The following is a 246204-nucleotide window of genomic DNA, read 5'->3' as shown; positions in this document are numbered from 1 at the left end:
CAGTGGCTTGGCTCTCCGTTTGCCCAGGGTGGGCACACTGGATAAACAACTCTCTTGATTTTCCCAAGTCAGCCGTTCTGGGTCTGGGTTTTGTATGGGACACAAAGCTGGGAGTCTGAGGGCCTGAACTGACCAAGAGCAGAGGACACAGGAAGAATGCCCCAACCCCATCTTGGCGTGCAGTTCTTGGGGTCCTCAGAAATCCCTAAAGTCCCTTTTTGAACTACGTGGCAGGACCCAGTTCCCAGGGTTGTCTGAATGATAAAGGATTTTAACAGGTGGCGTCAGAGGGCACTCCTCCCCTTCCCTGGTCTTCATTTCTAGACAAGCCTAGCTATTCCCCTTCGGAGAAAGATGCTGTGCTTCGGAGCCCCCTAGTGCCAAGCTGGGGAAACCAGTTTACTTTTAATTTCCTGCAGCAGTGCGGTGCTGCCTGCCTGCATCGCTGTGTAATCCTTAACTCCTAAGAACTGTGGGCACAGAGGACCCTAGGCTCACCCCTACCCGGCTCCAGTGGGGACCCAAATAAAGAAAACTTCCCCTTCAGCTTTTGCTCTGAGGCTGATATGCTTGGCCTAGTCTCTCTCTCCCACCCCTCACTTCACCATTTGAAAGAAAAACCAGAGAAAATGTGGAGGAGTCAGCAGCTCCTCGCCCCGTCCCATTGCTGGGGCAGCTTGGCTTTGTCCCTTGCTCAGTGGATGAGACCAGATGTCCAAGGCAGGGACCAATTGGAAATGGGAAAAAGGCCAAGATTAAAACTTTCCGTGAGCCTTGTCAAAATGACTGGCATTAAAGCGGCCATGTAAAAGGACTGTTCAGTTGACCACCTCCCCTGCCCTCCTACGCTGGTAGCTCTGTGCTCAGGAGGCACCTCCTTTGGGGCCCCCACCCTTCCTGCATACCCTGTTTGGCTGGATGCCTTTTCGGTACCTTGTGCACATCTACCGCCACTGCCCCTTTTGTGTATGAGGCTTGCACTCCACTCCACTCTGGGCTCAAGGAGGGCAGCTCGGTCATGCCATCCCTTCAGTACCTTCTTCACAGTGCACGCTCCATACGATGTTTGTATTCCTCTCTAGTGATCATCTTGACGTGAGTGGTGCTGGCAGGTTCTGATTGCTCTGGGCTCTGCTGTAAATTTTCCATCTAGTGTGAGAAATGTGAAGAGGGGATGAAGGGACCTGAGATGATCTTTTCCTCTGGCCACAGCTGGTCCCATGGGAGCTTTCTTGGTTAGGGTCGCTCCCACAGCAGCCCAGTTTTGCTGGGTAACTGTCAGTTGTGCGTTTGATGTCATCTGGGCTGTCTATGCCGGTGGCTTCCCTGGCAGCAGGCTGTTCTGGGCTTTCTCACTGCAGAAAGGCTGCAGGGGCTGTGAGCTGATGGCTACACATGATCTAGGAGGTCTCTTCCTGCACTCTGGCCACCACCCTTGTAACCTGCACTTGTCAAGGCCTCCCTGCCAACCTTTACAGACCCCTGGGGCACTGTTTTTCTTATGTGGGTCTTCCAGGGTGTTTTCCATGGCTAATAGCCCTCATTCTTTCTTTACTCAGCAGACTGGCTATTCCTCCTCTCTTGCATCCCACATCTGGCCTCAAAAAAAAAAAAAAAGAATAAAGCCAGTCTGCGCCGAAGCCCCGCCAGACACCGCACACTGCGTCAGTAGCGAGAGCTGATGTTATCTGTCAGGTACGTGCTGCATTTACATAAAGTGTTCACTGCTGTGAACAGCATCTAGCACTTGGGGAATCTAACAGTTTCTCTCCTGGCTTTTCCTTTGGGTTCAAACAAGCTAGTGTTGCAATCTCCATGACTTGGTGAAAGTACCTTTGTGGGAAATGTGCAGTCCCTTCTATCGACACGCACTTCAGTTTGTGGCCATAGCTGGTGTTTGCATAACCTCATGGGAAGAGCAAACATCATTGTGGTTATGAAACCTTGGGGGACTTCCAGTGTATTTACACCTAATTGATTTAAGCCAAACCACAGTTAAGACAGCAGCCCTATTCTAGGTGGTTTGTTTGACTGTGTTATTTTGGAGGAGCAGAGCCACTGGAGTTGGTAGTTGGGAAGGGAGTGGGAGCAGAGAGATGGCTCTTGCACTGCAGCAACCCTGGTGAGAGGTGGTGTTCCTGTTTAAAAAGTAAAATGAAACTCTTCCCCTCAAAGCCCCCCCCCCCAATCCTCTCTATAGTTATCAGAGAACAGGCCTCAGAACAATTAGTTTTGGGACCCTTTGTCTCAAATTCTTGGATTTAAGATTCTTTTTGAGCTATAAAAAATTTAAAATTAGAAAACTCTACTAAATGTTTTGCTTTTCTCTTTGGAATGATACAGCACAACAGGAATTAGTTTCTAAAGTTAGCATTTAGGGGGAAAATGGCCTACAGTTGCAATGACTCTTGATGTCCTACATGTCCATCACCCATCCACTAGAGAATGATACACGTGGTGTCGAGTGGTGGGAAATGCTAAGTCCTGTAAGAGGACGTGCTCTTGCTGAGTGATGAGCACTGTGCAGAAACTAAGACTTGGGGAACAACAGATCCCAGCTCCCAGCTGATTGGGGCAGACTCATTGTGCTATTTAAATTATTTCCCTTTCTGTCCACTCCCTACCCCCAAAAATCAGAGACTAAGACGGTTGCTTTACAAACTGGTATTTTCAGATGTCTATTAAGTAATCTGAAAAGGTCAATGCACCTTTTCAAAAACCGGACTCAAATTCAATTAGCTGCTGGTCAGTAAAATGTAGAGCAAGGTTGTATCTAACTGTGTTAGTCCCCTATCCATCATGAGGGGAAATGGCCCATTGGTATAACTGAGTGTTTGCAGTCCAGTGGAGCCAGGCCTGGCCTGCCCAGCTTCCCTATTCTGGGACTGAACTGTTGGCCTCCTGTGTGGGCAGCCAAGCACGATTCAGTGTGCATGACCTGCCATGAACAATCCTCCTTCCACCCCAGCCCTGATGGACTCTTCTTTCTAAGCAGAGATGGTGTCCTGGCTGCCCTGGCATCCAACCTGGGACCCCTCTCGCATGACCTTTTCCATTTCCAAGGCCAGTAGTCTTGGTTTCAGGCCCTTCAACTTGCTTCCAGTGTGTGCTCTGCAGAGGCTCTTTATTACACACCTACTCAGCAGGAAACTGCTGACACACTCCAAAAGAGCAAATTCAAGGAGGGTTTATTTAAAGGGTGTAGATACAGAGGCAAGCCCTCCCCAGTATGTTTGTGGCCCAGGGCAAGAATACAACTAGAACCCTCCTGCAGCCCCTTCCCCCCAACTTTATACTTTACTTATTGATTACATGTGAAATATTATTTTGGGGTATCGAGTTAAAATATAAAAATATACTTTACCCATTTTCTTTTACCTCTTTAATGAGACTACCGGAAAGTTTACAATGACATGGGTGGGTTAAATAACTACATTGAACAGCACTGCTATAGATCAATGCTTTAAAAATGTTAATATACATATGAATTATTGGAATGATTATGACCCAGTGTGTCAAAGATGGCACCCAAGAGCCTGCATTTCTGACAAGCTCTCGGGTGATGCCAGTGCTGCAGGATCAGGGACCACACCATGAGTAGTCGCAAGGCTCCAGAGAAATTTAGGAGCTAATGGGTCTTGGGCATGGTGTACCAGAGACAACGCGGGAGCTTTCCAGCTCTTAGCACGCTTTTCCTCAAAGACTATCAAAATGGTAGCTGAACTCGCAACTTAAACCAGTATCAATGCCCTTCAACCAGAAAATAAGGGGTATTTCCCCCTGTGGGTGGGTGTTAGATGTGGTTCTACTCTGAAGGCAACTATATTAAGTTGTTAACATGGAAGGTAATACCCCGTCTATGTTAATCAACCTTGGATTGGGCGGTGTGTCTCTCCCACCTACTACTTCCAAACCACGTGGCACTTTCTTTCTGAAATCAAGAGTCATGTACTTATACTCTAGAAATGTTTTCCTGATAATGTTTTAAATTTAGGGAATAAGTTGCTGGGAAAGGTAGGAGAGCCTTTTCCTCAAAATCCAGGTGTCTTCTGAAGTCACACAGTAAATGCTAAAAAGCCACACCCAAAGGGGGAGATAATGAACAATCTGATATGGACCTGGAGGTACCAGTGCCCTCATGACTGAGCTGCTTCCACTCCTCTGGCTGCTGCCCATCTTTCCACACTTACCCAATGCTGTCAGATACCTTCCTGCCTGTTTCTCACTTTTTAAAGGGACCAAACTGTCCATCAGATTTTCTCCCCACCACAGACTACCCCACCCCTCACTCTCTCCTATAAAAAGCACAACAAAAAAGTCACTGATGTGGCCCTTGCTGTTTTACCATCCCTTTTCTTCTAGACAAAATGGTCCCACTGGTGGTTTCTGGTTTAAAAAAAAAATTCCACTTCATCTATGTAACTCTAGGCAGATGGTAAACCCTTTTCCAGGATATTTTTTCACCATCTCCTTGGAATGGGGTGTTGATAGCTTTCTCTCATTTAATGTTTCATGTCTGAAGTTCAGATGACTTACCCAAAAGTCAAATTTCCTGGTCCATTTTGTTGAAGCAATTTTCAAGTGACCTCCCAACCACTAAGCACAAACTGATCATTAGTTCTTCCATCTGCTTCAACCTGATTCCTGCATCAATCGTGAAGTAACTCTGAGCGCTGGGAACCTGTGTGCATACACTAGACAGGAGCATGTTTTTAACTGTTACCCAGGGAGACTGAAGGACTCAACGAGAGGCACACGCCCTGTTTGGAAACCCTTCAGTTCCCTGGCCTGTTCTGCTGCTGCTGGCTGGTCTCCTCCTGCAGGTGAAGGAGCAGGACGACCACGGCAACAGCTTCTTGGCATTTCTCGGCGTTGTCTTGGAGGGCCCACAGTAATAACCACTCTTAGTACCCCCATCCACCTGCATGTGGCTCCTCCCCATCATCATCTAGCCTGAAAGGTACAGATTATCCACCTTTGGGGAGACAAAAAGAAAACAAAAAGGAAAAGGAAAAAAGGGAGGGATTCTCTAAAGCTGCTCTGTTCTCCTTTCAGTTTGACAGATCCCCTCTAACATTTCCCTTTCTTGTCCTGAAGAAAGTCTAGGCAGATTCCATATGGTCAACCCAGAGGCCACACCCCTCTCTCAAAGGGCTGTTGCAAGACAACAGAAGTCACTGTTGGACACCAGCATCACATGATGGCTACAAAAGAAAAATGCATCTTTAGAGAAAGTAACTGGTAAGCAGCTGGTTTTTGGCTTACTTAAGATGGACCGTAAGTTTTAATACACCCATGATCTATAATTTTAAAAAGAGTGTTAACAGGCATTTTTTATTACCTGGCCAAAAAAAAAAAAATTGTCAAAAAAATTATTCTATAAGTTGTATAAAATACTCCATAGTTAGATCTTATTCTTGCTATCCTCAGTTTATCAGTAGAAATGAGTAATTGGAGCTTGAAAAAGACATACATATTTGCAAAGTACTGTTAAAAGATTTATTGCAATAATACAATAGAAGTTTAGAAAACATTTTTATAACTCAAACTGGTTTGGAAGTTGCAGAGCAATGGGGGCTCCCTGCAACATGGCCCAGCAGAGAGATTCTTGGACACTGTAGTTCTTTTAACAGCATGCCACCAAACGTTCTTCCCCAAATCATCACTACAAGAATCCTGAAATGAATCCTGTCCGCTACTCAATGCTGACACTGTTTTCTCCCTTAAGTTACAGATGTGCAAAACTTTTAATTAATTATCTTCTATTACAAAAAAAAAAAAAGTCTTTAACAGACTATTTTAAGCAGCCTATTTGGTGCCTATGAATTTTTTTTTAGTATTACCTTGTTTCAACAAATCATTTTATTATGGAAAACACAACCAAGTTCTATGGCTTTTTGTTTAAAAAAAAATACCAGCTTCAATTTATTAAAAAGCTGTTTACATATGGTTCTGGCACCTACATGAAAGATTTTAATGAGCAGCAAAGAGAATAGAAAAAACAGTGGTTGAAATGTATATTTAAGAATATTTACAGGGTGGATCCAGTGCAAAATAATGAAAACCAAACTATCTCAGCAGTGTAAGCCAGTATGTTGGTGTTCAAAACCACTGAAGGTTTGATTTAACCCTAAGTAAAGTGCCTCTAGTTGATATTAACAAAATATACCCTATCAGTCCCTACATTTCCCATGTCCTCGTGAGTTTTGTTGAATTACTCTAGTCTGTGATGTCTGGGTTTGCTCTTCAGCTTCATCTCACATTCATGGTTTCGTAAGAGGCTTGGGAAAAACCACGACTGTCGGGCATCTTTCAGCTTAAGTCATCCTCTACCCACAAGCCCCAAATCCCAGTCTTCCAACTCTTGAATCTAAGCTCTTCTTTCTGAGGGTTTGAAGTGCCTAAGTCCCTCTTATCTCCTGGGATTTTAAATTCATTTGGTATTTATTTGTTCAAGTCCACCACAGCCACTGTCTATGAACTACACTACAGACTTGGGCGGGACAATGAAACCCAGCAGTCATGAAGTGAGTACTTAAAGCTGATACCGGCTGTGTGAGAACCCACGAGGGGAAAAGCCTGCTTCCTCCAAAGTGAAAAATTCATAAAGTCAGGGAACTTGGGACTCCTGGATAGGAGTAGACACCCTTCTTCTGCAATTCTACCAAACACTAACTATCCAATAGCAAGAGCTATAGCACCTCGGATTTGGAGGCAAAGTATCAAGTCTAATTACAAGGAGAAAAGAAGCGAGGGCAGGGCAAACCTCCAAGTGATTCATCTGAGGTACTAACATGCTAATCACACTAACAAGATATGATAATAATGCCTGTTAGGAATTTTTCATAGGATTTCTTTTTGTAGTTGTTACATAGGACTTTCTCTGCAGTTATTAAAAATAAAAACTACTTACATATTTGTACATAATGCCTCTCTACAGTTTTCTTATAAGATTGTCACTAAGAGAATGAGAAGACACATCAGCTGAAAATGATCTCTTGGTGAGGGAAAATTCTTCCCATTGGAGATTTCCCAGGACAGAGGAGAGCAGTATCAGCCTCAGTGAATTGCTCTGCACATCTAAGCAAAGGTAGTGTCCACAGAGCAACAGAGACCTCTAGGAAACAAACAAGCAGGGCAGTTTTCCCTGGAAAAACCTGCCACCTACTAAAGGCTTCAGAAAGAAACTGGACACCAGAAGAATGACCAGAGGCCATTTAAGTGGCTTTTAACCAGTGCCCAGGCAGGCATTTAGCTTCCATAAGGGAACAACCTTAATGACTTATTTGCCACTAATGGAAAACAAGTTCAATTTCAAAATACACATAGTGTGGATGGTAGGAATTCAACAGTCTAGGTAAGAAAATTTAAAGAACATTGTTTTAAAATCTCTAGGACATTATTGCAGCCAGGATTTTTTCTGTTCACGGATGTGGGTCCTAAAGAAAAAAAGATCTTGGTTTCTTTGGTGTGTGGGGAGAAAGAAAACAGGAATGTCCGACGGGCCATGACAGCAGCACAAGTGAAATCATTTGTAAACTACGTTTCCCCCGCCAAGAAAAATCACACCTTCCAGACAAAACAAAAGCCCTTGACCTAAAAAACGAACGTGACCAAATCATAAAGAAATCAAGTGTTTCAAATTGCCTGTGGTTCTCTGTACAGAAAATAATGGCATAAAAACAAACTCATAACAGTTTTCTATCTTTCAAGTCCTAATGATCAAGAATCACTTCCTCGTGATTCAACCTCTAAAACAAAGTCTCGGCTTCACCGGGACCAACATGTCAGCCATGTCTGTGGGGCCCATGGCCTGTGATCAGAGGAGCCCAAGTGCATTTCTGCCTCAACACAACTGGCCACACTGGTCTGGAAAGGACCTGGGACCCCTCTGTCCTGTTAATTACCATCAGCACCCCGGTCACCACCGTTGGCCATTTGACAAAGGGAAATGCTTGTTTCCCTGCTTTAAAAAACCCAGAAGTATAACAACGTCTTTTTGTTCCAGGCACTATCTTAACTAAACACGTAACATTTCCTAGGGCGTAGTGGAGGAAGAACCTTCTCGATGCAGATCTGGTGTGTCTTGGTCCCTGCTTATTAACGGTGTCCAGTGTAAGCTTTAAACCAGGAGGTGACGGAGGCCGCGGCTGAGGAGATCATCCCGCCGGCACTGCTGCTTGCGATGGGTGGGGACGCCTGGGTGCTCTGGCTCTGGGAGACCTCCACGGGCTGGGAAGGGATGTCACAGAACCGGGGGCTTGGCAGGTTCTCCCAGTCTGTGCCCAGGTCAGTTTCCTCATCACTTACATGCTCGTCTCCACTCTCGTCTGATTCTCCAGCAACTCCTGGATCCACAAACTCCATGGACTCCTCTAGGTCTGCTCGTACTTCAAAGGGTCCTGACCTGCGTTCAGACAGTGAAGGCCCCTTTAGGACAAGCACCACTCTCAGGACACAAGACAAGATGCTATGGGATGGACACAAGAGACCCAGAGCGGTCACTGCACTCACTGCTGGTCTAGAATTGAGTTTTTCTTTACATAAACAATAACAGCATCCAAGTAATGAATAAAACCACCATACTTTTCCTCAATTCAACCCTATCTATTTGTGAACACGCTGGATGGAAAAAAACCATCCACTGAAACTGCATGCTGGTCCAACATATGATTTCCTGCTTCAAACAACTGCAGTATCTATTTATTCCAATGAGAGATTTCTGACAAAAACAGCCACCTGATGTATATACACTGGTATATTAGTGTAACATAAAACTGTACAGGTGTTCTCTGCCTTATGGAAACCCTCAATTATTAAACTCTTAAGACTCAAAGGGGCTAAATGATAGGGGTTGTAAGCATGTTAGCAAAGCTTCCTTGGACTGGTGTCAACAGCAGGCTCCTGCACACATTTTAAGGTACCATTACATAATCTTCTAAGGACACATTGCCACCGTGGAACCCTGGTCAGCAAACCCCACACGGCCCTCACTGCCTCTCCCTCGCTCCCTTTCAAAGGCCCATCAGCTCCTGCCTGTAGGCAGGCAGGCTGCATTTGCTTCCAGTGGGCAGTCGCCCCCTCCTCCGCCCCGACGGCCCCTCCAGGGGGTTTCCCTGCAGCAGCTGTATGGTGGGAGCAGGTCACTCCAGCAGCCTCCCTCTCTCCCCTGTTGTCCCAAAATTAAGGGCACAATACCTTGGTTCATTTAAGAGTTTCACTGATAGTTCCTTTGGCAAAAATGACAGACGTTAGCAAAAATTAAATAAGACACGAGAAATTACTAAGAACTGTAAGCTTGCCATTCCAGTCTATGGTCCAAAATTCTCTGCAGCTTTTATAGCAATAAAAGCCTAATGCTGGCCTCCAATGCATCTCACCAGATCCATGCCTTCTGACACTTTTTACAGGGTCAAGCAACCTTCATTCCTCCAAGATAACCCTGCTTCCTGGCTAAAAGACAGCAACAGTAATAGCTAACATTTCTGTTCCAGGCATTGTTTTTAGGCCTTTACAAGTATTAACTGGAAGAAGCACCACAGAAAGGTTTCCCTTTGATCTGCAGTGAGCAGTTTACATTTCAAAGAGCCTCTCAGACCAGCGGCTCGCAAGTTTACCAGGCCTCTACCCTGCCCAGAAGTCCTTAATTTGCAAGAGGTGAAGGGAACAAGAACTGGGCCCGAGGGGTCTCCCCAACAATCTTCCAGCCTCTTCTGACACTTTCTCAAGCAGACGAATAACCACTGCACCCAGTATCTTTGCTCTCAGTATCCCTTTCCTGTTTCCTGAAAAGGTTCTCCTTGTAAGTTCTTTTCTCCTTCCCTTTTTCTTTTCCTTGACAAACAAGGTTGACTCCAAAAACATTCTTTTAGATTCTTCTCCTTCTAGCTCCGCTCCCAAATACCCTCCAGCCTGCCAGAGTCTCCGTCTGATGGTTGCTAACTTAGACATCTTCTCAGACAGCTGAGCCAACCAGTCTCAAAACACAAGCCAGCTGGGACTCCTCCCCTCCTCTCTCATGCTCCTGTCAGATATCACCAAACAAGCCCCCTTTCCATCCTCACTGTGTCCCCCCAGCTCAGGGCCTCACTGCATCAGACCCCCACTCCTCACCAGGGTCCCACCTCCAGTCAGCCTCCCTCCATCCTCTCAGCTTCGGACTCTATTCTGTTCAGCCTCGCTGTCCAGGGGCCTCGGCACCTACTACATGGTTACGTCTCCAAACCCCCAAGACTCCTTCACAGGCCCAGGTCAGCTCTCTACAGCAGTGACTTCCTGTTAGTGAAGAGGCACAGACTGTTTTTGGTTCATCTTTCAGGCTGACACATCTGCTCTTGGGGTCCCTCTTGGCGTGAGGCTGCTATTGTCCCCGGACCCCCTCTTTGAGACCTTTCCCAGGAAAGGGGCAGGAGTGATACAAGAGGGGAAAATGGCACTTCCTCCAGGCAGCACTCCCTGCCGGAAGCCACCTGAACTCCAGCTCTCTGCTTGGAATTCCACAGGGCAGAGTCCACTGGGCCTGGAGAAGGTGCCCAATTAAGTACTTCAAGTGAAAAAGAAACAAGTAGATGATTCCCAAAGCAGCCAGTCAGAAAATTTCAGTTTCCAAGAGTACCCTACATTGTTGAGAACCGGCAGGAGAAGATGTTTTTCCACTCAGCCTCTCTCCCAACAGATATCTATTATCTGCCCAACATACCCCAAGCCACACACACAATTACACAGCAGAAGAATTAAGTCTTTTTTGCTTAATGTCTTTGGGGAATAAAGATTATAAAGTCATTCCTCCAGTTTTCAGTTTAGCTGAGTAACTGATATCCTGTTCTTCAAAGGCCCTGAAGCAAGAATACTCATTTTCTCATGATGCTGCAGGGAGTTACTCTTACCGATTAAGGCGACAAAATGATCTTTTTGGCTTTTAAAGTCTCTTTTGCAAAGCACTTCAAAAATCTTATCTGAAAGAACATACAGCCTCAAGAGTAAACCCTAATGTAAACTAAGGACTCTGGATGAAAATGATGTATAAAGACTGGATTGGGTAAGAAAAATCAATCGATACTAAATCTAGGGGGAAATTCTGATCAGGATAACTACATGGCCTCAAAGTGTCTCCCAACTGCTTACTAGCTGCAAGGAAGGAAAAATATAGGAATTGTACAGAGGAGAAGCTGGAAAGCATCTTGACTGGGTGATCAAACTAACATCATCAATAAGGGAAAGATAGCTACTGTGGGCCTCTGGATGTGATGTCCAGGAGACACTCCGCCTATGCAGCAGTCCAGCCTAGAATGTAATTTGACCTGATGTCATTTCGAGGAAACATCAAACTCAAAATGAAAGTTCTATTTTAAAAAAGGAAAAAAATGGTTACATCATAAAAGACAAGGTAGGCTGTGAAAATGTTCCAAATTTAAAGGTGTTTAAAGAGACACAGCAACTAAACACATCACCCAACTCAAGACTGGACCCTACATTGGGGGGAGGTGCTATAAAGGACATTATCTGGTCCACTGATGACACGTGCACATGGGCAGTAGAGTACTGTACCAATGTTAAATTTGCTGATGTTGGTAACTGTGTTGTGCTTAAAAGCAAGAAAATATTCCTATTTTTAAGAAATACACATTGAAGTATTTAGGGATCAAGAGCCACGTTGTATGTAACTTATCCTCACAGGGTTCAGAAAAAAAGTTCTTGTGTACATGTGTGTGTTTCTGAAGACAGACTGCAGAAGTGATCCAGCAAATGCAGTGAAATACTAACAACGGTTAATCTGGGTAAAGGGTAAATCTGTCTTTGTACTATTCTTATTTTTTGAAACTTTTCCTGTAAGTTTGAATTTATTTCAAAGAAAAAAAGTGTATGTTAGATTCAGGATGGGCTCCTCAGTTCAGCTGGTCTCAGTGGAAGCAGGAGTCCCTCCCAGGTTCTGTTAACAACCTCTCTAAAGCCTTGATTTTGACTGAGACAGGGGTGAGAGGGGACTTTGAAGCCTACCTCCTGGCTGGCAGACACAAGCTCGGCTGTGCCAGCAGCCTGCCGTGCACGTGTCCTTCTGTCAGACAGAGCCCTCCACATGGAGAGCTGACTCGAGGGCAGACCACAGAAAACTTCAGGCCCTCCAAAGAAATCCAGTCCTAGAAGAAGGGGATCTGTTTTCCTGAACAACCAGCAGTACTGGGTGTCATCAGTCTTCTCCTTTTTTGCCAAACTGATGGTTGAAAACTAGAAAGCTGTTCTGAATTGCATTTCTTTACTCTTGATTGAGGCTCAAGATTTTTTTCATTTGAATACTGACAACTTGCATTTCTTTTGTGTGAAATGCATGCCTGAATCCTAAGTCTATCTTCCTATTAGATTTCTTTCTTTTATTAATTTGAAAGATTTCTTTTTAGAATTCTAGATTTTAATCCATTGTTTATTATAAAGGTTAAAACATATCTTTTGCTTGTCTTTCAACTTTGTTTATGGTATCTTTTGTCAGAAACATTCAGTTTTGACACAGTAAAATGTGTAACTCCTTTCCTTTATGGTTTTTGGGTTTTGTGGCTTGCCTGGGAATTCCCTCCCCACCCTATGATTTTAAGATTATCTTTTCTCCTAGCTATTTTATAGCTTTTTTTTTTTTTTAAATAAGATCTTTTATATCATCTGGAATTTATTTTTACATATGGAATGTAGCATGAATCCAACTTTCCCCACATAAACACCCAACTGGCCCACCCCACTGAGCTGCTCGTACTGATTCAACGTGCCACCTACCATCTACTACATTCCCGCATACACAGGGACTCTGTATTCTCTTCTTCCAACTGCTCCACCTATTTGCACTCCAACAGCACCCTGTTTTAATTACCTTTATACTATGTTTTAAAAGGAGCCAAGCCCATCCCTTTTAATTCTTTTTCAAAATTTCCTGTCAGACTGTGCTTCTACTTGAACTTTAGAATCAGCCTGTCAAAGTTCCATGAAATATCTTGAAATTCTGACCAGGTTTCCTTTTGGGCAGAAGTGGCATTTTTACCACACTGAGTCTTCCCTTCCTAGAAAATCCTTTGCTGCCCCAGGCTTGCTTTCATTCAGTCTCACACCTCATACAGTGCCTGGCAATGAAGGACATGTTGAATACTTTTTAAGTTTCATATTTTCTTTATATAGGTTTGCATATATTTTGTAAGGATTATTCTTATATAATTTATGTTTTTGCTGCTACAGTAAAAGGGACCTTTTTCCCACTGCATATTCTAACTAGTTGTTGTCGGCATCTAAGAAAGCGATTGCTCTCTGCACGCTGATCTTGTATCTAGCCACCATACTGAACTACCATTTCTAATAGTCTCTTAGTTCTCTTGGACATCCAGTTTAATTATCACACCATCTGTAATGCCAGCTTTCTTTCCAGTACAAACACACTTGACTTCTTCATAAAAATGTTTTGCCTTGGCTAGGCCTCCACAGCAGTGTTAACACAGCAGTGACAGTAGGCATCCTGGTCTTCCTGACTGTAAAGGAAAGCTTCTATTAAATATCTCTGTACATAACATGTCATTACATGTAGTAGTTTTTGCTGTAGGTTGGTAGTAAATATTCTTTATTAATAATCTATTTTAAGTTGCTAATAGTTTCCCTTTAATTATTAATGGGAACTGAATTTTATTCACTGCTTTTCTGCCATCTATCAGGTTGATCTTATGTAGGTAAAGTAGTTGGCCCAGTGTCAGTAAATGTTAGCTCTTATTATTAAGGATAAATTTCCTAATGTAGAACCCTTCACAAATAATGTACAGAGAGGACAGCAAGCAAATCCACAGGAATCAACCACTAAAGATGGGATGGATTTCTAAAAGGTTGCTGTGATTCATAAACTAATGAATGGAATTTGGGGTAAGGGGCATAAACTCCCTTTAAAATGGCATAAAATTCTAGGTGTGTGTGGAATTTCCAGGAGAGAGTTCACAGCTTTTCCCAGAGGGGTCTATGTCCCAGAAAAGTTAACCCCTATTTTAGGTGGGGGGAGGGCTGAGGAAGAGAGGAAAACAAGACAAGGTAAGAGCAGATTGCCATGGAAGTTCACTGCAACTTGAAGGGAGCCAGGCACCCTGGTCAGTGGAGGGTCCAGTGTCAAACCAAATGAATGACAGGGAAGGAAGTCCCACCTTTTATTTTCCTTTGTTCTCTTTCAAAAATTCAAATACATTAACCAAGCTACATCTGCAGAAATGTATGGACAGACTTCTCAGAGCAAGGGAAAAGATCAGCACCCAGAGAAGGGGTGCTCGGATGGTCCCAAAGATAAGCCTCATCTATAGTATGCTTTTGTGGGCTGAGAGTAAAAAGATCCCACAGACCAGTCCTGGTTGGTCTTTTTGTTCCTGACTCCTGTTTTTAAGATAATGGATTTCAAACTAGTTCATCTCATAAACTTCTAATACTCTTTATCTCCAACAAATGGTGGCCAAATGGACTCAGTGACAAAAAGTTGTAAGAACTGTTAGGATGAGAAAAATCAGCAGGCGCAAAAGAAAATACAGAACTGGGGGAGACAGTAGGCAGAGCTAAAGAAGAAACAGGTGTGGATTCAAACAAATGGCTTTTGGTCTTCAGAGACAGCACCAGAAGTCCCCACTCTAGGAATAGAAGGGTTCTATTCTGCTTTAGGTATTAAAAACGTTTGCTATTAATTTCCTCTGAGAAATGACTATATAAGGACCATAAGGGTTCAAATATGATTAGCCACTGTCTCCTTCCATACAGGACTGGGTCATCTTTGTCCTTTCTGGAGAGTGTAAGGCTGGGCCCTGTACTCTGCCCACACGTACAGCAACTTGACAGTAGTCACACCACCAACGCTTAGAGAAAAGCAACAAACATGATTCTTACCTGCCTAGGTGTTCAGAGTTCGGACTGACCAGGTACATTAGATTCCTGAGAGTATGCAGTGGTTGTAATTGATCTAAATTTACATGCTAGAAAAAGCAAAACACTGATTAATATTTTCAACCATGTAACAAATTAAAAATTAGCTTATAGCACATTTTCCGTACCTGGGAAAAGCATAGGTAAAGAATATTTGCATTTAGTTTCTTCACTGCTCGAGTAAATTTCTGTCTGCTGAGGTTCTCCCCACAAAATTCACTGTAAAATAAACAATATAGTTTGTAAAGTTGTAATTTTTGAGGAAATTCTGTATTAAAATGTTCATTTTGAAGAGTATGCTTTACACTACAATTCTGCACAAACCATAGCCCACGTCCTTTGCCTCTTAATAAACTGTACTTAACAGAAACTTTCTAAGAATGAACTACTGCCTTCATGGAGAGTAATTTCACTGCATCCATAAAAATTACAAATAAATGCATGTACCCTTTGACCAAGCAAAACTTCTGAAAACCTATTCTACACAAATACTTGCACATTAGTGAAACAACGAATGTGTAAGATTATTCCCTCAAGTATAAATAAGGGGCGTAGGGGACTGGTAAAATCTTGGCAAGTCTGTACAAAGGAAAACTTTGCAACTGGCCACATTAAGCAGAGTGACACTGAAGGCCCACAATGGTCCCACAATGCCACCGGTGCTACAGCCTTGTCCCCGCTGCCCTGTTCTCTCGCTCTCCCCAGGCTCTGCACCTGCCCTTCCCCTTGCTGGCAGCCTTCGTCCCCAGGGATCCCCGTGGCTTGCTCCTGGCCTCCTGCAGGCTCACACATGATCACACACCTGCCCACTCAGACATGATAAGCCCCTACTTGCCCCCGCATTCCCTCTCTTTCACCTGCTCTAGTGTTCTCCCCAGCACTCAGCAACACCTGACATACTGTCTGTTTTTCTATGTGTCTCTCCATTACAATTAAGTGCCAAGAGGGCAGGGATTATCTTATCATCACTGTTCCCCCTCAGTGCCTAGAACAGGGCCTGGCACATAGCAAGTGCTTAATAAATCTTTGTTAAATAAATACTTAAAAAGCAAGGTGCAAAACACCTTAGTTTAACCTGATACCTTTTGTGTTTAGGGAGAGGGGGTGGAGAATAATAATACATATTTATATTTACTTGAAATGCAAGGATAACAGGAGTGGGTAGCAAGGTCTTAGCAGGAACTGGGTGGACTATAAACCTTTACAACTTTTAAAGAATTTTGAACCACATGTTTTTTATTTAAAAAAAATTTTTTTAAATTCAAGTGTTACAATTTACCCAGTTATTACACATAAGCAAACCTTCAGAATACCCTGTTTTTCCTTCAGTTATCTTTTCACATGGGAGAATTCTGTGGTCTTCTCAAAGACTTCAAGTGCAATTTTAAGATAATGACACATTTGCACATTAGACTTTTGAAATCAATGAGGCTTATGAAATCATTCTCAGTATTTCATGGTCAGACTTTTTCCACCTTGATAATACTTAAATTCTTGTTTTTGGTTTAATTAGAATAAGTAAGAACACAACAGAAACATGAGAGAACCATGAGAAAGATCACATCACCACCTTTAATTACTTGCCTGTTGCACAGCTTTTTGGGAAGATTTACGTCGAGTATATGAGACAAAATATTGACCAGCTGAGTCGCATAGCACAATGCAGCACTGATTGTGTAAGCAGGGTTGTTATGCTCCATGTCTAAAGTATAAGAACAACAGCCATGCACAAAACTTTAATTTCAATAAAAATATTCATGAACCTAGACTTTTTATGATTTGTGGTTTTATCAATACATTATCGATAACTATGTTTTACTCTTTACTAATAAAAGGTCCATGCCAGACATTAATGTTTCATCATTTATGACTTTTGCTGAGTGGAATTAACCTAAGCAAGCAGGCCTAAATGGACCCAACATAAATGAAACTGAAGTCTGAACTGCTTGGACCTAATAATGTATTATTTATTAGAACAACTGATGCCCTATTTAAATGTCACCTCCTCAGAGAAACCTCCCCTGACTACCCCATGGAAAAGTAGTCCCTTCCTCTGTAGCCCTGTCCCATGATGGTGCTGCTTCTGTCCACAGCCCACACTCAGCACATGACGCCTTTGGTCATTACTTGTTTGTTTTCCTCTCCACAGAAAAGCAAAGAGCTACACCTGTCTTGGTGACATCACCTCTGTATCATCAGCTCCCAGCACTGCGCATGACAGTAGGCACATACTGAATACTTGCTAGATGACTAAATGAATAATCTTTCTCTATCAAAGAGAAGCTACCAGGGCTTTAAAGGGTTTTTGTACTGGGGTATTTCAAGCTCCATTTAGGACTGCTACAAGAAGTTCTTTACCAAATTAGAAACTATATAAGTGAGACCCAATGGGCTAAATACACTTCTTTAAACAGTGAGATCTTTTTATACAAATAAAACAATATTGATCTCAAAAGGTGAAACAGCTTAAAAACAAAACAAAAACAAAACATGTTTTCAGTCCATCCACTGATGGATAAACAAAATGTGGCAAATATTTGCAATGGAGTATTATTCAGTCGTAAGGAGAATGAAATGCTGATACATGCTACAATGTGAGCGAACCTTAAAAACATTATGCTAAGTGAAAAAACCAGACACAAAAGGCTACGTAGTGTATGATCCCATTCATATGAAATATCCAGAACACACACATCTATAGAAACAGAAAGCAGATCAGTGGCTGACGAGGGCTGGGAGGAGAGGGGGATGGGCAATGACTGCTTTAAGCCCCATAGTTTCCATCTGAGGTGATGAAAGTGCTTTGAACTAGACAGAGATGATGTTGCACAACACTGTGAATGTACTAAAGACTACTGAATTACTCACTTTAAAACTGTTCATTACATAAATTCTGCCTCAATTAAAAAACATGTATTTATAAAAATGTTCAAAGATTATTTTGCCTCTCACCAGGCCCCTGCGTGGTTTTCTTCTCTTCCACCCAGCTGTAGTACGCAGAGTAGTCCCCGTTGCTGGGAAGGCTAATCCAAGGCCCTGTGATGCTAATGCTGGTGTCTCCATTGTGATCGTCACAGACCCATCTCCCCGACAGGTAAGTCGTCCTCCGGGCTTCTGCCAGCTTGCTCACGGTGCTGGAGGTCATGGCGCTGTCACTCTCTGAAGACACATCTGCGGGGTCTCTAAAAACCAAAGAGGCATATAGATGTCAAGGGACTGGGTTTTAAAGAGAATGCAGTTACTTGGCAGATAGGGAGAACCTTGGCAAGATGCATGCGGGGACAGGAACTTAACTGGAATATACAGAGATAAGCAACTCCATCAGAGATGAGGATCACACCAGCAGAGGCGACACAGAAGCCACGGCAGTGTGAGGAGACAGCACCACAAACGAGGGACTCATGTTTTAGGTTCTCAAACTATTTGGTCTCAAGACGCCTTAATGTGCCTAAAATTTTTTTAAGGATCTGAAGAATTTTTTTGTAGGTGGGTTAGATCTAATATCTACTGTATCAGAAATCTGAGGAAAATTCTAAATGATTAATTCATTTGAAAATAATAAACTCATTACATGTAATGAGCATATTTTTATGAAACAACAACCTGCGTGTTTCAAAACAAGAAAATTAGTAATCCAACAAATAAAGCTTTTTAAACTCTTAAAAAAAATTAGTGAAGTGACATTATTTGTTGACCAGCTGAGTCACACAGCACCGTGCAGCACTGGTGAATTTTGAAAATCTCTTTAATACCCAAGTCTTTCAGTTGCTTTTTCAAGTAGATCTTGTGTCCTGTGGGAAAAACCAACTAGTTCTGCCTGCAGCTCACTCATGGGCTGTTCCTTGAGCCACTGCGGCACCTCCGCGTGCAGCCAACTAGCCTTCCGCAGACTTCCCATCTCGCCGTACGGCACAGTTGAAAGATGTACATGTAGAAGTCAATTAATAATTTCTACTGCCTTATCAGTAACATTCTTAATGTGAAACTGGCTGGTTTTTTATACTGCAAAGACACGGCAAACATGACTATGACTACAGTTTGGTATCACTGCCTTGAAATCTGCCAAGACACTAGAGCTTCTGCCCACTATGGCTTTGGGGCCGCCCGTGCAAATGTCAACACAGTGAGAAAGGAAAATAAAGTGTTAGTATCATTATAAAAATAGTTTTGACTGCACAGACTCTCCGAAAGGGTCTCAGGGACCCCCAGAGGTCCACAGACCACACTCTGAGACCTGCTAGCCTAAAGAGTGGAACGCGAATGAGAAGTCACGGCAGGTCCCACACAAGGCAGGGAGAGAACATGTGTGTCTGGGGAGCAGAGAGGATCAGTGTGGCTGCACGGAGGCATGAGAAAGTGCTGGAAGATGGTGTTGGAAGAGTGGGACAGACTGGGAAGGGTCTTCTGTGTTATGCTGAGTTTAGATTCTGTTTTCTTGGCCAGTGGCTCTCAATGCTTCTTCCTTCTGCCACAAGTACACATAAGGTAACTCCTACTGGCTGTCATGGGTAAGACTGGAGGGAGGGAACTATGCCCAGTGCTGAGCTGTACCTCTACTTCTTCCTTCCTCCACTCAAGGAAGTTTGAGAAATATGAATGAGCAAGAAATCCTATTACAGGGGTAACTTGAAAACTATCAGCTTAAAAAAAATGGTTTATAATAATACATACTAATATATAAGATTTAAACAGCCCAGGTATGGAAGAGAGTTTTTCTCTTCTTTGACTTTGTGTTCAGTTGTCAGTTTCCTTACTGGAACAGCTATGTTTACTGTAATGTGCTTTAACATCAACATCAAAATGTATTTTGACATGATGTCTCTGTTTTGTCAGCTTTTTTCTCCCCAAAGGCATGGCCAGCTGTCTTTATAAACCAATTTTTGGATAATCCAATTTTTCCCCACTGATCCAAATGCCACCTTAGGGTCTATTTCTGAACTTTCAACCCTACTCTATTTTGAATCTGCCTTTTTATTTTTATATTTGCCAACTATTACTAATGACAAATTACATGGTAAGAGTCAGAGAGCAGGTTTTCAAGCCAGAAGCAACAACCAGACCTTTAGGCTTTCAGGAAGCTAACTCTGGCCATAGATAAAGGGACAAGTAGGGGCAGCAAATAGTTAAGTCCCAAGTAGCAACAGTCCACTGACTGCCCAATTCCAGGGAAAGGTGCCAGAAAGCGAGGGCAACCAGAAGAGACAGGAAAGTCTTTAACTGGAACAGCCTGATGGTTAGTGAGAAAGCAAGTGAAACTCTTCAGGGGTAGCTTCTGCACCTGGATGGTCATCAGCACCATCTGGGGAAGTTAAAAAAAATAAAAGTATAAAAGAGATGGACTGGGAGGCTGAAGGTATTTCTCTGGAACCTTTTCCTGAAGTTCCTGAGTGACTCTGATGAACAGTCAGGTAGGCGCCACTGTCTGGTTCATCCCACTGACCCCTAAGGGTATCCACGCACGACAGCCCAAGACCCAACTCTGAGTATCCAGTGCCTGACGTGCTAGCCACCAGGAAGAGGCTGAGTCAGCGTGTCTTGCCCACCAAGTAAGAGACCCCGAGGTGTTTTCTTCCATCTTAGCTCATGCTTTCTCTGTGAAGTAGGCATTTATCATTCCCGTCTAACAGACAAGGAAGTAAGACTTCAAGGCTCAAGAACCTGCCTCACAGCATTTAACGAACAGATAAACAGCCAACTGGCACTGCAGCTGACATCAGCCAGACGTTCCTGATGAGTGTGAGTCTGCACCTCATCTGGATGCTCTGAGAGTACACAGGCTCGGGTCCCACTTCTCTGAGGGCCACCGCCCTTCACCCTGCCCACCCCCCACCCTCCCAACTTCATGCAGTGTGCACTGTTTGCTGAAGCAGGTAAGACTTAAAGTTTCATTACCAGGAAAACCAATGAGCTCAGAACAGTGCCCAATAAATGAGGTGTTGACATGCTTAAAAGATACTTGATCTTTGGAACTGGAGTTTTCCTTGAGTCAAAAGGCTAGCTTACTGTACCTCACGCCAGTCTTTACTTCCTCAATTGGAAAAATGACAGAGGTGAGCTCTAGTATGTGAGATCGCCGAAGGTTTGCCAGACGCTCGTAATGACTTTTTAAGTCAGTGGTTTTTCTTTCTACCAGGTCACCAAGTTTTCGATTGTGCCTCTGAATCTTCTCCTTTTTCTCTTGATGCCGTTGTGCTCGAGTATAAAGCTTCTGATTCTTTTCCTTGGTTTTGAGGAGGCCTTCAGAATCTAAAATAAATAAATCACACCCAACAATTATCTCTACAAACAGTTCCTGGGTACTGCAGACTGCCCCCTAAGCATCAGTGCCTTCCTGCAGTCTAAACTGAAAGTAAAACCTCAATAAAATTAACTGGATGATGTTCACTAAGTGGAAACTGAGAGTTTCGTTCAAGTAGGTATTACACATAGAGCAAAAGGAATGGCCACTAAAATGACTCTGGGTCTTCATTTGTAATCAACACCAGTGAGCATCACTCAACAACTATCAAGTTTAAGTTTAGCACCGGAAGCACCTTTATTATAGTAAGCAACAAAGAACAGCCATGTTGGGCAGAAAAGAGATGTAATTCTAACTCTGAAAAACTTACTGGCTATCTGATTTTCCTTAGAAATCTCTTAAGTGTGTCCTGGGCTACATCCAGAGAACCCAGTAGGTGGTTACACAGCAAAGAAACAGACCAAGGGCTCTGAAAAGTTACAGTGGAGTTCAGCCCCCCACAGGGTAGGAGCACCTACCATACGCCAGCATTTTAAGCACTGCAAGGGCAGCTAGAACCTTGGTCTACACAACCAAGAAAACAGACACTCATCCTGCCCAATGTATGTTCTTTTGATGGAGCTCCTTCAGGTTCTAGGTCCTAAGACCTGCTACCAGTATCAGGTTGTGGCTAAACTCCTCTAGAGTAGCAACAGGTTGTGAAATCTCAGACAGATACCTTGGGACAACTTAGGAGACTCAAACAAGTTCAAAATCAAGCTCATTCTTTTTCCAGGAAACTTTCCTCTTGACACATTTTAAGCTAGGTTCCCTACTTCATACTTATTTTTGACCTGTCTGCTGTCCAAATCAACCCCTCGAGGGCCCATTCCATGAGTGGTCCTATAGTTCCTTACATCAAGACCTTTCTTTTCATTCCCACTATCACAATCCTAGTTAACTCTCACCAAAACTCTGCCTATCTCCAGGTGGCTCCATTCCGTACCTTCAAGCCCCCTTTCCCTGGCTCAGTCTTCATGAGCCATTAGTTCTCCACTGCTGTTAAAAATACATGTCATTTATTTCGTCCCTGATTGCCTTTTAGTGCAGTAGAGCACCCTCTGCATGCACTGAAGAAGAGACTTCACTTCTTGCTTTTGAAAACAGCATGAGAAATATGTTTTTCATCCTTCCTCCTCAGCTTTGGTGTGTAAAAATTTTCCATCGGGGGAAAGCCTTCTGATTCAGATTTAAAGATAAGATTTAGCAAAGTGACTAAAATGTATTAAATAATGCATTACTTTATCAGCATTTACAGAAGTCTGGGGGCGAAAAGGTATATAACAAGAGGAAGTTGGAAGGTCATCGGAACCACCCAGAACAGTGCTATGCAAAGTATGGCCTGTGGATCTGGGCCCATCTACAACCCTTACCAGGCACGAGAAGTACAGAAATACAGAGTCGGTTCAGGCTACTTGGCACTGCCATGCTATCCAAGTGTGCCATCATTTTTCTAGTAATTTATTTTATTTTACAAAAATATTGGTTTGAGTTTTTACACATAGGAAGCGAAACAGAAAAAAGTGGTCTTTCACTACAGATAGTTTAAGAACCACTGACCCAGTCCTGTCCCCATGCATGAGATTTTAATTTACTAAGTCCGGAGTAGGTCCCATGATTCTCTCTATAGATTTTTAAAAGGTTACCAGGTGACTCCAAAGATTTGCTAGGGATGGAAACCACTATTTTGGGTCTACTAATTTAGAACCGTATCTTTTATTTTCTATGGTTGAGGCTTTCGTATTTTGGAGTTAGGAACCTATTAAAAAGAGCTGATCAACATAACACTGTAATGGGGAGTAGTAGAACCAAGAGCTCACCTCCTCTCACGACTACAACAAAACTGTAACTGACTGCTAAACAACCATCAAAAAAAAAAAAAAGACTGGAACCTAACAAAAAAGATCTTCAACTGGAAACATAAAGAAGGAACCACAGTGAGATGGCACACAGGGTGTGCTTGTGATGTAACTGGGCCCCATGCCCCCCTGGTGGGCAACCCACAAGCTGGAGAAAAACTACATTGCAGAGGCGTCCCCACAGGAGGGAGAGTTCTGAGCCCCATATCAGGCTCCCCAGCCTGGGGTTTATGCATTGGGAGTAGGAGGAGACCCCAGAACATCTGGTTCTGAAGGCCAGCGGGACTTAATTGCAGGAGCTCCATGGACTAGGGGAAACAGAGACTTCATTCTCTTGGGAAATGTACACAGAATCTCACGTGTACCAGGTCCAAGGGCAGAGGCAGTGATTTCATAGGAACCTGGGCCAGACCTGCCTGCTGGTTTTGGAAGGTCTCCTGGGGAGGTAGGGGGCAGCTGTGGCTCACCCAGTGGACATAAAGGCTGGTGTCAGACATGCGGGGAGTGTTCAACTACATGAGCTTTCCTGGAGGCTGACATCTTGCTTGGGTCATTAGCACTAAGACCTAGCCCCACCCAACAAATTGTAGGCTTAAGTGCTGGGAAACCTCAGGCCAAACAACATACTAGGTGGGAACACAACTCCACCCATCAGCAGATTTCCCGAACCCACAGCCTCTAGACACACCTCTAGACAAGACCCTGCCTACCAGAGGACCAGGACCAAGCTCCATTCAGCAGTGGGCAGGCACCAACCCCTCTTGCCAGGAAACCTGCACAAGCCTCTAGTCCAGCCTCCACCCATCAGGGGGCATATACCAGAAGTAAAAAAACAACCACCCCACAGCCTGCGGAAGGAGTCTGCTAACGCAGGCCAGAATTTACCCTGGGACCAGCTGGACTCCGGCCCTTGGGTGACAAAAGGGGAGTGTACTGCTGGGATGCACAAGACATCTCCTACAGAGGGCCATCTCTCCAAGGTGGAGAAACAAAACTAACCTACATAAAAATACAAATAGAAATTTAGACAAAATGAGGCAGCAGAGGAATATGTTCCAGGCAAAGGCATAAGATAAAACCCCTGAAGAAGAAATAAGTAATGAGGAGCTAGGCTATCTACCTGAGAAAGAGTTTAGAGTAGTGATTGTGGAAATGATCAGAGAACTGCAAGTGAAGTTTTTAGTAAAGAGTTAGAAAATATAAAGAATACCCAAACAGAGCTGAAGAAAACAATTACTGAAATGAATAATACACTAGAGGGAACTAAGAATAGACTAAATGAGGCAGAAGAACGGATCAGTAAGTTGGAACACAGAGTAGTGGAAATCACTACTGCAGAACAGAAAAAAAGAAAAAAGAATGAAAAGAAATGAGGATAGTTTCAGAGAACTCTGGGACAACATGAAGTGCACTAATATTCACATTATAGGGGTCCCAGAAAGCGAAGAGAGAAAGGACCTGAGAAAATTTTTGAAAAAATAATAGGTGAAAAGTTCCCTAACCTGGGAAAGGAAACAGTCACTCAAGTCCAGGAAGTGCAGAGAGTTCCACACAGGATCAACCCAAAGAGGAAAACACCACGGCACATAGTCATCAAATTGACAAAAATTAAGGATAAGGAGAAAAAATTAAAATAAGCAAGAGAAAAGCAACAAATAACATACAAGAGAACTTCCATAAGATTATCAGCTGATTTTTCAGCAGGAACTCTACAGGCCAGACGGGAGTGGCATGATATATTTAAAGTGATGGCAGAATCACTTTAAATACAACCAGAATACTCTATCCAGCAGGGCTCTCGTTCAGATTTGATGGAGAAATCAAAAACTTCACAGATAAGCAAAAGCTAAAAGAATTCAGCACCATCAATCCAGCTTTACAGCAAACATTAAAGGAACTTCTCTAGTCATCAAACCGTAAAAATGTTGGGAGTATTTGACAGGAGTTGCATTGGATCTGTAGATCGCTTTGGGTAGTATGGCCATTTTGATAATGCTGATTCTTCCAATCCAAGAGCACAAGGTATCTTTCCATTTCTTTGTACCATCTTCAATTTCCTTCATCAATGTTTTGCAATTTTCAGAATATAGGTAACCTCCTTGGTTAAGTTTATTTCTAGGTATTTTGTTGTTTTTGACGCAATGGAAATGTTTATGCCAGTTATAAAATTCTGGTTTTTGAAGTGAGAAAAAAAAAGTGAATGAAGGGCTGCAAATAGCAAAATATCCTTCTTTTTTGGAGGTGAGTTGTATTCCATTGCATATATACGCTACAACTTCTTTATCCATTTATCTATTGATGTGCACTTAAGATGCTACCATATCTTGGCAATTATAAATAATGCTGTTGTTAATAGCGGGTTGTATGTATCTTTTTGAATTAATGTTTTTGTTTTTCTTGGATATACGCCCAGGAGTGGAACTTCTATTTTTAGGTTTTTGAGAAACCTCCATATTGTTTTCCATATGCACCAATTTACATCCCCACCAATAGTGTACAAGGGTTCCCTTTTCTCCACATCCTTGCCAATATGTGTTATTTGTGTTCTTTTTGATGATGACCATTCTGATAGGTGTGCGATGATACCTCATTGCGATTTTAATGTGCATTTCCCTGATATTAGTGATGCTGAGCAACTTTTCAAGTTCCTGTTGGCCATTTGCATTTCCTCTTTTGGAAAAAGTCTATTCAGTTCTTCTGCCCATATTTTAAATGGATTGGTTGGTTGTTTGCTTTTTAATTGAAGTACGGTTGATTTAAAATGTTAAAAAAAAAAATTCCTTACACAAATGTTTTACAAAGAGAAAGGCAAGCAGTAAACTTTTCCCGGTTGCTGTTGCCCCCCACTTCCTCTCTCTCTAGTTTCTCTCTCTAGTTTATTAATCCCACAAAATACCACATGAGCCCCTTATTAGGTCTGGAGAGAGGGGGACAAATTACTTACTTTTCTTCATTTCTTCATTTCCTTTACATATAGTTTGTTTCAGCTGTTCAATTCTCATCTTGCAGGACATTATTTTCCATCTCTTAAAAAAGGAATGCAATAAATATCACAAACGTTGATCTCTTATAATTAATATGATTATCCACCTAAGGCCACTACATATATAGAGGTATATCTTAGAAAATGTAATGAAGAAAAGACCAATATAACTGTATTTATTACAGGTTTTATAACTGGCGAATTACAAAGAAGAAAAAATGTTATTATGGCTCAGTGCAGAGGCTGCTAGGAAATTAAGAGAGAGAAATTCGCATAGTTCTTTTATATGTTAATGAACACACAGGAAAATGTTAAAGGATATTCTCACAACATGCTCTGTCCAATATACAGCTACTGGTCCCGTGTGGCTATTTAAAAATCTATTAGAATTACATATAATTTAAAAATCCAGTGCCTACTCCCCCTACCCAAGTGGTATATGTCAACCCTCCATGTGGCTAACGGCTACCATACCAGGTAGTGTGGATAGAGAACACCTGCATTATCAGAGAGTTGTACTGATGAGCTGCTCTAAACCCTTAGTGCTGGTTACTGAGGAGACCATCAATTGTATTATCTCACTGATACAATAAGCTAATATTACTTAAATTCCAGTGGGGTGAGAGAAACATCTGAGAACAGATTCATGGGGACTGAAGGATTCAGGAATGAACTAGCAATGAGATGTCTTCACTTTTAAGAGCTATTAGTCTTTAAGAATCAATATTCAAGCTTGTGATAAAAAAAACTAGAAAACAGAACAAGGAACTTTGAAAAATTTAGGATGGGATTCTTTATAAATAGTCTTTTATAATCTTTTTCCATATAACAAACACACTTTGTTTATATAACATTCAGAGCATATGCAGAATTCACTTACATTACATTTAAATATTATTTAAAAATTATAATGCTTATTAGTATGAAAAAAATTAAGTATCACAAAGGAGAAGAAAGTGATTAGCCTAATTCCTTCCTATTCTTCAGGAGTGATCTCAATTACAGGTTGACAATTTTTTTTCAGGATTTTTTTTTAGAGTATACATATATTTAAAACACATACATAAATGGAATCATACTTTACCCTAGTGTACCTTTTTTTATTAAAAAATCTATCTTGGACATCATTTCACACCAATACATGTAGACTGACCATATTCTTTAATTATCTCATTCTGTTTGATGAGTATTTAGTACTATCAGTGATGCGGGCAATCAGCTTCTTTACCCTTAAGTCTCTGTATTCACGTGCATTTTCTTAGGAGGAAAATTGCCAGATATACTACATGCATTTTAAAAAAACCCAAACCACCACCAAATTGTCCCCCAAACGAATATGTTAATATATATTCCCACCAACAGTGAATAAAAGTGCAATCAATCAAACTCCTTATCTTCATATGCTGTATTCATTTTTTCCCAGTTTAAATTCATTTTGCTAGGGACTTTAACATATAGAACTTTTAAACTTTTATGTAGTCTGTCAAAATGTTTTCCTTTATGCTTATAAAGATCTGCTCACCCCCAGATTATAGAAATACTCTCCCATATTTTCTTTTAATATTTTTTAGTTTACTCTTCACATTCAACCATTAATCCATCTATAAAGTGTGTGGTTATGATGAGTAAGTGATTTCAAAAATGACACCCCTCACTGTTCTTGTATTTCTATGCCAATACCAGACTCCATAATTATTCCTTACGGTGGTTCCACAATTAATTGCCAATACCCCATTTTTGGTATCTAGATGAAATATCTGAGAAGCCCACACTACAAATATATTCACAGAGGACTGCCAAAAAATGATCAAAAATAAATTTAAATTCAAAATGATTTTTTTAAGCTCTACCAACTTAAAAACATGTAACTTCAAGTATAAAGAATATTACTTAAATACATCTGAAAGCTTACCAACTGATCTGTTATCCATTTTCCTTCCATAGCTTTTAACACTCTGTATGGAGAAGAGACATAGGAAATAAGCTCTTAAGATAATAAATGTTGTGAAGCTCAAAAATGCAAAATCAACACCTTTTTAAAATAAGGCCTTAGAAACAGGTGGAAATACCAAAGTGGGATGTAAGCATTTAAAAATGTTTTCCAAATTCCCTGTTCTCTGCATTTTTTTCCTCACCTCCTTCCTTTTGCACTTTTAACACTGCCCAGAGTCTTTCTATAAAGTTTCATAATAAACTTCCATAACAGCCATAGCCTTTGTCTTCCATCATAGTCAGTAATTTCCATCAGTCATAATTAATAATAATGACAGTTACAAGATAATTCACTATCCAAAATGCTATTGTCAATTCCCCGCAAAAATGGCACAAGGCAGCTTTGGCAAAAATCTGTTCTATGAAATGAAGTGTTCTATGGGAAAAAAAAAATAGAAGTTTCTGTGAGAGAGTAAGTTAGAAGAAATGACTGAATTATATAAATCCAAGTAGGTTTCTCTGATGCAGGGCATCTCAGAAGATTTAATCTGCTTATAAATATGTTAATCAGACTTGGGGATGTGTAGAGAACAGTGACTAGATCAGTTTGGGACATAAGGTTCTACAGGACAGTTCTCAAATCCAGAGGATGAGAGATTCATCAGGGGTGCTTATTAATACTCAGATTCCGGGGCCTCCCCACAGACCCACTGAATCAGAACACCTGAGAACAGGATTCCAAGAAGCTGCATGTTTAACCATTACCCAAGTTAATGGACTCTTCTCATGTAGATAATCTGCAGACCACACTCTGCAAAACCCTGATACAGAAGAATAAAGGTAAAGAGAAGCAATAACGTCCTATAAGAGCCGCCACTACTGATTTAAGTCTAATATGCCTTCTGTCCTGGACCCACTTACCACACATCAATTATCAGGGCCAGGGGTTTGATTCATCTACCCCATCACTGCCTGCTGTGAACCAGGTACCTAGTGTTTCCTAAAAACTTGATAATCTCTATTATCTTGCTTCTCCTAGATGCACTGCTCTTCACACTTTGTATCCTAAATTCAATGAATTGGTAACCCACATGACTGCATACCACAGCACTGAATTAAATCATGTGGTAACTGGATAACCTCCACAAATTAAAAAGTAAAATGAAAACTCACTCTTTTTGAAATTCTTCTTGCTTGCTCTTAAGCTGGCTTAACCTTTCCTTCTTGTCTATAAACCTATAAGAAAAAATTCAATGTTTTATTTAAACTTTCACTCTTTTCAGTCGAATGAGATTATGCAAATTCCTGAGAGCCAATCATTTCTGCAGTCTCCTCCAGAAATGTCACCATCCTGAACACATCTTCTCCATGGGATGCACACAGCTGCTTACCATTTGGTTATTTAAAACTACTAAGTTCAAATTCTCAGCTTTAGAACTCCTTCATGGGTTTAAAAAATGTGCCTATAGGTTTTTTTCACCCCTAAATTAAACTGTCTTCCAAAACAGGCACATCAGAACACTAAAGTGAATCTGAATTCAAGGAAACTGAGGCTTCTATTATAAAAATAATTTTAATTAAGCTTAATTTAACCCTGTTCTAACCTATAAATTGGTTCCTTGTAAGTATTAAAGTAAAATTTTTTTTCTCACTGATGTTATTGCTAGTCATTATGGGCTAACAAGTTACTTAATAAAAGTTATCAAAAGGAGGGAATATCACATTGCAGTTCATTTTTCTGTTTGTTGGTATTCTATCCTTATCCTGATTTTCTTCCTGCTTATTTGGGATTTAGTTTCCTTATTTTTACTTTTTGCAGTTTAAGGCAGAAACTTAGATCATCGATTTTAAGCCTGCTTCTCCCTTTTTAATATAACCATATAAACTTATAAACTCCCCCCCAAATATTGCTTAAGCTAAACCCTAAAAATTCTGATACAGTATATTTTATCATTTAATTTGAAATTTCTAATTTTCCATAAAATTCCCTCTTTGCACCATAAATTATTTAGAAGTGTGTTGCTTAATTTTCAGATACATGGGCTTTATTAGGTAACTCACTGTTACTGCTTTCTGCTTTAACTCTGATGTGGTCACAGAATGTACTCTATGAGATTTCAATCTTGTGATTTGAGACTGTCTTATGGCCTTGCATATGGTGTGCCTTGGTGAAAATTACATGTGCACCTGGAAAAATGTGTATTCTACAATTGCTGGGTACAGAGTTCTATCAATGTCAACCAGATGAAGTTGGCTCAGTGATATTCAGATTTTCTAGATCTGTGCTGTTCAATATGGTAGCCATCAGTCACATGTGGCTACTGAGTACCTAAAATGTGGCTTGTTGTTTAATAAAAATTTGGGTAAAACGGGGAGGAAAATAGCTTGGTGGCAGGGAGCATGCTTGGCATGTATGAGGTCCTGCGTTCAATCCCCAGTGCCTCCGCTAAGGTGGGGAGTCGGGGGAAATGAATTTGAATAAAAAAAATTGTACAACTAACATCATGCAACTGATTTTGAATTGAGCTAACCGTGGCTCACTATTTTCAAAGAGACAAAGGTAATGCCACATGCTACAGTAACATGGTAAGGAGTCCAAGATTAGGCTTTTGGCTATCTCCTAAATTTCTAGCCTAAATGAAAACAATTTAACAGAACCGTAACAGCCCCAAGAATCTCTTCCTTAAAATAATTCAGATATAGAAGTCTCTAATATACATTTCTATAATTCCACATTTTAAAATGTACCCAGATATCTACTTCTAAATGGAAGGTATAAAATGGTCTGATTATAACCCTACCATTAGCAGTCAATCACTAAAAATGTACTATATTAAACAAAAAAGCCAATCAGGCAACATTATATGTGACAGAATTATATACTTATGTGACTAAAATAAAATAAAATAAAAAATTCAGTTTCTCAGCTTCACTACTCACATTTGAATAACCACATATGGCTGATGGCTTACTGGACAGCACAGATATGGCAAATCCTTGCACAAAGGTCTACTAGGTAGCACCATAATGTCCAGTAGTAGATTCACCAATTAATTTATCAGGCATTACTTTGTGCCTGCAACTTATAACAAAGCATCTTCCAGAATGTTAAGAAATCTAATCATATATTCTTATCAACTGGCTGTGTACTGAACATGTTACTTGTTATATGCTGTCATTTTCTTGTATCAAAAATGAGAAACTAATGTGGCATTTACTTCCACCTCACTGAGGCAATGTAGTGATTCATGCTCTGATAACGTGACAGAGATGACAAGCTCACAAGACTCATCAAACTGTGCAAATGGGTGACATGGGGGATAAAATCCTGTTTTCAGAGGCTATAAAAGTGCTCCTTTCCAATCTGTTATAAAAACATCACTTTGCACTGAAACAAACTGGGATGATAACACAGTCCAGCTTTGTATCAAGCCGGTTAGTTCTCCTGGGATTTGTTAAAACAACAACACAACAACAAACTTACAACATAAATACACAGATGAGAGAGGGAATAATAAACAGAAGATAACAATTCTTACTGTATCAAAACTTCATGAGTAATGTCATTATTCACAAGGAAAATTAAAAGTAAGTGGTGTTAACAAAGCTAAACAGCAGACTGATGTCAAGGAATGTGGCTGGTCAGCATTTCCATTGCTCATCAGCGCACTCGTCTATTCTCTGCATTCCCCACCCCAGTACTCATGGAGATAGATTAAAAAAGGTGGGGTGAAGGGTTCAAGCTGGGTTTATCACATAAAATGTTTAGTATTTTTTTCCACGTCATAACATATAGCTCTATCACATTCTTGAAAAAGCACATGGAATTTCACCAAATGAACCAAGTTTATTTATATAAGCTCCTATTGATGAGCATTGCCATGGCTTCCAAATTTTTGCTATTATCAGTAATGCTATAAATGAATATCCCAGTGCACAAATCTTTACAAGCTTCTAGGTTTCTCTGTGAGAAATTCTTATAAATTAACCGCTGGGTCAAAAATTTACATGCAAAATTCTGGCAGTTAACCTTTAAATTTCCTGTGAATCACTTCATATCACCTGACCAACCTGTTTTCTTGCTCCCTCCCCAAACATTGCACATTTTAGTCTTTGCCAACCTGACTGGCCCCCAACTCCTTTCCTTCAAAGATTGAAAGGCCAAAAAAACCCAAAAAACAAAAACACCTCAAAACTAAATCCTTTCAGATATGCAACTCAGGGCCTTAAAAACTATTAAACCCTTTGAACAAGTTACAGCAGTTCAAGGGAAACAGATCAGAGATGAAGAAGATTTATGTCTGAAGGCACCAATCATGAAACTAGTCATAAGCAAAAATTGGAAACTTTATAATGTCCAAGGGGAGAATGACTATCAAATGATACCATATTGCCATGAAGGATATTATAATATTTTTTGTAGACAGACATGAGTATGTGTTTATGAGATGCTGGGTTAAAGAAAACAAAACATTAGAGCATCAAATTATATACACATGGTTCCAGAAACGAGGCTAGAAGTAAATATAACAAAATATTAACAGAGTTGTAATAATATGGGCAAAATCTATTTCCTTCTTTAGGTATTTTTGTACTTTACAAGTTTTCTACAATTATCATGTATACTTTTCTAATCAGAAAAAAAAGAATCCATTCCATCAATTAAAATTTCTCATGCTCTTCCTTGGAGGATCACATCCACTATAGAAACAAATATGCAATCCCTTAAAGTATCTAAAGTCCTTAGGTCTCTTGACACAGATTATATTCTTTGGCTTCCTTAAATCTAAGGGGGGAAAATGAGCATTAACAGTTTTAAGGTCAGTGGTGGGGAACCTTCCCCATCTCTGATTTGGGCACAGATTTGGTGAAGAGTTAATAACGATTCTGGCTCTACAAATAAGGCAGCAATGCTTCTGAGGGAGCATGGGGCCTGGAAAAGAGCACAGCAACCTCCCTTATTTAAGCAGAAATGGTGAAAGAACTGAGTATTTCTTGAACTAAGATACTAACACAGCAAAGATTACTAGCCATCATATTTTTCTCCCTTAAATTCTTTAGGTATACAAAGGTATTGTGTTTATGGACAAATACCATATGAAAAAACACAGTCCATATCAGGATGGTTCTTCTATCTTATGTAAGAAAATTTACTAAAGTATGAGAAAATGCGCAGCTGATTCTTGAACAAAGTGAGTTTGAACTGCCTGGTCCACTTAAATGTAGACATTTTTCAACGGTAAACACTACAGTACTGCATGGTCCAGAGTTGGCTGAATCCGTGGACATGGAGGAACCGTGAATACAGAGGGCTGACTAAATCATAGCGAATTAACCCCATTGTTCGAGAGTCAACTATAGTAAAAACACACTCCACTGGCAGGAACGAAGGTTGAATCATTAGCAACAAGTAGAAACAAAGAACTGTTTAGTTTCCTCACTTGTAAAATGGGAATAATTCTTATCCTGCTTGGTTATAGGGGTTAAATAAGATAAAAGTGAAAGCATCAGGTACAGGCACTCAGCACATAATATAGGCTAGTTTGCCTTTTCTTCACTGCAATGAGTGATTTTGCACTTCAGCTTACTAACATATTAAATTGAATATATATATTATATATATATTTCAGATCTGGAAGTAAATGTAAGAATTAGCATAGCCGAGCATAACTCCTCTGAGTTTCCTCATTTTAAAAGCAGGTTAATAACTCGTGGTTTTGTGGTAAGGAACAAATGAGATAATAAATGCAAAAGCCTTTTATAAATTCTAAAAGGTATGTATAATGGTAACAGTTGCCAGTAATACTGATTGAAAACAAAAGTTATATTTTCTTAGCAGATTTCCAAGTATTGGTATAAATACAGTAATAAGCTGCGTGGGATGGGAGTTGTGACCCTTCCTGAAAAACATAATCAAACAGCAGTAAGGCTGATAAACTCTTGGCTAGAGATGGGGAGTTCAGTTACCTACAGAGCTTCTGTTCTGCTGAGTGGGTTATACAAATGCGAGTCCAGAACTGAACTCTCATGACAATAGATTTTTATAGGCTCTGGTGACTGACAACCGAAAAGATACTGGAGGGAGACCAGAAATATCCAAAGGACAGTTTTTTGGATATTGGTTGTATCTTCCCCTTGAAATCTTTAGTAACATCTAAATTTCTCACTGGGACTTTATCCCATCTCTCAATTTGTTCAGTGCCCATATTTCTGTTTCCTGGTAAAAGTGTATTCATATATTCTTAAAACTCATCAGTGAAGGTAATGCTGTGTTATTCCTGAAAGTGTACTTGCAAAAGCAATATCCATATGCTCATAAAATGTGCCTTTCTTTTTGATCCATAGTTTAAAATAACTGGTTCCTAAACCAGCAAGATGATTTTCCTTGGTGCTACAGCCTCTGGGTATCCTCAGATTATGTCCTGTCTCACTACTACACCTATCATAAACTGGTAACCAGTTTCTTTCCAGTTTTGAGCACAAAGATTACTTCAACTTGTCAGTTATCTATTGGGTAACAGTGTTATTTCTGGTGTCAGATAAATGTATAATTCAGAAAATTATGTTCCTGTTAAAAGACTTAAAATTTTAGAATATTCACCAGTACGAGATCCAAAGAAGATTCTGTTGAGAGAACTTCTTAATTACTCCTCTTCATCTCTTAAAGAAGCACACAAGTTAAAACGCCAATGAAAAAGCAGAGAAGAAAGTGGGCACTGTTTCAGGACTGGGGCCGCAGTGCGAGATGAGGAAAGGATAGTGCTGGTGAGGACACCAAGGTTATAAGGAAGTGTTCCCACTGAACAGTAACAAAAAAGTCATGAGTTTAGATGTTTTTCAATCTAACTGCCAAACTCACAGTGTCCACAAAATTATACAAAGACACATGTTCCCTTTTTAGGAGTCAAAGGAACTAATTTTGGGGAGATACATTTGTTCTTTAATATCTAATTTTTCTTGAACTGATATACCATTAGAACATGTATATTCAGTGAGTCTATTAATGAAACCTGAAAAAAATACATTTACATTTACAAGAACTTTGATAGGCATATCACATTCAAGACCCATGTAGGCACAGCTAATGTGGCTACTTTACTGTAAAGAATCAGAGGTTAAACAAAGGTTTTAAAATTGTGTTGTAAGATTCCATATTTTATTTCCAAGTGGTTTCCCACAGCTAGTGAGGAGGTCTTCATAAAGCAGAAGGAAAAATAGACTGAAAGCAGAACACAGAATACAAAATTTTTCATAAGTTCTGAAGACAGTAGAATACTTCACAATCAACATCTGGCCCACACAATTTAAGGCTTATCCGTAGTCAGTGTAAATCCTTGAGAGCAGAGACCTGCCTTTCTCTTCTGTAACTGCCAGAATATTTTATGCAGATAACTACACACAGTGAGAGCTCAGTAAAAGTGATCTGGTCACCAGGACAGTGGTTCTGGGTCTCAAGAGATTCTTAGAGTCTACTAGATACTGGGCACTGTTCTGGGAACAAAGGAAAACAAACCAGCAAACTCTTCTCCCTTAGGAACACACAGTTCCAAACAGGGAGTGATGGAAAGTGAAGTGAAGCTACCTGAGCAGTCCTGTTACCCCTCAACCCAAAAGTTTCTTTTTCATTTCTGATTTTGGAATGGTTCTGGTATCTGCTCTTCATTTTTCTGCTTAGTTGTGTTTTTTTTTTAATTTTATTTTATTGAGTATAGTCAGTTTACAATGTTGTGTCAATTTTCAGTGCAGAGCCCAATTTTTCAGTTCTACATGAACATACATATATTCATTGTCACATTCTTTTTCACCGTGAGCTACTACAAGATCTTGTATATATTTCCCTGTGCTATACAGTATAATCTTGTTTATCTATTCTACATATACCTGTCAGTATCTACAAACTTCGAATTCCTGGTCTGTCCCTTCCCACCCACCCCCCTTTTCTGCTTAGTTATAAAAAGAAACCCACTAGAACACATCCCTCTTCTGAAAATAATTTGTACTGCAGTGTTTAAAGTTGTCTTGCCTTTGCCATTTCTTCAACAATTTGCCTATGACGTGCTACCCGCTGACGCTGCTCTAAGCACTGGGGATCGAACTGAACAAAACCAGAATTCATGCCTGCATGGAACTACATTTGGGATGCAATTACCCTCCTCAAATAAATACACCAATTACCATGCTCAACACCAGGGAAGAACTGAGTATTGTGACAGAAAATAACAGTGAGGGAGATGGAAGTAGGGACCTACCTTAGTGAAGGTCAGGGAAGGCCTCTCCAGGGAAATGACCTCTAAGCTGAGACCCTAAAGTCAAGGTACCAATCAGGAGGAAAAGTCTTCCGGGCAGAGGGAACAGCAAGGAAAAGGGCCCAGGGGTAGAAAAGTTTCACGTGTTTGAGGATCTGAGAGAAGGCCCCTGACCAAGGAGCTGTGAACATGAGGGAACAAGGCATGAGTTTATTCTATGAGTGCTTAATACATACCAGATGTCATGCTAAATACCTCAGTGCATACTCTTATGTAATCACTACCAGAAACCTATGACGTTAGATACCCCACCATTTTCAAAACGAATTAAGCACATGAGAGGCTAAGAAACTTGCTCAAAATCACATAACAAGTGGTGGAGCTTGGATGCAATTCAGTGCAGTTTGAATCCAAAGATCACATTTTAAACTCAACCTTACAGCCAAAGTTAGAAGGCAGAAGCCAAATCACATGGGGCTCAATATGCCACAGTCAGGAGTTTGAATTTTATTTTAAACAAAGTAGAAAGCTTTAAGCAAAACAGTGACATCATCTGATTTACATTTCTACTGTTGCTGCTGTGCAGGGGGCCAGAGGGGGGCTGGTGGGGATCAGCATATATAAAAGAAAGGAAACCAATAAGTAGCCAGGAGAGAAATGATAGTGGTCTCGACTAGAAGTAGACAGATTCAAGATCTACTCTGGAGCAGATCAAAGTAGACTTGTCAATGATTTGGACACACAGAATAAAAAAAAAAAAGGAAAAGCTAGGATAACTCTCAGGTTTCTGGCTTTAGTAACAAATGGGTCATGATAGATAATAATGAAGTGGTTCAGGATCAGACTGAGTTTGAGAAGGAAGCGTAGATTCATTCAACAAATCTTTATTAAGCTTCTACTATGTGGGGATACAGCAGAATACAAAACTGTCTTGTCCTCACAGAGCTTACATCATTTGAGTGGAGAGCAGTTAGACAAATTAACATGTAAGCCATAAAATGGTAATAAGTGCTATACAAACAATAAAGAAGGTTAAGTGGGAAAGAAGTTTACTATTTTAACTGAAAGGTCACAGAAAGTTTCTCTCATGTATAAGCAGAGACCTAAAGGAAACAAAGGAAGCAGCCCTGAAGACTTCTGGGAGAAGAGTTTCTGGCAGTCTGAATAAGACTGCAATGGTCCTGAAGCAGGTGTGTTCTTGGTACGTTTGAGGACCGGCAAGAAGGCCAGGGTGGTACTACAGAGTAGGTAAGGGAAAAAGCAACAGGAGATCAGAGGAGGAACAGGCAATATGTAACTTTGCTTAAGGACTCTTGCTTTTTTCACTTTGGGTAAAATAGGAACCCTCCAGAAGATGTGAACAGAGGACTGGAAGAGTGGTGTTACTCAGGCTGCAACATGGAAACAAGGGAGCAAGGGTGGAAACAGATTCAAGAGGCAATAATCCTCTGGTGGATCAGACCAGGAGGTGGTAAAAGGGTCTGATTTAGGACAGGTTTTGAAGGGCTGATAGGATTTGTTGAAGGGATTAGATACGGTGGCATTAAGAGAGGAGTCAAGGAAGACTGGAAGATTTTTTTGGCTTGTGCCAAAGAATGAGGTTACCATTTACTGGGATGATATGAGTGTGAGAGAAAGAGATTTATGTCGGAAAACTATGAATTCACTTTGCCATATTAAGATGTATATTCATTACAGATTTAAATACACAGTAGACAGTTATTTTCTGGATTTCACAAAAGCCTCAGTTGGAGATACAAGTCTTCGGAATACTGATGATATTTAAACCATGGGAATGGATCTAGGAAAAAGTAAATAGAGAATAGGGTCCAGAACTGAACCCCTGATAAACTCCATTAAATATTTCTATTTCCTACCTAGTAACCTTATAATAAAACTGTTCTCATTTTTAAAGCTGTTACTTATTACATCAGCAGTTTCTAAAGTCATCATCAATGGGACACAGCGATAAACTAAAAAGATTATACCATGCAAATCTCAAAAGAAAAAGAAAAAAATGAACACCACTCATGATCAGACTATCAGGTATTCAAAAAACAATTCCAACTATACATGCTATACAAGTCAGTGATTAAATACATGGCACATGGGTTCAGGCTGCCTAGATTTTAATTCTGGTCCCCACACTTATTATTTATGTGACCCAGGGCAAGGTACTGGGCCACTTTCCTTGGCAGTAAGTTGAGGATAACGACTTGTTGGATTGTTGTAAATGAATTAATACCTGAACTTTTGCACTCAAAAAATGAGCTGTCTTACTATCATTGACACTAAGTTATTTAAACAAAAGTTGGGAGTGAGAAACCTTGCAGCTAATCACACTAATTTTTCAATTATCTTAACCAAAGACTTGTGGGTCTGTTTAAATTTCAAAACAAGGCCAAAACGTGTTCCTAAATTCAATCCTCTTCACTAAGGGCTTGCAGCTCCTAGTCTGGATTTTAAAACAAAGCCACAATACACCCCCAAATTCCTTAGCATCCAAAGCAATCTTTGGAGGCAGAGGGGAAAAGGGAGGAACCAGATAGTCGACCTCACACATTAGAGTAAGTACGTCTGATAACAAGGTCCATCTGTGACACAGGTTACCAGGGCCCGAATCCCTCTTAACCAGTTATTTGATTCCCTTCTGGCCTCTCCTCTAGAGGATGAATGTGCTTTCGAAGATACATGTTAAACAAAGCTTTTGAATGGAAGTGCAGCGAAGTACATAGAATCCATCTCTATGGCAGTTAATAGGGAAAGACCTCTCCACAGTCACAATCTATCCCTTTTCCCTAGGACCCAGGTGCACCGTGAGTCAGACTCCTCTCTAGTGGGTTACCGGAAAACGGCGACCTTCCCTTATCTGGCCTCCACCCCCGGCTCTGTCCCCTGGAGCAAAGAGCCGGCGCAAAGCAGCTACCCTCCCTACCTCGCCTTCCTCTCGCCGGACTCCGGGGCCCACACTCGGGCCCAGGTTACAGCCTCCCAGCCGGCGGAGACACCCAGGGAAGAAACAATAGGGCCGTGGCGGCTGCCGTACCTTTCACGGTCGCGGCCGTCGAAGTAGACGAAATCGCCGCTCTGGACACACTTGGCGCAGGTCAGCCGCCGGCGAGTGGTGTTGCACAGCGGGCACCGCTCGACCGCCACGTAGAGCCCTTCTGCGTCGTCCACAGAATCCACCAGGTCCGGGGCGAGCGGCTGGGGCCCGCAGCCAGGAGCCTCTGGCGCCCGGGCTCCCTTCCCACTGGGAGACGCCATGATGGCCCGAGAACAGAGCCAGTCACGTGGGATTTTGTTTTCAACCCGGTGCATCCTGGGCGAGGAGGAGGGGCCTGGGAGGAGCCTGGGGGAGGCGCCGGGAGCGCGGCTGGGGTCGCACCAACCCTCTCCCAGCCTGACCCAGCCTTCGGCTGCCCGAGGCCGGAGGGGCTGACGATTTTCCTGACCGTTCAAGGGCTGCGGTCCCGAAGCAGGAAGAATTATGTTACAGGGGCGAATCCGCCCAACAAAATGTCATCAGTGGCTCCATCCTGCCCAGGCTACAAGTTAACGCCTCAAACTTATGCAAGAAATAGTAATACGATGCCCTAAGGATTCTGGGGAAACGGATTGGGACCGCAGTAAGGGGATTTCTGCAATTCGCTATGAAGGCTTTTAAATTTGGCTAAAACTACAGCAGAGTTGGGAGAGGGAGCTGGGTCTTGGAGCGAGGTTGAGTTTTTTGGCTCACCCACCTTAAGTGTGGGATTCGGGGCTAATTCCTCATCTCTCTGTGCGTGTGTTCTTACCTGTTAAAATGGAGAGAATTACAGTACCTACCTAACGTCTGATTAATAAGTAAATTCGTTTAATAGTAATGTGATAAGTACTTAACCGATAATAGCTAACCAGTGGAAACAACCATAATGAACGTGGAAATCAAAGTTCTGTCTTTCTGAAAAATAAATTTTAATGTCCAGCATTTGGCACCTACTCTGGGCCGTGCATGCCCTGAGAAAGAAACTAAACTGAGTAGAATTTAACATAGATTATTCCAAAAATCTTTCTGTGGAGGTAAATAGGGTGGATCGGAGGATTATATCGGAGTAACTAGTGTATGAATATGCCTCTAAACTACAGAAGGAAAAAAAAATTGGGCTCAGAGGTCAAATGATCTAGATCAGTGATTCTCAAGGATTATTTTGGTAGGTTGTAAATTGATGACTGCCTTAAATTCTCTCTCCCACTAGGGCTTCTCTCCCAAGTTCCATATCCCCAAATTCATAACTGTCTACATTAGGCTTAAAGTAATGTACTGTGACCACCACAAGCTCAGCAATTCAAAAACTGAACTGAACTCTCCCTCCCCAAAATGTTTCCTTATCTTAGTGAAAGACAGAACCACTGACCTTTTGGGAACAAGATCCATGACTCATGTTAGCCCAGCCCTCCCTGTTAACCTCCATATCTCCATCAAATAAGGATGGTTCCACAACCTAATAAGGTCTCGAATCTGAAAGCTTTGCTCCAGCCTCTTAGTCTTATCCCATCTATTTTAATATAATTAGATAGAATTATAAAAGTACCCAAAAAAGCACAAAATCCCTAAACTGTTTTCAAAATAGAGCTTACACTAAACCTAAAAGGTTCCTGAAAGTTTAAGATTTATTTTTAAGGGAGAGAATTTTCTCTGACCATTTCAAACAAAAGGATATTTAATTATTTAATTTTTCAGACTCTCATGTTTCATTTGTATTCTGACAGGATCCTTCACAAAGTCTGTACCTAATGGCCAGGATCATCTACTCAATATTTAAAAAGGCAAAAACCAGGCAATTTCTATCCTGCTATTTTGTGCAGTTACTTGAAATGTCTATATATTGCTATGTATTTTCAGAGAGCACATGTTAAGGTACTACATCTTTTAACAGGAGCAGAGCATTAAGTTTTAATGTTGCAATACCATTCTAGCAAAGCTGTAAATCTTTCAAATTCTGAAATAAGTTTACTTGTTAACATGTGAGAATTATTTTGAAAAAAAGTTTTTTCATTTCTTAACCACACTTTAATAACTAAAGTCAAAATGTGCATGGAACATCTACAATCCAGCTGTTTCTGTGCTGGGCATATGCACATATTCAAACCAATATACTATGAGATGTTGAATGACATACTCAGGTTTTTTTAAAACCCTTTAGAATAGGATAGATGTTTTCAAATGCTTCATAGATCTCAGAACGTTCTTTGGCACCTATAAAGAAATCCAAGTTTACATAGTCTTTAATATAAAAACAATACAAAAATTTTCTTAAAACTAAAATTTCATTGTCATCTCCAATTATTTTTTAATACAATGACGTCTCTTTTGGCATACCTGAGAAGTGGCATTTATTCCTGGTAAAGACAAAAGGATTTCGTGACTATAGCCACTTTCCCACAAATACATACCCTAGAGCAGAGTTTTCTAGTACTTCTGCTATGTGGGCATATCAGTATGTCTTCAGCCTGGTAGGGCACAGTATGAAATGGGGATGTTATCTCTCAGTGTGTCATGAACGTGACCACAGAACATGACCTTCATCAGCACCTGTGGGCCCTTAGCTGCCAGCAAAAGGGACTTCCTTTGATTCACTCATCTCTAGTTCTCTAGTTAACATCCTGATGCCTAGGTTGACTAACAGAGTGAGACAAATGGAACTAAAGTTTTAAATTTTCAGTATATGGGATGGGATTATTAGAGGGAAAAATTGTACCATTGTTACCCTTAGAGATAAGTTTCAAGGTATCTTTAATTATAACAGTTCAAGGAGTTAAGATGGATAAAAATAAGAGTTAGACACTGTCCCCACCCTTGAGAGAGATGATCAGTCCAGCACTACTCATATTTCTCACCGCCACCAACCAGTACTAACTACTTTCCACTTCAAAGCGATGCAGGCACATTGTGTTAAGGTTTAAGGACTGGTAGCACTTGTGTTTATATGAAACTGTCAGCTAATCAGGAAACTATTATCTGATATTATTGGGCAGCAGGCAAGTAGATTAATGAAAAGAATATAAAAACCGTTAGCATGAAGAAAAATGGAAAATAGATTAAGGTGATACCTACTCATTCTTGAGTGCTATAAACTTAGAGAGGAGGAAGGCTCAGTGAGAGCAGAAATAACCTGTGAAAGGTGGTTATCTGGCTTAACGATGGGACTAATGAGTGGGAATTACCAAAAGGAGGATCGCCAGATTTGAGAAATAGGTAGAAATAAGGATTCAGAATCAAGGATGAGCTATAATAATTAAAAAAAAAAAAAAAGGAAAATGGCAAGTGTTGGCAAAGAGACTGAGAAACTGGAACCTTCACACGTTGCTGGTGGGAACGTAAAATGGTTCAGCTACTAAGGAAAACAGTTTGCCAGTTCCGCAAAAATGTTAAAGTAAGAATTACCATGTGACCCAGCAACTCCACTCCTGGGTATCTGGGTATACACCCCCCAGATTGAAAACAAGTACTCAAACAAATAACACGCAAGAAGATACATATTCATTGTAGCACCATGCATAATACCCCCAAAGTAGAAACCCAAATGTCTATCAACAGATGACTGTATAAACATATTGTGATATATACATACAGTGGAATATTATTCCACCATAAAAAGGAGTGAAGCACTGACGCATACTGCAAGGTGGATGAACCTCAAAAACAGTATGCTAAGTGAAAGAAGCCAGAGATGAAAGGTCACATATTGTAAAATTCCATTTATATGAAATCTCCAGAAGAGGTAAATTCACAGGGACAGAATGAAGATTGGTAGTTGCCAGGGGCTAGGGAGAGGGAGGAATGGGGAGGAACTGCCTAATGATACAGAATTTTATTTTGGAGCAGTGGAAGTGTTTTGGTACCAGATAGAGGTGGTGGTTGCATGACATTGTGAATGAACTAAATGTGCTTGAATTGTTCATTTTTAAATGGTTAGGTTTATGCTGAGTGAATTTCATCTCAATCAATTAAAAAATTTTTTTAAGAATCAAAGATAAAGTACTTATAAGCTTAAAATTTGTGGAGGGAAGGTAAGGGCAAACGATTACTTATTCATTGCCAAGGAGTTTATTCTCTGAGTCTCTACCCTCAAAGATGTGGGGTGAGGAGGAGGGTGAGTTATTGACATGGATAACAGAAACTTGGTACCTTTGAGGTAGGAAAAATCCCTAAGTCTCAGCAGATTTTAGTAACAGCACTAACATTTTAGTTTCTAAAGAGACTAGTTTTGTAGAAAGCACACAGTGAGTTGGAAGAGTAAGTACAACACCATTATAAAGAGACTCCCTGCCTCTGGTCTGGTGGACTTTTTCAGCTTCTGGGTATATCTGAATGGAACAGCCTTCTTAACTGGGAGACAGGGAAGTACAGTAGGTATAGCAAACTCACACACATTCACCTAGTGCCCCTTTCCCCCAAACTAAGGTTCTTTTTATATTTAATTGAGTAACAAGAGTGTCTAGGTCCAGCATTTGGTTAACTATGTACTTAAGTTTTATCATAACACTTTTTAAAAAAATTACATTCGAGCTCAGAAGAGTGTAGCATTCTGGCAGCCCTTAGAGGGTAAAAAATACCCAGCACCCAAGAGGGACCAGACATTGAGAGTGATCATTATTTTATATCATAGAAAAACAACTTTAGACACAAAGGGCTTTCAGGAGATTATCTAGTACAATTTCTTAATTTCCTGTGTGGGAAAATGAGGTCCAAAAAGTTGAAGTTTCCCTGAATCATGAGTAGCAACTATGGAAGAAGACCTCTTGTACCCAGTGTTCCTTCACTTACACCGAAAGGCATCAAATAAACATTGCCAGAAATTGTAACTGAGTATTACAATGAGGGGATTTGGTCAATTTAATCAATTATTTCCTCGTTGAAATATTGGCATCAAAATTTTAAGGGAATCTAAATTGGCCCCATAATTCTACTAATAATCAATCTACAACCAAACATCCCAATTTGTGGCACCAGACTCTGATTAGATGACCCTTGCCTTTTAAGCAAAACCTACCAGTCCTTTCCTTCAGGTAATGATGAACACCACTTTGGGGGATAAACACCATTTCTAACCACAGTGACTGAGATGGAAGATCTGTGGCTGGTGCATTGGAGAAAGGATCGACTTGAGATCAAACTACATGGGCTTAAATGCCCGCTCTACCACTAATTAGGTTTGAAATCACAGGTAGGTTGTTTAACTTCTGAGTTTCTGTTTCCTTACCCATAAAATAAGGACAACAACCTTCTCACAGGGTTGCTATAAGGGCTAAATGAGCAAATGTTTGTAAAAATCCCTTTGCAAACCATAACATTTTACAAGTTCTAAGCCATTTTTATTATCCTAGAAGAACATACTTCAGGATTAGGGATGTTGGGATGGCTGGTCCAAGTTATACATGGCTTACTTATTATTTGGTTCTGTAAGAGCCAGTATTGCATAATTTGTCTGTCTCCTTCACCAGGGCTGGATTTTTGCCAGATGAAGAGTATGTTAAATTTGCTTTTGCACCCTCAGCACCTAAAACAGTACGTGCACCTGGTAGGCATGCAAAGTATATTAAATATCTATCACTGTCGACAATGTTTGTACACTCATCCCTACCCCTTAGCCTGCCCAAATACCAATTTCCAATACTACTTGGATTTTCCAGTTCTGTTCTTACACCAAGTCACAACTACACATCTTATTTTCTCAAGTGATACCATATGTGTATGCCCATAAGTGAAAATCTTACAAATTTAAAAAAAAAAACAGGATTAAACCCCTCAAAATACACATTTTACAGTACATACTAAGCGCTATTAGTGGTGGATTACCAGTAACAATTGATGAGGATATTCTGTTATCTCTCTGACCCACTCACTAGTAAGTCTTGCTGTTTTTATGCTGCCCTCTGACCTACCCATTTCCAAGAACCACTGACATACAGCTGAGTAACAGTGACCCTCAGTAATAGAGACCCAGCTGCTTCATCCTAAGCTGGAAGGACATAAGTAAATGTGATCCATTTTACTAAAGCCTCTTTAAATTTCATATTCCTATCATCTGGGCAAGGCATGAGAGCAAAATTTTGTCTTTTTCAATGCCAGGGTGAAAACAAGAATAGTGGGCTTTCATGGAGGTGATAATAGCTAATATTTATACCATGTTTACTATATGCCAGGCATTGTTTTTCTGCCTCCTCACAATGCTTAGCACGTAGCTTCTATGACTACCTGCCTTCTACATATGTGGAAATCAAGGTGAAGAACTTCAACTTCCCAAGGTCACACAGCCAATAAATGGTAAAGCCTGGATTCAAATAGATGATTGGTTTTCAGCGTCCTGCCTCTTAGCCACCATACCTGCTGCCTCTCACCACTAAGAATATTTTTCATTCCTTCAGCTGACAAGGAGGATTGGGGGAAGTTGCCCAAAAGACCACACAGGTGCTTTCATAGATACCTACAGAGGAGGAAGGACAGGGCGAGTATGTGAAGACGGCGGTATGGAGCCAGGCTGCTTCAGTGCTCACGCGTGCTGCGGGACATGCAGCTGTTCGACATTGTTGAGGTTAGTTAACCTCTCCATTGTCCCCATTTCACAGGGGAGGAGACCGAGGGATTAAGTACAACCTCACAGAGTTAGGTAGAACCCACATAAAAGCCCTTACTTATCACAGTGCCTGGCACATTGAGTGCTCAACAAATGTTAACTCTATTATGTCTCATCTTAGATGTGAAAGCTGATATATTTGCTGTTCATTTCATATGGTCCCAGCAGATCCTAGCTCTACTATTCATTTTGCTGTGGTTTGAGAAAAATGGATCCTAAATGCCATGTCAGCCATGGAGAAGCAGCATGGACCTGGGAAAGCAACGGTAGGCGTGACACAGGTCCCTTTGCTGTCAGGGACTGTGACAAAGTAGGGCAGTAGGGCCTCTTTGTCCTCAGCTCACTTAACTATAATTACAACATTCAGATGCAGCCTTGGACATGGTGGCTGAAGTTTTTGGCACCTCAGGGAGTAAGACAATTTTACATGGATAAGTTATTTTCAAAGACCCTGCCAATAGTGTGTGATAAAAATAGGTGGCAATTTGAAACCTTTGTATTATGTGCATTGGTGTTCTATAGTTTCTAACTAGGGAAGAGCTGGGATCCATTATTTAATACAGTGAAATTCAAAGTGCATTTGAAATTTCAATACTCTTAATATTTTCTAGGCAAAAGGTATTCACCCTTGTTGGGACCTTACTTTCAAAATAGCTCTGCAGGGTCTTGCCATGTTGGACTAGACCACAGGAGCTTCTAGGACTCCACTGGATGCTCTACATGACTGCCCCCCACTGAAGTTCTAGAGCCAAGGCTAAAGGAGGCCTCCTTGGTCCCTTTCCCCAGGTTTTCACCCAAAATTGGGCACTTGAGTTTTTAATCCCTTTGCAGGTGAAGAGTCTAGGTAAGTTAACAATAAGAAATAAGGAGCATTTGTCTCTAAGTTTGGAGCAAAAGTAACCTAAACCATGTAGTTCTAGGTTAAGTACTAAGACAATACGGCATAAAGAGGGAAAAATCCCAACAGATAGTAATTACTCATATTTCAGTAGTAAGACATTGACCGGCTATTACTTCACAATACATATAAGCAGAAATTTGGATTTCAGTTAATACATCTCATTCCCTGTCTCCAAAAAAGTGATGATCTATGACTTCCAAGAATGAAATTTAGCTTTGCCTGCTCTTTGGCCTGAATGCAGTAACAAATTTTAAGAGAAGTGTATTGTACAATCTTCAGTACGGTGTGTTGACTATCCTTTACTTTTGTGATTTGAAACTTCTGGCAAATGTGTGCATGAAAGTTTTTTTTTTTTCTTTTTAATTTGAGATAAGTAGGAAAGTTGGTCTGAATTAAGGATATTTAAAGTAATTTGTTCTTGTGTACCTATAATAGGTACTTGGCCTGTACTTGGCAATTTGCACTTTTAATTAGACAGATTCATAATGATACATAGTACATAGATGAAAGCATCCTTCCAAAGGTCTTAAAAAATTTGTTCCCTTGAGTAGGGCACATATTTGCCTCCAATATCTACACTATTCAATTTACTTGGCAGGCTTTTTCCCCTTCCTTTAGGACATACAGAGGTCAACTTTATGTCAGTCACTGGTAGGTCTTAATTACTCTGGACACTAAATTGGTGGCATCTGAGGAACTATAGCTTTGTTGTATTCAAAAGATTCTTGAATTACAAACAGGCCTTCCCCACTTTGAAGACACATTAGTTATTTCTTAGAGGAAAACAAACTGTAAAACTTACAAGGGAAGGGAAAAAAAAAACCTTACTGAGAGTCCTATAAGAAGACTTAAAACAGACATTCCATGTTTTTGGATGCTGAGTGATGGTAACTTTAACGATGTTTCTCAAATTAATTCTGCTAATGCAGAAATCTGGTTTTAGGTGGGGCAAGATGTTATAAAATTTTAAAGTTTGTTTGGAAGACTAAATATTTAAGAGGAGCTAATAAAAAGAGAAGCAATGAGGGGAAACTTGTCCTATCAGACAGACCACTAGAATTAAAGCACATTTATGCCACAATATAGTATAAGTACAATAGGATTATCACAGTATGTTTCTGGAGCAAAGGCAGAACTGGAGGAGAGACCCATACATAAAAATAAAAGTCAAAAGGAGTCATCACAAATAAATAATGAGAAGAATATGTAGTTTTCAGATGGCTGGCTAGCTAGCTATTTGGGGGTAAGGTATAATCAATTTGGCTCATGCCATACGAATCTGGTATTCATCTTGGAAGAGGAGAGTGAAATATGTAAAAAGTCAGGCAAAACAAGACAGAAATAGCAACCTTTAGAACAATAGTACAGAAAAGAGTCTCAACTATTTACTTCAAGAATTTTTAAAACCTTTATGTAAAAATAAGTCAATTGGAAAAAGTCACAAAACAAAGGGTAATCATTCAATATTATGTTGAACTCATACAAATTCTTAGGGGTTAGTTTGTAAAACTAGTAAGAACTGAATAGTAAAACTATTAAGAACTGAATAGACAAACAGAATTAGTTATGTACATACTATTTATGGAAGATACTGGATATGTTGAAAAGCGATCTATTTCTGATAATTAGTGAGGTTAAATCAGTGAGATCATCCTCACTTATACAGGTAAAGTTTTCTTTGGTATAATTTTGTTCTGAATGCTGCTGAGGGTTTATAAAAGGTATTTAGATACACTGCTGGTAGGAATGTATGATATAGGAGAACTGTATTATACATCCCTTTATAAAACAATTTTGTAATTTGTACTAAGAACCTCAAAAATGATTCTGTCTTTATCCAACATTCCATTTCTGAGCATTTAAACTAACAAAATGATTCTCCACACATAAATATAGCCAAATGTTTGTGCCACTTATAAGCAGCCGAGAAGGAACATTTAAACACCTGACAATGGGAGAGTAAGTTTGATGCAATCGTATGTTAGAACAGAATTGGGAAACTTGGGCCTGCTGGCCAAACCTCGTCTGCTGCTTGTGCGGCCTGAATAGCCTGTCAGCCAAGGGTGATTTTTATATTTTAAATATTTGGGGGGCGGGAATCAAAAGAAGAGAAGAGTACATGACACATGTAAATTATATGAATTATATTCACATTTCAGAGTCCTTTCTTTTATGTGATGTTTATAGCTACCTTCACACTACAATGTCAGGGTTCAGTTGTTGTGATAGAGACGCTATGGCTCACAAGCTTAAAACATTTAGAATTTAGCCCTTTGCAGAAAAAGGTTTGCTGACCCCTATAAAAGTCAGAACATTGTCCAGCCTTTGAAAGTCTTCATGAAGGTTTGTAACAACGAGTTAAGCTATGTATGTTACAACGGTTAATAAAAAGGCAGGCTGTAAAGATGAATATATGTATCAAAATGACATAAAAACATGGAAAAAAGTTGCATTGTTTTGGGTACTGGGACTGATAAGTAATGTTATATTCCTTTCCATTTTTCTTTTTTTTTCATATATTCTATAATAGCATGAATTACTGTATAATGGTGAATAAAGCTATTTAAAGCAAAGCACATGCACAGCTACTGAATTTTATGAAAGTCAGAATCTTAGTACTTACCCGTCAACACAACTTTTCCAGATACAAAGATAAGCAACACAATCCGTGGTTTCACCATTCTATAAATGAGGCCAGGAAATAGTTCAGGTTCATAACTGTTAAGATATAAAAGGAAAAAGTTAGAAGTACCACTCACTATACAACTACTTTTCCATAATATTCAAGACCCAAAATACTAAAGCAGTTTTAAAAAGCTATTTTACCAAAAACCTTTTGGCCATCTTGATAAAAGTAGTCTTGGGTGTCCTAGGTAATTTCTGTGACAGTCAAGAACAGAACTCATTTTTCGTCATATTTTTCCAAATGCAAGTCACCCTAAGCTATTAGAAATGAAGGTAACTTAGGACATCAGATTTCACATTTTAAGATCTTGTTGGTTAAATGTTCTCCATCTTTCAAAAAAAGTCTATCAATAAAAATATATAAACATGTCTTCTAAATTTACCAAGTTCCCCAATAATGAGTACAGTTTGTATCTACTTACAAACTAATTGCTAAAGTTAACATTTTTAGCAGATAGAATGTAAAAAAAATTTCTAGACTGCTGTTATTTGTCTTTGGACAGATGCTGTATAGAGAAAGAAAACTTAAACTGTCTCAAGTTCTAAAAACTCAGGATTTGTTCCTATAGATAATAATACATTCATATTTACTACTAAATGTAAGCTGATTTCTCCAAGGAACAAGGGATAATTGAATAAGGAATTGCTTCTCCACATGCCAGCCATAGAAAAGAGTTGTTGAGATTCCTAGAAAGGCTTGAGGAGCCTACAAAAAAAGAGGTCAAGAGTTAAGAGGAAGTTGATGAAATAAAACTATTCTCAAAACAATGACTAATGGAGTATAAGAAAAAGAAGAAATCTGAGAAATGGAACACTATAATACACATGAATCTTTGCACTTAAAGGGTGAATCCAGACCACAAAGAAAAACTCCATTCCATTTGACAGTGAGTAAGAGCCATACCACAGGAGATGTGAAACCACTTACGGGCACCAAAAAGAGGTACCACAGTGGTCAGGCTACCCATCTGAAGTATATGGAGGTCATTAAGGGTGGGGCATCACTCTACTTCCTTGCAGAAAGCCTGTCAAGACTTCTGCCCACAAACAACTTACAGACACTAGGGAGACAATGATGCTAGCTGAAGCCCTTAAAAATCTCTATGAGAACTGTGAGGTTTGAGCCCAGAAAGTGAAGACTTCCACAGAAAAAAATGTTTCCATTTGATTTCCAACAAAATCTTAGGACACTCAAAGGAAAAAGAGAAAACAAAAGACTTTGGTATGTAAATAGCTGAAAAATTCCCTAACCTAGGAAAGGAAGTGTACAACCAGGTCCAGGAAGCACAGACAGTCCCAAATGGGATTAATCCAAAGAGAATGAAACCAAGACACATTGCAATTAAAATGGAAAAAATTAAAGATAAAGAGATAATATTAAATACGGCAAGGAAAAGCAACAAGTTATGTACAAGGGAACTCCCACAAGCCTATCAGCTGACTTTTCAGGAGAAACTCTGCAAGTCAGAAGGTAGTGGTATGATATATTTAAAGTGATGAAAGGGAAAAATCTACAACCAAGAATACTCTACCCAGCAAGGCTTTCATTCAGATTTGATGGAGAGAGGAAGAGTTTTAGGGACAGGCAAAAGCTAAAAGAATTCAGCCCCACCAAGCCAGCCTCACAAGAAATGTTAAAGGCATCTAAGCAAAAAAGAAAAGGCTACAACTAGAAACATGAAAATCATCAAAGGAAAAAGCTCATTGGAAAAGGCAAATATGCAGTAAAGGTAGTAGATCAGCCATGCACAAAGCTAGCAGGAAGGTTGAAGGACAAGGTAGCAAAATCATCTATATTTATTCTCTGTCTCATTTCAAAAGAAGGTTGAGGCAGGAAAAAAAGAGGCTTTAGTTAGGGATGGGGAACATTTCATGAGGATGGAGAACCACAAACAGCTGCCAATCTCTTGGGCAACCCAACTTCAACTCATTGTTCAAGTCTCAGCTTAAATGTCACTTCCTTTAAGAAGTCTTCCTTGAGCTTCATACCTCTCCATCACGTTAAGTTCCCTGCCTGATGGCACCGTAACACTCCAAGGGGTGTTCGCCTTCATAGTTACATTTCATTATTATCTTTAGTGTCTCTGTTTTCCCTTTTAGGCAGTGGTTCCATAAGGGCAAGGGACCATGGCTGTATTGATTGTCACTACCACCATAGCATCTGCTACACAGTGGCCACCCAGATTTTACTCATTTAAGAAATACTTGTTATTAGACTGTCTTTGATTTAAAAATTGAAGGGGAGGTACCAGAAATTGACACAACATTGTAAACTGACTATAACACAATAAAGAAAAAAAAGAAAAAAATCTACAGCTAATAACAAAAAAAAAATTGAAGGGAAGGGAGAAAAGTGCACAGGGATAACTGAAACAATTATGACATAGAAAGACTGATGGAGAAGATGCCTAGTAACAAGGGAGATACTTGTATTTTCAGATGCTGATATACATATTTGTAGAATCAGGGGAATTAAATGCATTTGAGGTTTTAACAGAAAGCAAACTTGACCTGATAATTAAAACTGGTATGTGCCATGGTTCCCCACAGGGCTTCAGGCAATTAAAGAGAGTCCTCATTTTAAAGACACAAACCTGCTGAGAAAGAGGTGTTTTAATGGCCCAATGTCGCAAATACACACACTGGAGTCAAAATCTAACCTAAGGATGCAGAACATTTGGAAGAGGCAAGAATGAGACTAGAAAGAGATAGCTGCAGAAATACAAAGCAAGCTTCCGGGTCAAATTTTTTTAAAAAGATGGTTGAGATCATAAAACTGGCTCAGGACGAAGACAGAACAGTGATGGGCCTACTCCACTGGCTAAAAGCAGTGCATCTGATAAATTCTCATCTGGCCCTACAGGCAATTTTATCGTTCAGAGGCAGAAGTAGTGACAAGGGGCACTCCCACTGCAGACTTAAATCTGATCTACAAAGAAGACAATCTTCGTGAGAAAGAAATGAAATTTGGGAGGAATTGCACACATCATTTTAGAGCCCTAAATGTCCAGAAAGGGGGAACTAATATATTAATGTACCTTAGAATTGGGGCAGAGATCGTTCATAGGTTCAGAGAAAGACTAGAGGCCCAACGTTGAGAACCTGGAAGATAAGATGACAAGTTTGTGTTGAGAGATTCTTAAAATGAAAGTTTTACTATGAATCTTCAAATTACCCCAAGATTGAAAAAAGGAAAGGATATCTAGAGAGGCAATATGTCTTGCATGGGGAGCTTTCCAGTGAACTCAATGGGTGCCTCAGTAAGCGTACAATGGAAAAAAATCAACGCAGAAGGAAAAAGAAATTATAATCAAGGGGAAAATAAACATTGCCTGAAGAGTATCATGAAAGCTAAATCTCAGAAAGAACAGTTTTTTTTTAATGTTAGGAAGAAACAAATCAATTTTAAACTCTGTTCAGGTCACGTCTCAAAGGAAAGCTAACAAATGTTAGAGAAAGACAAGCTATCTGATCCCTCTCCATTCTGTTTAAACAGAATGATTGCTCAAAGGCAAAGGGAAGGAAAAGCAGAGTGAAAGGACTTCAGTTCAAGCTAGTTCAAAAGAATTTAAGAGCATCTGTGATTCTAAGCCAGTTTAAGCACCCTGCCCCAAGTGTATATCCCACCGGTGGTGGGATTCGGTGTTGACCAGTGAACCCCCATCATCACTCTCTGAGGGCCTGAGCAGGCTGGGAGAAACACCCAAGCAGCTGAGGGAAGAGGAGGAAGAGGAGCATTTGCTGTTGAGATGGGAAGTTACATATGAAGAAGCCAGGCAGGCTACAGATACTCCCCAAGGAATATGATTTCATGAAAGAAGAAACTGTGGTGGGGGCTCCAGCTATACACAGAAAAAGAAAACCCTTGAGCGAAATCAACAGGACAAAAACTAGATAAGATTGCCTTCATAGAATGTCCTATGGCCATTCTTTTTTTTTTTTTTTTAAATCTCTCCAACCCTTTCTCCCCTCACCAGCTGTCAGCCCTTTCTACTTATCTAATCCATGTCATAACCTTCTTTCCCCACCAGTCCCACCACCCCCCAGCCAGGTGTGCCTGTTTTAGAAATCTCTGTATCAGGAGTCTCAACGTGTGGACCTCTGGCCAGCAGCACTGGCATCACCTGTGAGCTTGTTAGAACTGCAGCTTCAAGCAGAATCTCTGGAAACACCAGCCCAGGCAGGAATGTGTTTTGATATGCTGTCCAGGTGATTACCATGCAACTTAATTTTGAGAACCACTGTTTCAGAAGACTGAACACATATGGTAGTCAACTAGGACTTAGGCATAGCATCTTTACCCTTTCACCTATTGTGGCTTTTTAAAAAATTACATTTTCTCTGAAAGATACATTATATAAGCAGCCCATAATACAACTTTAATATCTTGGTAAACCCAAAGTTAAGTTATGCAACAATCATACCTACTGAACTGCTGATGGGTTAGCACCAAACCTTCCAGCCTAATAGGAAATCTCACATCACAGCTTCCAACCATGTTCTGAATTTTAAAATCGAGGAATCTGGCAGGAAATCCCAGCTTCTGCACCACACGAGCATACTTTCTGGCTGCAAGTCGAGACTGCTCTTCACTTGTGTGGAGGGGAGGGGTGGTGGTGGTGGAGAGACAGACATAATGAAAGACGCCTTAATCACTGTGACCGCTTTACTGCTTGGACTATATTGACGCATGTCTCTGCTTGTACTTTTAGCTTTGTGCCATGTTTATCTTTCAGTATATACTATGAACCTGTAGACTTTGAGGACAAGGACCCACCTCCCCTACATTTGTTCCTCGCACCTAGAGAAAGTTATGGCACAATGTTGTTGTGTTCCGTTGTTGAACTGAATCATAAACAGATTGTTGTCTTCAATTGTCACTTTTCACATGGAAGGTAATTGTTTATTTTGCTTGTTTTAAGTGTTGTTAGAGAAAATTAACTCTTCCACTGGTTCTCAAAGTGTGGCCTCAGACCAGCAGCAGCATTACTACCTGAGAACTTGCTAGAAATGGAAAGTCCTACATCCCACCTCAGATGTGCAGACACTCTGGGGAGGTGAGGGGTGGGCAGAAGTGTATGTTTTAACAAGCCCTCCAGTGATTGTGATGCTAAGGTTTTAGAACCATCCTCTGGTCTAAAAGTGTGTGCCATTTAGATGGGAACAACAGCAACAAAAATAAGGACACATGCACGTGGAAACTCAACATGAGGAAGTGAGCTATGTGCCAAATGAGGCAGGACGTCAGAACCTGGGTCTTTATGGGACAAATTACATACTTAAAATACCTCAAAACCTGCCCAGCTTTGCTCAGACTTTCTCACACCATTGACATTCAACTCATACCCAATATGAGGAAGAAAGAAACTCATCCACCTCTGTGGCTATGTTCTTCAGTTTGTCCTACTCCACCTCTAAATCCCTGTCAGAGAATGTGAAATCCTGGGATTTGGGGATTTTTGTTACATACTTTTCAGTGGTCACTACCAAAACAAAACAATGAGTAGCAAGGGGTTCCCAAACAGGGGCAACACCCGGTGGGTGAATCCTATGAATTCTACCCTCTCTTATGAGGTATCCCTGTCTTTAGTTGAAAATCAGATGCACCTTAAAGAAAAGCCAGACTGAGCTTGCTCGCCTGGACCAAGGGGAGCGGTAGTGTCTCTTTTCTACCTAGAGCCATCGCAACACTCTCCTTTCATCTTGATTCTCCTCATCCATTTCTAACTTCTGAAATGTCCTTGGCAAGGCTGTGTCCCCAAGTTAGCAGTGAAATAAATGGTTTCCATGTTGAAAAACCACATTTCGCCTAACTGACCTATTACATTTCCCACAGGGCTAATGTTTATAAGGCAAATTTCAAGGTCAAATTTCATAGCCCTGTAGTTTTCTGGATCACACAGAAATTCCCATTCAAACAACTCACAGTTAATGTTTACACACATGCTCTTGTACAAACACTAGAAAACAGACTAAGAACCTTAAAATTTCACCACCAGTGGTCAGAACCACTGATAAATTTGGCCCCTCTACACCTTTCCTATGCAAACACAGGTATCCCTCACTAAGCAAACTATGGTTATTACAAACTAAAGAGAACAGGTTTGGATAAATTTTTGGAGATAATTCTGATATCTCATACTACACAAACTTTCACAACTCTCTATCCAAAACTCAAGAACCAAATATATTTGGATAACAAATATCTCTTATTTATCTGAACTTACCATCCAAGCCTACACTATCAGATTTTAGGAACCAAATAAATTCAGATGGGGAAAAATGCTCATGAGTGTGTATATGTGTGCTCCCCTCCCCCAAGTTAACATCCTTCCAACTCCATATATATGGCTAATCATAATTTTATGATCTAATCAAAACCATGTTATTAGATATGGTTCCTCCTTGCTCCTGTTTTAAACAATGTCTAAATGAATGTCCTTGCAGATCTCTTGCAGAGTTGTCCAATAATGGAGACTTAACAATGGAGATTTCTAGGTCAAAGGATACACAGATCAACAGAAGAGAAAGCTCAGAAACTTACTCAGACACAGGTAAGGAACTTAACATGTAAAAACAGGTTGGGAGAAAATAGATTAAAATGGATTCTTTAATAAATACACTGAGACACTGTCCATTTGAGAAAAAATTATCATATATTGAAATAAAATTCTAGACTTGCTCTGCCCAACATGGTAGCCACTAACCACATGTGGCTCTTTAAATTAAAATTAAATAAAAAGCTCAGTTCCTCTGTGGTATTAGCTATATTTCAATTGCTCAATAGCCGCATGTCACTAGAGGTTACCACACTGGACAGCACAGATACAGAATATTTCCATCATCCAGAGAAAGCTCTAGATGAATCAAAACCTTAACTTCCTTTCTTTAATACAAAGCAGGATCTGAGAAAGCCAGAAAAATACATAGAGGTCAATACTTATATCATGTGTACATGGGGAGTGCCTTCCTAAGAAATGAAGCCAAATACTGAAAACATAAGGAAAAAAATTGGATAGACTATACACACAAAAAATTAAAATGTGTTTTTAAAAAACCATAAAACACCATCAACATTAATATGGGAGAATATTTACAGTATAAGATGATGAAAATACTTAAATGCTAAAAGACAAACCTCCCCCTAGAATATTGGGCAAAAGATACAGTAGGCAGTTTGTGCTTACGAAAAGTCAGTCTCATTACTAAATTAAAAAATGTAATTAAAATAACAACTTTTTGCCAATCAACTTGGCAAATCTAAGAAAAGATATTAACACCCAGCATTCATCAGAGACAGTGAACACTAGGTACAGCTCTCGAGCGAGGAGAAATTGGTGCAACCTTTCAGGAGGACAATTTACTGCTCATCTCCTCACACTTAGAGGGAAGAGCCTCTCTCCTACTAGTTTTATGGTGAAAGGGTCTCCATCAGCACAGGGCTACCTCTGCATGAGATCCAGGAAAGACGAGCCTTCTAAGAGATGCCTCCTGAGCGAATGTGCAAGCTAATGGTCAAGAAATGTCTAACCTCCCTCCTTTAAAAAGTTCTATCCATTTATCTGCCTGCCATGAGGAAAATACACAAGAATGACTCCCCCGGGTTTATAACAGGCTTTACCACTCCCATAGCTTTTTTCTTTTTTTAAAATATACCTTAGAAACAAATTGTAACCCCCTAATGAAGCCCCTTTCACTATGGGGGACTGTAAAGTGGAATATGAGGCAGTATTATGAGGCTGAATGTTTTTAACCCAAAATTTGGCATTTCATGAATTTCACTCTTCAGTGAAGTGTTTTGCTTCTACTCTGTGTTCTAGGACATGAATGCCATCCTTCCATGTTTTACATTTTGAATGAGTTGTCTGGTAGTGGTGGAGGGTGGCTCCTCATACCTTTTGGCTCCTGTGCAGACCATCTTCCCAGAGCTAAATATGAGGGCTGTTGTCCTGGGCTCTCGGATCCTCATTATGACAGCAGCAAACCTCTACACACAGAAGCCAAAAGGACAATTAGCCTCTGCTAGCAGTTAACACTATTCCAGTTGAAAAGCTGAGCTGCGCATGAAAACACTCTTGAATAAACTGAAATTTAATGGGAAAACTGAAAAATGGCTAGGTCTATTCTCCCCCACATTAAGGTTAAGAAAATTATCATGATTCTAAAATGTGCTTAGAAAGAACAGGTAAGAGTAATAACAGTAAAGCTAAAATTTGTGTGTTATGTTTCAGAACTTAGGCTTAGAGCTGTACAGGTTTTATCCTCATGACAGGACAAAGTTGAGTCCATTATAATTCCCATTTAGTGCACAGGGAAAGTAAGTGGTTACTTAACTTCCACGATTACACAGGAAATAGTAGAGTAGAGATTTAAAACCATGACAAATCAGACTTCATGCTTTTTGCTTTGAAGCATTTTTCTTTCAAAGAATTTTTGAGAAAAAAGAAAGAGTATGAAGTATGTTACAGGTTTACCAAGACTCTAGAATGTACTAAAAAGGAGCCAAAATATAAAACAGAAAAAATACACATATATATACATGGGCATTTCAAAAGATGAATGACAGTTATTTGTCAGGTTCTTGCCTGCCATAATTCTCAGTGTGGTCCCCAGGCCGGTAGCATCTATAAGTCCTGGTGCTGATGCAGGGGAGGGCTGAGAATGACTGGCCTGCCACACTGACTGGTTGCGAAATGACCTGCTCCTCCTGGTTATACACAGACTCTCGTCATGCCCTCCCGCCCTCCCCATTAAGCTGGGAAGGAAACTGGAGTGAGTACCATGCAAGACTAAAGTTCCCATAGGTCAGAACCACTCCACCATAGGACCATAGATCCCTCCAAGGCTGGACCAGCAATTTCAGATTTGACATGTTCACAGACGGTAAAATGAACCCTGAGTCAGCACTACACAGAGCCGATCAAGTCCTATTAATGTTTTCCAGGTGTTTATTGAAAAGGTAGCACTCTCACCTGGTATTCATTTTGTTAAATTCTAAAGCACCTTTAAGGGCTAAGCCAGAATTTCTTTGGCTGTCAAGTCCCAGTTTGGACAGATCCTGTACACTGAAATAAAACGATGGGAGAGCTGAGGATGGTGGAGAATAAAATATGCTTAAAATGTTGATTGCTCAGTAGTGTGGTTAATCATAGCTGCAGCCATAAAAATCCCAGCTCATTACTAGGTTTCTGTCCCTATCATAGCCAGCTACATGAAATATGAACAGAAAAGCTGCCTTGCATTTGGGCAACATTTAAATTCAGATGTCAGCAACAACACTACTATAACAGGAAAAACAAATACTTAATCTGTAAATAGTTGATGCTCACAAAGTCCTCTGGGTTCCCACTAATAAGGCCTTTTTCATCTAACTCCATAAATCCTCCACCCTCCAAGGCAGTAAACTTTTCCCTAGAAGGGACTAGGTCTTACTCATCTTTGTACTCCTAAGTACAGAGCCCATCAAATAGTTAAATGTTGATGGAATTAACAAATCCACTTCCTAGGTAAATAGACCATTTGAAAATGGGGTACCTAGTCTTGGAAGGACACAAGAAAGAACAAATTTTATTAAACTTTGAGGGGAAAAAAATCCTCGAATTTTACAGTAGTAAGAAGAGGCTTGAACTCTACACTTTAAACAATTGAGCTTTCTCAAGTAAGAGAAACTTTAAATGGAGAAACACAAAAGTGTCAGCTAGAAATAACAACACTTAGAAAAAATTATTTCCAGAAATATGGTGACATTGTAAGAAACTTAGCATCTCCACAGTCAGGCTGGAAATAGTTATGCTAAAAGGTTCTTCTGAATGACAAGGGAAAGATCTTAACTTTTAGGAACAGTTCAATCATTACTGTATCCAGCATAGAAAATGAGATTATTTTTTGTAAGTTCAAATCAGAGAATGAGACAATTAACCTTTTGAGTTGCCCAAGGCTTTTCACTAACAAATTTTTCTGTTAAAAATAAAAACAGAGGAATGTGTTAATGCCATGATCATATGAAAGAAATAAAACCTAAATAGAAGCTAACTGTTGGAAAAATTGAGCAATCTTACCTTTGGGTTATATTCTGCATTTTTTGCATGCAAAGCTATTTTCTTCAGATCCAATTGACAGGCCAGGTTTACAGTGGAAACTATATTCCTAAAGAAATAAGTCAACCTAAGTTATACCAGATATCAAAAGTAAAAATTAATTACAACATATTAACCTTCTCATTTCGTAGGCTTATATTAGGTGACTTCCTAGGGGGAGAATTATTCTAAACATGAGGTATATAGTAACACAGTCCCTAGTAAAATGTAAAAATCCTAAAGTACTAAAATAGCTTTTTCTAAAATTTCATGACTAGCTAACTAAAGTTTTAGATATATTTTTTAAACTGCTTCAAAATAGAAAGCGTAATATCAAATCAACTTGCAGATCAAATTCAATTTTACATCTTTATATCCTTTGTGTTTATCCAAACCCAACCACAATTTTCAGCAACTACTGTGCTTTAGTATAAACAATATAATCCTTCAAGACTGTGTATACTAACCCTGAGTTCCCTCATAGGAGATCAAGAGTTAGTGCTTGACTTTACAGATAACCAAACTAAAGCCAAATCCACTAAGAATAAATGGGGGAAAAGTCCGTTTATTCTTTGATAAAACAAAGAATAATAAAATCTGAAATTCTCTTCCTTACACTAACATCACATTTAGGAAAACAAAATGTGTACTCAGAAGCATCACCCATTTGAAAAAACAACTACTTACTGTAGTTGAGGCACAATTCCAGGACATTCTGAAACAGGGGTCATTGGTGTCATGGGAGTTATGGACACCAGAGGCAAGGAGTATGGTTTCTCAGAAGAGGGCTGGACTGAGTCAGCATCACCAGGGTGCAGATGGGAATTTGACTTTGACCCACTGCTGCTGCTAAAGGCCAGGCCAACGTCCTGTTGGCTGGGTGATGGCAACCTACTTTGCCGACTTTGAGTTTTACAATTTTCTTCAGTTTCATTCTTGCTTCTAATGACAGTCTGGTCTCTACTTTCTTGTGTAAGCTCATCTGGCAGGAAGCTAAGATCCACAGATGAGAAACTGTCAGAAATTTCTTTGACTTCTTCAAGCTGTGAATTAAATGCAGTCTCTGGATTGGATGAATTAGGTATGTGCACATCACAAGGCACAACTGGGCTGAGCAGGAGTGACCTGGGTGGGGAAAGGTCATCCTAGGCCGTTCCCAAAACAGACAAACAAAACAGAACAAACAGAACATCATGTCACACCAAAGGGATGCCACCATGGCCAGCGGGCAATTCATTCAGACGAGGCAGTTCAGGATAGCTTATGTTCATGCCCTGCACTTTCCACAAAGTTATAGAATTACAACACACTTAATGAAAACAGGAAAGTATATCTTAAAAAGCAGAAAAAGCATTTTTCATAAAATGCTTTTCTTACTTTGGTTAGATCCTTAATAAACTGCCACTCTAAATCTAATTTTGTAACTAAGACAATTGAGCAACCATGCTCTAAATTGTGGGTACTTTGAAGAGTACGGATTTTATCTTTCTTTCTTTCTTTTCTTTTTCTTTCTTTTCTTTCTTTCACAGGAGGAGGAGGTACTTAGGTTATTTATTTATTTTTTAATGGAGGTACTGGGGCTTGAACCTAGGACCTTGAGCATGCGCAGCACGCACTCTACCACTGAGCTATACCCTCCCTTAAAGAGTACAGATTTTCTATACTCAAGGTGATTATAAATCTTAGCTGATTTAAAGATTATTTTGAGTTTTAAATTCATATTTTAAAGAGAAGAGCAATAAGTGAAGGAAGTTTAAGACATAGCCTTATGTGCTAATCAAGCCATCACTAAGGACCCATCTTTATTCCTTCTAGCCAAAGGAGAGATAAGAAACTATTCCATATTCTTTTTCACCATAGGTTACTACAAGATTTTGAATTAGTTCCCTGTGCTATACAGTATGAACTTGTTTTATCTATTTTATATATATTAGTTAGTATCTGCAAATCTCAAACTCCCAATTTACACCAGAAATTGACACAACATTGTAAACTGACTATATTTCAATAAAAAAAAAATATATATATATATATACAGGGAAAAAAAAGAAGTCATTCCAGTTATGTGAATGTACAATAGGAAGAAAGTTATTGAAATGTAAATGGTAAGTCTAGTTTAAATCAATGTATTGTATTTCCAGTCCGGGGAAGGCTGCTCAACTTCCATTACCAACAACTGAGGGAATGAGGTGTGCCTCTGAGGGAAGTAGCTAACGCAAAATTCATGGCCTTTGTTACGGAAAAAAGTCGATGACCTCGGTACATATATTACCACCCAAGTTGCAGGCCTGGATTCTAGATTTTGAGCACTGCTGGCAGGATAATCTCATGCCTTAGAAGATCTTACTTCTGACAACTGAACAGTCACAAATGTCTTGTGTTGCATCTTCTCAATGACAAAGCTACCTAAGCTAAGCTAATACATCTGTCTAGATCCTATTGAGTTGTCCTATTACTTCAAGTCCAGCAGATGGCAGGGGTGACTAATTGTTTGAAGAAAATGCTTGGAAGAATGCAGTCACTCTCTTGAAATACGATTTTTGACTTTATTTCATTTTGAATTATGTTATTAGCTCCTATCTCCACTCCCACCCCACTGATTGGCCCTAAAAAAGTGAGGTGGGGGCAATGGCCCAGATTCCTCTCCATTATTTCCCTGGCCTGTTCTGTCCTACTCTGAAAAGATCTCATCAGCCAATTTACACTAAAGCACTAATATTTGCAAAAATCAGTGTCTCCCCACCATCTTCCCATTATGGCATTTTAGCAGGGACGAAGCTCTCACCCAAAGAACTAAATTTCAACAAGGAATTTAAGGCAATGGCAACAAGATATTGAAGATGGATGTTTTATAACAATGGAACTCTGACAGCCTCCTTTACCTGTAGTTTAGCTTCAGGAACACACCTCAGAGAATATACCTAGAGTATTCCCTGCATCCTTGGCCCTATATCTGAAGAAACTTTTTGTTAAACTGTCTTTGCAGAGCCTTTAACTTATCCTTCCCAGAACCTTCCCAGCGTGGGCTCTCCTTTGCGATGTTAAACAATACACTATGGGATTTCACTATTTCTACCTTTTGCCTACTTAAAAATCCACCCCCGACCCCCACCCTAAGTTGCTCTCTTGCTTTTCTTTTGGAAGACTCCCTCCTCTCTTTTCTACACTTCTTAAATTAAAAAGCAAAAACAAGCAAAAAAAAAAAAAAAAAGGGTAAGAATCACAAACTGAAAGAAGCCACAGGTGCCTCCAATTTGGTTCACACTAGACCAGGTTCGAGTTCAGTCGGCAGCCTTAGGTAAGTTATTTCACTTCTCTATGCTTCAGTTTTTACAACTGGGACAATCAAGCCCACCTCCTAAGGTCACCAGGAGTTTTATGAGCTTGACCCGGCGCAGGACCCGGCGCTCAGCGATAGGGCAGAGACGCGGACCCTGACTCTGGGACAGTGGCGGCGGCTTCCAGGCTCACCTGGGCGGCGCATCGGTCCAGGTAGAGCTCCAGGTACGTCTCCTCCTCCTCCATGGGCGGAGGGCTCACTGTGGGGGTGGGGGGTGTTGTGGATGGGGGAAACGCCAGCGCGAGCTGAGCCGCGGCGAAGTCGGATGATGCTCGGCGGGCTCAGAGGCCATTTATCCGCCCCGGCAGCACGGGGCGAGGCGGGGCCTCCGGGGATCCGGCGGGGGCTGCGGGTCCCTGGTCCCGGGCTAGCCCTGGCCACACTTTTGCAGACGTGAGTGAATGGATAATGAGCCAGGGAGGGGGATGCAGAACTCAGCACCCGGCCCACGGGTCTTGAGGAAGGCAAGGAGGGCTGAGGGTGGGGCTGGCTAAGGAAGGGGCTCCACGCCAAGGTGCAATTACCGCACTCCGCCCACAGCTGAGAAGCAACTTAGCCTGCAAATCTGGAGATTTTCTTTGGTACCTTCAAATGCTGCCTTTGCCTCCTGGAGGAAAAAAGGTCTCGGTGTAGGTAGCATAAAAGGTGAATGGGCTGAAGAGAAAATAAATAATTTTTAAAAGAAAAAAAAATTTTTTTTCTGTCTCTTGAGCAGAGCAAGTGGAACTTGAGGCACCTTACCCAGTCAGGTGTTGCACTTTTATGTCATGATTACTTCTCACCTTTAAACCACAAGTGGATTTTTCTCAATCTCAGAGAATTCAGTCTAAAGCCACATACAAAAGAATGTGTTACTGCATAGGTAGGGTTAATGCAGCTCAAGAAGGTAATGTAAAATCAAACAATCTGGGTTTTCCTCTTTCTTGAAATTACTATTTTAATTTTAAGTACCTTAGCTTTCATAAGAACTTACATGTACAGAATGGTTCTGTAAATATAATTGACACTTTTTATGTAACATATTTCAAAATGTACATGGAGACACACACATAAAATGTCTTTCCTTCTAGCCTATACTCTCTGAGAGCAGGAATTTTGATTACTCATCTTTGTGCCTCTGTACCAAGCTCACAGATGACGGATAAAATTTAATCAGTGAATGAAACTGTCCTCAGAATGAAGCACAGTACAGACAGAGAACTCTAAGAATCAAATCAATAAAAATTTTATAGAATTTCTAATCAAGAATATAGGAAATATTTTGATAAAGCTGGAGTTTTTTATAATGGTTATGATGATGTACAATTTAATCTAATGATTTATGTTAAATGAGATAGCCTACCAAAAATGTTAAGCACAGTACCTGCCTAGCAGCTCAAATATTAGCCCTTAGTCTTGCTGTTAGACTGATATGGACCAAATTGTGTCTTCCCCCTCAACACACACAAATTCATATGCTGAAGCCCCAATCCAGTATCACTCGTGTCCTTATAAGAAGAGAGAGACACCAGGGCTGCATATGCACAGAGAAAAAGGCCATGTGAGGACACAGTAAGAAGATGGCCATGTGCAAGCCAAGGAGGAGGGCCCCAGGAGAAAACAAACCTGCTGACACCTTGATCTGGGACTTCCAACCTCCAGAACTGTGAGAAAATTAATTTCTGTTGTTTAAGCCATTCAGTCTGTGGTATTTTGCTATGGCAGCCCTAGCAGACTAAAACAGAGGCTTATAAAGTGCCTCTTTATATGTGGTAGGTGGAATTCTGAGATGCCCCCCCCCCAAATTCCCACCTTCTCCCAGTTATTCAAACACTAATCTAGGTACTTCTGTGAAGGGATGTTGCAGGTCCCAAATCAGTCAGCTTTAAGAAAAAGAGACAGATTATCCTAGCTGAGCCTGACCTCACTGGGCAAGCCCTAAGAGGAACTGGGCTCTTCCTTGGGAGAAAGATTCAAAGCTTGAAAAGAATTACCATAAGGGAGATTCTCCATTGCTGCTTAGGAGATAGATGGGGTCATTTGCAAGGAAGGTGAGTGACCTAAAGGAGCTGTGAGTGGCCCACAGTTGACAGTCAGCAAGGAAATGGAAAGCTCAGTCCTATAGCTGCAAGGAACTGAATCTGGCCGACAACAAAGAAAGGAGTCCCAGAAAGGAGCTCAGCCTGGCCAATCCCTTCATTTCAGCCTTGTGAGCCCTGAGCAGGGAACCCAGTCACGTTGTGCTCAGACTTCTGACTGATACAACTATGATCTTATAAATAGGTGTTGTTTTAAGTCACCAAATTTAATTTGTTACTCAGAAATAGAAAATGAACACATCATAAATTATGATTAAGAAGTGGGAACACAGATTTGCAGTGATCTGCAGGGCAAATGAAAAAGCAAATGAATAAAATGTTAACAATTCAAAGTTTGAAATCATTTGCAAATAAAAATTTTCAATACAAAAGATGAGTGACTGTTTTGTGTATGTTTTCAGTTTTGATAAGAGTTAATTTATTCAAAATCTTAAATTGATGTATTTCTGAGAATCGAAGATTTGTATGGTTTGGTTCAATAATAATTTCTGGTATTCACTGAACTCTTACTATGGGCCACACACTGCTATAAGTATTTAATTTATACAAACTCACTTAAACATCACAACAATCCTGTGAGGTAAGTATTCTTTTATCCTCATTTTACAGTTGAGGATACTGAGGCACAGAGAGATTAAGTAACTTCTCCCAGGTCACACAGCTCCTATTCAGAATATCTGACTCTGGAGCCACATGCTATGTATTGTCCCCCATCAAAGTCTACATATGCCATTTCAAATTAGTGGTTTGTTTTCATTTGAACTGCACTTGTTAATCTGTTTTGATTCTGATAGTTTTGTTTGTTTTTGCGTCAGAATTTGTAATATTTTGTACTTTGGCAAAAAAAAAAAAAAAAAAAGAAAAGAGAGAGAGAGAAAGAGAGAAACCCAAAACCCACCATATCCAAAAATTTTAATTCATCATTTCTTAATTTACTATTATAAAGATAAATGAGGTGAATGGGACTATGTGTAAACTTTTACCAAGCACTTTGCACATATAAAGTATTGTTTTTAATGTCTTTAAGAGAGTAATTAGTTAACACTTTGATGAACCATGTCAATGATCAAGAGTCTTTAAGAAAGGTCAACTCTATGAAAAATAAATAGGCTTTTAACTATTTTTTAAGAGGTTCTGTCTGTCATCATAGAAAATATTAAAATGAACCCACATCATACATTAAGTGTAATGTATATATAACTATTTAAAAATTGAATTGCTGTGATTAGTTGATATGTCATATTTTGTAGACATTTAATCAAACATTAATTTGAGCTTTAGAATTTAAAAAACTTTGAAGCCAACAGATTTTTCTCAGCTCTCAAACAATTTTATTGGCCCTTGAAAAGTTTGGAGGCCCTAGGCATGGGGCCTTAGCCTCTAAAATGCACCCACACTGCTGTGGAATGGAGATGGAGCTGCACCACTGAAGGAATATTGGGAAATATTGTTTCACTAGGGGGTGCTGTTTCCCCTCCATGAAGGGAATTTCCTTTTGTTTGGGGAACAGCTTTTGGAGCCAGAGTACAAAGCGGTCTGTGGATCCCCTAGATGTTAAAATAAAAAGTGAATATTTCTCTGTGTCAAAAGATCAGGGGGTACTACCAAAAATAAATAGGATCAGTCTGTACCAACTGATACAAATATATTGGTATATTTTTATACAAGGAGATACAATTTTTTCCAGTGGTTAAACCAATTGAAAATGCTTGAAGAGTAATCTGCATTCATGCCTTGATGGGTGTTAATGTGAGAGGCAATATTGCTGCCTAGGAAAAAGCTGAAAACCAAGAATTTTCATAAATGTGATTAGGTTTCTTGAGGCCACACTAGGCGAGAACATTTTTTAGTCTGGTGGCAATTTTGCTGGATGCAGCCTTCTCTCCCTCTTAAGAGCCTTGGACATTTCACTGTGATGAATCTCTGTAGTCAGCTGCCAATTCTCCTCACACGGATTTTATACCCAAGAATGTGGAGGTGGATTTGAGCATTGCTTGAAGGTCTTGTCTAGATCAAATTTTGATGCATTCTTGTCCTTTCAGCAATCATTTGAAATAAAAATATCCCACAATAACTCATCCTTCTCCTTCACAGTGGATATGGAGCATAAACGTCTGCATCTGGGAAGGAGCCTATATCATGACTTAATTGAGGAGGCTCTGATGCACTGTTGTCACAAATAATCTTCTTAGTCACCATAGCCTTGGCTCACCAATCTCAGTCCGTTGAAAATCCTCAACAGTAAAGGCAGCACAGTGCTTCCCCGTTAATGCTACAGCTTTCCTTCCCTGGTGGTACCACACTCTGGATGTAGAGAAGACTTGCTGTATTTTAATTTTCCCAGGAAAATGGCTCAATTTCATGCAAAATTAGAGACAAAAGTTGAAATTTCACAAGTGCTTTTTTTTTTTCTCTTTTTGATTAATCCCTATTATTTTCTCTCTGTATGGACATCTGCTATCAGACAGTTTCTACAAAAAAAAAGTATTCTTTACAGTATTTTCATTGTATTTTTTGTACATTACTTTTTAAAGCATATAAATAGTTAGTGTTATTTACGAGCAGGGTTTTAGCAGTTGTTACGTGGAAACAGAACCGAATCAACCAGCACTGATTCTGGGCAGGAGAGAGATGCTTTATGGTTTCCCAGTCACAACACATTCAGGGATGCCTGATCCTAGCTACCTGCCCCCTGCCATGCACAGATTAGGTTTTACAATGTTTGCTTGGGAAAGTGCATATAAGAATTTCAGCTTCTGCCTTCTCACTGAACTCCACTTTGTACACACCTCGATAAAATATGAATCTACACGCCTGCGCTTGCATGCTGTATAATTAGAGTCAAGTTGGGAATGACTCTCCAGTACCACCTTCCCCCTCAAGAGTTAACATTTAAAAATTTAATTCTGATAGATGTCTCCGGAAACTTGAAACATTTCCTATGCAAAATCAGGTAAACTTCTGAGATTATAGCTGTTTACCTATCTGTTAAGGGTCTGTCTCATATTTCTAACCTGGGAAGCGCAAGAAGAAGGTTGTTATTTTCATTCCCAGCTTCTTTGATATCACATGGACCTCCTTTCTGCAGTGGTGGAGAGCGAAAATCTGCCTTTCTCTTTGGAAATAGGTGAATGCATATTGGGGAGTGGTGGTGTCCAGTGGTTAAGAGCCCGAACTTGGGAGTTAGAGCTCAGTTGGAATCTTTGCCTAATCACACATAAGGATTGTGACTTTAGGCAAGTGACTTAATATCTGTAAGCCTTAAATTTCTCCCCTGTGAAATGGAGCTAGTCATAGGACTCTCCTCGGGCGGTGGTAGGATTACAGGGGGTCATCGGTAATGCACTCAGTACAGTGTCTGGCACTTGCCAAGCAGCTAGTCAGTGGTTGTAGGGTTGCTGGGACTATTTTCTGCAGCCAGGTAGGAGCAACTACCACCCTCACTTCTAATAGTGAACATCTTTTAGAAAACTGGAGTATTCTAAAACAAAAGACAGAACCATTCATCAAGAGCCTTGGCCCTTTAGAAGGCAACCTTACAAATTAGCCCATGGGAGTACATGGGGGAGAGTATGGTGTGTACAGAGAAGAACTAGCAGTGCCCTAAAGGTTTCCACACCCCCAAGAGGACCTTGAGGGGAGCCACCTTTGGGAAGAGGCCCGAGGCCGAGGTGAGTCAACACACCGACCCAGTTCCTGAGAGAAGGCTCCCTAGGGCCGATGAGTCACTCTTCCCTTAAATCAGGAGTCAGCCCCTCCCCTTCCCTTTTTTTCCTTTCTATTTCAGAGTCATGTCAGTGTTAAAAGTTACAATGAGAATAATAAAATATAATTACCATGATGACAAATCCACAGATGACACTCTTAATGAAAATGATTTCTCCTCTGGATATGCTGTGCTTACTCAGAAGAGCCACTGAGTGGCACATCTCCCACTTGGGCTTCTTGTAAGTCAAAGGGAGTATCTATTGACAGAAATGTCCTAGGAGTGACCAAGGAGAGACTCTACATTTGGGGAAGACCTGAGCACTTCACTGTGATGGAGAGTTGGGTTAGAGAGCTCAATCCCTTCATAACATCTCCAAACATGTCTCCCTTTACAATTTTACTTCAAGACAGTTTATCTGTCATCTTCCCCCCACATGGTCACTCATCCATTACCCTGTGCAAGTCACTCCTTAGATACTGCAGAGGACACAGTGATGCCTGTCTTTCAGGAACTTACAATATAGTAGGAAGATGATGACAACCACAATAACAATAAAGATAATGGTATTAATGGCTTACTATGTCCAGGCACTGCTTTAAGTCCCTTAAAACTTCTTTTTATCAAAACAATGCTGTAAGTAGATGTAATTATCATCTCAGTTTCAAAGATGAGGAAACTGAGGTCTGTGGAAGTTTGGCAATTCACCCAAACATAAGTCCTGTGTACAAATATGCAATAACACCAAGTAGAATTCAGGTAAATGTCCTGGCAGTTTATAGGAGGGAGAGATTACTTCTTGTGGATTGGCATCAGATCATACTTCACAGAGGAGACAGCGACAGAGCAAAGTCTTGCAGAACAAGGGGGGTTGAACTGTAGCCCCTCCAAAAGACATGACCTCCCAAAACATGTGAATATGACCTTATTTGGCAAAAGGGTTACTGCAGATGTAATTACATTAAGGAGCTAGAGATGAGATCATCCTGGATTTAGGGCCCACCCTAAATGGTGCCCTTCTAAGAGAAAAGCAGAGGGAGATTTGAGACATGCAGAGAGAAGAGGGCTATGGGAAGATGAAGGCAGAGATTGGCAGCCCTACACCAAGGAATGTCAAGGATGCCGGCAGCCACCAGAAGCTAGGAGAGAGGCATGGAACAGATTTCCCTCCCAGCCTCCTGAAAGAAGCAACCCTGCCAATACCTTGATTTTGGACTTGTGGCTTCCAGGACTGTGAGAGAATAAACTTCTCTTGTTTTAAGCCACCCAGTTTGTAGTAATTTGTTGTGGCAGCCCTGGGAAAGGAATACAAAGGATAAAAGAGACTCGCTGGGAAACAACAGCTCAAACGTAATCACTGAAATGGAAAAATACAGAGATTTGAGTGTGTGTCTATTTTGGTTTGGCTTGAAGCATAAGGATCTGGAAAGGGAACAGGCTGTTTAAGATGGAGGTCATGTCATATGATGGGGGGCTTTGAATATCATGTTAGGAAATCTAGATTTTATTTGCTGAGCAACGAGGAATTTGATGAGAGTTGTATATTTAGAAAATCAAGGTATTTCTGAGCTGGTGGGAGGTAATAGAGGCCTGAATCAGGGCAAGGGCAGTGGGAATGAAGAAGAGGGATGGAGGGAAAGGATCCTGCAGGGATCCAACAGACTTGGCAATCGATAGATTCTCCGTCTGACTTGCTTAGTAGCTTGATTCATATTTTACCTGCTATTATTTTTGTGCTTTTGTCTTCTAGGCTGCCTCACACCCACGTGTTAAATGAGCTACCCTGAGTCTTTTGGCTGCCTGTCAAGTCAGATTATTAACTGGTTCTGCCTTCCTGACATTTGAGCTGCACTCTACTTTGAGGACTTTTCTTTTCCTGAATCTTAGGAGTGTTGATTTGGCTTTCTCTGCCCCTGCTCCTCCTACGTGAGCTGAACCTTCAGAAGCTGTTTTGGTACCCTCAGTTCCCTCTTCTTCACTCCCATCCTGCCTGAGTTGGGAGCAGGGGACAGAATTTCAGGGCTGCTGTGCTGGCCTCCCTCCAGCATTCTATAATAGATCCTGTCTTAACAGTTGATGTTAAGTGTGATGGAGGGACAGCATTGACCAAGCTGTGAGATCTGAAAAAGATACCAATCTCAGAGTCATTTCAGAAGTTGGACATTGGCTATGCCCTGGAGACCTTTCATGTGGTCTGAGACTTCAAGCCTCATTATCATCATATTCCTTTGGTTAGTTTCCCCAAATCACACTGACCCTCTTGATCTGGCTTTACACTATGAGACCAATGGGAGGAAAAGAAGAGGAACCAGAGTTTATCCAGGGCTGCTTCGATGCCAATTATCATGCGAGGTGCTTTGCATGTGTCATCTCACCTCATCTTTATGTCAGAACTATGAGGCAGATGCTATTATTCTCACTTTACACATGAGGAAATTGAAGCTTAAAGCAATTAGGTCATACAGTGAGTGGTGCTGCCAGGATTCCACCTTGGGACTTTCCCAGACACCACATTGCCTCCTCCATAGGGGATTATTTTTAGTCAGTGCTACTAAAGGCATAGAGTTCAGTTTTGGGCATATGTGCATGACTTGCCTGGTGCGTGCTGGTTTTTCACTTTGTGCCATGATTTTGTATGATCATTTCTCCTGTGGTCCCTCCTAGAGCCCAGGCACTGACCTAGCACTTCCTGGACATCAGCTTTAAGAAAGTTTGAGGACTTTCTAGGCTGATGAACTTGTGCTGTTTCCCAAAGGAACAAAAATGTGTTTTAGCACCAGGTTGCAGTTTGCAGTTTCCTGGTTGCATCTCTAGGTTTGGTTGTATTGGAAAAAGGGAATAAAATGGGTCCCCTTATGTAGCCTGTATCTGCGTTGGTTTGAGGGAAAGGAAATGACTTTGGTACATGTCATGGTGGTACTACTTGAAAAACCTGCTGTGCTATGGCCTCTGTTCACAGTTTCCAAATTCTAGTTTCCAAACCCAAGTCTATATCCTCAGGACTGCAAGCCCACTACCCTAACAGACTTTGTGCATGCTGCTTTTGTCCCACCTTGTCCCTCCTGCTCAATCTCAGAATGTGCTTCTCCTTTCTTCCTGCAATTTTAATCCTGAACTTTGTTCATGGCTCAGTCCCAGCTCACTTCCTCCATTAAGCCTCTCCTGGTCGGTTTTCCTTTTCTGAATTCCTGCAGCCAGTGTGCTTCTATGACGCTCTTCCCCAGCTCTCTTTCTGATTCTGGGTCTGTGCATTATCTCTTTAATTGACTGTAGCCTCTTAGAGTAAAGAGTGTGGTCTTCCTTTTGGCACCATGGTGCCTGGCAGAATGCTGGGAATACAATGAGGGTGTATTGATCGAATCCATAAGTTACACATACACTTCTAGAACACAGACGACCTTGCAAAACCTGCATTGCTTCTCCCACTGTGTACAGGGACAAAGTCCAAATTCCTGAGTATGGAATTTTTTTTTTAAAGCAAAAACAAAGAACGAAAACAAAACAAAAAAAATCAAACCTCTCCATCTTCAGTTTCCAAACTATACTTCCAGCCTCTGAAAAAGCATTAAGTTATCATTGTTCCTACAATTCTCTCAGCTTGGTAATGCCATTTCTGGATACTCCGGCTCTGGAAATTTGTCCTAGTCTTCAGATGCCGCCTTCTGTGTGGAGCCCTCCTCGATCTCCCAAGACACAGCTAAGGCAGTTTCTCTTCTGAATCCCTGTACCATGTCACGTTAGCTCCATTTGGCCTATATTTCATTTAACCTTGTCCTGTATTTCATTGTTTACACTCCCTTCTGGATTGCGTACTGCCTGAGGAGCAGAAGGCTGTCGACTCACTTTTGCACCCAGTTAATGACTAATGTAGGATAAGCAGCCTTTCATTAAGGCTGGCTATGCTTGGCGGAGTTCCTATCTGATAGGAATCAGCAGCAGCTCTAACGCTTTTTCACAGCAGCTGCCTGTAGAGGAGCTAAAAGCAGAGGGCAAGGAGGGAACAAACCTGCTCCTTCCTTCTTTCCACCCCCTTCCCTGGAGGCAGAGACAGGGTTCTTGGGTGAGGCTTCTGGATGCTTAGCTGGCCATCCTTAGCCACCACTCTTTGCTGGAGAGGAAGTGGAAATCGTTCCCAATTCAAGTGCCCACATCACATCAGAGGCAGGCCAGGGCCCCTATATCTTATGAGTCAGCAGGCATTAGACCAAGTTCCCTTACCTCTAAAAGCCAGAGGATAGCAAACTCATTATCACTGTGCGGGCAATCATGAGCATTAGGCCAAGGTCAGAGCAGCCTGGATGGTTGTGGGGGCTGCTTTTTTTCAGGGATGGTGCAGTGAGCCAGTTTCCTTCAATTGCTCATGACTTACGCGACTCACCAGCAATGAACCGGAGACATCCACTTGACATCATTAGTCGTGTGAGCCAGATGTCAGCCACTAGCTGTTTCTAACTTCCCCAGCTTAATGAGCTCATTTGGTCCTTTGTGATTTGGTAAAAATTGTTACAATCTTCATCCCTTATGCAGTAAGTAGCCCAGATGCTTTCTCAAGAGCTCTGAAAATTCTTTCTGACAACACAAATGAAGGGAGTTTGTGTCCCCTCTGCCACTTCTGTCTGCTTCCACTGCCTTCTTGGTCTCCACTCTGCGTTCTGCTCCCTGTAAGCCCTGTTCCTTTTGCATATAGTGTCCACTTACTGGACTCCTGACAAACCCTCAGTACTCAAGTGCCGCTGTTCACGGCTGTGTGTGCTGCAGACTTTACTGGAGATTTGGGCAATGGGATTTGTGTGTGTGTATGTGTGTTTCCTAAAGCTGGTGTAATAAAGTAACGCAAACTGAGTGGCTTGAACTACAGAAGTTTCTTGTCCCACAGTTCTAGAAGCTGGGAGTCTGAGATCAAGGAGTCGGCGGGGCTGTGCTTCCTCAGAAGGCATGAGGGAGGGACCATTCCAGGCGTCTCTCCTAGTTTCTGGTAGTTCCTTGGCTTGTAGCAGTATAATTCCAATCTTCACATGGCGTTCTCCCTGTCTGTGTCAAAAATTTCTCTTTTTATAAGGACACTAGTCATATTGGGTTAGGGGCCCATCTTCAGTAGGACCTCATCTTAATTATATCTGCAACAACGCTATTTCCAAATAAGGTCACAGTCTGAGGTACCATTGGGGGCTGGGGGTGGGGCAGGCGGGTGTTAGGACTTCAATGTATGAATTTTCAGAGGATATAATTTCAACCATAATAGTGTGCGTGTGTATTAGGGTTGGGAGTGTTACATTATATAATAGAAGGGCAAAATACTTGCAACTGAATACTTAACCATCTCAGTTTTTAAAAGTCCTTCAGTTGTTTCATCCTCTGGGAAAATTCCTATCGTCATTTCTTCCCCTCGGCCCCCTGCCATGTTTCTGGACCCCTTCTGATCCTTTTCTCGGACTTCTCTTGGCTTCATTGTGGTTCATTCAGCAAAAACTTCAAAAATTACTGAGTGTTTCTGATGCAAAACAGTTTAACTATTTTCCTCTCTCTGCAAACTGGCCAGACATGGCCTAGAGGGCCGTCCTAATAACTAAAAAGTCCATCTGAGATGTTTCTAACAAAGACAGTTCTCTGCCTGAGGAGGAATTCTGTGATCAGCTCTGATAGTAACATTTTCTTCCTCCTTCCATCAGTAAATTAAATGAAATTATTTATTGTTCTAAATATTTTAGTGAACTAGTTTCCGTTTATTTCTAGATGTGTTAAAAAAAAAAAAAAAGAATGCCTGCTGCATAGAACGAGATAAAAACAGAAATGATAGTGAGCGTAGATTGTGCATCTTAGACCAGGGATGGGCAGCTTATTACCCCTCTTTCTACTGGAAGGCACACTGATGAATATGGCACCCTCTTCTGCTGAGCAAAGACCTGGCTTCAGATTCCTTCTCTCCAGAGTTGATTCTGGCCCTCGTTACAAGTCCATAGTTACGGGATAGATAAAGCCAATTTGCCACCACTGCTCTAAACATTCTGTGAGGGGAGTTTTATGCTTTTGGTGATTAGTTTTATTTCTGTTCATTAACAGTTGCCAGTTTGGGGAAATGAGTATAGAGTATGGAGAATGTGATTTCTGTATCAGTCAGTGCATTTCTTGCTCATGCCATTTGTCCTTCCAGGATCAACTGAAGGTCGGCACCTTTATCCAGGGAGTCATGCTGACAGAGCAGCCTCTATCTGGAGCACTGCTTGTGTTGTGGCGGGAGGAAACAAGTCATGTGAACCATGCATTGAATCTTAAAGCTCCTGCTTGTAAGTAACTCATGTCACTTCGATTCAAATCTAATGTCAGGGAGGTAGGCAAGTATAATCCTCCCTTAGGGATCACAGCAAATACATTCATTCAGTTTACATCAGATACTTAACTTTTTTATTGTTCTTAAATTAATGCAGTAAAGGAAAATAGAGACCTTTTCTATTTGTCAAATTTCAATTACTATTCCTTATTCTTCTTACTATATATAATAGAAACTTATTTTGAGGTTTAAAGAATAGAAATACATATTTGGTGTGATTAACATCAGGACTTTTATCATTCAACATCTTTTCTTAAGCTGGGATATAATTAGTTTTAACAGAAGGCTGCTTAATGGTCAAAATGAGGTATATTATTAAAGCAGACTAAGATAATAATCTTAGTGGTTAAATTTGGACTCTAATTATCCCACACAATAGTGTTGTCTTTTATTCACCTTCATAGCAGAATGAGGTAAACCTAACAGTATTAACCTCATGAACCATACTCCCTTTAACCTTTTGAAAATATATTGTACTCTTATATATACTTTTAGTAGGAAAATAATCTTTTCATATTGAAATACATTAAAACAGACGTAAAAACCATGATCACATTCTGTGATAATTATTCACTTAGTCCCAATAATGTAAGAGTTTCAGCACGTGACATAAAAAGCAGAACTTTGAGAAGATGTTTGGAAGAACACCAGTTTAGAAAGTGTTAATAGATGTTACATTAAAAAAAAGGTTTAGTAATTCAAGGGTTCAGGGTGTGCTTGGCTAAACACAGTAAACAGGTTTCTGTGATGCAAAATGCCTCAGAATCTTAATGATGCATTATTAGTGCATGAGCCATTTATCTGGTAATATTCTTCAGAACACGCTTTGGGAAATGCTGACTCATAGCTTTCAACCAGTCCCATTACAACCACTTTTCAACCTCAATGGAAAGCCAATTCTTCAAGCCTTCTAATTAATCAGCTTTCTGCTTTCTTTAATTCCCTGTTGATCCACCTTAGACTGAATGATTCATCATTTTAGTAATATGCTTGGCCAATTATCTACCCCCTTATCTCTTATTTGTACCAATCTGGCAAAACCCAATTGTGGATAGATCCAACTTCCTGCTTCCACCGAGCCCTGCTGGAGAAAGCCGTATCGTTCACTTCAAATAGGCCCTTAATAAAGTGACAATCCTACTGTATTTCCTTCTCAGCTCATGTCCTACTCTCCCACTCCATGTGACACTATTTCAAACTCTTTCTACTTTCTGGATTCTACAACCACTCTCTCTTCTATCCCACTGCATGCACTACCCTCCTAGCTCCTTTACACAGTACAATTGTGCCTGGTGTTCCCAGTCCTACAAACCTCCTATAGCTGCCCCCATTCCAGCCTCCTTGTCCCCTGTTGGGATAGTAGAAATGTTTCTGCTCCATTTAGGAATGATCTCTCTACTTGTACTTTGATTCCCAGGCCTTCCACCCTCCCAACTTTCCAAGGACCTTAACACTATTGATTATACTTTCTTTTTCCTACATAGAGTCAATCCTACTTTTCAACTGGTCTTTCTCATCAATTATTAACTTTTCCATATGCTCAAGTCCTTCCCATTACGAAAAAGAAGGAAAAAAGAAAAGAAGAAAGGGAAAAAAAGGAGGCGGAGAAAAATTCTCCCTTGATATTACATTCTGTTCCAGCTAGTGCTTCCTCTTCATGGCCCGAAGTCTCACTATTTCTATTTCCTCTTCTCCCACTCTTTACTCAATCTGCTGTCATCTAATTTTTTTCAGTTTTAAATTGAGATTTAACATACATTTGGGAATATGCACTAATCTTAAATGTACACCTCAGTGAAGTCTTTTATACACCCCATGTAGCTACCACCCAGATCAAGATACAGAGCATTTTCAGGAACAAAAAGTAGCAATATCTTCAATGTTTAATAACTTGATATCTTCACTTAACAATACATTCTGTAGCTCACTCCAGAGCAGTGTATTGAGACCCTCTTCATTTCTTTTCAACTGAGTGGTGCTTCATTATGTAGCTACACCATCATTTATCAGTATTCTGCAGATGGACACCTAGACTGATTCCAGGCTTTTGCTATTACAAATAATGCTTTAACAGTTTTGTTACAGACATCATTTTGTATTTCTGCCAGTCTATGTTTGGTCCAGATTCATAGAAGTGAAATTACTGGGCCAAAGGCTAAGTATATTTGTAGTTTGGGTGGATAGTGTCAAGTCCTCTCTACAGAGGCTGTGCCATTTGCATTCCCACTAGCACTGTATTAGAGTACCTGTTTCTCCACAGACTTGCTAAAAAGTTAATAAACATTTACATTCTATATGCATATCTTTTTTTCCCTTTATTTTCTTGCAGCTTGAGGTATAATTAAAATATAATATACTGCACACAGTTTGATAAGTTTTGCCAGATGTATACAACCATGAAACCATACTACAACAAAGATATTGAGTACATCCACCTCCCTCCACAGTGTCCTCATGTTCCTTTGCAATCTCTTTCCTTCCCCAATCCCATCTCCAAACATGAGTGGTCTCAAAACCTTTACTCCTTATACTCCCTTTCTCAAGGTATCAGGAGGCATGCCTCCCAATGTAAGAGTCAATTAAGAGAGAAGGAAACAGGAGGGAGAAAGGGTAACCCTTTCTCACCATGAGAGGGAAGGGAGATCCCAGCCTGCAGCCTGCAGCAACCCAGGCTGATGGCACCAGCATGTAGGGCAACCCATTTGGATTTGGAGCAGGTCATAAGACTCCAGGAGAGAGGAAGAAGATGAAATCAATGCAAAACTTGATAGAGCAAAAACTTGGGTGGAGATTCAGGGACTTAAAATGAATGTTTGTGGCTGAAAACCAAGCAAATGAGGAAGGTAATTAATAAGGAAAGAAAGGAAAAATTATCCTGATATGCCAAATGGCTCAATCATGAATATCATTTGCATTGTAACTGTAATGTAAATATTGAGGCTGATCTAACCAGAATTATGATATGAGTCTCTCAAGGGAGTGGTAGAATGGGAGGGGCAGTACCTGTGGTGGGCAGGAGTGAAAGCAGGCTAAATCCTTCCCTTTCCACAGGGCAAGCTGAAGGTGCATTCTTACAAAACTGAAAGATCAACAAGCAGCAGAAGAAGCAATATTCTCTGCTCATTCTTACACAGCCTTGCATCTCGGCTTGAGTGACATGTCCACATGCCACTTTTCCTTATGGCCTTTAGTGGTTCTCTTTCAGGCATTCGTGTACGTACCTATTAGGGTACCACCATCATTTTAAGTTTACTTTTCTGCATACCCATGGGTTGTGAGGTCCTTGGGGGAAGGACAGTATTTTATAACTCCTTGGTCTGACACAGAGAAAGTGCTAAGTTAATGAACAATACTACAGAATATTGCAAAAGCAAAACTTACAAAGTCTTGATAAAATTAAAAGGAATTGAAAAAGTCTGTTAAGAACCACAATATATTGAAATTAAAATCAAATCACAATTATTTAAACATTTACTCATCTGACTCCCGGAAGCCTTAAAACCTTCCACCTTCTACGGTATTGAACTGTAGTCATCCACAAATTTTCCCTTAACCTTTGGGCTACTGTGCATTTTTCTTATTGAGACCGAGTGCTTAGGGCCCCTAAAGGGATCTGTATTTAACTTCCTCATTCACCTACAGAAAGGTGTTACATTCACTTTTCTATTACCTCCTGCTGGGATAATTTCACAAGTCCTAGGTATTTCATCAGGAATAAGAAACCACTGTTGCCAGGGAACATTACAGAATATTAAATTGTAGTTAACAGTGAAGGTACGTATTACTTTTAGAACTCCATATCAAGCACGTTAATTGATAAAATATATTAATTTTACTGGAGGTGGAGAGCAGACTGGAAAAGGAAGTTAGATGATAAAAATGTGACTATTTAATTCGTCAAATAAATTTATTTTTGCTGAAAAATTTCCTTTACATTATGAGCTTCCCAAATGCATCTGCTTTATTTTTTGTTGCTATTGTTTTGTTTTTGGTTTGGTTTGTTTTTTTGGGGGGAGGGGGAGGGAGTGTAATTAGGTTTACTTATTTATTTAGTTATTGGGATTGAACCCAGGACCCCCTGCATGCTAAGCATGTACTCTAACCACTGAACTATACCCTCCCCCATAAATGCATCTAAAATACAATTCAGCTTGCCACAACTTGACTTAGAGATTTTTTTTTTCCCTAGGAGAACATCTCTAATGTAAACATGTAAATCTCTGTTTTCCTAAAACTACAGTATATTCAGCTATATGCTCCAAATGACAAAGCAGGTGGAGGAGGCACCTCTGACCATTTGACTCAATGATTCACTAACAAAATTTACTTTGCGCATCTTCAAAGTTTTGTGCTTTGTCCTGCCCAGGGGAGGAATGCTTCCATTAGCAGATGCAATTATGGTTCTAATGGAAGGTGAGGTTTCCACATGCCACTGGCTGAACAGACAAAGAAAGAGAGGTTTACAATGTTGATAGGGTAATTGCGCCTGACTTCTAAGGGGAAATGAAACTGCTCCCTGTGGAAAACACAGAGATGAGCCAGCTAGATACCTTTAAAGGAAGGACTGCTGCCCAGCTACGGGCAATGTGATCAGCAGCCAGCTTCCAGATATCAAGTCCTTAGCTGACAAGAGATGCCTTGCCCGGGCCACACCCTTCCTGGGATAACCATTGATTCGGGACACAGTGGTGACTGGCAGTGCTTCCTCCAGAACTCCCACCAGGCTGGCTGAGGCTTTGCCGACTTGCACTACAGTTCAGTTATTCTGCTCAATTCTGCTTCTGCTCCCTTAAAGTCACAGGTGTCGATCCCTAACAAACAACTGGCACCCCAGCCTTCACTTCTGTGTCTGCTTTCACAGAACTCAACTGGCGACATGGCACAGAGTGAGGGAAAGAACGAATATGGATGGGACTCAAGGGAACCACTGGACCGCCTCCTCCACTGCCGATGGCAGAAGTAAGTGGAAAACTGCAGTAACCTGATTGCAAGTAGACCACAAAAGGCTTAGATCCTACAGAAATTAAGGCTTAGTTTATTTCATCAAGTAAAAATTCTCAACCAGCAGAGATGCTGGTGGAAAACCGAGGGAACATGGAATAGGTGGTGGAAAAATAAGTCATAAATACTATGGTATTTATACAACATTGCAGAAGTGAAAACAATTTCAGCAACTCGTGTTTTCCCTTTACTGTGTCATGTACATACTTATGTGTTTAGTTTCCCCTCTTCCTCCTTTCCCCCCACAGCTATGTATAGAGAACATACTGGTGGTAGTTAACTTTAAATTTTATCCTACACATTACGGACTGTCAGTAAAGACTGCGAGAGAACAAAAGACAATGGATATCTCCCAGATATCCCGGACTTAATAAGCTGGATGTGGTAACTGTTTAGACTTTGAGATTTTAAAAAGGGATGAGTATAGTTTTACTTGCATAAGGATAATTTAGTTTTATTAGGGGAGAGCATTTTGGGGATTATATATATGTGAAGAAAGGTATTGTTGATATTGGGCTATGAAGGAGTAGGGAGGAAGAAGGGAGGGGAGGAAGAGAAGAAAAAAAGAGAAGGGGGAAGGGAGAAGGAGGAGAAGGAGAAGAATTATTTTAACATATCTAACACTGAGCACTAGAATTAACTTACTTGATGGGGTAAGTCATTTCATCCTCAGGACAGCACTATGAGAATGGTACTATTATTATCTCTATTTAAAGATGAGGAGGCTCTTACAGCTTAATTAACTTGGCCATAGTTGCGGTACATTTGGCCCTAAGCATTCTGTGTATAGGGCTTGTGCCCGGTATTGACTCATTTTATTGTAAAGGAGATACGTCATTCCTTCAGGTTGCCCAGCATCTGAATCCCTTATTGTGCTTGGGAAATTCTCCACATGAATCTGGGTGGGAGACAGCCCACCTGCCACTACAAAGCTGAGGTGCCAATACTCACATCCCAGTTTCCCTTGCACCTTGGGTGTGGACGTGTGACCAAGGCTCACCCACCAGGTACACTCTCTCTGGTGGCCACTACAGCAAGAGCAAGTTTCAGGAGCACCAGGGGCAGCACTGTTAGCGGAGTCTCTTGCCGGGGGGTGGGGGGTGGGGTGGGGTGTGTGTTGTGTTGGGGTCAGAAGCTGCAGCTTCTGGTGCTTGGCAGTGCAATAGGCCTGTCTTCACTACCTGGTCTTGAAGCATTGTTTCAGATGTTGTTGGCCATGAAGTCTTTTTAAGTTTGCTAGGTAGCCTTCTTAACAATCCTGTGAGGTCCCCAATATTCTGATTTGTAACAACGGCTCTCACAGTTGTTTAGCCTGTTTTTCTAAAATGAAATACTAGCTTCACAGATAGAGCTCATAGCCTTTTCTTTACCAGGCATTGCTCTAAGTGCATTTCAGACATGAGCCAAATGGAGTCTTAGAAATTTTAAGACTTCAATTCAACTGTCATCTTCATTTTACAATGAAAATACTTAGGTACAGAGAGCTTAAATGATCTGTCCCAGATGTGAATGAAAAATACTGTAAACCATGTCAGTAAACAAAGAATGCTAAAGCCATCAAGTCATCAGCCGCTGCCACCCCCCAACCCCCCCAACCCCCTCAACAATGAAGACAAGCCTGCAGCTCAGCCTCTGCAGCCATTCACAATGGTGCACTCTGCACAGACTCAGAATAATAAAAGGCAAGATACTGGCCCTAGATAGCTAGATGCCTGTCAAAGGAATGAATTCAATGAGCCCAAATGTTTGCTTCTTCCCATACATAGAAAAGCACTAAATTCTTTAACTTGAGGTGCCTGGTTTTCTTTAGATAACAAGTAATCTTTTATTGTTCCAACTCCTGGTCTTTGTTGTAAAGCTATATATCCTAGCTCCTCCCCTACCTCTTCGGAGCAGTTCCTCAGAGCCATCTGAGAGGCTGTCATCCCAGCTTGAGCCCTCCCGTCAAATAAAACATAACTCAACTTCTAGGCTGTGCATTTATTTCAGTCGACACAGGTCACACAGAGATGTGACTCAAGCCCGGGTAGTCTGTCATCATAGTCTATACTCACCACGAGCCATTTTACCAGGGCCCCTTCTTTTCTAAATCTTTTGTTTTGATTCTGCCTGCCCTTGGATGACTGCATTCTATCATCAGAGTTTTGTTTTGTCTGCTTTTTCAAGAAGAGCTCAAAGTTGCTGTTTCGCTTGAGTCCTCTCATGCTGGAAAAGTCTCTGTATTTTGCTTTCATTTATGAAGAGCAAATTTGCTGAATATAATTTTTTTTAAATAAAAATTCTTAGGTCTCACTTTCCTATAGACCTCTCCAGACATTATTCTACTGTCTTCTGGAACAGATGATTTTTGTGGAGAAGTAGGGCCACTAGATTTTTCTCTCTTGTGTGTAACTTTTTCTTATTTGCTTTGTATGTAATTTTTGCTGTTCTCTGTCTGGATTGGTCCTTTTCCCTTCATTAGAATATACCTTGATTCGGGGAATTCTACCTTAGTTTTTCCTGGTCATGTTATGGCTTTCTGTCCTGAAGATTCAAATCTTTATTTTGGAATAATTTTTTTCTATCATTTTTGGGAAAAATTTTAAAATTTGTTTCTATTCTTTGAGAATATCAACTGTGTCTGCTAGATCTCCTTTGACTTCTATGTTATCCTCTCTACTATTTTTTATATCATTGCCCTTTTGCATCTTTCTGGGGCTTTAAAAAACCTGTCATTTATGTCCTTTGTTCTTGTTTTTGATTGTGTTTTTCCACATTTATTTATCATGTAGTGTTTTTTGACAATGCTTTTCTATTTCTATTCCACCATTTCTTCCTGAGCTCTGCCGGCTTGCCTTTCATCCCTAAGGTTTTTCGAACCCTTCCTCTGTTTCCTTGGGTAATTCCTCTTTTGTGTTCTTTATCTGTAGTCTGATTACATTTCTTTACTCTTTTCTTTCTTCTTCCAGCCTATATGCATACAGCCTGGATGGTTTATATCTGATAACAGCAGGGGAGATTTGTAGGGGGAGGAGGCCAAGAAAAGTTGGAAAGTCTTCAGCTTCCTATAACCACTGCTTCCTCTTTCCTAAGGGTTCATATACTCTTCATATTTGGCATTCAGGAGGTTAGTGCGGTATACAGCAAAACCCCCCTTAAACCACCTCTGGAAAATCCCTTAAACTCCCTTTCTCTCTCTCAGCTACTAGACCAGGTTATAGACACAACAACTTACTGCTATCATGGTCTTTCTTCCCTCCCCTGCCACATGACATTACAGAATTGGAGTCTCACTAGGGGCAACTACTGCTTCTCCCATGCCCCTTGGTCTTAGTGTTTTAATCAAAGACTCTTTGAAACTGTCACCTATTCTCAGAAATACATACACCCCACCTTATGTCCAAGGCTCTCAGTGCTTTTCATCATTTCTGTTCAAATTTGAAAGTGTTTGGCAAGCATTCTTCATGGCTGTTGTTTGGAATGGTAGTATTTCCCTGTTTCATTGAAGATGGGATTAGGAATCAAGGAGGGGTTTATCTAGGTGGTTCTAGATCAGGGTCTCTCATGAGGTTGCAGTCATCTCAGGGGCTGGAGAATCCCTTCCCAGGCTCACTGTCGGGCAGTCTCAGTTCTTTGCTGACAGTTGACCAGAAGCTTTAGTTCCCCCGACATGGGCCTCTCTGTAGGGCTGCTAACACATGGCAACTTGTTCCCCACCAAGAGAATGTGATGAGAGTCAGAGAGAGACAGGGAGAGAGAGGGAGCACAAAAGAGCAGCCAAAATAGAAATCATATTCTTTTACAATGTAATTGTAATAATTAGAGATAGGATGGAAGAGGGCAGGGCACAGCCACTCAAGGAATGACAGCAATTTAACACCAAAATGGAAGATTCACCAAAATGGTGGAAGATTCAACTCGCAGTTGGCCTTGAGGATTAAGTTGGTGGCAGGTCTGACTTCTAGTAGACCTTGAGCTTCATTATATGCTCATGGTAACAGTGTGATAAATAACATGCCTGCAAGCGCCATGCCAGTCACAAGGCTAACTGCAAAAGGCCAAAGAATGGGTGGTGGCCCAATCCCTGGGAATCCCAGCCCCTTCCCCGGGGTAGTTGGAATGGTCCCACTTATAGGCATGTGAAGCTACTGAGCCCATAAAAACGAGCAACACCACGCCTAGTGGCCTTTTTCGCGCCCTCTTCTTTGGAGACGGTTTGCACTCTGTCTATGGAGTGTGCATCTACTTTTACTTTAACCTGAGCACTCATATCCTACACCTCTTTCCTTGCCTTTCTCTTGCCTTACACTCCATGCAGTATGTATCTCTCTAAATAAATCTACCTTTACTTAACTGTGGCTCACACTTGAATTCTTTCCTATGTGAAGCCAAGGACCCACACTTCGCAGGGCATGTCCCAGGGGCTCAACCGAGACCTGGGACACGGCCCTCCTCACGCCCCACATCCATTTTCCTGCATCAGTACCATCACTTCTGCTGAATTCTACTGCTCACACAGACTCTGGCCTAGTGTGGGAGGGGACTGCACCAGGGTGTGAATGCCAGAAGGTAGGGATCATAGGGGCGACCTTGAAAGATGGTTACCACAAGCACGTGTGTGTGTGTGCCTGTAATTATGTATATATAACATATCACATACAAATTAACCAGAAGAATGTTTATAACAATTCTAAATTTGAATTAATAATATAGCTTCAAAATATATAAATCAAAAATTGATAGAACTATAAAAAGAAATACATAAATCTCCCGTCATAATGAAAGATTTTAGCTCACTCACCCAGTAATGAATAGATCAAGTCGATGAAAATATCAGTAAAGACAAATTTTTGAATAAGACAATTAACAAGTTCGATCTAATGGACATAGGTACAACTCCATAAACCAACTGGAGAACACACTTTCTTTTCATGCTATACAGAACCTTATGAAACTTGACTATTTAATAGTCCACAATTTAAATGTTAATACATTTTGAAGAACTGGAACCACAATTTCTAACCACAATGCAGTTAAAAATCAAATCAGTTTGTAAAAAGATGACGTGAAAATCTTATATGCTAGCAAGTTTTCAAATAAACTGCTAAATTATTCACAGGCAAAAGAAGAAATCATAATGAAAATTTAAAATACGTAGAACTGAAAAATAAAAACAAATGCTACATATAAAAAATTTGGAGACAGTGACAGCAATGTATAGAGGGAAACTTATAATCTTAAATAGATAATTTAGAAAAGCCAAAAGACCAAGAATTAATGAGCTAAGCAGCTAATTTAAAAGTCTTTAAAGTAACAAGAGAATAGAAGTATGAAAATAATAAAGCAGAAATTAATGAAACAGAAAACAAAGGTAAAAAAGAATAAAAAAAAATTGGTTCTTTGAAATGACTAATAAAATTAACATACCTCTGGAAGATTAGTTAAGAAAAAGAGAAAAGGTACAAAAGTGCTATACTGGGAGTAACTGGAACATAACATAAGGAGCAGCAGAGATTAGAAGGAAATTAAGAGAAAAACTCGTGACAAAAAATTTTAAAGTAAATAATAAGTGAACTAGAAAAAAAGTAATTTACCAAAATTAACTAAGAAAAACCAAACTCAATCCTGCGTATTCCTTTAAACGCGTGGAATTGGTCATTTCAAATGGGATTCTCATAAAGAAAACAGCTGCTCCAGATAATTCTTAGGACAAGTTCTAACAAACATTCAATGCAAAGTCTTCTAGAGAACTGAATGAACAAGAACATTTATTCATCCAATGGGATTTATTAAAGTATTAATTTCAGAAGATTGTAGTAACTATTAACAAAAATCAGGAAAGCATTTTGTAAACTTTTCTGTTAAATATTTACGCAGTTCAAAGTCATTATTGAGTTTATTGTAAGCTCTGTCTGACTCAGTTTACATAACTGAACTTACCTCAGGTAATTAAAGTCCAGTGGAATCCTGTTTTAAGTCCTCTCTTCATCTATGTTAATAGAAGCAATCATCTCCCGTGGGTGTGTGAACTTTCCAGCAGACTGTGAGAGCATGGTGTTGCAGTATCTGTAAGTAGAGACTTTGGAGTCAGCAAAGTCCACAAACTCTTCCCTAGGAATCACAGATGGGAGGACTTCTTACATACCCATATCAGTTCAAATTTGCTCCACGTTTTTCATTTAAATAATCTTATATAATATGACTGAGTTGATGTAATCCCTCCTCCCTGCATTCCAAGAAGAATCTGGAACCTGGAACTCAATCTTGACCACTGAGTTTAACAGCAATATATTTTATCAACATAAAATGTAAATTCAGCCCTTTTCTATTCCTGTTCTGCATGTTGCCACCGTCTGGACTTTGTGAAAATCCGCCCATTAGTTTATGATGCCTGAAAAATCCTCTCATTTATCCTGGCTGTGTCCTCTGATGCTCTTGCTGAGATCCCAGGGGCTGTATTTCCCTTTTGTGATCAAGTAAATGATCTCTGCCCTAGATGTTCATGAATCACAAGTGCAGATTTCCTCCATTCTCTGAGTGTATCTTTTACTTCTAGTGGAGGCATCACTCCCAACTTCTTCTGGAGGCTCTTCATTTCCAGCAGCCCACAGAATCTTCCCTGTGGTTTTCTGCTGAAGTTACGGCTTTGGAGTTAGACACACTCAATATCGAACTATAAAACTATCAAGTAGCCGGACAATTTATTTGACTTTTTTTTCCTGCTTGGGTTTCTTGTCTGTTAACTGAGTACAATGATTCCTGTCTTGCAGGGTAGTTGTTATGGACTGAATGTTTGTGTCCCCCTAATATTCATATGTTGAAACCTACCCTCTACCTCTATCCCCAGTGTGATGATATTGGGAGGTATTTAGGATTAGATGAGGTCACGAGGATGGAGCCCTCCTGAGTGGTTTAGTGTTTCTACCAAGAGCTTGCTTCTCATTTGCCATTTAAAGGTGCAACTAGAAGGCTGCCTCCAGACAGAGGGCTTTCAGCAGAACTCGACCATGCCGGTGCCCTTGTCTCAGACTTCCAGGCTCCAGAACTGTGAGAACTAAACTTCTGTTGTTTATAACCTACCCATTCTAGGGTATTTCTGTTAAAGCAGCGCAGACTAAGATAGTAAAAAGGTGAGAATGAAATTAAGTGCTTAGCTTAACACTTGAACTCAGTAAACACTCAGTGCATGCTGGTCATCATTATTATCATAATCTCCATTCCCAAAGCCAATTTTCTGTGTATTGTGGGGATAAATAGATCTTTGAATTTTTTGTTCTAATCTCTATTGATTATCTATTGACCTTATTCATTTGCGGGAAGGGCACAATTTAAAATTTTGATATTTAAATACCCTGTGAGGTTTCTGGGAGCATAAACTGGGAACATAATGGTGATGGTTTGTATCTCTAATTGCCTTTAACGTGCTTATAGCCTCCCTGGGAACCTGTACCAAGTCCTTGGGAAATAGTTTAGCCATTAGTACGGCAATGTCTCTTGCTTTCAGGACTCCCAACAGTCAGTTGATATTTAAATCTTATAACTTAGAAGGCCAGATGAGACCATCTTCTCTGTAATTATTTCACAGATGTGCACAAGGCAGTTTTTCTCACAGTTTAGGCCTCACTGGACCCCTTATCAGTGTTTGGCACACTTGTGAACTAAAAATTTTAGGTGAAAATCTTAAAAGATCACCCACTAGTAAAAAGTAATATTCAAAATTTATGATGATCATTTCAGATTTTTAAGAGGGATGATGTAAGCAATTTTTGTCAAGTCAGCATGATGATGGATAACTTGAACTGTAGGTCACATTGGTTTCTTTTCTCACAACCACAGGTGGCTGAGAATAGCAGCAGGTGTTGTTTTTTCTTTCAGATCATTCTCACTACTATTTGCATGGATATGGACCCCCTATTTTTAAACAGCAGCATCCCCCATCCCACAGCCATTTGCAGTAATCCTCCGCTACTCATCTCATCAGGAGGTGAAATCTCTTCCATCCTCTCTGTAGCGTTCCCCTTAGAAATGCTCCTTTTTGGAACCCAGCCATCATGCACTGAGACTGTTCAAGCCCACACATGGAGGAGGACCACAGTTTCCTAGGGACAGCCCCAGCCGTGCTCCCAGCCAACAGCTAGACTGACTGCCTGCTGTATGAATAAGGCCATTCTCAGATAGAGGTGTCCCTCGACTTTCGAAAGTTCATTTTATGCCACTTAACTTTTATGAAAGACCTACATTAGTCCTTAGTTGTTTTTGCTAAATCAAAAATCCAACGGGGATTTCACCTTTAGGGAAAAAGTGAAAAGTGAAACTAGTGTTCAGCCTTTATTTTGCAGCAGCCATTATAGAGGCAGCACACGCCAAAGTAGCAAGCAAGGCACCACTGAGATCCCTCCCGAGAACTACACTCAGCCTCTCAGCCACAGGCCATCATACCTTTGAACCATATCTGAGAGCATCTCTGCTTTCTCTTGATTTATTTTGTACATTCCTTAGCAAGATATGTCCTAAGATAATTACTTCTTTGCTTTATGCCATTTTGGCTTATGAAAGGTTTCATAGGAAGGCTTTGCTTTCTGATGGCAGGGAAACCTGTAGCCCAGCCCCTGGTCAGGCTAACCCAGCCAACACCAATGACTCAGAGACAAGCTGTCCCTGCCCAACCCTCTCCAAATTGCAGAATTGTAAACAAATACATGATTGTTGTTGTTTTAAGCTACTAAGTTTGGGAGTAATCTGTTATGCAGAAATAGAGAACAATTTTAGGGCTCCATCAGATGCCAGGACTGTAGCATATCATACTCAAACACTGAACTTTGAGTGTGTTGGGTTAGGAGAGGCAGGGTAAATGGATTCTTAATTCATTCTTTGGCCACAGTAGACTCTGAAAGTGACTGATTCACTGTTGCAGCTTTTGAATGTGATTTAAAATAGGCTGAATAACACATCATTGATTTATCTGTCAGATGTCTGAAGAATCCTCAGGAGTTTGTGAAAATTTAAGGTCTTTAGTGATTGAGCCAATTGTACACAATTCAGCCTTTTGAAGAAGTCCTGATTATTTTACCTTTAAATTATGTATTAAACATTAAAAATCTGGGTAATTGGTGCCCAAAGTTAGCTTCAGGTCAGTTTCAGACACCCTTTATGCTCCCCCTGAGATCTCCTTGGATGCCACATCCTGATCCCTTAGCCACTTACTCTACCTTACCCACAATCAAAGCCACCCAACTCCACTGTGGCCACGTGGTTCTGCTCCCTGGGTCTGACCAGCCTCTCACTGGGAGTGCTGGGTCATTCCCCTTACTGTGCTCCTGCATCCAGGCCAACCACCCATGTGCCAGGGAGTTCTGGCTCCTCCTGTTACTTCTGGACTTGGACAAGTCCCATACCACCAGGTACAGGGTCTACCTTCTCAGAGGTTACCAAAGGGGCTTGAATTAATCAAGGTTCTCCACAGAAACAGAACCAACTGTATTTGTGTGTGTGTTGTGTAAAACTGCCTACTATTCTCTCTGAATAAAGCACAGTGCAGATCAGCACTCAGCTGCAGCTCTTTTATTTGAATATCATTCTTGTTACGTACCTGCCTGGTGCTCTGTCACTGCTGATCTTAGCACACCTTTTCCTGGTAAGATTATGACTTGCAGAATTTTTGTAATCAAGCAAGTAATTAGCATGGGTTTTCAGGGAGAAGGAGACCAAAAAGTCATCCAGAACTTCTCACTTACATATTATATACCACAATTTGCCGAGGGCTGATTTACACCCTGATTCTCATTAGTGATTTCCTCCCACTGAGAAGTACTGTGTGCACAACTGATGGTAACTGCTCTTGCACCACGCGTGCCTTTGTTGTTAGCTTCTACATTCATTACAGGATTTTGCCGAAAGCTTTTTCTCTGTTCCTCTGAATATGATTCTTGTCATCTGCTATGCAATTACTGTTCAGCAATGCCGTGATATGCAACTCCTTTAATGAGACTCATAAGAATGAATGATATTAGCATTGTTTGATCTAGCAGCAAATTTCATCACTTTCGTATTGGAGAACACTCTTTTCTACTTGTTTTGGAACAGAACAGATCATTGGTTCACCTGAGTGGTCACGATATTTTGTTTGAATATTACAATAAGGATTCATGCTATTGTTTGACATTTGAAAGCAGGCAACATGTTGAGACCTAGAGAAGAACAAACTGATGAATGAATATCATTCAATTTCAAAGATTCATTATATGTTCTGTCTACACTGTTCATCTTTGGTTACTTGTGGGAAATCAGTACACTCACAGATTCACTTGTCCCAGCATGACTAGATTCATATTCTGTATCTGTTCTAGATTCTTGGTCACTTTCATTACTATATTTACACTTCAAAGAACCATGTTAAAGGTATTGTTGCATTGGACATAAAATATAACAAAGAGTAATTTCAAAAGTGCAAACTCAACAAATACAAGCACTATTAAATGATATGAAAGATATTCTCTGAGATAAATTATACCACATTAATTGAATGTAAGCTGAAGCAAACTGATAGAAGTAGTCTTTGTAACATTTTTACAACTTTAAGCATGTAATGATTACTATATATGAAATGATATTCATGGGAAAATCCTATTTAGTTACATTAATATTGCTCATATTTTTAACTGCATGTGTAAGTTTATTAGGTTTTGCTTGAGGCTTTAAAGTGTGATAGGTTTCAGACAGCAAAAGTTCTAAGACAGACCACCATGCAGAAACTTTAAAGTAGATGTTCAAGAATCAATGGAACCTTCTACAATGATGGAAATGTTCTATATCTGTGCTTTCCAATATGGTAGCCACTAGACACATGTAGCTATTAAACACTTGACATACATCTACTGTGACTGAATTTCTAATTTTATGTAATTTTGATTAAATTTAAGTAGTGGAGGACTGCAAAGAGTTAAATGGCTCTTAAACCCTTCACTCACACTGAGAGCATAGATGGGTTCAGAAAGAAAGGATTGGAGAAAGCTATGATGTGAATTCCCCAACCACTACCTAAGAGTAGAGATGGTGAGTGGATGCCCCTCACTTAAGCCTAATGAAACAAGCTCTGTTCCAGAAATCTAAAGTTGGCTGGCTAGCTGCTGACATGCAAATAAAAGTTTAGTAGAGTCAACTCTTCCTGAATGTGTTCCAAGATGTGAGAGAGAAAAGTGTGGGTATCTACTCACACATACTGCCTGCTAAGAGTGTCCTGAAGGGGTGATGAGGGCCTAGCAGAGGCTGAAAAAAAATCACCAGGTGCCCTTGAAGGAGTAAGACGGACAGACCAGATAGATTTAAGATATGATTGTTCAGGGGGGAAGGTATAGCTCAGTGGCAGATTACACGCACAAGGTCCTGGGTTCAATCCCCAGTACCTTCATTAAAAATAAATAAATAAACAATTTTAATCCCCCCCCCCCCCGCCAAGATATGATTGCTCAGATCAAGGAAGGTACAAATGAAAGATCTCTGACTGGGAAGTCTGAAGAAACCATGAAAGTTACCTACAAAAGAGTCAGCTTTAAACATCTGCCAGGACCAGTCTTCAAGGGTATGTTAGATCATTCAAAGAGAAGGTTTCTGCCTTCCTTACCTCTTCCTCCCTACCCTGCCTAAGGGGTCAGGGACCAAGGTTGGCAAGCAGGACAAGGAGGGAGTGTAGGAGCCCAGACATTCTACTTCACTAAAGGCTTTTGTTTATGTCAAGTCATAGTAAGGATTTCCTAAAGGTGATTAGAAAAGTCATGACACTGTTTGAGTTCATTCAGAGGCAAAGGAAGAACCAGCTCCATCTAATAAATTTGAAGGGACAGTGAAAGACAAAATTAAGTTGCATTATGATTACAGCTCATGAGTCCAGCTTTTTCAGTGTATAGATATTTATGTGAACAAAACTGTTCCATCACTTTTTCCTCTGAAATAGATCACCAGAAAACCACTCGATGGAAGGGTGTATATTTTACATTGCTGGAGTCCCACCCTCCCTTTTACTGAGCTGTCCAACCCATCCCTCAGTTGCTGTGCATGTTGGTGACAAACCACACATGCTGCACCTTTCGCCAGAGAATTGCTCTAGTCCGGAGAGAACTAGCTCATCTAGAGACGTCTGGGAGGTTAGCTACTTCGCCTCACCTAGCCAGTTACTGACTGATGTGGGGAACAAAGCTTCTTGCCTCAAGAAGGGATGAACTCTGTGATGCAACACACATTTCAAAGCTCCCCATGGGATCAGTGTGAAGCCAGACTCCAGATGAACCTGTGGCTTTGCTCAGCTTTTACTCTTGTCCCACTCTGTTACCCTCTCCCTTGCAGGTTTCTCCAGAGAGCACTACCCAGTAAATGACTCACCAGTCCCAGCTCAGGCTATACTTCTAGGTAACCAGACCTAAGCCATTATAAGTTATTAATTATGTTCATTCTTTTCACTGACTTGCCTAAAAGTTCCCAGATTTTTAAATTTCATGGTCCAGTAAAATTTTTTTTAAATTGGAGGACCAACATGGAGTTACCAATATTTTGTTTTGCAAATAAAAATTAAGGAAAAAAAGCCTGTCTATGATAGACACCACTGGCAGCATATTAAAATCTCATTATCTTCTTCCTTGTTTTCAGAATCCCAGTTTTGTTCAGGTATCTGGTAGCCAGGGCATTCATGTTAACTGGGCTTCTCTTCTGCAGCAAGGAGTGAATCTTGATTAGAGTAAGCCAGTTATGTAATCCCAACTCCCCTGCCAATGATTTGGTTAGGAGTGAGCCTTGATTTAGTTTTAGCCAATGAGATATAATACATGAAGAAAAAGTGCTCTTCAGGGTAGGATCCGGGTTGTGGGCCTTGAAGCTTATACAATTTGGGGACCCTTTTTTAAGGAAAAGGGTATACAATTGTCTAGTTTTTTTTCACAGTTTCCAAAAATATATGAGTGCATTTATAGGGTCCTCTCCAGGGCCTTGGAAAAAGCCTGTGAAAGAGAAGCGTTCTAAAGTTTAAGCCTCTTTGGTTTCATGGTAAATCACCACTGGCAGTCTTTCTTTTTTGAACATTGTAATCTTCATGGGACAACTGGAACTGTGGCAGCCATCTTGGGACCATGAGGAAAGTCAGCTGAAGGGCAGATGGCAGTGTGCGAAGATGAGAGGAAACTTGTTGGAATCACAGCACCTGACTTTCCTGGAAACTCCTTTAAGTGCAGGCTTCTTGCATGAAAAATAATAAATATCTTTATTGCTGAGGCAACTTTTCAGTAATTTGTAGGCAAAGACATCCAAACAAAGACAACTGCCACCTACTCTCTTCATTGTTTCACACACAAACACAAACACACGTACCCCTAAAAATGTGGAAAGGGGATAATCTCAGAATATAGGATGATCCTTTATATCAAATTAAATTAGTTTTTATGGAAAACTTAATTCATTATCCCTGTTTTTCTTATTGGCTGTATATCTAGTGGAATTTTCACCATGGTATTTGGGAAGCACTGGCCTAGACCAGTGCTATTCAAAGTGTGGTTCCTGGGCTAGCACGAGTCCATGAGCTGTTTGCTACCAGCCTACCAAGAGACAAGTACTGAAACTGACAGTAGGAAGTTAAAATTCTTTTATAGCATTTACAGATTTGATAGTAATTTTATGCTACAAATTAATGAACCAATATTGACACATTATTATGAATAGTCTGTACTTTATTCAGACTGTCTTAGTTTTCACCTAATGTCTTTTTCTATTGCAGAATCCCATCCAGGACACTATGTTACATTTAGTTGAAGCGATGCCTTAGGCTCCTCTTGGCTGTGACAGTTTTTTAGACTTTGCTGTCTTTTGATGGCCTTGACAGCTTTGAGAACTAGTCAGATGTGTTGTAGAATGTCCTTTAATTGAGATTTGTCCGATGTTTCTCTCATGATTAGTATGTCTTTGTTTTTTAATTTCATTTTTCTAGAACCGTAATTCATTTTTATTGTGTTTTACAAAAATATTCATCTGCGACAGATTAGAAAAAAAAAAAAAACAAAAAAACCCTGGTTCTTCATCACAGGTAGTTTGAGCAGCACTGGTCTAAAGCACTACTGTTCTAGCCTTTTCATTAAAATTCTCAGTTTCTCCTGATGAAACTAGTGGTTTGCCTTGGGACACCATTCTGTTTTCTGAATCAAAGTATTAGGAGTGGGGCTTCTCAGTTTGAATCTTAAGAAAAGGTAAATCACCTTTTTAAAAGATTATCTTTTGGACTACCTATAGTGTGTCAGCAAATACTTGACGGCTTACAAAGCATTTGAAAGAACACACGAACTCTCAACTATGAAGAAAATGTAGTGTTTCTGAATCACGATCTTTATTCAAGGGGCTTCATACAATTTAAGTCAGAAGCCCTACAGGTATCATACAAACCAGAATACAGTCATAGTGACAATTCGTCTACATTCTGCCTTGTTCTGCCTGTTTTGTTTTTGTTTTTCTTTCTCTTCTCTCTTAATTTCACTACAGCAAGTACCTTGAGCACTGGGAGCCAAATTTTCTCCACTATGTCATATTCCTCAGTAGGTTATCACTGTCATCTTCCTCTTTTTTTCATGTCTCCTCTGATAGACTCATGTTGAAGCTATAAGATGAGGCCCCTAAACCTTGCTCCTTTGGGGATTCTTTCTTTGATCCTTGTGTCTAGAAACTTTGCTATAATGAGCCTGCTTTGGGCTTTGATGATAAAAACCTCACTTAGTATGTGTTTCCTCTCTGGAACTTGATTTCTCCAGTTGTAAGATATGTGTTAAACAGTGTATATAAGCCACTGTATGCCACTTCCTTTTATTTATTTTTGTAATTCATGAAAGTATAGCCAGTCTTTTCCCCCTGTGTTTAATGTAACAGCCTTTAATTTGGGGTTTAGATCTCCTGTTTGCTTCTGAAGATTTTGACTTCATTTCGAAAAGCCAGTTTTTATTTCTTGCCTCACTTATAATGACAGACACAGCTGTGAGCTTGAGTTCATTTTTTTTTGTTTGTTCTTCCAATAAGTCAATTGAGTAGCCATGGAGTGTGGGTTTGTCACCAGTTGTGGGTTCTGGCCAGAAGAAGTCCCACCAAGACGGAATGAATTACTAAAGACTCTGGGGAAAAGTCAAGAGAGCGAGAGGGAGTTGGGAACCAACTCCACGAGCCTCTCAAATCTCTCATATTTATTGAGTACAGTCGAAGCAGGAATTTAGGGAAGGACAGGGTGAGATCACAATGAGTACAAAGGCTTTGTTTATTGTTGGTGTTTGGCTCAAGGTTAGAAGACCCTTTTTGGTGAATCATAATCATGTTGAGCCTATCAGGGCAGAACATATGAGAATCAGCTGCTTGACAAGATATTCCTGGACTCAGGCGACTGTGCCTGTCTTAGGTTGCCCTCTCAGGGGACCTTACCAGTCATTGGCTAACCAGCCTTCTCACCTCTGAGTCTGCAGCTTTTTACCATTCCAGCCCAAGGCTGTTTTGGGGATAGAAGACCAACAGCAGGCATGCCCAGCGTTTATAGCCGGGGGGCCTGGGTCATAGATAAAACCTCAAGGCAGTTACTAATCACCTCTTCTTTAAGGAGATAAGTGGCTGGGATTGTTACAATTTGTTAACCAAATCATGGGCTCCCACAATGGAGTTTTTTCAAGAACAGTTTGCCTTAAGGCTTTAGACTCATTTTTAAAATTGTGGTAAGACTATCCTTGCCCCCTTCTTGATCTTTACATAACAGTTGCCAACACAGAAGGATGAAGAAAGGCATACACTAAGACTATCTTTTCATTCATTCAGTGATGATCATATATATATGATACTACTGCTGACCCAGCATCACAAGGCTTGCTTGGAAGGTAGACTGCTCCCGTTTATTGTGGGAAACGTGACCATATTTTCAAATGCTCTGCCAGAGATATCTTTTTCCCCTGAATATATTTCTTTAGAACTATTTAATTTTCTTGCTATAATTTTGTCTCTATTCGCTTCTGATCTAGAACCCTGACTTTCAGACGTCTGTTATGATTGGTTTATTTCCTTTCTTATTTCATTTTAAACAACTCAAGGAAAGACAAATTATATATTTTCCTGTAGGTCTGTCTAGCCAAATGTGATTTTGCCACAAGGTCGTTTGTTCATTTGTTCATTGGCTCATTCCTTTATCTATGTAGTCAGCAAATGTTTATAGAGATCTTGTTATGAGGCAATGCTAGTGTGAGGTACTAGAGATACAATGATGAAGACAGACAAAGCTCTTGAAAAGAAACTTTCGATTTAGTGGAAAGAGACAAGTTAAATACATACATACATACATACATACAGATGAAATTCTGATCAAAGCTGTGCAGAATAAGTACAACTGCAATTATCCTAGTTTTGTGATCGCAGACTGGAGGCTTTTCTTAGCGAAGTGATATTTGGACTGAGACTTGAGGGATAAGAGAAGCTGATCAGGTGAGGTGGAACGAAAGACCTTGCTACAGTGAACTTGTATATTGGGCGAATCTGATTCTCTGCTTTTTTCTTTATCCTGGAAGAGTTCACTCACTCAAATAATACTGAGAATCTACTATGTGGCAGGCAAAGATAAAAACTTTCATGTGGAAAAAATGTCGTATTAAATTCTCCTTGGTGGTAAAGAGAAATAGTTTCATTTGTAATCCTTAGATCAGTTTTGCCTCTAGGGTTCATTTCTCCTTTTCTTTATTTCAGTAATTGATTAAGAAAATACTTAAATAAAAACACTAAGGATAGAGGGGTGGATTATAATAATAATAAAATAATAATATATTATTAATAATAATGAAATTAAAATAATGTTTGTGAACTCATCAATAATCCTTTCTGGGTTTCAATTGCTTCATCTTTAATATGATGAGCAGAACTAGGTATTGTATAAAGCTTCTCTCAGCCTCTAGTTTGGGTTAAGAGCCACTCTACTGAAAGCATCTGCCTAAGAGAAATAATTCTGGCAGCATTATTACTTGGAATGTTTTGCATGAAATATACAGAAGAATTACTTCTGTGAATATAGTTTTGAATTATATGAAGATGTTTTCAAAATCTTATTTTAATTTAGCTGTCAGTAAATTTCTCATGGTAAATAAATTATTTATTTCTGTTTCAATTCACCAAATACACTATTGCTTGGAAACTTGTACTCGAGAAACACTAAACTGATCAAGTGTACATTCAGGCAAGTGTAATCAGTTACGTAGTTAATTATGTATATAAATTTCTTTCTGAATCTGTTGCTCTTTAAGCCCTGAGATTTAAAACAGTTGTTTGGAACTGGAAAGCAAAAGTTAATGCCAGGCATTAGACATTTTCCCCCTCCTGCTCAGTTGCAGAAAATTACAAGATACTAAATCTTGGCCTCATAGTACAGTTATAAAATGTTGTATTTTCCATATAATCCTTTGTGTGTGTGCACACATATACACAAATATTGCTTGAAGAGATATGCAAATGCCTTTAAATATATTACAAGTTTGGCCAGAAACAAAGCCTCTGGCAAGAGACTGAGAGAGTGCTGCAGCATTTTGCCAATTTTAAACCTGCTTCTATTCCTCGTCTGATTTCTGGCTGAAACATGGGCCACCTTCATCATTCTGCGTAGATGGCACCAGCCCAGCTGTTCCCTCATCAAATTGATTAATAAAGATTCCAAATGAGTCGTAATTTCTTCTAAGGAGTAATTTTGGCAAGAGGATGACTTGGCTGAACTCTCTTGCCTCTCTTTATCCAAATAGAGTGTTAGTCTTGGAGTCCTGGCTGCGTTTCTGCAGTGTATCCCTATGGAACACCACCTGCCATTGGATAGATCAGGCAGTTTCTCCGCCCACTCTAAAGATGACAACACAGAGAATAAAACCTCAATGATACTCACAAGGGGAAGATAAACCTAATAACTGATTAGTGGGAAATGGGTTTGGAGTCTGGTAAGTCAGGATTGGAATACTGTTTTCACTGTTATTTGCTATGTAACTTCAGTGTCCCCATCTAAAAATGGGGTAATGATACTGCAGCCCACACACAAGTAGTCCTTGTTGATTGCCCCATGCTTTCTTAAGATCCAATTCAGTATATTAACATTTATGGGAAAACATAAACCAAAATCCACATCGAAAAGTGACGAAGATCAATGAGATTACTCAGGGGAAAAGGGGATTACATTGCATAACACCCAACAATGCTCTTTAAAGCTCCTCTTTAAACTTTTACTTTTCCCAAGATTTCAGTACCTACATCAATTTTCATATGCATTAGTTAGGATAACAAAGAGTTATTATAACAAAGAGTTCCAAAATGCAGTGGTCTAAAGAAAAGAGGTGTTTTTTTTTTTTTTTCTTCCCTCTCTTGTGACAGCTAGGATGTAAATGATCCTGGTCAGCAGGGCAACTCTGTTTCCCTGTTATTTGAGAACACAGGTTCTTTCCAAAGCCCTGCATTGATATCATCTACATAAAACTGGATAGATTTCAGATGGAGGGGATAGAAAAGAGGGTGTGGAGGAGGCACATCTCTGTGTCTGAAGACTCAGGCTCATATATGCGTATTTCATGTCTGCTAACATTTTATCATTAAGTTGTTAACAACTTAACCACTTGACCACACCTACTATCACAGTTTGCAAATGGCCATAATTCTTCACCCTGCCCTGTACCCAACCCTTTTCATTGTGACCTTGCAGCCCCACTGATCAAGAGGTAGAGTTTGTTTCTCTTCCTCTTGAATCTGGCCTGGACTTGTGATTTATTTTTCCTAGTAGATTATGGCAGAAGTGATGTTGGGCCATTCAGAGCCTAGGTTTTAAGGGCCTTCTACTTTCTCTCTTGGAGTCCTTTCCATCTGCCATGTAAAAAAGTGAACAAGTTCATGTGAACAAGTCCATCCAGCCTCCTGGAGGATGAGAGACCATGGAACAGAGAGGAGCTGCCCCAGCTGAGCCCAACTGAAATTAATGATCTACAGAATTATTAACTAAATAAATGGTTATTTGTTGCAAGTTGGGTTCTCTAGGAAGCAGATGCTGAGATGGAGTCAGGAATACAAAATACCTGTGAAAGGATGGGGGAGAGTAGAGCTCAAATGGTAGTGTGCATGCTTAGCATGCATGAGGTCCTGTACCTCCCCAGCACCTCCTCTAAAAAATAATAAAATAAATTAAAAACCCCAAAATACCTGTGAAAGGAAAAGGAAAGGAAGCAGGGTTTGGCGGGGGGGCCATCAGAGCATGATATTCCTGACAAGCTTCCATCAGGCCAACAAGGAGCTCCAGAACAAAGACTGCCCATTAGAGGAATCCTGCACTGGACAGAAATGGCTAGACCTTTGTATCACTGCCTTGCTCAGTCATGGGCTGTGTGCTACGCTGAGAAGAGAATGGTCTCTGTGTGAAAGTTGTTAGCTGATTCCACCTCTGTCAGCTGGTGAGTCCATACTCAAAAAGGAATCTGAAAGATGCATCTCCATATATACCACATTGTTTTAAATCACCAAGTTTTTAGGGTAATTTGTTATGCAGCAAATGCTAACTGATTTGCATAACTGCAAGGGAGGCTGGGAAATATAATTGAGCTGGGCAACCTCAGCAAACAAAGGTACCACCCTTATTAAAAAAGAGAACGTGAATGTAGGCATGCGTGCAGGTGATCACAAATGCTTGGAATTTAATGTTTACCCTTTATTACCTACCTTACATGATTGTATGTAGTTGTGAAAATTAGAACTAATATACATAAAGTACCTAGTAGAGTGCTCAGAGGTAGATCCAGGTTTTGTAGGGCCCAGAAGCTTATATAAATTGCAGGTCTCTTTCTAAAGAAAAATAATACAAAATTACAGGAACAAAACTGAATTCAAGACCTTGGAAGGGACCCTTGTAAGTGAGAGCCCTGAAGATTTTCCTTCATTAGCTTTATAGTAAACCTGCTCCTGATGATGCCTGCCAGATGGTAGATGTTATAAAGTGTATGTTATTCCTTGTCCAGTGAAAATAAAGTCAAATAGCCACTAACTTACTGGTAGTCAGGATTTGCACAAACAAGGTGTCAGCAGGTTCACTTAGGTGCAAAATCCATACCAACTTCAATTTCCTCCTGAGGGGAGTGGGAAGGCCTCATCATACGCAGAGATCACTCATTCTTTTTGTCTTTCAGTCCCATGAACCTCTGACAGGGGAATCTGCAGCCTTGTGAGACAATCAGGCTTTCACTCTAGAAGCTGAAAATACCAGAAATGTACTTCCTGAGCCTCTCCTGCAGCCAAGGCAGAGGCACAGTGCCAATCAATCAGAGCACATGACCTAGACTTTGAACCGAAATTACAGTGTGAGGAAGGAGCCCAGCAGAATTCTGTCTAGTAGCTATTATGAGACACAGGTGCAGTGTCTCTGGCAACAGTGCCCAGGGTCCGGTGTCCAGTGTCAGTGGGGTGGAAGTGTTAGTTGCAGTCGCTGCACCCAGGGGCAGTAACAGTGAGTAAAGATCGCATATCAGTCTGAGTATGGATCCTGGCCTGCTTCATAGCCTCCCCAAAATTCTGTGAGATGCCCAATATCTTTACTTTTCTTTTCTTTTTTCTTTTTTTAAATAAACTCATCAATTGGTTCTGAGGCTGTATTTTCACAGATTGCACTTAGAGAATCACTGCCTTTAAAAAAATTTTTTTTGGCAGAAGGGGAAGGTAATTAGGTTTATTTGTTTATTTATTTCTGGAGGGGGTACTGGGTATCAAACCTAGAACCTCGTGCATACTAAGCATGCACTACCGCTTGAGCTATACATTCCCCCTGCCAGTATCTTTTCAATAGATTTCCTTTCCTGCTTAAATTAGCCAGAGTAGTTTTCTCCTGCTTGTGACTGAGACCCTGATTGATATACTATATCTGGGTTTTTAATTTCAGCCCACTCAACTGGGGAGCAGGAAATGTTCCTTTCCACTTTGGGCACCTTCTTACAACTGGAAATGCTGTGGAAAGAAGAATGTGCTTACATGATAATCTGATGAAAAGCATTTTCCTCCTTAGAGTCAGATTACTCGTTTGATGTCTTCTGTCATTTACTCGCTATTTGACCTTGGGCCACACAGGAAACTCACAGTTTCTGAGTCTCTAAAATGTCTGTTTATGCATCTGGGGTTTGTGTGAGGCTTAAATGTGATAGCATATGCAAAAGTGATCTTTAAATTGTTAAGGAGTTAACAAACGTAAGTTATTTTTAAATATATATATATATAAAAATCTACCAAGCTCTTGCTCCAAAACCGACACACTAATTCCTCCCTTCGGATAGTTTGGATAGTAATTAAAGTCAGTTTATGAGCTTGTACACATTCTTCACATAATGTGAGCTTGTTCCATTTTGTTTGTATAATTAACTGGTGGCATTTACTATGCCAAATGTACTTTTGTTATTTTCTTCTTGCTGTGTAAGTCGTAGGAGTCACCTGTCTTAACAGCTCTTAGGTATTTTTCAAAATTTGTGAAGAAATGCCTTTTATCATTTTGGGTTCTTCAAAGAAAAAAAATGTAATGTGGGAGAAAATAATAATTTCGTGATCATTTATGGAATCCACAGATTGATCTTAGCTCTTTTCCATTCTTAGTTTAGAGTTTCAGTTTCAGTTTGGGGTTTCAGAACATGGTTAGAGAACTTGGATAAGCAGGAAATGAATCTCGGACAGAGTAGACCTAAGGATCTTTGGATTTTTGTAGTTATTCTTGAGATTCTTTGCAAAATATTGTTTGGCCTGTGTATAATATATATTCATTACAGAGAAATTGGAAATATACATTAAAAAAATTCTAAATCTCATTATTACTACTTTGGCATTTAGTTATCTTTTGTTTAGTTATTTATTTTGACTATAATTATCCATTGCTGCAGAACATACCACCTCAAACTTCGTGGCATTAAGCTTTTTATGATGCACGTAGTCTATGTGTCAAGAATTCAGACAGAGGACCACAGAGTGAGTTGTCTCTGCTCCATGATGTCGGGGCCTCACCTAGGAAGAGAACTGCTGCTGACTCATAAGCTTTGACTGGAATCATCTGGTGGCTTCTTCACTCACAGGTCTGCTGGTTGTGCTGGGATGACACAAAGGCTGGACTTGGCTGGGGTTCTTGACTGGACTGGGGAGCATCTAAATTTGGGCTCCTTGTGTGGTTTGGGCTTCTCACAGCATGGCAGCTGGGTTCTGAGAAGAATTATCCAGAGGAAACTTCTGGAGAGTGAGCATTGCAAGAGAACCAGGCAGAAGCTCCTTGACATTTTCTGAATTAACTTTAGAATTCACATAGTGTCACTTCTGCTGTACTCTATTGATCAAAACAGCCACAGGCTTGCCCAGATTCAAGGGGAAGAGGACATGCAACCCACCATTCAGTGGAAGAAGTATCAAAGAATTTGAAGGCCAAGTTTAGAACACATATCTTGCAAGACTTCTCTGTATGGCCTACACAATATACTCATATACACACATATATTTAAATACATTTTTAAACAAAAATAGGATCATATATATTTTGTGTTAAGCATGGTTTTATGTAACAAGGAAGTAAAAGTTTTATTGAGATGATTGTTGACTTGTAAGAACCTTTAAGTTCTGAGAAGTTCTATAACAATGATCATAAAATGGTCACCAATCAAAGTGCACTTTAGGGTTCCTTAAAGGTTAATTTAGTCAGAAAAATATGATAAAGAATATGTGTATGTATATGCATGACTGGGACATTGTGTTGTACACCAGAAATTGACACATTGTAACTGACTGTACTTCAATTAAAACAATCAAACAAAAAACCCAATATTACACGGCCTTAAGAAGGAATGAAATTCTGACACGTTACAGTGGATGACATGCTCAGTGAAGTAAACGAGTCACAAAAGGACAAATACTATATGATTCTACTTATAGGAGGTACCTAGCGTAGTTAAATTCCTAGAGACAGGAAGTAGAACTGTGGTTACCAGGGGCTTGGGGAAGGGAAGAATAGGGAATTATTGCTTAATGAGTACAGTTTTAGTTTGGGATAATAATAAAGTTCTGGAGATGGATAGTGGTGATGGCTGCACAACAGTGTGAATGCACTTAGTGCCACTGAGCTGTACACTGAAAAATGGTTGATGGGCAATTTTGTTACGTATAGTTCACCACACAAAAAGACCCCCCCAAATCACTTTGCCACCGGCAAAGCCCACTCAGGTCCACGGGGGAAAGTAAGACAGAATCTAGGTGAGAAAGTCTAACCTTTTGTGCTTCGGTCTAGTTTCACTTGCTTCTGGGTGCTGTGAGCAGAGAGAGGCTTTGCACCAGCCCTTCAGACCAGAGTTCCTAGTGCATTGAAACGGCTGCGGCGACACCTCAGCTGGGTGGACCGCATGCAGAACCGGGGCTCACGACACTCAATCTAAGATGGCGGAGGCGGGCTGTGTGCACAGCGCCCCGCGCTGTGGCCTGGAGCCTAATCTGCGCAGCTGCGTCAGCCCCGCGAGAACCCCGCCCCCTCTCTGCTGCCGCAGTCCCTGTAAAGCAGCCCCGCCCTGGCCTGTCGGGGAGAGCAGGTGTTCTGGAGCCCAGGCTCGCACCTCTCCATTCTTTGATCAAAGAACGAAGCTTTTCCTTTGCTTCTGAACCAAGGAACTTGGTCACGTTCTATCGGCTGGAACAACACCGGGCAGGAGGACCCTTACTGGTACCCAACTCGAAATATTACATATAACTGGATCTGATTATTTCCATATTAAAAATATAATTGAGAAAGAACTAACAATAGTAGTAAACACTTATGCTTACTGATTCTCAGGCATTTTTCTAAGTACTTTATCTGAATTCATTTAATTGTGCCAGCAGCCAATAATGAGATAGTTTCCACGATCATCTCCAATTTACAACTAAGGAAATAGAAGCAGAGAAAGGTCAAACAACTTGCAAAGGGTCACTCAGCTAGTAAGTGGTGAAGCCTGAGCAAACTCAGGCCCCCAGAGAGACTCTCCCCTTCCTCCATGTAGCACACTGTCTCTCTAATCCTGCAACACACTAATGTGAGAGCCAGGTTAACAACATAAGGGTGTAAGGAGAGAATATACTCCTGCCCCACAATACGAATGAAACAGCTAACAGCATGTCCTCTGCTGCTGCTGCTGCCGTGGCTCTTTCATTCCCTCATTTGACAAGCTCGGAAGTTCCAGAAAGTTTGAAGCCTTTGGGCGGTGAGGAATAGATTATTCTGAACGGTTCCTGCGATTGGACTTGCAGATTGCTCGGTAAACACTGATGTATGCCCTGCATGGGAATCCTCCGGGATATACTTAATTTTAAAATTACGACATGAGCATTTCATTTTGTATTGGCTGGTACACAGTAAATGGAGCAAGCAGAAGCCAGCTGATTTCCAGAGAGGCAGAAAGCTCAGAAATCCCAACCAAGAGTCATTTAGTTATCACATTCTGGGGCATTCTCTCACAGAAGTACACAAAATCAGCACTGACAGGCCATTTCCACTCTTCCACCTCTGATGGACATGCGCTCCAGAAAGGAGAGCAGTAGGCACTGGGCTTTACCTGGCGATTAGTCATGAGGATTGTGGTCCTTGCTGTGCTTTGCTATGATCTCAGGGTCTCTTCACTAAAAGTAGCTGAATTGAGTCCAGCTAACATATTTGAGATTGCCTTACCTTACAGAAGCCATCATCTGTGAAACGTCTCAATTTTTTGTTGTGATAATAGTAAAAATGGCGTAAATTGAGAGCTTACTAAGTGCCTGGCACTGTACTCGGGACTTTATCTCCAAATAGTAAATCCTTGCATTACTTGAAGTATTCCTTTCAAAGCAGCGCATTTCTCTCTTTCTTCTCATTTATAGCAAAATAGCCTTAGATCTTTAAAATAGAAGATTGAAGTTTTTAAAAAAAGGAAGGAAAATTCTGACACATGCTATAACATGGGTGAACCTTGAGGACATTATGGTAAGTGATACAGGCGAATCACAAAAAAAATTAAAGCACATGATTTCACGTATATGAGTACCTGGAATAGACAGACTTGTAGAAAGCAGAATGGTGGTTGCTGTGGCTTGGGGGAAGGGGAAAATGGAGAGTTACTGTTGAATGAGTATAGAGTTTCAGGTTTGAAAGATGAAACAGTCCTGGAGACTGATTTTATAACAATATGAATATACTTAACACTACTGAACTGTACACTTAAAATAGTTAAGATGGTAACTTTTATGTTATGTGGTATTTACCACAATTTAAAAAAAGATTGAAGTTTTTTCTTTTTAAAATTCAGTTTTCTCAAGATTTCTTATTAGTATATGGGAAGATGTGTGAGTTGTCTGTGAAAATTATTTTAGAACACAAAAGTAAAGACAGCTGTTGATTTTTTTTTTTAACTAGTCCTTGAAAGCCCTTCAAAGAGAAAAAGCTAGCTGACAGGCTTTTCATTTAATGCTGCATTTGCTACATTTTACCTGTAAGCATCTACAGGCTTTGAATGTAGTAGCTGTATACTCTTGGCAGAACAAACATGGAGCATCAAAGATGTATTGACAGTGGGTTCTCTCATCAGTTTAGTGGCCTAAGGCAGCACTTCATACTGTTAGAAGTGTTTTAAGAGCATAGCAACTCCAAATGCAGGACTTTTTATCCTTCCCTCCATGCTCAAATATCCTAATGAGTAGTTTCATGAAAATCGGGACCAGATTTATATCTTATATTAGCTTTAATACTGCTGACTGAAAGTGCACCAAGGATTTTTGCTTTTTTTTCTTTTCTTTTCTCTTGTTGAGGTGACAGGAAGTTATGCCTTTGTTCTTAAAACGAGGATGCATCAAGAATATCTTACATAACTGTTTGGGATAACACTTAAGCCTCATTGCTAATACTATGCGAATGGATGCTCAGTGAACAAAGGTGCAGGTGCAAAAGTTTAGAGTTTAATGGAAGACACAGGTATTTTACAAGAATAAGGTAATTATGATGTGTCAGAAATGAAGAGATCAGAAAGTCAAATGCAATGGAAAAAAAGGGCGCAAAGATACTGTCTGTAATTAAGAAGCTTCAAGATCAAAGAATCTAAACAAGGCCTTAAAAGCTTTCAAGGTAAACTCTTTAGATAGGAACTATAGAATACATACTTTGTTCTTAAGTATTCTGTATTTAATATAAGTACTGAATATTTATTGTGGAAATCCCTCTCCAGAGGTAGGGAAACCACAGTGGAAATCAGGAGGCAAAATTTCCAAAGTTACTCTTTGGTGCTTTTGAAAGATTTCTATTTGTTCTGTTCTTTCTGTAAATCATATTTCACATGGTGATGACCTTGTCATTTTATTGCTTGATTTTATTGCTAGTCAATAACCATGAGTGATTAAAACTATCTTTTCCAGTGATCAGTTTGAAATTATGCCTCATCAGTGACTACTCTTTGTTGAGTTAGCTCAGAAATCATTTGAGGTCGTGATCAGCCATCAGTAACAGAAAAACCTTTTTAGAGGAGTCAAAAACTAGGTGTTGATTTTTCTCATTACAAGAAGTCTAGGGGGAGGGTATAGCTCAAGTGGCAGAGCACATGCTTAGCAAGCACAAGGTCCTAGGTTCAATGCCCGGTGCCTCCTTTAAAATAAATAAATAAATATAATAAAAAACCTAATTACCTCCTCCTGCCAAAAAAAGGAGTCAAGAGGCTTGTGGCTACCGGGATCTGTTGAACAGATTAAGTTGTCAGGGTCATTGTCTGGGTCAGTGTACTTCAGGCTTTCGGGCCCAGAACCTCTTTACATTCTTAAAAATTACATTATTACTGATATTTACTGTGTTAGAGAACTTATAAACTTAAAAAATTATTTATATATCAATTCTTATGAAAATAATAAGCCAAATTACAAATTAACATATTTTGAAACATATACTTTCAAAACAAAAAGAAAAAAATCAGTGAGAAGATTGGCATTGTTTTGAATCTCTGGCTTAATAAACTAGATTCTCAAATCTCTTGCAGTCAATCTGTTGGGTCAGGGTCATTCAGTTGATATATATGAGGGAATGACCTCATAGATCATTCTGGTCTCACATAGATACGCAGTTAGGAAAGAGATGACCTTGAGAACCTCCTGAAAAGGCCTAAGGGACTCCCAGGGGTCCTTAGGCCACACTTTGAGAACTATTGGACTGGATGGCTCTTTCTCTTCATGTTTGTTGCCTCCTTGTGAAAGGACGACTATTGTACCTCTGATTTTTGTTTTCAAATCAGAAAGAACTGAGAAAAGTATAGGGATTTCTGGTAAGACTTGTCTTCTTAGTAAATTTCCCCTTCATCTCATTAATCATAACTGGATAATACATCATGATCAGACCAGTCACTGACAAGGAGAGTAAGAAGATCACAACTGATTTAGAACTGGGAGCTCCCTGGGGCTGGTGTAGGATTTACCATCCCTGGAATTAAGAGCGCGCCCTCTGCCTAGGGTTTCCAGATTTAGTAATAAAAATTCAGGACGTCCAATTAAATTTGAATTTCAGAAGTCAGAGTGGCAATCTGCTTCAGGAGAACTCTCTGTGGGGCAGGATGGTTGCTGGGGGTGGGAAGAGAGGATGCAGAGAACAGAAACCAGCTTGAGGAAGGCAGCAGGCAGGAGTTTGTTTCTGGGCTTTCAACACCTACGGGTTCAAGAGAGGGCTGCTGTACTTCCGGCGAAAGCAGCATGGCCAGGGAAGAGTAATGGAGCAGAAAGAAAGAGGAGAAGCCAGTCCAGTTGGCAGAATGTCTGCGAAGCCCTACAGGACCCAGTCCTGAGGTTTGGCCCCTGGTTTCCAAGTGCCTCGGAAGATGGACAGAGGAAGGCAGGCTATAAAAATGCAATCTTGCTGTCCCCACCCCTCCTTTCCAATCACTCTCCCTTCCAGGTTAGAAGCATTTATATTTGCACTTTCTACATTTATTGATCTTCAGATTTCAAAAATAATCACTGCCTTTTCATTAAAATTCTCAGTACTAATTTATGCCTCAATAAGGTTGTAAGGAAGCAACAAAACCAGTGGAACCTGATGCTTTTTTTTTTTTTTAAAGCAAACACTTTCAGCAACAATCAAATGGCAAAATAAATTCTTTTAATACTCTTTACTGCTTGGCTTGCATAAATCATTACCAACCTAAAGAAATGAGGCAGTAAGCTATATTGTAAGAAAGCTTTGCTGGTAAAAGGGAAACAAAAATAGTCACCAGAGATTGCATTTTCCTATGGAATATGATACTATGTATGACAAAGTACTAAATCTTTTATTTTAAACTGCAGCTCTGACAGCCCAAAGAATCATTCATTTATTCACTTAACATTTGTTACATGCCTATTCTATGTGCTGGTGATACAAAGGTGAATTAGACATGGTCCCAGGCTGTTAGTAGAGGGAGGGGAGTATGTTAAGAAATAACTAACAGCAACAAAAAGAAACAATTATAATAAAATCTTCAGTAGTTAAGTGAACAAGAGATAACATTTATTGTCAAGCGTCGAATGAGATGCTCTATATTAAGGATCAAATTCCATAATCAGTATTGGAGGGGTGGGTATAGCTCAATATTAGAGTGTGTACTTAGCATGCACGAGGTCCTAGGTTCTATCCCCAGTACCTCCATTAAAAAATAAATACGTAAATAAACCTAATTACAGTCCCCCCCAAGCCCCCCAAAACCCACAAAAACACCCCCCAAGTCAATATCAACAATCAAATTTAACCTTTCTGATAGGATTTATTATTATCTTCATTTGGTTGGTAGATAAGGAAACTGAGCTCAGAGAACTTTAAAGATTTGTCCTTGTTACTAAGTAGTGGAGATGGGATTCAAACCTGTCACTCTGGCAGGTGAGGAAAGGTTTTGGTGAACGGGTGACCCTTGGAAAACAATTACATGTTTCAAGTAGGAAGAATGGAGGGGATGTGTTGAGGGTGGGGCAGTCCGAGAAAGAGAGAAAAATGGGTAAATGGGTGGGAGACAGGACACATCCAGCCTGTGGGGAAGCAGGGAGCAATTCTGAGAAAGCTGGGCATGGGCAGGGTTTGGTGTGGAAGTGGGGGGAAGGCAAGGCAGAGCACAGGGGCCTTGAGTATCTTACTGAGGAATGGCAGCTTTGTTCCTTTGGAGAGACTTAGAAAGGGGGACAGGATCAGATTTGCATTTCAGAAAAATTACTCTGACAGCAGTGTAGAGAAAGGGAGGCAGGAAACTATTTGTCTCCCTGGCTCAGGAGACCAGGAGAGTAATGCCACTCTTGAGAATATAACTTAAGAGAAACTCAAACATCTGCTCAAATGCCGAACTGTCTGCAAAATCCTAAATGTCCTTCGACAGAGAACAAATAAATAAATAGTGATATAGTCACATGACAAAATACCATATGGTACTTAATGTGACTGAATTAGGGCAACATGTGTCAACAGGAAGAAAAAATAAAATTGAGAGAGGCAAGCAGGTGGCAGAGGGTATGTATAGTAGATGTCATTTTAGTAAAATTTAAAATCCTACTAAGCAACGCTTGAAATTGTTTATTGATTTGTACATGTCTAGAGAAAGCATAAAACATACATGAAATTGATAATAACAAATTCATGAGAAAGTGTTGGGGAAGGAGGGACTTGGGAATGGGGGACAGGATAGCCAAGGTGGGCTTAAATATATGTATCTATATTTACTTCTATATCTATAACTTCATGTCTTTCAATAAAATGGCAGGTATGACAATGTTAAGATTTTGATGAAACTGGTTGTCAGAACACAGTTTGTATTCATTTGTTATATTTGACATATAACATTAAAAAAAAGTTAAACTTGGATTCAAAAGTGTACAACTGGGCACATACTGAAATCTGCATCACAATCTTACACCTGTTTACTGTGCTTTGCCTGGTAACCTCCTGTGGGTTTGTCACCAGTTGTGGGTTCTGGCCAGAAGTCCCACTGAGACAGAATGAATTACTAAAGACTCTGGGGAAAAGTCAAGAGAGCGAGAGGGAGTTGGGAGCCAACTCCACAAGCCTCTCAAATCTCTCATATTTATTGAGTACAGTCGAAGCAGGAATTTAGGGAAGGACAGGGTGAGATCACAATGAGTACAAAGGCTTTGTTTATTGTTGGTGTTTGGCTCAAGGTTAGAAGACCCTTTTTGGTGAATCATAATCACGTTGAGCCTTTCAGCTTATCAGGGCAGAATGTATGAGAATCAGCTGCTTGACAAGATTTTCCTGGACTCAGGCGACTGTGCCTGTCTTAGGTTGCCCTCTCAGGGGACCTTACCAGTCATTGGCTAACCAGCCTTCTCACCTCTGAGTCTGCAGCTTTTTACCATTCCAGCCCAAGGCTGTTTTGGGGATAGAAGACTAACAGCAGGCACGCCCAGCGTTTATAGCCAGGGGCCTGGGTCATTGCTAAAACCTCAAGGCAGTTACTAATCACCTCTTCTTTAAGGAGATAAGTGGCTGGGATTGTTACAATTTGTTAACCCAATCATGGGCTCCCACAACCTCCACAACTGACCCTCCCCACCCTCAACATCCTCTTTTGTCTTTAGACAAAAATGGTATTTGAGACCATTTTGGTGAGTTACTTAGTTTTTCTGAATCTCTCCCATGTATACATGTTATTAAACTTTGTTTGATTTTCTCCTATTTATAAAAAAAAGTGTACAACAAAAATAAAATCTCCAACAAAAAGAAAGTAAAGAAAGAGAAGGAGCACTCAGGCAGTAGTGCAGCCCAGAGACAGGGAGCTGGAAGACCACTGCCATGTCCAGGCAAGAGGTGATGGTATGTGAACTGATGGCAGTGGGAACGGAGTGGCCATGAGAGACGGGAAGTAGGTGACTGTTGGGTCATGGGAAGTGGGGGAAAGAGTAGAGTCTAAATGTCTCCCAGCATCTAGGTTGCGCTACTGAGTGGGTGGTGGGGCCAATCGCTGAGAAAGGGAGTGTAGGAGAAGTAACAGGTCTGGTTGGTGTGTGGTGCATGGAGATCAGTTTCAGACATGTTCAATCAGAGGCTCTTCCAGGAAGAAATTTCCAATGTCATTTGATATTCAGACCAGGAGTTCAAGGTCTAGGGTAGAAATATAAATTTGGTTATCACCAGCATTTGGGGGAAACCAAGAGAATAAATAATAAGATGACAAGTCTCACTGTAGGAATAATATCAATCAATGTACAATGTGGATAATGGTTAAAATAAATTTTAATGGAAGATGAGGTCAGGTATGAGAAGTATGATACGTAAACAAAATACGAACCCTGGCTTTTACTTATCGTACTTGAAACTGCTAAAAGAAGTAGTAACCTGCCTCTGACAAATTACATGTCCAAGAGATATGTGTTGTCTTAACCCCTCCTTGCCATGAAGAGGAACTTACTAAGGATCCTTGGAAACTTTGATCTCTCTGCAGGGTGGTTTGGAACCAGCATAAAGGCATTGCTAAATCACCAGTGGAAACCAGCCTGATGCTGGTAAACCAGTCAATGCTCAGGATCATGTAGGGGACCCATAAAAACAAAGCAAATTCTAGACTGACCAACTGGAACCCTGGAGCTGGAGCCTGGGAATCACAGTTTCAAAAAGCCCTACAGGTCAGGCTGGTCATCAGGTTATCAGCTGGTCATCAGCTGCAGTATCAGCTCCTGACAGCAGCTGTCACCTGATGTAGTGGTGCCTGTCCATATCTATTTAACTACTTATCCTCCACTGGGACCTTGGGCAAGTTGCTCAACATCTTTATGTCTCAGTTTCCCCTATCTGTAAAATGGGAATAAAAAAAGTGACTACTCTTGGGGTAGTTGTAAGGATTAAATGCATTAATTTATGCCAAGTACTTACAATAGTACCTGACATCACCACGTAAACATGCAATAAAAGATAGTATAATTATTATTTTTATTAATATATGTGACAAGGTACTGAGACACCACTTCTGCCACTATTTTTGCTAACTAAAATATTATAATAATTTTTTAAAAAGAATAAAATTTTACACTTGAGTCCTTTATACTAAAATCTTCACTTCCCTTGTCTTCCAAGCCTCGTGAAGTAGTTGCCTTGTCTCTTTTACTTCTTTGGCACAGGAAATTTATCCTGAAGTGACTGGAAGCATGAAAGCATATTTTACGCATGAACTAGTCTATGAGAGTTTTGGCGTTCGAAGGAAGATGAATCTGTATTCAAATGGCTCTTATTACCATCCAGGTGCCTCAGCAGACCTTGATGATATTTGGAGTTTCTGGAAGTTTCAGAAGAAGTATTTCCATGGTTAAGAAACTTGCTTCTAAGCAAATTAGTTTGTTAGACTTCATGTCCATGCATGCCCTGAAGACCTAATTACATGGACTTCCTGAGGTAGATGTATCATAGTATACCTACATTTTTGAAGGGAACAGTCTCTGAATTATTACAGTGCATATAGGTTCTTAATCCAAATTGGTTCATAAAGATGAAAAAGAATACCTGCCTATTATAGACAATCTCACTAATCTCATGCTAACCATGCACCTTGGGTATACTTCATGAATATTGTGTTGAGTCATTCTGATAATTAGAATTCCTCTACATTGAAAGTTACTCAGTAGTTTTAATTTCATGAGAAGATAATACTTCTAAGATTTTTGCCTAATAAGTGCTTAATTATTTCTAAATCATTACTAAAGCACATTTAAGAGCTAAGTAAAAAGATAACCAACTGAGAGAGGGCATGAAATGGTGTGACATTAAAATTTCAACACATTAAAAAATGCTCAACATCAATGTTATTAGGGAAATACAAATTAAAACCAAAAGAACTTATTCTAGAAGGAAGAGGAAGTTCTGGGACCAGGAGAATAAAGAGAAGCCTTTTTCCTAGGGCACTTGGTAATAGAGGTCTACATTTATACGGTGTATTGGAGGGAATGAACTTCTTCAAGACCGGTCCTTTAGGTGAATTTTAAACAACCACATGAAGCAAAGACTGAGACTTTCTGCAAAAGGTCAAGGATACAAAAAAGGGAGGTACAATCATTCATTCATTCAACAAATATTCATTGAGAGTCTATACTATGTGTCAGTGATGAACACGGCAGACAAGGTCCTTGACCTCAATGAACTTTACATTACCATGAGGCAGACAGAATTTTAATTAAGAATCAAAGTAAAGTATTAGTATTATGATAAAAATAAGGATCTATAAGGATATAAGCCAAGGGGTTCTTAAACTGATGTAGGTGATAGGGAAGGACTGTATAAAGAGGAGATATTTAATGAGATTTAAAGATTGATTAGGGTTATCCAGATGATACAAAAGTATAGTTAATAAGATTGGGAGGGGGTTTTGTTGGAGAACAGCAGTAAAACAACCCTGTTTTATTCTGCTGGAAAATTTAAGCAAGAAAAAAAAAATCCTACAAGATTATAAGGTATAGCACAGGGAAATATATACAAAATCTTGTGATTGCTCACAGCGAAAAAAAAAATGTGACAAAGAATGTATGTATGTTCATGTATAACTGAAAAGTTGTGCTCTACACTGGAATTTAACACAACATTGTAAAATGACTATAACTCAACAAAAAAAGTTAAAAAAAAAGAGAAAAAAAAAATCCTGAAACTAATTAGCAATTGAAACAAAGTGACAGGCTCCAAGGTTAATACATATAAGTCAGTAACTTTCCTATATATGAGTAATGAACAACTGTAATGTGAAATCTAAAACACATTATCATTTATATAAGCACCCACCAAAATGAAACACTTGGGTATAAATCTAACAAAATATGTATAAGATCTTTATGAGGAAAACTATAAAACTGATACAAATAACAAAAAAGAACTAAATAAATGGAAATATTTCATATTCATGGATAGGAAGACTCAATACTGTCAAGAGATTATAGATTGGCCTATAGGTTCGATTTGATCTATGGATTCAATGCAATTCCAAACAAAATCCCAGCAAGTTATTTATGGATATGCACAAACTGATTCTAGAGTTTATACGGAGAGACAAAAGACACAGAGTAGGCAACACGATACTGAAAGAGAAGAACAAAGTTGGAAGACTGACATTACCCAACTTTAAGATTTATGACAAAGCTATAGTAATCAAGACAGAGTGTGTTGGCAAAACAATTGACAAATAGGTCAGTGGAACAGAACAAAAAGCCCAGAAATACACCCACATAACTATAATTGAATGGTCTTTAACTAAGGAGCAACGATACTCTTTTCAACAAATGTTGCTGAATAACTAGGTATCTATATACAAAAAGATGAATTTAGAGACAGACCTTTACACTCTTTACAAAAAAAAAATGGATCAGATCTAAATGTGAAACACAAAACTCTGAAATTCCTAGAAGACAACACAGGAGAAAACCTAGGTGATCTTGGGTGATGATGACTTTTTAGACACAACACCAAAGGCATAATGCATGAAAGGAAAAACTTGTAAGCTGGATTTCATTAAAATTAAAAACATCTGCTCTGTGAAGGACACTGTCAAGAGAATAAGAAAACAAGCCATAGACTAGGAGGAAATATTTGCAAAAGATGCAACTATAAAGGACTATTATCCAAGATATACAAGGAACACTTCAAACTCAACAGTAAAAAAACAACCTGATTAGAAAATGGGCAGAAGCTCTTGACAGCTCACAAAGAAGATAAACAGATGGTAACTAAGCACATGAAAAAGTGTTCAACATCATTAGAGAACTGCAAATTAAAACACCAATGAGCTATGCATCTGTTAGAGTGGCCAAAATCCAAAACACTGACAAAACACCAAATGCTTTTGAGGATGTGGAGCAACAGGAACTCTCTCATTCATTGCTGGTGGGAATGCAAAATGGTTTGGCCACTTTGGAAGACAGCTTGGCAGTTTCTAACGAAACAAAATATACTCTTACCATGTGATCCAAAAATCTCACTCCTTGGTATTTACACAAATGAACTGAAAACTTATGTCCACACAAAAACCTGTACATGGGTTTTTATAGCAACTTTACTCATAATTGCCAAAACTTGGAAGCAACCAAGAGGGATAAATACACTGGTATAGCCAGACAATGGAATATTAAAAAGAAATGAGCTATCAAGCCATGAAAAGACATGAAAGAAACTTAAATACATATTACCAAGTAAAAGAAGGCAATCTGAAAAGGCTAAGTATTGTAGGATTTCAACTATATGACATTCTGGGAAAGGCAGAACTATGGAAACAGTAAAATGATTAGTGCTTCCCCAGGGTTAGCAGAGAGGGAGGGATGAAGAGAGCACAGATTTTTAAGGAAGTAAAACTATTCTATGTGATACTACAATGTGGATACATGTGATTATACATTTGTCAAAACTCATAGAACTGTACAACTGCAAGAGTGAACTCTTATGTAAATTATGAACTTTGAGTGATAACGATGTGTCAATGTAGTTTAATCGATTGTAACAAATGTCCCACTCTGGTGAGGGTTGTTGATAGCGGAGGAGGTTGCATGTGTGTGGGGACAGGGGGTATAGGAGAATTTTCTGTACTTTTGTTCAGTTTTGCACGAACCTAAATAAAACTGCTCGAAAAAATAAAGTTCATTAATTAAAAAAAAAATCCTGTATGCTACTTTAGTGAAAAGCCAGAGTAGGAGCCATCTTTGACAATTAGCTTTCTTGGCCAGGATACATGGCTCTCTGATAAATTCCTCCTGGAACCACATTAGTATCTGACCTTATTTAACTTGGATTCCAGATCAGGTAGCTTGAGTTACATCTTTTTCACGCATGTATGAGAAATACATAAAATGAAAAATGCACTTTTTACTAAATCAAATAAATAATGCATCCAACAGGTACCCTTAGCAATTTAACACAACTGTTAATCCAACAATTCAACTTCTAGTAATTTAATATGGGAAAATAATTATTTAAAGAAGTTTAACATAGCATTGTTCATAAAAATAGGATATAATTTAAATGTTTACTGATAGGAAATCAGTTACATAAAACAGAGTGTATATATACTATTCAGCAATGAAAAGTGTTGATGTAGAGCTATATTTATTGACATAGAAAGATACCCACAGCATCTACCACAGGAAAATAGCAGGTTATAAACCGGATACATAGGTGTGTGTGTTCATACGCAGTCCTCCTGGGTGGTAGGTTTTAGAGTGTGTGCCACTTATCAGTTTATCACTTTTCAGCTTCAAATTCATACTTCATTGCCTGTTCTGCAAAAATGGAGATATATACTTTTCCTTTGCCAGCTGATACACATGTTAAACTTTATCAGTACAGGAAGCTGAAGTTTCATTGCAGATGGACGGGATTTTCCTCCCTTGTTCCAGTGCACTGCCTTGGCAGGCTCCTGTGGCCAGAAACTTTCCCCAGTAGCCCCATCCAACCCCTCCAGTGGTTGTGGTTTTGCAAAAGAACACTTCTGGTTTACCCAGAAACCTGGAAAGTACACTTTGCGCAAGTTTCAACAGCACAGCAGCAGTTCAGTATCCTCCCCGCCACATGAGAGGGTGGGGTGGGGAGGTCCTTTGGCCTACTGTCTCAGACTTAGGGGTTGTGGCAGCTCCTTGTATCTGCCCTTCTTATATTCTTTAGAGTTCTTGTTTCTTACCAGCTGAATCCTTGTTACTCCAATCCTCTGCTATAGTTAGTAACTTTTTACATTAAACCTTCCTTCCTCAAAAACAAAAAAACCCTGCATAAAATTAACTATAACTCTACTCTCCCTATGATAACTGCCATTAACATCTTGGTGCATATACTTTAAACCTTTTTTTCCCTATGAATGCGTGCGCATGTACTGTATGTGTATATATACACATATAAAAACCCATATTGATATCCATATATAGTTTTTAAAACAAAAGATAAGGCACATTATACAGTTTGCTTTGTGAGCTTTTTTACATTAATATTTGTAATGGTTGCACTGGATTTCACTTGGTACATGTATCTTAAATTGTTAAAAAAAATTTCCCTAGTTTGGGACACGGGCTATTTCTAATCTTTTGTTATTATAAACAGTGCTGCAATGAACATCTTTATGTTGGAAATCTTTTATTCCTTCAGATCCACTTCCTACTTTTCTCCATCCTTTTCTCAACTCCACTCTCTTTATGGAGTATAATAACTGGTTCCTTTGCCCTCTAGCTTCCTGTTAGGTCCAGCCCCAGCAGAAGACTGGAGCAAAGGACAGGAGTGAGGTCAGAGTATTCATCCCGGCTCCCTCCTTGTCAGATCTCCTAGAGCTGGCTGTGCTCCATAACTGAAAATCTCTATCCTTATGAGGCTAACCCTACACCACCCTTTCTTCCTAGCTCTCAAAACCAATCCTTCCCTTGTCTTTTTTTACTGGGCCTAACGGGGACAGTTCTGCTGCTGCTGGAAGCGCTGGGTATCCACACCACTGTAGTTTTCCTACAACTCCTCCATACCTTTGTAAATTAACCCCACTCGAATTATTCTAGTTGCTATTTTCTCTAATATGAATTTTGTATTTACATCTTCAAGTACATCTTTAATTATACTCTTCAAGTAAATTTCTAGATAAAAAATTTGCTAGAGCATTGGGTACATTTGTTTTCAAGATCTGTGAGACATGTTTTGGTATTCATTGTAGATGAAATGTCTATAATCTTGGTGATCTAGGGAGTCACTCTTTAAAAATGTGTAATCTATATTCTAGATCCAACCAGATGAGGCTGTATCTAAAAATTTAATAAGGATAAAGAATTTGTCAAGGAACACAGCCCACAATTTACCTTGGTCCCCGAGAAGTTCTGGAGACCTCAAATCTTCCTGAGCTTTTTAATAAGCCCATTTTGTGAAGGAATATTACTAGGATCTAGTTAGAAAGTGAACTAAAGAAAGAAAATTCAATCAGTTGATGCTGGTTTATAGAGTTGAATAAATAAGCCTTCCACATGTCAGTTGTTATCTGGGCTTTGGAGACCTCATTCATCAAATTTCTAACACGGGTAGCCCAAATTCCTCTCAATGTTTCAATCTGAGCCCCAGTTCTCCTGATTATGATTTCTTATACGTGAGTTTCTCCAAGACAATAAACAATTTATAACAGATGAGGCAGATATGACTATTTTACAGACTGAGGGGACACAAGAAATATTGTAAGTTTTACAGGTTGAATCATATAAGCTGATTTTTATAAGTCAAAAACTGTGAAATATCAGCAATTCCATATGCTTTACCCTAGTAATTTTCTCTAACTCAATTTAATTCTATCTTGAATCTTCATCTTGCCACACTGGCTGGAAAGATAACCTTAGCCATTTGCAGGATTCCTCTACACCTCCCCCTTCATCTACCCCTGTCCTCCCTCCAACCTCCTCCTCTACCTGAGAACGTGTCAGTTTCAGGGTGAATCGGGTGTTGTGGGGAGGGAGCGAGCATCCGGTCCAGCTGACGCTGTCTTCCATGTCCTCTGTCAGCCTCTGTTCTCCCTAGGCTGTGCTGGGAGTATGGGACTCAAGAGAGGCTGCCCAGGGATCTGCTGCCTAGGCACACTGGTCAGCACTTTCTTCTCTGGGGTCTTATTGCTTCCATAGTAAGTAGCACAGCTTTGATTGCAAGAGGGTTTCCAGATAACCATGCCAAGTCTTACCGTCAAGGAAATGGATCACTGTCCACAGTGCCTGGCACACCATAGGCACTCACTAAATATGGATTGAAGGGATAAATAAGTGATCTGAAATGGTCAACCTAAGCACACTAAGCAGAGTGAGCAGAAAAATGGCAATAGCAAACCCTTATAGGACTCCTAATGGGACAGGCATTGTTCTAAGTGTTCTATATAAATTAACTCATTCAGTTCTTACATGACCCTCAGAGCTATCTAACTGAGCAGAGCTAAAGTAACTTCTCAAGTTTGTGGCAGACCTCTGTAGTCTGACTCAAAATCTGTGTGCTGAATCACTGGTCCATACTGCAGCCCAAGTGTGGAATCAAGGACGCTTTCTAACTGTGCAGAGAAAGAGCTAGGCCTTTGATGTCCTTGGGGATTACATTCAACTTTAGCCCAGATTTCACTAGTGGCATTTATCTATGATACTTAAGGTCACTAACAAAGCCCGGGCAACATCCTGGCTTGCAGCCAGCCCACTGGCCTTCCTGTCTGGTAAACTTCGCAGGACTGGTCATGTGAGAAAGACAGCTAACAGCAACAATTGCTGGGTGATGAATGGCTAGAAGTAGGGCAGCTCGAAGCATGACGGGGACAAGGAATGCAATCAGGAAATGCTGACCTGGAACTTGGAGTGGGGTAAGTTGGGCTGTGATGGATGGAAGGCAGCAGCTGCACGTACAGCCTGTTGGCACACACAGTCTGAGAAGCACAGCTTAATTTGAATTGAAATGGGCAGCTTGAGAGGCAGAGAGGCAAGCAGTGACCGAAGTCACAAACCAAAATACAAACCTTCCATTCATCTTTCCAATCACACTCACACTCTTGGGTAATGTTGTTGTTCAGCACCATTCTTCAATATGATAAAGAACCATGATGCAGGGCTGTGGGCCCAGGGCCACGCATTATGAGACTTGTGAGGGAGGAACAGGCAGAAGTAGCTTCAAGCTGAGATTTAATGGGCACATCTGAGCCAATCTCTGAACAAAGGTTCCTGTTTAATATTTGGAATGGCAGTTCTGGAATGCACTGAGGTGCTTGTGAACAAGAGCAAAGTATTATTGGTTACTTTTGATTTCACACCTCAAAGTCAAGGGCTTCTTCTGCTATTTTTCATGTTTCCCATCGTGCTTATAGCTCTTGCACCTCAGCCCAAGTCAGAGCTCTGGGCACCCTGGGTGCCAAGAGACTTGACTCGGCAGGAACACAATCCTGAGTGGTCAGTGGAATGTTGGGTCCACGCTCTGTGGGCTCCATATTGTTCTGGATACACTTGTACAATTTGCAAGAGGAAGACACTTCATGGGTCAGTGGCTTTTTTTTTAAATTGAAGTATAGTCAGTTTACAATGATGTGTTGATTTCTGGTGTACAGCACAATGTTTCAGTCATAGATACACATGCAGATATTTGTTTTCATATTCTTTTTCATTATAGGTTACTATAAGATGTTGAATATAGTTCCCTGTGCTATACAGAAGAAACTTGTTGTCATTTTACCTTTCCGAGACAGGGACGGGGACGGGGACCGGGACGGGCGCGCGGGCCGCTACACTGGGAAGCGGGGAGCAGGGAGGACTTGGCGTCCTCCCGCTGCATTTGAATCATGCACCAGTTCTGCCCATGCGGTTGAGGGTGGAGAGACGCAGTGGAGTTTGGAATAAAGGAAACTGTTGGAAAAAAAAAAGAAGAAGAAGAAACTTGTTGTTCAGCTATTTTACATATAGTAGTTAGTATTTGCAAATCTCGAATTCCTAATTTATCCCTTCCCACCCCATGATCTTTTTTTTTTAATTTTATGTATTTTAGGGGAGAGGTAGTTAGGTTTATTTATTTATTTAATGGAGGTTCCCAGGACCTCGTGGATGCTAAGCATGCACTCTACCACTGAGCTATACTCTCCCTCTGCTGTGACTTTTTATTGCAGGCCTCAAATGAGACTTAAAATGGATGTTTAAAAACGAACCCCTTATCAGATATATGGCTTGCAAGTATTTTTTTCCCATTTCATAAGTTGCCTTTTTAGTCTTTTGATTGTTTCCTTTGCTGTGCAGAAGCTTTTCATTTTGATGTAATCCCATTGTCTATTTTTAATTTTGTTGTCTGTGCTTTTGGTGTCATAACCAAGAAAGCATTACTAAGACCAATGTCAAGGAGCTTTCCCCCACCCCTCTTTTTTTTTTTTTTTCCCTGGGAATTTTATGGTTTCAGGTCTTGCATTTAAGTCTTTAATCCATTTTGAGTTGTTTTTTGTGTGTGCTATAATATAGGGGTCTAGTTTCATTTTTTTTGCATGTGGATATCCAGTTTTCCCAGCACCATTTATTGAAGAGATTATCTTTTCCCAGTGGTATATTCTTGGCACCCTCATCAAAAATCAATTGACCATATATGCATGTGTTTGTTTCTGGGCTTTTAATTCTTTTCCATTGGTCTACATATCTGCCTTTATGCCAGGATCATACTATTTTAATTACTGTAGTTTTATAATATGTTTTGAAATCAGGAAGTGTAATACCTTCATTTTTCTTTTTCTTTCTCAAGATTGCTTTGACTATTTTGGGTCTTTTGTGGTCCATATGAATTTCAGGATTTTTTTCTATTTCTAAAATAGAAATAGAAAATTCTAAAAAATGCCATTGAGATTGTGATGGGGATAGCATTGACTCTGTAGATCTCTTTGAGTAGTATAAACATTTTACTAATATTAAGTCTTCTAATCATACAACTCAACAGCAAAAAAACAAATAATCTGATTAAAAAATGCACAAAGGGCTTGAACAGACATTTCTCCAAAAAAGATATACAAATAGCCAAAAGGTATATGAAAAAATGCTCAATGTCATTAATTATTGGGAAATACAAATCAAAGCTACAATGAAATACCACAGATACCACTTCATACCCACTAGGATAACTATAATAAAAAGGAGAGATAATTGCAAGTGTTGGTGAGGATATGGAGAAACTGGAACCCTCATCTACAACTGGTAGGAAGATAAAATAGTGGAGCTGTTACAGAACACAGTTTGACAGTTTCTCTAAAGATTAAACAGAGTTACTGTATGACCTAGCAATGCCACTCTTAGTTATATACCCAAGAGAAATGAAAATACATGTCTATACAAAATTTGTACACAATGTTCATAGCAGCATTATTCACAATAACCAGAAACAACTCAAATGTTCATTAGTTGATAAATGGATAAATAAAAGTGGTATGTTCATAAGATGGACTATCATTCAGCCAAAAAAGGGAAGAAGTACTGATAGATGCTATAACATGGATGAACCTTGAAAACCTTATGCTAAGTGAAAGAATCCAGTCACAAAAGATCACATTTTGTATGATTGTTTTCATATGAAATGTACAGAGTAAGCAAATCAATAGAGACAGGACATAGGTTATAATTTTCAGGAGCAGGAGGGTTTGAGGGAAATGGGGATTGACTGCAAATGTGTACAGGATTTCCTTTTGGGATGATGAAAATATTCTAAAGTTGATTGTGGTGATGGTTACACAACTCAATATACTAAAAACAATTGGTTTCAATACTTTAAATGGGTAAATTGTATGGTTTAAGAATTATATCTCAATAAAATTTATACATATTAAGTATATATAATATATATGGAATCAATAAGAAAGGAATAAAAAATACAATAATCTTTTAAATATTTTATTTTAGCCTAAAACCATTTCAGTGTGCATCCACCCACCAGTAGTTTGATGTAGGGCCAAGATTTCTTTGAGTATAAGTTTGCTGATTGACATTCCATATTGTTTTTCTTGCATTAATCACATTCAAAATGGTTGTCTATGATTTCCGTTTATTAAAAGATAAATGAGAAATTGAAGACATTTGCATGTAATTGCAAAGGTCTTTTAGATTTTTTTCAGTGCTTTCAATCTTTTGTAGTCATCTCACCCACTCCTAATTTTTTATAACAGCTTTATCAAGATATAATTCACACAACATAAACTTTACAACTATAAACTGTACAATTTAGTGGGTTTTAAGATAATTCAGAGAGTTATGCACATACTTAATTTGACATTAAAGTTTCTAGCTATTTGCCTTTACCAACTCTTTCTACAGTAATGAACATGGTTTTAATAAAAAGCTCTTTTTGCACTCAGCATTTGATTAAATCATGTAAATACAGTAACAGAAATCTGACATGAATAAGTTTGGGAGAAAATATTTGATCCTTGGTAAGCATATACAATCATGGGCATAGATGTGCTTGGGTGTACTAGTGTGTAGCCTACAGGCAAAGTGTTTCAAGGCAGTGCATAGTACAGAGAATGGAGAAAGCCAGTAAGTTTGGAGAACGAGTTAAGTGGAGGCTGGTAAAGAGAGTTTCCACTGATCAAGCAAAACACTTTGGAAGTTCAAAGGAAGAAAGAAAATCTTGTAGCTTCCTACATGAAGTGGCTTTGAAATGGGCCTATAAGAATGGATAAAATATTTCTCTTCACTGGAAAAAAAATTTGGAGAGAATATAATGAACCTCAGTGTACAGATCACACAGCTTTAACAATTATCAACAATGACCAGCCTTGTTTCGTCTATGTCCTTCAACTTCCCCCACTGGAAACATTGGTACAGTTTTGTTTTGTTTTTACTTTTTTCCCCCAAATTGAAGTATAACACAGGTATAGGAAAACACCTAACTTAGCAACACAGCTCAAAGAAATTTTATATATGTATATACCAGTGTAACTACCACTCGGATCAAGACAGGACATTCTGCCTCAAAAAGCTGGGGAAGAAAAAGATACAGAACATTCCTAACTTACTAGAAGGCTTCTTTATGTCCCTTTCTAGTCAATGCTGCCCCACTCCAAAAGATAACCACTGTTCTGACCAGTATCACTATAAATTAGTTTTGCCTGCTCTTGAATTTCATATAAATGGAATGATATAATATGTACTCTGTTGTGTCCAGCTTCTTTTAATCAATGTCATGTCTATGAGACTTATCCATATGGTTGCATGTAATAGTAGTTTGATTTTTTATTGCTTTATAATATTTCATTACGTGAATACTCTACATTATTTTTAATCCATTCTATTGTTGATGGACATATGGGTTGTTTCTAGTTTTTCCTTTGAATCTTTTTGTGCATGTCTTTTGGTGGATATATGCACTCATTTCTGTTGGGTATATTTACTGGAGTGGAGTTTCTGAGTTGTAGAATACAAATGTTTATCTTTAAGTGCTGTAAATTTCCCAAAGTGTTTGTACCAATTAATACTCCCACCACCAAGGTAAAGCATTTCTTTCAGTTGCTCTACATCCTTGCCAACATTTAGTATTCTCTTTAGCCATTCTAGAGGGGGTATAGTGGTAATCATTAGTCCTTTCTTCATCTTCGTTTTTTTTTTAAATTAGATACTTATGTTTATTATGTAAGTTCATGAGGAGGTAGTTAAAATGGGGTCATTAGAATGGGCCCTAATCCAATATGATTGGTGTCCTTATAAGAAGAGATAAGAGCACAAGTGCACAGAGGAAAGACCATGTGAAGACCCCATAAGAAGGTGGCCATCTGCAAGCCAAGGAGAGAGTCCTCAGAAGTATCCAAACTTGCTGACATTTTGATCTTGAACTTCTAGCCTCTAGACTGTGAGAAAATTAATTTCTATTGTCTAAGACAATCAGCCCATGGAATTTTATTGTGAGAATCCTAGCAAACCAATACATATGGTAAGGGTATGTTTAATTTTATAAAAATCTGCCAAGCTGTTTTCTAAAATGGTGTACCATTTTTGCATTATCACAGGCAATGTATGAGTTTCAGTTGCTCAGTATCCTTGTCACTGCTTGGTATTGTCAGAATTTTTAATTTTAGCAATCATGTGTGTAGTGGGATCTAATTATGTTTTAAATTAGCAATTCCCTAACGACTTAATAACATTGAACATCTTTAATTCTTATTTGTTGCTCAGTGTAGCTTTAATTCGCAAATTTCTGATGATTAGTTATATTGGACATATTTCTATATGCTTATTGCCCATTTGGATAACATCATTTGTAAAGTGCCTATTTCAGTATTTTGTCCATTAAAAACAAATAGGATGTCTGCCTTTTCCTTTCAGAGTTATGGGAGCTTTTTTCATATTCTAGAGACAAAGACTTTGCTGGATACATGTATTACAAACATCTTCTCCCAGCTCTACCTTGAATTTCAATCTCTTAATGGTGTTTTTCGATGAAAAGAAGCTCTTCATTTTAATGAAGTGCAATTTTTAACTTTTTGTTTTATGCGTATACTTTTTCCTCTTATTTAATAAACTTTTGTCTACCTCAAGATTATGAAGATATTCTCCTGTGTTTTCTACTAAAAGTACTATCTTTTCATATTTAGGGCTACAATCCATTTTAAATTAATTTGTATGTGTATATAGTGTGAGACAGGCATCACATTTTCCTTGTCCAATTTATCCACCACTATTTACTGAAAGGATAGAATGTGTAAAATTTAAACTATGGATATTATGTGAGGAATGGAAGGCGGTGATATTCCAACATGAGGGAATTGAAAGCAGTGCCACAAGAATAATTTATTTAGGAATAAGTAAGTAGGTATGTTTAAGGTGGATATCAAACTTCAACATTCACAAGTATTATGTATTAAAAACGTTAAGTCCTGGATATCCCTCCTCCCCCAGAATTCAGACCAGTGGGTCTGATGTGGATCACAGATAATTTGTGGACTACACTTTGAGAGATGCTGGTAAAGGCCTGGCAGGTGCTATAGGTCTCTGTCTTTTTCAGATCATGCTGATATAATTACTTTTAAAACTTTGTGGACTTCCTGAGTGTTAATTTATAATCCATTCCATTATATAAAAGCCAGGCAGACAAATCTTCTTGAAATAAGCTTTTATCTACCTTGGACTCCTTGTGAAGTTGCTGTGGGACAATGGCCTTAGATTCTTAGACGCCCCACTGCTTAAACAGAGACAGTCTGTATGATACACTCTTAAAATCTTTAGAAGTCCTTCTGTCTGTCTGAGAGAATCTACGAGACACCACCTTAAACCTCTCTGACGTCTTAATAAAGGATCTTGCAGTTCTATCCTAGATTCAATTTCTGCTTTGAAGCCATTTAAAAATTGTTTGCCACCTACGATAGACTCCTACAACTGATGGGACAAGATTAACTACAAGAATTATGAAAAGAAATGGGAAAAAATTTGGGAATCATTCAAACCTGATGCTTTGTGTGATGCTTCAGCTGTTGATTTATACTTCTTCCAATCAAAACATCTTTTTTTCTTTTTCAGAGATATGTGTTATTTCTCTTTTCTCATTCTAAACAACTTTTGACAAAAGTATTCATTGAACTTTTCACTGGAGTATCAGTGCTTGGATCTGAGCTTTTCACTAATCTTGACATTATATCCTCTATTGTCAGGCTGGAAGCTGAATGGAGTTTGTTGCTGTTGACCTTTATGCTTCTGTAATTTGGTTTCTTTTCAATCTCCTGAACTAACGGGAATTCAGATCTCCTGTAACAGTCCCAGTGCACTCAGTAGAAGAAAATAAGTTACAAAAAGTAAATTTTAAAGTCAAAGAAGGGAAAAAGTGGTAAAAACAACAATAACTTTCATTGGCTTCGAGCTGACAGTAGAAATCTCCTCTCCTGGCAATTTTATAGGAGGTAAACTGACAAACCCTGGTATGAGTTTCTAAGCATGATGAAAATTTCTTGGTTAGTATGTAAATTTGCAGTTCATTGTTTCTGCAAATTCTGCTTTTCTTTATTGCTGTCCTTGAAAGATTAGAGCTGATTCGTAAGAATATAACACAAGACTAGTGATCTATTTGTCCCATTATTTGATTGATAGTAGTACCAATGGAGGTTTTGTGGGAGCGTATTGTTTTACCTCAGTTGCTTCTGACATGAAATGAAAAGAAAAAAACTTAATCTTGAGTTCTACTCTGTGATTGGTGCTATAAGCCAGCTCCATCTGCAAACAGATCTTCTGACAATCACTGATGTCATTATCCAGACAAAATAGAAAATGAGACTGATGTTCAATACTTAGAAGACCAGGGTCCCTCATCAACAAGCCCTCATTGAGTAGTGATTTCTGATGGGATATTAAAGAACACTGAGCTTTTTCTAGGTTTGGAAAGTTAGAGCTCACAATCATACAATCACAAGCAAAAAATAAACTACTTGTTGGATTCAACGTGTAAGTATAATTTTTGGTCAGCTAAAGAAATGAATGCTTGGTGAGCATGACAAATCATAAACTAAACTAAACTAAACTAAAACAAAAATAATAAAATTTAAATAACAAAGCATTGCAAATAAACATGAAATATTTGGGTTGGATTAGATGCTTTCTATGATCTCTTGCAGATCTAACATAAATTTTCCATAGTGCTAGAAAAATTAGGTTAGTGAGAATTCACAAAAAAGATACAAGTCAAAGTACTACATTCATGTCCTGGAAAATATGTGAAAATATGAGTAAAGGGCATAAATGAGCATGACATCCAGGGTTTTCTCTTTAACTTGCCAAGGAAGCATAACTGTCCTTAAAGACATGTGAAACATTGAAGATAATGTTTATGAGGAGAAGTGAGCAAACGAAGGAGCAAGCCAACGTTAGCATCAGACATTTCTCTCTGGGATGCAAAATAAGTTTGTGTGTCATCAAGGAAATATTTTGTGAGGGTAGGGATGGATTTAGCCTGACATAAACAAGATCTACTCTAAAGCAAATTTGCTGAATGCCTTCAATGTCTCAGGGAATATAGTTGAGTGACCAGCTGTCCCAGTTTGCCTGGGACTGGGGTGTTTCCTGGGATGGGAGACCTTGAGTGATAAAACTGGGAAAATCTCAGGCAAACTGGTACAAGTTGGTCACCTGAGTTATGACAAAACCTAGCAGAAGTCAGATCCCATTGGGAGTACAGCTCCATCACTCCAATCAGTAGAATGTATCCCTCTTCTCATTCAATAGCTTGAGAAAACACAAAATAGGCAGATGGAAGCCTCAACTTTCACTTCAAATACAATTACATTGTGTCTCCTGGTAGAAGCCTTCTTCCTTTGGGAGCTAAGACCTCTAAAGCTGCGGAGATCAGAAGCAAAATTTTTGTAAGCAGATAATTAGTTGAATAATGAGAAGAACCACTCTGACTTCTTCCCCTTGGTTTCTGTACTTATACACTTTGTCTGTGGGATTAAATAAAAAAAAGACTACCACACAATCTATGCCAGTGCCACCTCTCCTTCATTCACACCTATTGTCTCATAAGAAATTCCACCTAATCGAACAAGAAAAAAATTGAGCCTGGTTTGGGGATGCAACAACATGTGGGTACCAGCTGAAGGTAAACTGCTTTAGAATCACAACCCCATTCAGGGGTGGCCCTGGAGAACTATGAAGAGGAAAAATTTTCCCAGTGGGCAGAAAATCAAGCCATACATCTGGTATGCACTTTTCCTGGAAGGAGAGATGCTTATATATTTACATCTACATAAATTCATGGGCCGGAGGTCAGGGACTTGGAAGGTACAAGATTGGAGAATTGATAACAAGAAGGTTTGGGAAGGAGGCACGTGGATGTGCTCACTTAATAATGGACGTAGAATTTAAGGGTATTTCTTTCCCATGAAAATGCTCAGCTAGGGCATAAGATTGCAATTCACTATAATCAGGTAGGCAAGATGGGCTCCTAGGATATACCAGTGTCTTTCCTCAGCCAACCTGCAATTTGTTCAGTGAGCTCATAAGTCAAGTGGTAGTAGCAGAGATGGAGCTTACACAGGATTCAAGCACATGAACTTCTTCTCACCAAGATTAATCTGTCTACCACCACTGCTAAGTGCCCAGACTACAAACAGCAGAAACCTACACTGAACCCTGGTATGACATCATACGCTGGGGGGAATAGCAGCCATCAGACAGCAGGTTGATTTTATGAAACACCTTCCATCTTGAAGGGAGGACTGATTGGTCCTTACTGGAATAGCCACTCATTCTAGATATGGATTAATTTTCCCTGCATGCAAAGCTTCTGCCATCATCATCATCTGTCTACTTACTGAAAGCCTATTCACTGTCACACAATCCCACACATTATTCTGACAAAGAGACTTATTTCACAGCAAAAAAAAAAAAAAGTGAGGCAAGGGATTTACTAGAAGTAGCTGACATTATAGAATAGTTGGAATGGAATGGCTAGCAAAGACCCAGTTTTGGTAACAAATAAGAGACAGAGACAATGTCTTGCAATATTAAGATGCTCTTCTACAAGATGGAATATGTACTCTGAATTGGTTACCAATGTGTATGGCTCTTTTTTTTAAACTCATTTGTGCCTTCAGAACCTTTTTAAGCTAGATCTTACATAAACCACATAAACCATATTTTTTTGATGATGAACAACCTTTCCAATGACAACATTTTTGGGTTGATGGGTCAGATTACACCCAATTCACAATAGGCAGCTCAGGTCACCTGGTCGGTTGGTGTTCCACGATCAGGTGCTCAGTTGATTAGAGGACAATGGCATTCAGCATATCCCCAAACCTAGAAGTCTGCACTCTGATTCTCCCATTGAGACTTGCCAATGGCTTTACATAGTATCCTCATCTTCTCTGATGGGTCTTCTGGGTCCAGGGCTCAACTGACAAGATGGCACACAGTCCTTAGACCTACTACAGAGTTCCTTCCAGATTTGGGCCCTACTCAAAATTAGCATAACTAGTTGCCCAGTAAATGAGTTAGAGTAGCAGACCCAAATGTGGTATATGTTGCCTCCAGAATCCAAAGATACCCTGATGGTTAATTTCATGTGTCAACTTGACTAGGACATGATACTCAGATATTTGGTCAAACATTATTCTAGGTGTTTCTGTGAAAGTATTTTTTAGGTGAAATTAATATTTTCATCTGTTGACTCTGGGTAAAGCAGATTATTCTCCATAAGGTGTGTGAGCCTCATTCAATCAGTTGAAGGCCTTAAATGAGAAAATCTGACCTCCCCAAAAGAAGAGTGAATTTTACCAGCAGACTGCCTTGGGACTTGAATTGCAATGTTCACTCTTCCCTAGGTCTCCAGCCTGCCTGCCCACCTGCAAGATTTTGGACTTGCCAGCCTCCACAATCATGTGAATGAATAGTTTACCAATTCCTTAACATCAATCAATTGCTCTTCTCTCTCTCTCTTTCTCCCTCTCTCTCTCTCTCCCCACATGGTTTTATTTCTCTGGAGAATTCTGACTAATATAGATGCCTTTTCCTTAGTGGTAGGCATTGCAAAATGCAGCAATTTGGCCTTTGCTTCAAAATACAGATTATAATATAAGACCAGGGAGGTACTGCAAAGGGACAAGGCTGGAACCCTGAGGAACATCAACACAGAAGTGATAGAGAAGACAAACTCAAAAACAGACTGAGAAGAAGCTTAAGACTAGAGAGGAGGAAAAGAGAGGGCAGAAGAGCCATGTGGGTGAGGTCACCAAGGTCAAGGAAAGAGAAGTCTTTTGAGAAGTAATCAGCAGTGTCACATGACAGAGAGGAGTTAGCAGCAGGGAGGTCATTGGTGACTTTGAGGAGAAGCGTTTCAGAGTCAAGTTGTGGGTGCAGAAGCAGGTTACCGGAGTATAAGGAGTGAGTGAATGGGTAGTCACAATACAGTCAAGTAAGTTGCACCGTATCCAATCAATCAGAAACCTGGCTTTGTAGGGGATGGGGTTGATGGGCAGTCTGGAGTTTGAAGGAATTGTTTTCCTCCTCCTTTAAGTGGAGAGATCCTTGAATGCACTAATGGCTGATAGAGACGGAAAGGCTGAAGATACAGACAGAAAGGGCATTGCTGATGGACTGAGGCCTCTGCGGAGGCCCAGAGGGCTGGCATCCAGAGCTGTGTGTCATGAGAGTCAGCCTCCAGAGGAATTATTCTACAGCCTTCACAGAATAATGATTTGCAATGAAGCTTGCAGTCTGTTTACCTTTCTCATAAAATTTCCAAAACAATATATGGAAGTACCAAAAGGTGGCTTTTAAAAATTGTTCACCCAGATCAAAGGAAATTGGTAAACTGAAGACATGGTCAGAAATAAATGGAACAAAGCCTGGGAAAGGATAGTTACAGGGTTGTCAGATGATGGAGAAGAAAAACACTGGGCAAGGACTGGCTGGGATGTAAGAGTTATCATGAAGAGCTGAATATGAGCAAGCAAATAGCAGTCTGATTTAAAAAGTAGGCACCATTCTGGAAGACACAAATTTTCAAATGCACGTTTTATATTCAAAACCTAACATGATGCTGTGTATGTTGCAAATATTGCTGACTTGGTTTGATTTCTTGCTACTGATTTGCCCTCACCAGGTCACACTCTTAAGAATTATTTGGGCAGCAGTGGTGATGGTTTATGCTGAAATACTCATGTTCTCTCGCCTGATTCCTCAGGCCAAGGTTCATCCCTGCAACTTGGCTGGTTAGAGTGAAGTTTGTACAGGCAGCAGTGTGAAAGAGAGTAATTTTTTTTCTTTATGTGATACTAAGCAGTCTGCATGTTGACCACATTTTTTATTTAGGCCTCACTGAATAGTTAATACTAATCAACTGATCTAACTTAGTAAACACGTAAATCTTGTCACTTAATATTCTTTTACCCTGCACGTTACTTAGGTCTCTTATTAGTAAAAGTGTAGCATCCACTATTAAAGAGGGCTGTGAAAAATGTTAAGAGAGGATTGCAGAGATGAGGAGAGAACTGAAAGATAAGACCTGGGAATAACTGGATTAGAGAAAGGAGAAAACCACAAGGATGATTTTAACGAACTCTTCAAGTATTTATGGAGAAATGGGATCCTCACAAAACATACAAAATGGCTTAAAACCACACAGATTTTATCCTCACATTTTTCTGTTTCCTGAAAATTTTCTACAACAACCATATGTCTCTTTTGGATTTTTTCCTCAGCGTTTTATTGTGAAAAATTTCAAACATATAGAAAAGTTGAAAAACAGTGCAATATACACCAGTACACCTACCTCTTAGACACAACAGTTGCTGACATTTTTACATATTGCCTTTCTCTATGCATATTTTGGCTGGATCATTTGAAAGTATGTTATAGACATCATGAGTTTTACTCCAAAATAATTCAACAGGTGTTTCTGAAAAATATGGGTATTCTATATAATTATATACTGCAACCACATATATTAGTATACCCTCAAAAATTAACAATAGTCCTTTAATATTATCCAATACCCAGTCCATACTTAAGTAACTCCAATTTGTACTCAGAATATCTTTTGTAACATTTTTTTTGCAAGAGGATCCAATCAAGAATAACTTACCACAGTTCTTTGGTTCGTCTTTTAAAATATGCGATAGTCTCGCCAACTTCATGAGTTAATCTTAAAGTCAGAAAACATAGATGTTAAAAAACAGAACATTATCTAAAATTTTTGCATGTGTTACTTCATTTGGTATTTACAATCATGGTTACAATAAAAATATGCATAGCTTTTAAGAATGGAAGAAATTTTAAAATATTATCTGGATCATCTCTGCATGTGAATCTCAGGGCAGGTATTTTTTTAAAAACTGCCTTCTATTTATTTATTTGTTACCAAATGTTTTTTTTTTTAACAATGAATGTGCAATTAAAACTGTGTCCAAGATTGAATTCAGAACATAGAAGAATTACACAACAGTGAGGGTCAGTAAATATTAAACACTGAAATAGTTGTTTGAAGAAGAATGTTGAATTATATTTAAAGTTTTTAGATAAGAACAATTTCTACCTATCTGGTGGGGATAAAAGTGATTTGGCTTGAGGTGAGAGGAAAGTCCTCAAATCTTCTTTTTTTATGCTGTAAAAACAAGTTATAACCTAGCCTGTTGGCATGTGGGGGGTAGTCTGGTAGACTGGAAGAAGCTTGGATTTTGGAGTTTCAGACTCAGCTTTGCCCCTTACTAGCCATTTGGTCTAGGCAAGTTACCTGATTTTTTGAGCCCGCTTTCTCCACTGTAAAATGAGTGCAATTACATTTTACTTGATTGTTGTTAGCATTACCAATTACATACATTATATGAAAAGTAGCTAATATAGTAGTTATCTTTCAGTATAATTAAGGTTGAATGTCTTTTTTTTATGTTGAGTAAGAACATGTAATAAGGTGTTTGTTTATTATAAAAGTTATATACCATTTTATAGTTTAAAAATATTTAAAAATACATAATCTCATTTAATTCTCACACTAATCCTTTGAGCCAAGTGTCTTCCTAAAATTGTAGTATATTTTATTGTACTATAAATAGCAATGGGAATGAATGATCTACAACAACATGGATGGATCTCACAAATAGTGTTGGCTACAAAGCCAGACTCAAAGTAGTATATATTGTATGGCTTTATTCATATAAAATTGAAAAAGGCAATATTTAATTATATATTCACAAGTCAAGATAGTGGAGAGGAGGGTGGAAGTAGTAACTGAAATGGTATACCAGGGGAGACCTTCTGGAGTGTTGCCAATTTTCTGTTTCTAGACCTGGTTTAGTAATGCTTCACTGATTGATTGATTGATTTTTTAATTGAAGTACAGCAGGTTTAACAATGTTGTGTTAGTTTCTTGTGTACAGAATAGTGATTTAGTTATACATATAAATATTCCTTTTCAGTCTTTTTATTATAGGTTATTACAAGACATTGAATTAGTTCCCTGTGCTATACATTAAGATCTTGTTGCTTATCTAGTTTACATATTGTAGTTAGTATCTGCAAATCCCAAACTCCCAATTTATTACACCCTACCCCTTTCCCCTTCAGTAACCATAAGTTTGTTTTCTATGTCTGTGAGTCTGTTTGTTTTATAAATAAGCTCATTTGTGTTTTTTTTTTAGATTCCACATATAATGACATCATATTGTATTTTTCTTTCTCTTTCTGACTTACTTTACTTAGTATAATAACATCTAGGTCCATCCACGTTACCACAAATGGCATTATTTCATTCTTTTATATGGCCGAGTAGTATTCCATTGTATGTATACTCCACAACTTCTTTATCCAATCATCTGTCAATGGACATTTAGGTTGTTTCCATGTCTTTGCTGTTGTATATAGGGTGGCTATGAATGTTGGGGTGCATGTATCTTTTTGAATTAGAGTTTCCTCCAGATCCATGTCCAGGAGTGGGATTGCTAGATCACATGGTAAGTCTATTTTTAGTTTTTAAAAGGAAACTCCATACTGTTTTCCACAGTGGCTGTACCAAACTACATTCCCATCAACAGTGTAGGAGGGTTCCCTTTTCTCCACAGCCTCTCCAGCACTTATTGTTTGTGGACTTTTTAATGATGGCCATTCTGAACTGTGTAAAGTGATACCTCAGTGTAGTTTTGATTTGTATTCTCTGATAATTGTGAAGCCAAGTACTCTTATCTTTAATTAATGAAAGAAGAAATGAAAGGTCTGAGAAGTGAAGTGACTTGTCCAAAGTCACAGAGCAAAAAGGAGCAGAGCTGGGGAACAAAACTAGGTTCTGTGATTGCAAATTCAGTATTTAACAGAAATCCTTAGAAGGAAGCATATAAAATCATGAAATCAAGAATCAAAGATCCTTTAAAGATTGTTTCTTTCAATTGCTAGATGTACTTGGACAAAATGTATGTATTTCAATATTATATTTTTTTGGTTAGAAGAGTTTACCTAATGCTGGCTGGCAGCCAATTTAATATTTCTGATTTAATTTAGTGTTATCTATATGCTCATTATTTATGCTAATGACAAAAAATATAATAAGTAAGGGAATCCTATATATAAATGAACACTCACATATTATTTTTATTTTATTTAAATTTTGTTGGGGGGGAGGTTATTAGGTTTATCTATTTTATTTTTTAATGGAGGTACTGGGGATTGAACCCATGACTCGTGCATGCTAAGCATGCACTCTTGCCACTGAGCTATACCCTCCCCCTGAAAACTCACATTTTAATTGTTTGTACATCTAAAAGTTTATACTTTGGGAGTCAACGTAGTGCAGTGGCACATGCACAGGAGTTGGAGTCAAACAGATCTGGGTTCAGGTGCTGGTTTTTGAACTCTGTGTCCTTGAGCTAGTTAGTTATTCAGTGCAAGCTAGTCCTACAGTATTAGTACTAGTACCATAGGGTTGTTTTGATGATTGTGTGTGCTAATGTATGTTAAACACGTGCATGTGCAGAATGAATACTGATTCCTCTTTCCTCATTTAATCTATCAGTTTCCAATCACTGGACAGCCTTTGAAGATAGGAGACATGAAGGTACCCTCAATAATGTTAAATTATGTTACAAAGAAGCTTTACCTTCCTGCTTATTTCTGCACAAATTTCCCTTGAAAGTTCCAGTGATGTCTCAGACCTGGAATCTTCCCTTTACTTTTAATTCTCGGGATTGTATGGGCAAAGTGGAAATTCCCTTCTGCTTAAATGAGACTCTAAGATTTCTTGCAGCTATTTAGAAATGGAAGAAAAATGTTCTGCTTATCTATTATTGTACAACAAGCCATCCAAAAATTATATAGGGTCAGAAATTCAAGGAGGGCTTGGCTGGGTGGTTATTTAGCTCCATGAAGTACAGACTAGGATCCATTGGTGGTATTTAGCTTGTGGCATGGATTGTCTAGGGTTCTAGAAGTCTCCATTCATGTCTGGCACCTTGGTGGGGACAGATGGAAGGCTGGGCCCAGCTAGTTCCTTCTTTCTCCCCGTGTAGTCTCAAGGCCTCTCTACATGGTCTCTCCAGCAAGGTAGTTGGACTTTCCCACATGGAAGCTTAGGGCTCTAAGATCAACAGTTCAAGAGACAGGAAGTGGAATTGCCCATCTCTTATAATCTGTGCCCAGAACTTGGCACAGTGTTACTTCTGGCATATCCTACTGGTCACATCAGTCACAGAGCCCTCCAAGATTCAAAAGGAGGGGACACAGATCCCACCTCTCCATGCAGAGTGGCAAGTAATGTATGGTCAACTTTAGTTCATTATGGAATCACTCAAATGCCATATGCTTGAAGAGACTACATGTCAAAGGGGAACAATGTAGACTTCTCATAAGCAGTTATGTGTCAGATGCTTTGTTAGAATAGCTGATTACTTCTAGATATGCAACTGTAGATGTTTTTTATGAACTCCCTGACTCCATTATTTGGGTGGAGAAGATGGACCTGGAATCTTCCCTTTACTTTTAGTCCTGTGAAATGCTTCCATTATACTTTCACCTCTGCCATCCCTGAAATGGTGGAGTAGAAGATGTAATATGTAACTCATACATTATTCAAATCTCTACATAACTCACCAGTTCTGGGAAGTCTTCCCTAGACAAAACAGGAATAGCCGGCTTTCTCTCTACCTGCTGAAGAGATGTGTACTATGTGCCTTTAAAACTTCTCCAAAATTCAGAAAAAGATTATTACATGCTAAAAGTCAGAAGGCAATCTCCAGTAAATTGCACTTTGTTAAACTGAGAGAGAGAGAGACAGAGACAGAGACAGAGACAGAGACAGAGAGAGAGAGAAAGGAATATTATCTAGATAACAGTGCTACACTTTATCATTTTCAATAAAATTTAATTTCTTAGTTGTTAAAACTAGAGGTACTTCAGATGCTGGAAGTGCTAATCCTTTTTTTTTTTTAAGCAAGTTAGTTGCCGCTTCAGTAACATTAGAGGGTAGTAAGCAGTAACCAAGGTTAATTTTATCTTAGGTTAATTATATGTGTTAATTATAGTTAATGATAATACATTATATTATACTTCAAAACTTAGAGGGCAGATCTTAATTCCTAAAAGAGCTTATCATGTATAACAGTCCTAGTAAATCTTTCTGTATGGATGTGAATAAATAGAAAGCTTATAAAGAATGAAGCATGCAGTCACTTGCCTTTTAAAAAGTCAAAGTCCAATCACTCAGAGAAGTTGAAAGAACTGATACATTTATGCTTCTTTGCTTCAAACTATGGAAAATACCACAAAAATAAATAAAATATTATCACAAAAATAAGTGATCCCTCACTACCAGAAATGGTATATTTAGAGTAAACATGTCTCTAAACTCCATTTATTTACTTAAGTCAGAAAAGAAATTTTTTATTCTAACCTAAAACCTGCTTTAGTATCAACCAGAGGAAATTAGATGATTGTTTGTAGGCTAATCAAGAATCCTTAAACTCCTTTTTGGAAATGATATATTTTCCTCTTTGTATTAAGAGACTAATGGCTTCAGTGAAGCTGGATCTTTTGGCACAGGCTCAGGAGAAGCCAGCGGTTTAGAGATAGATTGCTTTGAGGGCATTGAAACCACTGAGGTGCTGAGTAACTCTACTGAGAAAGAAAAGAGAGGGCAGCCCTTATGGAGTTAAAATAAGACAGAGAATGCTTCATTGGAGAACACAGTGGCTGAAGACTGGCAGAATTCTCAACATCTCAGGCTACCACATACTGTTCAGTTTTCATTTGTACTTTGGAGGTGTTCTAGAAAGCTTAGACAAAAAAAAAGTAAGATACAAATATATAGTACGTTTTTAGCCAGCCCATATAAAGGAAACTGTCGCTGTAGGAACTGTTCTGATATTCGTTACTTAAAGACTTCTCTTGTTCCGCTTTGTCAGGATTTAGCGGGAGGTGTTAGGGATGGGTCCTAATTTTATCTCTATACACACCCTTAAAGCGTTTGAATCATTCTGAGCTCTCAGAACATTTGCGGAGAGCTTGGAGTGTTTTGTATATGTTCTGGGCAATGACTGGCATTCTGCGAGAGACTGATAAGCAGTAAGTGATAATAATCGACACGTCTTATTTGCCAGTGGACCAGGAAGATCGCCGTCATTCTTTCAGCAAAGAGCAAACTAACAAGAAGGAATTCTGGCCAACCTCTCCTTTCCTCTGCATTTTCTAGTTATTCGCACAGGCTTAATCTTAATGAATGACCACCAGTTGGCAGACACAACAGCTTCATAAAATTTGCACACAACTTATTTGGGTTGGTTTTTAATTTCTCTGTTTTTGAAGCCAGGGTTGCCCCAAGTAGAATTCAGAGAGAAACTCTGGAGACAGAGAAGTGAAGATTTCCTTTTCTAGTGATTTCTGGGGAGAAATCTGGGACGGGCAGGGTGAAATCGCGCACTATTTGCCTAAGGTTAAAACAAAAAAAATTCCAGTCTGGGGGGCCAGGTGGTGCTTCGGTGGGAGGGCTACGCAAGACGAAATCAGGTTTGGGGGAAGGAGAGAGAGCAGGGGGAACGCGTGAAGGGAATTCCGCCGCGCCTCCGGCCCTGGGGCTCCCACCCTTCACCTAGCTTCGGGACGTTATCTCGGGAGGAAAGCCTTGGAATCCCGAGCCGGCGGGACGCTGGGACTTACCCCGAGCGGGCGGGCGAGCAGGCGGGCGGGCGCGAGGGCGCGAGGGCGAAGGCGGCGACGCCTGTCCCTTTAAGGGGCCGGTCTCCGGGCACCGCCGGCCCAGACGCCGGGACGTACCGAGCCCGCCCCGCCCCGAAGCCGCCCGTTTCCTGCCCGGCGGCGCGACGGCACCTGAGCGAGTGCGGCGGCGGCGGCTCCTCGGAGCAGGCGGCCCGGGTTGTAGCACCGGTGCCGCCGCGTCTTCCCGGTCTCCTTTCCCGGCCGCGCAGGGGTAAGGGCGAGCAGGCCGCCCAGGGCCCCGGCTGGGGCCGCGGGGACCGCGGGGGGCGGGGAGGGCGGCACTGGCCACGGGGTCCCAGGGCGGACGGGAGGGCCGTGCCGGGCTTGGGGCGCAACCGCGGGGCCGGGACACCGCCCGCTACCGCCCGCCTAGTAGGCCTCGGGGCCTGGGGTGCCGCCGCAGGTTCCTGCTTGGGCCAGGCCGCCGCGGCGGGAGGGCTCCGAGGGGCCTTTTGGCCTCGCCGGGCCGCCCCGGGCCCGACCCCGGTTCCGGCGCAGCGTCTCCTCTGGGGACGTCTCCCGAGGGCGAGGTCGGCAGGAGAGGGCCCTGGGGTGACCGAGGCGCCTATTTTTAGCTGGGCGTGAGGGCCCCCGGGATGGAAGGCGGATTACCGCCTCCTCGGCCGGTGGACGGAGGGAGCGCGTCCCCGGCGGCGTCCCTGCGCCGGAGCTGGGCCACGCTTACGCCATGCTGGAATTTCAGCCCTCGCCGCTCTCCGCATACTTCGGGAACCGGCGCTCGCCCCTTCCCAGGGCCCCCTCCCGCCGCCCCGTGCGAGTCCTTGCGTCCTGGTGAGGGGCGGTTGGGGATGGGAAAGCAGCGTGAGGGGAGAGTTTGGAAAAATCTCTGGACCGCCCTCGAGACGGGGGAAGTTATCCTTTCTTTCCCTGAGGGGTGTGTCTTCCTTACTGATTCCCCCTCCCCCCCTTCAGTTTCCAACAATGAGATTTTTGGCGTTGGGGACCTCGGCAGAAAATCTAGCTGGCAGCCTAGAAAAGTCGTACGGCAATCAGGGAACTGGTGTGGGATGTGCAGCCCCGCACGTTGGTCGTGAAGGAGCGGAGCATGTGTGTACCAGAGACATGCAGCCTCGGACGCGGGGAGCGGCTTCCTAACCTGGGCCAGCTGCACCCTGATTAGGTTCAAGACCGGGCTGTTTAATCTTAGACATTCCTCCTAGGAGGAAGAAGGAGTTCAAACTTCATAGTTGGGGCTATACCAGAAAAGGATTCCTTAGCAGGTATCTGAATAAGCACTGCTTAAAAAGCTACAGTTGAAGATAACTGTTCAAAGTTGTTTGTTTTTTGAGATGCTTTGTGGAAAGCCTTGGGAAATTTAGTCACCCATATCGTGCTATACAGAAACATCTTCGGGGTGAACTAAACACTCTGAATTGTGTGGGAATTGACTTAATGTTTGAATTCTTGATAAGTTAATGTGCACTTCTCCGTACCTCACCTATCAGGCAAATGGCAACGCTGTCTCAAGTTTGGCTAAAGCAGTTGCTCATGAGATTGGTGTGATTGTCTCAAGAATTATACTGGAGTACTCTTGAGTTGATCTGTGTTTTGGGTAGGCATGCCTTGCTGTAGACGTTCATGTTTAATGTGTTCTCTGATAAACAAGCCCCCACCACCTGACACCCCCACCTCCTTTTGTTCAAATATCTAACAATAAGTAACTGGGTTTGTTGGTTCTAAGAAAAATTCATTAATTCTCTCCTCTTCTCAACATTGAGTTAGAAATGTCTTTAATTTCACAGCATCATCTGTCATTACAGTACCTCTATCAGGTACTCTTTGAGAATGAGGTGTTCTATTTACCTGAGATTCATACTGAAACTTAAAATATAACAAAGCCTAATGAAATTTTTTTCCTTAAAAATATTAAGCACTTTAAAGTTATAAAGGTTATTGAGTATTATTTAACTCTTTCTTGATGACTCAGGGTCAGCATTATAAAGACCCATTATTACTTTAAAATTTTGTTTCCAGTTTAGTTTTTTTCTGTATCCTCCCTTAATATCAGTGTCTCTCTTGCTTGATGCATGTGTTTTCTTGGGTCTCTCACCCCAAGCCTCCTGCATAGTTCATAGGCTTTAACAGTAGAGAGAACATTTTAATAATTAGATGTTAAGTGACAGTCAATATGACTTTTATAAAGGGCCTGAGAAGTGAAGGCTTTTTTGAATCTTAACTTCTAAAGAACCCATGTTAAGATTGTTACTGTTGACAAGTTCTTGAATTTTAGTTGAAATGTATAGAAGATGTATTTTTAATTGCATGCTTATTATAATTTTTTAATAGCAAAGAAAGTTTAAATCTAAGGGATCTCATGAAACTTTGTAAAAAATTTAAGTTGTTAATAAATGTAGTGGTCTGGATTTCTTAGGCATCTGACCTAATAGGTAATAAGGAAATACAGTGAGACCATGCATTACAAGAACATTCAAATGTTTGAATGTAACACCTTATAAGCTGCTTGTTCTGTTTATGTTTTTAGTTATTTTGAAGATAAATTCAGAGTATACATACAGGCTAGAAGCAAGTAACTTTTTTTTTTTTTTAACAAATGATTACTCTTATGTATAAATAAAGTTGAGTTTCATTGCTTCCTCTTTCAGTTTTTGTGAATATGACTTTGGGTGTCCCGATCTTAAAAATGTATTTTATGTGGATATCACAGGGAAAACACTGTTTTAGATAAGAATATAAACTATTTTTTTTCTGTAAACAAAATTAAACAGAAAGAGGAAAAACCTTAAGTGCCATGATTTAACTTAACCTTCTGTATCTGAGCTCTAGAAAAACAAAAGTAATGACAGTTTATAACTATTTGCATACCAGGCTGTTGAGTTGGTGTTTAAATGTTATTTTTGGTCTTTGAGAGAGTTGGCAGTTTAAACTTAGGCTTTTAAAATTAATTATTTAAAAAAAAGGTGTGGGTTTTTAACTGACTTTATGTTAAAAAGATAAATGAGGCAAAATAGTATACTTTTAGTACTAAGAATAGTTTTAGTAATGACTCGAGTAGGAAATCTAGTATTCCTAGGAAGTGTGTAAAAAATACTTCTTTTTAAAAAATTATGATTTAATATTTTACCTGTTCCCTTGACTAGTACAGGCTGATTAAGAACTTCTAACTTCAAATCTAGTTTTAGTGAAGTGATTGGTACACTAAGTGGAACTTAAATGAACTGTTTACACTCTCCTCCTTCCAGGATATTGCTTTTTGGGTTTCTCTTCTCACTAAATTGCTCTGCTCATTCTGTCTTTATAATTCTTCCTCATTCTTAAAGTGTTCAATCTTTGGTTCACTTTTCTTTTCATATTCCCCTAGTGATCTCATCCAGCGTCATGGCTTTAAATACCTGTATGCTAATGGCTCCCATTTTTATATTTCCATTCTAGACTTGCCGCCTGTATTCCACACAGCCTGTTCTGAATTTCCAATTGATCTGAAGGAGTCAACTCAACCTAAAATTCCATGTTTCTCTTTAAACCTGCCTCGGGTGCAGTCAGATCCATCTTTCTTGATGGCAGCTCTATCCGGCATTTAGGTTAAAAAAAAAAAGTTGGAATCATCCCTGACTTTTTTCATTCACACTTGGAATTCTTGGCTCTATTTTATCTTGAAAATATATCCAAAATTAAATAATTTCTTACCACCTCCATTGCTTACTAGGCTGGTCAAAGCCATTCTTCTCTCTTGCCTAGATTTCTACAGTTAATCTGCTAATGGGTTTCTCTGCTTCTATCCTAGCTCCCTATAGTCGTTTTCAACACAACAACCAGATCATATCACTTCTCTCCTCAAAACTCTGTAGTAACTGCCCATATGCAGAAGATAATCTAAAGTCCTTATGGCCTACAAGTCCTGATAGAATCTGGGAACCCCTACTCTCCCCATCCCCTCTTACCTCTCCTAAGTGGGCCAGCACTCTGTCCCCTGCTTATTTTACTCTAGCTCCACTGGCTGTTTTTTAGGGCCTTTACACTGGCTGTTGCTCCTCCTTGGATTACTTTTTCTGTAAGGTGTCTGCATGGCTGATTCCCTTGTCTCCTTCAAATCTTTGTTTCTGAAATGTTTTTCAAAAAGATCTGCTTTACTGTTTAAAGCTGCACTTGCCTCCTTATGATCCATGGACCATGCTCTATTTTCCATAGCACTTGTCACCTTCCGACAAACTATGTACTTTCCTTGTTGATTGTGTTTATTGTCTCTTCTCTCTCCCCACAGACACACAGTTATAGTAGGGCAGAGTTTTTTGTCTGTTATGTTTATTCATGGATCCTAAGGGTTTAGGGCAGTGCTAGGCACATAGCACGTGCTCAGTAAGATTTATTAAAGATTTATTCATTACAAATGAATTAAAATCCTTACCCTGCAGTTTTTTTGTTTTTTACTTTGATGGATACATTCTGTGTGTTCTTGGACACATGTAGTTTTCAATTTGCTCCTTTCCTGGGAACAGTCAGAGAACAAAAGAAAAGTGGCAGGAAGCCTTTGGGAACCCCTTGGTGGAAGGAGTGATGTTCAAGTGTGGTGAATGCCTTCTTACCTGCTTCATGTGATTAGGATCATTGATTAGGTAATTAAAAAATTTGGCTAAAACAAGAACTTGAGATATCTGTACACTTTAAGTGTTTTAACTTTAAACATTTATTTTCATTTGCCTGTCTTTTTATTTGGATCAGTCTCTTGTCTTTGAGTAAGGGTCTCCTAATCTTTTTTCTGTAAATCATACCCTAAAGGTATTCATTGTCTATGATTTCTAGGTTTTTGGTTTTTTTTTTTTTTTAGTTTTTTTTTTTTAGTGGAATGAAAATGTAGGCACTGGGAAACTTTCCAACTTTAAACTCATTCTAGATTTTTCCAGTCTTTCATCAAGGCCTTCCCAAGGATTTAACTTAGTTTTCGTAGATACTACAGCTTGTCCTTATTCTCTCATTTAATGTATTTGTAGAAATTAGCAAATATACAGGAGTGTAGTTTGCTAGCCTGAAGCATTTAGCTTTCTGTAGCCGTCAGCCCATGTATTTTCACCATAGGGAGAAATGTTATTTTAATCCAGTGAGAGATCCTTGAAGATAGCTTCCATATTGAGTTTTCATAGGGGCCATAGGATTCTAGCTGTGTGCTATTACTAGAGGAGAATGTCATTTATCCATGTTTCTTTATTTTGACTCTAAGTAACATCCACAGTTAGTTATCAGAACTTACATGATTTTTAGTAATTATCCATCAAGAGACCTGATGTTATGCTACATTCTCACTGGAAAATGTGGGATGATTATTATTTATTCCTACACGTGAGTCATTTAATTTGCCAAGGAAACAGTCTGGTCTGTAAGTCAGTACTTAGGAGACCTACAGGTTTTAGACCTTATTAATTCTAAAGTTTTATGCAAGTTTCTCATCACTTAGTTCTTTAATTATATAATGTGTGATGTAAGTGGACTGAGTATGGGTGCTTGGGAGTCTGAAGAACTTAGGTTTGAATTTGGCTTTGCTAGTTAATACCACTTATTGTAAAGAGGGGAGGGTATAGCTCAGTGGTAGAGTGCATGCTTAGCATACACGAGGTCCTGGGTTCAATCCCCAGCACCTCCTCTAAAAATAAAATAAGTAAACCTAATTACCTCCTCTGCCACACACAAAAATACCACTTTATTGTATGTGTGAGTTGAACTGTCATAGTTTACCTTCCTGGGGCTCATTTGCCTTGCTGATATTAATAGTTGGTACATAAATGATAGCTAACATTAGAGTGTTTGCTGTGAGGCTCTGTAAACATTTTACATACAGTATCATTTAATCGTCTCCACAGCCTTACAAGATAGGTAGTATTCAGTGGAAACTAGGCAGACAGGTTAAATAATTTGTCCAAAGACACAGAGCAAATAAAGGGAGGAACCTGAAGCTTTTTTCATTTGAAGTTTAATTTCTCATATGTCAAATTAACTTTTTTTTGTATATATATGTATATATTCTTATTGAAATATGGTCAGTTTATAATGTGTCAATTTCTACTGTACAGCATAATGCTTCAGTCATACATGAACCTACATATATTTGTTTTCATATTCTTTTTCACCATGTTACTACAAGATATTGAATATAATTCCCTGTGCCATACAGAAGAAACTTGTTGTTATCTATTTTGTATATAGTAGTTAGTATCTGCAGATCTTGAACTCCCAGTTTATCCCTTCCTACTCTCTTCCCCCCAGTAACCATAGTTTGCTTTCTATGCCTGTGAGTCTGTTTCTGTTTTGTAGATAAATTCGTTTGTCTCTCTCTCTTTTTTTTTTTTTAGGTTCCACATGTAAGTGATATATGGTATTTTTCTTTCTCTTTCTGGCTTACTTCACTTAGAATGACAATCTCCAGATCCATTCATGTTGCTGCAGATGGCATTATTTTGTTGTATTTTATGACTGAGTAGTATTCCATTGATTAAATATACCACAACTTTTTTTTTTCTATCGTATAGCTCTTTATTTAGTCATCTGTCGGTGGACATTAGATTGTTTCCATGTCTTGGCTATTGTAAATAGTGCTGCTATGAACACTGGGTGCATGTATCTTTTTGAATTAAGGTTCCCTCTGGATACATGCACAGGAGTGGGATTGCTGGATCATATGGTAAGTGTATTTTTAATCTTCTGAGGAATCCCCATACTGTTTTCCATAATGGATGCACCAAAGTATGTTCCCACCAACAGTGTAGGACGGTTCAGGAGGAACCTGAATTTTAACCAAGTATTCTGACTCTAGAGCCCATTCTCACACATAGAGCTGTTTTGTAAGAATGCTTTATATATATAAAAAAATAAAGCACTGTCCATGTGCAATTATTATCTCATGTTAGATGTTAGAAAGCTACATTAAGTTTGTAAAGATTTCTTTCCCCTGAGTTAGAGGATTAACTCTTAAAGTTAGTAACTTAAATTTGAGAACTTAAAGTTTCCAAGTAGAGAAAATAGTAAAAGCTACTTAAAACCAAATGTAAAATGTTTCATATAGAAAGCAATAGGTAGACTATGATACTTTTAATTTACTAGAAATTTTTTCAGTCTCAGTTTCTGTGTATATGCATTGTGAGTTACTGCCATGTGGTCTTGTAGGGATTGCTCGATGGTTATTTCAAAAAACCTTGATCACCCTACCTAAAATGCATGTCCTCTATTATTGGCTCAGCCTTATTTTTCTTCATTGTATTATCAGTTATTACCTAACATTATAACATATGCTTATTTAGTTATGTGCTTGATATCTGTCTCACCTATAAGAATATTTACACTATGAGGTGGGAACTTTGTCTTGTTCAATGTGAACTATGTTTCTGGCACTTAGGTAGTGCTCAGTTTGATGAATGAATAAGTTGCCTGATATTTGAAAATGATTAGGACTCATTGAGCCTTCTGCTTTACTTGTCATTTGTGACATCCTCCTTCTCCATTGGTATGGCTAGTTGATTTAAATGGAATGCCATGTAAAATGAGACTTCAGGAATAAGGATTTCAGTTTACTTTTTGGAGTGGAATGGAAAATGAAATTTAATAGATGAATTTCAGCAAAAATACTTCTATGCTTAATACAACTTAATCTTGTTAATCAGTAATGTAAGTGTCCTGAGTGAAATATGAACATAAATTATTTAGTGGTTGCATGTGTTTAGATCTGGTTATCTTTGAAATAAATTCAAACAAGCTAAGCTACATTGAAAGCTCCCTAGTGTTCTGAATGCTGCATTGTTGAACATTTAAGATGTTTCCTTAAGTTTTTAATATCCACGCACAGGTTGAATTCATTTACTTGCTTCTGACCTGTACTTGATTAGTTTATTAGGAAGTAATATTCATTTGAAATGTGCTTCATAATTTGCGTGGTTTTCATGACCTGAATGTCTGAGGTTGGCTGAACATAATTTCTGTGAAGTGAATTTCTCCAGCATGTCATATAATTTGGTACTGTCATTTCTGGGCATAGTTTCAGTTACTGTGGTGTATAATCCTTTTATTTATTTGTTTGTTTCTGTTTTGTTTTTGAACTCTATAAATGGGGTCCTTTTATATGAGTTTATTTGCAACTTCCTCCCCTTCCCTCAACTTTATGATCCTGATACTCTCCCACCATCTTGTATAACTCTAATTCATTCACTTTCACTGCTGCATGGAATTTTATTGTATGAATATTTTCCAACTTATTTATTATCTGTTATTAAGCAGTTGTGTTGTTTCCAGTTTTCTTTTGCTATTATAAACAATGCTGCTATGAACACTTTATATAGGTCTGTTGGTGCACTTGCATACATATTGTCTCTAAGATAGTGTTTTTAAAAACTTTTGTTACTACTTACAATAAGAAATTTTACATTATGAGACTCCATATATTAACAGATGTACATATACATAACAAAAAGTTTCTTGAAAGAAATAAAACCTATGTAATGCTAGTCCATTTCATTAAAAATAAGAATGCTAGCCAAGACCTACTAAGCTGATTTTTGCTAGTCACTAATATGTTGAGATTTGCAGTTTGAACAAATTGTTTGACCTTAAATCTAGGAGTGGAATTGCTGAATTGTAGGAGAGGTGCATTTTTAGCTTTACCCGAGGTAGTGCCAAATTGTTTTCCAATATAACTGTACCAGTTTATTCCCCTTAGTAGTGTGTGGAACATATGATGGTTTCGCATTCTTGCCTATACAGTTGACACTTGAACAACTCAGGGGGTTATGGATGCTGACCCTCCATGCAGTCAAAAATCTACCTATAATTCATAATCAGCCCCCCATATCCTGTTTGAATCTGGTTTGGCATCTGCAGGTTAAACCAATCGCATGTCATGTAGTTCTGTAATATTTACTATTAAAAAAAATGTGTATAAGTGGACCCTTACATTTCAAGCCTGTGTTGCTCAAGGTCTACTGTACTTGATATTGACAAATACTAGACAGCCTGGTGGGTATGAATTGTTATCCTGTAGATTTTACATTTTTGCTTACTGGGAGATGTCTTTTCAAATGTTTGCTGGCCTTTTTGTTTTCTTTTTTCAGAAATAGCTGTTCATTTTTCTGTTGGGTGGTTTTTCTTTTTGATTATGGGCGTTCTTTATATGTTCTGAATAATAATTCTTTGCTTACCACATATCATAAGTGTCTTTCCCCACTATATGGCTTGTCTTTTTCACTTTCTCATGGTTTGTTAATAAAAGTTAAACAATTTAGTTGAATTTCTCAGGATTTTCCTTTTATGATTTATACTTTGTATCTTGTTTAAGAAATCTTTCCCTGCCTCAAGGTTATAAAGATACTGTTGCATGTTGTCTTATAAAGTTTAATGTTGCCTTTCACCGTTCTTTCCCAAGAATTGATTTGTTTCTTCCTTTTTATGCTGCTGTTTTCTTTTCTCCAAAATTCCATTGCTTAGCATTTCAGTTTTCTTTTTTCTTTTTCTTTTTTTTAAACATTTTTTATTGATTTATAATCATTTTACAATTTTGTGTCAATCAGTTTGCTTTTTTAAGGGCTAAAATGTGTGAATTTAGTAGGTGCTTTGAAATAAATCTTCAAGTTACTAGTTTTATGTACTGTCCCCACTTTGCTTTTAGAATCATAGGAAAATAATTATTTAAGGATGTCAAGGTATGGGTTGTTATCCAGTAAACTTTGAAATCTTCACTCTCCCCCATATGACATTATAAGAGATTTGTAAACATTTCAGTGATACCAGTGTTTGCATGTGGTTTTCTTAAGTTGTTATGGACATTTCTTGTGTAGCAGTCTGGTTAGTTGTTTCCTTAAAGTTGCAGCTCTTTGTGCTTTGTATTTTGCAGTTTCATCATAGTGCACTGTAAGCATGGACCTACCTCTCTATATCCAGCTAGAGTATACATATAGTATACTCTATATCCACTTAGAGTATACATATAGTCTGAGGACTTGGATCTTTCTTCATTTTTGGAAAAGTCTCAGCTCTTGAAATGCCGCTTCTGTTGTTTTCACTTTTCTTCTCTTTTGGTAGACCTGTGTTGGGATCTCTTAGTTCATCCTATGTATTTTAATTGCTCTTTCAGTTTTTTCTATGCCTTATACTACGTGAATTTACCAGTTTTTCTCCTGCTTCTGTCTAGTCTAGAGTTTTTTTCTCTCTATTGAGTCTACATGCCAGTGTTTAGAATTTTCATTTCTTAGATTTGGAATTGCTTATTCATATATACCTGCCAGTTCTCCCTGTTTTTGCTTTATGGCCTTTTTGCTGCTTTATGAAAAGACTCCTGTAGGTCTCTGACATCTTCAGTGTGTTCAAATTTAAAAATCTGTCAGACTGTTTCATAAAACTAGTATCATCTGGTGTGAATTAATCATTTTATCGATTATTTTCCCTCATTAAATTTCTTCCTATGTTTTGGATTATTGATTTATTAACTTCATTTTGAGTAGAGTTGGTTTTTTTCTTTTTTAACCTTTTTTTCCCTCAGTGATCATTCTCACCCCCACCTCCAAATTATTTTTCAACTGTTTCTACTTGGGCCACTGTTCCTCTTGTCACAAACTAGGTTTGTTCTGGAATAGTAGAAAAAAGCAGAGTGGAGAGAAGTGTTTATAATACGAAATCATATTGAAAAAGAGAGATAAGAATGTGTGTATATATATAGCTCATATTTACAAGCATATGGAATGAAATCTAAAAATGATAGTTACTTTTGGGGAGAGAAGCTTAGTGTAGAAAAGCATAAGGGTACAATTTATGCTCTGAATTTTTCTTTTTCTTTGGATTTGACTTTTAAGCCATGTAAATATTTTACATAATCATTAAATTTTTTTTTAGATCCCTAAAAATCAAAAGTAAAATGAAACAAATGAATTTTATCTATATTCACTTGGTGGCCACCAGAGTGAAGCTGTGCCAGGTGACTTTAAAACACAGTAATCTGACTGTAGTATATCCCCATTGGAATATACCCTGGAAAGAGAATGGAGGAAGGATGGCAAAAAGGAAAACAAATCTTGAACTATTACAATTATAATTTTTGTGGTAATGTGTATGTTGTTATTTCAGTACTGCGTAATGTGTGTATTGTGGGCTAAATGAAATAAGTGAATATGTTGGCATTGTTCAGAACTAAGATTTTTAGTATTCTTTAAAGCAGATACAGTTTTAAGGGCAGTGAAATTAAGTAGAAACCCAATAGTACTAAATTAGAGTAGAAGCATCTGTGTTCACTCATGTAGTAATTCAGCTTATTAAAGTGTTTACATTTTCTAGTCCTGTTGACTACTTAAAAGGCCTAGAGATAGTGACCAACTTGGGAGCACTCCTGATGCTCACATTGTGGTCTTAAATACCTTTTCATAATAAAAGTAACTGAGTGCTCAGAATGGGCATTTTCCAAATCTAAGGCAGGAAATATATGAGGTGAGCTTGCATATTAATTATCTATTTCTGTATAACAATATTACCACAAGCTTAGGGGCTTAAAACAACACTTCTGCAGGACCTGCTTAGTTGGGTCCTCTGCTACAGGGTTTCACAAAACTGCTCTTACGGTGTTGACCAGGGCAGGGGTCTTATCTGAGACTCATCTGGGGAAAGATGTGCTTCCAAGTTCAGGTGGTCCTTGGCAGCATTCAGTTCTTGAAGGCTGCTCAACTGAAAGGCTAAGTTTCTTGTGGCTGTTGTTAGCACCTTGTCACATGACCTTCTCCATAGGCAGCTTATAACATGGCAGCTGGTTTCTTCAAAGCCAGTGAGAGAGGGAAAGAGTGTCCTAGTAACAGGAGTTACAGTCTTATGTAACATAATCATGTGCATGTAATCACTTAACATCCTGTTACCTTTGACATATGGTATCGATTAAGAAGCAAGTCACAGGTCCCACTTGTTCTTAACGGGAGGAGATTGTATAACAGTAAGAATGTCAGGAGGCAGGGATCATGGGGGTGACTCTAGAGTTTTTTTTTTTGCCACTGCCTATAGAATGTCTTGTCTTATCAGAAAGCAACAGAGCAACCAAAAACTATGAGAGCAGTATCAAAACAACCCAGGAGCCATCCTGAATAAGATCCCATTGGCCAAAAGGGACAATTTGAACATCAATAAAGAAAGCAACAAATGAATAGAAACAATTCAAATATGTTTAATTTGTGAGTTCATAATGATACTAAAACATTAAAAAAAAAAACCTTAATTAGTTGGTTGGGCAAACTGATTATTTTGGCAATGATAACAAATAAAGAAAAATAAACATTTATCCTACTTTTCTTACATGATTTGTATCTCAGGGTAACCAAATAGGTCATGAGAGAAGTTTCTTTCTGTAGATGTATTCTACCTAATAAAGAATGATATATATCCTGAGGAAACTCTAATTTAAAAAGATACATGCACCCCAGTGTTCATAGCAGCACTGTTAATAATAGCCAAGACATGGAAACAACCTAATTGACAGATGACCGGATAAAGAAGTTGTGGTGCATATATACAATGATATACTACTCAGCCATAAAAAAGAATAAAGTAATACCATTTGGAGCAACATGGGTGCACCTGGAGATGGTATTCTAAGTGTAGTAAGTCAGAAAGAGAAAGAAAAATACCATATGTGGAAATCAAAAAAAAAAAAAAAAAATCACACATGAACTTATTTACAGAACAGAAACAGACTCACAGACATAGAAAACAAACTTATGGTTACCAGGGGGAAAGGGAGTAAGAAGGGATAAATTGGGAATTCAAGATTTGCAAATACTAACTGCTACATATAAAATAGACAAACAAGTTTCTACTGTAGAGGACAGGGAACTATATTCAATATCTTGTAGTAATTTATAATGAAAAAGAACATGAAAAGGAATGCATGTATAACTGAAGCATTACGCTATACACCAGAAATTGATAGAACATTGTAAATGACTATACTTCAATTAAAAAAAAGAAGACTTAGAATATCACCATTTTGCATCTCCTAATGAATAATGTCTAGGCAAAGATCACCAATGGTTGCTAATACCACAAAGAGACATCCAGACGTTAGGTACATCCTTTTGGAAGTATGCCATGCTGTCTGTGTCTTAGTCTTGCACTCAAGTCATGATCCTGAATCTGATCTAAGTTAATAGAATGGTTTCTAGTTGGAATACATCATATGTATTGATGTACTGCACACATCTGGATGAACTAAAAACATTTGTTTTGTGTACATATGCCAAGGAAGAAAGATGCAAAGCTATCATCCTCTACAACTCTTCAGTACTTTTGGCCTGTGTTCTATTTCCACATTGCTTAAAGGACTTGTGTTTGGCCTTTATTCTGTAAAGGTGCTTATCTGTACCACAGTTTGACTTTTTAAGTGCAGACTGAATGCAAGATAAGATAACCTTTAGCTCCAAAAAGGTTGAAATTGAAGAAAATGGTGTAAAAAGAACAGACTTTCCAAAGAATTACACCCCACCAACCACCACCACTACCAAGTTTTCTCTTCCTCCTTTGGCAAGTACAATAAACCTTCATTTTATGACATTAAATTTTAGGTTCAAAGTGTATTTATTCACTGTCAAAGTGTTGCTTACACTTATATAAACTCATCGTCTTTACTACATTAATGTTTTCCTATGTGAAAACTGATTGGTTGAAATGCAGCAGCATAATTTCCCATTAAAAATTCATGAAAATGTTTTCTTAGGATGGCTTTTCATTTAGCAGTAGAGTTTTCAAGAATGAAGTCATTAAACAAAGGATACATATATTTGATTCCCAGTTTGAGACAATAAGCAACAAGAATTGAGATATCAAGATAACCAGTGCTACCTCAAAAAAGAAAAAAAATGATTCAGCCTTAGTTGAACTAGCAAGGGATACCTATACTTCAAAACAGACTAGAGAAACATAGGATGAGTGAGATGAACTAGCAGAAACAAGAATCATATTTCAAGGGTTATGAATTTTAATTGATTACAGTCAGAACAAACTAGTGTGGTACTAAAATCAGATCTGAATAACATCCAACAAGATTAAAAGAGGGCAGATTTGAGCAAAGGGATGAAATAGATCACTGAACAACACTGAGGATACACTAATTTGAGCTTCAAAAAAACAAGGTAATAGAAATAATAATGAAGATGCCCAATAAGGATGCTTCTATTCAAAACACTTTAAAATAATGGTTGAAAAACAAAAGATTATCAGAAAGATATGGCTGAACCCAGAACTAACATACACATGTCCCTGAGTCAGAAACTAAAAATTCAAAAGAATAAACCATACCTAAAATGCAGGTAGGGAATAAAGAATGGGGAAGATGGCTGTACACCGGCTCTATAGAAGGCAAAAGTTCAGAGGTATGTTTTCATCTGTGCATTGAAATAACATGGTATCCATCCTTATCTGAGCTAGTTATGGAAATTCCTACTGTCTAGCCAGGAAACACGGAAAGAGTTTGGTAGCAAAGGATAAATAAAAATCTTATTTTGTGAATAATTTTCGGTTGATTTGTCCTTTGTTCTCTTTTGAAATACCCTTGTGTTTAACACATTGAGGAACAGAGCCTTTTGATACATGATTAAGACTCTTTCTAAATTATTAATTGGCAACTCTGGGATATGATCATTTAACTTTTTAAATATTCCTGGATTTCTTCTACTAATCGGCCATCTTTTAATACTTTTCTATCTTGTCTCCAAGCATAGCATGTCTACCTTGTCAAGTATTTTGCCAAAATCATACATTCTATGATGTGTATTGGGTTCTCCTGATTTAGTAAGTTTTTTATAGAGGAAAAAAAGAGAGGCATTGAGATGACTTGTTTATAGTGAATGACTTTTAATGCTCCTAAGTTTTTTAGTTAGTAATATTAAATTTACCCATAATGAATTCACCAATTTAAATTAGACTGCTTTCTGCTACTGTTAGTAGATGATCACTAAATTTTTTTTAATATTTTCAGACATCTTTTTAAAAATTTTTTTTATTTTTTAAAACTTTTTAATTGAAGTATAGTTGATTTACATTGTGTTCTTTTCTTACTTACTAAAAAAGAAAACTGATTAGTCCTATAGTTAAAACAATTGGGCAGCCAAGCCTAGTGACTATTTTTTACTGATTGCTTGTTTTCTTGCAAGCATCAAAGAAAATGGGGAGGCTAGGGGTTTAGGGAAAAAAAAATACTATTATTTATGCCCCATGATACAGTTGGAGCTCACCATGGGATACTTTTTGCTATGCTTTGAATGTCCATTGGCATCAAAGTACTTTTCATTTTTAAGGAGCCTTTCCTAAGGGAAGATATTTTAAGAGGAGACTCAGAAAGACTGAAAACTGTTGAGTATGGGAGGAGGTGGGTTACGACCACTGAGCCTTCCTCTACTTTGATTCCTCTGCTCTGTGCTGCCTCTATCAAGCAGTATGTCAGACATCTTCTGTTAGTGGGGAAAGCGGAAGTCTTTTGTGGATCTTGAAATGTGGGATTGTGGCACCAGTGTACTGTTGAAGGCAGCACTTTGTCTTTTCACTGCTCTTAAGATTGCTGTGTAAATGTGGTTTCTAAGCACAGTGTTCAGAGCAGAATGGCCATAGGAATAGGGCCTAAATTTGTGCCTACATTTTCATTTTTTTCTGGCTTGAGATATAATTGACATATAACATTGTGTGAGTTTACTCTGTTAGCATCTTTTAAGTTTATAGTACATTATTGTTGACCATAATCACTATGCTGTGCATTAGATCTCCTGGAGTATTTAATGTACTAGTTGCAAGTTTATGCCCTTAAAAAACATCTCCCCAAAGCCCCTGATAACCACCATTCTACTCTGTTTCTATGAGTTCAGTTTTATTTTAAATTCCACATGTGATATCATACAGTATTTGTCTTTGTCTTATTCCAGTTAGCATAATGCCCTCAAGGTCCATCCATGATGTTGCAAATAGCAGGTCTTTGTTCTCATGGCCAAATAATATTCCATTGTATATATGTACCGCATTTTCTTTATCCATTCATCTGTTGATGGACACTTAGGTTGTTGCTATGTCTTGGCTATTGTAATGCTGCAGTGAACTTGGGGGTGTAGATATCTTTTTAAGATAGTGATTTCATTTCTATTGGGTATTTTACCTGAGGGAATTGGGTTTGCTGGATTATATGGTACTTTTATTTTTAATTTCTTGAGGAACCTTCGTATAGTTTTCTACAGTAGCTGTACCAGTTTACATTTCTACCAACAGTGCACAAAGGTTTTCTTTTCTCCATATCCTTGCCAGCACTTGTTGTCTCTTGTCTTTTTATGATAGTCATTCTAACAGGTGTAAGGTGATACCTAATTGTAGTTTTGAATTGCATTTTCCCTGTAATCAATGATATTGAGCACCTTTTCGTGTACCTGTTGGCCATTTGTGTATCTTTGAAAAAATGTCCATTCAGGTCCTTTGCCCATTTAAAACAATTTTTTTTTGACTATTGAGTTGTATGAATTCGTTATATATTTTAGCTGTTAATTCTTTATCTGGCATACGGTTTGCAAATATTTTTCTCCCATTCTTTGAGCTTGCCTTTTCTTTTTGTTGATCTTTTCTTTGCTGTGCAGAAGCTTTTTAGTTTGGTGTAGTCTCACTTGTCTATTTTTCCTTTTGTTGCATGTGCTTTTGGTATCATACCCAAAAAAAGCACTGCTAAGACCAATGTCAGGGAGCTTTTCCCCACTGTTTTCTTCTAGGAAGTTTATGGTTTCAGATCTTACATTTAAGTTTTTAATCTGTTTTGAGTTAATTTTTGTGAGTGTTGTACGATAGGGGTCCAGTTTCATTCTTTTGTGTGTGAATATCCCATTTTCCCGACAACATTTATTGAAGAGACCATCTTACCCCATTGAGTATTCTTGGCTCCTTTGTCAAATATTATGTGCATATATGTGGGTTAATTTCTGGGTTCTTTTAAAATTTTATTTATTATTGTATTACTTTATTATTTTTTGGTGGGGTGGAGGAGGTAATTAGATTTATTTATTTTTAACAGAGGTACTAGGGATTGAACCCAGGACCTCGTGCATGCTAATAAGCATGTGCTCTACCACTTGAGCTATACCCTCCCCCCTATTTCCGGGTTCTTGATTCTGTTCTGTTGGTATGTATCTTGGTCTTTATGCCACTACCATACTGTTTTTTGATTACTATAGCATTGTAGTATAGTTTGAAATCAGAAAGCCATATTCTTTTTCAAAATTGCTTTTTCTGTTGGTGGTCTTTTGTGGTTCCACATGAATTTTAGGATTGTTTTTTCTGTTTCTGTAAAAAATGTCATTTGCATTTTGATAGGTATTGCATTGAATCTATATCTTTTCCATGTGTTTGTATCATTTTCAATTTCTTTCATAGTATCTTTATAGTTTTCAGTGTACAGATCTTTCACCTCTTTGTATTTATTCCTAGGTATTGGTTTTGGTGCTATTACAAAATTTTTTTTGTGGCTATATTTAAGATTTCTGATACCTGATCACATTTGAACTTCTTAAATCATATTTCTGTTGTTTGAAAGGGAGACTTTGTAGTCACAAATTTTCAAGGTATGCTATATGCAGTATTTCAATTATGTTAACTAGATAATTTATAAACCAACTTCAAGAATGTGGGAATCCATTTAGTGAAATTCAAGAGATGTGAATTTTTCTTGGAGGTTGTTCTTAGATTAACCTCTCTTACTGTTTTTTTTTGCTTTGGTTGCTTACTGGGAGCACTATCAAAAGAATGAAATCAACAGCAAAAAAAAGTTTTCTTTGCTGGATGGTTGTTGTAGGTTTAAATGTTTGTTAAAATATGAAATTTGTACTTATTTCCAATTCATGGCAGTTTTATCTGGACTTTTAAAAACTTTTCTGTTAGAGCCTCCTTTTGCAACTTCCAGAACATAAAAGTCCATATCGTGATAAAAATCCTTGATTTTGTGTTTCAGAGTACGGGTGAACACAAATGGTATTGATGTATACTATATTTGTGAAGGTTTATTTTGAAATAGAATCCACAGTCATAAGGACTACCTATATAAAGTTATTTATGTTTTGAAGCTATTTATGTTATAAAATGAATTTTCTTTTCCTTCCCAGATTTACGCTTGTTGCCTTTTTAGCTAATTAAAATCTAACAGCTCTGTATGTTGAGCACTGTGTTGGCCTCACAGATAGTAGGAGCGAACTTTCAGATCAGTGGGAGAGTCACTCACTCATTCAGCATGTTAAATTTCAGTAGTATAAAGTAAACCTTGTATAATAAGTAACTGAAATTTTTTAGTGAATTTTTTTTAAACCATAATTCTCAAGGTACAATTTCAGTGAAAGATGACCACATAAGATTGTGAATATAGAAACAAATGCTGCTTGATTTCAGTGAATGGGAATGGGGAAATTTCTTAATATTTAAAGATTCTTTAACTTCACCATGGGCTAATAATTTATTAAAATAATGTTTCGGAAAAAAATAGGAAAATGAAAATATATAAGCAGTTCCCTTACTGTATTTTAGTGTTTTCATTTGTATGTATTTGTAGGTTGAATATGTGTAAGATTTTGCTGTTTAGTCATAATTTTATTGTGTGTGTAGACTTTATATCTCTTTGCTTTCTCAATTAACAAAGGTAGGAATTGGTGGAATGATGTTAAAATAAAAATTGAAATGTGGATCATAGAAGTGTAGAACTTGAAATATAGACTGCAGAATAGATTATATAGTCTTAGAAAAAAATAATCAGGGTTTTACTGTTACTTAGTTGGTGCACTTGATTGTAAAATGCTGTCTAGTTTGGCCCTAATTTTATATGGCTTTGTATTTGGAAACTCTGAACATTAATTGAGGGACCAGAGAGAGAAAATTTTTTGCTAGCTTCCTGAAGAATTTATTAAGAAGAACATTAGTTGTAATCCCTAATGAAAGAGTTTTGTAACATTCTCAGTTATACTCTGGTAAGAAGAAGTATTGCTCGTTTACAAAAACTGCATTCTAGATTGTTAAATTTTAGATAAAGTATTTTTAATTTTTTGCCCAATTAAATTTGTTAAACATAGCTGACAGACTTTATTTATTGCTTCTGAAAACTGAATATTCCAGTGTTTAGCTGGATCTGGAATTCTGTGTTAATGGTCATTGTTTCTATGGAGATTTTATTCCATTATCCTTTGGCTTCTATTGTTGACTAATATGTAAGTCTAATTTTATTCCATTATGGGTAATTTTTTCTATATTGCTTTTAAGACCTACTTTGTATCTTTTGAGTTATACAGTTTTACTATTACATTTAGATTTGTTTCTTCTTATTTATTCTGTCTAGATTTTGTTGCCCTTCCGGAATTAGGAGATTTATATCTTTCAACAGTTTTTGAAAATTCTTAGTCATTATCAAATATTGCCTTTCTTCGTTCTTTTCTCTCTTTAGTCCCATTTGATTTGTTGATCTTTGTTGACTTATTCTTTCATGTCTAAATAGTTTTTCTTTCATATTTTCCCTAACGTATTATTTTGTGTAGCATTGTCAGTTTTTTATTAGCTCTATCTTTCTGTCTGATAATTCTTTAACTGTGTATGAATTAGCAGTCCATTTAGTTTTTAATGTCTGTGTCTGTGCACATATGTGTGTGGATGCTTACACACAAATGACTGTTTCTTCAATTCTTACCTCTCTGGCCTTTAATATGAGTATTTTATTCTTTTTCTATGTGTGTGATTTCATTTATGCTTCTAATAGCTGAAAAAAATGTTTTTTATAGTCTTTCATATTACTCTATTTGGATTTCTTGGTGATATGATCTCTGTATCTTTGATTTTTTTCATTTTTTATTGTAGACTCACCTTCAGCAGGAGTGTATCTGTAGATACTGTGCTGTACAGTCCTGACTGGATAGAAGGAATTTTTTTCCAGAGGCTTTCATGGCCTTGGAGCCATTTTTGTGTAATATTTTTGGTAGAAAGGGTGGGAGTGTTCTGGACTGGCAGAGACTGTAGATGTAAATTTAAGAATCCATGGTTATAAAATCTTAATGAAAACTTTTTGTCTAGCTGTTGGCTGGTAGGAGAAGCAGGCAAGCTTTCTCTTTTCCTTGTGTCAGTATGGGGATTTCTTTTCCCTTAGTTTACCCTTTGCTGACTTGAACCTTTTAAAAAAAAATTCCGGTTTTATGTACCTGTCTCATTTCCACTTCCCCAACTTGCAATGTAGTTTTTCCTGTCTTAGTCTTAAATGAGCGTTAATGCTTTCAGTTCCTATTTGATCGTCACTGTTTTTCAGGATTTCCCTTTGTTTCCAGAACACTCAATCTATTTTAAAGCAGAACAATTTTTGTTAGGTTTAATTGGAGAGTTTTTGCTCATTGCTGGAAATGGTTTCCTCAAATTAGTTTTGATAAGTCATGATTTAATTTATAATTTAAAAATACAGTAAACTTAATTTAAGTTTAAATTATATTATAAGAGTGTTATGTATGAATGGTGGGAAAATGTAAACATTCAGAAGAATATAAGGTGAAAAGTTACCATGGAAAGTACCTAGAAGTCACCATAGGGTTCATGGTTTCTGATGTGTTTTTTCAGGAGATTTTTAAGCATATGTGAGCATGACTCTTGCATAAAAGGAAATTTTCCTTCTATACCATTCTGCAGCTTGCTTTTTATGTATGTTTGGTGTATTTATAATATGTTTTTCTTTTTTTTCCATTAAAAAAAATTGAAGTATAGTCAGTTTACAGTGCTCTGTCAGTTTCTGGTGTACAGCATGTTTCAGTCATACATATACATACATAGATTCATTTTCATATTCTTTTTCATTATAGATTACTATAAGATACTGAATATAATTCCCTGTACTATACAGTAGAAACTTGTTTATTATATATATAGTAGTTAGTATCTGCAAATTTTGAATTCCCAATTTATCCCTCTCCACCTCTTTTCCACCCTGGTAACTATAAGCTTGTTTTCTATGTCTTTGAGTCTTTTTCTGTTTTGTAGGTAAGTTCATTTGTGTCTTTTTTTTAGATTCCACATATATGTGATAGTATATGGTATTTTTCTTTTTCTCTCTGGCTTACTTCACTTAGAATGACGATCTCCAAGTCCATCCATGTTGCTGCAAATGGCATTATTTTATTCTTTTTTTATTGCTGAGTAGTATTCCAAAGTGTGTGTGTATGTATGTACTTCTTTATCTAGTCATCTGTCAGTGGACATTTAGGCTGTTTCCATGTCCTGGCTATTGTATATAGTGCTACTGTAAACATTGGGGTGCATGTATCTTTTCAAATTAGAGTTCCCTCCAGATAGCTGCCCAGGAGTAGGATTGCTGGGATCATAGGGAAAGTCTATTTTTAGTCTTTTGACGAATCTCCATACTGTTTTCCATCCTCCATAATGGCTGCACCAAACTGCATTTCCACTAGCAGTGTAGGAGGGTTCCCTTTTTTCCACACCCTCTCCAGCATTTATCGGTTGTGGACTTTTTAGTGATGGTCATTCTGACTAGTGTGAGGTGATACCTCATTGTAGTTTTGATGTGCATTTCTCTGCTAATTAATGATATTGAACCTTTTTTCATGTGCCTTTTGGCCATTAGTTTATTTACAGTATTATTTGAATGGCTTCCCATATTACATGTGAAGCTGTACTGCAAGCTTATTTAGTCATTTCCTTAATGCTGGACATACGGTTCTTTCTAGTTTTACAGTTACATTACTAGCAGTGATTATATCTATAGGATAAACTACTGGAAAAAGGAATTTTTTTCTGTTGAACAGTATGCACTATTTTTGTACTCTAAGATTTTTCCAAATTCTAAAGAAAGTACTAGTTATAATCAAGTTAACACTATATGAGAGTACACTCATTTTCGTATTTCCTGGCCCATGCCTACCTTTTTAAAAGATAGTTTTATTGAGGTATAATTGATGTACAATGAAATGCACATGTTTAAAGTGCACAATATGATAAATTTTGACATGTGTACACTGGTGAAACCATCACACAATCAAGATATTGAACATATGCATCACCTCCAAAATTTTCTCTTGTCCCTTACTCCTTCATTCCTACATCTTCCTACCCTGCCAACCTAAGTGGAAAGAGGTGACATATTGTTTTAATTTATATTTTTTAATATGACTCAGGTTGCATTTAAAAAATATATTTATTGGATATCTTTTTTCCTCTGGGAACCTTCTAAACATGTCTCATTTTTTCTCTCAGGTTCATCCTTTTTTTTTTCCCCACATTTTAAGTGATATTTGTAATTTAAGGCTACCAGACATTTGTCATTTTTGGTTTAGTCACTTATTTTTTACCCCATAAAATATTTATAACAATTTCTACTGAGATTTTCCAGTCTTTTCCTTTGTGGCTCTGGATTTTACATGAGACATAGAAAAAAAGGCACTTTATTTTATTTTATTTTATTTTAATTTAATTTAGTGGAGATACTGGGGATTGAACCCAGGACCTCATGCATGCTAAGTGCTCTACCACTGAGCTATATACCCCCCAAAGGCCTTTTATAAAATAAGATTATTTTAAAGTGCAAAGAAATACATTTGTCTTCCAGTTTTTTCTTGGTTTAATTTTTTTAACCTCTAAAACTTTGATCCATGGCCATCATTCAAAAGTCCACAAACAATAAATGCTAGAGAAGGTGTGAAGAAAAGGGAACCCTCCTACACTGTTGGTGGGAATGTAGTTTGGTGCAGCCATTATGGAGGATGAAAAACAATATGGAGATTCCTCGAAAGACTACCCTGTGATCCAGCAATCCCACTCCTGGGCACCTGTCTGGAGGGAACTCTAATTCAAAAAGATACATGCATCCTAATGTTTATAGTAGCACTGTTTACAATAGCCAAGACATGGAAACAACCTAAATGTCCGTTGACAGATGACTGGATAAAGAAGCTGTGGTATATTTAAACAATGGAATACTACTCAGCCATAAAAAATAAGTTAATGCCAACATGGATGGACCTGGAGAATGTCATTCTAAGTGAAGCCAGAAAGAAAAAGAAAAGTACCATATAATATCACTTATATGTGGAATAAAAAAAAAAAAAAGACGAACTTATCTACAAAACAGAAACAGACTCACAGACATAGAAAACAGACTTATGGTTACTGGAGGAGGGCAGGGGAAGGGAATGGGAAGGGATAAATTGGGAGTTCGAGATTTGCAGATACAAGCTAATATATATAAAATAGATAAACAACAAGTTTCTACTGTATAGCACAGGGAACTATATTCAGTATCTTGTAACCTATAATAAAAAAATATGAAAACAAATATATGTATGCTCATATATGACTGAAGCATTATGCTGTATACCAGAAATTAACACAACATATTGTAAACTGACTATACTTTAATAAAAATATATATACAGAGAAAAGCCCTCAAAACCAAAGAAACTTTGATCCATATGTAATTATGATAGATATTTCCCCCCAAAATGACTGTCATTTGTGCCAGTACTATTTATTAAATAATCCATATATTTTACTTACTGATTTGCAGTGACCCTTTGATTATATATTAAAATTTTCATATGTATTTGGGCCTTTTTCTTTTGTATCTATTTGGCAATTCTTAGGGAAGTTTTAAAAATTCTTGTTTCATAAGTTAAACTTTTCCAGTATTTCCCTTAGACTTTTTTCAGATAGTATTTGACATTTTTGTCTCATCATATACGTTTTATCTTTAGTTTGTGAAATGGTGTTAAGTATTATGTCTCTTTTGGGACTAGGCAAGAATAAATGTAGCATTTTATCATTTTAGTGCTTATGTTGTTGAGTGACCTAAGGTGATGCATTTATGAGTTATTTTATCGGCTTGTTATGTTTAACACCCTAGCCAAACTTTTCCTAAGGGATGACAGATTTTGAAGTAATTTTTCTGTTTGTTGATAAATTTAACTGGTACCAGACATCAGTTGTTAGGACTGCCTTGTGTTAGTGGGATTGGACATAGTTGGTGAGGTTAGGGTAGTTATAGGGCCACAAAAAGTTACAGGATAAGATTTTTGCATCAAAACTAGGAGAATATTCTAATGTCTTTTATAAAAGGGGCTTATGGGAGACTCTTAAACCTCTTGAACATAGGCTCACTGACCATTCAGCTGGGTCTGGTTTTTGGGTGGCTAGTTGAATTAGATGGCCATTTCCAACCCAGAGATCTTATGAAAAAAGTAAAGGTAGGCCAAGACTATAGATTTTAGGGGGAGAGAGTCTCCTGTATATGGTACAGCTGTTTTAAAAGTACATTATTAGTGTTAATTTCATGTTCTAATGTTAATTTTTGAACAATTTTGATGATTTATGCTAGTCTTTGGAAAGATTTTGTATATTGATTTGATATGCTAAATATTTAAATGTGCACTAAGCTTTTGATATTAAAGCTTTAAATTTGTCTAGTTAAGTTATCATAAGTTGGCTTTCTTTACAGAATAAACTTTTAACTAGGTTATCTCATGTGGAGATATTTTAAAATAAGCAATATCTTTTCCTGAGAAAATGGACTAGTTGGGGCTTGATGGGTAGGCAAAAGCCTGAAAGATACTGATTAACTTTCAGCAGCTACCAGCTATGCAGATCCTTTTCAGTTTCTTGGAGGAGCTGTTCAAATGGATGTATCTATTCTTGTATTAAAGGGAGGAAAGTAACTTTGGTTAAAAGAATAAAACAGAAGTTTCACGTGTTGTGACACGATACCTAATGGAGAAATTTAATTTCATTACTCATCTCTGGCCTTAGTTGGATTTGTTTCAGATTGGGGTGGCCATACTCCAGAAAGGGTATTGCTGAAATAACTTAAGGGGTGTGTTAATAAGGTGTGAGTCATAGAAATAACTATGTGTTGCAGTTTAAAAGGAGAAATTGCACTACAGCTTTGATTTCAGTGTAGTCTGTAAAGTTAATTTTAGAAAAGCTGTTGTAAATGAAGTTCTCAAGTCAGGCAACTCATTGTTTGATTTTCTAGATTATCTTGTCTTTGGTTCCTTTGAATCTTTTTTCCTTCTTATTTTAAAATACAATTTTATAAATATTGTGAGCTCTGGAGTCATTATGCTTTTAGTTTAACGACTAGCTACAGAATGGAGATTTAGATGAGTTTTTATATTTTGGCCATTTCAGGAAATGATTAATACTTTATTTTTCTCATTGATGTCTTTTTCTTACTGATTTGTAGAATTTAGTTTTTAAAAATTCTTGCAGATTTAATACATTTGTAAACTTTTAAACATACACAGCTGTATATAATAAAGTGAACCTACTTATTTTCTTGTGTTTTTTCAACTATTTTATACTTTTTCCTATGTTTAAAACTTTAACCTGTCTGGATGTCTTTATATGATCTGAATGATCTAGCCTTTCGTCTGCTGATTTGAAATGATTTACAATAAACTAAACTTAAAAAAGTCAATTGGATCTATTTTAGATTTTGTGTTCCAGTATTCTGTGTTCTTTTATCTATCAAACTGCGGTATATTGTTGCCTTCTTATACTTGTTAGACTGTCACCTTCCTCACAGAATTCTATGAATGTGTATGTAGAGAATAAATGCTCTAGGGTTTTAGGAGAAGGAGAACTAGCTTATAGGCATGGTACTTGAGTTGGAGGAATAAACCACATTGAGGCTCAGGTTATGTTTTTATGCTCTGTTTTATAAATACTGTATACTTAGTTCCTCATCTAGATCATAAATTCAAGTCAGCAAATCTATTTGTGCAACATTGCTAAACATCCTGTATTCTCCATTCATAGTTTTAAATTTAAGTGGATAATCAAAATAAACAGTTTATATAAAGAATAAAAATTAACAATATAATAATTGTAATATGTTTTATAGGACTGCTAGGATCATCTTTTCTGAACTAATTAGTTTCCCATTTCATTAAGCGAAGAGTGGTATTAGGAAGAGGATGTTCACAGACTTCTACACTTTGTCTACCTCCTTGCCTGTGCTTATATACTCATTCTTCCCTGTGTTTCTGTAGATGTCTGTTCCTCCATCTAAGGCCGGTCTCTCTACTTTTACACCAAATTCTATTTCCTCTTGTCATTTGAAAACACTACCCCTCACCCCTCAATCTCCTGCATTGTCAGTCTTTCCTTTTCTCCATTTCCCTTTCATCTTTGTCAGCATAGTAACATGCTATATTTCTGTCTTTAAAAACTGAAGTCCAACCTCATGTTCCCCTCCAGCTACCACTGTATTTCTCTCATTTCTTCACAGGAAATCGCCTCCAAAGACTTGTCCACACCTGCTGGAGTTTTAACTTTAGGATTCATTTCAGTCAGGTTTTGATCACCACCACCACTGTACTAGTTTTTGGTCAAAGTCACTAAAAATGTCTCTGTTGCTAAAATCCAATAGTCAGTTCCTAGTTTGCATTGTACTTTAATCAACACTATTTGACAGAGGTGATTAATCTCTCCTTAATATATTTTATTCATTTAGCAACCAGGGCAAATGCTCCTAATTTTCTTTCTACCTCTTCTTCTCAATCTCCTTTGCAAATTCTTGTTCATCTTCCTGGCACTGAATTGTCCTAGGGCTCAGTCTTGAAACCTGGGTTCTGTTTATACCCATTCCCTTGATGATTTTATCCAGGCTATGGCTTTAAGTATAATTCATGTGCTGAGTACTCCTAAATTTGTATCTCCAGCTTGTACAGATAAATGTCTTCACCTATCTAAGCACTATTTTTGTTTAGCTGCATACTGGACATCTCCACCTGTCTAAAATCTAACTCCTGGTCTTCAGCCCCAACCATGTCTTTCCTACATTTCTTGCATCTCAGTAAAGAGCAACTTTTTTGTATTTGGTTTACTCTAAAAGCTTTGGAATTATCTTTGCTTGTTCACTCACACCCACATTCCAGTCCTCAGCAAATTATCTTATCTCGACCCTCATAACATACTCACAGTTTGACTACTTCTTACTACTTTTGCTAATAGCTTGCCCATATCATTTCTTGCCTAGGTTATTTCAGTTGTCTCTTAAGTTTTCCCTGCTTTCACCTTTTCCCTTTATCTTTTCGACTCAAAACCCATCAGTGCTTTCTCATTTTACCCAGAGTATGGGCCGCAGTCCTTCCAATTGTCTGTAAGGAACTACATGGTTTGCTCACTGCCCCCTGCCCCCTTCAAGTGATCTTTTTAACCTCATCTTCTGCTACTTTTCATTCTTGTTTATTATACTTGAACCATATTGTTTTTATTGTTCTTTCTCACATGTCATTTGTGTTCCTGTCTCTTATACTGTGTATTAATTGATGGGCTGTCTTTTAGTAGAATGTCAGCCCTATAAGGTAAAGGATTGTGGCCTTTTTTTGCTGTTTATTCAGAACACCCTAGAAAACAGTGCTGACATATAATTAGTGTTAAATAACTATACAAATTGAATTAATAGACTGTTGTGGAAGATAGGTATGATTTGTGGTGGATTTTGAAGGATAAGTGATGATTTGATACAAAGGACAAGGCAAAGTTTTTTAGATTTGATGGTAGGGAGGATGTGAAATTGGACTTTTCAGAAAGTCACTCCTTTTGGTTTCCTGATTTGGAACCTGCAGTTGCTTCTTACAGCTGGTTTTGTCCACTCAGTTGACTGTTGATCTTCTCTAGCTGGTTGTACTTTATGATTCTTCAAAATCATGTATAAACTCCCGGACACGAGCCCATTCCTATATTCTTGAATTTGACATGTGGTTTCATCATTTATGGATTCTTCCAAGCTAGAAATATAGGACTTGTCTTAGACTCCTCCCTCACTTTCACCATGTGCTGTGGTTGCCTTGTCCTGTTAATTGTTTTACCAAAGTATCTGTATCTGCATTGACTTGATTCACTCTCATCAGATCTATTTGGCCTATTGAAATAGTCATTTAAATTGGTCTCCTTGCACCTATGTTAACCTACCCATTGGATTTTAAAATTCGATTATATTTTCCATTTGTAGAAGTCCTAATTGATTCCTGTCTACCCAGTTACTTTTGACGGTTCTGTTCTTTGCGTATTTTCCCAGTTTCCTCTTATTCTTTATGTGTATATAATGTAATCATTATCGATTAATTCCAGTATCTTAAATCTGTAGGGGTCTGATTCCTTAGTTTATTTCTGTTGTCTCTTGTTCATGGTGGCTAATCTCATTCCTATCATTTTGGGTTGTGGGCTCTTATATGGATGACAATCTTTGGCATTCCTGAGGCTCCTTGAGGGAGCATTCCACCAAAGAAGTGTGCATTCACTTCTGGCACATGCACTATGGGCATCACCAACTTGGGACCACTTAAATTTTTTTATTTGGCATTTTCAGGATCATGCAAGTAATTTGGACCTTAGAGCTATGTAAGAAGAGACCCCTGGAACCAAGGCAGAATTATGACCAAAAATCGAGGCTCTTAACTTTATTTTTGTGCTTCATTGTGTTGCTATTCATCAGTCTTCATATTTATTTTTGTTCAGGATATATCTGGAATATGACAGGAATACTTTATTTGAAGGTTAGTGACAACACAATGTCTAATCTTAAATTTTAGCAAGAAGAGTTCAGAAAATACTGTAGATAAGTTCTGTTTGTGAAATGGAAATCTGATTAAATGATGTATGTCTGCCAGTAGACTTTTTGTCACTGTAGAGTACTTCCATAAATAAATATTTTTCCTTAAAAAGATTAACTTGTACATTAAAAAGACAACATAAGATTTTATTATGGATTTAAAGGAAGAGAAACATGGTATGAGTAGTGGCATGTTTGGAATACAAACTATTTAGAATTAGTATGATCAGGTCACAGGTAGATTTTTTAACTTATGAACACTGTTTTTACAAAGAACTTATAATAAGAACTTTTGGCTTAAGCTTCATAGCTACTTGTTTTTAACTATGTTGTACGTTGAATAAAGCTCTTACTGTAGGCTCCTCTGGGTGCTTATATATCTTTTAGAGGTATATTCATTTAGTTGTTTCAGACATTATAGATGTATACAGGAACTTTTATGAAATTAAGTGTTCTTGGGTTGAAAACTACCTTTCCCTCAGTTGATTGCTCTTTACAAATGTGCCTGCTTGTATGTTATTTGGTATAATCAGTGGAAAAAGATTGTTCAGATTTTAGTCTTGAAATTTTCTTAAAATTTTCCCTAGTAGTTCTTTTTAGTCACTCCAGTTGACATCCATTTATCAGTTGAAGAACAGAATTTATGAAATTAGTTTCATTAGTGTCATTTGTTTTAAATTCTCTTTTAGTTTAAAGAAAGTGATGGCAAAGGCAAGAGTAACTGAAATGCCATGGTAGTAAGAAAACAGATTTCAAAATTTTTATATTTACTTAAAATTCAGTAGTATACTGATCAAACTTGCTTCCTTTTTCCCTTCTGGGCATATGTAAATAACAATTCTTTTTTTAAAATTTGTGTTTAAACTTTTAAAAGTGTAATATTGTGCATTCAGGGTAGTTACGTAAATTTCTGTTTTAATGCAGAAGAAATTAACGTTGAACAAATGACCTGTACATAATCTCACTCTAAAAAAAATGTAATGATTCTCATTTTTATGTAGTCTCAGACTATGTATGTATGTAATTGTGCTCAACATAAATAATTTTCAACTTTTTTGTTATGTAATGTATTTTGCTGCAGTACACTGTCTTAATTATTTTAAACAGTTTGATGTTTAAATGTGTGATATTTCTGTAGGTATCCCTCACTTAATTTCACTGCTTTATCATTATAAACAGTAGACCCATCATTATATATATATTTTTTATCCTTTTTGATTAAGTAATTCTGTTGAACTTATAGTCATTGCTCCTTGATTTTTTTTATGTCATTTAAAATTTTAGGTTTTGTATTATTTGTTACATTAATATAAACAGATTATCAAGCCTTCTGAGAAGTTTACAAAATTTAACTCAGTGTGCAACTCAGTTTTTGTATGAACAAACTTAAGTTATGGGAAGGCAAGTAAATAGAATTTTAAAACTATTTGATTAACATTTATAATACATACTCAGACGGAACAGAATATGTATATCCATTCTGTTAACTTTTTCTCGGAGTGGTGGTGGGGGATTAGAGCAAGTCAGGGCTAAAAGCTCTCATCTCTTATTTTAACCTGTGATCCATACATACCCTTCAGAGTGTCCAGAAATCTTTTGACATTATATGTATACCTTAGTGAGTATGTATACTTTTTTGTTTGTTTTAAGGAAGGACTGATACCTTTTATAAGTTTTTTTGACTGATTTATGTCCAAATAAAAGATAAAGCCAGTGATTTGGGTTTGATTTCTTAGGACCCCATGGATATCTCTCTCCTGGTTCACCTAACAGAAATCTGTACCACTGTTAGCTGGTGTTTTTTGTTTTTTGGGGTATATTTCCTTTTATTCATTATTCTATTCACAGATTTTATTTTGTACATTTTTGTGATTACACTGAATATATAGTTTTTTTTAAAAAATTGAAGTATATTTGATTAACAATGTTGTGTTTCAGGTGTACACCCTTAGCTATTCTATTAAAATTGAAATCTATTAAGGTTTAAGAAATGATTAGGTTAAAAGGTCATTAATATTACAAAGGGAACGTGATAATATGGGAGAAATTAATGTTGGTGTATTTTGTTGTCATCTCAGATTTTATTAACTCAGCATATATACATTAAATTGCTTCTGTGGACTTAGAGAAAATTTTGATGACCTGATTCCTTTCACCTTCAGCTAAATTAACGGTTTCAACCTCTTCTTCCCCTTTCTTTTATTTTTCTGTTGTCTCCCCCTTCCCAACTTAAAAAATGTCTTCTTGTCTTTGCTCTTCTCCCTGTATTCCCCTGGATTTCATTGCTCATTTCCTTTTGCCTCCTTTCCCCTCTCCTTACATTACTCTTTTGCCCACGGGAATAATGTGAAACTCTGATATATATTGATATCGTAGTATGTATTAATTTTGCCATTTTTAAAAATAAGCAAGAAATTGAGCATTTTAAGAATTTCTCTTAAACTAACAAAATTTAAAATAACGCAAGTGAGACTGCATCCATGATTCTGGCACAAGCCTTTCTTTCGTTTTCATATTCATCTTAAGCTATATGATACATGAAATATTTTGATCATACAAGTAAAATTATGATTTTGACCATTCAGGATTTAATTGAATTTAACAAAGTCTTAGCATTTACAGTTTTAATTAGCAATGTTTTATTGAATTGATATTTTAACCCATTCTGATGTTGTATATTTTATGTCTCTTTCAGGTTTTCATATTATATGTAATATTGCTATGAATATCTTTATATATGCTTTTCCTTGTAAATTTCTTAGGGTAAAGAATCGGGAATAGTGGATTAAAGGCCTGCAGACATTTTCTTGACTCTAAGTTTGTCTTGGTGCTCTGGTTGGGCTCCTCCTAGATGCAGAAAGAGAGCTCAAATGAAGAGGAATTGAATTAATTATGTGAAGGGAATCTCATGAAAATCCAAAGATGGGAATTGTGATTCTTCTAGGCTTATACGAGACCTGGAAAGGGGAACTAGAAAATCATCAGACCATTTGAGGAGTTTCAGAGTTCTTGTAGTCTCCTGGCCTGTCTTCTTCCTGAATGTTTGTTTCTTGCTCTGCTTAATCATAGATTTTGCTCTCCTAATACCTAGGCTGCACATGGCTGCAACTTACTCTTCATCAAAGCCTTTCTGACTTTGACTTGACCTTTTTTTCAGAATCTGTGGCTGCTGCTAAATGCCTTAGCCTCTTTTCTTATCCCAGAGCAAAAATCAATGGAGTTCTAACTCATTGTTTTGTCCTTTATCCTCCCCCAACCCTCTGCAAAGTTGAAGGACCTAGTAGCCTGTGGATGGTAATGTCAAAACAAACAAAAAGCCAAAAATAAAAGTCTTTTAAAAAGCATTTCTGCTTGACCAGTAACACTTAGGCACAGTAAAAATATGTCTAATTAATTAAAAATCTTGGATAATTCATGAATTGTCAGGGAAGAACAATTATGTGTGGAGATCCTTTTAGTATTTTGTTAGCACATGATGCCTTTTCCCCTTCATCTGGTTAAGACTGTCTCTTAGTAAGTCCAGGATTATGTTAATATCGTTAAAATTTTTGCTTACTGATTAAAAATTGCTAAGATAAGGTGATTGCCAGCTTTGTTTTTGCAATATAACTTGTTTTGTAGTATGGAATAAAAAAAATCGAGAAAAGCATCTAATTTGTACCTTATTTTAGTGCCAAATGACATGTCTTAACATTTTGATTTTTATTTTGTTGTGAGTCCATAATACCTTGTTTTATCCCACTGTATTATTAGGCTGTTAGTTACTGAAATAAAGGTGCTCACAGTTTATGAATGAGCTTGGATGTAAATGAAGGAATGAACTACCTCTATTTTCTTTGCTGTTAAGAGTGTGATACTTTTAATGAATATCCAGTTTGCTGGTAGTAGTTAATGCCTCTTTATGTCCTTATACAGTGATATTCATGAAGATTGTATGATAAGAGGGAAAAAAGCTAAATACTAATAGTGTCAAAAGTAAATGTTTGGGGGAAAAAGTAATGCGATGGCTAGGTTTTTTTCCTTCTGTTAGGATCACGTGATTTAAAAAGAGAGGAATGTGTTATCGTCCTTCTAGTTACCATGGTTTTTAAATTGCATATTTGAATTGTAGTTGGCACAGTAATCAAGTATGTGATTTAAAAAACTAACTTGCTTTGATTTGTAAATCAGGTTAAATCTGAAATACCAATAGAAAGAGCAGAGATTTTGTGTGTTTAATTTTTATAAGACTGACTGACTTTTTTTTTCCTTTTTTCACATTTAGGTTTTATAGAATCACATTAACAAAAGCACCATGGAGTTTTATGAGTCAACATATTTTATTGTCCTTATTCCTTCAGTAGTCATAACAGTAATTTTCCTCTTCTTCTGGCTTTTCATGAAAGAAACATTATATGATGAAGTTCTTGCAAAACAGAAAAGAGAACAAAAGCTTATTCCTACCAAAACAGATAAAAAGAAGGCAGAAAAGAAAAAGAATAAAAAGAAAGAAATCCAGAATGGGAACCTCCATGAATCAGATTCTGAGAGTGTACCCCAGGACTTCAAATTATCTGATGCCTTGTCTGTAGAAGATGAGCAAGTTGTACCTGTTCCACTGAATGTGGCTGAAACTTCAAGTAGTGTTAGAGAAAGAAAGAAGAAGGAAAAGAAGCACAAGCCTGTACTAGAAGAGCAGGTCACCAAAGAAAGTGATGTATCAAAGATTCCATGCAAAAAAGTAGAACCTGTCCCAGTTACTAAACAGCCCACCCCTCCCTCTGAAGCAGCTGCCTCAAAGAAGAAACCAGGGCAGAAAAAGTCTAAAAATGGAAGCGGTATTGTAATCTATTTAACTTTATTACATGATTATATTTTAATAACTTTAGAGTGTGAAGTTCAGGTATCTTTTTTAAGTGTACACGCAAATGTTAAGTACTGAATCTGAAATCGAGATCATTATCCTTTTCACTGTGCTTTCATTAATTGCTGTTAGAAATAATTAGTATTGATCATAAAACAGCATTTAAAACTAAATTTCATGTGACAAATATGGAAAAGACCTTTAATAGTAACATATAACATCTAACTGTTATGCTAAAACCGCTAAGGACCTGTAAATATCAGTACTTAGAAACTTACATGTATTTCAACCAATACTTTCTAATCAGTGTGATAGGAATTAAAGATGAAAAAAAATCAGATATTTTCACCCTTGATTGATTCATTTTGCAAACATTATACATCTGTTTCATGCTAGATGTTATATTAAGTACTAGGACTGTATGAAGACTGCATTTCTAAGGTAGTCGCATGCTAACTGCAGACACAAACAGAATTAGGTTATTATACTGTAAAAGGTTTAGTATAATGATTTAGGTATGTCTAAACCAGTGTAAGAGTTCTAAGGTGGGACACTTAGAGCATGTAATGCCTAAAATTATCTTAAAGGTTGAATAAATACTAGCTAGCTTTCCTTGGTGGCTGGAGTATTCCAAGGAGAGGAGTTAACAGGTACAATGGAATGGACATGAGAAATGGTGTGATGATGGGTGAAACTGCAAACAATTTGCTGTGTATGAAAGGGCTTGTGTTTACTATTAAATTGTTTTTGTATCTTAATTTGTGGGTTATTAAATTAGTTATTTTGGATTTTAAATATTTGCTTGCCAGCTATGATCAAGACTTGATATTATGGAAATGAGAGTAAGCACCCCACATTTTAGTTGGGGAGGAGGACATATATGTTAAGAGATGTACAAAGTACAGAAGTAGTACAGAAGCCAAAACAGCTTCTACTTATGGGGACCAGGGATGAAAAGCTTTACAGAGGAGGCAGTGCCTGAGTTGGGTCTTCCAGAATGAATCACTTCATTGAGCAAATAGTGGGTCTCATTCCCTATTGGCCGAAGATGATGCATGAAGACATAAAGGTACAAGAGTACAGCGTATCGTTGAACCATGAAATGGGAGGTAGGGAGTGGTAGCTGAAAAGCTGAGCACAAAACGGCTAGCTGAACAGAACACAAAATGGTAGCCGAAAACAAAGCTGAAATCAGGATTTTTGTATACAGTGCTAAGGAGCTGGAATGTTACAGTTTAGCCATTGTGGAAGATTATGTCAAGCAGGTTATTTTATATGGTCAGATTTATATTTTAGAGAAATATCTTTGGCAGAACTTGGGAGGACAAGTTTCATGTGTTTGATGTAGGCAGACTTGTTAAGAGATTATTGTTTTCCAAAATTAAGTTGAAGGACTGAGCTATGGTAGTGACAGAAGAAACAGTAGATTAGAGAGATCTACAAAGCAAAAATGACATGACTAAACTTACTGGATAGGGTATGGCAGAGAAAGGAGAAAGTAGGATCAAAGATGATTTCCAAGTTCTAAGTTAGATCAGGGTTGGCAAACCATAACCTGTGAGCCAGATCTGGTCTGCTTCTTATTTTTTATGGCCCATGAGCCAAGATTGGTTGTTAAATTTCAGAGAGTTTGGGAAAAAAATCGAAAGGAGAGTAATATTTTGTTAAATGTGGAAATCATATGAAATTCAAACCTCCATGTCTGTAAGTTAGTTATTTTGAATGCAACCACACTCATGTTTTTACTATGTCTGTGCCTGGCTTTCACGCTGCAACAGCAGGTGGATAGTTGTGACAGAGTCTAAATGGCCTGCAAAACCTGAAGTATTTACTGTTGAGTCCTTTACAGAAAGAGCTAGCCAACCTCTGATTGGTTGATGTTGGTAGCACTGAGATGGGGAATAATGGAAAGAGAATGGATGTGTACGGAGAGGAGAATGCTTTCAGTTTGTGTTTCTGGTGCCTATGGGGGCCACTTATATATGGGGCCGTTCAGGATGCAGTAGGAAATTTAAGTGCAGAGGCGTAAGGCTGGAATACAGATTTAGAAGCCTTAAACATGAAGGTAATGGTTGAAGTTGTGGGTGTGAATAAGATCATTTCAAGGAAAGTATTTAAAATGAAGACACAACCCTGAAGAATATCAGCATATGAGGTATTCAGTAAGAGCAGCTTACAAAGGAGACTTCAAAGGAATATTCTGAGAAATTATGGGAGCTGATAGGAGAGAATTTAAATATTATTTATTTTATTGTGGTAAAATAAATATAACATAAAAATAACCATTTTAACCATTTTTAAGTGTATAGTTCTGTGGCATTAAGTACAGTCACATTCTTGTGCAGTCATCATCACCAGCCATCTCAGGAACTTTATCAATCTTTCCCAACTGAAATTCTGTACCCATTAAGCACTAATTCCCCATTCTTCCCTCCCTCTCATTCCTGTCAACTACCTTTTAATTTCATATCATACTTTATATGATTTTATACAAGTGAAATCATACAATACTTGTTTTTTTGTGGCTGGCTTATTTCACTCAGCATAATGGAGAGGAGAGAATTTTTGAGGAGGAAGAGACCAGTAGTATGAAATGCTAAATAGAAATCAAATAATGATTAAAGGATATAATTGATAAGAGTATGGCATTTGGGACACTAGGGACCTGAGTAAAATCTTTCATGGATATAATAGAGGAGATAAAAATCAGGTTGCAATTAGTTGAGAAATGATTTGTAGGAAAGGAAGTACAGACTATTCTTTTTGTCAGTATTAGAAGGAAATGGGTGTGGGAGGAGAGGGATTACAGTGGTGGGAGAGATTTTATTTTTTGAGATAAGAGATTTGGCCATGCCTTTAAACTGAGTAGGGAGGGGTAGGAGTGACAGAGAAATGGGATATTAAAGATGGAGCAAGTACTAGAAGTCTTGATGAAGTTAAAAAGCGGGTGTGGTAGAGTAAGAAAGCTAGAATGATAAGTGAAAGAATTGTCTATCAGTTTAAAATTTTGGTGGTAAAGCTTTCTGGGAAGTATTCATTAATAATCAAATCTTTCCTGGTGTGTTCATTGTTTGCTATGATGATTTTTTTGTTTTTAATAAAGATGATCAGGATAAAAAGGTGGAACCTCTTATGGCACCTTCAAAAAAGCAAGAATCATTACCCCTGCATCAAGAGACTAAACAAGAAGGTGGATCAGGAAAGAAGAAAGTTTCATCAAAGAAGCAAAAGACTGAAAATGGTGAAATGTGTAGATATATATTTTTATTTATTTATTTCTTTTGATACGTATTTTTATAAATACTAATTTTAGAGAAGTATATTAGGGCAAGGACCCTAGAGACCTCACATGCTCTCTGATTCCCAGCTTAATGTGTACTGTAACAACTTTAATACTGATGCAAGTCCAGAGTTCTGTTGGCCTTGTGGCTTTGTAGTACTTTGGCAGATGTGCAGGGTATAAGTTTGTGATGAAGAACTTTATCTGAAATTTTAAAAGGACGAAGCAAATATAAATATTCTCACTCTTAACTGAGTTTTGAAAATAATGTAAATAGTATACAAGCTCTATAGAAGAAAAGCATTCCTGAAATATTTGTACTTTTTAGTATTTTTAGTATTTAGTATTGTACTTTTTAAAGATTATCTTGAGAACATTAGCTAGGTCTGTCACTACCCTATGTTCCTAATTATTTACCAAGCAATTTGTATGTATGTGTATATATGTATATATACATGGGAAGCATCCTATTAAATGTGATGGCACAATTTTTATTCATTCAGGATTGTCTAAGGAAGACTTAGCTATGAAATTTATGTAGATTAAACAGTGATTTTTATAATATTGGGCTATGGTATCAAGTAGTACTAGAAAATAGTAAAATTGGAAAGGGAAAAGATGAAATTCTTTGATTTGCATTAAAATTACGATATATCAAGCAACCAGGTACAGAAAAATATTACCCCAAAATATTTGATAATATTAAATATTTATTACAGATTTCATATAAAAGAACTACGCATGTCCTAAAGTTGCTGTTGTTGTTTCTTAAAGTAGGGATATAGTGAGACTTCCATATGGGTGTAGAAGTTTGTATCTTTTACCCAGAGATATCAGACTTAAATGTTCAAGTTCTTAGAGTTCTTATTAAAATTGGGAACAATATAAGGAGGCTTCCTTCTTCCACTTTTAATGTTCTGGATGGAAGTTTCAGCCACTCTAATAAGATGTGTCGAGGAAATTAGAGGCATAACTATTAGAAATGAGAAGATATCTGCAAGGAACAGTGTCTAATTTTTGTATCTAGCAAGTGAAAAAAACTCCATTAAGAATTATCAATTGGATAAGAACTCAATGAAGTACCAACATAAATAGAAAATAATATTTTTCCTTGAGCACTCATTATGAATGGATTCTTAGTTAAATCAGGAGAAACATGAGAACTAACTAAACTGTAAAGGTTGTATAAGAAGGATTTTACAGATACTTGTTAGGGAGACAAGATGTGTAACACTCTTTGGATAACATAAATGATTTACTATAAAATATTGAACGGGTACTGCTTAATTAGAAGAGTGTTTTGACTTGTTAAATGATAAAATAGGAATTTAAAGCTAAATTGAGCTGGTCTTAGAGATTTGAAAATAAGTACATTTATCACTAAACTTAACTGTGCTTACATGTTATTTAATTACTCTGTTAATGAAAAAACCCTGAATAATTTTGATTTTGTTGAACTTCAGTTGCAGTCTTGGTAGATGAACCCCTCATTCATGCAACAACTTACATTCCTTTGATGGATAATGCTGACGCAAATCCTGTGGTGGATAAGAGAGAGGTTGATCTGATTAAACCTGACCAAGTAGAAGGAATTCAGAAAACAGGGAGTAAAAAACTGAAGATTGAAACTGACAAAGGTAATATACAGAATGTGACAGTCAGTTGTATTGAAAAAATACATTTTTCAGTTCTGATGGAGTTAGTGCATTTTCCTCATAGAACCAATGACTTGCAAAAGACTAATAGAATCTTTGTCGTAAAAGATTTATTGATAGTTTTCTAATCCAGCCTTCTTAGTTTTGTAGAGCTGGATTTTGGACTTCGACTTGCCTAATAAGATCTTATAGCTGTTTTGCTGTCTGGTGATATTTTCCCTGTTGTTATTGTCTCTCAGAGGTTTCTATGCTAATTCACAACTGCCTTTTACTATTATTATTTTTAATAGACTTTTTTAAAGAGCAGTTTAGGTTCACAGAAAAATTGAGTGGAAAGTACAAAGTTCCTATATACCCCTTGTTCCCATACATGTACACAACTGCCTTTTAAAACTTGTAATATAGCTGAAGTATTAAAAGCTCTGGACTCCTTTGGGTCTAATGGATGGCAGTTGCTTTTAAGAAGAGGAAGCTGTTGTCTAATATAAGAGCCCTGGAGGAACTGAGGTGGGTGATTCAGGGGATGTGTGATGCGTGAATTTTTTTAAATGTGAGGATTACTTTTATCTATTTGATCTTTGTAAAATCAAAATTCCTTTTTATAATTGTCTTTAAGCTTATTTCTCATCTCTAAAATTTGGTTTATATGTCATGAATATTATGATTAAATGAGAATATTTGTGAATATATTTAGTCCAGATACTAGCATGTACTAGACATTTGAATGTTTTTTAAGTTTTTAAAGTAAGGTTATATTGGCACTTTAATATTCTGCAGTTTGAGCAAATTTTTAGTTAATGTAATTATTCCATATTGTATTAAAGATGATAAACACTCTTTCTCTCTTGATTAGAGCGTTTACTCTTGTTTGACCTGAAATGTTAATCTATTTTCTCTTGGTTATTGACTTTCTGGGTCAAGAATTCTGGCTGCTTACTTTTGTTGAAGCTATTACTTGTATCTTTTAAATGTTAATTCTTTTTTTTTTTTTTTTTTTTAAAGAAAATGCTGAAGTGAAATTTAAAGATTTTCTTCTGTCCTTGAAGACTATGACATTTTCTGAAGATGAGGCCCTTTGTGTTATAGACCTGCTAAAGGAGAAGTCAGGTGTGATACAGGATGCTTTAAAGAAAGTAAGCATATTTTTAATTATGGACATATTTGGGGGCAGTGAGTAGAAGTTCATCAAGGAAGACTTCTGCTAGAGCAATAAATTATAAATTATTTTCACCCTTTATATCCCTAAGCACATAGTCACATTTAAAAGTTCTGGAATGCCTTCATAAGTTACTTCATGTATCCATACTAATCAGTACACTAATTTAGTTCAGTCAGGTGTCTGAGTCATCGAGGTTTTAACAAAAACAAATTCCTTATAATAAATAAGATGATTTATATGACTTTAAAGTCATTTGTCACTTGGCTAAGATGAATGGAAGTATTTAAGGCAAGGTCAGGTGATTTCTTGATAACATATGGAATGTTTTTGTGGCTGAAGACAGCACCATTCAAAGTGCCTGGGAATCTTTTTCTTGTGTGTGTGTGTATAATATTACCCTTCTAAAATAAATGATTTAGATGATAGAATCACTGCTGTGACTGACTAAAATTTGCAAAAAATGAAAAGAAATCTGTGGAAGTTAGTATTTAATTTCTCATAGGTCACACTCACTATATTATCTCACACACTATGTCATACTGGGAAAAGTGACAAGTTTTTAAGTGTTACTTACATAAGGTAAAGATGACATGGTACCTGGTGTTCAGTATTAGATAGTGGACTTAACTGTTCTTATTCTAAACATACACAAACACACACACACTCTCTCTCACACACTCCTAACACTTTTCTGCTTTAAAACTTTTAGTGCATTCCATTTTTTCTTAAAGACTACCCTAGTCCAAGCCATCACCTCTCATCTGATTACCTTCCATAGTCTCCTAACTGATATTTCCATGTTCCCTTGTAGCCTTCAGTTTTTTCTATACAACTGCAAGGTGTATGAGGTTATATTACTCACTGCTTCAAAAACCCTTTGGTGCTCTCTCTTTGCACTTAGAACATAATCCAGAGTTTTTAGAAGGCCTATGCCTATCTCTGTCTACAGCCTATCTCATGGAATTTTTCCCCATTCCCTTATTAGAGCGTACCAAACATCTTCTTTGGTCTGGACTGTCCTAAAACCCCCAAGCCCTAATTTTTTCCCATGGCTAATTCCTCCTTTACATCTCCATTTAAGTATTATTTCCTCATCTAAGGCTAATCTGAATTCCTAGTCTAAATTATTCTTTCTGCTATTCTTTATCATAACTATCTGGACTTTTTTTTTTTTTTGTCATAGCACTTGTTATAGCATTATAAGTCTGTTCATACTTCCAAGAATCTGTTGACAGTGTGTTTTATAAATCTGTGACATCTTACAATGTCATATGCTTGGACAGTCTCCTTGTGATACCAACAATAGCTCAGGGTAAACAAGGTGTTTGAGGGTCAGCAGAATAAGTGCAATAACTTTATGACTTTGAATACAAAGCAGATTATTCTGTTGCAAGGAACTTTCTCAGAGTTCTTGATTGAAGAATTTGTCTCTTAATTTACTTTAATTTAATTGGGTTGGTGTATGTCTTAAAAGGGTTCTTACTTATTTTGGGGGATTGAGAAAATCTAGCAGGGAAAAGCCTCCAGCTAAAGTGACTGTGTTACTACCTAACTTTGAAATTACTGCTTTTTAAAATTAATTGCTTCAGTTGTTTTTCTTCTGACTAAAGATGTTGGTGGTAGCTTATGGGTGCAAGAGTAGTCATTTTATTGCTTGAGACAGCTTTGGTCTCTAGAGACTGGGTGGTAAATCACACTCACCTTGATAGCTGTATGAGGCGGCCACGGGGCAAGTTGGAGACTGTTAAACGTAAGGTTTTGAAATAGAGTAATTATTTTGAAACTTCACATTTTTCCTTTTCCATGGAACCTTTTGCCTTTCAATTAAAATCTTGTTCTGGGTTTCTCATGGAGTGGTTCTATTCTTACCTGCAGGGACTTAGTGTTCTTGTAAGTCCCCTATATCTGGGAAAACTAGGTAAGTTTAATTTCTCCCTTTTTCTGTCATGGAAATTGAGTCTTGGTCAAACCTTTTAGTTGATTTCAAGATCCTGGATGTAAATGAATCCCCACACCTAATAAAGACCACCTCAGAGAGAGGGAAGGATAAATGCAGGAGCACAAGCAGAGGCATGGGATAGAGATAGAGGAGTTAGACGACTTGCTGACCAAGTAGAAGCGGTGGCTAAAGAAGAGTCCAGAATGAATGCTTGTTTTTGCTGTGGAGTAACTGAATAGATTGTGGTGACAGTAATATTTGTGAACACTTTGGAGAGAAAGAGAGAATAGAGGATTGTGAAAATTTTAGAAAGTTGTTTTAACAACGTGGAGCATTTAAGTGGCTACAATCATTTCACAGTTGAATGTAAATTTCTCTGGAGTTGAAAAGAGATTGCAATGGGAGTAATTTAGGAAAGTAATCCACTATCACCAGTACATATGTGATGTATATTAGACCATAGAGGATATGGGGAGTGGTAAGAAAGTTCAAGAATGAACCTTGAGAAGCACCAACATTTAAAGGCCAGGGAAAGCCACCACAAAGGGTTCAGAGAGGAGAAACACCAGGAAACAGTGGAATCAAAGTTGCCTAGGGAGGGTGGGGAGGTGAAGGGTCAGGAGAAAAGATAACAATGATATGGTTTAGAGCAATCAAGGAGAGTACAGATTGAAAAATTGGATTCGATATCCTTAGTGAAAGCAGTTTCATTGGCGTACTAGACTGTAAATAAGTGATGAATGAATAGGAAAGGTGACAGTGAGTGTCCACTTTTAATAAGCTTAGATGGGAGGGGAAAAACAGTAAAAGCTAGAGAGGTTGCAGAGTTGGAGAGGAGATGTTACATTGTGTGTGTTTAAGCTACAAGACAGTTCTGTTTTGCATTTAGAGTATAGGTTAAGATCCTGGACTCTAGAGTCAGATTTTCTGGGTTCAAATCTGGACTCTCCTACTTTGAGCTTTGTGATTTTAGATTAAACTACTGAACCTCAGTGCCTCAGTTTCTCCATCTCTAAAATGGGAATGATAATCAAGTTTTGAGGATTTAATGAGATAATACATAGAGATGCTTAGAGATCCTAGCATTACAGTAATTGCTCAAAAATGTTGACTGTTAGTATGATTACTAGTAAGAAAATATTTAAAATGTATTTGATAATTTTAGTTGATTATTAATTTCTTAGTGTTGACTTTTAAATATATTTGCCTCAATTATGTGATTTTAGGGGGGAGGGTATAGCTCAAGTGATAGAGTGCATGCTTGGCGTGCATGAGGTCCTGGGTTCAATCCCCAGTACCTCCTCTAAAAATAAATAACAAACCAAACTACTACCTCAAAAAATTACGTGATTTTTTTTTTCCAACTCTAAGTTATTAACTATTTTGGCCCCATGCTATGTGTATAACAAGAGGAAGTCTGCCTGTTTAAAATTTTTCCTGCTTTCTCTCTTCTCTCTCTACTTTTGCTAATTAATTACAGCATTTGTTTATCAGATACTTGCAATACTTAATGTTTGTTTTGTGACTATAATTTTAATGTATCTTTTAGTCTTAATTCTACAGCTTAATGGTGAATTCAAAGCTTGAAACTAATTCTTTTGCCATAGCTTGTGTATTCATCTCTTGGTTGACTAAATTTTTTTTTCCTGGAATTTCTTTAAGAAAGTCTTATGGTAACTGTATTTCCCAAATTCTGGCAAGTTGAAATGCTTCTGTGTTGTCTTTATACTTGAATAATAATTTGGTGGGGTGTAATGTTTCTGGGTTTCACTTTCTTTCCTTGAGAATTTGTCATGCTTGCTTTACCATTGTCTACATTTATATCGCTGGATAGAAGTCTGAGACCAGACTGAATTTTGCATTTTTTTCATGTATTTTTGTCCAAGTATGCTGTCACAATAAAAGCATCCTTAGCATAATCAACCAAGTTTTTATTATTTTATTGAGCTTTTCCAGTGGCCACCCTACTGTACAAACCTAAGGAATTCAGCTTCTTTGAAGTTACAGTAATTTTACTATCATGTGGCCTTGCATTGATTCCTATAATATTTCCTGGGACAAAGCAACTCATGGTGATATTTTTGTCACAATTTTTGTCTGTTCTTGACAGTCTTATTCTGGTAATCTCTTACTTTTTCTCTTGGCATTTGGTTTTTCTTATTACTATTTTCCTTCCTTTTTTCTTACATTTTGCATAAACCGTGTTTTCTTTCTTTTTGACTAATACTCCTGTTCCAATGAGGGATGTTCCTCTTGGATCATATCTGTGGCTGGAGGTTGATAATGAACGGCCAAGGCCATCTGTTCTCCTTGGGCTATGCGTGAAAATGAGTTCTTTTAGCCTTTCCTTCTTCTCAGATAAAAGGCTTCACTACAGAGAGTCTCACTTTAGAGAATCTCTCTTAATTCTGCCTCACTGACCAAGCTTCTCTCTCTGAGTGAAGTTTATATGTATGATTTCTCCTTTATTCCTACTTCTACTTCTTGAGACCTTCTACCAAGAAAATTCCAGTCTTCTACATTTGCACTGGTTGCTCATATCACGAGGGATTGTTGGCTTTACCTTTGAGTGTATGTCTGTTAACTTCAGGTGTGTACCCATGGCACCTCTGTAGTCTTAGGTGTATTCTGATAGAGTTGTTGAGCATCTGTTTGATCTCCACCACTTTTGGCAGTCTTTCCTTATATTGTGCTTTGACATTACAGATGATCATTTCATTTTGGTTCAGTTTGCATTTTGGTTTCATACTCCTCTTTTGCTCTTTTAGGAAAAGGGAGAGATTAGTGTCTTGATTCTGGGTTTAAAAATGGAAATTCTATAATTTTTTATAAAAATCTGTTTCTTGATTGATAAATATTTTATGCATCAGAATATATAATGATACAATGGTTTTTCTGAATGATACTTAACTGACCAGTGTTTGGCAATCATTCTACTTTATATGTAATAGCAAATTCTGCATTGACCTAAGAACACTTATATCAGATAGTTCATTTTCATTAATTTCTTTAGCTGATGTTAACTAATTCTGTATTGATTTCTCAATTGTAGTCAAGCAAAGGAGAGGTAACTGCACTCCTACATCAGCTTCAGGAAAAAGACAAGTTACTTGCTGCTGTGAAGGAGGATGCTGCTGCTATGAAGGATCGGTGTAAGCAGTTAACCCAGGTAAAGGCATCCTTATATTTAAGGATTATACTTTCTGAATTGGTGCAATGAAGGATTTTAGAAATTGTCCATAATTCTTGATTTATTTGTGTAAAAAATTTATACTTGGTAAAAGTAATTTTCTTCTAGAATTTTGACAGTAGTGAAGAGTCTCACTCTTTCATATCATTATAGCCTACAGCTGAATTGTGTTTAAAATTACAGTACTTATAAGTATACTCATTTCAGAACAATGGAAACATTTAGACACTGGGAGTATGTTTCAATTGGGTCTGACCTAAAATTATTCTGTAGAAGCACAAAACTTGGTGTCATCTTGTTTAAATCCAATTTATAGGATAAATATGAAACTCTTACATAGGTAATTTATTTATAAGGGTTTTTGTGGTATTTATAATTTTTTATCAATGAATTTTACTCTGAGAGACCTTTTAAAAACATGTAAACCCCATAAATTTTACTGAGAGACCTTTAAAAATCATGTAAAAATGCAAACTTCCAGTTATAAAATTGTTAAGTCCAGGGGATGTACTGTACAACATCGAGACTATAATTATTAATACCGTACTGTATATTTGAAAGTTGCTAAGGGTAGATCTTTATAAAAAGTTCTCATCACAAGAAAAAATATTTGTAATTATGTATGATGATGTTAACTAGACTTACTGTGGTGGTGATTTCACAGTATATACAAATATTGAGTCATTGGGTTATATACCTGAAACTAATATAATATTCTATATTAATTACATAAAAAATTGTATAGACTGAGAACATAATTGAAATTCCATAGTGGCCTCATTCCTCTTGAAGTGCTTGCTTATCCTTTTAGGAGTTAATAGTAAGTGAGGTTTATTTCTGTTAATATTCACATAGCTACTTGATGACATTATGAGAGTGGCCTCATTTGAATACAAAATCTTTTCTATGAATTACAGGTAAATAAAAAAAAGTCAACAGAAAACTTGGTCAGATTAAGATTAATCAGAGTTGTTGCTAAAATAGACATGTTTCTTTACGATTAGAAACTTTGGTTTTATGTGACTATAGTTTTCTGATTATTGTAAAAATTTAAAAGGGAAACTACTTTGTGTAATTCATCGCATTGTATACTTAATATATGTGTACTTTTTCCTAAGTGTATTATGTACATCAGTAGAACAATTTGCAAATATAAATGAACTAACACGTATGGGCAACCGTCAGTTAAATAAAAATCTTAAATTTTATCAAACAATTTCTTAGAGCAAGGGGAATGGACTGATCATACCTGCAGATAACTTTAAAGTTACTTGGCTTTCTTGTACTTTGATAATTAGTATTTGTTCTAAGAGTTCACTATACTTGGAACACAAAACAAAATCACCCTTTTAAGGTTTGATTTGGGAAGGTAATAAAACTTTCTGAGTTTTACTTTCCTTATTCCAAGCTTTCATTCTGCTGTAAATATTATCTCATCTCTTTCCCTTGGGAAAGAGACTTTCTGTGTCTCTCTCTTTTTGAAATTAGTTTTTAAATTTATTTTTTTAATGGAGGTACTAGGAATTAAACTCAGGACCTTGTGCATGCTAAGCATGTGCTTTACCTCTGAGCTATACCCATACCCCTCTCTTTCCTTTTGGCCTTTTCTGTACCCTAAAAGAGAGCTAGTACTTGCAGATGATGGAGAATTAACTGTTTTGTTTTAAAAATGTTCTTTCTTGGAGTCAAGTTAGAATGTAGGATTTATTCCAGGTTCAGCTCTTGAACTCTTAGACCAGAAAGTGCATTTGAAATACAAGTAAACAGGGCAGCAGAGTGTTTATGAAGAGAATTGGTGTAAAGAGCAGGTAAGATGCAGAAGACAGTTTTTAAAAAAACCTGGGACCTTGCCTTTTAAGCAAGTACCTGTTTCGGAGTTCATGATTGCTTTACTGGCATCATTTTTGCTAATGTTAAAAAAGTTTTCTTCTTAATGTAATCTTGTTCTTACTTTTTTAATAACAAATTTTTTTGTAATTTTTTTCTGGCTTACTCTTCTAGGAAATGATGGCAGAGAAAGAAAGGAGCAATGTGGTTATAGCAAGAATGAAAGATCGAATTGGAACATTAGAAAAGGAACATAATGTGTTTCAAAACAAAATGCATGTCAGTTATCAAGAGACTCAACAGATGCAGATGAAGGTACATTTTCATTCTTTGAAAAGAAAATTAAATGTTTGTATTCATTTAATTAGCAAACTTTTAAGTGCCTAATATATGGAAGGCCTTGTGCTGGGCATAGGATAAATGGCTAATTAAACTGGCTCCTTGTTCTTCAGTAAGCAACTTTTCTAGGTGGAGAGGCTGGAAGCTGACAAGTAAATCCTCCATTAAGTAGAGGTACACATTGAGTGCTTTGGAACAATGGAGATGAAAGTTAGGAAGAGGACTGATAAGGAAGACTTGTTAGAAATGATATGTAAGCTGTGTTGAATCTTTTGAAACAGTTAGGCATTGTCAGGAAAGAGGGTGAAGGAATGGGCACTGGATATAAGACATTACTTGGTCTAATAGTTCCTTCTCATCCCAAGAGATTATGGTTCAGTGGGTATTTCTTGGGGCCCAGGATTGAGCTTTTTGATGAGTGTACTTCAAGTGCTTTTGATACAGATTGTCTAGTGATAACAGTTGGTGAGAATACAGTAAGAGTTGTGGTATTTGAGAATGAGGGCTGGAATGAAGAGACCTAGAGAAATAAATTAGAGGTCTTAGAGAGCTTATATACCCAAAGACAGAGGAGCCAGTGAAAGAGTGTAAGCAACCTGGCAGTGTGATTATTTTAGTATTTTAAATTACTACTCTGGCATAGCGTGGAGCATGGCAGCAGTGTGGAGAGTGGAACAAGGGCTAGTTGGAAGGCTTTTTGCAGGAACTCAAGTTAGAAAACAGGAACCTTGAGTCAGATGTTGATAATGAGGGGAAGCATTTGACTTATAAAAAGAGGTAATAGATCGAGCTTAGTGATGCAGTGGTGGAGAGAAGAAGAGTGATAATGAGGGATAAATCCTAAGGTTTTGGCCTAAGTGACCTTGTTTTGTCTCTTGTTCTTTTTTTCACCTGTCTTCTTCCAACATTTTAGAAGGTTCAGTTCTTACTGTCTGTTTATACAATGTTAATCCTTTTTCATGATTTCAGTTAGTTCTGGACCAGTGATTATCATTGTAGTTTTTTCTTTCTTTCTTTCTTCCCTCCCCTCTTCATTCTCCCTTCCATAGAAATATCATCTTTATTACTGATAAAAGGACTATTGAGGAACATGGTTGGAGTCTGCTTGTCAAGTGGGCTTATAATACTCCTCCTAATTGAACTTTCTGGATGAGTGATTTTTTTGAAATTGTTTCTGTTGCTGGCTGATGCTTCAGTTTGGAAATGCTTGTCGTCACCTCAAATTTAAAGTTTGTCTAAAATCAGACTCTTGCTTTTGATCAGGTTGTTTTTATTTTCTAATACTTCAAGCCGTATTATCCTTACACTTGAATCCTTTGACTTCTCTTTCCCTTGCCCAATCTACGATTTGTTTTAAAATCTTTAAGATACTTTATTTCTCGTTACTCTTGCATTCAGTTCTTAGATATAACCGTAGTTTATTATTTCTTATTAGCATAATTGTAGTACCTTCTTGATAGATGTTTCATTTCCATTCTATTATGTAATTAGTACCAGATTTTTATTTGTAAAATATTACTTTGATCACATTGTTGGTCTGCTGAGAAATTTTAAATTATTCTTCACTGCTATCAAAGTCCCAATATTTTCCATGAAAATAACACTAATAGCAAAAAAAGAAGTGAATGAATCTCTTGTCAGGTTCTTACTTCATTCACTGCTTCGATGCTTTCATTTGGCTTAATCCTCCATCTTCCCAACTCCCAGCCGTTTGAAATATTCTTTCTCATTAATCAGATTATTGAAGAACTAATTTTTCTGGCCTCATGTGATCCTTTTTTCTTTTTAATTCTGACTTACTATTCATTTGAAAATTAGTCAAGTACTTGTAGCAACATCTTTTATTGAAACTTAAGGGTGCTTAAGTGATTCTTTTTCTTTTTTTTTTTTTAAATTTGATTTCTTATAGAGGCCAGGATATAGATTCCATATGGCAAGTTCTCTGAAAAGTAGAAACATATACTTTATTTTCTTTTAATTGAATAAGTTTACTAAAAATTATTAAGATTATTTTACATACTAAAATGAGACATATCCTTGTGGGTATATAAAATTCAGTGTTCTTTATATTTTGATTCTGTAATTCTGAAATAAAAAATTAGAGTCCAGATATTTTTAGCAAGTAGATTTTTGTGAATTTGCCATTTATTTGGCTTAGGCTCAATTTGTAACTTAATAGAAATTTTTTGAATATATTTTCAGTTCTTCAACTTTTGATTAAAATTTGAAATTAAAATCTTTTATTAAAAATATTGCTAACAAAATTGACATTCTAGGATCAATACAGGCTTAATTCTATATGAGTATTGGGTAGGAAAGATTTCTAAAACATGTTTTAGTTCTAAAATAGTATCTCTATGTATGTATTTTGCATATGGTAGCAGGTAACATCTACTTGCATTTTTGAATACTGTGGCAGCTTACATGTATTTTGTGTTCATCATTATCAAAATGTAATTTATTCTTTAAATTTATTTTTATTTATTTGAGAAAGATGGTCCAGAATTCATTCTATTGATGCTTTTTACATTCTCATCATAATAAATTTTCCTTGAAGTTGGCTTTGACAGTTATTTTTTTCTGAATCTTACGTATGTGAAATAATTTTAGTTCCAGCAAGTTCGTGAGCAGATGGAGGCAGAGATAGCTCACTTGAAGCAGGAAAATGGCATACTGAGAGATGCTGTCAGCAACACTACAAATCAACTAGAAAGCAAGTATGTTACTAAATGCTTTATTTTTAATTGAATGGCAGAGTACTTTCATTGAATAGCAGAGTATTTTCTCCAGTCACCAAAATGGTGTTTGAAAGTAATTGGTTAGATTTTTGTTTCTTACACTTGTTTCTAAAATAAATTAATTTTCAAAAACTATCCTCTTGCTGTGTAAATAACCTCTTCAGCAAAAGTATATGATAAATACTAGTGCCACCAGTGAAACAATCTACAAATCTATGATTTACAAGTTTTAAGCCATCTATTCCCTTTAACAGTAGTTTTCACACTTCATTATTCTGAAGAACATCTGGCATGTTAGCTTAAAAGGCATGTTTTTGAGTCCTACTCCTAAAAGATTATGATTTAGTTGTTCTGAGGTAGAGTCCTAGGATCTGCATGTTAAGGTGCATTCCTCGTGATAGTGATTTAGTTGGTTCTGGGCCATACTTTGGGAAACCAGTATCCTGGAGAAGACTAGTAGCATGCTTATACAGAATAAACACTTCGAGTGGTTGATTTTAATAGATTTTTCAGAACAGCAGTTTGAGGGTGACACTGTTGATTCATGCTCATGAGTGTGTGGTCATCCATTTTTCTTGATTATTTTACAGTAATTTTAGTGTTTGTGTTATTGTCATCAGAATGATTCAGAGTTTATACTCCACCAGATTTCATTATTGATAGTCACTTATAGCATTCTTTTTCAGTTGGCTATAAGTGGAATTACTCAATTAGCAAACTAATATAAAGTTGTTTACTCTTTATATGTGTTTGTAATAATGGAAGGTTCCTAATCCAATTACTGTCTTCAGGCAGTCTGCTGAACTAAATAAACTTCGCCAGGATTATGCTAGGTTGGTGAATGAACTGACTGAGAAAACAGGAAAGCTACAGCAAGAGGAAGCCCAAAAGAAGAATGCTGAGCAAGGAGTTGCTCAGTTGAAGGTGATATATTCTTACCTTTATTTATTATTTTATAAATAATGAAGATATTCAATTTGATGACCTAAATGTATACATAAGTTTGAGAAATGTAGTTTGAGGTTTAATGGGACTTGTAGACTAAGTGCTCTGCCTGTATATGAAGCATGTACACTAACAGAAGAATTGGATATAGGTTTGAGTTTGAAGTTGAACACAGTTTGAAGATATGAAAATTGAAATTAGCTGATTGACAGATATAAAAGTAGAATTTCATGTTTTATATATGGAAGTTAGGGCCTACATGTGAAGGCAAAAATCAAGTTTTTGATATAAGTTAAAATTACCTTCAATGTCACTTACCATCCATAGCTTGGATTTCTCAGTAAATTTAGTAGAGCCTAATCTTATTCCAGCATTGGAATAGATGATTTTCCTTTGAGCACAAGGCCAAATAATGCTCCAGTTGCTTTTACTTAGCCACGGTAGAACCAAAAATCACACTGTTTCTTTAGATACCAGAATGTGACTTGGTGCAATGAGATGCTCATACTGAGCAGACATGCATGGAGTTACTTAGGCTATCTGAGATGAACGTGGACTCATTTCTCTTGCACTTTTTAACGTATGCACGTTGAGTAGAATGATGACTAGAATTGTCTGTTCTTTATTTTACTGGGGAGAGGATTTATTGAACATATAGTTCAATTTCTATGAGTTAAATGTATCAGATAGAGTCTTACCCAATCGATATACCTTAATACCAGTTCCAGAGTAGTAGGGATTATAAGGGTTTTGAGAATAATTGAAGGTGGAAAGTAGTGTAATTTTTGTTTTCTTGAAGTTTTCATTGGTCCCTGTGAGAGAGTGATAGATACAGTGTCTTTTGAAATATTTGTCTTGCTGGTGTGTTTACTGGTGGCATTTATAAATATGGAAGTTTGTTCTCTATGCATATGAAGAAGTAGATAAATGACATTAAAGATTATAGTCATAATTGAAGTGTTGTGCTATATCTCAAATTGTGAATTTTAAGTGCCTACTGTAATTTAGCAATAAAGATACCATCTTGTCTTTTGAAAGCTTGGCAGTTGAAGGAAGATTAATGGAAAACATATTATAGCTAAGTGGGTTGATATATGTATATTAATAGCTGTATTGATCCACCAGCACAAATACTGAGTTTATGAAATAATCTGTAATCTGTAAATCTTGTATATTGGAGAGTAAAATGGCTGTGGCTGATAATATCTGCATATTATCAGGCTGGACACATACACTTATCTTGTTAAAATGTAGGAGACTAGTGACTACATTTTATGACCCAACAGTAAAGATGGAGGATGCTTTTTTTACAATTGAAATTTTTTTTGTGCTGATTTATCCTTTCTCCAGGTTCAACTACAGGAAGCTGAGAGAAGGTGGGAAGAAGTCCAGAGCTATATCAGGAAGAGAACAGCGGAGCATGAGGCAACACAGAAAGGTAAGGGGAAGGAGGTATTCGTGTAAATTTAGTATGTAATTCTGGGATAATTTCCTCCTCTCTCCATATGTGAAGAAAGTGTAAATTGGCATTTTGGTTGTAGCTCAATAAAAATAGCTTTTATATTTTCAGAGTACTTTTATTTCTTTTAACATTTCTTAGAGTCTTAAAAATAAGCTCTCTACTAGTTTTGTCTGAGGCATTAAGTTGCAGATAAAATTATAGTCCACAAATAGGGAAAACGAGAAACCTACGTGTATTTCCTTCCTGTAGTTATTCCCTCTGGTTCCTTGATCAGTTATTTTTTTATTTTTTTTGTTTCTGAGAAAGACCCACTTCCTATACTGTGAAAAGAAAAAGATTGAGAGCATTACCACTCCAAGTAGTTGACTTAAAACTACCAACTTAAAATGCTGACTTTCATTACTTATTCTTAATTTGATGAATTTATCTAGGAGATAATGGAGATTGTATTGGTGAGTGTTATTTCTGTCTCCACTATTCCCTGTCCTCCCATGAAAGTGGCAGTGAGCTAGTAAAATATAGCTCCAAGCAATAGGATAGATGATACAGAGTTTTGGCTCTTTAGGCCTTCAGTTCCCTCTGATTTTTTTCACCCTCTAGGTATTTCCCTTTGGGTCAGTATTTAAATATATCTAAGATATTTGAAGGCCTTTTTCTTTATATAGAAAAATTTTTTTTAATGTTTAGATACATTAGCTTATTTTTAATTAATATTTTGTATTTCTTCAACAAAGCACACATGAATTTTGCCAAAATTGTAACTATAAACTATATGTAACTATCTATAAACTATATAACTATAAATAGTAAAACCTCACTTTGACCTAAAGCAGTTACTTTTGTTTTTAACGTTTTCTGTCATGTTTCTAAATAACATTACTTCTATTTATACTACCTCTTGATAGGCATCTGTTGATGTTCTGTTACAGAAAATGAGGGTTTACACTCTCACACCATTCCTCCCACCTTCTCCTCATTCTCCTGATATGGTTTGCTTACTTTTTGATTATACCAATATTCAGTGTTTACATGATTATGACTGTGAAACTCAATGCTGAGCCAAGATGAATAAAACTGTAATTCTTTTCTTGAGCAACGTTTTTTAATTTCCTGAAGCTAATTATTGCTTTATGTTTTTAACTAGCTTGATCTTTGTTTTATTGTTTAAATTTTTAGCTAAGGCTAAAGTCCTTAACTCTCTCCTCTCCCAGCCTCACAACATACTAGATACTGGAGAGGCTATCAGATTTCCTGGGGATATCCCTCAGGAGTCCTTAGTCTTCCTGCTCTGCTACTCGTTGCTTTCTAGGTTGGTTGCATAGCTGACTTCCTGAAACTTTTTTTGGTCTCTCTACCTGATTTTCTGGATCCTGTGTCAACTGCCATCTTTCATGCTTTTCTCCCTTATTTAATAGCATATCTTTCAGTAGCTTCATAAGAATATGCCTTGAAGTGCATTTGTTGAGGCTTTGAGGATCTGAAAATGTTTTTATTCTTTCTGCCTTCATGTTTGATTGGTAGTTTGACTTCTTGGTTGGAAATAATTTTCCCCACAGAATTTTGAAAGTAGTAATTCAGTGTTTTAACTTTAACTATTACTGGTAAGAAATATGCTCTTCTAAGTTCTAATCTTGGATATTACCACTATTTGTTGAATTTTCAATTGTTCTTTTTTGAGTTGTGTTCCATTCTGTTATTAATGTCTTGTTATGAAAGTAACATCTTACTTTTCTTAAAACATATATAATATACACACATACATAAACACATTTTCTCTTTTTCTCTATATTTCCCTCTCTAGCCTTCATGATAGTGTTGTGTTTATTTGTTCGTTTGTTTTTCCCTCCCCTGTTTTTGACTGAAATTATGGGGCAGGGAGTTGTCTCTTATGATACCTGGTATCTCCATTTCCTAAGGTTATGCTTTTTCCTTCCTTGTCTCTGCCAAGTTAATGATCATAACTCTATTCATTTTATCTTAATTTCTTGTGATTTGGAGTTACATTTATTTTCTTATTGCATCAAAGACAGTTTGTGTTTCTCATTTTCTTTATTGTTTTCGGGTTATTGCTAAGAAAAGAAGCAGACAGAAAAGTTTTACTTCATCTTACACCAGGACATTTGTCAGCCTTCAGCTGTTCTCTATTCTCTAGGTAGGCGAGTACAGAGAATTTATAGGAAATTCACTAAATAACTTACTAAAGTATCTGAGGAAATTAAGAATGCTTTCAAGAAATGATATAACAGTTTTAAACATCCATGTACCATTCAGTAAACACATTTAATGATTGAGTACTTTGTGCCAAGCCTTGGGCACAGCTCTAGGTGTAGAGAAAAGGTAATCTCTGATCTCAGAAAGCTCACACTCTGGGAGACGAGATGAATTAGGACAGCATGGCAGGTGCTGTGAAAAAGGTAACATAGGCTTCTTAGGGAGCCACATGCAGGAGGGATTCAAGGAGGGTGTTCTAGAGGAGATAATGCCTACACTAAAGGTGAGTAGCAGTACTCAGGCAAAGGAAGAGACCTCTGTAAAATGCAGTGTTTTGTTAGATTTACAGAGTAAATTTGTGGCCAAAGAAAATGAAGTACAGAGTCTGCATAGTAAGCTTACAGATACCTTGGTATCAAAACAACAGTTGGAGCAAAGACTAATGCAGTTAATGGAATCGGAGCAAAAAAGAGTGAACAAAGAAGAGTCTTTACAAATGCAAGTTCAGGTATCTAATTTTTCCTCTTTAAAAAAAAACAAAGATGGACAGCGGTTGGATGTGTCTTGTGTAGAAGAAAGAAGGTAATCTACCTTATCTTAATTCTGGAGTGGGGATGAGTAACTATAATTTAATTTTTGCGTAGTTGTCACATATTGTTTGTTTGTTTGAATGTGTGCTCAAAGACGTCCTTGCCCATAGTCTTATGCTTTTTGTATTAGATTAGGAATTGTACAACATATTCTTAATTTCTGCTTTGTAAATAAACTTTCAGAATAGAGTGCCTAATCACTATTGTTTAAAATGTTGCCTTTTGGGATCTAATAGGGCCTTTTAAAAGATAAATATGTGTACTTGTAACTCATTTTGTCCATATACGTTGGTTTAACAGCACACTTTTTCCTTCTCCTTTTTGGTGGCTGTTTACAAAAGGATATTTTGGAGCAGAACGAGGCTTTGAAAGCTCAAATTCAACAATTCCATTCCCAGATAGCAGCACAGGTAATGGTACTTATTATTGCTTATCATTATTAATAGCTTCCTAGCTATGTAAATACTCTGAGTGCCTGTTCAGTGCCAAGCACTGGATTAGTTGTTGGGTGGCTAGTCAGTGAATCAGCAGGATGATCCTGAGTGCTGAGCACTCTGATAATTATGTATAGTGCTGTGAGAAATCCAAGTCTAACTAACGGGAAGGTGGATTAGAGCGTTTTTACCTTAGGAGGAAAAAATGTCCACTATCTTGTCACAGTATAGGGGTAATTGGCCAAAATAGTATCAAAAATAGTGGTTCATGTATTAAAAGTATTCACTAAATATTGACTAGCCATAAGGGAAAACTTTATATACCCTCAGGTGGTAGCAGTATGTTAACCATAGTTCTCAGGTTATGTATAGCAAAGTATCATTTTAAAATTTATACTTCAGTTTGGTGAGTGGGAAACCTTCCAGAGGTTTGTAGGTGGTAGTGTAAAACCTGTTATTCTTTGACAACATTGTTATATGACATGATAGATAGCTAGATAGAAAGAAAGAAATATGTAGCCTTCAGAATATAAATAAGTATGTTAAGAAGGAAGAGAAGAAACTTCCAAGTACTTGTTTCCATAATATACATACTATGTATTTCAATTTCAGTTCTTCAATTTAAAAGTACTGGACATTATTAAAAAAAAGTGTTAGCTTAGAAGTCAATTTTCTGTACAAAAAGTAGTTTTAACATTAAAAACTTGTTTTTCAAATTCAGGCAAGTTGAAACTCCCAAAACTTTGAGATTGCAAACATTGTTTGGTTTTTTTGTTTGTTTGTTTGTTTTGTTTTTGTTTTTTTGTAATTGCTTTCTTTGTAGAAACTATAGTCTAAAATTAATTGGGAAACAATTATTTAAGGGTGTTTGTATATGGATGTATGTGCATATGTAAATTATCAGTTCAAATTGGATTGAGATCTTAAGTTATAACAGAGGTGGTTCTAGAAAATTTATCATGAATTAAATATTTAGAGAATGATATAAGTACCTTTTAAAAAGTAAAGATGAGCATGGGCATTACCAAAAAACTACTTATCTTAATCATGAACTGTGTCATTTCATTATAGGAAATTCTTACTAAGGAAAAGAAGCACAGGAGTGAAAAATGGCCTTTGCTGCTGTTTTTCCTGTTTCTGTGTTGCTTGTCAGTTAGTTTCCAGGCCTGTCAACTTACTTCATTAGAAATGTCTTATGATGTGTCATTCCCTAATATTGGCTCTTGGTGATCAAATTTGCTTTCAGAGTAATAGCTATTATTTAGTGAACACTTACCATGAGCCACATACTGCCTTAACTTTATATACATTTATTTCTTTTAATTTTTAAAGTTCTTTTGTGATGATTATTGTACAACGTTTCAATTTTCTCTTAAGGCTTTTACGTTGACACTGTTTTCTTTCTTAGACCTCTGCTTCAGCTCTAGCAGAAGAATTACATAAAGTGTAAGCCTGCCTTTCTTTACTTCTCTTACAATTACTTAGTCACCACTGATACTGTCATATTCTACACTTATGGTTAACTTTATGTTCTAATTTGTTCAAAAAAATACTGTCAACTAGATTTGGAACAACTTTCATCCATCCCACTTCCCACCTCCCCACTCCCCTCTGTGAGTTTGGTTCCTACCCATTATGTATTCTTTTTTTTTTTTTTTTTTGAATCTTTGTCATAAAAAGAGTTGGAAACTTTTTTCCATTTGGGCTTTAGCAGTTATGTGGAAGAGATTATTGTGATTTGAGATTAGTGGAAGTAAATTAGTTTTTATGTCTAATAAGTAGTTGTAGTCAATCTGGATCTAACTATATGATGGTATGCCCAAAACAGAGTTCAGTTTTCTTGTGTATTGTATAATTTGCATAGACATGGATCTCTTAAGTTCAGAAGACCTGAAATCTGTTTTTGACATTGTTGGGCTTGTGAGCTTAAATTATTTAACTTCTTTGACCTCAAGTTTTAAAATAGGTGTATGTATTTTAAGGAGTTGTAGTAATAGAAGTGACAGTTATTACTAAACTGAAAGGGGCTATAGAAATGGAAGGTATAGTTATGTGAAAAACTACTTAAGTAAGAATGACTATTTTTGAGGCTTTTAATCCTTTGATTTGTGATTTGACCTCTAAATGTTTATTGAATGTGCAAATCTGTTTCCCATTAAAGGATTGCAGAAAAGGATAAGCAAATAAAACAGACTGAAGATTCTTTAGCAAATGAACATGATCACTTAGCAAGTAAAGAGGAGGAACTTAAGGTATAGTAATTCTTACAAATGGCTATAGTATTTTATAGACATTGAGTTTCCCATCCCTGATACTGTAATCAGTACGATTGTCTATGAAGAATGAAAAATACAATTTATTTGAAAAGTTTCTCTCTTTTCTAAACTACAAAATCCTCTTTAGCCCTCTAAAAGGAGAAGTTCAAAGGCCTTTTCTCATGTGATATTCACCATAATTTGGAAAATATATTAAGTAACAGGAATTGATGGTTTGCTTTCTGACTTAAAAATAGTAATTTGAGACTTTTGCTTAGGTAGAAGAGATGCTTTACAAACTTGAAATTTAATATTACATTAAATACTTCTAATACTATTTTTCCTTTTTGTTCTAGGATATACAGAATATGAATTTCTTATTAAAAGCTGAAGTGCAGAAATTACAGGCCCTGGCAAATGAACAGGTAGATCTTTATTGCTTTTAAGCATTTGCCTTAGACTTTCAGTTTGCCTGTGCTTATTTTCATTGGTATTGCAGGCCCTAATTTTACTCATGTAGATAATAAATATATTGGTTACTTGTGGTTGGCTGCGTGGTATATTGTTTAAAAACCTCTTCTATTTGGCCATGACTCTCACAATTCTAACCTAACCTAAATGTTACTATTTTCACACTGGAATTAATGTTTGATTCAAAGAATTGATCACTTTTGAGATATCGGAAGACTCAAGTTAAAACATTCATAATGTGCTGATTTGTTTTAGCCTCTGCCATTTAATCATAAAAGGATATACTTTTTATTAGGATGAAAGTTGATCAGTGAGAAGTACAAAATATTGGACAGCAAGAAGTATTACAGACGTGTATGCTATTGTTTTAACTGTTTTCTCCAAATATATGAAAATATAACTTTAATGTGTGAAAATAAGTAAAAGAATAGTTTTGAGTGCTTTCTGAGAAATGATACAGTTCTCATCTCATTCCAAACACAGGCTGCTACTGCACATGAACTGGAGAAGATGCAGAAAAGGTGATTAAAGTATTGCTGTACATGGAGCCATTTATACATTAATGTTCAAGTATAACTACAGAAAATATTGGTTGTGCACATAATTTAAGTAAAGCTTTCTGAGTATATGAATATTTTAATTGCCTTTTTTTCTCCATAGTATTCATGTTAAGGATGATAAAATAAGATTACTTGAAGAGCGGCTACAATGTGAAATTTCAAACAAAATGGAAGAATTTAAGGTGTGTAATTAAGCTTGTTCACCCAGCTTTCTATGAACAAGCTTGTATAATTTTCAGTTGAAGTGCACGAAGAAATACTACTTTTCATATGTAATCACGCTATAGTTTATTTGGGGACTTACTCAAACAGTTATATCATAAACTTCTTGCTTAGGTTATTTTGACTTACCTGTTTTTATAATAGGCTTTTGATATTTGTTTTCCCCTAACCTCTTCTCTGTAGTTTAAGATGCTTTCACCTGCCTCCATTGTTGGTGTAGTGCTAGTTTCTGCTTATGGCCAAGCAGCTTGAGTATTGTAAAGCATTTTGATTGCCAGGGCATGTATCTCTGCAGTGCAGTAAGATTTGCTTTTTCTCAGCTTTTACTTAATAGGAATCACTTACGAAAGCAGAGTTTCGCAGAATTCATTGGCACAAATTGTTTAACTTATTGAAATACACATGGAAGAGTTCCAAGCACAGTTTTTACATTGTTTGGGATAAAACCATATGAATGAATTAGAGGGGCTCAGTAGAAACTACTTTTTAGAGATCATTGTATGTGTGCTTTATACTATTGCCATATTCCTGTACTCTGGAAATATATTCATTGAAACTGTGAAAAATGGAACCACATGAGATTTGCATTCTTAGATCAGTGTTAATTCACCTGTCACTTTATAAAGTACTTACAGCAATAATATGGCTTTGATTTTTTAAAAAACCCCATTAAATGATCGCTTTGTTGTTACCTTTTCTTATTAAAACAGTAAATTGAGAATTCTTTCTTCTAGATTCTAAATGACCAAAACAAAATATTACAATTAGAAGTTCAGAAGCTACAGACTCTTATTTCTGAACAGGTAAGGCTTTTCATGAGTTGTAAGTTAGAAATATCGAATATATAACAAGATCTTACTTTTCTTAAATAGTAATCACCTCATTCACTTTTTGAACTCTTATTTAAGGGTAGATTTGTCTTTTAATTGAATTTCTGTTGATCTTCTGCTAATCAAGTATCTAAATTAAGGAAAATATTTTTCTCCCTGAGAGGAAACTAATGCTAATGTGTTTATAAGCGTTTTAAAAAAAAGTATAATAGGATATAATAGAATGTATAAAAATAATTTCTTTAAGTCATTTTGATACATTTGGCTCTCAGGATAAAATCTTTAGACTTTTGAAGTCTCACTTTTTTTCTCTAAGGCAGTGTGGATTCTTTAAAAGAGAATGAATTTGAAACCTACTTCCAGCACTAAAAGCAGAGGGATGTTGATCAAGTTGCTTAACCTTTCTGAGACCTCTCATTCCAAGTCTTTTACATTGAGATTTTATTTACATTATAAACTTATTAGATTTAAATGGGGGAGTTTATGTACAGTGCATAGCCTAGGGCTTTGCATATAGCAGACATCTTAAGCCTTAATTCCCTTCCTTTAGAATATTTATTTTTTCGATCTCATCTCCACCCACTACCACCATCATACTTCTTTCTGTATTTATAGCAAGCCATCAAACTATAGTAGCCTAAATAAGCGTAGCTCCATAAACTCGAGGCCCAGGAGATGTCTGTTCTGTGGCTTTTCTTCCCATACTTCTTCAAATTCGAGTTTTTAAAAATGTTCTAGAAACTCTGCATATTAGATGACACATTAAAATAGAAGCCTTGCATGTTTCTCTAAATACTATTAACTTTTGACGTATTTTTTTAGAAGCTGAAATGTAAGTTATTACAAATGATAGCACTTCCTTTAGCAGATGCATGCTTTCTTTTTTATTTTAAAAATCATATTATGCAGGTATTGCACTGGTCTAAGTAGCTGTGCCAAATGCTGTGGAAGTATTTTATCAGGATCTGTTTACTTGTCAAGAAATAATCTATTATTTCTTATTACCCTCCCCACTAAATATGATAATAAATGTTTTGTATAATCTTCATTACTTTGTATATGCCTTACCCTTTCAACTAAAGATAATAGAGGAAAAAACGCTCAATGGATGATATTTAGTGCAGGGACATGACTTCGTGCCAGTAGAATGCTAAAATGGTATTTAAGTCTTGTTTGTAAATCTTATTCCTATTTCCCTCATACAGCTTTTAACAGATAAGATTTAGTTCATCAATTGTAAGATTTTTTTCTCTTTCTCAATTTATCATATCTGAAGTCTTGGATGTATCTTAGTCTCTGGTTAGCAGTTTAATTGGAGGCATTTAAAAATTTTAGTGTTATGTAAAATACCAGTTGTGAGATGCAACATTGGTGACTTGGATTAGATAAAATATGATAGTTTTTTTGGCTATGTTAAATCTTACCCAGAAAAGCAGAATGTAGTTTTTTCGAGTTGGTTATCAGAGATTCTAGAACACCTATTTCAAAATATAAAGTTTTAAGCTTTCTTAAATTAATTTCATGGGAGGTAAATCAAATGCTTAGAAACGTCTGATTCTGCCCTAGAATTCCAATATTAAAGGTGCTGGTAACGCTACTTAGGTTTAAACAGAGTACCTAAATCTTTCCTTTTCACTTTTGTGAATATCACTGAAAATGCTATTCTTCATTGTTACACAAGAGTAAAACCACTAGCCTTAATTCTTTTCCCTCTAAAGATAACATGATACCCTAAGAATTACCATTCTGATGTCTTGCGTAAAATTCCCTCATCACATTGTGTAGGAGTATATATTTAAAAAACCCTCTAATTTCTTCCTTACTGAGTCAGCCTTTTATCTTCTATAAAGCTTCTGTTGTACTTTTAGATCTCTGTTAACATAACTTTTAGCATGAGTTGAATTTTTTTAATGAAGAGTAATTTAATGAAGAATAGTCCACAGAACAAAATTTCGCAGCCACATTTTAAAATTTATTTAAAAGAATTATTTGATAAGAGGGGAAACTCATCTTGTACTAATGTAAGGTTTGCCCTTTGGGTAATTCTTAGAATTTTTCTTCTTATTCTGAAAACTCCCCCCCGCCCCATCTTTTTTAATAGTCTAGAAAGCATATGACTGAGATGTTATGTTTTTGGTTATCATTGTAATTTTTCTCTCTCATCTTGGCAGGCGAAAGAATTATCTCTTTGGCTTTTTCTCTGGTCATTTTTTGTGCCATTGCTAGTGAAAGGGGAGATAAAGTTTAGTTATAATTGTAATTTTGTTCATTTCCACCTTTCTTTAACCCCTTCTGCCTATCAGTCAGAATTCCAAATGGCAGTTGAGAGATGAACAGTTTAGTTATGTAAAAAAAGTCAGTCCTTTTACCCCATGGATTTTAATCCTGGAGAAAAAGATTGAGCTTATTGAAGCAGAAACCGATAATGGTGCCAAGTTGTTGTTTCTTCAAGTGTGGGAAGCAGAAAGACAAGTTCCAGGTAACATGTTTATGTGTATACTCAGAAGGGAAGACTCCTTTTGAGTGTGGGCCTATGGATAGATCATACAAATGAATCAATTACTAAGATCTCATTTATTCAGAATAAAATAAAGCTATTTTGGGGAAAGGGTCCTGTTTTTTGAACATCTTGACTTTTTAGCCAAAGGAACAGCATGACTTTCTAGTCTTAGTCTAGTAGATTTTTAAGATTCAGTGATCAAGATTATTAAGTAAAAAATGATAGGAATGGGAAGTTTTTTCTCTTTTTCCCTGCAGCCTGGTTATATTTTATTGCAGAGGAATTCATTATTGTATAAGGTGTAGTTTTGAAAATTATCCAGGGAGGGAAAAATTGGATTGGATTAGATTGATAATGTATAAAGTCAAAATGATTGATAGATGCTAAGCTGGGTCAGTTTCAGGTAATTGAATATTCGATGAGCAGTTGACCTAGAGTACTTGTTAAACTGTAACCTTGTTAAAGTATATTAAGTTCCTTAAATTTTTACTGATTGGGAGTATGCTAGGTGCTGTGATACATGCTAAGGCTACAGAGATGAATGAGACTTGGTTCCTGCCCTCAGGAATATGGCTTAATATGGAGATACATGTATAACACAGAAAAGTGTGATGAGTAAAATTCTTGAACTGTGTGTACAGGTTTAGAGGAGGAGAGAACGAATTTCCAGAAGGAGAGTAAGGGTGAAGAGGTGCCACAGAGAGAGGACAGCCAAACCTGATTTTGAAAAATAGCCAAGAATTTGCTAAACAGCTAAGGTACAGTCCAGGCTGAGGGGAAACAGTGTTGAAAATCGTGGCAGTGTGTGGCAAAATTGGCATATGAGCATATTGGCTGGCATATTGTGAAATTGCAAAGTATGAGTTGTAGGGAGTAAAGAAAGATTTGCTAGGACCTAATCATGAAGAACTGTATGTGCTGTGTAAGGACCTTGAACTTGACCTGGCATGTGGGTAAGCTGCCGAAGGATGTTGAGAGAATGAGTAAGCATCTTGTCTATAATTTTAGATCATTCTTGTAATCGTGAGGTGTTTGAATTTATGTGACGGTGAAATATGTAGTACTAAGATAATACAACTAAGTGATTAAGTTGCAAATAACTTGGACTTAATAGTGTCGTCTTTTTTTTAAATTGAGATATAATTGACATTTTAGGTGTACCACATAATGATTTAACATCTGTATATTTTGTGACATGATCACCACAGTAAGTCTCATTAACATCCATCACCATATATAGTTACAAATTTTGTGTTGTCTATATGTGAGATGACAGTCATCAAAAATAAAGATGGACAAAACCATCCTGATGAAAGATTTTTAAACTTACTGTGTGATTTACTTTTCACAGTTTATAAACATGATTTAATGTATTTTTGACAGCTTCTATCTGATGGTAGGAAAAATTTTTCCTCTTGGGAAGTTCTTCTGTACCCCTCAGAATATAATCCTTATGAACTAGAGACAAGGGGAAAAATTAGGGTATTGTAATATTTGAGATGAGAAAAGCCAAGGGCCTAACCTAAGACATTGAAGAGAAGGGGGTTAATTTTTAGAAATATGTAATAAGTGGAATCTTAGGACTTGGTTTTGGCAATGGAAAAATTAATAGTATGAAAACCATTTTGTGAAAAGTGGTTGTAGTAAAATTAGAAAAAAATTAAGAAACTAGCATAATTAGAAGAAAGCAGGTTGGGAACGGGATAGGTGGAAGAGAATGTTGAAGGAAAAAGACCCCAGACCTGTTAGTCAGGTTGCTTAGCTGCCTGAAGGCCTAGGAATGCTGAAGGGGAGGCCCTACTTCTGGACACACAGTAAATTATAACACTGAGGACTTTGTGTATACGGGGGAATGCTAGAAGTGTGGGTCAAAGGCAGGGGTCAGCTCACATGTCATGTTTTACTGTAACAAGGAGATTATGTTCATGGGTTGCTTCTGCACTTTACAGTCAATTTTAAAACATTCCATGTATTGGCTTAGGTGTGGTTATATGAAATCTACATGTTAAAAGTTCATTGACTTATACACAGGATCTATGTACTTGCCTTATACCTTAGTCTTAAAAAAAGTTTATTAAAAGAAAGATTAAAGCCTCCTTCTTGGCCTGCAAGACCTTGGAGTCTTGGATTTTTAGATTTGGAGAATTGAATTAATGTACAGGAAGGGCAGATTGTCTTATCCTTAAGATTTTCTTTTATAGTATTTAAAAATTTATTCACAAGGTACTAGTGCATTTTGCTAGCCCATTTTATACTTCATCTTTTTTTGTCTTTTGTGTAGCTGCTGCTTTTCTGTCTTGTGTTTTCTGAAGTAAATAATTCTTTAACTATTAGCAGTCTTCAAATATGGATCATTTTCCTAAATTATGGATCTAATTAATATTGAACAATTTTCATAGAATTCTATTTCTAAACTAGTTTCACTTCATGCAAACTTGGTAAAATTAAACTTTTTTTTTGGTGATTTTATTTTAGCCTAATAAAGATGTTGTGGAACAAATGGAAAAATGGTAAGAGATTAAAATTTTATTTTTACATTTAATGACTCATTTCTACCAAGTTTGAGATAACAGAATTTTTAACTATGTTAATCTAAATTCTTAAAATTCTCTTTATCTTTCTTAATGGAAGAGAGTAGTATACTGTTGATTGATTTGGTGTTACATTAGGTTTGTGGGTGTTGTGTGGCTTGTTTAGGTTAGCGTGTAATCTTGCATTACTTGAACATATTTTACTTACTGGTAAAAAGGAAGTATCCTTAGACTATGAACAAAGATCCTCAGAAACCTTTAGAATTGAAAGTTTGTAAGGAATGACGGACACAAGAGTTGATCCATGTAAAGTATTTATTTACAAATTATATAATTTTCCTTGAAAAATAGTTCATATACATGTTTTAAATTTATAACTTCAGCATTCAAGAAAAAGATGAGAAGTTGAAGACTGTAGAAGAATTACTTGAAACTGGACTCATTCAGGTGGCCACTAAAGAGGAAGAACTGAATGTAAAGCATTTTGTATATTTGTTTTTCTTGTGGTTATTCAGTGAACATAAAGGGGTTTCACTATGATTTATGTATTATTTTTCCCATAGCTTTTAAACTTATTAGTTCCCCACATTTTATGAGTTTATATGATGGCTTATTTTTTTAATTAAATTTAAGATTTTATTGTAAATACAAAAATACGTAGTTGGTTGTAGCTTCACTGCTTTAATGGAGTAGACACCATTATTATGGTTGTAAAATATGCTTTCCCACCTCCCCCCATGTCCAAATTATAACCAGACAATAACTAGTGGACTTCATAAGTTCATAAATGGTATTGGAGGCCAGAGAAAGGAGACAATGCAGTTCTATTTTATGATGAAAATCATTAGCCTTAACTAACTCATTTTGGATAGGGTTGCTGGATGAAATAAGGTAAAAGGTGTATTTGATTTGAAGGAGAGAAATGACAAGTGGTATATTATGTGGTTTTGAGGTTGTAGAAGCATAAGTAGAAATACTTGTGAGGATAATTGATTAAACCCATTTGGCTAGCTGTGGAAGTTACTGAATTGCAGACAGGTGGAGCAAGTGAGATTTCTGGGCCTTCAGAGAGGAAAGGAAGCAGCTAGAAAAAAATGAGAAACTAGTGTATTTGAAAGCTGTTTTTTTCAGAAAATAAAAGTGTTATGCTTGTGTGTCTTTGAAAAAGGCAATAAGAACAGAAAATTCATCTCTGACGAAAGAAATTCAAGACTTAAAGGCCAAGCAAAATGATCAGGTAATGAATGTATTCAGTCGATCCTGCAATCATTCTCTTTTAAACAGTGGACGAACCTTTTAAACTCAAATATAGCAGCAAATCTTTTGTTTGTTTCTCCCTTCTCCAACTTGGAATTTGTCAATTATAGTTTTAATCTGTGAATGATTGGTGACTTGATTATCAGTAATAGAGGCTGCGATTTATTGAATGCTGACTGTATGCCAGGCACTGGGTAGAGTACTCTGGTTAGAATGTCATTGCTTCTTTCTATGGAGATAAAAGGTTTTGAATATACATATACAAAGTAAAACTCTACTTCATAGTAAAAGAGGCTACCTGAAATTAGGCAATTTCCTATTTTCTCCTTATCTAGTTGGAATTATTTAATAATTTTAATATTTATCTGTTGATTTTTCTATGACCTACATTTAACATAAGTAGCTTCAAAGCTGCTTGCTTTCAAAGTGCTTTTCATTTTCATATAATTAAGACATTTAAAAAATCTAGAAAGAAGTAATTCCTAGGTTTACTTTTCCCATTTGGATTTTGGTCTAGTGAAAAATTTAAGAAAAACATACTTTTCTATTTATGACCATTTATATTTTGACCAAATTAGTAAGTAAGATACCTTTCTATTTCCAGGTTTCTTTTGCATCTCTAGTTGAAGAACTTAAGAAAGTGTAAGTGATGACATTATTAAACTGGGCTTTCTTTTTTGGTTCATTTTCTCAGTGGACATTCATAAGTCTTGTTTTAATTGTGCAATTGAGACAGCTGATGTGTACTAGTTTAACTTTCACTCCAGAGTTTTTCATTGGTGGAGTAAGGAAACTTTCCCAGTGCAATGTGAGTGTTAAAAAACCAATTTCCTCAGTTGATTCCATTATTTTCTTAACTTATGGCATCAAATTGGTAATTTTCTGTTTCTGCAGTAGAAACTATTAATTAACAGGTTATATTAGATCATTTCCTTCTTGAAGTGTTTGGAAAGTTTAATGCTATAATTTTGTGTAAGTTCTGCCACAGATTTCAGAGCCCTAGAAGCCAGCTTATTGAGAGGAGCTCACTTCTCCCTAATAATCTTCAGGGTAAAAATCTTACATTCCCTGTGCACTTTTGAAGCATGTCACCAGTTTCTCCTTGTGTGCATAGGCTTCAGCCATCTGGTAGTTACTGCTTAATTCTCATTTAGGAAGAGCTTTAAATATTTTTTCCCCTTCTGTCTGAAAGATACCTTGCTGTTATACTTAAAACGAGAAGAGTTGATTTGGTGAGCCTATTCATGATTTGGTACTATTTTTATGTCTTATTTGGTAGATCTTGATGATTTCTCTCCAAGTTTAATACTGTACTTCTTTATCTAAGGATCCATGAAAAAGATGGAAAGATCAAGTCTGTGGAAGAGCTTCTGGAAGCTGAACTTCTCAAAGTTGCTAATAAGGAAAAAACTATTCAGGTATTGAGAGAGAAAAAACAGTGTTTTTTTTTTTTTTTTTGTATATCAACTTCAGTGAATACCATTTAATTTCATGTGTTTGTCTGTACATTGCATTTTATGTCAATTTCTGTGTTTCCATTGTCCAATCTTGTCTGTTTTGTCATTGTTAAGGATTTGAAACAGGAAATAGAGGCTCTAAAAGAAGAAATAGGAAATATCCAGCTTGAAAAGGCTCAACAGGTAAAAATCCCAGAGCCACAGCATGACAGATTTGTTAGTGACTGTGTATTTATGAAGTATTTGGTTTTTTCTTGTTACTCAGAAGAAACATTTAGTAGTATGCTGTAAGTATATTGGATTATGTACTTTTTATTATTTTTGCCTGATTTGAGAAAATGTTCTTAATATTTTAATATATCTTTTAACTGTTAAGGATTTTTTTTTTTCTGTAAAGTTTTCTGTATTAATATTTCATTTTAGTTTGCCAACTTAAACAAAACACTTTGGTAGACATTTTTTTTTTTAACTGCATGGACCAAAATGTTTTGTTATAGAATATGTATTGCTCAATCTTTGCCTACGGAATAAATTATAGATTTCATTGGAGGATTTTCAGAGGTAGATGTGGTTACTGGAAATGGATGGGTGGTTTTGGTGAATTTAATCTGATATGATTTCATTGAAAAAATGGTGAAATTGCATGGAAGAGATCATTCATTCATTCATCCAACAGATTTATTCAACAACATTTATTCAATTCTTCCTACTTATCAAAGTACTGTGTTAGTAATTAGAGATAAATTGTTGAATGGAAGAGGGTATGATGAAAAAATTAAACTCCTAATGTGGATAGATTTGGAGTTCAGGGAAGTCTTCTCCTGAGACACTGACATCTAAGCCACAATCTGAAGGGACTATGAGAAGACAGGAATAAAAGATACTATTGAACTGTGTATGATAAGAAAAGGAGATTAGAGAGCAATATAGAGAACTGTTGAGTAGTTGGCCTTGAAGACTGGGAAGGAGAAGAACTCTGACATGGTAGGGAGGTATGTGTACAGTTAATATTCTAATTTTCACAGTTTTAGAACTATCACATTATTTAGACTTATTATTCATAACTATATCCCGTGCCTCCCTGTGAGGGTTGGGGAGCATTTTTAATTTGTTATTCTTACTGTCATTGGAGTCAAGAGAAGGTGAAATAAAAACACATCTCATTTTGGCATGGATAATTCAGCTAGGATCTTTGTAATTTGAAGTGTACATATTTTAAAGTTTATCATAAAGCTTAATAAGGTAAATTGAAAGGATTATGAATTGCTTTTTTTCTGCTTCTTTCTTTGTATTTCAGTTATCTATCACTTCTCAAGTTCAGGAACTTCAGAATTTGTAAGTACCATTTCTCTCATTTCCCTTTAATATCTTTTCCTCAAGTTAAATATAATGAGAATCATAACTTCTTTTCATTTGATTTCAAGTAATATTTTAGAGAACATTGTATCTCAAGAAGGCCTTAAGGTCTTAAATTTTTCATTAGGATTTAACCTGTAGGTTTTTTGATGGGAGTGGGGCTAGAGTAGAAGTCTTATTTTCATCATTTATAATCTAAATATGACCCTAAACTTACGTATTGCTCTTTGCCCATTTTAATAATCCCTGTGAAACTGGTTGTGTATTTCATATCCAAACTGCTTATAATAAGTGGTCTAAATTTGTGAGTACCGACTTAAACAGGGTGATAAGGGGTGAGAGTAGAGCTACTTCTCAATTTGATAATCTCCAAAATCTTACATGCCTTTATGCATAATATCTTTAGTTTTTAGTTTGTTTACAATCAGTTTGTGTTGTGAATACACTTTTCCAGTCTCCAGTATTGCTGCTTTGTCTAGTCAGGTAACATTTTCATTGTTAGTTCTTATTAACTTATTGTCAGATTGAAAGGAAAGGAGGAGCAGATGAATACCATGAAGACTGTTTTAGATGAGAAGGAGAAAGACCTAGCCAATAGAGGGAAACAGTTACAGGTGAGAATTTAAAAACAAAAGCAAATAACTTTTTTATACTTGAGTATCACTTTTATTCACACCAATTTTTTTTCAGGATCTTCAAGAAGAAAATGAATCTTTAAAAGCTCATATTCAGGAGGTAGCACAACATAACTTGAAAGAGGTATAGTATAAACAGATTACCAACATATTCCATAAAAAATGAGGAATCTTTATTTTACTGTACTAGAAAATAAAGAATATGTTCTTTGAGTTTCTTTGCCATAAAAATTACTATTGTGTCATAGTTATGTTGTTGATAAAATAAATTAACTCTTATCCCTGTCAAGTCTATTATTGCCTGATTTGTCAACCTAAGTCTAAAAGCATTTCGTCTCTTTACTTTTTCAGATGGATTCTTAAGCTCATTTTTACATATCTGTGTTGAAATGGCATGTTAACCTGTAATCCTTTTAAGAAATGGATATTAAAATTAAGTTAAAGAAAATTTACTCTGTCTTTGTTTTATGAATGGCTCAGTCGTAAATGTACCACACGTAATTATGTTTTTCTTTTGTTGGTGATTGATTCTGTAGATATGCTGTAGTATCTGATCTTTCTGATGTTAGAATTAAAAATGTGAATCTGTTTCTTAGGCATGTTCTGCATCACGATTTGAAGAACTTGAGACTGTGTAAGTATACTTTTAGCCAACGTTTAAAAGAGGAAACAATGAGGACATTGTTTTCTAGAATGTTCTTGAATATTACGATGAGTTTCTTCTAAGTCATAAACTTTCTTGTTGAGTTAAGGAATTATAGTCCAGGGGCAAATAAGTTAGTTTCTGTTTGATGTAATAAAACAGGGACCTTTTTAAGTGCTTTCAGATACCTAGAGACTTTATCCTTTCCAAACCCTTCAAATGCATTTTCTGAAATATTCTTTCTGCTCATATGGGCTGATTTTATTTAGTCTCTCTCTCTCCCTTTTAAAAAAATGAAGTATGTCATTATCGTAAAGAGAGGTTAAATTTATTTCAAGATGAGACCACTTTTAGTATTTGAAAGAATAACATCTCAAATTAACCAGAAGATGATCCTAGCCATAATCTTAATAATGAATATTGAATCTTTCTATAAAGGTAACTTGCTTTTTGGGGAAAATAGTATAGGTTGTCGTATCAGTCATGCTGTGCCAAATAGTAAAAGTATTGAATCTGATGTGCCTTGGAGGTACCGGTGTTTACAGGTGTTCATCCTAGGAAATTTTTACCCTATGAAGTCTGTTTTCTTAAACTAAGTCAGTCTGCAGTGGTAAGAAGGTATCTAGACTTCATCTTTTTGACCTTCTATCAGTTACTTTTAAGTGATTTTGCTTTGATATGATCTCATCAGTTTTTATTGATGCTTAAGAAGTAGCCCTTTGAAACTGTGCCTTTATCTTTGTTTTTGTCTTTGTTTTTTTTGTATTTTTTTGCTTATTTTTTTCTGGAAACTGTATCTTTTAAAAAAGTCAGATATTGAAGATACTTATTAGGTCATTGTCTTTATGGAGACAAAGGAGATGTCTGTTCTTGGCACTAAGATTGCTCATTGGTACAGTCAATTGTTTATCTTGTGGACATTGTGTAACTATCTTTTTTTGTCATTTGCTAATAAAAAGCTTAGAGACACATTTGTGGCTTGTTTGTAGTAGGTATTAGATCATTAAAGTATGATTTTAGACTTATTTCTATGTCACATTGTTCTTTTTAAATTAATAGAATATTCGGTGGGGGGCCATTTTTAGGTTTACAGGAAAAATTGAGAGAAAAGTACAGAGAATTTCTATATACCCTCCTCCTCCATTGCTCTTCTTATTTACATCTTGTATTAGTGTGGTACGTTTGTTAAAATTGAACCAGATCAATATATTGTTACTGACAAGTCCATAGTATCCATTAAGGTTCACTCTTTGTGTTGTACATTTTATGGGTTTTGACGAATGTATGATGACATGTATCCATTATTACAGTATCATTAAAAAAAAAAGTTTTACTGTCCTAAGATTGACCTGTGCTCCACCTATTTGCCTAACTAAATATAAGGTCTTTGTAAAAATTCTAGGTTGAAAGAAAAGGAAAATGAAATGAAGAGATTAGAAACTGTGCTAAAAGAGAAGGAGGGTAATCTTTCTAGCAAAATTAAGCTGTTACAGGTAAATATGTTTACTTAAAAAAAATCATCTTGTGAGTCACTGTCTTTGTGTTCTTGAAAACAATTTTAACTACTACGAAAGAAAACAGAATACAAAATGGCACTCCTGCCCACCCACATACTGCGTCTCACTCCTCAGAGATAACTACTGTCAGTTGTTTATATATCTTTTGAGAAAGTACCCATGCACAAAATATGTATGTATGTACTTAGTAGTTTTTTAAACATATTGTATTTAAACCGTATACTTTTGTATTTTGCCACTCACCAAATTAATAATGTTTTTGAGGATCTTTCCACATAAGCACATTTTTGTCTTTAACTTTTAATGGCTTCATTGTATTCTTTTGTATGATTGTATCATTTATATATTCAATCCTAATTTATGGATACCTAGATTATTTAGAGTTGTGTTTCCTGTTACAACAGTTTTACAGAGAATATTTTTGCACACAGATTTTCAATACTTATGCTAATATATGTATTTATAATTCTTAGAAGTGAGATTTTGTGTTAAAGTTTTATGCAGAGATTTTTTTTTCCTTTGCTTTTTGAAAGTGATAGGTAGACTAGAAAGTTAGTATCTCTTCACCTTCATGTAGTTAGTATTGAAAGTCCTTATCCTTACAGAACATTCTTTTGAAGTAATAGGAAATTTTAGATGTATGCACTTTCTGAGGTACTCATGCTCACATTTCATGCTCCAAGGGTTGATTCTGTCACATTTCCTCTCCTTTCTAAGTAGATTCATTTTTAATTTTGTTAGATAAATTGCCCGTCAAAGTGTTTTTACTAATTTACACTCTCTAACCAACTATTTTAAATTTTGACTTCATTTGTTTTTACTACATCTTTTGGAAGTTTAAAGCTTTTATGTACTCAAATACAAGTAATTTTCTGAGTTTCAAGACTTGAAAGGTATCTCTCAGCCTGTGATCATAAAAATATTTTCACAATTTTTTCTAATATATTTATAATTTATTTTTTTGTTTAGAAGTTTTATTCCCATGTAATTTGAATAAGTTATGAGAATAGCATTTCAATTTTTAAAAAGGGCTAGCCACATTATTAAATAATCCATCATTACTGCAGTGGTTCTTTCTCTTCCACCCCCTGGAATACTTAGCAATATTTGGAGCGTTTTTGGTTGTCACACCAGGTGGAGGCATGCTACTGCATCTAGTGGATGGAGGCCATGAATACTGCTAAACATCCTACAATATGTAGGACAGCACCCCCTCCACAAAGAAATATCCAGCCAAAAATATCACTAGACCTTCTCCTACTGATTTGAGATGTCACCCTGTACTAAACTCTTAAAGGTCTTTGGATTTGTTTCTGGGTTCTGCTTTCTTCCATTGAGACATACCCACTCCCAGGCTAGTATTGAATAATTTAATTATTCTGATTTTATAATGTGTTTTATTTAATACAGGGCTTATTACACTCTTTAAAAATTGTTAGTTTTAGAATTTTCCTGGCTTGTATGATATGTTTTAAAGTTTATAGGGAAAGTAAAAATTTCTATGTATTAATATTTAATTTTTATTTGAACAGGAGGTACAAGATGAAAACAAATTCTTTAAATGCCAAATTGAGCAACTTAAGCAGCAGAACTATCAACAGGTATGTACTTTAGATGCCTTGTCTTTTACTTTGTGTGGTAAAAAATTATATGACCCATGACTGTAAGTATTATCATTCTACCTATTCATTGAGAATAAAGTATATGTTCTTTTATTTATAAGTGTTCATCAAATTTCCTTAAAAAAAAAAAAGCAGTTTGCTATGCCATAGCTAAAATTAGATAATTACAATTTATAAGATTATACCAAAATAATATTACTATCTGTATTCCAGCCCTGTTATGTATGTGTGTGTTTTCAAATTCTTCAGAATGCTTTTCTTAGCAATTCAGTTAAAATCCTATAGAGGTCAGTTTAGGCATACATGTATACTCTACTTCCCCCTCCCCCAAACAAAGCATCATTTATAATTGGAGAGAAACTAAGAAATGTATAATATTGTAAGTAATAGTTTACCACTGTTTAAAATAGTATTTCAAGGAATAATTCTGATTGGTGAAAAAAAATTAAAATGTGTGTTTTTTTTAAAATGTTACCAAAATATCCTTGAAATTAATTAATTTATCTTATTGAACATATATGGATAAACTAGAAAGTATTTTGAGGGAGAAAAAAATTAGAGTCATTGTTAACAAGAACTTTATAGTAGTTTAGTTCAGGAGATGTATTTATCAAGGAAGAAATACCATATGTGGATGGTTACATATTTTTATGTATTATGCAAAATTTAATTTTTGTTACATGCAAGTTAAGTAACTTTTCCTACTTTTCCTTTTTACTTCATTAATGATTTTTTTATTTTTTGAAGGCTTTGCATAGCCTTCAAATATGAATTGTGCAGTATGAACATGTTAAGGTATTAACTCAGTGCTTTGTACATAATGGGAAATAAATATTAAATGAAGAGTTTAAGAATATAGTGACAATGAAGGTTTGATTTAGCACTCAGTACATTTTATAACTGTGTATATGTTTTTATTAAAATTACTTGGTGATGGCATATAGAATACATGGTATTATTTTTGGTGTTTATTTGTATCTGAGAAGAGTTTTAATTTTTTTGAAGTCTTCTAGAAAGCTTTGTTTTGAAATAACAGTTAACTCTTTTAATAGGCATCTTCTTTTCCCCCTCATGAAGAACTGTTAAAAGTGTAAGTAATAATTTTTATTCACAATTTGGAAAGTGGTAACTTTTTATGTGCTAAATCATTCTCAGGTAAGCAATTTAATATAACTGCAAGATGTTCCCCTAATTCTTACTGTTCTATGTGGATTTCTTGAACTGCAGGTCAGTAGAGCTTAGCTATGCCTTTGGTTGAGCCAACATACCTTTTTATGGTATTTGGATTTCTTTGAATAATTTGTTGAGAGAGATACTGGTTTTTCAGGCATTCAGAAAATATTCTAATCACATTAAACTGTACTTTGAAGACTTTACTAATTTACCTTAAATTATCTCAGTTATTTCTGTGATATTGTGGAATTGAATGATGGAAATTTTAGTTTAGCTTCTGCATTAAAAAAAATCTTGTAATCTTTATAATTGCTCTCCTTTAAGGAGGGGCTTTTTTTTCTTTTTTTAACTGAAACATTTTTCTTTTATTTACAGCTAAATTGAGTCTTGACTATATAGTGGAAGGATCAGCAAACTTTTTCTATAAATGGCCTGATAGTGAATATTTTATGCTTTGTAGGCCACATAGTTTCATATTCTTTTTTCCCACAGTCCCTTAAACATAAAATCAGCTCTTAGCTCGAGGGCCATGCAGAAAAAGACTGTGGTTCACGTCCAGAGCCTCAGATTGCCAACCCCTTATATTGAGCCTTATTCTTAGGGAAGAGCTATTTGTAATTTGACTTTCTACCCAAGCTGCTTCTCAACTGTAACAGGATTGGATTGTGAATCTTTGCCATTGCTTTCTGCATTTCTGGGAAATAACTGACTCATTTGACAAAATCAGAAAAACATGAATCCCAAGAAAATGAAAAGAGAATACCAACCTCACGTTAATATCATACTTTCGTTGTGGGTTAGCCACTTAAAGAAAGTCATAATTGATTTCATTACCTTCTGGGAAAAAAATACATATTTAAGAGAGTGTATCTACATCAGTTTTTGTGCTTCTGAAAATAGCGACTTCACTGCCCTAGGTCAAAACAGAAGTAACTACAGCTACAGCAGTTCGTGTATTCATGAACTGTGTCTTAGGCAGTGATTTCTCTTTCGCACCAATGTCAGCATGTCATATTGTAAAAATTTATTTAAAAAATCATTTCTGAAAATAGGAATTCATGGATAGGCTTTCTGTGGTACCTATGAAGCTTAAGTAGTTTGCCTGTGAAATTAATACACTCTTCAAAAAGCATCATCTACTTGCTGTTTTTATTTTGTAGTAACAAATATTATGTTCACTGTTTACCTAAAATATTGCTGTATATATTCATGTTCTGGTTCAGAATTTCAGAAAGAGAGAAAGAAATAGCTGGTCTCCAGAATGAGTTAGATTCTTTGAAGGATGCTGTTGAACACCAGAGGAAGAAAAACAATGTAAGCAAATCTTTATCAGAATAAAGCTTTTAAAAAATTACTGTTATTATTTATCTGAAATGTCATGGTTCAGAAGTTTTCACAATCTACTTTTACTTTAGATTTCCTCTTGATCTTTATAGGAAAGTACTGTTTTGTGTGTAGCTTTTTGGGGAGTATTATTGGAGTAATCACTTTATTAGAGTAGATTTTTTTTTTAATGAATAAATGAAAAGACTATTTTGTACATTTCTGAATATCATTTTAAATATTGAAGCTACAATTATTTCAGCTTCAGTTTTTTTTAAAGCTACACTGCAGTTGACTTTCTGAACTTTTAGTTGGAAAAATTATTCTTTCAGCTCAGTATTTTAAACTAAAAATTTTTTCTTTCTATTTTGATTAGGCTAGCCTTTTTGTAAACTAAAAGTAATTCCAGTATTCAAATCCAGTGTATTCAGTAATTGTCTTTCAAAGCCCTCTGGAACCTCCCTTTTCTAACTGAAGGTGGTTCAAATTTTGGTAATTAAGCATGTTGGAGGCCTCAGAACCTGAATACATTTAGGCTAGAATGGAAGGAATAGTGCCCTAAGAAATACTGACAAATAGTAAATTTAGGTGAATTTCTTAAATATCTTTGACCAGAAGGTAACACCTGTGAGTAGAATCCAAACATTCTTGCTAGAGAAATAATCTTTGCCCACAAAAGTATCATTAAGACTTGAGCAAGGTCAAAAATGTTATTGAAGTCTAAGAGGGTATTGCTAGTGAATTGATACGTATACTTTCTCATGAAAGTTAAATTTTTCAAAGTTTGCGTTAATTTGTTAATTTAACAAGTTGACATGTTCCTGCATCCCTGAGTTTGTCAAAATTAGGTACGTGAATTGCCCTTTGTGTGTTTGTGTAACATTTCTAATAGCATCGCTTGGCCACAAAACCTGAGATGGATTTGCCAATATACTGCTAACATCTTAACTTTGTTTTATTATTGGGATTTTGAGAAAAAGAGGGCAAAATAATGGAGGCATTGAAGTGTGTTTTTGAAAAGAGCCAGGATGCCGGAGGCCAGCAGATTGCGACGTCAGTCCATTCTAGTTCTGCCACCTCATTTGCTGTGTACACTTGGCCAAATTTCTTAACCAACCTGAGCTGTGATTTTGCCATCTATACTATGTGAATGACTACCTCTTAGGGTTGCTGTAAAGATTAATGAAAATATATGTGAAGTGCCAAGTACAGTGTTGGGCACATAAGTAAGCATTCAATACATGGTGATTATTGGCTTTGTATTTTTTGTTTTTAATCTGTTTAGATTTCTAAATCTGAAGAAAGATGGAAATATAGCAGATTGTCCTTACTAGTATTTGCTAATGAAATGCCGTTAAAATACATCTTTCAGAACTCAGTTTCCAAAGACCCTTGTTTCTCTTTCAGAAAAATGTGTTTTACTACTTTCTAGCTTCCCTGTTTGCCTTGTTCAAGTAGCTCAGACAGTTCATGTTGGGTTGCTGTTTGGTATGCACATTTGACCATGCCAAGAAAGATAGAGAAGTACAGTGAATTCTATGTCATTCCTGGTTAGACTTGAAATGTGTTAAATCAATAAAACATATTTAGAGAAAAAAATGTTATCCTGCAGTGGAAAATCCCACAAGTGATATTGGGGCTTGTTTAAAAATCACATGTAGAAGCTTTTTGTAATACTTGTGTATTTGCTTTGTCCTTAATCTGCTAATGATTTGGTATATCTGAAATCATATTTGTAATCTTGGCTTTTGTGTTTACTTTGGAATGCTTTCTTCTTTGTCATATGTGCATAGTAATTACTTTAAAGCTGGCATATTTGGTGTGTATACTAAATCTTAGGAAGTGGGCATCTTTATTTTCTCATTCAGACTTCTAAACATGACTTTTTATTTTTTGCTAATATACATATTTTCCCATTGAAATAATTTTGCAGTAACCAGCATTTAAATGCAGTGCAAAATACTGATGAAGTAAAAAGCAAAAATCTTTCAATAATGGATAAACTGAAATCATTCTTTCTAAAAATGATTAGGACCTTCGGGAGAAAAACTGGGAAGCAATGGAAGCATTGGCATCAACTGAAAAAATGCTGCAGGACAAAGTGAACAAGACTTCCAAGGTTGTAATGCTAACTCCTAGAAACAATCCACTGAACAGAGAAAATCTGCAGCTTGTCTTAAAATCAGACTAAAGCATTTAATTTTACTGCAATTTAAATATAAAATCTTCTTATCACCCACATTTATCATCTCTATCATCTCTGCTTTTTTCATCTACTCCTTGAAGCTTTAATTTTGGGTATGCTGTTTTGTTGTGATTACCTGATTGAGCTTTGGTAATTACTGCTTTAGGTTGAAGAGTCTCAGGAGACCTGTGCTCCCCATGTAAACTCTTGTCAGACAAAGTGTGCCTCTTGGATTGTTTATGAGAACTTGGTGAAAACCCGGAGCCAAAAAAACTAACTGAATTAACAAACACATTTGACTGCATAGGATGTACCTGTGATGCACAGTGACCTCTCCTGGGTTGTATGAGGCACGCCACTATGACAGTTACATGGAAGGGATCAATTCTGGGTGTGCTTTTGGGGATGGTTCCTTAGAAAGGCTGGAATTAAAATTAAACGAGGTTTTGAAGTGGCTGGACAGTAATAATGTATGTGTTGTGGTTAGTATGGGATATTAATATAAGAGATAATTCTCTTGACAAGAGTATGTAAATTGCTCCTGAAACACATACCCCGACCTGTTTTTAAAACCATCGTAGATATTCTCCTTGAGTTCAAGTTGCTCCGTGGGTTTGAAGATTTCTAATGAATTGTAATTGAGAAGTTGTTTTCAAAGATTGGAAGAAATGGATGTGTCAGTTCTGTCAAGAATTTTGAAAATTCCTGCCAAGAATAAATGTGGAACAGAATTATTAAATTTTATATATGGGTTAAAGTTCATTATGTTATTCAGTTCAGCATTCTATAAGTATTTTGTGTACTAAGGTATTATGTTGAATTTTAAATGCAAGTCTTAATGACACTTGAAGGACTTTTTTGTTTTTAAAGCAAAATAGAGTTTTAATAAATTTTTTAAAATCAAGTATATGTTTGTAGTTATATTTCCTTTAGTGGATTTGTATTTACTTATATGCTTATTTATCAAGCCCTAATTTTCACTAAAACTTTACTTTGAGACAGCTGGCAGATACTGGGACTAGACAAATCTAGGCCAGAGAATAGAAAAATCTAAGCCAGATGGGACATTTTAATTTCATTGTGAATCCTTGCAGTCAGCTCTGTCAGCAGTGAGGGTTCTGGTATAGTTTTTGGTTTTTTTCTGTAACTTTGTTTTTTTCACTGTTAAGAACTAGCTTTAGCTTTTAATTTGTTAATGAGCCTGGTTATCTGGAACATGCTAGAACTCTTAATATCGTGCCATTCCTACAGGAAGTTAGATTCACCTGTCATAAGCATTCTTGTGTATTCCAAAAGCTAGAATTTATGTTTCATCTTGTGTTTGGTGATGAGTATAAGAATTTATATTTCAGAACTCATCACCCAGTGCATGACTTCTTACATAGCTGATGATCTACAGAGAGCAAGATCTGTGGTCTTTCTCTATTTTAATGGAATTTAGACAGTCCTCAGATAGCATAGGTGTAATGTGAGGTTGATTAACCCAGGACTACAAGTTGTGCTGTAAGTAGTATGTTTTTGAGGAGCTACTATAAATGACAGATTCACATAAAAGATACATCACACTCATTATATTAAACTTAAATTAAAATAGTAAAGAAATTATAATAATGCAATTTTCAATATTATATCTTTTCCAGGTGTTAAGTGAAAATTGCTATGCACAACAAAACTGTTATGTCAAATGAAATTTTTTTTCCTGAAAATTTTAAGTACATCTTTGTGCCTCTTAGTTACAAATTAGGCACTTACTTCTTTTAGTTAGATTCTTTTTTCCTTGGGGGATTGTTGAAAAAGTTTCTGTTCCACAGTGTCTGTTTTCCTTACTGATTTTCTTTAGAGATTGCTCACCTTGCTTCTACACTTGCTCTTAGCCAAAAGATTGAGAAGCAATTACTTGCCCACTTCTCTGGTCTTACGATAAAAATGACCTCTTAATTGTCTCTGAATTAGCAGTTAATTATTTCCCATAAATGAGTATACCTTATTTTATGCAGTTAAATGATTGTAGTCCTGAAAAATAGTGGGCTTTATTGAATTATTGAAGACACTCCATTAAAACATCTATTTTTAAAATCCTGCCACGAATCCTGAATAACAGCATCTTGTGTGTACAGAATATGATTAATCTCTAGCTTCTCATTGTATAACTTTAGATTTTCATGTTATTAGACTTTCTTAAACTGAAGTATGTATGTCTTAAATCTGTAATAGATTTCAAAGATCACATTTGATGGGGGAAGATAGGGTTGAGATCTTGCTAGCTTGCTTGCTTTCTTGTCACCTGTTGAACTTCACCAGTGTTTTGAGATGATTTCTTGGCTTCGTTTAGATGTGCATTTTTGTAGGTGTTTTTTTTTTCTTCTTCTAATTTTGTAGAGATGGTTTGAATATTAGATTTTTACTTTTTGTGTGATCAAGTCATTACCCTAATTTTGACAAACCATGGTTTTGAGTTAGCAATTGATATCCATTAGACATAGATTTAAAATGACCAAATTTAAATATGCACTTATAATACTTATTTTTAAATTTACAGCTGACAGAATCCATATACACGTGTCAGAATTAGTTTTCTTTATGCATGACATTGGTGAAGTAATATGCCATCAACTTTTCCTCTTTCTCTTTATTCTTCTTTCCCATATGTACCACCTGTCAAATTTTGGCGGTATTTTTTTCTTTGTTTAGCATAAGTAGCTCCATCTGACTTTGAAACTAAAAATATGAAAATTGTCATTTTAATCCCATGGTAGTATAGTCATACATCAGTGATACAGGTTTTGGAGAGATTTGCCAGCCAATGAGCCTCAGTTATGTTGCCCAGATGCATATTTTTTACATGAGTTTGTCTTAGTTGTAGCAAGTGTTTTTTGTTTTTTTGTACATGTAGTTTAAAGTTTTTAATAAGAAATGTATTTTGGAGGTTTTTGTTTTATTTTTGTTTGTTTTTGTATTGTTTCCTGAGGGACATCACTTGATTTCTAATGGCAAGGAAAATGTCCATATTGTCAGATATTGCCTTGATTTGATTAATGTAAGACATTATTTCTTATTTAGGGTGCTTTAGAGATTTTGCAGATTTTTCCTTATGGAAGCATTTTGACATTTCAAACTGGAAAACTTGAACATTTGTCAGTAAATACTATGACTTTTTCTTCCCATAGAGCTTAAAAGACTAGCTTTTTAAAATTTTAATTCTATAATCTTGGAAGTTTGATTTGGGTCATCTTCTGCTTTAGGAAAGACAACAACATGTGGAAGCTGTTGAGTTAGAAGCTAAAGAAGTTCTCAAAAAATTATTTCCAGAGGTGTCTGTGCCTTCTAATTTGGTAAGATGGATTTATTATTTTTTTTGAATGTAACATCTTTTTCATTATTCAAGGAAGTTGTGAATAAGCAGCATTGGCACTCTCCACTTGGTTTTGGTGGTGCACAAATTCCTCAGTATTTCCTTTTTTTAACCTAGGGTGCTTTTGAGTAGTTAAGATCAGTACCTTGGTTCAAAATCATTTCTGTTTCTTCATCTGATATTTTGGTTGTATTCTATAAAGTTTTTATATGTGAGCAGTATTATTTAGAGGATCATAAACTTCATATTTGGGAAAGAAGTATTTCTCAATAAATCAATAAATCAATAAACCAATCATGTCCTTAATGGCTATATTCAGAATAGAAGTTAATTTTAAGTGATTGCTTGTTAGTTTTAGTAATACTATTTTTAAATGTATTTAATACCATGAACCAGGTCTTTTCATTTCAAAATGTAAGATTTTGGTCATCTGTTAACTTCTTCAAGCAAAAGTCTTGAAGATAACAAGGAACAGCTTGCTTTACTTGAGGTTGTATGTGTTTTAAATGGGAGAGAAAAGTTGCTTTGGTTCAGCGATTTAATATAGTGAATATTTGAGGGCAGAGAATGCCAATGAGTGTACATGTAGTTTCTAAATCTTGGTACAGGTATTTTTTTCTTTTAATGAAAATTGTGTACACAACCAGAAGTAGAGAAAAGAGCATAATGAGCCTGATGTACCCAGTACCCCACTTTAGCAGTCATCAACATGTGGCATGCACTGCCACACAGTCTTGTTTTACCTTTAGCCCTGTACTTCCTACACTTTCTGACGGATGACAAACATCAGAGCATTTCATCTGTAAATATTTCAATACATAGTTCTTTTTCCCCCTCTGGAGGGGTGCGCTCTTCCTGGAGATACTGCAATACCAGGTCTGTGCGTGGAGTGGATGGAGCAAACTCCTGTTCCAACTCCCTGCTCCAGAAACCCATTTAATGAATTGTCCTTGGATAGAGGACGTATCAGATATTAAACTGATAAGATCAGATACTACACTTGATCTTAGCCAAAAGGTTTTTACTAAGAAAGTTAGCAGAGGTGAGATCTAAACTGTATAAGCTTGACTGGAGAAGAGTTTACATACTTTAAGCAACTAAATCAACTTTTCAGCTCAATTTAATTTATATTGAATTCCAATATATGAAGCTAAGTAGGATTTTAATAGTATCATTTAGTCTTCATTCACATTTATAATATGGGAATTTTTTTAAAATAGAGGCTTTGTACTAATTTGTACTATGGAGCATTGTACTATAGTGTGATAAACAAACTATTTATTTTTTAAAAATTTTTATCTGGTGAAGTATAGAAAATCCTGATTCAGCCACATAAATAAAACTTTTAATTAGAGCAGTTAATAGTAATTTCATATGTATTGTTTTTTTTTCTTGGATTAAACTAAACCAAAGACTTAAGAAGAGTAAGAGGAAATTTGCTTTAAAGTATCTAACAAATACTCTTTATCAGAGTTTAAAATTCAGACAAGAAGCATCAAAAATCTTGAATAATTTATCCTGAAATATAGAATAATGACTAAAACTGTAATAGTGCCTTGTATTTACATCAGCTAACTTTCAATACAGATGGTTTTTGTTGGCTTTAAACACAAATATTTGTGTATTTTTATTTCTCATTATGATTTTAAAAATACTTCATAAGACATATTTATTTTGAAATATTTTCAGAATCCCTGGGACAACTTCCTAGAATCTGAAATCCTCTGACTAGAGTATCTTCAATTCAACTTTTAGTATATGAACTGAATTTTTGAGAACTGATTCACCTGAAAAAATTTTTGAAAAATTATTCATTCTAGGCTTTCTGTGTCTTAAGATTGGATCTATTAGCCCGAGCACTAGTAAGTGGTAAAGGCTGTGTTGAGCCCAGATCTTCTGCCGATATGTCCAAAATTCAGGTGCAAATATCCTTGGACAGGGTAGATAAGATTTGATTTTTATGGTAGTATATAGGTGTGTTTCAGTGTTTATTTTCAAGGCTGGTTTATGTTTAACTTACGCAAAAATTATATTCTTCTTTGGAATTTCCAAGGAATGGTGTTTGTCTTTGTAGATTTCTTTTATAATCATCCAATTTGGTTATTTAAATTTTTTTACTTATTTCATTTAGGTATTTTTGGAAATTGGTTATTTTGACTTTTCTTCTCCACAGAGTTACAGTGAATGGTTACGTGGATTTGAAAAGAAAGCAAAAGAATGTGTGGCTGGAACTTCAGGTTCAGAGGAGGTTAAGGTTAGTTCAAGAGAAGTATTTATATTTTAAACAAACAAAGGAAAAAGAAATAAGTGAGGATTTGTCTTTATGAACTTGGGAAAGGTAAAGGCTATATTATGAGTAGAATAATCTTTTGAGAAAGTGTACACGAAGGTGATTTCATTTTGTGTACATTTTGGTGGAAATGCTCTTGTCTTCCTTGGGTTTGATGTGTGTACAAAGCTAATGTTTGCCATTTCTTTAACTCTGTATTTTAGTCATTTCTAAAACTGAGTATTTAACTATCTCTTACTCTCTTTTTAGCCTGGGTTTAGAAAGTAAAGATCAGTTGAGGTGGGTAGGTGGAAACTGATGGGTTTGCTAATGTATCCCCAGATATATCATTAGGAATGTTCAGAGCCTAGATGCATTTTTAACCTGGACTACTGAAATTTGGGAGATTAACTTTTTTTTTTGTATCTCAAGTGGCATGAATAAAACCCCATTTCCCATGGTATTTTGACCTCACTTTACATGTGGGTCTGCTTTGATTTCACTATTCTATTAAAGAGTGACAAACCTATTTATTATACAATTGTATAATATATTTTGTAGTAAACAGACTCTTGGGAGTTTTCTTAGGAAAACCAAATGACCAAAAAGGTCATCAAACTTCATTGCCACTTAAGAAGACTGAAATGTAGAATTCCATGATAAAACAGTTAGGAACCATTTGTCATAATATACCATTAAGTACTGAAACAAATTTGAAGCACAGAACTTTTTGGTAAAACTAGAGAATTTTTCTTAATTTCATTCTTTGCAGGTTCTAGAGCACAAGTTGAAAGAAGCTGATGAAATGCACACATTGTTACAGCTAGAGTGTGAAAAATACAAATCCGTCCTTGCGGAAACAGTAGGAAATGATATTTAATCTACATTAAAAAAATCACTAATTTAATGTTTAATGGCTTAAATAGTTTATCTTGGCATTAGAAAATAAATTTTTCGGAACTACTATGCTTTTGTTCATAGGAAGGAATTTTACAGAAGCTACAGAGAAGTGTGGAGCAAGAAGAAAATAAATGGAAAGTTAAGGTTGATGAATCACAAAAGATTATTAAACAGGTATTTAAAAAGGAAGAACTTGGGGAAAAATAAAAGGGATGTGTGAATTGTAAAAAACAAAAACAAAAACCTTAGAGCAGTGGTTCTCAAAATGTGAGCCTTGGACCAACTGTGTCAGCATCATCTGGGAACTTGTTAGAAATGTACATTCTTGACCCGCCCCATCACCCCTCCCCACCCCACACCACCACCACCTCCGACCCCTGCCCCTAAGTGATTCTGATGCCCACCCAAGTTTAAGAATCACTGGTTTTAGTGTTATGACTAAAGAATAATGATGTAAAATATAAAGTGCTTTGAAAGTTACAGAACCACTATGTAGTAACATAAGGGAAAGAATTTGGTGTTCAAAATAAGTTCTAAAAGTTCTAAAACATTGATATGTGACTCGTGTTCAAGAAAAAGTTAGTAAGTCCTTTTTCTTTTCATGGGACCAGAATGGTATTGTGCTGTCTTAATTTTTCTTCCATTTACAGTTGTCTCCCCATATCCATTGGGAGATTGGTTCCTGGTCTCCACAGATGCCAAAATTTGGTATCTTGGATGCTCATATAAAATGGTGTAGGAGTACTTGAGTGTGGTAAAGAGTGCCATCTGTTGCTCACTTGTTTTCTTGGGCTGTGCAGAATTTAGGGTTGCTGATGGTATTCTACATTAATGCATTTGGGATGAAATACAACTGATTACCAGTTGATTATTTTTAAACATTAGCACTTTAGCTAGGCCTAATATTAATAGCATGGAAATAGGGTGGTTTTTTTTTAACGTTTTTTTTTTGAGTTATAGTCATTTTATGATGTTGTGTCAAATTCCAGTGTAGAGCACAATTTTTCAGCCATACATGAACATATACATATTCATTGTAACATTATTTTTCGCTATGACTTACCATAGATCTTGTATATATTTCCCTGTGCTATACAGTATAATCTTGTTTATCTATTCAGTAGGGTAGGTTTTGACCACAGTTTAAATCAAGTTAAATGTGACACTCACTTTTCAGGTCTTTCAAAATTCAGTACGGCTTTAAATGAGATACGTTTTAAAACCTCTGAAGCATCTGATTAAAATTCTGTGAGTTAGAAAAGCCTCTGTATCCTTGGTGGTTTGACTTGGACATATAATTGTTTCACATTTCAGATGCAGTTGTCATTCACATCTTCAGAACAAGAGCTAGAGCGATTAAGAAGAGAAAATAAAGATATTGAAAATGTATGTTACCTCATCATTTGACTATGTAACCTATGGACTTTTTTTTAGCATCAAGTGTTGTCTTAAGAAATGTGTTTTAAGATTTCATCTAATGATGTGATTGTTATGCTTTTAAGAATATCTTGGGTGGTGTTTGAGATAATATATAGTTTTATATTCATAAGTGTGGTAACTTTTCATTGCAGGGGAGCATCTTATATATGTTTGCTAACTTTTCCTTTGTTGCATTGCTAGCTGAGAAGAGAACGAGAGCATTTGGAAATGGAGCTAGAGAAGGCAGAAATTGAACGATCCACCTATGTTACAGAAGTCAGAGAGGTATTTAACATAGAATTTTTTCCACCTTGCTTCTCAATTTAAATTCAGTTTATAACAGTGATAAAATATTTCAGTGTAAGTTGTTTGTGGCAGAGCTTCCAAGTAGCATACAAACATGGGATATCATAAGGAGATCAATCTTAAACTCTAAACTTCATTGCAGCTGAAAGATCTGTTGACTGAATTGCAGAAAAAACTTGATGATTCATATTCTGAAGCAGTAAGACAGAATGAAGAGCTAAATTTGGTAAGAAGCTTGTCCTCCACTGGGTATCAAGTAGGCCCTGAAAACACTTGTGTTGACATGTGGAGAAACCATCCAAACCTTTTCTCCTTGCTAACATCTTTAACTTGGCATTTTTATAAGTTTAAGATTATCTTCATATTCTGATGACTCCTAAGATGATCTGTCTGTTCTTGGTTCCTAAGATGACCCTTCTTTTCTTAGCTCCTAACAATGGCATGTTTGGCTTGCAACTCTTTTTCAGAAAAGTTTTCCATGTTTTACAAAACCTGTTTTCTCGAACAGCATTATTTTCAGTGAATAAGAAATGAAACAAACAGATAAGGATTGGCTGAGTTGTGAAGATTCTCTTTTCAGAGTCACCATAATTAACTGGACCTCTAATTTTTTAACCTGGAAGGAGATTATTGAAGATGGAAGAGACATATTCTTCATTCAAGGGCAATAGTCCAATCTAGCTTCTTATTTTAACTGGCCTTTCTACAGCTTATAGATAACAAAAAGCTTGTGGAATTCTTTATCATCAACATCATTCAGCATAATAATCCTGAAACTACAGACTTAAGTTAGCTAAATGTGGTATTCCCATTCTTAAATTTTCTGGAAATTTACACTGATAATGACAGGCTTATTTGTTAGATAAACATGACTATTTGTATTGTTATGTTTCAAACAATAATCATTATATCTGTTCGTGACTTTTAAAAATTAAGAATGTGATTAGATAAGTACCTGAATAAACTCTAGTATGATTGCAGTAAGTTAGTTTTCTCCTTACTACAAGTTAACCCTGCCAGATTTGGAATTTTCTTTTTAGTACTGCTGTATGTACCAAAGAAAACTTTTATCTCATTTATTTATGTTATAAGTGATTTATAGGAATCGATTTTCAGAGCTGGGCTCTCTATGAAATGTACACCTAAAACCCCCACCCCGACACACACACATACCCCTCTCTATTTTTGAATAAAATTTGCCTTCATTTTACCTTTATTGAAGCATTCCCACTGCAATGTAAGACTAGTTTTATGTGTATGTTTGCTGTACGTTGCACAAATTGGGACTGTGATAAGCCACAGATATAAGCCTTACCCTATAATGTGTTTTTTGTTTTTTTTTTAAATTTCTAATTGCAGTTGTTGGAGATTTTACTTTTAACTTTGGTGCTTTGTGGGTAACTTCAACAGTAGCATCAAGCCCACAGGGTTATGGCTGAGTTTCCATTCAGCCTGGTCCTCTCTTTGTATATTTTGCCCTTCTACTTAGGTCAGGAGGTTCTTTTGAGTGGTATTTTTAATTTTTTTGCCTTGAATTTGTAATTTTCATCTTAGTCTTTGTTTCCTTTTTGCTCAAGATAATCATTGCCATATTTTAAAATAAGATAAAATAATTTTGTTTGTCTATACATTGTGTCTTCTTGGGCCGAAGGAATAACGTCTCTGACATGAAATCTCTGATGTAGAGGAGCAAAAAACTGAAGCATTTGGGTATTAAAATAGAGTTCCCAAAATAAAAATTACCAAATGGAATGTCCTCCACTAATTTTCCCTATATGTTTAAAATGTCACTGTCTTGTATTTCCCCCTTTTGAGTTTCCAAAACTATTTGGAATGTTGTGCCTGTGGGTGGGAAGCAGAATTAAGTAACTTGATGAGTTTAATAAGAAAAGTCGCTTTTTTGTCAGTGAGCCCATTTCCCTTGTTCATACTTAGAGTAGTTTTTAAGAGAAGAGGCATTACATATTGGCACTAGAGTTTTACAGAACTTTATACCTCTTTTGGCAAGTTGGTTGAGAAGTATATTTTAAGACATTTCTTGTTGGTATAGTTAGGCCAGTGTGGTCTTGCCCTGACCTCTTTAGTGACATCTTAAAGGATGAGCAACATTTAAATTTCCAAAGATTTTATTTTACTGGATTTGTAGTCTTCTGTCCAGTATCTTTTAAAATATTACACAATTGACTCAACTGAACTACGTATCTTAAGAAAGCCTTTAAAAATTTAAAAATTAATTAGTAAAATTTCTTACTCCTTGCCTTTTAATTTGGTATAAACATGAATAAGCTGCTTTATGAATAGTGAATATTAGTACTTTTAAAAGATACTTAATTGGAATTTAATGGTTTTATTTTTATATGTGCGATTTTCTAATCTAAACCTTAGTTCGTTTCTGTAGGTTTTCCTTTATTTAGCTTTACAGATGGGAACCTCCACTGCTTAGCTTTTCTATACTCTTGGTGCAGCATATATTGGCTAATCCATTGTGCATAATAATAACTTAGTGGTCCCATTCTTTTTCATTCATTCTTTAGTCTTAGAGGTCTCAGCATAATCAAAGAAGGATGTAAATTAAGATAATTGTGGTATTCCTTTATTTTTACAGTTAAAGACACAGTTAAATGAAACACTCACAAAACTTAGAACTGCACAAAGTGAAAGACAGAAGGTAGCTGGTGACTTGCATAAGGTAAGACACGGCTTGCCCTAAATAAAGATGCCTTATCGTCATACTATGTTATGTCTTGAATTGTAAGCAAACATACTGCCAACTCTGGATTTGTTCTTTCCCATCATTATATTAGTTTGGTTATAAATTTAAGCTGTTTGTTATACAGCTGCATTTTTGGCACTAAACTTTTTGCCTTGTTTTTCCGTTAATTTGCTTCATCATTTCATCACATTTTTATAATTAATTGCTTTGTAACATATAGATTAAATTTTTAATTGACATTCTTAAAAAAATTTGGTTACATCCATGTATTTTTTATTGGGATTTGCTTATGCAGTCATTTGCAAAGTATGTTTCTTTTGATCTTTATGGATCTAAAAGATATATTCCTGATGTTTGAGAAATTTGTTCAATTATTTCTTGTTGAAATACATTTTTCTTAATCTCTTATATAGCTGGGTGGTTTTTAAGGTTACATTTCTTATTCTTTGCATTAGGTTGACAAGTTATTCATAATTTTGTTCTGAGATTTTTACTAGTGTGATTTACATATGCTTATGTCAGAGCTGCTTTAGAGCTATGATTGTGTTTGTGGGAGATACAGTCATTAGCAAAACAATTAAATACATCACTTTTGTAAAGGTTGAAAGAAATTACTGTTGGTTCTTTATGATTATAGCTTATAATTGTTATGCAAAAGTCTAGGAATCTAAAATTGCTTCAAATTATTTTAATGTCACCAGTAAGTAAAATGTGAACTTAAAGAATTTTGGAGCTCTGACTTAGATATATGATACATTGTCAAGGTTGAGCAATCTAATTTACTTTGATACATGATTTTTTTTTAACATTTTTTGTTGATTTATAATCATTTTACAATGTTGTGTCAAATTCCAGTGTAGAGCACAATTTTTCAATTATACATGAACATATATATATTCATTGTTACATTTTTTTCTCTGTGAGCTACCATAAGATCTTGTATATATTTCCCTGTGCTATACAGTGTAATCTTGTTTATCTATTCTACAATTTTGAAATCCCAGTCTATCTCTTCCCACCCCCTGCCCCCTTGGCAACCACAAGTTTGTATTCTATTTCTAAGAGTCTGTTTCTTTTTTGTATTTATGCTTTTTTTTTTTTTTTTTTTTTTTTAGATTTCACATATGAGTGATCTCATATGGTGATATATGATTTTAAGTTTTGATCTCTAAACAAAATATAAAACATTCAGTCTTAGCCTAGAAATTTATTTTCTCAGAGGGTACTTTAAAGAGTTAATTAAACAGGTACTCAGAGGTATGGGTATGCTGTGTTATTTGCCATAAAATGGTTAACAGTAGTTGACAGTGTACTGTCCCATATCTATGTAATAGAATACTGTGCAACACTTGATTGGTAATGCACGTATTTATTGACATGTGAAGAGATAAAATACTTGGTAAAACAGCAAGTGTAAAACAGTGTGTATGTTAAAAGCCCATTTATATAAAATTTTCTGCCAACTTTTCACTAGGACATATGTTTACTAAAGAGGAATTTAGACGAGGAGTCATCAAATCCACAAACTTTTAGGATTTGTGGGCCATCTACAGTTTCTTTCACATACTCTTTGTTTGTTTAGTATGACCCTTTAAAAATGTAAAAACTATTCTTAGCATGAGTTGTAAAAAAATGGGCTGTGGCCAGATTTGGCTGACCTCTGATCTAGACTAATGTTAACCTAAATATCAACTGTGGTTATTTCTGTTTTTAATTTCTTTATGCATTTTCTGCGTTGTTTGAACTTTTTAAAACAATGAGCATGTGTTTCTATAACCCAGTTGGGGAGGAAGCTATTTCATTTTGGAGAAAAAACTGAATAGGTTGGCTTTACACTGTGTTTTGCAAAGAGCTTTAATCTTATATAAAATATGTAAGAAAATCACTCATTTTTCTCGTATATATTTATTTAACAGTTGTAGTATTCAGAGGCTACCATATTGCTTTCCTTACAGGCTCAACAGTCACTGGATCTTATCAAGTCAAAAATAGTAAAAGCTGCTGGAGACACTACTGTTATTGAGAATAGTGACATTTCCTCAGAAACAGTAAGCATTTTCTTTAGCCCCAAATCTCTGGGCTAATCGTAAATTATGTGAAGAAAAAAAATGTGCAAGATCCACCTTTATAATGTGGTTTTATCAATTATGTTGCATCCTTAACCGAAGGTCATCTTTTCTTTGAGATCTTCTATCTGAAATGCAATATTTTAATTAATGTTTGCTTTCACTTTAGCTTGGTGAGATATTTTGTTAATTTTTAGGTTTGTTTTGGGAGGTATTGTGATATACTGCTTAAGAGCATGGACTCTGTTAAACTGCCTGTGTTTCAATCCTGGTTCTGCTACTTAGTAGCTATGTGACTGACTTAGGAGAAACTCAGCCTCTCTGTGCTTTAGTTGCCCCATCTGTATAAGGCAATGAGAATAGTATCTATCTTGCACGATTGTTGAAAGGAATGTATGAGTTATTATATAAAACACTTAGAATAGTGGGTAGCACTTAGACCAGTGACATTTAGTCAGACATTTAGTAAGAGCGCAATATATGTTGTCTTACTTTTCTGTTGTTGTGAATGTACTCTCCTTTGGTTCTTTGCAATTTTTTCTGAAAGGAGAAATGGATTTATATCTGCTATTCATAGATTCCAGACTTTTCCCTTTGTAGCCCAGTAACAACATTTATAACATAGCTTTCTTGGGTGCAAACTGATTTACACCACTAGGTAGCAAACATTATTGCTCCATGTGGTTTTTGTTGCCAATTTTCATGTGATTTTTCAGAGTTTTTGTTTGTATTTAAAACAACAATAGAATATTTTGTGGTTTTGGTTGCAAATGTCTTTTCTTTGTGCTCAGATTTTTTTTTTAATCACTTCCGTCTTCTTTTTAGGAGTCTTCTGAGAAGGAGACAATGTCTGTAAGTCTAAATCAGACTGTAACACAGTTAGAGCAGTTGCTTCAGGCGGTAAACCAACAGCTCACAAAGGAGAAGGAACACTATCAGGTATTAGGTAAGAATACCTGAAGTACTACTGTCTGTCTGTGGGTAATTGACATAGTGTGTTGTGTGGACGTATGTGTAGCATGTGTCTACCATAAATACAGGACTCATTGCCCTAGTTGAAACAGTCCCTCTTTATCTCAGAATGTCTGCATGACAGCTTCAGCGTTCTTGGAGCTTTATTTCCATCTTGTGCATATTTTGGTCTTATAACTTGGAGGAGAAAAAAAATACTTTGTCTTTTAAAAAAAAGTATATATATATATATAAGTTTCATGAATATAGCAATATACATGTATACACTACAAAGTGATCACTACCACAAGAATAGTATGCCATCTATCACCATACAGTTGACCCCCTTCACTCAGTCCACTCTCCAGCCCCCTTCCCCTCTGATAATACTAAGGTGCTCTCTGTATTTATGAGTTTGTTTTTGTTTTATTTTGTTTGTTTTTTTAAATTCCACATATGAGTGAAAAATCATGTTATTTTGTCTTTCTCCATTTGACTTATTTCACTTAGCATTAATACCTTTAAGGTCCATTTATATTATTGCAAATGGCAGGATTTCCTTCTTTTTTATGGCTGAGTAGTTTCCATTGTGTGTGTGTGTGTGTATGTATATGTATTTATCTCTTTCTGTCTGTCTGTCTGTCTATCTGTCTAATCACAGTTTCTTTACATTGGATGCTGGGTTTTACTTAAGTTTGCTTATTGATAATCAAAGAATCCATTTTTTAACTCCTGAAGTGAGAGTCTTATTAGTTGATGGTAAATAAACCATCATCAACCAAACCATGTTAGGAAACTTTTATTGCCATATTACCTGGGAATGCAGATTGATTAATTCATTAATTGATTCCTGAGTTTTACCTGTTTTAAAATGATTTAAGTCACAATGCCTTGGGTCATTAGGATGCTCTAATGTGCTGAACACTTCAGATATTTTTCTTTTGAAGCTGTTTGTTCAGTAATAATCATATTTTGGAGATCAGTGGAGTGGCCTGTGCAATGCCAGGGGGTGGCTCATCACTGAATCGTCCCTTTCAGAACCCATTTTTAGGACTCTTAGGTCATACAAAGGCCTTGGGATAGATTAGATGTCCTGGAGAAGTTGGGAGGGGCCTCCATATTGAGTATAGGGGCATTCTGTCTCACTTTTGTAGAATGATCATCCTCTGGCCTGCCATAGCACACACCCTCCTTTAGAATGCTAGTTCGGGTCAGTTACCTCTAAGAAGACTTCCAGATAGGCCCAGCTCATTTTTCTAACCTGTCAGCAAAACGAATTATACCTTAATCTTTTATCTTTGGTAGGCTGACCCCTCAGTTACCTGGAGTTAAAATTCTGCCACTTTACCCTCCTCCCCCAAATTAGAAAATAACCTTACTTCCTGTTTCATGGGGCAGCTTTCCTTCCCATGTCTTCAGTCCTGCTCTCTTTCTCTCCATGTGCTGCTTCTGTTCAGTCTTGGAAACATGCTCAGATGTCTTATTTTAACCTTATACTTCTTTCAGGTTACCTTCCCATTCTTTTTACTTCACTGTTTAACAAAGAATCTTTTTTTTTTTTAAATGAAGGCTTTTAATTTTTTTAAATTTTGGGGTGTTTTTTTAGGAGGTGTGGGAGCAGGTAGTTAAGTTTAGGGACTCAAGATTGAATCCAAGACCTTTTCTATGTTAAACACACACTCTATCACTGAACTATACCCTCTGCCTACCAAAGATTCTTAAAAAGAAGAAACTATTCTCACAGTATCTACATCCTTGCTTTGCTGCTAACTGCTCCATCTACTCTAGAATGGCTTCTCTTCCTGCCATTACAGTGAAACCACTTTGCTGAGGTCACTCATTAGTGATTTCCTAATTGCTGGATCCAATATGGGCTCTTCTTTTGCATACAAGATACCAAAAATAGTTATGAAATATACAGTGAATAAACAGTGAATATACAGTAAAGTCAGTCCATAGGCCTCTGTGTTCTAAGGGAAAGGTTTCATTTTTTAGAGCCTAAAAAATTGCAAGGTAGCCTATTTAACCCTTTGCCGTTAGACCTTATCAGTAGTATCTCTCTAGTCTCTCAAAAGCATCTTAATATTTTCTTTTTCTTCCCAAACCCATGGTCTGCTCATATTAAGTCTTATGAGCCATTTTGGCTTGCCTTTTTCCATATTTGCCTTAAACATATTAAATTTTAGACTTACACTGATCATTGGTAATAACACCTTTATTTTTCAGATTTTTTTTCTTCCTCGTTTATAAAATTGTAGTATGTAATTTGTTAAAAGAAACACATGTACCCTGGCAACACAGCCAAAACCGAACTGTTGTTTAGCAGGCAGCTCATCTAAGTGCTATCTTTTGTTAGCGGATGAATGTATGTCCAAATTGGCAAGTGAAAGGGTGAGTGAGTGGTCAGCAGTATAGATGGATTGTGTGAAGCTAGAGGTCCACGAGCACTTGAACTCTTCTTTACGTAGGCTCTACCCAGCATTGACAATGACAGCCCCTCCTTAGGGATCCCTTGGTTCCCATGGCTCTTCTTTATGCCCTTTAAATGTTTGTATTACCCTCAGGTTTTTAACTTAAGCCATCATTTTTGCTCAGTGTATTCTCCCTCTTGTCACCTCTTTTAAAACTACTGAATGATTAAATTGGAAATATAAATTTCTTAATCATCGAAATTAATAGGTTAATTAATGTCAGAATGTTGCTTCCTTTTATTATATACAAGTGCATATGAATTGTTGAAGATAGTGCTGTACATATTCAGTAAGGGAAAAGCTATTTTTAAAAGATAAAAATGAGAGAGGTGTGATATGCAGTAGTTTAATTTTCTAAATCCTAATGCACAGTACTTAGCATTTCTGTGAGTTGTAAGGGTAGGTGTATTATTCTTATATCCTTAATTTGTAAAACCTTAACCTTTGTTTTCTTTTGGAAGTCTTTCTACCTATCTTCTGTACTTCTCCCCCTTCTTCCCACCCTCTAAAAAGAAGACTATTATTCCCTCTCCCCTTTTTAATTAAGGTAATTTTTTGTAGCTTTGGACTGGTTGGTAACTAGTATTTTGTAGTATACTTTTTTGTTTCCAGATACCTACTTTTTCTTATGTTTCATATTTTCCTGGCTTCTAAGTGTTCTAAGTATGTATCCAGCCATATCAGAAAACTTCATTACTCCAGTGTCTTAGTGTGTTTGGGCTGCTATAAGAAAAATCCCACACACTGGGTGGCTTAAACAATAGACCTTTATTTTTCATGGTTCTGGAAGCTAATGAGTCAAGATCAAGGCACCAGTAGATTCTGTCAGGTGAGACCCACTTCCTTGTTTAAAGATGGCCATCTTCCTGCTGTGTCCTCACATGACAGAAAGGGCAAGGGAGCTCTGGGATCCCTTTTATAAGGGCACTAATCCCATTCATGATGGTGGAGTCTCCTAAAGGCTCCACTTGCAAACACCATTACATTGGGAGTTAGAATCTCAATATATGAATTTAGTGGGGACATAAACACTTAAACCATAACACCCAGGTTTTCTTACCTTAGAACCCGCTTGTGGAATCCTGTGGAAGGAGGAGGATGATTTTAACCAGTGACACACTTCATTAGTGTGCCTCTAAACATGAGCATGCTAACATGTCATTCATTTACATTTTCATAGCAACCCAGTGTGGTAGGTAGGTAGGTAGGGGTTATCATTATTGTTTATAATAATATTTTTTTTATTACCATTTACAACAGACTAAAGAGGTTCTGTAACTTCCCCAAAGTCAGACAGGCAGTAACTGGGTGAGCTGGGATGTAAATTAAGGTGATCTACATCCAGAGCCTATGCTCTTAATCAGCACTTTTCTTCTTCCTAATTCAGGCACTCTGTGCTGCAGTCCTTTTTGTCACTGCTTGCTTTCCTCTTCACTCTGTCTAACCCTTTGTTGGCAACCTCTTACAATTTCTGCATTCAGTTTTGACTTTTTCCTAAAGTTGGTATTTAGTTTGTCAGTAGTGAATTGGAGAGGCTCTCAGTGTTATCCAGGAAAAATTGAGGTGAAGTTTTACATGTCTGTTCTGTATATATGTGCTCTGCCTACTCCCTTTGACAAATAGAATTTTTTTAATCTTTTTTTTTTTAAGTATAGTCAGTCAGTTTACAATGTTGTGTCAGTTTCTGGTGTGCAGCATAATGTTTCAGTCGTATATACATATATATACTTGTTTTCATTATAGGTTATAAGAAACTGAACATAGTTCTCTGAGCTATACAGTAGAAACTTGTTGTTTGACTCTTCTATATATAAGTTAGTTTCTGCAAATCTTGAACTCCCAGTTTATCCCTTCCCACCCTCTTTCCCTCCTGGTAACCATTAGTTTGTTTTCTGTGTCTCTGATTCTGTTTCTCTATTGTAAATAAGTTCATTTGTGTCCTTTTTTTTTTTTTTTTTTTTTTTTTTTTTTTTTTTTTTTTTGAGATTCCACATATGAGTGATATCATACGGTATTTTTCTTTCTCTTTCTGGCTTACTTCACTTAGAGTGACCATCTCCAAGTCTATCCACGTTGCTGCAAGTGGCATTATTTTATTCTTTTTTTATGGCTGAGTAGTATACCATTGTATATATAAATCCACATCTTTTTTATCCAGTCATCTGTTGTTGGACATTTAGGTTGTTTCCATGTCTTGGCTATTGTAAATAGTGCTGCTATGAACATTGGGGTGCATGTATCTTTTTGAATTAGAGTTCCCTCTGGATATACCACCAGGATTGGGATTGCTGGATCATATGGTAAGTCTGTTTTTAGTTTCTTGAGGAATCTCCATACTGTTTTCCATAATGGCTGCACCAAACTACACTCCCACCAACAGTGTAGGAGCGTTCCCTTTTCTCCACACCCTCTCCAGCATTTATCGTTTGTGAACTTTTGAATGATGGCAGTTCTGACTGGTAATACCTCACTGTAATTTTGATTTGCATCTTTGAATTAAATCTTTTTTTTTTGTTAATAAGTTGTATGAGCTGTTTGTATATTTTGTAAATTAAGCCCTTGTCAGTCGCATCATTTGCAAATATTTTCTCCCATTCCATAGGTTGTCTTGTTTTGCTTATGGTTTCCTGTGCTGTACAAAAGCTTATAAGTTTAGTTAGGTCCCATTTGTTTATTTTTGCTTTTATTTCGATTGCCTGGGTAGAAGGCCCTAGGAGAACATTGCTAAGATTTATGTCAGAAAATGTTTTGCCTATGTTTTCTTCTAAGAGGTTTATAGTGTCTTATGTTCAAGTCTTTAAGCTATTTTGAGTTTATTTTTGTATGTGGTGTGAGGGAATGTTCTAACTTCATTGATTTACATGCAGCTGTCCAGTTTTCCCAAAACCCCTTGCTGAAGAAACTTTTCTCCATTCTATATTCTTGCCTCCTTTGTCAAAGATTAATTGACCATGAATGTGTGGGTTTATTTCTGGGCTCTCTATTCTGTTCCATTGTCCATATGTCTGTTTTTGTGTCAATACCATGCTGTTTTGATTACTATAGTTCTGTAGTCTTGTCTGAAGTCTGGGAGGGTTATTCCTCCATCTTTGTTCTTTTTCTTCGGTATTACTTTGGCAATTCTGGGATTTTAGGATTATTTGTCCTGGTTCTGTGAAAATGTCCTGGATAATTTGCTAGGGATTGCATTAAATCTGTAGATTGCTTTGGGTAGTATGACCATTTTAATAACATTAATTCTTCCAATCCCAGAGCACAGGGTATCTTTCCATTTTGTTAAGTCATCCTTAATTTCCTTAATCAGTGTTTTGTAGTTCTCCATGTGTATAAGTCTTTAACCTTGTTGGTAAGATTTATTCCTAGGTATTTAATTTTTTGGATGTGATTTTAAAAGGGTTTATTTCTTTACTTTCTTTTTCTAATATTTCATTGTTAGTGTAAAGAAATGCAACTGATTTCTGTATTTTAATGTTGTATCCTGTTACCTTGCCGAATTCATTTATCAGCTCTAGTAGTTTTTGTGTAGAGCCTTTAGGGTTTTCTATATATAGTATCATGTCATCTGCATATAGTGGTAATTTTCCTCTTCACTTCCAGTTTGGATCCCTTTTATTTCTTTTTCTTGGCTGATTGCTACGGCTAGGACTTCCAAGACTACATTGAATAGAAGTGGTGAAAGTGGGCATCCTCGTCTTGTTCCAGATTTTAGCAGGAAGACTCTCATTTTCATCATTGAGTATTACATGGGCTGTGGTTTTGTCATAACTAGGTTTTATTATGTTGAGATATGTTCTCTCTATACCTACTTTGGCAAGAGTTTTTGTCATAAATGTGTGTTGAATTTTATCAGATGCTTTTTCTGCATCTATTGAGATGATCCTATGATTTGTGTCTTTTCTTTTCTTGATGTGGTGTATGTATCATGTTAATTTGTATATGTTGAACTATCCTTATGTCCCTGGAACGAATCCGGCTTGATCATAGTCTGTGATCTTTTTTATGTGTTGTTAGTAGATTCTTTTGTGATACAGTTGTCTCTTGATTCTGAAGGAAAAAGTTTGTTTGTAGAGCTTTTGAAGTATGAGTTAATGTTTCAGATAAAAACTAGCTTTTATTTCTACATTTTACACTTGACTGTCATGTGGATCAAGTTTTCATTTCCTGTAATGTTTTTTCAGAGTGCTTCATAGTTTAATGTACCAGTGGGCTGTGTAGATTTTCTGATCAGCTGTTAATCTTGTTTTAATTAGAGGAGATGATAGCCAGTGATAACTCTGCTTTTTAACTTACTAATTGCTTCTTTTCCCTTTAGCTATTTATTTTGAAAAATCTCACACAGAAAGAAAAATTGAAAGAATATATAAGACTCACTCTTGACCTGCTTCATTTCTATATGTATAACATATTTTGTTGATGTCAAACCATTTGAAAGTAATTTTTGGATATGATGAGATTTTATTTCTAAGCACTTAAGTATACATCTCCTAAGAAAAAAGATATTCTCTTGCAAATCCATAGTATCATTATCACATCCAAAAAAACAAAAGAGTAGTTCTATAATATCGTTAAGTTTTAAGCCCATATTCAGGTTTCCCCAGTTATACCCAAAATATCTTTTCAGCTATTTTTTTCTAAACCAGGATCCAGTCAAACTTCACATGTTGCATTTGGTTAAGTCCTTTTGGTCTAATGGCTTTTGAAGTTTAATATCTTTAGTCATTTTATCTGACTTGGAAAGCTTCGTAAGACCTCAGAAAATCTCTGTCTAAAACTTAAATTATTCATGGGTGGAGAGTTGTAAATTTCAGTCTGTCTTTTCAGTGCTACTCACTCATCTTACTAGCTTTAGTGTTTTGAGTAGAACTAATACAAATGGATTTCCAGTGTTGTTCTCTTCAATGTTTTCTAAGTAGGATTTTTAAATTCCTACATTATTCTAAGTTTGGTCTGAGGTTTTGGCTCACATAGTTTAAAATCAACCGAAAAGTTTCTTCTGAATCCTGGGATTTTTTTCTTATTTTGGATCACCATTAATATTAATTGTTCTGATCCTAGTTGAAAGGGCTATGCTGGGTCAAATGGAATATGTACGTTTGGTGTTTGACAAATGTCTTCTGATTGCCTTTTGTTTCTTTGTTTTAAAATGAATTCTTTCTTTCTGATCTTTTACAGAGTGAAGTAATTGGGAAACTGTTCATTCAAGGATAACAGAAGGCATTGTATTATATTTTGCCAAATTAAAGCCTTATTTATGTTTTCACCCTTTCTACTTTGTCAGAAACACTGAACAGAGTTTTGTCTTTTCTAATCCTTGTTAGACTACTGATTTAAAGAGAGAAAAAAAAAGCCAACTCTGTAGACACCTTCAGAGTTTAGTTTTATAATAAAAACTGTTTGAATAATTAGACCTTTACATTCCTGAAGATAAGATGAACATGTAATCTTTTATCTTATTTTGCTCAATAAAATTGTTCAGAAGATCAAAAGTGGTAAAGACAATATAAAATTTAACATTTTAATACTGATGTTGTACACTGTTTTACTTAACATTTTGGGGAGTAACTGCCTCTGACTTCAACTCAAGAAAACACTTTTGTTGCTAATGTAATCAGTTTTTGTAATGGCGCCAGCAAATAAAGGGATGCTTATTATTCAAATTTGTTCTGATTTTCATTGAGCTTTAACAGATTTCATTAGCACTTCAGATCAACATTTAGAATACAATCGTCAACTGTAACCTTCAAACAAGATAAGACAGGTATGTTGCTTGTACACCTTCTCAGACTGGAACTCTGGGTCTTCTCTGTGGTTCTGTGCAGTGTAAACTGTCCTGACATGCGGGGAGTTACAGAAAGGGCAGGGCAAGTATTCCGGGTTTCAGACCTACCACCCCAACTTCGTGTAGAAGAGCTCTACTTTAATTTTCAGTATTACTGTTAATTCTTTTGAGTAATAGTTAACTTTTTAGTTTCTTCCTTGTCAGACACTGTGTTACACAGTTTACATGTGTTATCTTTGTTGTTTGAACATGTTGATAACATGTATTATCTTTTTCTTTTTCTTTTTTCTTTTTATTAATTGGATGAAAACATGGAGCTCTTCAGATGCTGGCACATATCTTACGCCACTGAGTATAGACGTACCTGCTAGGCCATACGGTGGCCTCATTGCCGTTTCAGTCATGCTTTTACCATGAGGTCTTTCCACTTTCTGCTAAACCTATCTTCTCTTGGTTTTCAGTTTTGTTCCCTCTATTCTAATTTGGAACAGCTGTAATTGTTAATGATTATTAAATTATTATGAAAAGTTGTGTTCCTGTCACTTGTATCAATTTGTCCTACTTCCTTACTCCAGAATCACATAGGACAAGCTTATCACACTCCTATTCAGTTATTCTTCCAGTGTGCCAGGATAGTTCCCTGTTCTCTGAAGTTAATTCCCTTGTAGGTTGAATACTCCCAGTTGCTTAGTTAGTGTGAATGACGCAAGGCTAAACTAGCCTAGTCATCTCATCCATCCCCAGCTGTCCATCTTTCCCCATCTAAGCACATCGCTGGGAGAGGAAGGGAGCATCAAAAGAGAGAGGGAATCCCTGTCCTTAAGCCTCTAGTAGCTCCCCTTGCCACTGTTGGCAGGAAGCAGTGAGAACATTTCTCAGGTTGGGGTGTGACTACCAGGAGGGGAGAATGACCACTGTGGTTGAGAGCAGATATCTTGATCCCTAAAAAGAATGAATGGAGAGACGTGGAAGGGAGGAGTGAGGGAATACCTGTGAAGCCAGCTATACCCCTCAGTTTGGTGTGGCAAAACTAGTGTTTCTGAGAGGTCAGTGACATCATGTAAAGCACAGGCTCAGATGCCTTGTAAGTGTTTACCTCACCAGCTAAAGGTTACAGGAAGTGAAGCTGTGGGCAGTAGCTGTATTGCCCATAGAGTTCAAGCCAGGTTGGGTTTTTACATGTTTTGCATTCCAGGACCGACCACCTGTGGCATCTACCACTCATGGGATCTGCCCTAAATGACATTTTTGGGAGGACCGGTGACCACCAGAAGAGGGCTGCAGCTGCACCTTCAGTTGAGTAAAGAGATGTTTGTCCTTGACCCCATTCGTCATGTGGGTCCCAGAGAAGGGAAGACAGAGGAGGAGTTAAGGAACTGACTCCTTCTGTCTGCCTCTGAGGCCAGTGGCCAAGCCTGAGCTGGAGGAGAGTTGGTGGGAGACAGGCTTTTAAACTGGGCTGGCCTGAAGTTGTGTTAACTGCAATTGCAGGACAGCTGTGGTATCTGCATAGGATGTGCTTAAGAGAAGAGAGGGGTGCTGGATAAAGACCATGCTTGGGAAAACAAGGCCAAGTCCAGGCTCTTCTATCAACTGATTGACAGATTTTTCTATTTTTTCTTAACTCAGTTTTTAATCATAAAAGTTTTCCTTGAAAATTGGGCAATTTCATATTAATTGGTAGAATTCTATTATGACAGCTAACATATATCACACACCTTGTCACATGCCACACTTTTTTAAAGCACTTTGCTTGCAGTTGCTCATTTAATCACCAGAATTTACTGAAGGGGGAGTACTTTCATTGACATCTCCATTTGATAGATAAAGAAATTGAGGCCGAGGGAGGACAACTAAAGGTCTCACAGCTACAGACTGGAGGAGCTAGGATTCCATTCTCCAGCTTAAGCTTTCTGGCCCGATTCTCTTATTGGCTCATTCATACATCTGTTCACATACGTATGTGTGTGTAATTATATATAATTTCACACACATGTATGTGAATATATGAATATGTATATATAAATTTATAATTAAAAATACCATATATATATATATTTTTTTTAGCCCTCATTTGTTCCTGATGTTAATATACCTTCTCATTTTCTTCTGTTTGTACTTTCCAAGGGATTGTCAACCTCTGTGGTTCTCAAAAGTGTGGTCTGCAGAATCTTGGGCATCTCCAGGAGTTTGAAAGGTCAAAACTACTTCAATAATACTAAGCTGTTATTTACCTTTTTCCCTGATGGTGCTAAAGCAGTGTAGGTAAACTATTGGTGCTTCGGCAAAGATCAAAAGCAGTGGCTCCTAACAGTTAGTAGTTACTGTATTTTCACCACTATTCCACTCCCAGTAAAAACAGTCTGAAGTTCACTTAATATCTTTTCTAATGAGATCAATAGAGATATTAATGAACATGGTTTTTTGGTAAATATAATGAAATGTATGAACATTTGGAAGATCTGCATAACTCAGTGAACCAGTATTCCCAAATGACCAACGAACTGTTAGAAAATCAAGCATAGACAGAACAGCCAAAGATCGAGATAAACCAATGAATTTTAATGTAACAGTGCAAAAAGTTCATTGATAAGATTTCAGACTCCACATTACAATTAATCTTTAAGAAATTATCACATGTTGAGTTTTGCTGTTGTGTAAAAGAATATCAACAATTATCTGAAATGACTACACCTCTGTTTTCCAATGACATACCAGTGTGAGGCCGTATTTTCTTCATATACTTCACCAAAGCAACATATCACAGCAGACTGAATGCAGAAACAGTTGTCTTCTGTTAAGCCATATACTGAAGAAATTTGCAAACATGTACAAGAACAGTGCCAGTTTTCTCACTGTATTTTTTTGGTTGGTTTGTTTTGGAAAATTAAGTTATATTTCATGAGAGCATGTTCATTATGCTGTTACTTTAAAGTAAATTTTAAAATGAACATTTGTAATTTTTCTTGGCTTTAACTTCTAGTACATTGAATATGCATAGAGGTAATTAAAACAAAAGCTTTTTAAAATGTGAAGGAGTTCTGAGATCAAAAATTTGAAGGCTACCTGTCTAGTATCTTGTTATTTCCAACAGTTTTTAATTATTTTGAGCAGTTGTAGCAGCACTCTCTTGTTGTATTTTGTTTTACATTTAATTCATTTGTGTTCTTAACATTTTCAGTCTTTTTACTTTCTTCGCATTTATTTTGTTGCACTTTGTCAACTTCTTGTCTTTAAATTTTAATTCATTTATTCTTAATTCTTCTTGTTTTCTAATTCCTTTTAGAGGCCGTAACTTTTCCTCTGAACTTTTTCGCATCACACAGATTTTGAGATGCAGGGATTTTGTTGTCTTTCAGTTCTTAAGTTTAAAAAATCATGAATATTTCAAATATACAGAAAAATATGGAAAATAATAGGAAAAAAACCCTGTGTACCCCCACTTAATATCAAATATTAACATTTTGTCATATTTGCTTTGAGTTTTTTCTTTTTAAATAAAAGGAACAAAACAGTAGGTAAAGTTGAAGCATCTTGTATACCTCTCCCTGACCCCATTTCCCTCCCTCTCCAGATGTAGCCACTGCACTGAAGGAAATGTTTATCATTTAATTTTTTTTTGAAGTATAGTTGATTTACAATATTGTGTTAGTTTCAGGTATACAGCATAGTGATTAAGTATTTTTGCAGATTATACCCCATTGTAGGTTATTATAATATAATGACTTTACTTCCCTGTGCTGTGTAGTATATCCTTGTTGCTTATCTATTTTATGTATAGCAGTTTGTTAATCAAGCTAAGAGGTTTTTTTTGTAGTGTTTGTATTTTCCACATCATGGATTTTTAAGGTATTGTTTTTGAATGTTATTACATTTGAGTGGCCTGTGTGACACCAATTTCCTAAATATGTGGAGAATTCAGATGAAAGAAAAATTATAACCACCCCCTCAAAATGATTTAGTTTGGTTCAAAATAAAAGAGGTTATCAGCAAGAACGCTAAGCTTTGGCAGGAAATGATCTTATTTGTGGAGTTGTTTGAATTTTCAAATTACTTTACCAGGCTGCTTGTTACCCTCTTCAGTTAGAAAGTAAGAGCGGTGGGGAATATTTATTTTCCCATGATCTCAGGAGTACAGGAAACAGAGTCAAACGGGTGGAGAAAGGTCTTAATTATTTACATATATATTTATGCACTGTCTCTTGCTTTTGTTGTAAACAATCAAGAAATTATGAGTTTTTCAGTTAAGAGCAGGCTTTTCTTGAGCTATTCAGTAGAGTTCTTGAGATTTCATTTAACGCCAAGTATAAAGTTTCTGTTTATCTGTTGAATGCAGTATTCCTTTTAAAAACATTTGAATATGCTATTATTGATGGTAATCTATAGCCTGAGTTTTATGAAATGGAACTTTGTTCACTTACGTTGATGAATTAATAAGTTCCATCACCACCTGAATTGTGCAGGCTTTTCATCCTGTGCATCTAGTTTTTCTCCTTGCTAGCTGAACAAGTAAAATAAAACTGTGGGCCTAGTGTATTCTAACCCAAATGCAATCATGAGTTTTCTTCCACAGTTCCCCTGTTGCCAAGTTCATGGTCAGTATTTGTAAATATTGTTCCAAGCAATTGAAAAGAATATTTCCTACTTGTTAAATTCAAATTTATTAATTCCCACCATTCCCAAACTGTTCCTAGTTCATTAGGTCTAGGGTGGGGTTCAAGAATCTGCATTTTAAGCAAGTTCCAGAGATGCTGATGTTGCTCCTTTGGGAACCACACTTTGAAACCACACACTATGGTTTTCAGTTTGTTTTTTTTTCTTTTGCAGTTTCTTCACATTTTCTTGTCAAAGGAGAGTTCTTGTTTTCAAATACTGCTAAATGTTTACTAATTATTTTTATGTTTTTCTAATTTCTACGAATTTGGGGAGGGAGAGAAAGATTGCAGCATGTCACAACCTACCACCTTGAAAACCGAATTCTCCCAAAGTAAGCCTAAAAAGGGTAAAGCGCTAATTAGTGGTTTTCTTGATGTTTCTTATTTTCAGATTATGCCACACAAGGAGTATTTTTTTAAAAGTAAGTTTACCTTAAGCTTTTTCCCTCTTTGCTGAATATCTTTATATGCATGAATGCTATTTTCCCATTGACCAATGTTATGATTTTTATCCCCTTAAAGGAAGACTCAGTTGGAATAGAATGAGAAAAACAAGTTTTTCTGACTTTTGATACCAAGGATAGGATAATTTATGCACTCAGCAGTGTGAGGACAGTATGAAAACCCAGGTATAAAGATTCTTACAGAATCTTTGCCTTAATGTTCCCTTAGGGGACAGTTTTTATGGACTCGATCTTCTGTTAGAACAGATGAACATGCACAGTCAGATGGAAGAGGGTTTTTTATGACAGTCATGGTAACTTCTGACCGTAGCTTGACACCTATTTTGAATAAACTAATTGTATTTCCAACCCACACTTGTGTAGAAAATACAAAGCTTTCTCTTGGGTGTTGAGGGCCTGGTTTGGATGAGTGGCCTCAAGAGAACTGGCCCTGCTCTCTAATCATCTCAGAATAACTTAGGAGTGAAGTACACACTACTTACTTACCCCCTTAAAATGTGTCACCCAACACCTTAGACCATACTGGATTTTAACTGGATTATGGCTGATGCCTCTATAAAACAGCTAATTTACTTGGGGCATTTTATCAGTGATGATAATAATACAAAAATAATGGCAATTGTAATAATTACATTTATTGAATGCTATTTTTCAGGTACTATGCTAAGTGTTTTTAAGTGCATGTTACATTTTGCTGATGATTTACTTTTGAAGACCATCTGAAAAGATGTATTGTTGTGGGAGTATATCTTTTGGAGTGACGAGAGAGCTTTCCAATGCCTAAGTTGAGTTTTTGGTAACCCAAGGCCTAGACATTCTAGAAGCTGAAAAAGGGAAGGAAAAGGATTCTCTTCTGGAGCCTCCAGAAGGAACTTGGGCCTGTCAACATCTTGATTTATACCAATGGTACCCATGTGGGACCTCTGACCTCCAGGACTGTAAGAAAATTAATTTGTGTTGTTATAAGCCACTAGGTTTATGGTATTTGTTACTGCAGCAGTAGGAAACTGATACGTTTGCTCTTGGCAGAGATTTCCTATCATCTGCACCCTGGAGGGGTGTTCCTGCTTGTTCAGCTGCTGCAGACCAGCTCTGGCCCAGGGCAACCCAGTGATCTGCCACCTCTGGGCTGCAGCCACACTCTCCAGGGAGGTTTGAACCCCTGCCTCCCCTTTTATTCTGTGCTTTTCTAGGGGATCTCCCTCAGCCCCAAGGTTTACTTTATAGAGTTATTTTTACCCTGTTACAGGACAACCTGTATAATTAATAGTTCTTTATATTAAACTTTACCTGTTCAAATTTTGTGAGTTTTTGTCTCTTGATCAGCCGTTAACTGATAGACCCTCCAATCAACTATCCTCTTCCAGATTTTCATTCTCACAGTGCCGTGTGCTTTCTCCCCATTGACCCAGTTTTTCACCTTGCTTTCTTCCCGCCTGAACCTTTCCACTTCACCCTCTGGAAATCCTTTCCCTTGGAAAACTGACACTTTTTATCCATTCTTTAATTTAAAAAATTTTACTTCCTTGATTATTATGCTATCCAGAAATGTTTTGTCTCCTCTTTCCTCTCAACCGTACAGCTCCTAGTCATGCCTCCCCATTTGTTAAAAACTGACATCTACCTCATAGCTTTTTCTCCAATGTAAGTTCCACAACCATCACAGGTGATTTGAATGTCCATACTGAATTGTCCCACTCAGTATTCTAGGCTCCCAATTTTTAGACCTTGACTACTGTAGAGTTTCTTACGGCTGCTATAACAACTTGCCAAAAATTTAGTGGGTTAAAAACAATACAAATTTATTCTTTTATAGTTGTGGAGGCTAGAAGTCCAAAATCAAGTCAAGGGGTCAGTAGGAGTGGGTCCCTCTGGAGGATCTAGAGGAGAATCCGTTCCCTTGTCTTTCCTAGTTTCTGGAGGCCTCCTGCATCCCTTGGCTCATGAGCCCTTCTTTATCTCACTCCAACCTTTTCTGTTGTTGCATCTCCTAGTTCCTCTTTTGACCTTCTTGCCTTCCTTTTAAGGGACCCTTGTGATTACACTTGAGGCCCAACTTGATAATCCAGGATAATTTTCCCACGTCAAGATTTCTAACTTAATCACATCTGCAAGCCCCCCCCCTTGCCAAGTAACATAACATCGTCCCAGGTTCTGGGAGTTAGGACGTGATTCTCTTTTGGGAGGCCATGATACAGACTACTGCAACTCCAAAGACCTTTATCTTTATCCCTATCTATGAGCACACCTTGAACCTTGTCATAATTCTCCAGTATTACAGTCTTTGGTACTATCTTCCATCATTCCAGATCTCTTGACCTCTAAATCCTACAGCTCATGGAGGCTTTAGCCCCTCGGCGGCCTTAAAAAAAAGTTATAATGCCTATTGATTTCATTCCTTTATGGTACCACATAGCTATGTTTTTTTGAGTGAATATATGAAATTCTGTTACCCCTTATCACTCACAGCAAAGAGCTTCAAATCTGTATAAGAGACTATTCAAGTGGAAGCTAATTGCAGAGTAGAGTGGGACTCTGCCGTATTACAGGATTCTGAAAATGGAGGAATGGAGAAGTGGTCCTGCTGCTCTTACTTCCTACCTCCACAGTGATGGCAGAATAGGGATTGGAGTTAGAAATTAGTTAAGAAGGGAATTTTTCAGAGATTGATGTTACTGTGCTGTGAGTCCCACCCTCACCAAGAGGGAGGAATGGGGGGATCTTTCATCACCAATCAAGAGGAAGGGCCTTCAACTAGGACCGTCTCAGGAGCTTGTAATGCATCCTCTGTGTTTGGAAAACAGTGGACTGGTGACTCACTCCCTCCTGGAAAATCCAAAGGCTGAGAGATGGTCACTTTCATGGCAAATTAGAGGAGAGGTGGCTCTGCTGGACATTACCCACATTTTTCAGAATGAAGGCTATGTGGATGCCTTCCATGGACCAGACATGAGCCATGTGAGAGAGAAAGCCAGTGGGATTGCCTTGGATTGTGTCCAGAAAAGACCCTGCAGTCAAAAGTGAAGATACCACCAGATGCCTATGAGTTGAGGAAGAAGTAACTAGCAAGTTCCTG

General features: G+C 37.2%; 3 protein-coding genes and 1 non-coding gene across 10 annotated transcripts; 1 reads left to right on the top strand and 3 right to left on the bottom strand.

Annotated features, from left to right (window-relative positions):
• Nucleotides 1-5485: 5485 nt before the first annotated feature.
• ATG14 (autophagy related 14) lies at nucleotides 5486-39924 on the bottom strand. Of its 2 annotated transcripts, none has more exons than XM_074365488.1 (10): nucleotides 39260-39918; nucleotides 29141-29203; nucleotides 27948-27990; nucleotides 25997-26078; nucleotides 20925-21162; nucleotides 17869-18098; nucleotides 16501-16618; nucleotides 15045-15135; nucleotides 14881-14966; nucleotides 5486-8407 (listed from the first exon to the last, which is right to left on the bottom strand). In XM_074365488.1, the coding sequence occupies exons 1-10, from the start codon at nucleotides 39532-39534 to the stop codon at nucleotides 8101-8103; spliced, it is 1533 nt and encodes a 510-aa protein (XP_074221589.1). In that variant the 5' UTR covers nucleotides 39535-39918; the 3' UTR covers nucleotides 5486-8100. The 2 variants fall into 2 exon arrangements, with proteins under 2 accessions (XP_074221589.1, XP_074221590.1); XM_074365489.1 differs by lacking the exon at nucleotides 5486-8407 and adding an exon at nucleotides 12608-13502 and having other exon boundaries at nucleotides 39260-39924.
• A 113-nt stretch (nucleotides 39925-40037) lies between these two features.
• TBPL2 (TATA-box binding protein like 2) lies at nucleotides 40038-136003 on the bottom strand. Its single transcript, XM_074365490.1, has 11 exons — nucleotides 135941-136003; nucleotides 131952-132011; nucleotides 120102-120271; nucleotides 85868-85993; nucleotides 62967-67217; nucleotides 60183-60640; nucleotides 59478-59565; nucleotides 57315-57406; nucleotides 53844-54011; nucleotides 49358-49452; nucleotides 40038-41452 (listed from the first exon to the last, which is right to left on the bottom strand). Exons 5-11 carry the CDS (start codon nucleotides 63018-63020, stop codon nucleotides 41376-41378), a joined length of 1032 nt encoding a protein of 343 aa, XP_074221591.1. The 5' UTR covers nucleotides 63021-67217; nucleotides 85868-85993; nucleotides 120102-120271; nucleotides 131952-132011; nucleotides 135941-136003; the 3' UTR covers nucleotides 40038-41375.
• A 2132-nt stretch (nucleotides 136004-138135) lies between these two features.
• On the top strand, nucleotides 138136-237887 carry KTN1 (kinectin 1). 6 transcript variants are annotated; one of them, XM_074365481.1, is made up of 44 exons: nucleotides 138136-138272; nucleotides 170899-171451; nucleotides 174581-174727; nucleotides 176221-176394; nucleotides 177415-177545; nucleotides 182563-182679; nucleotides 184702-184842; nucleotides 187477-187583; nucleotides 188396-188528; nucleotides 189900-189987; nucleotides 192564-192730; nucleotides 193154-193222; nucleotides 194655-194692; nucleotides 195408-195498; nucleotides 195858-195926; nucleotides 196456-196493; nucleotides 196633-196714; nucleotides 197489-197557; nucleotides 202560-202594; nucleotides 202999-203089; nucleotides 203784-203852; nucleotides 204477-204514; nucleotides 205200-205290; nucleotides 205444-205512; nucleotides 206627-206664; nucleotides 207209-207299; nucleotides 207376-207444; nucleotides 207917-207954; nucleotides 209366-209456; nucleotides 211013-211081; nucleotides 212155-212192; nucleotides 213499-213589; nucleotides 215631-215717; nucleotides 219026-219115; nucleotides 221309-221389; nucleotides 222177-222266; nucleotides 222386-222478; nucleotides 223619-223690; nucleotides 223925-224008; nucleotides 224172-224255; nucleotides 226635-226718; nucleotides 228698-228790; nucleotides 229634-229754; nucleotides 237403-237887. In XM_074365481.1, exons 2-44 carry the CDS (start codon nucleotides 170929-170931, stop codon nucleotides 237405-237407), a joined length of 4086 nt encoding a protein of 1361 aa, XP_074221582.1. In that variant the 5' UTR covers nucleotides 138136-138272; nucleotides 170899-170928; the 3' UTR covers nucleotides 237408-237887. The 6 variants fall into 6 exon arrangements, with proteins under 6 accessions (XP_074221582.1, XP_074221581.1, XP_074221580.1 ...); XM_074365480.1 differs by having other exon boundaries at nucleotides 174581-174718; nucleotides 234484-237496; XM_074365479.1 differs by having other exon boundaries at nucleotides 234484-237496.
• Nucleotides 219975-220172, bottom strand: LOC123618891 (U2 spliceosomal RNA). The gene has a single exon (XR_006727394.1). It is a non-coding gene; the product is annotated as a U2 spliceosomal RNA (small nuclear RNA).
• Nucleotides 237888-246204: the final 8317 nt, after the last annotated feature.

Source organism: Camelus bactrianus, chromosome 6, assembly GCF_048773025.1.
Source record: "Camelus bactrianus isolate YW-2024 breed Bactrian camel chromosome 6, ASM4877302v1, whole genome shotgun sequence".
Classification (NCBI taxonomy): Eukaryota; Metazoa; Chordata; class Mammalia; order Artiodactyla; family Camelidae; genus Camelus; species Camelus bactrianus.
This window is presented reverse-complemented; position numbering and strand designations above follow the sequence as displayed.

What these genes read in the sequence shown, in the direction of transcription:
- ATG14 (XM_074365488.1), bottom strand. Translation starts at nt 39,534, where the DNA reads ATGCACCGGGTTGAAAACAAAATCCCACGTGACTGGCTCTGTTCTCGG. An exon ending in AAATGAAGAAATGAAGAAAA is followed by an intron (nt 21,163 to 25,996) that starts GTAAGTAATTTG and finishes TATTTATTTTAG; the next exon opens with ATTCTGAAGGCCTCCTCAAA. An exon ending in GAAAACCACGCAGGGGCCTG is followed by an intron (nt 16,619 to 17,868) that starts GTGAGAGGCAAA and finishes CTTATACTTTAG; the next exon opens with ACATGGAGCATAACAACCCT.
- TBPL2 (XM_074365490.1), bottom strand. Translation starts at nt 63,020, where the DNA reads ATGGAGGAGGAGGAGACGTACCTGGAGCTCTACCTGGACCGATGCGCC. An exon ending in ATGCAGAATATAACCCAAAG is followed by an intron (nt 57,407 to 59,477) that starts GTAAGATTGCTC and finishes TTCTGTGTGTAG; the next exon opens with AGGTTTGCTGCTGTCATAAT. An exon ending in TGGAAAAGTTGTGTTGACGG is followed by an intron (nt 41,453 to 49,357) that starts GTAAGTACTAAG and finishes ATTTCTTTATAG; the next exon opens with GTGCCAAAGAACGTTCTGAG.
- KTN1 (XM_074365479.1), top strand. Translation starts at nt 170,929, where the DNA reads ATGGAGTTTTATGAGTCAACATATTTTATTGTCCTTATTCCTTCAGTA. An exon ending in AGCAGCAGAACTATCAACAG is followed by an intron (nt 211,082 to 212,154) that starts GTATGTACTTTA and finishes CTCTTTTAATAG; the next exon opens with GCATCTTCTTTTCCCCCTCA. An exon ending in GGAACACTATCAGGTATTAG is followed by an intron (nt 229,755 to 234,483) that starts GTAAGAATACCT and finishes TTTTTGAATTAG; the next exon opens with AGTTCCCTCTGGATATACCA.